Source organism: Martes martes (genome assembly GCF_963455335.1).
Source record: "Martes martes genome assembly, chromosome: 9".
NCBI lineage: Eukaryota > Metazoa > Chordata > Mammalia > Carnivora > Mustelidae > Martes > Martes martes.
The window spans coordinates 90,349,486-90,600,434 of record NC_137896.1 but is presented as its reverse complement, the minus strand read 5'-3'; the positions used below and the strand labels follow the sequence as shown (position 1 = coordinate 90,600,434).

The window sequence follows — 250,949 nt, the reverse complement described above, 5'->3', positions numbered from 1 at the left end:
ATGCTCTTGAATCATTAATTGTACAATGGATGCTCTGAGTTCCAGAGGCCTGATTACATCACTATTTTTAACTGTCCCTTACTTATCATACATTCTTAGCTTCGTTTTTTTTTCTTTTTTTTTTTCCTTAGCTTTGTTTTTATAAATAAAGGTTTCCCGGCAATTGGAGAGTACATATAGAGAGAAGTTTCTTGGAATTAAAAAGTAAACTCAAAAGAACACACTTCTAATATAATACCTAAGAAAGCTTGTCATATTAAAACATAGCAGTAAGTGTATAAGACAATAAAATAATATATTCTTTTTATGTAAAGCAATAGTTTAACTTTTTAAAAACATAATTTCAAACTTAAAAGAAAAATTGCAAGAATAGTACAAAGAGCCCCATGACCCTTTTTCTAGAGGCCACCGTTATTAACATTTTACCACAATTGCCTTATTCTTGCTTTAATTGAATATATATGCATACATATTTTTTCTGAACCACCTGAGAGCAAGTTGCCTGTATCACTCCCTATTTCTCCTTAATATTCACTATGTATTTCTTAAGCAGCATATTGTCTTCACATATCCACAATGTAGTTACTGTATTTGTGAAATTTAAGATTGATAAAATATTATCACCTAATGCACAGTCAATATCCCAATTGCACCATGTATCCCAGTAATGCCCTTTATAGCAAAATTTTCTGCTTTAGTATCTGATCCAAAATCACACATTTTATTTCATTGTCATGTGTTTTAGGGCTCCACATCTATAACAGTTCCTCAGTCCTTCTTTTGTTTTATGATATGAACATTTTAGGATTACATGACATTTCTTTACTAGAATATCCTCAGTTTTGGCTTGTCTGATGTTTTTTCATGATTAAATTCATAAATTTTTGCGTTTTTGGAAAGAACACTACATATATAATAATTTGTCCTTAATGCATCACATAAGGGGCATGTGATGTGAGTTTGAAAATCATCACTTTTTTTTAACACAAGATTTGTAAATGTATTTATGCAAGATCCATACAAATCATATTTAATTACAAATATAGTCATAAATATATATAAATTCTGATTCAAAACAACCTCCCTTCCTATCCCTCCCCCCAACCAGTGGTATTTCTTCTCTTTCAGTCCACTAGTGTCACCTGAGTTGATTTGATGAAATAAAATACTTAGAAATGGTGTTGGCTGAAAATATCTATTGTGGATATTAGTGACTTTTTTTTCCTTTTTAAAAATTTAAACCCAATTAATTAAAATAAAATGTATTATTAGTTTCAGAGGTAGAGTTTGGTGATTCATCAGCCTTATATAATACCCAGTGCTCATTACATCACAGGCCCTCCTTAATGTCCATTACCCAGTTACCCCTTCACCTCTCCTTCTCAGCAACCCTCAGTTTGTTTCCTATGATTAAGAGTCCCTTATGGTTTGTCTCCCTCTCTGATTTTGCCGTTTTATTTTTCCCTCTCTTACCCTATGATCTTCTGCCTTGTTTCTTCAATTCCACATATCAGTGAGATCATATAATTGTCTTTCCCTGATTGACTCATTTCACTTAGCATAATACCCTTTAGTTCCATTCATGTTGTTGTAAATGGCAAGATTTCATTTTTTTGATGGCTGAGTAGTATTTCATTATATACATATATCACATCTTTATCCATTCATCTGTTGATGGACATCTGGGCTCTTTCCATAGTTTGGCTAATGTAGACATTGCTGCCATAAACATCGGGGAGCATGTGCCCCTTCAGATCACTACATTTGTATCTTTGGTGTAAATACCCAGTAATGTAATTCCTGGGTCATAGGGTAGCTCTATTTTCATCTTTTTGAGGAACCTCCATATTGATTTCCAGAGTGGTTGCACCAGCTTGCATTCCCACCAACAGTGCAAGAGGGTTCCCCTTTCCCTGAATCCTTGCCAACACCTGTTGTTTCTTGTGTTGTTAATTTTAGCCATTCTGACTGGTGTGAGGTGGTATTTCATCATGATTTGTATTTCCCTGATGCCAAGTGATGGGGAGCATATTTTCATGTGTCTTTTGGCCATTTGGATGTCTTCTTTAGAGAAACGTCTGTTCATGTTCTCTGCCCTTCTTGATTGGATTATTTGTTCTTTGGGTGTTGAATTTGATAAGTTCTTTATAGATTTTGAATACTAGCCCTTTATCTGTTAAGACATTTGCAAATTTTTCTCCCATTCAGTCAGTTGTCTTTTGGTTTTATCGACTGTTTCCTTTGCTGTACAAAGCTTTTTATCTTGATAAGTCCTAATAGTTCATTTTTGCCTTTGTTTCCTTTGTGTTTGGAGACATGTCTGGCAAGAAGTTGCTGTGGCCAAGGTCACAGAGGTTGCTGACTGTGTTCTCCTCTAGGATTTTGAAGGATTCCTGTCTCACATTGAGGTCGTTCATCCATTTTGAGGCTATTTTTGTGTATGGTATAAGGAAACGTTCCGGTTTCATTCTTCTGCATGTGGCAAGACATTGTTTTCTTACTGATTTTCTGTTTAGATGATCTATCCATTGGTGTAAGTGAAGTGTTAAAGTCCCCTACTATTATTGAATTACCATCAATTTCTCTCTTTATGTTTGTTAATATTTTTATATACCTAGGTACCCCACTGTTGGGTGTGTGTTTACAACTATTATATCCTTTTGGTGGAATGATCCTTTTATCATTATGCAATGCTATTCCTTGTCTCTTATTTCAAAGTCTTTGTTTTAAAGTCTATTTTGTCTGAGATAAGTATTACTACTCTCTCTCTCTCTCTCTCTATATATATATATATATATTTCCTTTCACTTGCATGGTGAACGTTTCTCCATTCCTTCACTTTCAGTCTGTATGATTCTTTAGGTCTGAGGTGAGACTCTTGTAGGGTCTTATTTTTTATCCATTCCTCCACATTATGTCTTTTGATTAGAACCAGTTACATTTAAAGTAATTATTTTTTTTTAAAGATTTTATTTATTTATTTGACAGACAGAGATCACAAGTAGGCAGAGAGGCGGGGGGGGGGGGGGGAGGAAGCAGGCTCCCTGCCAAGCAGAGAGCCCGACGTGGGGCTTGATCCCAGGACCCTGAGATCATGACCTGAGCCGAATGCAGAGGCTTTAACCCACTGAGCCACCCAGGCGCCCCACATTTAAAGTAATTATTGATCGATATTACCTACTGTCATTTTTAAAATTTGTTTTCTGGTTGTTTTTGTAGTTCTTCTTTGTTACTTTCTTCTTCTCTTCCTCTTTCTTTGTGATTAATGAGTATCTATGGTGTTTGTTTGGCTTCCTTTCTCTTTATTTTTTGTGTATCTAACATAGGTTTGGGGTTTGTGGTTACCATGAAGTTCATATGTTACATCCTAAGTAAATAGCAATTCTACTAATTTGATGATCATTTAAGTTCAAACACATTCTTTAAACACACACACACACACACAGAGAAAAAAAATTCCTTGCTTTTTTCTCTTCTCTTTTTATTCCGTTCTCCCCATTTTGTGTAATGTTGTTATATTTTATATCTTTTTATTCATATTTTTATTATGTCTAATAATGGCCATTTCTTTTCCACTTAAAGAAGTCCCTTTAGCATTTCTTGTAAGGCTTGTTTAGTGGTGATAAACTCTTTTACCTACCTACCTTTCTTTCTTTCTTTCTTTTTGGTCTTGGAGACTCTCTCTCCTTCGAATCTGAATGACAACCTTTCTAGGTAGAGTATACTTGGTTGCAGGTTTTTTTCCTTTCAGCATTTTGAAATGCTGAAATAGCATACCACTCTCTTCTGGCTTGCAGTTTCTGCTGAAAAATCAGCTGATACCTTATAGGTTTTCTTTTGAAGGTAACTTTTTGTTTCTCTCTTGCTGCTTTTAAGATTCTCTTTATCTTTAAACTTTGACATTTTAATTATTATGTGCTATGGTGTGGACCTCCTTAGGTTCCTCTTGTTTGGAACTCTGTGTTTCTTGGATTTGGACGTCTATTTTCCTAGCTATATTAGGGAAGTTTTCAGTTATTTCTTCAAATAAGTTTTCTACCACTTTCTCTTTCTTCTTCTTCTTCTGAGACCCCTATAATGTGAATGTTTGCTTGATGTTGTCTAAGAGATCTCCTAACCTATCTCATCTTTATTTTATTTTATTTAAAAAAAAATTTTTTTAAGGAGGGAGAGGGAGGTGCAGATGTAGAAGGAGAGAGAAAGAATCTTACACAGGCTTCACGCCTGGTGCAGAGCACAATGTGTGGCTCAATCTCACAATCCTGAGATGACCTGAGCTGAAATCAAAAGCTAGATGATTAACCAACTGAGCTACCCAGATGCCTCATCCTCTTTTTTAAAAATTATTTTTTCTCTTTGCTGTTCAGCTTGGGTTCTTTCCATTACCCCGTCTTCCAGATTGCTGATACATTCTTCTGCATCCTCTAATCTAATGTTGATTCCCTCTGGCATGTTCTTTCTTTCAATTATTGTATTATTCAACTTTGATCGGTTCTTTTTAATATTTTCTATCTCTTCATTGAAGGTCTCACTGGGTTGTTCCATTCTTTTCTCCAATCCTGTGAACATCTTTACAATCATTACTTTAAATTACTTATCAGGCATACTTCTTATTTCTGCTTCATTTAGTCCTTTTTGAGGTTTTTTCTTGTTCTTTCTTTTGGAGAATCATCCTCTGTCTACCCATTTTGCTTGACTTCCTGGATTAGGTGAAATGGCTACTTCTGAAGGTGAAGATGTGGTCTTGTGTATGCTGTTCCCTATGCAGACTGTGTGTGCTTGGTGACTTTTGCTGATTGGTTGGAACTGTGGGTATATATGCTAGTTACTCTTTTAAACAATGGTATTTTACAGAAAGAATAAAGAAAATAATAATAATAATAATAATAGTGAATTAAGTAAAGGAAAAGAAAAAAAGAACAAAACCAAAAAGAAAAAAAAAACACTAAAGAAGACAAAATTTTAAACAGTTAAAAACAAAAAAAAAACAAAAACAAAAACAAAAAAATCTCACAAAACCCTGGCATGTTTTCTGTGCCTCAGTACCACAGGGCCTGGGGTACGGGCCTGTGCACCTTGAGCTCATTGAGATCACAAGCTCACCATGAGCCACAACCCGCTCTGGTCTAGGTCTTATTTATAGGTTTGTGTTTTACCTGTCTTCTGTAAACTTTGAAATTTTTTTTTTTAGTTAGTTTTTTATTTAAATTCAATTAATTTTTTTTTTTAAATTATGTTCAGGCTTTTAAGGTGGAAGGGGAGAGAAAGGTCGTGCAATTCCTTGGCACTTTTAAACTGTGGCTTTTTTTTTTTTTTTCTCCCTGTGTCCCAGCACAAACGGGGCTGGCGTGGGCTTCAGGACCCTGGGCTTACTGAGGTCACAAGCTCCCTGTGACCCCCAGACCTGCCAGTTATGGCAGCAGGACCCACAAATTATGGCATCTGAACTGGCCCCTTAGGATCGAGACCCTGCTCTGGTCTGTGCTTTTGGTGGTAGAGTGGGAAGTGTTCCCACAGTTCTCGGCCCTTTCAAACCGCAGCATTTTTTCCGTGTCCCAGCCAGGCTAGGGCTGGTGTGGGCCCGCAGACTCTGGGCCTGCTGAGGTGACGAGCTTTCTGTGCTAAGCTGACCTGCCAGTTATGGTATCAGGACACACTGCTTGTGGCGTGGGACCCCGCCCCTTGTGGCAGCCAGACCTACTCGGGTCTGGACCTTCGAGGGGATGAGGAGCATTCCCACAGTTCCTCGGCCCTTTTAGACCACGGCTTTTTTTTTTCTGTGCACCAGCGCGCCTGGGGCTGGTATGCGCTGGCTGACCCTTGGCCGACCCTGGGCCGACGAGGCGGCAAGCTCCCTGGGACGACCGGACGTGCCTGTCATGGCGTCCCCCGTGCTCTGCTCCAGACTTTAAGGTAGGGTTGGGAACACAAACCGCGGCGTCCTCCCACCCCTCTGACCTGGAGAGCTTTCTCAGAGCTCTGCCCAGAGTTCTAGCGTTGTCTCTTTTACATATTAGTTGCTCTTGAAAACCGCGGCTTTTTCCCCCTAGCGCGCAAGGCCCCACGGCTCTGTGAAGGGCCCCTCAGCACTACCCCTCCCCAGGGCCGCTCCCTCTCCCAGCGTCCCTTTCTTACCACGTCTCCCTCTCTCTTGCTGTTGTCTTGCCGTTCTGGCTTTGGCTGTTCAACCATCAGTTCTTTTTAGGAGGAACTGGTCTATTAATAGGTGTCATTTGGTGTATTCTGTGGAGGAGATGAGTTCAGAGTCTTCCTGTGTGGTCGCCATCTTGAACTGCAGTCCGACAGCTTTTATTAATAAGCCCCCATGAAAGAGTCTCTGGAAATTTCTAGAAATAATTGGAGGAGTGTTTGGAGGGGCCAGTGGTTCTTTTAATAATGGATTCTTTTAATAATGGATGGGGCCAAGAACCACTGCTATTGTAGTCAGTGCAACCCCGCATTTAAATATAGCCTCTGTAAACAGAGGTTATATTTTGGAGGATCTTGCCCAAGGTTATTGATGAATTCTGAAATAATGTCCATCAGTATAATATAATAATCATTACCCAGAAACCTGTCAGGAGGGTATCTGCATCATGACTACCCAACTACTGGGAGAGTTATGCCTGAAAATATGTGCCAATTCCCAACAGTTAGGCCAATCCTACTTGAGAAAGAGAACAGTTTGTTGAAGTTAGCTAATCTCATGGGCACAAACACTATTTATGGATTTAGACGAAACACTTAATGGCTAAATATAGCCAGCACAGAGTGAGAAATTCACAAATTTGCATGAATTCCTTTAGGTGTGAGAAGTGTCAAATGAAGAGAGGTCCTAGAAACTATGGGTAAGTCAGCATAAAACCAATTTGTTACGTGTGTGTGTATGTGTATTTATTTATTTAAGTGGAGTATACATATATATATTTTAGTGGAGTCTTTCCTGCGAAAGCTCATGATAGCAATTAAGATTGGATTGATCCAGATCTCCTGTCCAGCTCTATTTCTCTGGGCAGAATCTCTTGGGATGAGCCTCTGTGACAGGCAAAAGGAGTAGCCGTAAAGATTCAAGGAAGAAGCAAATAGTACACCAAATATTCATGCTTGGGACTCTGCATTGCCTAGTTCATGCAGAAGGAGATTTTAAAATTGTGTCTTCAATACGCTACTGAAATGGCATCCTAGTGGCAGGTCCCAGAGGAAGGGAAAAAAATAAAAATTATAGAAAGTCAATGTTTTTTGCACCAGAGGTCATACATAATCTCAAGATTAATGGAGCCTCCTTTGTTGTGACTATTAAGACAACTCATGGGTGTTTAACATTATACCAAAATGCAGTCAAAACCACCTACCAACTGGAGATATACCAAAAGTGATAATCACAAAAAACAGGGAAGAAAGGCCAATAATTGGGACTGGTCAAAGCAAGCCTATTTGGAACCTGTGACAACAGAGGCCAAACAGTGACTTGCGATTGTGGACGCTCAGATTGTATTAAAGTCTCGAGGCCTTTTTTAGATCCTCACTGTCAGTGTTAATTAGAAAGAGCAAAGGAGCAGAAGGGAAAGCCTAAAGGCACAGAAGCTCTGCTTCAGGCTGTAGTGGTAGAAACTAAAGTGAATATGGCCCAGCAATTTGAGGTCACCTTGAGATTTTTAATCCTTTTAGGTGATAAGAGTGGCCAGGCCCCATCCCTATTAGCAGGAGCAGGGAGGAGGATGGGCACAACTAATCTGCTCTTGACCGTCAGGATAAATACCCTCTGACTGAAAAAGAATTGGAGGGTATTTCAGAAAAGTAACATAAGTAGGTTTCTTTAAAAAAAAACTTGTTTACATTGGGGGAAAAATACATAAAAGAACCTTAAACATAAATCAATAGTAATTAAATAATTATAAGTGAAGACTGACATAACTGCCACCCAGGACAAGAAATACAACATTGCCAGCACTCAGAAGTCTCCTATATGTTTCTTTTCATAGCCTCCAAAAATAACTCCTCGTAGCAAATTTTTTGGTAAAATTGCTTCCTTTTTATTTACTTTATAGTATTACCACTTATGTGTGCACCCTTAAAATTATAATTCACTTGGTTTTTGTTTTTGAAATTTATACAGAAAGAGTTTATTATATCTAGTTCCCCATCAGTGAATGATGCCATGGTTCGATCAGAATCTTGTGTTTTATCCTGGACTTCTCCACCTCTTTATAGCTAATTAACCAACAATCCCTGTTGACTCCACCTCCTATGACTCTCTCAAACTTATCTGTGTGACACATCCTCTCCGAGACTACTCAACTTCAGGAAATCTCTTGCCTGGACTGCTGCAAGAATGTCTTAAGTGGACCACATCTCAGGTCTTACCCACTCCAATTCATTCTGGACCTTGATTTTCTAATAAGTATCTCTGAAATTATCACTCCCTTGCTTACAATCACTTTGTCATGGAACCAAGTCCTTCCCCCGAATATGGTTTGTAAGGCTTTCAGTGATGGCAGCCCCTAACTGGTTTTTCTTTACTCCCTTCTGCCTCCTTCATCCCATATTGCCCTCACAAAAGTTCAACCACAGGACACTTCTGTCAATTCCCCAAATGATTCACTTTCTTTCTAGCCTCCAGGCTTTCACACGATCTCCTCTGCTTAGAATACTCCACGTGTCCCACCCCACTCATCTGATTTGACTCCTTCCAATCCTTCAAGTTCTCAGCAAAGCAGAGAAAAAACTCAGTGATCATCAAGTCCAATTTCATATTCCCAGGGAAGTACACTTCTCAGCCCTAGTGATGAACAGATGAAGCCATATTACCAGCTTTTACCAATGAAATATGATCAGAAGTGATATGTGTCATGTCCAGCATGAGGCATTTGAAGCTTCTGCCTGGTTCTCGTGTCTCTTGGCTTCTCTCCTGGTAAACTCAGAGCCCCAATTTGAGAAGGCAGAGCCTTAAGTTGAAGAATCAGGATCTCTGAGTGGCCAGAAGGGAGAGAGTCACCCAAGCTCACAGCAGGCTTTGTGAGGGAAAAAACAGGAGGTATTTTCTTAACCCACTAGGTTCTGAAAATGTTGCCATAACATGGTCTATGGCATCCTCTGGGTAATACAGAAAATGGTACTAGGAGTTGGGTACTACCACAGAAAAAACCTACTATATGTCACATTGGCTTAGCAGATGGGTGGCAAAGGTATGGAAGTCAACATTCAAGGCTAGGAAATTTAATTCATGTTATAAAAAGGAAAAAAAACTTAGTAAATTTTTTTTTCCTGTGACTAATGGAGTTTTGGTTCTCCTGGGAAACACTGAAAGGAAGAAGCTTAGTAATATGTGTTGTAAATTATTTGGCTGTGTTTGGCAAAGAATTACAAGAGGTGGTGAAATCAGGAAGGAATTAAACAGAAATGAAAGGGAATAGATAGTTCAAAAATTCATGACTCAGAAGAACTGGAAAATCCAATTTCTTTTACACCCCAAACAGCAATAGATGAAGTTAAGAAAGTCTTTGAATAGCAAAGGCCTATCACAATTCGGTCTTGTCAGAGATCAGATTAACTGTGAAGCCTTTCCACAGAAGTTCAAAAGAGTCTCCATTAAGAGAGTTTTGGGAATAATAAAGCAAAGAAAAAAGCAGATATGTCTTGTAAAGAACTGTGGGTATAGGTACAGACATAAGGACCTGATTAGAATCAAATAGGTATGTTTTTGAAAGAGCTGAACTGTCCAAGAAACTAACAATTGAGGAGGAAAAAAAAGAAATTGTGATTTTTCAAGACATAAAAGGACACTTGAGTGCCCATCTCAGGAGTGACAACTGTGCAGTACACAAGGAGGGTATACTCCTCAATGCTCAATTCACATATAGCCACAAAGGAAGATAGAAAACAGAGAAAGACCTAAGAAGGCAGGGACTAGGAGCCACAGGGCACAGGGAACCTGGGAGTAGGATCAGGGCCTCACCAAGGACTCCTCCTTATCCTCAGGTCAAGTTTCCCAGCATTGCCACTATTGACCTTTGGGTCAGGTAGGTTTTTGTTGTGGATGACTGTCCTATGCATTTTAGGATGTTAACAGTCTCCCTGACTTCTACCCACTAAATGACGGTTATCTCTTCCCCAGTTGTGACAACCAAAAATGTCTTCAAACCTTGCCATGTGTCCTCTGCTGCAAAATTGCTCCTGGTTGGAACCACTGCCCTAAGTTGAGGGAACTCCATAAGGTCTGCCAAGCAGGATTTCATAGTTGCCATGGACTAGTGATGGCTGTGTTTTTCTCATTCTACTCCTTTCCAAATGAGAAAGTTGTCACTGTAGTTCCTCCTATCTTACTTTATGATTATATGTTGGGTGTAGGGTGGAAACACAGATATTCGTCTCTTTTTAGTTCATATGTCTCTAGACCAATGGAGTCCACATTCATACCTGATTTATCCAGAGATCCTGGACTCTTGAATTTGATGCTCTAAGTGGATGAGATACTGAATTAACTCCCTTGGGGAGTACATTTTGTGTGTGGAAGGAAGAATACAATGAATATATGGTGACCAGAAGGATCAGTTCTGGCAGAGATAATACTATGCATTCAGAAATTCTGTTTCACATTTCTCCTTTCTGGGTACAATAACTACCTTTCCCAACCTCCTTACTTGGTGCAGCTATGTGAATAGTTTTGACCTAGGAAATACTTCTTGCAAAAGTAAGAAATAAAATTTTATTGGGTTAATCCACTTGGGTATGGGGGCTGTTTGTTACTGTAGCATGGCCTAGCTAGCTCAGATGTCATTCCCCTTGTGACACCTGCTCTGACTCGCCAGCTCTGGGCCAGGTCCCCTTTTTATATGCTCCATGCTTCCTCTAATGTCACACTTATCATGCTGTATTGTCTTTGCCTATCTGTCTCCCCTTGTTGATGACAGGGATCATACTTATTTACCATATACATTGTAGAGTCTGATACTCAAATATTTACTGAGTGAACCAAGGATGATTACCAATCTTAGGTGTGGTTGAAATTCAATGAACAGATTATAGAGCCAACTGTTATATATGTTCATATTCCATGTAAATAGTAGGAGGGAAAAAGCCTTGATTAGAGCAAACACTAATACCTTTAAAGATTGTGGCAGATGAGGTATTTCACTATGTTCTTCATTGATCACATTAGTCTTCATACCGGATCATGGAGGCAAGCAGGAAATAAAACAACTCTCAAATTGCTTTGTTCTAGAAAATTCCATGATCTGAGTTCAGACAGATTTAACTTTGATGACCTTTCAGTTTCTGAGATGTGAAGGAGAAACTAAAGCAAAGTGCTTGGAGCAGTAGCAAGACAATTTTCTCTGCAAGAATGTGATATGAGGTGTGTTCAAGTCAACCTGCACACCATAAAACTAAATAACTTGAGCATTCAAGGGAAGATCTATTGACAGTTAATGATCTGAGGAACCATATTAAAGAACTGGTATTTAACTGGATCATTACCAAAACCCACAGACCATGTGCTTTCTCAATTGCGGTTGTGAGAAAAAAGAAACATTTGGATATGTATGGAATACCATACTCTTAATTATGTGATTAATGTTGATGATTACACAGCACCCTGTAGTACAAGATGTACTGGATTATTTGATAAGGAGCAAGCAGTTCACTGTGTTACTATTTTTGGAGTAGATATACCAGATGCAGATGGGTCTTGAAGATAAGGAAAAAATAGCCTTCATTCATTAAGCTTTTATCCATTTAGGAAGGTGTCTGAAGAATTCGAGAGTCCCTCTCAGTTTTAACGCTTAATGAAGATGGTGATAGATTAAAAAAAACTACTTGAAGACAAGTAAAAGGACATTAGACAAGCAAAAGTCACAAATCACCTGGTTGAAACCTCTTTGAAATTATCCTTGACCAATGCCAGTTTTATCTAGACTTTATGAAACATATTAAGTATATAGTAGTCCAGATGAGAGTGGGAATTGGTCCAGGAAAGATTTCTCCTATTACCTTCTGTCCATGTCACAACTACGGTTGATAGTAAAGGCCTCTGTAAAATTCTATGGGAGAATTAAAGAACTTCATAGGATTTTAACCCTAAGAAAATTTATGAGGCACTATTTCAATATTATAAAGTTCTTTTCATTTTTTATTTTAATTTAATTTTATTTTTTTAATTTAAATTTTACTTAGTTAATATCCTGTGTAATACTGGTTTCTGAAGTAGATTCAGTGATTCATCACTTACATACAACACGCAGTGCTCATCACAAAAAGAACAAACAACGCTCAGTTTGTTCTCTATAGTTAAGAGTCTCTTATGGTTTATTTCCCTCTCTCCCTTCTCCCCTTCACATCTGTTCATCTGTTTCTTTCTTAAATTCCACGTATGAGTGATCATATGATATTCATTTTACTCTGACTTATTTCACTTAGCATAATATACTCTAGCTCCACCCCATCATTGTAAATGCAAGATTTCATTCTTTTTAATGACTGAAAATGACACACTCCCTTTTCTTTATCCATTCATCAGTTGAGGGACATCTGGGCTCTTTCCTTAATTTGGCTATTGTTGATAATGCGACTATAAACATTGGGGTGCATATGTTCCTTCAAATCAGTATTTTTTGTATCCTTTGGGTAAATAGCTATGAGAGCAATTGCTGGATAGCAGGGTAGTTCTATTTTTAACTTTCTGAGGAACCTCCATACTGTTTTCCACAGTGGCTGCACCAGTTTGCATTCCCGCCAACAGTGCAAGAGGGTTCCCCTTTCCCTGCATCCTCACCAACACTTCCTGAATGGCTAATTTTAGCCATTCTGACAGGTGTGAGTTGGTATCTCATCATGGTTTTGATTTGTGTTTCCCTGATGATGAGTAATGTTGAGCATCTTCTCATGTGTCTGTTAGCCATCTGGATGTCTTCCTTGGAAAAATGTCTATTCATGCCTTCTGTCCATTTCTTAACTGGATTATTTGTCTTTTTTGGGGGGGGGTGTTGAGTTTGATAAGCTCTTTATAGATTTTAGGGACTAACCCACATAATTCTTTTTATATCTGACACAGATAACAGGTCTAAGCGGATCAATAGTTAGGAAATGAAGTCAGAAATGTTTTCCCTTTTTGGAGGCTGGTAGGAAAAGGAATCTGAGGGCTTTTCATGCTTTGCTGTCCTGCTTAGTTCAGGCTCCCATGAAGGCATTAGCTGATTCTCACAAACCTCTCCTTTTTATTTTTTTTTAAACTATTGTCAGTAACACTATATAAGGAAGATGAAAGGAGTAAATGCCGATGGTTTTGCAGGCAGGCATCTGTCAGCATGATTTGATACCTTGTCTATAGGATAGAATTTTGGCTGTAAAGTGGGGGATCAATTCTATTCATAGATATGCACTGACAAAATACCCCTTACCTATGTGCTTACTAGTGACAGCTTGTCACCTCAGACAGGCAGGTAGAAACCAAAAGTCATCAGTGTAGGAGCAGATCCAGACCCTAAAACTTTAAGCTTCTTTGGGCTCCTCTCCCATGAGACAGGAGGACTGGCAGTAAATCAGGGCAGTTATTCATTTGGTATGCACTATTAAGGCTAATAAAACTGGTGGTAGGAGGGAGTATATGGGTACTTTCTGTACATGCTGTTCATTTTTAAAATAAAGGACCTAAAACATCTCTAAAATATGAAGTCTATTAATTTAAAAAATTGAAACACTGTCATACTTGTTAAATAGGCACTGCCCACTGCCTAGTAGCTGCCTCCCTCTCCTGCCAATCACTTTGACCCCTCTTCCTCAAAGCTTTTGCCTTTTCTTAAGCAGTGTCTAAGAGGCTGAGGAACTGAACAGAGGTGTTAATAGTTTCATGGGGTTGACAAGACAAAAAAATGGGTGAAGGGAGTGGGAGATACAGGCTTCCAATTATGAAATGAGTAAGTCCTAGAAATAAGAGTCACAGTATAAGAAATACAGTCAATGATATAGTAATAGTGACATAACAGGACAGCAAATGGACTTCAATGCTCACAAAGAAGGAAGGGTCCTTGTAGGTGTCCGAGGATTCAGTGTGGACTCCAAAAAAACCCACTACCCTAGGAGTGGTGGTGAACTGAGAATAGACCAGACCTCACAAAGACTAAACTATCACTTCATAACAGCACAAGCCCAGATTGGATTAAAATCATTCTAACCACATGTCAGGAGCAGAAGTAACTCCTCTACTGAGGAATATAATATCATCAAATGGCCAAAAATATCTCTGTAATTTTTCAGACACCTTTTCTGTCATACAATGAAAATAATTAAGCATGCAGAAATATAAGAATTGGCCAAAAACCAAGGGAAAAATAGACAGTGCAAACTCCCAGGATATCCAGATATTGTAATTACCAAGCATGGACATTAAAGAGATTGTGGTAACATGTTTAAGAAATTAAATAACAAGATGGAAAATTTTAGTAGAGAATTGGAAACCATAAAAGAAAGAAATGAAGATTCTGCAACTAAATAATAAAATATACTTTGGAAATACTAACCAAAATAAAGGTGGAGTAGCAACACCAATTTCAGTAGACTCAAAGGCAAGAAATATTCCTATATAGATATATCCTATATATCCTATATCTATATATCTATATAGATATCTATATAGATATAGATATAGATATCTATATCTATATATCGATATATAGATATATATCGATATATAGATATCTATAGATATGTATCTAGATATATATAGATATATAGATATATAGATATCGATATAGATATATATCGATATATATCGATATATATCTTAAATCTGTATGCACCTAATAGTGTAGCCACATCAAAATATATGAAGCAAAATCTTGTAGAATGAAAACTCTTTATTCCTTCCAGTGATTCTACAGATAGAAATTCCAGAGGAATCCAATGAAGCTGAAAAGAAGAGGGAAAGAAAAATATTGGATCGTGAATGTAGACTTAGAGAACTCAGAAATTCCACAGAGCGTAATAACATTTGTATCATAGGAGTCCCAGAAGAATTAGGAAGGGAAAAGGGCAGAAGGTTTATTTGAAGAAATTATAGCTGAAAACTTCCCTAATTGGGGGAAGGCAACAAACATCCTAATCTAGGAGGCACAGAGAATTCCCATCAAAATCAACAAAAACAGGCCAATATCAAGATATAGAGTAGTAAAATTTGCAAAATACAGAGCTAAGGAAAGAATCCTGAAGGCAGCAAGGGAAAACAAATCCCTAACCTTCAAGGGAAGACAAATAAGGTTAGGAGCAGATCTCTCCACAGAAATTTGGCAGGCCAGAAGAGAATAGCATGCTATATAAAACATGCTGAGTGGGGAAACTATGTAGCCAAGAATACTTTATCCAGCAATTGTCATTTAACATAGTATTGGAGGTCCTAACCTCAGCAATCAGACAACAAAAAGAAATAAAAAACATCCAAACGGTGGAAAGAACCAAGATGCCCTTCAACGGATGAATGGATAAGGAAGATGTGGTCCATATACACTATGGAGTATTATGCCTCCATCAGAAAGGACGAATACCCAACTTTTGTAGCAACATGGAGAAGACTGGAAGAGATTATGCTGAGTGAAATAAGTCAAACAGAGAAAGTCAAGTATCATATGGTTTCACTTATTGGTGGAGCATAACAAATAATATAGAGGACAAGGGTAGATGGAGAGGAGAAGGGAGTTGAGGGAAATTGGAAGGGGAGGTGAACCATGAGAGACTATGGACTCTGAAAAACAACCTGAGGGTTTTGAAGGGGCGGGGTGGGAGGGTGGGGGAACCAGGTGGTGGGTATTAGGGAGGGCACAGATTGCATGGAGCACTGGGTGTGGTGAAAAAACAATGAATACTGTTACGCTGAAAATAAATAAAAAATTTAAAAAAAAAATCCAAATCAGCAAGGAAGAAGTCAAACTTTTACTTTTCACAAATGACATGATACTCTATGGAGAAAACCCAAAAGATTCTACTGAAAAATTGCTAGAACTGATACATGAATTCAGCAAAACTGTAGGATATGAAATCAATGTACAGAAATCTGTTGCATTTCTATACACCAATAATGAAGCAGCAGAAAGAGAAATCAGGGAATCAATCCCATTTATAACTGCTCCCAAAACCATAAGATACTAGGAATGAACCTAATCAAAGAGGTAAAAGATTTGTACTCTGAAAACTATACAACACTTGTGAAAGAAATTGAAGACACAAAGAAATGGAAAAACATTCCACACCTATTGACTGGAAGAAAGAAAACATTGTTAAAATATCTATACTCGGAATCAGAAGAGACCCCGAATTGCTAAGGAAATGTTGAAAAACAAAAATAAAACTGGCGGCATCACGTTACCTGATTTCAACCTTTACTACAAAGCTGTGATCACCAAGACAGCATAGTACTGGCATAAAAACGGACACATAGACCAGTAGAACAGAGTAGAGAGCCCAGATATGGACCCTCAACTCTATGGTCAAACAATCTTCGACAAAACAGGAAAAAATATGCAGTGGAAAAAGACAGTCTCTTCAATAAATGGTGCTGGGAAAACTGGACAGCTATATGTAGAAGAATGAAACTCGACCATTCTCTTACACCGTACACAAAGATAAACTCGAAATGGATAAAAGACCTCAACGTGAGACAGGAATCCATCAGAATCCTAGAGGAGAACATAAGCAGTAACCTCTTTGATATCAGCCACAGCAACTTCTTTCAAGATATGTCTCCAAAGGCCAAGGAAACAAAAGCGAAAATGAACTTTTGGGACTTCATCAAGATCAAAAGCTTCTGCACAGCAAAGGAAATGGTCCACAAAACAAAGAGGTAACCCACGGAATGGGAGAAGATATTTGCAAATGACAGTACAGACAAAAGGTTGATATCCAGGATCTATAAAGAACTCCTCAAACTCAACACACACAAAACAGACAATCATATTAAAAAATGGGCAGAAGATATGAACAGACACTTCTCCAATGAAGACATACAAATGGCTATCAGACACATGAAAAAATGTTCATCATCACTAGCCATCAGGGAGATTCAAATTAAAACCACATTGAGATACCACTTTACACCAGTTAGAATGGCCAAAATTAACAAGACAGGAAACAACGTGTGTTGGAGAGGATGTGGAGAAAGGGGAACCCTCTTACACTGTTGGTGAGAATGTAAGTTGGTGCAGCTACTTTGGAGAACAGTGTGGAGGTTCCTCAAGAAATTAAAAATAGAGCTTCCCTATGATCCTGCAATTGCATTACTGGGTATTTACCCCAAAGATACAGATGTAGTGAAAAGAAGGGCCATCTGTACCCCAATGTTTATAGCAGCAATGGCCACGGTCACCAAACTGTGGAAAGAACCAAGATGCCCTTCAATGGATGAATGGATAAGGAAGATGTGGTCCATATACACTATGGAGTATTATGCCTCCATCAGAAAGGATGAATACCCAACTTTTGTAGCAACATGGACGGGACTGGAAGAGATTATGCTGAGTGAAATAAGTCAAGCAGAGAGAGTCAAGTGTCATATGGTTTCACTTATTTGTGGAGCATCACAAATAACATGGAGGACAAGGGTAGATGGAGAGGAGAAGGGAGTTGAGGGAAATTGGAAGGGGAGGTGAACCATGAGAGACTATGGACTCTGAAAAACAACCTGAGGGTTTTGAAGGCACGGGGCGGGGGGGGGGGGTGGGAGGTTGGAGGAACCAGGTGGTGGGTATTAGGGAGGGCACAGATTGCATGGAGCACTGGGTGTGGTGAAAAAACAATGAATACTGTTACGCTGAAAAGAAATAAAAAAATTTTTTTAAAAATGTCTATACTAGGGGCACCTGGGTGGCTAAGTGGGTTAAGCCTCTGCCTTCCGCTCAGGTCATGATCCCAGGGTCTTGGGATCAAGCCCCACATCGGGCTCTCTGCTCAGCGGGAGTCTGCTCCCCCCCCCGCCGCCTGCTTCTCTACCTACTTGTGATCTCTCTCTCTGTGTCAAATAAATAAATAAACTAAATCTTTAAAAAAAATGTCTATACTACCCAAAGCAATCTACAGATTTAATGAAATCCCTATGAAAATACCACTAGCATTTTTCACAGAGCTAAAACAAACAATCCTAAAATTTGTACGGAACCACAAAAGACCCCCAATAGCCAAAGCAATCTTGAAAAAGAAAAGCAAATCTGGAGGCATCACAATTCTGGACTTCACGCTATATTACAAAGCTGTAGTTGTCAAGACAATATGATACTGGCACAAAAACAGACACATAGATCTGTGGAATAGAATAGAAAACCCAGAAATGGACCCACAACTATATGGTCAACTAATCATTAACAAAGCAGAAAATAATATCCAATGGAAAAAAATAGTCTCTTCAACAAATGATTCTGAGGAAATTGTATAGCAACATGAAGAAGAATGAAACTGACCACTGTATTAGACCATACACAAAAATCAATTCAAAATGGATGAAAGACCTACATGTGAAACAGAAAACCATCAAAATCCTAGAAGAGAACACCAACAACAACCTCTTTGACATTGGCCATAGCAACTTCAAGCTAGACAAGTCTCTGGAGTCAAAGGAAACAAAAGCAAAGATGAACTATTAGGACATTATGAAGATAAAAATTTTCTGCATAGCTAAGGAAACAAGCAACAAAACTAAAAGGCAACCTACAGAAAGGGAGAAGATACTTGCAAATGATATATCTGATAAAGGGTTAAATATCCAAAATCTATAAAGAACTTATCAGACTCAACACCCAAAAAACAAATAACCCAGTTAAGAAATGAGCAGAAGACATGAACAGACATTTTTTCCAAAGAAGACTCCAGATAGCTAACAGACACATGAGAAGATGCTCAACATCATTTGTCATCAGGGAAGCACAAATCAAAACCGTGATGACATACCAACTCACACCTGTCAGACTGACTAAAATCAACCACTCAGGGAACGACAGATGTTGGTGAGGATGTGGGGAAAGGGAAACTCTCTTATACTGTTCGTGGGAATGCAAACTGGTGCAGCCACTGTGGAAAATAGTATGGAGGTTCCGCAGAAAGTTAAAAATAGAACTACCCTGTAATCCAGCAATTGCACTCCTAGGTATTTACCCAAAGGATACAAAAATACTGATTTGAAGGCACATGCACCCTGGTTTTTATAGCCACATTATCAACAATAGCCAAATTATGGAAAGAGCCCAAATGTCCATCAGTCCATTGACTAAAGAATGGATAAAATAGAGGTGGTATGTATTTGTAATGGAGTATTACTCAATCATCAAAAGGAAAAAAATCTTGCCATTTGCAATGACGTGGATGGAGCTAAAGTGTATTATGCTAAATGAAATAAGTCAGTCAGAGAAAGCCAACTACCACACGATTTCACTCATATTTGGAATTTAAGAAACATAAGAAATGAACATGGGGAAGGGGGAAAAAAAGAAAGGGATGAAAACCATAAGAGACTCTAAACTATAGAGAAGAAACTGAGGATTACTGAAGGGGAGGTAGGTGGGGATGGGCTAGATGGGTGGTGAGTATTAAGGATGGCACTTGTTGAGCTGAGTACTGGATATTATATGTAAGTGATGAATCACTAAATTCTACTCCTGGAACTAATATTACATTATGTGCTAAATAACTAGAATTTAAATAAAAACTTTAGAAAAATAAAGGCAATGTGTAAAATAAAAAAAAAAATTCCAGAGGAATCTAAATTTAAACCATGAGAATTAATGAGTGAATTTACCAGAGTTATAAATATAAAATCAAAATACAAAGGTCAATTGTGTATCTATATATAGCAACATTTAGAAAGTAAAATTTGAAAAATTATCACAACAGCATCAAAGTATCAAAGTGATTGAACATCTAGCAATACATCTAAGATGTGTAAGACCTCCATATTGAAAATTATAAAACTTAATTGAGAAACATTAAGAAGATCTAAATAAGTATGGTAAAGATATAAATCCTTTCCAAATAAACCTAGAGATTCAAAACAGTCCCAATTTAAATTGCCACAGAGTTTGGCTTTTTGATAAAAACTGATAAATTCTAAAATTTGTATGGAAATGCAAAGGGCTAAGAATAGCTAAGGCTATTTCAAGAAAAAAAATGAGAACTTATACTGCTATATTATATGACAGCTTATTATAGGGCTGTAATGATACTAGGGCAAGGATATTCAAAAGGCCAATGGAACAAAGTAGAGATTCCAAAAATAGACCTTCACATACAGAATTACTTGATTTATGGCAGAGGTGGCATTGAAGACAGTAGAAAAAGAACATTCTTTTAAGTAAACTGTTCTAGGACAATTGAATATCAATAAAGATGAACATGAATCTTAACCCTCTAGTTCATACCATACACATTAATCAATTCCAATTAGATTATAGAGCTAGATATAAAAGTTAAAGGAATCAAGTTAATGGAAGATAACATAACACCTTCATGATCTTGGGATAAACAAAGATTTCTTAAAGCACAAAAAGCATTGACTGTAAAGGGGGGGAAAGGTGATACATTAAAAATAGGAATTTCTGGCCATCAAAAGACAAAGGCAAACTACAGAATAACTGACAAAGGACCTATTTCATCTAAGGAGCTCTTACAAATCAATAAAAGAGAAAACCAATAAAAAAAAAACAACTAAAACAGACACTTTCCAAAAATTATATGAAAAGGTGCTCCACCACATTCTTTCATTCATCAGTAAAACACAAACTAAAACCAAAGTGGGATATCCCACCCATCAGAATGGCAGAGATTAAGAAAACTGACAATCCTATTTATTTGCAAGGATGTGAAGCACCTGGAAAACTTAATGTGTGTTGCTATGGGATTGTAATTGTCGCAAGGAACTATGTGTTTGTAAATATCTGCTAAAGCTGAGCATATGCAAACTCATGACCCAGTAATTGTATTCCTAGGCATATTTCCAACAAAACTGTGTAAACATGTGCTTAAGAAATAGTGACATTGTTCTTATTGTGAAATACAAAAAATAATCAAGTGTCCATCAACAGTAAATGAATAAACTACTATTTTCAAACAACGGAATGCTATATGGCAATGAAAATGAACTCATATGTGGAATTCAAGAAACAGAACAGATGAACATAGGGGAAGGGAGGAGAAAATAAAACAAGATGAAATAAGAGAGGGAAACAAACCACAAGAGACTCTTAACTATGGGAAATAAACAGGGTTGCTGAAGGGGAAGTGGATGGAGAGATGGAATAATTGGATGATGGGAATTAAGGAGGAGGGGACTTGATGGAATGAGCACTAGTTGTTACATACAACTGATGAATCACTAAACTCTACCTCTGAAACTAATAATACACTGTATGTTAATTAATTTATTTTAAATTAAATAAATTTTAAAAAAAGAAAGTGAGCTCTTGTTACCAACAACGTAATGAATCTCACAATTTTAATATGGGGTATAAGAAGCTATACAGGCATAATTCCATTAACTTAAAATTCAAAAACCATGCAAATTGAATCTGCAGTTTTAGAAGCTAAAGTAGGGTTACCTTTGGAGATGGCTGAGAGAGGGTCTCTATCATTCCGGTAATAGTCTTTTTCCCGTAGGATATATTTACACAGATATGTTTACTTCCTGTGATTTACTGAGTTCTGCACTTAGGATATGTGTCCCTTTCTATATCAATTCATACTTCAGTGAAATTTTATTTAAAAAATAAATATAGATATGCATTTTCATTTCAAATATTAAATGGTCTTTAACTTTTCTCCTAAAATATTCTCCAGTAATAGAACAGAAATATTTAAGTAGTTAAAACAACTTAACAGTTCTGAAAACATTCTCCAGTAATAGAAAATAGTGATTTTCTTTAAGAATTGAGAGAGAGGGGTTCCTGGGTGGCTCAGTCATTTAAGCATCTGCTCAGGTCATGATCCCAGGGTCCGATGTTGGGCTCACTGCTCCACGGGGAGTCTGCTTCTACCTCTCTCTCTTCCCCTTCCCCAACAGCTCGCGCATGCGCACGCTCTCTCTCTCTCTCTTAAATAAATAAAAATCTTAAAAAACAAAAAACAAAATGAGAGGTATGCAAAGTCCCAAAATTTTGTGGCCATAAAATCATAGAAGTCTGTAAACCATGCCAAGTAGTATGTGTAGTTTTTAGTATTTATTTTTAAAGTAAAAGAACATATGCTGAAGCTAAACTTCTAGTGTGAGGGCTACAGAAAACAGTCTTAAAAATGCAAGGCTCTACCCTTGAGGTCTTTCTGAAGAGCTCATTGCAGAAGGAACTTCTTTCAGCCTAAAGATCGATGCAGAAATTTTAGCAAAAGGACTGATGATGACCATTGGATGTATTTCATTATAGGTCTAAGACCAAAACAAAAACAAAGATACATGTGAAAGAAAAAATATTTGTCAAAATAGAAATAACACATCTTTTAAAATGGGAAGAGAAAAGAAATAAAAGGGAAAAGTATTACCAGATGAAGCCATATGACATGCTGGTCAACAGGCATTTTTTGACCTGCAAAGACAGCAGGTTAGTATCGCTCAGTTGAATGGGAAAGGCTCATATATCACAACCTGGGTAATAGGTGGAAGATTTACAATATCATTTGAAGCTGATAAACCAAATAACAGAAGTCTATACAACAAAAAGAGACCAAGAGCATTATAAAAGGTACGAGTATAAAATTACCTACTAGGAAAAAAAACCCACACAAGTCTTTCTAAATAACATAATCATTTTTTAAAGCAAACAGACCATGTATATAACACATATACATTTGCCCATAAATGTAAAAAAATACATTCAGGAATATAACATAAAATAACATAACAGACTTAAAGCCAAATGTATCAGTCATATCATTAAATATGAATCATTTTAATTCAAAGGAAAATGATTTTTACATTAGCTCATGAAAAGAAACTCAAAATCTATGCTATATGCTATAGTATATATAGAAAGTATATATAGAAACACACATAAAACAAAATGTTTCAGAAAGCTAAAGCTAAAAGCACAGGCAAATAGAGTGACTACGTGTAAAGCAGGTAGAACAGTTGTTCCTGGCACAGAGTAAGCATTGTTGAAGAGCCATATACCCTCTCCCTCCTCCCCTTTACTTCCTGTTATTTTTATTAATGTTATTGTTGTTTTTGTATTGGGAAGATTTGCAGTTTGGTGAATTCTGTTCTGGTGCTGCCTCCCTGTCTCACACCACCTTTCTAAATTCAACCATTGTCAAGCAATTCAATCCAACCCAATACATATGTATTAATCGTGCCATGTAGGGAAGGGACTGCTAGCAAACGGATAGTTGAATAACATGGTTCCTACCTTCAGAGAAGTAACAGTGTAATTTCCAAGAGATATAACGTATACCAGTTTGTCTTGTGAAAGGATGGCTGAGGAAGGAAGCCAGTGACTAATAGTAGTAACTCATCCGCACTGGAGGGGGAAGGTGATGTTTCCACACCAGTGGCTTCAGGAGATCAGAGTTTATGGGGACCTGAACACAGCTGCCTTCCTTTTCCTAGCAACTCCAGTGTTCTCTCCTATCAGCCACGTGGCTTCAGGCCTTAAGGGCAGCTGGATAAATGAGCCCTGGGGCTCTCTTGGGAGTTGAGCTGAGAAAAGAGTAGAACCGGGCAGGCTGGGCTGTGCTGGGAGATAAACAGAACTTGGAGAAAGTACCAAAACAGAAGAGCCTGGATACTGAGATCTGAGAATGAGAGCAGGAATCATTTGTAAACATTCAGAGGATGGTTCTAGAAAACCTACAATGACAACAATGAGAGTCTCAAAAGGAGAAGACAGGGCTAATAGAGAAGACGTAATAATTTCAAAAAAAATACTAGCTGAAAATTTCCTTGAGATGAAGAAAGAACACATCTAGTTTTGTGCTGTTTAAAGTAAAAGGTCCACATATTTCCAAAACTTGCTTGAAGAGAAAACTGACCCAGAGTACTTGGTAAAAACACAGACTACTGAACCTCAATCCAGATTCACCAAATCAGAGTTTTCCTTGGAACCGGATAATGTTTATTAACAACCAACTCAAGAGTTTCTTATCATTAAGAAACTTGGAAAACACTGGACCTATTTTAAACTCAAACTTTACAGGGTGCCTGGGTGGCTCAGTCATTAAGCATCTTCCTTCAGCTCAGGTCATGATCCCAGGGTCCTTGGATCAAGCCCTGCGACAGGCTACCTGTTCAATGAAAAGCCTGCTTCTCCCTCTCCCATTTCCCCTGCTTGTATTTCCTCTCTCACTGTCTCTCTCTCTCTGTCAAATAAGTAAATAAAAATCTTAAAAAAAAAAAAAACCCTTCAAACTGTAATGCGCATACAAATAACCTAAGGTCTTACCAATGCAGATTCTAATTTTGTAGTACTGTGATGGCCCAGGGACTTACATTTCCCACTAGTTCTTGGGTAGTTCAGGGACCAAGACTACTATTTCTTGCCATAGTTAGAGATGAGATGCTTCTCATTTCAATTTTTTGGTGTATAATACTAATATATGAAAAAGAAAAGGAAAAAAATCTCTACATCAGTTTCACTTAGAAAAATAGATGTAAAAATGTTAAATCATTAGCAAGTTGAATCCAGCAATATATCAAAGAAATAATATAGCCTTTGCCCAAGCAGATATTGTGCCAGGAATGCTAGGTTGGGTCCAGTGTTGGGAAATCTATTCATTTAATCCATTATGTCAACAAATTAGTGAAAAAAATTACACAATCATATCAACAGATCCTGAAAAAGGCATTTAAAAGTAAAAAAATTTATAAGACATTCATTTAAAACTTTCCAGGTAAAATAAAGTAGAAGGAAACTATTTAAACATAAGAGCCTATTTAGCAAATTTAACAACAAATATTCTCCTAAATAGTAAAAATTCAAAGTCATCTTAATTTAAATTCAGAAACTATACAGAAATATCTCTTATCACCAATTTTAATTTAACATTGTCCTAGAAGGTAAAGGAAATTCAGTGAGACAAGAATATGCTAATGATGTGATTGAAAATGCAAAAAAAAAGCAAATAAAAAGCAGAATAAATACAAAATTCAGTAAAATGACCAGGATACATACAAAGAAACACACTCATACACATAAACACAAATACATATACACAGAAGACAATAGGTTTTCTTTGATCTAAAATAAAAAAAGAAAAATATTTCATTTAAAATAGAAACAAAACCTACAAAATATATGGAAGTTATGTAACCAAAAGACTGGATCTATTTTAACCAAAATTATAAAATCTTTTTGAGAGGTATAAATAAGACTTGAATAAATGGAAAGGCATACCATGTTCTTGGATTAAAAATATATATATCAAAAATGTCAATTTTGTCAAAATTGAGTAAGTTCCACACAGTTCTAATTAAAATACTACTGCAGTTTGTTTTGTTTAATTTTTAAATTGAATTTAAAATTTGAATGTGATGTCTAAAAATGGATTTTAAAAAGCATGAAATGAGCATCCAGATGAACTTGCCTTACCAGATATCGGAATATTTATTCCTGTATTAGTCAGGATAAGCTATCCCATGGTGAGTAACAAATTAATCCCAAAACCTAGTGCCTTAATACAACAAAAATTTATTTCATACTCATACTACATGTCCAAAATGGGCAGCAGCCTGGGTTATACAGTCACTTGGGAACTCAAGGTAATTAAGGCCTGTCTTCTTGTGGCTGCATCATTTGGGACTTGGCGGAGAGAATCCATGGAGAAGTGTCTCTTTCCCTCTCTCTCTCTCTCTCTTTCTCTCTCTCTATTTCTCTCTTGTACACACACATACACACAAAGTCTTCTATGCTTCAGCCTAGAAGTGACACACATCATTTCCACTCACAACCTATTGCAAGGAGGCTAGGCAAAGTAGAAGATGATATTAATCAAATACATATATACATATATACCTGGTACTGCTGTAGGAATAGACAAATGGATCAGTAGAAAAGACTGGAGAATATAACTATTAAATCACATGTATTTGTAAATTTAATCTATGACATGGATAATGGGTTAATTAAATGAAAAAAAATAACTTATATAATACACAATAACAAACTGCAGGTGAACTAAAGACCTTATTGGAAAGAAAGGAAGGAAGGTAGGATGGATGGATGGTTGGATGGATGGATGGATGGATGGATGGATGGAAAGAAAAAAAGAAAAGAAAGAAAAGAAAGAGAAAAGAGAAAAAGAAGGGGAAAGAAAGAGAAAGGAAGAAAGAAAAGGAGAAAGAAGAGGAAGGAAGGCAGGAAGGAAAGAAAAAGAAAGAAGAAAAGAAAGAACTTCCAAGAAAACCCACGATATTTATGTGGAAAAAAGCCAGGATTCTGTAAGACTTTTTTTAAACCAAGACTTGAAAACCCAAGTGCTATTAAAGTAAATACAGACTACATAAAAATTGTTTAAGTTTTTATGACAAATACATAAATTCAAGAGATAAATAATAGCATTAGAGAAATACTTGAAATATTAATAATAGGCAGTGTTTATATCTATAATATACAAAGAGCTCTGAGAAAAAAGTGACTGGAAAGCAGTCTAACAGAAAAAGGGACAAGACATGTGAATAGACAATTTATAGAAAGGAAAATCCACACAGCCAAAAAAAAAATCTTAGAAATTCAAATTTCCTAATAGGAAAATAAACACTATGTATTAGCAATGTTATAACATTTTACATATTTTAGAATGAAAAAGCTTAAAAGACCTCTAATACCCACTACTGGGAGCAGTTATGAGAGATCCAGGGTGGAAGAGGACTTCCCTTCGAGAAGGTTCCTTCTTTGCATCCTGTCTAAATAAGGGCATGCTGTGCTCCCCCAGACATCACTGGAGTTTTCTGTTCAGGTTTAGGGGTTCCTGGAGTACCAGGCAGTGCAAGGTGAGGTTCATATACATGCTGAAATTCCAGGCTTCAACAAAACCAAAATGAACTGGCAGATTTTAGCCTGGCATCAATCGGTACAATCAATTTCTAAACCTAAAGCGTTTCCTGACAGATATTTTGCTTGCTCCCCTAAGAGGCGCGTAACCAGACAGGACTAGTGCGTAAACGCAGCTCCCGAGAGAAGGCGGGCTTGCGCCAACAGCGAGCCTCAGCGCTGGGCTATGGTAACCATCCCTATTCATGTCGCACAGTTCTGAGTTCCCGCAGTGAAAAGAGGGGAGGGCGCGAGGGAGACAGAGGAATAGATGGCCTCCGGAAAGCCTCCGAAGGTTCGAACCGTATCTCCTGGGCACTCTGGGCGGAAAAGCCTCCAAACTTGAGCCCATCTCGGCTTCTCCAAAACGGTTCACACCCACTGACGAGCATTTCCCAACTCCTCCCAGTGCCCGACACCAGCTCCGAGGTTTGAAATGGCCTTGGACTTGCAGATGAGGCCCTGAAGTCCGCCGGGGGCAGGGAGGGAGTGGGTAGAAAAGGGGGACAAAACTGCCCTCCAGTCCCTATGCAAACCTGCGAGAGAGTAGGGGAAGGAACCCCCCACGCCGCCGGGCCTGGCACTAGCCCGCAGGCCCCCCAGGCGCAGAGGCAGAAGCTCCTAGGTCCGCGGGCGGTGAATTCGAGGCCGCAGTGGGTGCTGGCAGAGGGCCCAGAGAGGCGCGTCTGGGCGACACACTGCTGATAGGTGGCTGCTGCGCTCACCAAGCTTCCTAGGGAGCCCAGCCCAGTCCCGGCGGTCCGCGCAGGGGGCTCAGCTGTAGAGCTCAGCTGGAGCTTTTCATGGACCTAGGGGCCAAGTCACCGGGGAACCTGGGGAAGGTATCCCCAAAGCTTAGAGTCCATCATTGCCTCCCCAGGGGAATCGGTCCACCCAGAGAAAGGAACTGGGTGTTTGGGGTATTTCCTAAACAGGATCTCAGGAAAGTTGTTTTCCGGACACCTGGAACTGGGCATCGTCACCTCCTCTCGGTAGCAGCCAGGGCGAGCCCGTGGTACACTCGGGCTGGAGAGAGGCCCGGAGCGCAGCGCTGGCACGTCGCCCCCACATTTGCCGGACTCCCACAGCCACAGGCAGGCGCCTCTGCAGAGCTGTCGCAGCGCTCCGGGCTGCTCTCCCTGGAAGTTGTGTGTCTATCATCATCGGTACAGCTCTTTCGCAAATCCTTCCGTTCCGTGGTTCATTCAGCCTGCAGACGCTGTCCGGCTCAGTTACTCGGAGGCTACCTGGCGCCCCCTCGCGGAGCGCGTCGGGCGCCCGGCTTGAGGACTCCCACAGCAGGTAGCCGCAAAAGGCGAGGTGGCTGCGTTGGTGGAATGAGACAGTTGCCAACAGCTGGTTCAGCTGCGGCGCTGCGCACCAGGACTGGCGGGTACGCAGCCCAGGTACTGCCCCTTCGCGGTGACGTCTCTGCAGAGGGTTATAAAAGCCTCGCGCGCAGCCTGCCGAGGTTCTGCTAACTCCCGAGCCAAGAAGGACCCGAGCCAGAGAGGCGCCTGCGAAGCTGCAGGCGACGGCGGCAGCGGCGACAGCGCAGCAAAAGCAAAGGAAAAAATCACCAGACGGACCAGGGGCCCTAGAATCCCCGCCATAGACTCAGAACTTTTACAGGTCGCGCTGTGACGAACACTCTCCCCTTCGCCCCCAAGTCCTCCTGCAGAACAGGGTTTTGCAATTCCCGCTGCAAGCAGCAGGAACAGGAGTTGCAAGCAGCCGCAGGTGCAGATAGGCGGGGGTCTCCTGCTTCTCGGAACCGTGACCCGTGGAATTTCTTTCCTTTTTCCATTCCCACGCAGTAGAGAGGCTGTCTCCGGATTTCTGAACTCAAATGCTTCCTGACGCTTGAAAGTGGAGGAATTCAGAGCCACAAGAAGCAGACAGCGCATCTAGAAGCATTTATCTTCTGAGCGCCAACTCTCCTGCTTGCAAGGAAAGAGTTCTGCCCAGAAAGAGCCTGTAGCCCTCCTGCTTGGTTAAGCAGGACCCCGGCCCCCGGGGCGTGCTGCAAAGGCGGGGTGTGTGCAGAAGGGAGGGCTTAACCACTTAGCGGAAGAATGGATAACGTCCTCCAGGTAGACTCAGACCTCTTCCCAAATATCTCCACCAACACCTCGGAGCCCAACCAGTTCGTGCAGCCGGCCTGGCAAATAGTCCTTTGGGCAGCTGCCTACACGGTTATCGTGGTGACCTCTGTCGTGGGCAATGTGGTGGTGATGTGGATCATCCTGGCCCACAAGAGAATGAGGACAGTGACTAACTATTTCCTGGTGAATCTGGCTTTCGCAGAGGCATCCATGGCTGCGTTCAACACAGTGGTGAACTTCACCTATGCTGTCCACAACGAGTGGTACTATGGCCTGTTCTACTGCAAGTTCCACAACTTCTTCCCCATCGCTGCTGTCTTCGCCAGCATCTACTCCATGACGGCTGTGGCCTTCGACAGGTGAGCCTGCCCTTTGTGGAGAAGGGAGAACGTGTCCATAGAGGACCATAGCATTGCTGGGAGCTTCCGGGTTGCACTGTGCCTGGATCAAGGTGGTGATTGGTCACCTGTACCCTGGGGTTTTCCTGACACCTAACTGAGTCGTTGGTGCATGCGGGACTTCATCTTATCTCACCATTTCCTTATCTATTTCCTTTTTTCCTTTTCTCCTTTTCGCTCATTGCCAGTCTCCCTTTCTTCACACACCTCCCTTATCCTTCATTTAATCCTATTTTCTTTACCCCTCCTGCACTCATCTCTTTGGCACTTTCCTTTCCACTCCTGTTTTGCTTCTTTCCATATATTCATCCTCTCCTTTACCATGGAGGCCTGAAGGGGATCCCCAGGCATTGGCCAGGGGGCTAGCCCTTGGCTGGGGCTTTGTAAATCCTTGCAAGCCTACTATTTTGCTGGGAAGCCTCTGGTGCTTTCCAGTTTTAAGTATGTCTAAGCAAAATTTCTCATTTTTCACTTTTTCCTGGATATCCAGAGATTTTTCTGCTCCCACCTCAACTCTCCAATATTATTTGTATGTGAAGAGCATTTCATTAGGATCATAAAATACTCAGGATTCTAATTTGGCTCCGTCTATGCTGCTAGGAGCTCTCATTCAGGAATGAGAGGCAGCGAGGCTATTCTTCAGGAACTCCACAGATAGGGACCCAGGGAGCTTACCCAGGAGCTTTTCTAAATTTCTCTTGTCATGTAAGGTCAATGCTTTTAACCTGTCTGTATCCACAGAGAAACGTGCTTGGCAAAGGCAATTGAAAGCTCTTTCCTACAACTAACTAAGGGTTTCTGAAGCTGATTGAAAATGAAAATGTTGGCATTTTCAAATACTGGGGCTAGCATTCTGGAATGAATGGCTCCTCAGGTGGCAAGATGGAAAACTGATTATTAGAGCACAGCTTTATCTGTATTGACATTTCTGTGGGTGCTATAGATCTCTAATGTATATATCTATGTGTGCACAAGTATTAAATGCTTACCTGGGATATAGAGGGATGTTGAAAACACCTGCCCCTGTGATTCTGAAATGGGTTCTTTCAGTGCCTCGCTGAAATCAATGAATTATGAGAAAACCAAAGAAGGACCTAGAAGAAAATTTCCCCCCTCAAAAAAAAAAAAATCCCAAACTACTAAACTCTTTTGGCATAAAGATTGTCTATCATTTGCAATTGATTTGAGGTCTTTTTCAGCTTCTGTAGTCAATCAGAGAAATGTTTCCAGCTTTTGCAGTGGTGTCCAAATGCTGATTTCTAAGTTCCATGGACATCTCCTTTATGCAACTCTATGTGCTTGATATGTTGTGTGTAAAACAGGTTGTGGTGAGCCAATTTATGTTGTAAAAGTAGAAGGTAAACCAATTACTCAAATGGTAATGAAATGAATTCTTTTGTAAATTTATCTTTTATGGTACTTTTATTTTCAGATATTAAGTTTGTTGAAAGTGAAGTATGCCTATAAATCTTTCTGCACTGCTCCTTTAACTGCACAGCAAACCTTTACATTTAGAAAACCCAGAGCATGATATATGACTGAATACAGGTGCAGTGAAACCTGCTGTGATTTCAGTCTTGATGAACTTTAAATTAGAGGGAAAGTTGGTATTTTAAATGCACTTGGGCCTTGGTGAATTCAAGGGAGACCTGTCAGTCCGTGTATACCTGAGCATTCAGTAGCGGATGGAGCACCAGCAGCCAGCCCTCTTGCTTCAGCTTATACAGAATTGCCATGTTCCACAGCCATGGACTTTCTCTTTGAACTTAGAAGGCAAGAGTCAGGAGTCAGGGTCAAAGTCTTCACACTGGATTAGATAGGGAGCCAGATTTTGGCTGCCTTGACCTTGACATCTCAGGCACCATTGTTCTTTCTCTCTAGGCAAGCCAGAGACAAAACAGGACCCTGACCCTGCATGACACCTGCTCAATGAGAAAATGACAGCAGTGAGAAATGTCCCCAGAAATATACAGATACAGCCCAGGGAGATTATCAATATCATGCTCAAGATTAGATTCAAAGTAGAGTTTGGGATTAGGCTCCAGGGCTCTGTCTCCAAGTCCACTAAGCGCTCCTTCTGTTTTTCCTTGCTCAGCCTCATGAGCACAGTGAATTAATTTCCCCAGTCCCTGTGATGGGGGTAGCTCTACTGCATTTGTGGTCATCCATTCTCTCCCAAGAATGTTTTAGAAAGGGAAGGGGCTGTAGTCTCTCTCTGTATGAGTTATCTCTCCTTTTTTCACCAAGGCAGGGCAGACTTCAAGGAATTGGTAAATTATCTTTTTGTATGCTCCTTGAATTTTTAACAGATAGTGTCTGAGTCAAGTCTTTAAAAACAAAAGCAACATGGTTTTCTGATTATAATATTAAACCTGTTCATTGCAGAAACTTGGGAAATATGAAGAATATAGGCACAAAAGTACAAATCAACCATTACTTCACCCTGCAAAAATAATACTTGATAACATCCAAATTTCTCTTTTATGACTAACTACACTACATAATTGAGGTCAGATTCTGTATAATTTTGCAGTGTACTTTTTTCCTGTTGATAGTAGTGGAAAACATGAATAATGTTTTCCAGTGTTATTAACTACTGTTAATAACCGTTGGGCATTTATGGGGTTTCTAAATTTTTTTGCCTAATGGTTAATGCACTAATAAACATTTCTATATGATAATTTTTTTTTTTTTTTGCTATCTTGATTACTTCCTTAGGATAGATTCCCAAAAGTGGAATTACTGGGTCAAATGAAATGAATTAAGGAAAAAACCTTTTTTCTCCTAATTTTAAGGAATTGTAAACTCTGAGCAAAGTGAAGAACGTATCCGCTCTGTCTTTTTTTTTTTTTTTATCTCCTCAGCACAAGGCGGAGTGCCTGACACCTAACAGTCAGTACACATTTATTAAATAAGTGAATGAATGAATAAAATAATACATCTTCCCAGAAGAACATTTGGAAAATACATTAAGTTGTAAAGAAAACATAAAAAGTATCCACAATCCCACTACTGCCAGATAACCAGTTAAAATTCTGGAAAGCTAGCTTATACTGGCTTTTTCTATCTGTAATATTTATGCCACATACAGTTACTCACACCGTTAAGGATGAATTTTGGATCATAATAAAGCAGTTTCAATAGCTGCTTTTTGGTTTTTATTTTATTCCTTAACATCATATCATGGGCATTTTCCATGTCATAAAATAAATTGCAAAATGGGATTTTAATGGGTGCGTTATACTGTATGGCTATATGCATTTATTCTACCATTCCTCTATTTCTAAATATAAATTATTTCCATTTTTAATAATTACAAGTATCCTAGACATACATCTTCAAGAGCATCCCTTGTTCTCTCTTTGGAATAAACTCCTTGATGTGGAATTGCTAGGTCAAACTGTCTTGGTAAACTGTCAGATTTCCTTCTAGAACCAAAATGTATACAGAGAAAAAACCTTTAACTGTATATTGTAGTACTAATTTAATTCTTTTCTGTTATCTTTCCATAGAATGGGGAACGAGACAGGGGAGGGGTCTTCTTCTGACAAAAAAAAACTTATTTATTGAAGGCAATGGGTACCTAGAATTAAAAGTTGCAGAGACAGGGGCATTCGGGTGGCTCAGTCAGTTGAGCATCTGACTCTTGATTTCAGTCAGTCGTGATCTCAGAGTTGTGATTTCCGGGTCATGATCTTAAAGTCGTGAGATCGAGATGGAGCTCTGTGTGGAGCCCCAAGCTCAGTGTGGAGTCTGCTTGAGATTCTCTCCTTCTCCCTCTGCCCATCCCTGCTCTGCTTGCAGGTTCTCTCTCTCTCTCTCTCTCTCTCTCTCTCTCTTTCAAATAAATAAATAAATCTTTTTAAAAAATGGTTGCAGAGACCAATATACCTAAACAAGAGCAGGTCTAGCTCTAATTAAACTCCAAAAAACACCAGGGATTTCACTTTTTGAAACTCTGTAATTTCTCCCACCTAAAATAAAATATAAAAAGTTTTCCCTATTAGAAAAATTAAAAAGCACGTGTGATGTTTCAAAAAATTGGGAGTTGGAGGACACTGAGGTGACAACTCCACTTTGCAGGTACCCATGATGGTTGCCGGCTCTAGTACTGCAGAACAACATCTAAGGAGGGAGGAGGGAGGCCAATTCCAAAGCTCCACAAGAGGGACTGAAGAGGCAAAAGGCAGCCTGACTGGGAAACAAACACGCAACAACAGGAGGATCGGAAAGCACTGGACTGGTGACACTGCTTCTCCACCTGGAAGGGGCAGGTGTAATTTCAGCGATTTGAAAGGAAAGGATTGCTCACTCCTCAGACTGGTTCTGGATCTTACGTTTGAGTGAAAGGAGACATCTAAATTGTGATTGTCTCTGAACAATATGAAATATGGTAAGGACCAAAAAATACAGTTGCCCTGATAGGTAATGGTGAAGGCAAAAGGAGTAAACTCTCTAAGAGAGTTAAAGAGGATCCAAGAGCAAAGACATACATAAATAACAGAAACTTCCCACAGTTCTGTGATATCTATCCCACTCTCCTGGTCACACTCAGCTACAAGTTCAAATAGCCTGCTTTCCAGGTCCCCACGAGACCTGCAGTTTGTTCTTGAACCCCACCTTGTTGGTTAGACTTGGATCCCATTGTATATCTCAGATTAGTTCTTCACTACCGAGAGGTCAGAAGGATTTTAGAATCCTTTGCACATATTTAGACGAACCTTACAACCCATGACCAAGCATCTCTGTGACACTGAAAATGGTCATTCCCTAGAAACTCATCCACCACAACTGACCCTGTCTTTTCAAATCCAGAACATCAAACGTCTTGAGTTGACATGAATTGAACTTGAGCTTGTTATATCTTGGATGGGTCAGTTACGCTGGAGGACCTTTCCTGGAGAGAGTCAATGCCCTCTTACTCTCTGGAGCTGTCCCACTGCACTTGTCACATCCTGTCCCTACTCATGGGCACTCCCAGTGTTCTGAAAGGTCAAGGACCTTGGTTTTTCCAAGAGCTGGCAGAAATATACGTCCAATTGAAGGAAAATGCAGAGTAATTCTCAATGTATAGGTAAAAATTTTTAGAGAGGATGATAAAGAAAGGTGACATTCCAGATAAAAGAAATTGTTTGGCAAAAGCATGGAGGTAAAAAACAAAAACAAAAACAAAAACAAAACAAAAAACAAAAAACAACTTTGTAAAAAGTTGCAAAATCTTTGGGAAGAATAACTGGCGGACTCAATTGAAGTGAGTTCACAAGTAAATCAGGGAATGAATGGAGAGGTTGGTGGGAAGAAGATGGGTCTAGGTTTTGTTGGATTTGATGTGAAAATACAACAATTAGTTGGAAATGCCCAACAAGCCACTTGAGATATGGGGTTAGAGACTGAGAAGCCAGGAATGAAAATGTAGATTTAGGAGTTTTCCAACCTAATGACTTACTGGAGTTTGAAAGTGAAGAACATCTGGGCGCCTGGGTGGCTCAGTGGGATAATCCTCTGCCTTCAGCTCAGGTCATGATCTCGGGGTCCTGGGATCAAGGCCCACATCGGGCTCTCTGCTCAGCAGGGAGCTTGCTTCCTCCTCTCTCTCTGCCTGCCTCTCCACCTACTTGTGATCTCTCTCTCTCTCTGTCAAATAAATAAATAAAATCTTTTAAAAAGAAAGAAAGAGAAGAACATCTCTTTTACCTAAACATGTTTCCAGAGAAGAGGCGAAGAGGCCAAATATTCATGAGAATGTCCTATCAAGCAATAGGAGGGGAAAAAAGCAGAGAGATAGTGGAGGAATCGGGATATGTGGAGTGGCAAAGATTGAGAAAAGTGACTTGTTGGTTCTATTCATAGTGTCATTAGAATCCAAAAAATACCAGGGATTTCACTTTTTGAAACTTATCAGAGGACAATTGGATTTGGTAATTAGAGAACATTGGTGAGCTATGAGAGGTAATACCAGCAGAGTATAGTAGAGAGAGATAAAATTAGATGGCAGTGAGGGGAATGGCCCCCTCCTCCTGAGGACCTACCATATGCCAAACGCTGATGCAGTAAAACATTGCCTTTGCCCTTGTGCTCTTAACTTTGGGGATTGATAAAACTCATGAGTGCCATTATAACCCATTGTAATTAATACCATGCTGAGAAAGTTTGGATACAGAGGGAAGAACTGTCCTTGGGAATCTGGGAAAGACTTACTGGTAAAATAAAGAAAAGGAAGAGAAGGAAGGAGAAGAAGAGGGAGAGGAGGAGGAGAAAAGAAAGTGAAGCACAGAAAAAACAATGTGGAGTTTTGTTTTTTTTTAATTAACTTCAAGAGCACTGGACTGGGAATTATAATGATTTATTAGTGTTTGTCACTTGGAAACTAGAAAAGAGATCTCATGTTGGTAGAACTGATAATGATACCTCATATTTGCTTGCTCTCTAATCTGTTTTCTCATTGAATCCTAAATAGCAATGGGGATTCTGTTTCTGCCTTGGAAAGACTATTAGAAACAATTTCTTTTAGCATTGTCCTCCCACTCTACTCCCTCATAGTTTAGAGACCCATCCAGTTTGTATTCTTGTGCCTTAGACATCTGCCTACATACTCCTACTCAAGGTAACTCTTGAGTGCTATCATCTAAGGAAAGCTGTCATTGAAGGCAGAAAAGTGATATAAGGGTTCTACTGTGCCAGAGAGGATGTTAGAGACTCTTTAGATCATTTTCCACCCAAACAAAAATTCAAACCCACAACCTTCTAGACTGAGCCATTGTAAGAATATAGAATTCTGCTTAAATATTTTACTCAATCTGTCTCATTTGTTAAACTCATTCCATTTTGAATCATTATAAAGTTATTCCTTTTGTCGAGCTGAAATCTGCCTCTGATTATGTGCTACTCCTTTTAATATAATGCCTCTTCTATGAGGCAGTCTTTTAATTATATCCCTCCTGAAGCTTCTCCATCCCTGGTTAACTATTCCTGGTTCCTTCATTTTTCATCCTCCTTAGGCTCTACTGACTATTCCTATTTGTTAATAGTCCTCTTCACTGAGAGGTTAACTAATGCCCAGAACTGAACATCACCCCATTACCATTACTCTGTCCAGCTTCATCTGCTATAGGACTGGCATCCTAAACCTGATGACTTTGTTCTCTTAAACTCAGCACAAGTACTATCTCCACTAAGCCTTCAAATCTCAATGAAGTATCCTTCCTACCTATTCTCATATTATTCATAAAATTGCCTGTAACTTGTTGGTCTCTCCCACACCTCCCTGCCCACTAGATTACTTTATAAGCACCATGAAAACAGGGATGCTTTATTCCTGTTCCCAGCAGCTATCCAGCTGCCTAACACAGAGTAGGTATTCGTTACAATGTGTGGATAATGGTTGACTTGACTGTACCTCTGTTCTACACACATCAACCAAAATCTGCAAACCAGACCCAATGCATCAGGCAGACATCAAAGCACACCTATGATGCTATGCCTTGAAGCAAAAGAAAAGTTGGGCCAAATATATGCCTATCATGGAGTTCTGCTACGCTATAGAACATTTGGTTCAGAACTTCCTGTTCTAGAATAACTATGTGTTATAATTCATACTTATATTTTCCACACTCCACTTAACTGGAAGCCACTGAACCCGCACTCCACTGAACCCATTGGTTTCCTGACCCACACCCTGTCCCCAACAGATATTGCATCCCAGGAGAACACTTCTAATCAAGAGAGGTGTTATCATTTCTACCTTACCTCCAGTCGTTCCAGGAATACTGGAAACTCAGATATTTTCAGACCCTTGTATGGTTGTTGTCACCAGCCTGGCTTTCTCTCCAACACCCCTGCTAGCAACAGGAAGTGCACTTTCTGTTTTACTTGTCCTTCCTGAGTCAAGACAAACAGAAGCCTACCCTCCAACCAGCATTCCAAGTCCTGTATCCACAGTAGTTGTCTGAACATATAGCGCATACTATATTAAAATACCGCAGACAGAAAAATTCCAGCAGACCACCCGAGAAAGTCATTGACCTGGAAGACAGACTGAGGAACTGGCTTCCACTACCCAATCCTCCTCTCTTGTCACCTTGAGAAGCTATGATTCCAACTCATGGAAGGGGAAATATGAGGGTCTATGGATGAGGAGTCCCCAGGGATGAAGAGATGCTTTAATGATGTCCTTAAGACATAAATCTCAGCTTGAGTATTAATGCAATACATGAAACTCTAGGAAATTTGTCTAAGCAGCCCTGAGCCTGATGTCTTGTTCCTCTCTTGTGTAATTCTGTACTTGATCTACTTTCCAATTCAGTATTATCACTATATTTAATATTTGGGACTCTTTATGGAGTGCCTTTCTTGTCTTTTGTATAAGAATGTCTTTTAGTGACTTTACATCTAACCTCTGATAATGGAGTTTAGTGTAGAAAAGAGCACAGGCAGTGGTCCTAGCAGTGCTTCTGCCATGTACTAGCTATGCAAATATAGGTAAGACACTTACCTCTCTGGCCTCAGTTTCCCCATCTGATAAAAGGGATATAATAAAATACTCATAGACTATTGTTGCAAAGAGAGAGGGAAAGGGAGAAGTACGGAAATGTATGGGAAATTGCGGATTCATTGAAACTCAGTAAGAGCTCAGTTAATGGCTATATTATGATCTATAATAAACACTGGCACACCATTATACCTATTCTACATACCCATTCCTGTCTCAGTGACTCTTTAATTCCTTGTACATCAAGTATAACAGGGTGAAACATTTGTATCCCTGCCTCCCCAAAGTGTAATTCAAAATCCTCCTAATTGAGAAAGCAAACCTCTTGCCAAATGCTTTCTAGCACCCTTACCCCCTGTGGAGATACACACTCTACCAGAAGCCTAGCATTTGGATCTAGTGCATCACAGTCCAGAAAAACTAAGTCGTTTTCATTTATACCACCTCTAAAACCACCCATTCACTTCCCACATCCTGTATGTTGTGAAGTTACCACTGTCCCATGGATATCATTCAAGTATTTAATGCTTGAGGGAGAAATATCTGAAGGGCATAGCAAAACTGTGTAAGGGAGAAATGCCTAAGGATAAGAGCAAAACACTCTTACAGCTGTACATGTTTTAGTTGATATTCAGTTTGTTAAAGTTGTTTCTTTTGCCTTTGAACACATCTTATAAATCTTGGAAGTTTTAAGTCTAGTTAAAGTGTTAAACTTTCACTTTCCCTTGTCCTTTGACTAATACTCAATTAGCTCTTAAACATAAGAGGAAGTACTTCCTCCTAAATATTTTAACATTCTCAAACTTAATCAGATGATCTTACATATTTCCAATTAGCCACAGCTTTTTACAAACTTAAAAATCAAATAATCTTAAAAATGTAAACAGTACTTACAAAGATGATTATTAAATTCCCTTAAATATTTCAAATCTAACACACAAATTTAATACATCTGGTTTTCTTAAAACTCCAAATCCCTTAAAATGACTTAAAAAATAGAAGAAACAAAATCTTTCTCAGGACTCACATAGTTCTGGTAAACTTAATAAATCAAGTCTTCTAAATTTGGCATATTAAATTCTCTTACAGCATTTCAACCTCCTAAGAATTAAACTCACAAATAAATGAGGTTCTTATGAGCCTCTCAGTATTGACTACAAAATTAATTCGTTAAATCCTCCTAAGTATTTCAATTAAAATTACAAATCTAGTAAGTCAAATTCTGTAATCTATCAGATTCTCACTTCCAATATATTAAAAACAAATCACCCACAAATAACATATACTAATCATAAAACTCACTACTTTACACACACTTCTTACAGAGAAGCACCATTTCTTTTATTGTCAATTGAATTTTACAAAATGCCTTTCCAGGATTATAAAGTGATATAAGCAGTGGTGGCAAAATCATGGGGGCCAAAGGAGCTCCTGAGGTTCTGGACGTGGGGTTGTGTTGGAGATCCAAATCGGTGTGTATCTTTCAGGAGTCCAAACTCCTGAGCCCTTCTCATGGTGGACCTCTGCCTTCGTAGTGCCCCCAGGATCCACCCACACCTTGCCAGTGGAATTGAATAGTCCCAAAGTACCCTGCATCTCCTTGCTTCCTTCAAGTGTTACCCTTCTCCAACTTTCATCTTAACATTTTATCGTCTAAATTATGTCGATAGAATCATGCAGAGCCTCATTCCACTCCAGACTGCATTCAATCACTTTGCTACCTGAGTAGCATTAGCTGCATTCCATACCCTCTTATGTTTTTACCTTCTTATAGACTTCCACTCCAGACTGGCTCATTGCCACGGATAAAGTGACCAAAAAAAAAAAAAAAAATCACCATCTCTCCTGGTGCCTGGGGCCTTCAATTCCTTTTTTTGAGACTTTGAGGTCATGAAAAATATGTGCCTGAACTTTTCTGGGTGTATCCTTCTTCTTCATATGAATCATCAAAAATGGAAGAGTAGTACCTTTGATTTTGACAAATTCAGGCTCTCAGCATGTTTCAGATCTATGCCCAGAGACATGTGTGCATCCTATATAGAAGGTCTACATAGAAGCTTCCGTTCCTCTTTGCACTGAGACTTTGCAAGTCTCAGTGACGGACCTTTCTTCTTGGAGCCTGGAAGGTATCTGGCACCCTTGAGTCCTCCAACTGGGTCATAAGATGGTCTTTCTTCAGATCATCTGAGTTTTCCCTATGAGGACAAACTCACATGACTTTTTTGTAGCTCTGGAAGTGCTGAGTTCCCTTCCCTTCCCTTCCTTCTCAGCGTCCTAGATATCAGATCGTAAAAAACAAGTGATGCTCTGTTCTTACAGCATAACTCAGTGTCCTAAGCCATATATGGGCTGACAAGCAACCACCTTCACAAATCACACTACTGCCTGAGCTCCAAGAGGAAGGGTCAACAGTCAAGCTACCCCTCTGCTCTGTCACAGGGTATAACTGAGACACTAATTTTGAAAAGTCTCCTGTGCACATTTGGTGACATGTGGAGAGATTAGGAGCATAAGCTTAAATACTCACCTTGTATGATTTATTAATTAATTTTATTTTACTGTGGAGAAATGTCCTCTTGAATAATTAATATGTTCTCATAAGAGGATTTGTCTGACTCTGAAAATCTTTAAACAAAAGAAAACCCCAGAAACAGCTGAAATATTCTCCCAAATAGTCCCAGGGAGTCAGAGAGGGTGTAAAAACGCCTGCAGTCATGATGGGAACTAAAAGGGGAGCAGTCCTGAGGAAGAAATGTAACTAGTTAGCTCAACAACTTAACAGGGCTCTTCAAAGAGAAACTTAGACAATAACCTAGGAACCCTATGGCCAAATCCTTCACCAGCAGCCTCATTTAAATTTGTTTCCAAAGACCAGTTCTTCTCTCTTTCCAGCTGGCATGATGAAGGGTCTAGAAGTTAATATATTAAAGATTCAGCTAGAATATGAACTGGATCACAGCCATGATGGGCTTCAGTGGTCCAATTAAGGCACGACCAGCCTAAAACTAAGCAAGATGCAAAGAAGGTATCCTCTTCCCTTTCTGGCCATTTCCCTCATCAGTGCTCTAACCAGCCCAAGTCTACATTAGGGCACTCCCTGATCCTGCCTCACAAGTGAGTGGTTCCACATTACTGCTCTGTTCTCATCATAGCCCAATCCAATTTAGTAAATTGAGTAGAGTAGCCAATTAAAATCACATCTAAGGTGAGAATGATCTGGGCTTCAACCTTCCAAGTCCCATTTGCATTTGAAAATGGGAATGTGTCCATTCTGATTACCTACTCCTTTCAGTTACCTCTTCATGAGCAGGAAAGAGTGTAGAGAACCAAGAAAAACAGTCTTGAGGACTGATCCAATATGGGGTGCAGAGAGTGCTGGGATTTAGGTACTTGAGGGTGTAGAGTTTGGCTTTCACAACATGGCCCATGTATCTGCCAAGGAGAGTGTGGAAGCACAAGGGGCTATTATCATGAGCCCAGATCACTGCTGAAAGACCTTCTCCTGCCGTAATCAGAACTGTCTCAGTCCTGAGTGCCCGTGAACTCTCCATTTGTGTGCAGGTGGTAAAATGTGGGTGAATTTGCTTCCGTTCTTCATACTTTTTTGTAAGACACTAATTGATAAATAAGACACTTTGATAAATATGTAGTAGTTTTATAGCTTGGATATTGTAATCAGAAGGGAATTTGGGTCACAGCCCCAGCTGGTTCTAAGGATCTGGTAGGTTGGGTTAAGGGCAGCAATGAAGTCCTATTTAGGTGGTCAGGGCTGATTCTTTACCTCTCCAGCATCTTCAACAATGGATTTGTGCTGTTTATAAACCCTGGGGTGAGGGCCAGGTTTCCAAGAGCTGAGCTTTCTGCTAGTGTCTGTCTGGACCCACACTTCATCTAGAATCTTGCATCTCTTTTTCTTTGTTTGTCTTTCCTTTCACCCTTTCTCTACAACTGGATCAAAAATTCCTTGTTCCATCCCTCGCCCCTGCCCTTCTCCTCCTCAGCATTTTGAAAATAGCATGACTTCAATAAATGTTATTGCCTGTAAAATGGAGTTGGATCAGACAAAACCAAAAACTGTTGTATATAAAGCAACCAAAGAGTAGATTTACACAGCACTATTAAAAATTCGAAGTACTATGATTCTGATTCCAGAAGGGTCCTGAATATATTCTTTAAAACTGTTTATGTAGGTTTAAACTTAAGCTACTTTTAAAATATGGAATATATTTGACATATAACATCATGAAAATTTAGGATATACTTATACTACTTTTTTTAAAAAAGATTTTATTTATTTATTTGACAGAGAGAGAGATCACAAGTAGGCAGAGAGGCAGGCAGAGAGAGAAACAGGCAGAGAGAGAGAGACAGGCTCCCCACTGAGCAGAGAGCCTGATGCGGGGCTCAATCCCAGGACCCTGAGACCATGACCTGAGCCGAAGGCAGAGGCTTAATCCACTGAGCCACCCAGGCGCCCCCTTATACTACTTTTTTAAGAAAAATAACTTACTGTTGTATATTATCTGCACAACTCCAAATTCCCTTCTGATTACATTTAATATATATATACTTCTAAAACTATGAAGTATTATGTATATGTTAAGGAGAATTAACACCTTATGGAAAATAAAACATGCTGAAGAACAAAAGGAAAATCAACCCTCATTGCACTGCCCACTATTGCCAATTCTTAAGAATTATTTCAGTACAGGAATTTTCCTCTATGCATAGGATATTTTGTATAGTTGTAATTCTATGGAATATACAACTTTAATTCTTTTTTTAAGAATTTATGTGTTTGAGGGAGAGAGTGAGTAAAAGAGAGAGAGCATGAGGGAGGAGAGAAGCAGAGGGAGAAGAAGCAGCAGAGAAGCTGGAAACCAGGACTGGGGAATCATGACCTAAGCGGAAGGCGGATACTTAACCAACTGAGCCACCCAGGCATCCTGGGATATACAATTTTAAAAATTTAACATAAGAAACATTTCATGTAATTAAATGTTATTCTAAAAGATCTCGCTTCATGGTTACAAAGTATCATAATTTAAATAACATCTCATCCTGAGACCTTGTAGTTGTTTCTAGCTTTTGCTGTAAGGTATCATTTGTGTGATCAGTATGTTCTAGCTACACTTGTATTTGTACATGTGTGTGACTATGAGGATAAATTCTTAGAAGAAAAGTCTGTTCAGAGCACTGGACATTTAAAGGCTTTGGCTTCATTCTGGTTACTTGGTCTTCAGAAAGCTTTAGCAATTTAGCAGCATGAATCAGAATGTATACACCCATTGTATGAAAGCGTTCCTTCATATTCCTAACAATTTCAGAAACATCTTTTCCAATTTAAAAGATTTAAAATGTTAATTATGTTTGCATTTCTTACTGGTGAGATTGAATATTTTGTATATTTATTATTCCTTTATTTACGTTTTGCTTTTTCATGAAAACACTTTTTTTTTTCCTCCTTATGACCCTAGGACATTTTTAAATTTAAATCTTTATTTTTAAGTTTCGTATTGCATTGCAGGAGCTGTGTTAAGGATACAACCTTTTGACTGTCATATGCTGCAAATAGTTTTCTATGTTTCTAGTACAATTTTACTTTCCTTTTCAGTGATTATTGTAAGTTAATTTTTTTTTTGTAGTTACGTCCATCTGCCTTTTCTTTTATGGTTTTCCCTTGGTGTCGTGCCTAGAGAAGAATTTCCTCAATTCAAAAGTAAATAAATATGGGCGCCTGCGTGGCTCAGTTGGTTAAGCGACTGCCTTCAGCTCAGGTCATGATCCTGGAGTCCTGGAACCAAGTCCTGCATCGGGATCCTTGCTGGGCAGGGAGTCTGCTTCTCTCTCTGACCCTCCCCCTTCTCATGCTCTCTCTCTTTCAAATAAATAAATAAGATCTTTATTTTTTTTAAGTAAATAAATGTGCATAAACAATTTCATTTGCTTTTATAGTTAGGAGATTTTTTTCTTAAGTCTTGAACCCATCAGTAATTTAATTTAGATTATATCTAATTTTTTAAATGCCATGTATGTTTATCCTGCTGTCTAAACACCATTATCCATCCAGATAAACTCTGGATTTATTATTTAAAATCCCCCTATTGAAAAGTCCGGTAAGAATTTTTATTGGAGATGTATTAAAAGTGTGAAATTTAGAAATAAGCTTTAGGAAGAATTGTTAGCATATTATGATTTTTTTTCAATGTATGAACATGGTGTATATTCTATGCATTCATGCCTGTATATTTTCATATATAATTTTTATATTATTCCTCATATTATCCTTCAGATTTCTTTAAACATTTAAAAATGAATGTTTTGCTTGCTAATGAAAATGCAATCATTTTCCTGTAGTTTTTTCTAATGGGTTATTGTCAGTGTATTCTAAAGCTTTGATTTTTTTTTTATAGTCCCTTTGAAGCCTGCTATCTTAATGAACCCTGTGCAGCAGAAGTTCTAGTGTTTTTCTTGTCACTTTTCTCAGATATTCCCAATAATCATATAAATCTATAAACATTTATGTTTTTAAATTTTGTATCCAGTGTCTCTTTGTCCTTTTTTATTAGATCTTTCAGAACAATTTTAAGTAAAACTGGTAAAAGTAAACATCTTTTCTTACCCCTGACTTTCAAGAAAGTTTTCTCTCAATAATACTGTTGAATACATTGGCTGTTGGTTTAAGTCAGAAGTATAAAAATTATATCATTCAATTTTTAGTTTACTAAGAGAGTTAACCAGTTCTAGATATTAGCAGTTCTAGATATCCAGCAATACTTTGTTTTCTATTGCTTAATTGCTTAGTTTTCAATTGATGTAGAACTCTCTTAGAATAGAGTATTTGGCTCTGGACTTTGTACACTATTAGCACACTGCTAGATTGACTTGCTAATATTTTATTTATATTTTTGCATCTTTGCTGCAATGTACAACTGTCATTTCATTTTTTTAGTGTTGTCTTTTCAACTTTTGGTTTCAGGGCTATAATGAAATAAGGATTTTCTGAAATTTATTATACTTTCTGAAATAAACTTTGGTGAGAAAGTTTTCTTCCAGGCTACTTCCTGGAAGATACTGCTTCCCTCTCTTTCTCTGTTTAGCCATTACACAGTAGTGCAGGGCATTTCCCAGGCCCTCCAGGTAAAGCAAAAGAAAAAAGAAATAACACAATAGTTATTGATTCAGAAAAACAGTGGGAGTGAGGTCTACACAGTAGTTTGCAGGTTTTACATGTTCAGTTTAGAAATCTTGCCAGCCAATGATAAATCACAGGGAAAGAACCCCAGCCACACAGTCCTTTTGAGGACGAGCAATGTAAAAGCCAGCCCCAAGGAGCAGGAAGAGCCCTGGAGTGGTTCTCTGTGCACCGAAACTCCTTAGCCAGAGGAAGGGGCTAAGCTTCAATGTTCATCTTTTTTTCTGGCACAATAGACAGTATTCCAGGGAAGACACAGCCTTGTGGGTAGACAAAGATTTTAAAAAACCCAAGAAGATGTACAGATAAGCAAAATTTAGCATCACAGATTTTTTTCAGCTTGGGTATGCATTTTATAAGACTTTTAAGAAGACCATGATTGGGGCGCCTGGGTGGCTCAGTGGGTTAAAGCCTCTGCCTTCGGCTCAGGTCGTGATCCCAGGGTTCTGGGATTGAGCCCCGTGTCTGACTCTCTGCTCAGCAGGGAGCCTGCTTCCCTTCCTCTCTCTCTGCCTGCCTCTCTGCCTACTTGTGATCTCTGTCAAATAAAAAAAAAAAAAAAAGAAGAAGACCATGATTAATAAAATTGCTTATTTCAGGACCTTGATAATTAGCATTTTAGAAGGGAAAATTTAAATTGCAATTTGAAAAAATTAAACTTTACTTTAAAAATATCAAGTTTTATTTTTTCCAGATTCTCCCTTCCCACAAGCAATATGAATTAGACAAGCAAGGAAATACTATTGAAGAAGTATAAATAAACCTTATTTTGTGGCTTAAAAAAATCATTATACACACACACACACACACACAATTTATTGGCTTCTAACATTATTAATATAAATTTATTTTGGCACATTTTATTTTCATCATCACTTTACTTTTAAAACAGTCATTGTTTTGTTCCATTAATGTGAATTCTCTTATGCTATGTAGATGGAGATCTAGATATTTATGGAGAGTCAAGACCATATATACTTTTTAAAAGTTTTTATTTAAATTCCATTTAGTTAATATACAGTGTAATATTAGTTTCTGATGTACAATATAATGATTCAATACTTCCATACAAAACCCAGTGCTCATCATGACAAGTACACTCCTTAATCCCCATCACTTATTAACCAACCCCCCACAACATCCTCTCTGGTAACAGTTTGTTCTCTATAATTAAGAGTCTGTTTCTTGGTTTGCCTCTCCCTCTCTCTTTTTTTTTCCTTTGGCTTGTTTGTTCTGTTTCTTAAATTCCACATATAAGTGAAATCATATGGTATTTGTCATTCTCTGGCTGACTTATTTTGCTTAGTATAATACTCTTAAAATAAAAAACTTTTGCACAGAGAAGAAAACAATCAACAAAACTAAAAGGCAACCTGTGGGATGAGAGAAGATATTTGCAAATGACATATATGATAAAAGGTTAGTATCCAAAATATGTAAAGAACTTATAAAACCACACCCAGAAACCAAACAATCCAATTAAAAAAATGGGCAGAAGACACAAATAGACATTTTTCAAAGAAGACATACAGATGGTCAACAGACTTGAAAAAATGCTCAATATCACTGATTATCAAGGAAATGCAAATCAAAATCACAATGAAATATCACCTCACACTAGTCAGAATGACTAAATTCAATAGCACAAGAAACAACAGGTATTGGTGAGGATGTGGAGAAAGGGGAACCCTCTTGCACTTTCGTTGGGAATGCAAACTGGTATAGCCACTCTGGAAAACAATATGGAGGTTCCTCAAAAAGCTAAAAACAGAACTACCCTAGGATCCAGCAACTGCACTACTAGGTATTTATCCAAAGTGTACAAAAATACTAATTTAAAGGGATACATACACCACAGTGTTTATAGCAGTATTATCTATAATAGCCGAGTTATGGAAATAATACAAGTGTCAAAGGACTGATGAATGGATGAAGGAGATATGGTATATAAATTTAAATATAACTGGAATATTAGCCATAAAAAAAGAATGAAATCTTGCCATTTGCAATGACATGGATGGAGCTAAAGAGTATTATGCTAAGTGAAATACCATAGATACTTTGGTCCAGGGATATAACAGTCAGCAAGAATCAAGCCTTATCTCTGCCCTCAAATAGATATTAATAAGACATTAATCCAATGATTATTCAAATCAGTGTACACTTAAAAACTGTCTTAAGAGGATTAAATAATAATGTTATGAGACTCTGAATGGTTTTGGGCTGAGAGCTAAAGAATGAGTAGGAATTAGGAAGAGCAGAGTGACAGACATTGGTTGGTTACACATAAGCCGTATACAAACCCTTCTCCTTCCCCATCCTCTACTAGAGATATTATTGATGTCCCAGTCTCCCTTGCAGGGAGCGTTGGCCATATGGCAAAGTTGTGGCCAGAGGGGTACAGGAGAATGTCTCTAGATTGAGCTTCTCTTCTGGAAAAAAAAAAAAAAAAAGATAATGTCTGCAAGAAAAATACTTTTTTTATTCTTTGCTTTTCCCCCTTCTTCCTCTCTAAAATAAGGTTAAGACACATGGATGGTAGCAGCCCATTTTACCTATAAGAACAACTTCTACCCACTAAGGTTTGAGGATCAGAAGGTTAGAAAGAGCCTGGAGCCCTGAGATTCACTGACCCACATACCAGCCCTAAACTACCCTACCTGGCATTGGTCTTCTTGTTACGAAAAACAATGAAACCTCTAATTCTTTAAACTTACGATAAACAGATTTTCTGTTATTTGCAACCAAATGTAATCCTAACTAACTCTGAGGGAAGTTGGGTGGAGAGGAAAGAGCTGAGAAAAGTTAGCTGCATTTATGAAAACCCTGGGCAGGAGGAAATATGATGCACTGGAAGAACCAATGCTTTCCACTTACACTTGCCATTTTTCACATTAAAAATTTATCCATGGATAAAATTAAAAGACAATGGAAGAAACATAAAATCACAATTCATAAACACTATGGTAATTTATTACCACCCTAACTATTAATGGAGTCTCAGTAATAACACAGTTCACTGCAGGCTGTGAGGCAGACAAGATCAGCAGAGAGTTGTTGGAAATACTCACTGGGAGTCCACCTTTTATTTCTTACTCAGCAGAGCAAGTGAGGAATGCATGACCATAGGGATAATGTTGCATCCACTTCCATTTACTTTCCATAATGTTAATATTTGATATTATATGAGGAATAATAAGTTATTCAGACAGTTAAGAAACAATGGACTGGAATATGTTTGTCTTTATTGTTTTTACATTTTTCCCCTTATTGAACTTGCTCAGTTTATATTTATTTCTTTTGTACTTTAAAAAATTATTTCCTAGGTGTTTTTTCTAAGGAATTTGGAAAAGAAATATTTCAAAGTGACCCCTCAATGTTTTATAAAACTATAAATCCATATTTAGTTTTGAAGTTAATAAAATTAGTGGCAGTGTGGAGGACATTCTAGAGTGGGGGGAAACTATGAGTAGAGATTCCAAATAGGAAGTTATTATAATATTGAGGTAAAACATTATTTAATTATGGAGCTGGAGAGACCAGATTCCATAGATTTTAGGGCAAAGGTATAAAATGTAGCAGGCTATTTAATCTTTGGCAGGCTGTAAGAGTTGGAAATGAAGAAGAGGAAGGAGCAAAGGCTTCTCTCAGTTTACTGACATGGGAGAATGGATAGATGGATAGTCAAATCAGGAACATGGGAGGCAGAGCACATTAGGAAAGAACATCTATATACCCACTGTGGAACATCTACATATCCACTGTAGACATTCAGTAACATTTATTGAGCCCCTGTTATCCATTGCCATAGTAATGGTGTATAACCAACAACCATAAGATGTCATGGGTATAAAACAACAAATAATTATTTCATTTATTGGTCTGCAATGTTCAGCTGATTTGGCCTAGGCTTGTCTGAATTTTGGCTGGGCTCATTCACATTTCTGGAGCCAGTGAACTGCCAACTGATCAAGCTGCCCTCAGCAGAGATGATGGGCAACTCAGCTCTGCTCATATGTCTTTCATCCTTCCATAGACTAGACAAGGTAGGTCTTCCTGGCACTGACAGAGGTGCAAAAACAAACACAAGCAAACACTTTTTCAATTCTATATTTTTGTCATATCTACTAATGCCCCAATGGCCAAAACAAGCCCTCAGAATGGACTTGATTCACACTTAGGGAACTGGATTCCATCTCTTTAGGACAAGGATACAGAGAAGGATAAATAATTGATATCATTAATGCAATTAATATACATGTGAACTATGTGTCAGGCACTGTTTTAGACCCTGAGGATACAACAGAGAACAACAACAACAACAAAAAGTCCTTATTTTCGGGGCACATGCACCCGAATGTTTATAGCAGCAATGTCCACAATAGCCAAACTATGGAAAGAACCTAGATGTCCATCAACAGATGAATGGATAAAGAAGAAGTGGTATATATACACAATGGAATACTATGCAGCCATCAAAAGAAATGAAATCTTGCCATTTATGACGACGTGGTTGGAACTAGAGGGTATTATGCTTAGCGAAATAAGTCAATCGGAGAAAGACAACTATCATATGATCTCTTTGATATGAGGAAGTGGAGATACAATGTGGGGGGCTTGGGGGAGTAGGAAAAGAAAAAATGAAAGAAGATGGGATTGGGAGGGAGACAAACCATAAAAGACTCAATCTCAAAAAACAGACTGAGGGTTGCTGGGGGGAGGGGGGACGAGAGAGGGTGGTGGGGATATGGACATTGGGGAGGGTATGTGCTATGATGAGTGCTGTGAAATGTGTAAACCTGGCGATTCACAGACATGTACCCCTGGGGATAAAAATACATTATATGTTTATTAAAATAAATAAATTAATTTTTAAAAAAATCCTTATTTTCTATTTAGAGATATAAACAATAAACAAACTAAAAATATGTAATTTTGAATACAATTAAGTGCTGCAATGAAAATGGTAAAAAGATGGAGAGTGGTGAAAACTAGTGTGATATGATGATCTTGGAAGTGGACTTTCTACATACAAGTACATCTAGAATAAAAAGCCCTGAGTCAAGAATGGGTTTGGTAATAAAACTTGGGTGTGATTAGATGGCAGTGAGTTAGGGGGAGAAAGCCCAGTGAAATTAGAGAGGGAGGCCATGTAGATCACAAGTATTAGTCAGGGTAGGCTAGGATGTGCTGCAGTAAATAAGTAAAGCCCCAAATCATAATGACTTAATATGCAGAAGTTTATTCATCACTCACTCTGAGTGTGCTACACGTTCAGTTTCTTTCCTGGGCAGCTCCCTGAAAACATCACTTGTTCACAGGCACTTTCCATCTTGTGGCTTAGCCATTACAACCTGAGCAGCTTGGTTACTGCATTAAAGGAAAAAAGAACTGAGAGTCACATGGGAGCTTTAACCGGCCCTGGTGATATGTATCACTTCTCCTCTAAATCCATTAGCATTAACAAGTCATATGGTCTGGTCCAGCTGCATGGACTCTGGAAAAGTGAAAATGTGCAAATGAATGTTCAGTGAGCATTAAAAGTTTCTGCCACAGTGAGATAAGTTTGGTTTCATTCTGTGTGTGATGATAAACCACTAGAAGATAATAAGCAGGAAAGGAGCATGATCTTACCTATACTTTCAAAATATCAGCTGGCAGTTGTGTGGAGAATAGAGTGTAAGGAAGCAAAAGTGGAAGGAAGGTGACCAGTTAGGAGCTCCCCACTGGTGATCCCAGTAAAGAAATGCTGGTGACTTAACCCAGGGTATAACGGTAGGGGTGCTAAATGACCAGATTTGGCATTTGTTTTGAAAGTAAAAAAAAAAAAAGACTTACTAGTGGAGAAGATATAGGATAAAAGAGAAGAAGAGCAATCAAGAATCACTCCTGGGCGTGAGACTAAGCAACTGGGAGAACTGTAATTCCATTTACCAAGATGGGGAAGAACGGAGAAGAAATAAGTTCAGGAGCAGAAACCAGGAGTGACTTGGGTCCTGATAAGTTTGAGAAAGGTAGTGGACAGACAAATGGAGATATTGAAGTGAACTGATAGCTGATTTTATTTTGTTTTGTGTTTACTGAGGTATAACTGACATATAACATTATATGAGTTTCATATGTACAACATAATGATTCAATATTTTTATATATTGCAAAATGATCACCACAATAAATCTAGTTAACGTCTGTTGCCATACATAGTTATAAGAATTTTTTTTCTGGTGGTGAGGCTTTTTAAGATCTACTCTCTAAGCAAGTTTCAAATATGTAATGCAGTGTTTATAACTATAGTCACCATCCTGCACATTACATCCTTGTGACTTATTTATTTTCTGACTGGATGTTTGTACCTTTTGACTCCCTTCACCTATTTTACCCATCCCTCACACCCCACCTCTGGCAACCATCAATCTGTTCTCTGGATCTATGAGTTGGGGTGTTTTTGTTTTTGTTTTAATTCCACATATAAGTGAGAACATATGGTATTGGTCTTTCTCTGTCTGACTTATTTCACCTAGTATAATGCCCTTGAGGCCTGCCCGTGTTGTCACAAATAGCAATATTTCATTCTTTTTTTATTGTTGAATAATATGTGCACATGTGTGCCCATGCATGTGTGCATGTGCATATGTGTGCCTTCTTCACCCATTCATCCACTGATGGACACTTAGATTGTTTCCATATTTTGGCTACATAAGCTTGCAATGAATATGGGGGTGCATATATCTTTTCAAATTAGCATGTTCATTTTCTTTGGATAAATATCCAAAAGAAGCTGGGTCATATGTAGTTCTATTTTTAATTTTTTTGAGGAACCCCCATGCTATTTTCCATAGTGGCTGCACCAATTTACAGTTTGACCAACAGTGCATGAGGGTTCCCTTTTCTCCACATCCCCACCAACATTTGTTGTGTATTGTCTTTTCGAAAATAGCCATTCTAAGAGATGTAAGGTGATAGCTCATGGTAGTTTTGAATTGCATTTTCCTGACAATTAGTGATGTTGAACATCTTTTCATGTACCTGTGGCCACCTGTATGTCTTCTTTGGACTGACAGTTGATTTTTTTAAATTATGTTCAGTTAGCCAACATATAGTAGATAATTAGTTTTTGAGGTAGTGTTCAATGATTCATTAATTGCATATAATACCCAGTCTGACAGTTGATTTTTAAATCTGAAGTTCAAGAAGAGAGGTAAAGGCTGGGATACATATGTGAGAGTCATAGTATATACTTGGGGGTTATATACGACCAGCTAGTGGAAAGAGTGACAGAGAAGGTTGTCACTGATTGAGCCTGAGGGAACTCTAAATTTATAAAAGCAAGAAAGAAGAGTAGGAAGAAGCAAATATGACCAAGAACGAATAGCCAATAAGTGAAGAGAACTAGTAGGTGATGTATTTTGGAAGATATAAGAAAGCTTTTCAGGAAGGAAGAAGTACCTCCTGTGTCATAAATTGCTGAGAGGTTAAGCAAGATGATGGTCAAGGATTTGACAAGATAGGACCGTCATTGACCTTGACAAAAGTAGTTTTAGTAAACTGGTAGCAACTGACTGGGATAGGCTGACAGAAGACTATAGGGGAAAATGGAATTATAAATAGGAGAAGAGGAAAAGTATCATAGGCACAAGGGACCTATGTTTAAGGAAGGATTTTTTTTAAAGGGGGATGAAATTACAGCATTATATTGTGATAAGAATGGGACAGGGACACCTGGGTGCTCAGTCGGTTAAGCATCTGCCTTAGGCTCAGATCATGATCCCAGGGTCCTGGGGTCCCATCAGGGTCCTTGCTCAGCAGGGAGCCTGCTTCTCCCTCTACCTGCTGCTCCCCCTGCTTTCTCTCTTTCTCTGCGTCAAATAAATAAAATCTTAAAAATCTCTTTCTCTGTGTCAAATAAATTAAAATCTTAAAAAAAAAAGAATGGGACAATTGAAAGAAATTTATGATGCTGGTGAGTGGAGAACATAGGAGCAAAGTTTTCGAGTGTGCATATGGGGATAGGTCCAGGTTTGCCTTCAAAGAGAGGGGTGAGCATACATGAGGACCAGAAGAACAATGGACATATGGGCAAAGGAAAAGATAGGCTGGTAGATCTGATCATAAAATTACAAAATTCATTTTTATTGCTTCTATGTTTCCTGGGAAATAAAAATCAAGTCCTCAGCTGAAAGTAGAGAGAGGTGTTAGAGGTGGAGAAGAGGAAGGAAGTTGTGAAATAGTCATGTTACGGAGCTAGGGAGTGAAGTGACTAGAAAATACATTATGACTGTTGAGTGATACAGAAGACCACTTGAGATTTGTGAAATGACAAAGTTTAGAGATCAGCCAACATAATATGTGTTTTTCTATAACACAGGCTTAGAGATTATTAGCATTGGGTTTTGTCAGATGAGCGAAATGGAGAAAATGAGGAAAGTAGAATAAAATGTATGTGCAAGGAGAACCACAGGGATAGACCATGGAGTCCTAGCTGGAGGAACAAAGAAGCAAGAACATGAGAGGTGATAGATAATAAAAAGTAAGTTTGAGGGACTGGGGACCCTGATGAGTACTGAGAATTGTTGGACTTGGAGTATCAGAGGGCATGAACTGAAAAAATAGAAGGTGATAGAGAGTAAGAGAGCTGAAGTAGAAATTTTGGAAGAAATTATGGAGTTAGTGGTGATGACAAAGTCCAGGTAATGATTCACCATGACAGTGGAAGGTTGGAAGCAAATGGAGAAAAACACAATCAGAAGTGAGGAAGTCAAGGAAGTGAATCAGGGAGTTGGATTGATCTGCATGTGTACATTTTAGTCACCGAAAGTGAAGACACAGATAGTGAAGGGAACACAATGAGCTCAAATCTCCAATGGATGAGAGGGAATAAGCAGTAGATGAGTCAGGGGGTGGCTGCAACAAGTGTAGCAGATGGTGTAGTCTGTTACAAGTGTCAAAATTTCTGGGATTGGAAAGATAAAGAAGGAATAATGGTCTGGAAGTGGAGTGAGGACAGTGAGTACTTCTACCCCTGGTCTGGCTGTGGGATGCATAGACAGTAGAGGAAGCACAACCACCTGAGACCACTGTGGTGGTAGAAGTGATATCCTGAAACAACCAGGTTGCAGGTAGCAAAAGGTGAAGGGAGCCTTCGAAGAAGAGGTGAGGATTTTGCTGATGACAGACTATGTGTTCCATGGGGATGGCAGGGTGGGAGGGTGCATCAGACTAGGGAAATGTTTTGAGCCATATTGGAGATAAGAGCTAAGGTGGTAACTCTTGACTAGAGAAATTCAGACCTCTGGTGGTGGTCAGATACACAGAAGAAGGGACAGATGGGATTGGTCATGGTGATCATGAAGAGGAAAGCCAATAATGTTCCTAATTAGAGATTCCCTTTGGTACTAGACACTGAGACAACTTGTAGTGGGCTCTTGAAGGTCTAGAGGCCTCCTCCAGAGAATTTTCCTGAAATTTCATGATGTTGGCAGTAAATTATTTACCACAACTATAGAATATGTCAAGAGGGGCTTGCTCAATGCCTTTAGCAAGCATAGGTCCAATAGGGTTTTGAAGGAGATTGAAGGAAGAGAAATCCAATTCATACACTATAGCACTGTCCTGGAGAAAAGAGACTTCTTCAGTCAAGAGGGGCAGCAGAATCCAAGATGCACACATCAGACTCAATGTCCTACTTTTTAAAAACAAATATCTTATAATGTCCCCTTTACTATTTATAAATAAAATTCATAGATATTACAATCTACCTATATACATGTTTTCAAGGGAAAAAAAAACAGTATAATGTCCTAGGTTTATTATAAAAGAGAAATAAGAAAACAAGTAGTTTATAATACATTAATGTGTATTTCAATATGGAAATGCTCAGGCATACAACATGAGGATACAAGATGAGTGTGTTAGACTTATACATTTATTTCAAATAAAGAGACTGTGATAGTAACAGAAGCAGGCAGACACAGCAGCGAGGTCTTTTTCTTTGTTGTTTGTTTTGGCAATTCAAATATTGTAAACCACTCTGTATCAGGGACATGAGGCTCTGATTTGGGAAATGGGGATCAATTCTTGGTAACAAACAAAACAAAAGACAATCTTCCCTTGTTTATATGGCAGTTAGTTTCCCAGAGAATTCAGGATATTTTTTTTTAAGTCCAAAAATACTTTTTTTATATTGTAGGCAGAATAAAAGGCCCCAAAGATGTCCACATCCTAATCCCTGGAACCCGGGAATATGTTACCTTACGTGGCACAGGGGACTCTGCAGTTGTGATTAAGTTAGGGATCTTGAGAAGGGGAGTTTGTCCTGGGCAATATGGTTGGAGCCAATGTAAACAGAGGGGTCTTATAAAGAAAGCGGGAGGCAGGAGGGCCAAAGTTGGAGAGCGAGCTAAAGGTGCTATGCTACTGGGTTTGAAACTGGAAGAAGAGGCCACGGGGCAAGGAAAGCAGGCAGCCTCTAGAAGCTGGACAAGACATGGGAACGGATCCTCCCTGAGAGGCCCCAGGAGGAACACAGCTCTGCCAACACCTTGATTTTAGTACAGCAAGACCCATTTCAGATTTCTGGTCTCTAGAATTATGAAATAATAAATTTGTGTTGCTTTGAGTAATAAATTAATTCACTTTATTTACATAGAAACCAAAGCTGGTTTCTGGATTTGGGTAATTATAAGCAGGTTTTTCACCTCCATGACTATCTAGAGGGGCATTCAAAAATCATTTGGAGTGTGGGACAGTATTTCTTTGTGCAGGGCCATACCATGCCCTTTAGGACAAGCCAGCATTCCTGGCCCCCAAGTCTAAATGCCAGTAGCATCCCTGAGTCATTGTCACAACCAAAAGTTGCCTCTGCAAATTCTCAATTTGCAAAAGAAAGTACCTATCATCTAGAAGCAAGGAGCATGGAAGCATTCACAGCTGAGGAATTCTTTGAACTAGAAACTGACTTTCAAAGATACTTTCATGGATTTTTAGTTACTTGGCACTCAGTAGCCTCAAAGTGGACACTGTTTCAAAGTAAAGGTCAATAAACTTTCAGTACTCTGATCGATTAATAAAGACTCCTTATTGATTTCAAGACTGTATTGAGCCCTTCCTCGTCCGTTGCCCCTGAAACTGAGTCTGAGAACAGAACTTCCACTGGATAATACAACCCATCCCAGTCCAGAACCTTCAAGTTTCCCACAGAAGCATCTTTAATGGGGCGCCTGGGTAGTTCAGTGGGTTAAGCCTCTGCTGTCAGCTCAGGTCATGATCTCAGGGTCCTGGGATCGAGCCCTGCATTGGGCTCTCTGCTTGGCAGGGAGCCTGCTTCCCCTTCTCTCTCTGCCTGCCTCTCTGCCTACTTGTGATCTCTCTCTCTGTCAAATTAATAAATAAAATCTTTAAAAAAAAAAAAGAAGAAGAAGAAGCATCTTTAATGAAATCCCCAACCGTTTATAAAAATTCACAAGTGGGGAGGACAGATTCAGTTAAAATGGAAAAATGCGTCATTCTCCTTTCAGTCTCCATGGCTATGGATTATGGAGAAAAAAAGGAATCTTCTTTTGTATAATGACTCTTCTTCAGCACCTATTTGTTATTATCTGCAAAGGTGATGCATACTTAGCAACTGTTTTCAGAAGAGAAGTGTTAGAAGATAATACATGATAGACCTCTGTGTTACATAGATGTAGTAACATCAATGCTACTCAAGGTTCCATTGGGGGATTCTCAGCGTCACAAGGAAAGAAGGGTCTACAGCATTCAGAGGGAGTAATGTACACGTTGAGAGCCAAGACTCAGAAGTCTTTGGGTTGGTAGTACAGCATGAGAGTGGGTGAAGAGTCAAGAGAGTGATTGCTTCCTTCCTGAGTTCCCGAGCCCTAGTGCTGTATTTAGCCCTCACCAGAGAGACTAGCACCAGCATATTGTTTAACACATCAGGCGTCTGTCCTCCCGAGAGGCCGTGTGGCTCCAAAGAATGAAGCAGGTTAAGACAGCTAATTACAGAACTGTTCTTTGCGTAAGAACAGAAAGGTCTAATTTCTGCCTTTCTCTCTACTTAAGAATACAGTTTGATCGTTACCAAGTCAGAGGGATGTTCCTTTTGATGAGGGAAAAGTATGATGAATATTCTTTCAAATTAAAAGAGTAGATAATTACTGCATAATGAGACAAGACTTCACCTTATGATTTGCTCCTTGCTCACCCCTATGTGAAGGTTTTGCTTGGCTCATTATGGTGAGTGAATTCAGCTGCTAAATACCTCCATATCGTCCCATCCCTCCTTCATTCTTCAGAATCCTTCTTTAGTTCAACCAGATCAAAAGCCAGTTTCCTAAGTGGAAAGTGACCTTTACCTATTATTCATGGTTAGATAATAACCCAAAGAGAGCAGTAAAGCAATTCAGAACAATAAAATGTAGTAGAGAGCAACAAAAGCAAAAATGAACAAGTGGGACTACATCATACTAAAAAGCTTTTGTACCAGAAGGAAACCATCAACAAAACGGAAAGGCAGCCTACTGGATGGGAGAAACTATATATAAATGCAAGCCATATGACCTAATATCCAAAATATATTTCAAAAATTCACACAACTCAATAGCAAAAACAAAAGCAATCTGATTTTAAAATGAACAGAAAAATCTGAATAGACATTGCTCCAAAGAAGACATGCAGATGGTTAATAGCCACATGAAAAGATGCTCATCATCACTCATCATCAGGGAAATACAAACCAAAATAAACAGGAGATGTCACCTTACACCTGTCAGAATAGCTAGTATCAAAAAGACAAGAAACAACAAGTATTGGTGAAGATGTGGAAAAAAGAGAACTCCATGCATTGTTGGTGGGAATGTAAATTGGTGCAGCCACTTTGCAAAACAGTACGGAGGTTCCTCAAAAAAATTAAAAAGGAACTAACATATGATCCAGCAATTCCACTTCCAGGTATTTATCTGAAGGAAATAAAAACACTAATTTGAAAAGACATATGCAGCCGCATCTTCATTGTAGCATTATTGCAGTAATCAAAATTGCGAAACAACCTAAGTGTCCAAGTGTCCATCAACCGATGAATGGAAATATTACTTAGTCATAAAAAAAGAATGCAATCTTGCCATTTGCAACAATATGGATGGACCTTGCGGGCATAAGTCTGAGTGAAATAAGTCCAATAGGGAAAGACAAATACCATATGATCTCTCTTATACGTGGAATCTAAAAAACAAACAGAAAAACCCAAGCTCACAGGTACAGAGAATAGATTTTGGTTGCCAGAAGCCAGGGGTGGGGAGTGGGAAAAATGGGTGACCTGTTTGATTTTTTTTTTAGTTTAAATAAATTATGCAAATTTTTAAAAAATGTGCTGATTGATTAAAGACAGAGTTCATTTGCCAGATTTCTTTTTATCAAGAAATTTCAAGAAAGCAAAAATGGAAGAGGGATGTTATTTTAAATGGGCTGTGCATCAAACCTGAAGGCATAGAAGCAGAATTTTTTTTCCACACAAGCAAAGCTGTTACCTTTTAGTTGTGACTGGTTTATTGATTGCTAGTGCTTAAAAAATGAGGTTAATACAGACCCACTGTCTTTATTATGAGGAAGATACATGCCCCTTATGAAGTCTAATGGTTTGGCAATCTTAAAAACATAATTTTTAAAAATTTTAATAAAGTAATAAAATTTTAAAAATGGAAACATGGGAGAGGTCAGTGGGACAGACTCCAGAAGCACACATTATCAACACTATCAACAAATATTTGGGGATACCTGGGTGGCTCAGTTGGTTAAGTGTCTGCCTTTGGCTCAGGTCATGATCCCAGGGCCCTGGGATCAAGTCCCACAACAGACTCCTTGCTCAGCTGGGAGCCTACTTCTCCCTCTGCCTCCTTGTGCTCTCTCTCCCTCTCTCTCTGACAAATAAGTAAAATCTTAAAAAAACAAAACAACAACAACAACAAAAACCCAAATATTTGGTGACTATCACTTCACAGTTAATCTAGCAGTCAGTTAATAATTAACCCCATGATGGGGCGCCTGGGTGGCTCAGTGGGTTAAGGCCTCTGCCTTCGGCTCGGGTCATGATCTCAGGATCCTGGGATCGAGCCCCGCGTCGGGCTCTCTGCTCCGCGGGGAGCCTGCTTCCTCCTCTCTCTCTGCCTGCCTCTCTGCCTAGTTGTGATTTCTCTCTGTCAAATAAATAAAATATTTAAAAAAAAATAATTAACCCCATGACAAAGCCTCTTTAGACTTTATGCTTGCAGTGCAGTATTCAGTAAAGTAGACAAAGTTTATGGAAATGTGCCAAAGCATCAGATACTAAGGTTAACAACAAGATAACCAGGAAGATAAGTTCAGCACAGTGTTATTTTGGGGGAAGAGAAACGAATCCCATTCTGCTATGTTTCTACAGAAATAAGTTTAAGGATAGGATTTAGGTAGGTAGGGTGGGAAGGTACTGTTGAAGTAAAGCCATCATAAATTAATTATTGTTGATTAAATAATTAGACTAATATAAGTTAAAGTGCATTTTACTTAACACTTACATGTATTTTTTTTTTCCTGATTACAAAGGAGAGCTATTTTAGAAAATCTGGAAAATATATAATCAAGGAAAAGTCTCAAAATTATAGCACCCAGAAATAATCATGCTACTATATTTACATTTCATCATTGGAACTTGGCTATCATACTTACAGTTTTATAATCAGCTTTTTACTTTAAATAAATTCTTAACCAATATGATTTTTGACCACAAAGTATCCCATTTGTATTAGTTTTCTACTGCTGCAGTAACAAATTACCCCATACTTAATGGCTTGAAACAATACAAAGGTATTCTCTTATAGCTCTGTAGGTTAGAAATCTGATAGATGCTAAACTCAAGGTGTTGGCAGGGCTCTGTTCTTTTCTGGCATGCTGAAGAAGAATCTGTTTCCTTGCCTTTTCCAGCTCCTACATGTCAACGGCATTCCTTGGCTCATTGCCTCTCCTCCATCTTCAGAGTCAGAATCATTGAGTCTTTCTGATTGCATGGTTGTCATGCCTCCCCAGGGACCACAGCTGAGAAAGATTCTTTGCTTTTAAGAACCCACGTGAATAAATTGGGCCCATCTGATAATCCAGGATAATCCCCTATTTTAAGGTCCTTAATTTAATCACATCTGCAAAGTTCCTTTACCATGTAAGATTGTGTATTCATCTACAGGCTCCTGGGATTATGACTTGGACATTTTATGGGTAGAGAGAGTGTTTTTCTGTCTGCCACACTATTTGTGGTAATAATTCATTTAACCAATTCCCTTTCATTGGACATCCATTTCAAGATTTTAAAAAATAATGAGTGACAAATATTTTTCCATGTAAGTCTAAGCAAACTTGAGTATTTCCATAGGGCAAATTTCTAAAATTGGAATTTCAAGTCAAAGGTTGTTTTTCCAAATGCCAAAGCTCTTGACATGTTGTTGAATTTACTTCTTGAAAGGTCTAAACTCATCTCTCCAGTAGTCTATGAAAATGCCTGATTTTGCACCTTGGCAATTGGGAATTATGCAACTTGTCATTAATACCTGACAAACTGACGAATGAAAAATTGATATCGTGTTATTGTACCAACTGCATTTCTTTGCTTACTAATAAGCCTAACCTTCCCCCCCCCCCATATTTCTGTTGTCCATTTGTATTTCTTACATTTTGAAACTGGTTTATTTAACTCTTTTGCCCATTTTTATATTGGGATTTATTTGCTTATTTCTCAAATTGGTTTCTGAGAGTTACCTCTACATTAAAGATATTAACTCTTTTTAATATAAGATGCAAACATATTTCAACTTTGTTATTCACTTCTTAAATTTTTAAAGATATTCTTTGACATTCAGAAGTTTTACATAGTTACGTTATTGAGCATTGTTTGTTACTAGTTTTAAGGTTAGAAAGTTCTCTATCATGCCAAGATTAGGTATGACCCAAGTCATGGTCCAAGAAAACTCACTCTAATTTTTATTGGAATTGTATTAAAATATAAAATCATGGACAGTTAATTTACTCCCTCAATGTTATAAGCCTTCCATTTTTAAGTTTTCCATTTTACCTCTGTTAAGTATTCAATGTATTCATCATACAAATGTCCTGCACATTTTAATTAGATTGCTCCTATAGTTTATCTTTTTCCCCGTTTATATTACGGGGAAATATGTTTTATCATATATATTCACTTATTAATGTGAATATGTATGTTATTAATGTGAATATATGAAAAATCATTTTATATCCATTTTGTGACAAGCTACCTCCTTACATTAGCTCAACTTAAACTACCACAAGCAAAAAGCATATTTTATTATAAGAACACTGAGGCATCTTACATAACCCAAAGGGAGGGCTGCAGCTGCATCTCAGAATGAACTAAAACTGGGCTTTCCTATCTCTTGGTTCTGGAACTCTCTGAATGCTTGTTCCATCCTTCATTCTGTCTCCCAGCAAATAGCATACCTCAGATAGCTTGAACCAAATAAGAAAGGATATAACCTCCAATGGCATTCAAATTTTACATTTTGCAACTGCAGCTGCCCATCTCTAGCTCACTACCTTGCTGTGTTCTCATTACCCCACTCTTGCTCTGTCTCTTGCAAAACAGCTTGGGAAGAGACTATTGGTCAGATCGATTGCATCCTCTACTTCTGGAAAAGTCAGTAATGGGCCAGAGGCCAAAGGCCAATAACAGCATATGTTGGAGTAGGGGAGAGATGGGGAGGGACAAGAGGGTGCTGATTATTTGGCCAATAGTCAAGTACGTGTTCATTACAATCCTCTTGAATTTTCAAGTTAAATAATCATGTTATTGTACTGAATTGCTCAAAGCACCTATATTAAACCATAGGAGTAATAGTGGACATCTGAACCAAAATAAAAATACTTTTTGTAACTTCCTAATTCTATATTTTGTTTGTTGTTTTGTGATGCTTTTTATCATCCAGAGGAAGGATCTGCCCTTGTTTCTAAGATTGCATCAAAAACGGATGTTAAGGGGCACCTGGCTGGCTCAGTCGGTAGAGCACATGACTCTTGATCTTGGCGTTGTAAGTTCGAGCCCCACACTGAGTGCGGAGACTACTTTTAAAAAATGGATATTGAATTTTACTCAATCTATTTCTGGTCTTTATCCTGATGGCTGCATGTTTTTCTCCTATGACCTAAGGATGTGACATTTTCTTATTAATGTAGGTCTTAATATTAAGTCATTCTTATTTTAATAGAGCCCTGTGCTTATGATTACAAGTTTTGAATTGGCCAGGAGTCTGTACTCACAGTGTTGGGAAAAGTGTTCCTTTAGGGAATGCTCATTTGTATGACTTTTTAATTAAGGGGTAAAGATGAAAGGGATATTTGTGTGCTCCATAATAGATGTTAACTGTTTGAATGGACTCATTACAGTACGGAGTTTTTCTTCTTGTTAAAAAGTCATTCTGAAAGGTATAAGCTTATGGGAGAGTTCACTGTGTAACAGAGGGGAGGAAAGTATAAGCTGGGGAGGAGACCCTGACAGAATGTGGGCTATCTTCCTGACTCCACTGGTGGTCACTTGTATCAGGAACAGAGGACTAAAGGACAGAGACCTGGAGCTAAAGGAATGTCAGTGCCTGATATTCTGATCCAAGATAGAAGGTAGGGCACCAGCCTCAAGTGAGCATCATCTCTTGGTTCTCTATCCATAAATAGTTTGTAGTGAGCAGATAGACCCTTATGCCCCTTACTCTTTCATGAGCTTTTACTTGAAAAGGGATAGAAGTGATGTTGTGGCCAATTTATGTTGAGGCATTTTCTTAATGGCTTTCTTTATGGCAATGGGGCATCTGAACCCTAGTCTAACTTCTGACAAGCCCCTTTGGGAAGACAGTAAGATTATCCATGCTCATGCAGTTCATCCGATATTCCTGCTAATGTGAGGTGCAGTACATTCACACCTCTAATTCAACACAAACACCATAGCAGGAAGAGCGATGAAATCCTGGAGCAGGGTTGGGGCTAGTTCAGTATCAGGTTGTCATGCACCTAACCTCGTGCCTTGGCTCTATTCTACCCAATAATTAGTTTTGTAAAGTGTTGATGGAGCCTGGGACTAAGCATTGTCAAGAGCCTCTACAGAGACCAAGTCCAGGCTTGAGCTGGACCAATGGGAGTGGATTTTGTGGAATAAGAGCCCAACAGGGAAGACCTTCTTGCAATCCTAGAAGCCACATTAACTATAGTCATGGATAATTATGCTTAGACCATGGTGTGTTATCTGGATTGTACTTGTGAATTGGTATTACAGATATTTTATTTAGCTCTTTTGAGTTGAAGGAAGACCTGTGAGGGCAGACTGATGATTCATTAAGATTGTACTTCATGAAATGAATTTGGAGGCTTTACCTCTTTCTCCTTGTGGTTATATGTCATAGGAATCATATAATCTCTTTTTTTAAAAAAAGGTTTACTTATTAAACTGCCCAATCTTTCCACAAATAATTTCCAAGATTATTGCTCTTTTTAGATCACCAGTTTATGCCTGATCTGCCTTTGTATGTGCATTTATTTTTTAAGGGTATGTGTTTTTACTGAAAGATTAGAACGACAGTGTTTACGCCACTTCATGAAGCACCTCAAAGAAATAGAAGAACAATCATTTTGTACAAAATTATATAAACTGATTAACCTACACAGAGAAACTTAAATGATTCTATTTTAAATTTCATTGAATACAATAAGTAAGGTCATGAAGAGTAATAGTGTAATACTGGGATAAGAATTAATCTCTCTTTCTCTGTCTCCCCTGCCTTGCTATTAAGACATCTACATTTTTATATTGAGTAGACAGTCTTCTTCAAAATAAACCACAGAATATTTTAAGTGTTGAATGTCATATTTTTAACATACCTGTGCACCAGCTATCTGAGAATAAGTCATTAGGCAGTTCAGAGTTCAGTGTTCCTATCTCAACTTTTTTATCCTGGTTATCATTAAAGATTTAAGTAAAAGCATAATAATAATAATAAACCTGGCAGTATTTGCCTTAGCACACAATCAGTGTAGAATTACATTTAATAGAATACCATGTAGGGGCACCTGGGTGGCTCAGTGGGTTAAAGCCTCTGCCTTCGGCTCAGGTCATGATCTCAGGGTCCTGGGATCAAGCCCACATCGGACTGCTCTGCTCAGCGGGGAGCCTGCTTCCTCCTCTCTCTGCCTGCCTCTCTGCCTACTTGTGATCTCTGTCTGTCAAATAAATAAAATCTTTTAAAAAAAAAGTGTTAAAATAGAATACCATGTAAATGAGACAATAAATTGATTATTAGTGATTATATAACTGCCTTGAGTTTGTACATTTTACCTGCTATCAGCTGATTCACATTTTCATTCAAATAAAATATTTATAGATCCTGAGGAACTTGACCCAAAGGAAGCACAAAAAAGTCTCACGTTAGGGCAAGTAATCAATAGCAGCTGTAATAGAGAAACCCTGAATTCTCAGTAGTTTACCACAACAGTTTATTGCTTGCTCTCCCAAAGTCTGGTGGGGAGTCTGCAGAGGCTCTCCTCCATCTGATGACTCAGGAATCAAATCTTTCTCCATCTTGTGACACTGCCATTTTAGCACATGACTTCCATGGTTACCATGGCAGGATAAGATGGAAAGTGGAGTGGTATATTAGCAAATCAACCATCTTAAAGTTTATTTTTTTAAGATTTTATTTATTTATTTGAGAGAGAGAGAAAGAGCACAAGTGCGGGGGTTGGGGAAGAAGCAGAGGCAGAGGGAGAAGCAGGCTCCCCACTAAGTAGGACCCTGAGATCATGACCTGAGCTGAAGGCAGATGCTTAACCTACTGAGCCATCCAGGTACCCCAGCAAGCAACCATCCTAGCTTGGAAATAACACACATGGCTTCCATTCACATTTTGTTGGCTAGACTTAGTCACACCATCTTGCCTAGCTGCAACAGGACTGAGAATTGTAATCTCTAACAGGACTGGGACAGAGAAAATAACTGGATATGGGAGAGCACCAGCAGTGTCTCCCATAAGTGAAAAATAGCACTTCATATTCAGTATAGCTAATTATAAATGGAATCCTAGAATGGAATTTTAACAGCCTTGAAATATCAACAAAATTTATCTGCGTCATCCATCTTTAAAGGAAATGGTAACATAAAATTAAGGCCCAAAAAGATGTTAAGTTAAAAAATGTCAATACCCTGAGTGTCACCCAGACATAAATAGTGCACACACAAAAATATGCTAAAAATATAATCATATTGACCTTCAATTACAGGAAACTGTCTCCTCAACCAAGAAAGTCATGAAATATAATTAAATATGTTTGAGATAAAACAGACCTCAAACAAACCTACTCCCTTTGATATCTCTTTCACTTCCAGCTGAAGTTCTCCTTTCCGCTGGTATGTTTTGTTGTTCTAGTCCCATGTCTTTCTTCCCTAAAATAACTAAATATTGCAAAGTTTCATATGAAGATACTGGTTTTCTACTGCTATTATTTGGAAATCTAGGACCATTGGCCATTGACTGGAATTGGTTAAAGTATGCTAAGCTGTGTGCCTCTACCACATTTTTTTAAAAATTCTGTCAGCTTTTCCTGAAAGACATTTATGTGGGGCCATGAAAACATACAATATTTTGAGATACCTTTGACCCTTTGACCTTCATAAATCTGATAATTTAAATTTTTTATTGCATGGCTGTCTTCTGAATTTGTACAAGTCACAAAGGAACAGTAGTTTATTATAAAAGTCACTTTCAGAATATTCTTTGGCTCATGTTCTGCAAATAGATTTCCAATATGCTCCTGAGTGATGTTAATGGGAAGGTTTCCAACATTTCCTTTCCTTTTTTTTTTTTTTTTTTTAAGGATAGTCTACACTTATTAGAGCCTTGTGGGGCTTCTCTGCTTTAGTTTTTTGTTTTGTTTTGTTTTGTTTTTTAAAGATTTTATTTATTTGACAGAGAGAGAGATCACAAGTAGACAGAGAGGCAGGCAGAGAGAGAGGAGGAAGCAGCCTCCCCACTGAGCAGAGAGCCCGATGTGGGGCTCGATCCCAGAACCCCAGGATCATGACCTGAGCCGAAGGCAGAGGCTTAACCCACTGAGCCACCCAGGTGCCCCAGCTTTAGTTTTGATAAATCCATCAAATATTCACTGTGGATTAGGGATTACCTGATTCATCCACTTGTTCTTGACCCAACACCGCCCATGTTTTTCCCAATAGCTGATGAGAAGATATGACTCAAATCCATAAGCTGAATTTATACACAGAGTGTCCATCTTTTTATTTGAAACCTTTCCTAGGTAATAGGATTTTAGGAAGTCTATATAGTTTTTACATGCTGCTGATCTTTTAGGTTCATTTTTTTTTAGTAAACATGTTTTATTCATTAACACTTCTTGTCCTAATGAATATGCCTGGTCTGCTTCTGCTTCTGTTTTATGTGATTTTTTGTTGTCTCTTTAGTGTTTTAGTAGTTTTCTTTTTTTTAACCCCCCTTCACTATATGGACTATGTTTCCTTTAACTTTGTTTTCTCTAGTAATTTGAAAGTTTCGTGCTCTGCTGTTATTTTTCTAGGGGTTAATTTTATATTTAAGAAAAAAAAATGCTTGAAACTATTTTTATCAATGTCAATGCCAAGACTAAAACTATTTATTGGCTAAGTCTATGAAAGATTTTTAGCATGCATTTTTAATTCCCTTTTGTCTTTCTCCCACTCTCTCAGTTTTTGTTGTTGTTATTATTATTATTATTATTATTACTATATGGCATTTTTTTCTGGGTTCAAACCATGTTATTGAAGGGCTTCATGGTCAAAGCAGGGAGGAATCGAAGGGCAGGGAGGACACTGAGATCCGATATCCTCAGCCTGGTTGGGATCTCTCCAGCCCTGTCACAGTAGCCAAGAGCTATTTTGGGAATTTTATTTCATAGTTTTCTATTGTACTTTATGCTGTATATATTGTCCTTCCATGGCTATTTTTAACATTTGTGTTAAGCCTTATAATAATATTACAACTATTATTAAGCCTTAATTTTCAATTTAAATTGTTGTAATGGTAGCCATAATACTTTTAGTGAACAGCTTCTCTCTTCTTATGCATTCTGAGCTGTTTCTCTCCAACTGAATAATATCTTTGAGTGGTTTTGGGGGATTTGTTGTTGCTGTTATTTTGGGGATTGTATGGCTGGTAGAATTCCGAGCTTTTATGTTCCTGAGTTTTTTCTGTTGGTTTAACTCATAAATAACAACTCAGGTAGACAATTCTCAGACTGTAAGATTTCGCCTCCTGTAATTTTATAAATGTGGCTCCTTTATTTTCTGGCATTATAGTAGGAGGGAATTATGAGGCCAGCATTATTTTTTCCCTACAGGCAAAATATATATCTTCTTGATTGGTAAACTTCTTCTTTACTCTTGAAATAAGAAAAAAAAAAATGTACCAGAATATCTCTAGGTGTGTATCTCTTTCCCACACACATTGATTTTGCTTAGCATAACCAATCCCAGATCTTTACTCAATTCAGAAATATTTTTCTTCTGTTACATCTCAAACATTATTTCTGTTCAAATTATTTAATTCTCCTGTTCAAAATTCCCAATTTCTTCATTCTTCTAATCTTCTCCTTTTCCTTTTTGTCTTGGAACAACTTCTAAAGCTGGTTTATTTATTGCTAATTTGCTTTCTCCAATGTATTTATTCTAATGCTGAATTTAATTCTGTAGCTGCTGTTTTAATTCCTCCAAAATTGTTCTTGTGTCAATCAGTGTTTTTTTTTTTCATTCCATTTTAAGTTTGATTTTTTTCCCCCCAGCTAGATCTTCTCTTATTTCGGCTTTAATTTCTTTGATCTCATCCTATATCTGCTTCATAGAGTTCATGTTATCTTGAATAGTTTTTAAAGCCCAAAGCAATTGTACTATAAAATTTATTTCTGGAACCTGTAGCAAATTGTTTTTTCAAAATTATGCTCTCCCCTGCCTTTTGAGTGTTATGTTCTCCCCTTCTATAATACACACTCCTACTTCATCAGTTCTAAGTTTGATTTTTTTTTTCCTATTTATTCGTCCTTTAATCTAGAGAGGTCCTCTCAGACTAGGTTTTCCTATAAACTCCATATGTATGTATGTTGTTGTTGTTTAGCTTGATTCCCCTCACTGTTCATGTAATTGCTGACAGAATTCTCATTTCAGATCATAAGATCAAGTTCATTTGATATTCATATTTTCTAGCGAGTTTTTTGCTGTTTGAATTATTTTATTTATGCAAATGTATTGCCAGGAGAAAACATTGAGTATCACTGCCTGTTTATCTTTTCATGAGCAGCAATGATTCCTGCATAGTCAGATATTCTTTCTAGTATTTTATATAAGTAAGTGAATGGTACGTTTGCTTGGCATATAGTTAATGCTCAGTAAATAGTTCTTCTAGTATTCAGCAGAACTCTTAGAATGCACCACAACTCTGTCAGGCTTAGCTCCTTCCAGTTGCCAACCTGACCCTCTTAGTTATAAGCACTCCTAGTCACACAACTTTGTGAGTAATTATAGTCCCAGAATTGATGCGAGAAAACAGTAATTAATGTCGAGGAAAATGTACCAAAAATGGCTCCAATTGTTCCAGAAGTCGAATCTAGGTTAGCTTCGCTTTCTCTGGTGGGAAGACTCCATGTTTTAAAAGAAAAGATCTGTGGTAGACATAGCTTTAGAGAATGCCCTACCACCCTTTCCCTTTCTCCTGCCAGTAAGCTTCCTCAGAACTTTGACTAATAGAAATTCTGTTTCCTGGCATTGAGGAGTATTCAGAATTTCCAGTTTTATAGGAAATAGTTTCTTTTTTTTCCCCTGAATTATTTCTCAGTAAGTTGGACGAGAGAAAAATCACAATTTATTGGATTTTTTAAAATAAAAAGATATTACAACAATTAATAATTCTTTTAATTTCGGTGCCTGGGTGGCTCAGTTGGTTAAGCGACTGCCTTCAGCTCAGGTCATGATCCCAGAATTACCGGATCAAGTCCCGCATCAGGCTCCCTGCTTAGCAGGGAGTCTGCTTCTCCCTCTTACTCTCTCTCACTCTCTCTCTCAAATAAATAAATAAAATCTTAAAAAAAGAATTCTTTTCATTTAACTGGGTTCAGTACTTACCAGTTGACCTTTTATAACATGCCTTCCCCATTTGAATTCTTTATTTTGCTGTGGGCCTGAGTACTTCATACTTAAAATAATGTGAATGGGGGAGGCATGTAATTTGGGATCTGCTCTCTCAACCCTTACAGATCTGGAATTAGTTAATAATCACCAAGCTGGACGAGAAATCAGGTCTCCTATTCCTTGGCCTTTCCGACCAAATTAGCTACTTTACTTGTCCCACAGGCCCGCTCTCTGAAATAAAAGTACCGATAAAAAGTTATTTTATCAGCTGGTGGTTCTAAGAATTAAATAAGATAATACATCTGAAGCACTTAGTACACCACCCTTAGAAACTGATGCAATGATTATCTCGGTTTTGTGAATGAGGAGGCTGAAGCTCAGAGATTGAGATAACTTGTTGGAAGCCCCACAGCTGATCTGAAGCAGAGCCACTGCTGGGACGCCAGACCATCTGCGCTCACAGCAGAGCCTCAGCTCTCACTGATAGCCACAGAGCCAGCCTCTCCCTGACCAGTCTCCTCTCTCCAACTCTACTTCCTCTGCTATCCTGGGCATGTTAATTTGAGTAATACTCAGCATTCAGGGCCCAGCTGCCAAATTAGATTACGGTGCAGAGTCAGCTGACTCCCTGTGCTACACCACACACTCGGCAGGCATCTCAACAAAAATTAATTGATGAAAATATATGGCAATCGCCCAAAGCTGACAAAAACAACTTCTAAACCTGCTGTTAAAAACTAACAGATTCTAAGGTTTGAATTTTGCTTGAGGCGGGGGGTAGAGCCCCCTGTCAGGGCCATTTCCATTTTTGCTATTTATCTAACTAAGTATGTATCTTATCTTGGAAAATAGCTGTCTTGCTGCTGCCTCTCATAGCAGTCCCTTTTATTAAATCAGACCCTGGAAATACACAATATGCATGTTCTGCCTAGGAAGAAGGCAGAAAGCAAGAGAGAGTTAGTAGATCTGGGAAACCTCTTCATGCCCCCTTTGCTTAACAGAAACTATATGGATCAGGTAGTTACTCGGAATAATGCTTTTCCAAGAAAGGCCCAGGCCTTTGCTGATCTGAAGCTCTCAGAGACATTAACCTGAAGTGAATTAGATCCTAAATTGGTAAAGAGTGTTGGAAAACCAACTCAGGTCATAGTTAGAGTCTCATATTCTCTCCATCCTCAGCTGTCTCTACAATCTTAAATAAATTCTCACCAGAGCTAGGCTCCATTGTCTCAGACATCAAATAAGGTTTAGAGCTAACCTATGAGATTATAATGAGAATTGCACAAATCCATGAGTCTATATGCAAGTTCTTTGAGAAACAAGCTCTGAACTAAAGATCATTTCCATGGGGACTTGGACTCAGAATATTTGTTCCTCCTTGTTTCTAGGTAGAAAGGCTGTAAATTGCTTCACTGCTGTGATTTTTTTTTTCTGAATAATGAGAAGCTTTTCATTCAGGCTTCTTCCCCTGTCTTCCTAATAATGGCCAGTAGCCAGAACTGAAAGAACAGAATGAAATATTCAAATTTCTTAAGACCCACCTCTTCCTGAGGAAAAGAAATACATTTATAATTTTTTCCTTTTTTTTTTTTGAAGGACAATTCCAAGATGTGAGGGCAGTGCATACCTGTGCCTGGTCTCTGCCCTGGGACAGGGATGGTGGGGCTCCCACTGAGGCCTGTTGTCATGACCCTGGCCCTGGGCTATCTGGGGACTGCCTGGGCTGCTCATCTGCCCTTCCTTGGCACATTGTATATAAACAGTGGGGAGCCAGGTGGATACAGTCCTCCTTTTTCAGTACTTTCCAGTGGATTTTCTGATCCCACTAAGTCAAATCCTTGTCTTTTAGGTCCTTACCTTGCTAATGAAAGGTTTATCCATGGGACCTGAGCCTCGGTTTGGGGAGTGTAGGACAAGCAGTCTTTCACATTTTCTTTTTCATCTTAAGTTCATAAAAACACAGTGTATCCTCTGCCTCCTTTGGGAAAAAACAAACTTGAATGAGCATAACAAAATACAATGTAGAAATACAGGTAAGCACAGAGGTTGGCAAAGTTTCTGGAAAAGGTCAGTGTGTCAGTTTCCTAGGGCTTTTTTAACAAGTTAGCACAAACTGGCTGGCTTAAAACAACAGACCATTTTTTTTCCCCCAGGCCTAGAGGTCAGAAGTCTAAAATCAAAGTGTTAGCAGGGCTGTATTCCCTGCAAAGACTCTAGAAGAGAACCTTTATTTGCCCCTTCCAGGTTTGGGTGATGCCAGGGCTCCTTGGCTTTCTGGCTCCGTAATGTCAGTCCCTACCTCCTTGAGATACGGCATTCTCCTCCGTGTCTGTGTCTTCCTCTCTTCTGTCTCTTGTAGGAACACTTGAAATTGGATTTTGTACCCACCCCAGTAAACTAGGATGAGCTCATCTTTAATAACGTTAATTTCCTCTGCAAAGATTCTTTTTTCAAATAAAGTAAAGTGCACAGGATCCGGATACGAGGGCATAGACCTGCTATTTTCGGGGACCACCATTCAGCCTATTACAGTCAGAGAATAAATATTTTAGGCTTTATGGGCCATAAATGTTGTAACTACTTTATGTCCCAATGTTATCAGACTAAAGTTGGCCCACTTCTTGGTGAGTTACAGACAGAGACTGTATAGGTGGACTTGAAAAGACAAAGATATCTTTATTTGTACAAATAAGGAGGTCGTGAGAAAGAGTGTCCAAAGTCCAGAGTCGTTACTCCCCGGAAAGTGGCAAGCAGACTGCTTTTATTAGGGCTTGGGATGAATAATCAGAGGGGGTTGCAACATTGTAATGAGGCTGAGGTAACTGTCAGGCACTTTCTGACGGATTCCTCCGCACAGCCTCTTCCTCCAATGTTTCTTCTCTTCCAGCAATTTTCTTAGCTCCTAAAAGATGAAATTGGCAGTTGGGCAGATGCCTCTAGAAATTTCATGAGTTCATGGGGTCAATCCTGAGCACAGAGGGCCCAGGGGTCTCACCAGTGACACTAACTACTGGGCTCTGCCATTGTAGCTAGCATGAAAGAAGCCATGGATCGTACATCCATCAATGAGTGTGGCTGTGTTACAGGAAAATCTAGTTTATGGACACTGAAATTTGCATTTCATAGAATTCTCACACATTATGAAATGTCCCCCTTTTTATTTTTTTATTAATCACTTAAAAATGTAAAAAGTATTTCTTAACCATAGGCCATACAGAAAACAGTCCAGATTTGGCCCATGAACTAGAATTTGCCCAGCCTGGGTTCAAGTAATAGAATGTATTTTAAATCTTCTTGACTTCTTTTAAGAGTTTTTGAATGACCTTCTACTAAGGCCAACTACCTCTTCCATCTTCTTTATTCTAGAGGTTTCTGTGCTTTTTGACACATGTTGTGTCCCTTCTCCTTTCCAAAACTCTCCCTCCAGCCATGTGGATATGATAAAATATAAATGTGGTTTCACAAGGAATATGGTGAGGGAGAGTAATATGGCAGACTTCCCATGGCAGGAAGGTGATGTTCTTGACCTTGTCGATGCGTACGTGAGCTCTGTGGCCTTTCAAAACAGGATATGGTGACCTCTGTGGAAGGAATAGATCCTTCTGCAAATGAGCAGGGCTAGATGAACTGGAGATGGGGTGAGATGAATGGGATGGTTGATAGGAACTAATGACATTAGTGAGGGAGATGCAGAGAAGGGGAAGGGCGATGTAAGCAAAGAGCAGGGGACATGAGAAAAGGAAGGGAGAGAAGAGAGAGGATAGAAAGGGGTTGCTTATGGCAGGAGAGGAAATTAAATCCAGAGGATGCTAAGTGAGCTTGAGGCTTACTAGGCAGTACCAGGAAAGAGGGTAATTAGACCTGAGAATTCAGATTATGTTAGGAGCTAAAATCTCAAGAATGGAAAGAGCATTCCTCAGGATGAAGGTGAGATAGGCATGGATGCTGGGACTTAGGGAAAGTTCCTAAATATTTTTGGGTTTGTTTTCATTATTTTTAAAATAGAAGTCAAGGTGGACCAACCTTCTAAAATAAATGAAGTTGTATTTACCGTGTGCATTGCTTTGGTATGGAGAAGTGGGGTCAGAGATGAATCTGGGTGAGCCAAGGACCATGGCGAGAACCCAGGGCCCTGAGGAGAAGGCAGGCTTCCCCAGGCCGGCCGCCGTGAGTGAGGCGGGAAGTGGACTGGATGCAGCTTCTGAAGCTAGCAGCCCACAGTGAGCCAGAAGGAATGATGGGGACCTAACGGGAGCTGAGCAATGCTCTGGAGAGTGAGTTAGGGGACTCCCCTGACAGCAGCAGGAATGAAGGGTGGGTGGACAGGGAGAGACTAGGGCAAGAAGACCAGAGAACACAGGGCAATTAAGAGCCTCTGGTCACGGTCCAGGCAGGATGCAGGAGTGCCTGCCCTACAGTGGTGATAAAAGGGCAGGGACAGATGGGAAACACTTGTCAGAGAGAGGCACCATGGCTGGGTGGCTGACAGGCTGGCATTTCTCACTCAGCTGTGCGGGGTTTGGTCCTGAATCCCCAGCGTTTTTTGCTTGGCTGATTATCTCCCTGGGGCCAAACTTCCAATTAGAAGTCTCCTAGAGCGAGCAGCTTCAGTAATGCAGCCCTCCCTTGCGACATGCTCAGTCTTAAAGGTCTAACTACTCCCTGGTGGTCCCCTCAGGGATGTTGTTACTTGGAGGTTTTCAGGAACACGATGTTCATGCCTCGGCAGCAATAGCGCGACCCTGATCATTGGGATCTCAGGGGAAGCCAGGAGCCTGGGAGAAAGGCAGCGTGGGGCTCAGCCTTCCCGTGGGACCAGGCCCTGCTTTGGGCACTAGCAGGGGACACCTGAGGAACCTCGTGTCCTGCACAGCAAGGCTCCCACCCCTGCCTTTCAATTAATCCATTAGCCAGCAGGCTCAGGCTTTCTTGAAATCTTACAGGGAGGCCAGCCCCTCACCGAGGCTGATAATGTCCTTATACCGCAGGGACACCCCAGTGGTTTTCTCGGTAAGACAACCTGAATGAAGCTGAATAGTGCTGTCCACGGCCAGTAACTCCAGTAAAAAGTTAAATGAGTCTGGCTGAACGATTTACATGATGCTAATGACTTGGAATTAGCGTGAGGAGGAAGAAAGGATGTGTGAGAAGTCAAACTCTTGCACGTGGGAGTTAAAATTGTCTCCTCTGTTTTGTTTCCTGGGTTGTCCTACCTGACAAGTGAAAAGGGTTAGCAGTCACGTGGAAGGAAATGGGGAATGTGTTGGGTGAATTTCGGAATCTTGCTATTCTTGTTTCTTCCCCAGTGGTACTCAACTACTCTAAGAATGAAGAGATTCATTTTAAAAATTTTTTCCTCATTCAAAAATGAAGCAAGATGAGATCGGGAGGGAGACAAACTGTAAGAGTCTCTTAATCTCACAAAACAAACTGAGGATTGCTGGGGGGAGGGGGGTAAGGAGATGGTGGTCGGGTTATAGACATGGGGGAGGGTATGGGCTATGGTGAGTGCCGTGAATTGTGTAAGTCTGATGATTCACAGACCTGTACTCCTGGGGCAAATAATAAATTATATGTTAATAAAATAATCAATAAAAAACGTTTAGAAATTTTTTTTCCTGATTCAAAATATGAATCCTAGTTTCTTAGATTTGGAAGAGACATCTGAGTACAGCCAGACAGCACTGGTGTTTGACAAATGGGGTCAGTGACCTTCAGGGGGTGAGTGGTTTGTCCTGAGTTACCCCGTTTTGGTGTCAGGACTGTCTTCCTAGCAGCAATCTTTCATAATGTCCCACTGAGGTCTGGATGACTTTGGAAGATTCCCGTTGACCTCTGCATCCATCCTGTGCCATGAAGTCTTGAGAGATTCAACTAGGGTGATTGTGACCACGGGGCCATTCCTGGCCTGCTTGCCCACTGAGCTTTTGCCTAAAACAACTCTTACAAGAGGTTTTGGCCCAGGGTGCCTGGGTGGCTCAGTGGTTAAGTGTCTGCCTTTGGCTCAGGTCATGATCTCAAGGGTCCTGAGAGTAAGCCCCACATCAGGCTCCCTGCTCAGCGGGGAGTCTGCTTCTCCCTCTCCCTCTGCCTCTTCCCTGCTTGTGCTCTTTCTCTCATTCTCATTCTCTCTCTCTCAAACAAATAAATAAAACCTTTAAAAAGAGAGAGAGAAAGAGATACTGGCCCCATCTTTCTTTGGGATTAATGGTCATTGGCCCACCTGCTAAGGATGGTAGAATGCCGTGTATAGTCCATTCTCCGAGGGAGAACCTTTCACTATCCCCTTAGAAATCAACTACCCTAATGGGAATAGAAGTGAGGTGATTAGGAGAGCTGTGGTCCATAGGCATGTTTGGTGGTATTCATCAATCATTTATTGAGCATTAATTGAACACCTGCTGTGTACCAACAGCTAAGCTTGCTATTCTTGGAATTAGAAGGAGTCAGACCTCTGACACTTTAACTCTTGACCTTTTGTCTGAACTGGCAGGCTGGATGCCCTTTTCAAGGTTCCTGTAGCACTTTGGACAGGCATTTATTAAAGTTTTTATTTCATTGTATTGTAATGAAGTGCTACCATGCTTTTCTTTTTCACTAAACAACGAGCTCTTCAAGGACAACTCAGTGTCATTCATCTTTGTGAACCTTATCCCTGGCGAAGTGCCTGGCATTTCATAGATGCTTAGCAAATGTACTTTGTAGGGATGGATGAAGAAAGGAAGGAACGTGAGTCTAAGCCCATTATGTTATGATCACTTGATAGTTGTCACTGAAATGTTCCCACTGAGGGTCTGGAGAAATGTCAGCCCTGTGGCCATTTGAGATCCGAACAATGGGGGAAGGACAATTGAAATGTCAGCTGGTTTGGGCCATGTGCCAGGCATCTCAGGGTTATGTTTGGTGGGAGTGCTTTCCAGCTAAGTTCTGGGAAGGAACATAGTATTTATTTAAGTTCTGGCATCTACTTAGGCAAACAGAAACACATTCTGCCACCTCACTTCATTGGGACTGGAATTCTGTTCTCTTTTCGATGGCTGAAACAATGCGTGGCGTTGCAAAACCTTTCAGATCAGTTGGCTTCCCCAAGAGCTTCGTCTGCGTCAGCGCAGAAGCTCATGGCAGATCATGTTTCTGTGTTAACAAGCTTGCAGAACCTGCCTTGGGATGAGAAATTGGGACTACAGAGGAAGTGATGGGGCAATTTCTCAGGGCCATTATCTCAGTGCCATCACCTGTAACACATTTCAGGTGAAAATATTGCCTGGAAGATGGTCAGAACTAAAAATAACACCATCTCTTTGTAGGGTGGTTTATAGTTCATAAAATATTTTACAGTCATGGTCTCACTTTGTTTTTCTGTAACCACCCCTCCACTTTATAGATGAGGAAATTGAGACTTGTCAGGGCTTAGTGACTTCACACATTAACCGGTAGATTCCATGTGGCTATTAGCATCATAAGAAATTCAACAATCCTTGCCTCAACTTTGGCACCCCCTAATTCCACTGAATGCAGTTTCCACTGAAACTGCCGAATTGCCACGGTGACCAGAAATCCCATAGAAGTCAAATATCACAGATTCTCCATTTTTATCTTGCCCTTGACCCCTTTGTAACAAATGACCATGTAGACACTCTCTATTTCTTAAGGCTGGCTCCTTTGGTTTCTGTGATGGTGCTCCCTACTGGTTTTTCTCCTAAAAAACACCCTTAACACCCACCATCTTAGTCTCATTTATTGACTTCTCTGCCCCTGTGCACCCTATGAATGTTGGTTCTCCAGAATTTGGTTCTTTGGTCCTTTTTGGTTCTTTGGTCTTTGGTCCTTTTCTCTTTGTACTCCACGTGCTCCTACGGGATTCATCCATGTTCATGGCTGCAACCATTCACTCTACAGTGGTAGCTCCCAGATCTCTCTTGCCAGCTCAGATCTCCGTCTGAATTCAGAACATATATCCTGTGTTTTCTGCATCTCTCCACCTGGGCATGCAAGAAGAACTTGAAATTCCACAAACTAGATTGATATAATGTTGCTGCTGGATAGGATCCGCCAGTTCAGCAGGACATGGTTCTTCGCTTACTCAAGTTTCCATTATTTCTTTCAGTAAAGGAATATTTAGTAGTTTTCTTCACATAGGTCCCATATATTTCAGTAAGTGTTTATTTCTAAGTATTGTATATTTTCATGACCCTTGTGATATGATCTTGTTCCCACTACGGTTTCTAAGTGGCTATGCTGGTACATAGTTTGAAAGCTTTTGACTTTTACACATTTGCTTTGAAACTATCTTCTGAAATCTCTAACATACCTGTTCTTCAGCTGCTTTTCTTTGGTTTTATAGATAGTCTGTCATCTGCAAATCATGATAATTTCCCCTTATTTTCTATTATTTATGCTGCTTATTCCTTTTTCTTAGCGTAATTGCATTGGGTAGCATGCCTAGAACAATGTTACTGCTGGTAATAATGGTCATTTGTGGGGTTTCTGACTTTAATGAGAACACCACTTCCATTTTTCATCATTTAGCTTGAAATCCTATCATCATTAAATATATACACTTTTTCTTATTAATGGCATGGTATTCTATCTCTATTTTATGTTAGCAAATGATGTTAAATTTTTATTATTGAATGTCTTTTAGTTATCCGAAGAAACGATTATAAGTTTTTTCTCCTTTGATCTAGTAATATGATAAGGGATATTAATAGAGTTCTTAATATTGAATTATCTTTGTAGTTTTTTTTTCTAGAAAGAGTCCATTTAATTTAAGAACTTAAAATTTTATTCGGCTCAGGGGACTACATTATAAATTTATTAACTACTGCTTCTCCTTCAAGAATTGCTATTATACCATATTTTATCTTCTAAACCTACACCCTCACCTCTCTTACATTTAATATATTATATGCATCTCTGTATTTTCCTATCACTGATGTGATGTTCAGTACTAATCTGTTATTCACAGCTACCATTTGTAAATAAAAATTTGAAACTCAAAGTCTGAATTTAAAAATCTGTAAGATAAATTTACATTTAAAATTTTTTAAATGTTTAAGAGCAATATTTCTCACTAAGAATATAAATCCATTTTGTTTTGCTTCTGGTTCTCTCACTTTTTGGAGTAAGCTTCCTTCCAAGGAGAACGTTTGCTCTGATTCTTCAGATTAATTTCCTTCTTTCTTTTTTTTTTTTAAGATTTATTTATTTATTTATTTGACAGAGAGAGATCACAAGTAGGCAGAGAGGCAAGCAGAGAGAGAGAGGAGGAAGCAGGCTCCCTGCTGAGCAGACAGCCCGATGCGGGGCTTGATGCCAGGACCCTGAGATCATGACCTGAGCCGAAGGCAGAGGCTTAACCCACTGAACCACCCAGGCGCCCCTGATTAATTTCCTTCTTTCAAACTGCGTAACTATTTCATATATCTGCTGATATTTCTGTTTGCCCAACTTTCTTGAGAAAGTACTATTTAGAGTTGTGAGTTGCAGTGGTTTTGTCAGAGGTCATGGGGATGCTTACTTAAATCTCAAGTCCATTGGTACTATAAACATTGGGGTGCCGGTGCCCCTTCAGAAAGAGAGTAAATAAAATGTCTTAAAAAAATATCAAGTCCAAGGAGAAGTCTGCAGCTTTAGTTGGCCATGAGGAGTGGGAAAAAGCTACAGCAAGAGACATCTGCACAAGAGAAGCTCATTTGGTGTTGAGGGATTCCTTCCAGTGCATGGCGAAGTCCTTGGTTTTCTCAGAACACCACAGGCTATGCCCACACTTTAATAACTATCTCACCTCCTAAGACTGCCAAGACCGTCTTTCAGTGCCCACTGTATTTTCTGAATGCTATGAAAGACCATGCATTTTGTCCCAGTAACTGCACCATGAAGTCCTGGCCCTGCTTCTCAAAGTTAGAAGCATTTGTGCTGAGTTAGAATTCCCCTTGGCCATGGAAATGAGGAATGTAATGATGATGGAAGGCAGACCCCTGACGGGGTGCTTCATTGTTGAGTGGATAGGGAATGCTTCTCTTCTGTTGTTGTCATAGGTTCTGGCCTTATAATACTTCCTCTGCAGCCAGCTCATGGCCTTCCCAGGGTGAAGGCCTTCCAAGTTTAGAAATTAACGGGATTGCACTCTACCACATGCACCCACCACTAGATCAGCCTCTCCATCACGTGTGCAGAATTGGAGACGTTGTTCCACAAGTCAAAGCAGACTACTAGCACAATATTTTCCCAATATATTAGGCAGCATAATGCTGTAAGTGTTTGGTCTCCAGAGCCAGACTCCTTGAGTTCAAATACCAGCTGTGCCAGGAGCTATGGGACTGATGGACTTAGTTACCTTCCCTGTGCTATGGTTTCTTTATCTGTAATAGAAGAAAATAATAACCCAAAGTGTGAATAATGAATAATAGCACCTCCCTCATGGAGTACTATGATGCTAAATATTCCAGACAATGCCTCGGTCAATGTTAACTACTACAAAAAGTGTCAACACTTGAGATTTGAAGAAGGCACCCTTCCCTGATCTTTCTCCTTTTTATATTTGTTTGGATATTTCCATGAAAATTCTAGAAAGAGATGAGTTAAATATGTGGGTTCAAATTTCCATCTTGTTCCAGAAATTCTAAAGTAATTGTTCTGAAATGAAAGCTGATCAATTCACCCCCTGATTTAAATCTTTGAATGGTCATCCATATAAAAGAGGGTAGAATTCAAGTTTCTTGGTGGGATTAACAAGGCTACCTGAAACGGTGCCCACCTTCCGGCCTTTTCTCTAACCTGGTCCTCTCTTGCACCCCAGGCTCCAGCCAGACCAGATCTTTTGACTCACTGCGGTAATTCATACCACAGGGCCTTGGCTCATACCAAGCTTTCCACCTGAAAGCCCTCCACCTTTCCCCTTCTCAACAACCCTGCGCACTTTATTTTCTCTATTGCAATTCTAAAGTCTTGCTTCAGAGATCATCTCCTCTAAGAAGCCCAGAATTGTACCAACGGACACTCCCCTTGATATCCACATTGCTCCCAGTTCAGGCTTCTCTACAATGTGCCTGGAAGGCTTTACTCCCAACTGCCATGATTACTGCAATCAACTCAGGAACTTATTCAAAAATAGGAATGATGGTTCTGGAAGATTCTAATTCATTTGCTAGGAGGATCCAGGAATCTATATATTTATAAAACAAGTGAAGTGATTCTGAGGACCAGCCAGTTTGGGTTAATAATATATCCTCTCTGGTTAACCTGTCCTTCTTTGTGGTTAGTGTACCCTCTTGTTAGTGTACCCTCTGGTTAGCATGCCCTCCTCTCTCTAATAGGCCAGGAATTCCATTAGAGCAGACCCTACGTCTTACCTGTCTTGTGTACCTGGCACCTTGTCTACAGACCCTGTCTTGTGTCTACAGCTCCAAGCATGGAGAAATGTGTTATGAGAATGAATGAATGACTGAATCATCTCTTCCCTAAGTGCAGGAGCTGCCAGCCTCTTAGGTGTCTTTGTCCTTTCTCACTCATTGCTTTTACCCACCCCCATTTGACTTTCAGGGACTTACATGAAAAGCTTAAATGTGAGACAGGAGCCATTGTTTTTAGTTTGGCAACATATACCACATTCATTCACCAAGCTTACTGTGGACCTTCTGTCTTCTTGAGAAAAGAGGCCCAGGAGATCGGAGGGACAATATTGTAAGAGCATTCTCCTAACACCTAAATATTTGGCAGCTTCAGTGTTGGCATGAGGATTGGCATGAAGAATGAAAAAACCGAACGGCCAGAAAGCATGCACCAGCACTTTAAATGGACTTAATAGTGTGCTAGACAGGACATGGGAATAAGGTTGAGGATGCTAGGACTGAGCCCATCTCCCCTCCACAAGCCTCCACCTGCTGTGTTTCTTTAGGCAAGTCATTAAGCACTCAGAACCTCAGGGTCCTTATCCCTAAAAGAGGGATAAAAGAGGGTCATCACATGTTGTTATGAGAATAAAGTGGAAGAGTATATATGAAAGCACCAAGTAGACTACACCGAATGTTGCTGCAGAATGGTGGAGAGCAACCACAAGCCTGGGCTTGTACTTGCGGTGGGACACAGCAGACAGTGGGGTCTGGAACTGCAGGAAACTTCAGAGTCCAATCTAGCAAACACAACACAGTTCCAGGAGGTATGACCCCAGACCATTGAGATAGACCAAGCAAGCTACCTTCTAGGATATCCAAGAATCCTCATGGGGAGAGTGTAACACATTTCCAGCACCTAGAAGTGCTCTTCAGGAAAAGGCTCATATCTCATTCATCTGTAGTCTTAATGCCTAGTGGAGTGCCTGAGAGAGGACCCGTAAGTATCTGTACACTGAACAGTGGGAAGGCAAAGGCACAACTTGACAGCATTCTCTCTTGTTCTTTCCTACTTCCTTAGTCCTCCAGACTGTGTGTGATGGGAATAAGTTGATATTTACTGAGGATAGTACAAGACATTTAGTCCATGCCCCTGCCTCCACACCTGGATGTGGTTAAGCCATTCCAAACACAGCTCTGTCTCCTGTGCTCTTCTCTCAAGTCTCCAGAGTCCACACAGTTACCCACCACCCCACCACCACCCTCTTACCGCCAGCACCTCCCCCCCACCACCATCGCTCTGCATGGAGACTTTGAGCTTCCTGCTCTCAGGTAAAGTCATCAGTTGTTGCAAAGCACCTCTATTAAGGAGGGATTCTTGTTGGAGAGGCAAGTCCTATTTAATGTAGCAAGAAAAGGTTATCATGTAAAGCTCTGTTTTCTGAGGAGGGTGGGTCCCCTATTCTGAGTTAGCTTTGTTCTGCTGAAACCCAGTAGATGTGGATTTGTAAGCTGGGGGAGCTGGGAGGATTCCATATTCTAAAAGAAGAATGAGTTGAGATTTCTGGGGCAATCAAAAAGGAGATGAAAGAAGAAAAGAGGGCCAACAAGACAGTGTGAGTTACCCAGGGCCCCTCCTGTGATCTCTAAATCCCCAGTTCCCCACTACACTCAGCAAACAGTTAAGAGAGAAGTTTGCATCCAGGTGACTGAGGAGGAAAAAGAGATAATGTATGCATTTAAGAACTAGCCACAACAGGAACCATGAGAAGAGAGACCTTGAGGATCTCCACATATCATGGGAAAGGCTGAGATTATAAAACTGAGAATTCATCCAGATCAATCTGGAGCACAAAGGGCAGAGCAGAGTCTTCTCAAGTGACTCCCACATCCTCAGAATTTGCTGTTCTTCTTGCCAGCACCACAAAGAATGCACAATTAACATGCGACTTGGCCTTGTCCTCAAGGAGTTGATGGTCTCATTGTGCAGACAACATATAAAGCCATTGGACACCAGGCTTTCAGGCTGCACTTGACTTCCGGTAAAAAATTATATAGGTGATTAGAGAAAGGACTTGGGAAAGTGAGGGTCACCCTGAGTTGCAGCTTACAAGGCAGACGCAGGATTGGTTTAGCAGAATATGGGCATGGCCTTTTCAAGAGCTCCCTGTCCGAACCCTCTCAAACAGACCAGCCAGAAAGTCCCAGCAGACAAAAGCAGCTCTGTCCCCTGCTGGGGGAAAGTACAGGCCTCACAGGATCTGCCTGTCAACTTCGCAAGCAAATCTTGCTTCCTTTATCCTTGTGATGACTTTTGAAATTCATTTCTCCAGACCAACATTTATCCGCCTCTGCTCTGTTTCCAAAACAAAACAAAAACAAACAACAACAAAACATAAAGGAACCCATCAGTGCACTTCCTGCACCCCACTGTCATCTACATTTGCCCTTGGCCTTTCTAAATCACCTTGAGTAGGAGGAAGGCAGGCCCAGACCACCCCCCACCCAGCCCCTGCTCCTGATCCACAGACGTCCACACACAATACTGAGGCAAGTAGGCTACTTTAGAAATTCCAAAGGCTAATGGGTGAAATTCAGTATTTCTCTTTCCACTGTGGCCTGCAAAGGTAGAGATAATCTTACAGAATCCAGAAAATGACTGCTCCATATCACAGAACTTCAATTTTCGTTTTAATGGAAATTTGTTGATTTAAAAGGAACAAAAACAGACTTCTGAATTATAGGTTTTCTCTCTCCATTAACAACCCTGGATGTGCCTTTAGAATTAATGGGCTACATTTTTATTCTTGTTTGGGGGGGTGGGGGCGTTGACCAGGGCTGCTGTTACCTAATGTCCAAAAGAATTTACCTCTTGGCCTCACTGTTTTCCCCTTCGGAATGAGATGTTAGCATCTTGGCTGTGTCTCAAATAAACGTACAATTCAGGTTCTTATTTCTCCCCCAGCGGAGCCTCTCAAATCCCTTATCGTCAGCTCAACAGGAAGGAGATTACTTTGTTACCAGAATATTGAACACTGATGATTTACTTGTTTATACACGGGAGGAAGAAAGCTCTGAAATACTCGGTTTCGTGTACAATAGTTCCCGATTCTCAGGGCCGAGGCGGGGAGAGGGAGACCCAGTGTGGCCGAGGTGCACTGGAAGATTTTACACAACTTCCCCCAAGCAGGGAGGAAAGGACCTAAGCCTCTGGGTCAGACAGAGGTAACCAGACCCATAGTTACGCCTTCGTGGCCACAGCCGGGAGGCACCCAGCACAGACTCTCGCTTGCTGCTGTCATTTTAAGAGAAAAACTGCAGATGCTGGAGTCAGGCATCCCTGGGCTCAAATCCCCCCCAGATCCCTGCCTCCAGCTAATACCTATTGGAGACGCCCCCTGTACCCCAACTCCTCACTCCCAATGTGACCTTGGGCAAATCTTTAATTGCTTTGTACCTCTGTTTCCTAAGGAGTAAAATACGGACAATAGTACTGGGCGACAGCGCCATTCAGAAGACATAAAAGCCATGAAGGGTCCAGCATGAAGCCTGAGCAGCCCAGTTTTCAGACATCCCCTACTGCATGTTTAAACAAATGTTCATTTCACTTCCCTTTCCTTTAGAAGGCCGAACTAGCACTGTTTAGCGCAGGGGTGAGCAAACCGCGGCTGAAGCACCAAATCCGCCCAGCCGTCTGCTTTTGTATACGCAGTGTTACCGGGCCTCGTGACCTGTGGCTGCTTTCACTCTGTGACAGTGAGCTGGGTAGTTGCAATAACACCATATGGCCCACAAACTCGACGATATTAACTCCACGATATTGACCTTGAAGGAAACGTTTGCCCCCCACTCCCCAGGCCCGTGGAAGGAGACTGGGTTTTAGAGAAACAGTGGCTCCCGTGTTTATCAAGTGTGAGGCATTGAGTGGGAAGTAAACGTCCGGAACCAGCCTCCCCATCCATCGAGGATGGTATTCCCAGCCTCAGGGGCCCGGGGTGAGCCGTCGGCAATAGAAAATGGACATTGTGTCCCGGCACTGTGGCTCATTCTTCCTGTTTTTCTTTCATTTCATAAATGGAGGGGAAGATAAAAATATCATTTTGGAGCAAGAAGAGGACTCAGAAGTGGTCTGCTTCTGCCTGGGAGCTCTTCAAAGTACTGATTTCTGCTCCTCCTCCTAGAAATTCTGATTTGGTAGATCTAAAGAAGGGTGATGGCATCTAGCTTTTGTTTGCAGTCTCTTGGCTAACTGATGAGCTGTCTGATGTGGGAGGCAGTGATCTAGTCCACCAGACCCTCTGCGGAGGCGCGGGGGGGGGGGCGGGGGGGCAGTCAGCAACCACGGAACAATTGCCGCCTCCAAGGCCCCTGGTCCCAGGTGCAAGGCTGTCACCGTGGCTCAGAGAGAAGGGACAGACTACCTTCTGCTCATTCCTCCCATCGGAGCACGGAGGCACAGTAGATGAACTTAATGCCTGCAGACACTTCATTCAGACTCCTGGTGGTCTGTCCTTTCTGCAGTTTTCTTGAGACCTAAATGACAGAACCCTGAGGACATAGGATGTAGGGGACTGTGGTGTTATCATGGAGCATCATTCTTCGGCCCGTTACTACTGAGTACATGTCCTGGGAGGTTGTGAAGATGGGAGGCAGGTCTAAGATGACCCCAAAACTGTCATGCACCATGAGTGGTCTCTTCAAGGTGCAAACCTGACTGCCTACTTCTCACCTTAAGAACATACAATGGCTTCTGGTTCCCATGTGGGTAAAGACACCTCCCCACCCTGCCCACTGCTCTGGAACTAGGCTACCCAGATATTCACACAGCTTAGGAATGATATGACCCTGGGCGCATTACTTAATCTCTCTGTGACTCAGTTTCTTAATATGTGAAATGTAGGTCATAACACATTCTTCTTTAGGTTGTTATGAAGGTTGAAGAGTTCATATATGTAAAGCCCTCAAAAATAGCACCTGGTACAGAGTAAGCACCCAGTGGTATTAACTATTATCATATCTCACACCATTCTTCCTCTCACTCCCTGTGCTCCCATACCTGGAACATACCAGTCTCTCTCCCACCCCAGGACCTATGCACATGCTATTCCCTATCCCTCTCTGGTATGACTCCACTCCCATGTCACTCTTCACCTACCCGCTCCAACTCACCTTGTAGGTCTCAGCCCAGATGTCACTTCCTCAGAGAATTTTTCCTGACCCTCAAGGCTATCCAGATACCCCTTTTTACATAATGTTATGGCCCTTCTTACTACAGCTATAATTGGACATTTATTTGTAGGTTTAGTTGATTACCATCTTTCACCCTCATAAGACTAGAGCTTCCTAAGGTCAGAGGTGGTATTTATGACCCCGGCCTCTGCATCTCCAGCCCCTGCCATAGTGCTTGGCCTGTTCTAGTTTCTGTTATTTACAAGTGCTAAATTCTGGTGTCAGTTGGAATTCACATCAGCTAAGAGTAACTGAGGCCTGGTTACTATTTTTAAACACACAAAGGATTATTCTATTACATAAAATAATCCCAGAGAGAGGCAGGTTGACGTTGTAAGGATGCCAGAGGCCTGCAAATGCCAGACTTACCTGAAAGGCAGCAGCCAGAGGAGAACAGGTATGACTGCTCTGTGAAACCATCAGACACCCGGACTCCTCCTCCTTTTGCTCTCCCATGCGTGGCCTCCATTCTCACATTACCTCCTGGTCCAAAGTGACCACTGAAATTCCAATCATTGCACCCATGTCTTAAGCAGCAAAAAGGGCTTGAGAGAAGGGAGAAAAGTACTCTCTTCTAGAACTCTTACACAACCTTCCACTTATATCTGTTTGGCCAGAACTTGCGTGACTCAAATTAAGGTTTTGTTACTGAAGAGGGAGCGAACCAAAGTTTGGGTGGGTCCACCGGCTGGCTGTGCTCTAGACAGTGATTGGGTATCATATTCCAGAGGATGATGCACTGGATTTCTGATATAAAAGATACTGTGCTGAGAGACTCTGAAGGGGGCACTGCTTTCCCAGAGGAGGAATGGATGGTGTCTGACCCACTGGAAGTAAACAGTTGTAAATGGATGAGACTTGACAGCAAAGATATGTTGGCATGAGTAGAAATCAAACCATTATTATCCCAGGTGTTTTAATGGATTCCACCATCCCCTTCCTGGACCTTACCCCATCTCTCATCCTCACATCATCACCAACCCTCCCTTAAAGATGAAGCCAGAGAGAGATATGCAAGAGTTGAGTGAGGGGAGAAGGTTTGGGGATGGAGAAGTAATTTTCTGTACGCTACTTGATATCAGAACAACCTTTCTGCATTTTGGCCCCACCATGTTAAAAAAGAAAAAGAAAAAAAAATCAAATCTGTTGAAGCAAAGTGTCCCATTTCATTTCAGGTGGGGAACCAGCCTTGGTCACAGGGCTGCAGTGAGATTCCAGGAGCCACTTGGAATATAAACCATCCAGCTCCTTTTAAGACACTAGCTCCTGAAGTGACCCATGGCCATCTTGGTCAGTCAGCCAATCACCCAGGGAACTGCAACCACTCAGAGTAAATAGACCAAAAAAAAGGGGGGGGGACGAAGAAGGCAAGCAAGCAAACGTTGGGAAGAGAGACCTCGGAGCTGGCTGGGTAGTCATGAAACAAAACAGCCATTGAAGCTGTTCAAACAAATATCTTTAATCTGTTTGTGACACCTGTCGCCTAGGCACAGAGAAGGTCCCAGAAGGTCAGAGCCCTTCAAGTCTCAGTGGGAGAGTGAGAGAATCCTTTCACACATACCCTCTCCCAGGGCATTGAAAAGCTGGGCATAAATCATTGTCTTTTCTGTTTACAGTTACCATTATCAGGAAAATTCCATTTTAATGAATTTCATCAGCATTCCAAATTGTTTTTTGTTGTTGTTTTTTGGGGTTTTTTTTTTTTTTTTGGTAATAGAGGTTGGTACTAATGAGTTTGTTGCTAGAAATCACTCTCTTGATCTTCTAAATCTGGGCACGAGATTGAAGAGCAGGTGTCTTTCTACAGTGAGCGTCCATTGCCAAGGCTGGACTCCATTCTGTTCCTCACAAGTGCATCCCTGTGACTCTGGCAGGGGCAGGGGTGGGCCTGCCTAGTCTAGAGGGTGGGCTCATTGCTGTGGACACAGGAGGACCTGTCCAGTTCCTCCAACACCTAAAAATTTTCAGGTGGCCACGTTTAGTGGAGAATAGAGTTCTTGGGCATGAAGTCGTGTGGGCACCCAAGAGTGGCTTTAGTTCTCTCCCAGCTGCACAAACTCTTCTCTCCTATTTGCTGATCTAAACAGGTGACACTTTTTCAATTTGGTCTAAAATCCCCCTGCCTTCCTTCAACCCAATTTCTTCCCCCAGCCCTTCCAATATAGAAATTCCAGAGCCATCACTGGTTTTAACCACAACTTGGCCTTAAACTTGACCTTGATTTTTCATGCCTGGTGTCCTCCTGTGTGTAGTGAAGGGACTGGACTAAACAACCTCTAATCCCCCTCCCCACCCTAACAGCCTACATGGTCACTGAGGTCCCGTGTGCTATTAGTGTGCAAGCATCATGGACACACTTACCTGATCCATGGCCCAAGTGGCTTCTAGTCGTGAGTTATGGTTGACCTATCAATTTCCCTTGAGGGACCATATAAACTGGCAGTTAGGACATCCTTATCTGCTGAGGTCCCTGCCTGAGCCAGTGTGGGCATCACAGGTTCTCTAGAGCGTTAGGCAGGCATTCTGCTATGCTGTCATCCATCCCCACCCCTCCCACCCCCGCTCCTTGCGCCCCCGCCCCCCGTTGTCCATGATCTCTCAAAAGCTCCAGAGGTGGCAGAACACACCTGGATGAATTACCTTTTTGCCTATCTTTCCAGGGCCTGTCTGGGGAGTTCGCATAACAACGCCTCTCTAGTAATTATAAGCCCTTAATTTATACTTTCTTGTTTGATCCTCACAATGAGCACACAAGATGGAAAAACAAAAGCCCTATTATGAGTGTGACCCTTTCTGATGGGAGTGAGGGGACTTTAAGAGCCACTGGCTCTCCTCCTATGAGGCAGGACAGGGGTGAAAGAGGGTCAGCCTTCGGAAGCTGGGAGCCGCGACAGCTCTGGGCCAAGACTCACAGCCAAACCTGCACTCAGACCTCACGGAACATCTGTAGAAACTGCTTGCCAATAAGGACACTAAGTGTCGGAGAGGAGAAAGGTTTCCCAGAAGCTCACACCAGTCAGTGCCGAAAAATTTTAAAAAACTGGAACTCAGTTCTCTCTGACTTCTGGTCCAAGGGAATTTGGGTTTTGTTAGTGTGCAGCACCAGTAAGGGTCAATGCCAAGGCCTCTGGGCTCTATGGGAAGGAAGGGAGAGCCAAACCCATGGAGCTCAGATCCACATGTCCCAAGGGAACAACCACCCCCTCAGAAGGCCAGAGAGGAAGGCTGGACAGAGAACTCAGGAAATGAGAGGTGGTGGGCTGGCCAGTCGGATGACGTGCCTGGGCCCCTCTCCGCAAGCCCCTGTCCTGCCAACCCCTGCCGTCTCCACATGCCTTCTTCTCCCTTGCGAAGGTGCTTTATCCCGTGCAGTCCCCACATTCACAACCCCAGCTATATCCTGGCATCACAATAGCTCTGTAGTGGGCCTCTAATGATTGTCAGAAATGAGATTTGCAAAAGCAGCAGTGAAACGGGATGCTGAGTGCAGGGGGAGACCTGGGGGGGGGGGGAGCGGGGGACAGGGAGAGGTTGAATCGGGCTCCTCTTCCCAGGAAAGCAGGGTCTTGGGGTCTGGTGCAGGGAGACCATTCATTCCAGCAAACCCTAAGAGGGTCTGCTGTGTAGTTGGCCAAAGATCATTGCCCCTTCACCGGTCTGTGACATCACGTTTCAGCAACGGCCATGCTTAAATGTCTCAGTGGAATTCACGCATGGGAACTGTGGGGAATGAATGCTACTGCTCCTGTTTGTGTTTTTCCTGGGAAATACTATTTAAGTTGTAAACTGAGCTCTTCCGTTTGAGATGACAGCTGCTAAGCTGACGCCTCAGCCTCATTGGCCTTTTGCCATGTGTGTCCCTCTGGGCACCTGACCACGGATCCAGGCAGTCACGCCCATGGCTTAGGCCACTGAAGTGTGTATTACTCCGGGTCCCGGGGCGTAAACTAGGTGCTGGGCCTCCGAGAAGACACTGCGTGGCCTCTGGGCATGTGAATTACAAAGATGTCCTTCCTTCACTAGGAGAAAACGGACACTCTGAGAAATCACTCTGAGAGAGATTAAGGAGCTGAAAAAGCAGGAAGAGCAAGTTGGGGAGAGGAGAAGAGGTATGTTCCTGGGAAGAGGAAAGTCCTAATTCAGGCAGCAAGGTCTCCAGCTCTGACAGTGCGAACTGAGGAAGCCCGACATCACCAGCAGGACAGGCCACCGGGTGGTCTGTAAACACAGGCCCGAGGAATGTTTACTTTCTGGAAAACATGTTTGTCTCTCCTGGGCTCTAGTTCTGTTGGAGAGATCTGGTCCCAGCATCTTCCATATGTTCCCTTGGAGGCTAGCATTCCCTCTGGGGACTGTCATCAACAGAGACCACAGGACCGTGTTGTTCCTCACTCAATCCTCTATCCTTGTTTTCCCATCAACATCTGCAAGGAGCAAACTCAGAGGCCAACATCTTCTTGCTTACTAGAGGGGGACATTAAGTCAGTGAGTGGGTGGTCCCCACAGTGCTATGTTGGGCCAGGCCAGTCAGGGATTCCAAAGAATAGAAGATGCATTACTTGCTTCTTCCTGAGAAGCATCTTATAAAATGTTAGAAGTGATTATAAACAAGCCATTTCTTTTTAGGTCACCAGACCTTTGTATCTGCTGTTGCCTCCTTCGAGAAAGTATGTGGCATACAGCTCTGTATAGATGTACACACCAACTCATCCTTCAGGGTCACATTTAAATACCACCTCCACTGGGAAACTTCCCTGGCCTCCGTGCCCAGACCAGAATGGCCTCCTGGCCACTCCATACCCCTGCACATTGTGACTTTCCTGCAGCACACAGCACATTTCATCTCACTACAAGACAGGTATAATCCTCTCCCTCTAGAGAGACTCCTTCACAGCAGGGAGATAGAGCCCTTCCCTGATACATCAAAGGAGATCACATATGTTTATTGAATGAATGAATAAAAAAGCAATTTTAAAAAAGGCATGAATATACAGGTTTATATGTGTAGAGAAGAGAAGACCACACCCATTGTTGGCAGTAGGTCTGAGAGTCCTGGAGAGTGCCATGATAGAAAAGCAAAGCAAAAGGTCGGGGAGATGGGTGGCGGGGGGGAAGCAATAAAGAGACTCTGTAGCCAGACCGCCAAGTTCAAACCCAGCCCCAGCACTTGGTGGATGAGTTACTTGACCTCTATGAGTCTGTTTCCTCATTTCGAAATTGGGGGTCATGACAGCAACCTGTCTCAAAGAGTTGGTGAAAGATAAAATGAGTTCATACACAGAAAGCACATAGAATGGAACCTGGCACTTATCAAATACTCAGTATGTTAGCTAGGTGTTTTTCTAAGGGAACAGAGGTAGGAGAGAGGTGTTCCCTTTATCCCCTCTGTATTCTTTGAATGTTTACACCAAATAATTCCACAATAAAACAAACAAACAAAAAAATAAGTTCAGAACTTCTGCTTTCAGCCATATGGCAGACTAGATATCCTGATTGACGATCTTGAAATTAACTAACAATTTCTGGATACGATACTACACATGCATGCAAACTTTGTAAATGCATTCATTTTCTTGCAAGAAAATCAGGAATACTAATGTCAAAATTTAAATGAGGGCAGAAATTCTAATTATTGGACAGTGTAGTGAAGCTAGGTTTTGTCTGGAGGGTATTTGATCTCGACTTTGACTCACAAGATAAGGTACAGGAACAAGATTCAAAGCCTAAGACCTTCCTGTCATGGGTTGTCCAACAGGGTAAGTTTTCTTAAAGTTGAGAAGCAAAGAGCTACTCCCTCAGTATAAAAAGAGACCTGTAAATAAATGCCTACCCTTCCAGGGGCCATAAGGAAAATTGCTCATCTCTAACCTTAGTACAGAGTAAACAGAAAAAATATATATATTCTGAAAGTTTGCAGCAGAAAAGGAGCACACACATGGGTATGCAGGCCAGATTCATATCAGTTGATTGATCTAAAAAAAAAAATCTCAATCTCACACAGAAATCTAGTTCACAGTGGTCCCAGCCTGGAAGCGTTCCCAGGTTCTTGGCAAATCTCGGAAGGAACCTACCTTCCACCCAGACATCAATGAATTCTCACAGATCAAGTTCCAAAGTAAATCAGCAGGATGCAGTCAAAATGAAACAGATAATGAAACAGATCAATGTGAGTGAGAACTGCAGAAGCAGACCCAGGGAGACTTCAGCTATTGGAGTTAACAGAGACAGAATATAAACTATGTGTGTTATGTATACAGAAATAAAAAAGCTATAAACAAGAAGCTTGAAAATATGGGGACCAGGTGAAAAATATAAAGAATGACCAAGCATGTTGAAAAATAAGCAAATCAAAATTATGAAAATGAAAAATAGTAAGAGTTGAAATGTAAGTTAAGAGACAGGTCTAACAGTAGATTAGATTTGCTGGAGAAAGTCCATGAACTGGAAGATTGATCCAAACTCAGTATCCAGAATGTAGCACAAAGACACAAAAAGATAGATTTAAGAGAAAAAACTAAGTTGTCCAAGTTAGTAAAGAAGTTGTCTCTCTGTTTCTTTTTAATGTTTTACCCAATTTAGATACAGTGAAATTATAGCCCACCCCGGTTTCACACCAGTCCATTCTCAGAGAGAGTACAAATTATTTACTAAAAAATACAGATCCATCAAAAGATTTTTCCCGCAAGTGAAAATATTCTTAAGAGCAATTCAAGAATTCCAAAATTAAATTGTGCACACCTTAAAGCTTTCATCATTTACTTTGTGCAGTACCTCTCTTGTCTTTATAGGGATAAATTTCTATGATTTTTTGTTTACCAGATTTGTATTCAAAAATTATAATTTTCTAAAAGCTTTGGAAGATCATATTTTGGGACGCTCCATTAGAAAGATTTGCATTAAAGGGGCACCTGGGTGGCTCAGGTGGTTAAGCTTCTGACTTTGGCTCAGGTCATGATGTCAGGGTCTTGGGATGGAGCCCCACAGCAGGCTCCGCACTCAGCAGGGAGTCTGCTTGTCTCTCTGCCCCTCCCCTTGCTCATGCTTCCTCTCTCTCAAATAAATAAATAAAATCTTTTAAAAAGATATTTGCATTAAAGATATTCAACTAAACAAAATGCAACCAAGACTTAGAAGACTCAGGTGCAAAAAATTTAGTGCTGTCACGTAGGTTAATTCACAAAACAGTTTGTTAAAGGCTTAAACACTTCCAAAATCCTATTACAATATACATTTGTATTCAACATCAACTTGTAACCAAAATAGAAGAAAACTAGTTTAGTTACTCCGCACCTACAAAAATTTTTGTAAATATCAACGACTTCAGCTTCTATTTTATAATTGGTAAAATACCAGGGCTTGTTTGGCAAGTTATATCGTCTCTTAACCTATTCCAAGTATATCTCTGTTCCATAGGTTTCTTAATTTAGTAAGGACATTATTTTTATCACATTGTATTCATATTAATATCAAAACAAAACAATTTATCTTCACTGTTGAAGTTTGAAATGAATTCATGATAATATTCACAATGTCAGTTTTTTTCTACTCCCCAGAACTTTGATCTCACGAATTAGGTTACGAAAGAGTTGAACCATTATTGAAATTACCTGATTTCCTATTTGAAAAATCTGATGACAGTGATATAAAAATAGAATCATGTAGCTACTTGCCAAGTTCCTCTGCTAACCGAGACAAGATTCTCATAGTATCACTTGAACTTTTGCATATGCACGAGAAAAATTAGAACTGAAAATTAGAGAAATTAATTTAGAGTGGTCATTTAATCTAAATGAAAAGTCATGCTTCACAACGTAATGGGCAAACACACTATTTTCACTGTATATGTCAACAGTTTTGGACACAGTTGGCTTAAACTAACTACTAATTTTTTTGGTGTGGATGCTGCTCCTTCTTCATCCGATTGGTATCCTCTGGTTTTCACATGTTCAGTGGTAACACTGAGGCTCCATAGAAGGTGAATGTCTGCAATCCCTTTGTGCAGGTCACACATTCATCATTGATTTTAATGAAAAGCACAAATCAGACCTGCAATTTTTCATTAAACATATACTTTTGTTTGCTTATAACTCATTGCTGTCAAAGATTTTTAACTAAGAAAGCACTGTCATCGGCCAATCAGTCAATAAAATAGTTGTGGATTCGCATGTACACTAAAAGGCAAAATCACATTAGCAAGGGTGTCCAAATTACTCTAGACAGTAGAATTGCTCAGCCTCCATTCTGCTCATGTTATTTGATAGTTTTCCAGGCTTCACATCAACCCTGCTACCCATGCTCTGGTGACCTGGGCATTACAAGGCCGCAGGCAGAGGACACAGCATAACTGACTGTTTATCAGGTGGTTGCCAGGACCAGCAGCATTGAACCATAGTCCCACCGCTCTCTAAGTCCAAGCACACTTCATTTCATCAGTGATTGTCCTGCCTGATGCACTTGAGTGGGCAATATAATCAGGGCTGGGACTAGGGTGGGGCAAGTGAGGCATTTACCTTGGGTGCAAAATGTAAGGTGGCACAAATAATTCAGCAATTAAAATTTTAAAAATATGCTAACGCAGTATTTTAAAATAGAAAAAAATTAATGCAAAAAATCTATGCTAAGCAGAATATCAAAATTTTCAATAAAGACAGGGTCCAACTTTGCATTTGTACAACCCTAACTGTGAGTGCCTCACTCAGGAGATCCCACCCTTATCTGGTGAATAAAGGAGGTCTGTAGGAGAAGAGAGGCTGCCCTGGAGGACAAGAAGAAGGAGGTGGGAACGTGCCATTCTCTGAACACCCTCTAACCCAATCCTTCTGTCCCTGTTGCCCCTGCTTTAAGTTTTCATGCAAATCCGACCCCACCTCTGCAGGCAAAAGCAGTATTCTAAAGAATATTGCACTTGGTTTGGATCTTTACTATTTTTTCCCCCATAGTTCATTTCAGGCCTTAGTCATGTGTACTTTGATAGCAGCCCTGCCTGGAGACTCTATAATCTGAAATCACCTTTGAACCACATGGATCCTTTGATCACACATGGGGCAGGACAGCTCGGACATCCGTTAGCTACATCTCTCCTTCGATTAACTCTAAATTGTCCCAGGCTCAGTTCCATCTGTCTTTGCACCTATTTCTTACGATTTTATTGCCTGTGCCATTGTTGTCAGCTGGTTCTTTTTAAAATGAACCCGACAGTGCTGTGAATCTATGGTGGGTTTAGAGACCATTCTTAGAATTGTGTGTAACATAGCGGTGAGGACTCAAGGGGCTTTGCCATTAAGAAAAATGTTTTGGTAGTATGCGGACTTCAGGTCACCTCTGTTGGCTGCTCAAAGGCCTCTTTGGTTATAGTTGTGTGATGCTTGAGCTTATTGAGTGGAAAAAGTTATTGGTCAAATGATATGGCTAAGCGAGGATTTTGATGATTAAAGAAATGTCCTAGAAGAGAACCCCAACTGATGCCCCAACAGGTGTTCTTTGAACTGGAATGGGGCAGGGAGTGGGAGGGGAAAGGATGGAGCAACCTCTTGTTCAGAGGAAGAGCTGGAGGGGTGAGATCATGAAGCAAGACTGAATTCTCCACATGGCGGTCAGTGTGGAAGTCAGTCAACAAACACTTACTGAGAATTTATGGAAGGGTTTAATGTGAAGAGATGGAAAATTCTGAAGACCCAGGTCCAGTGAAGTCCTTCCTGCAGGACCCGGATGTCTGTCTGACAGAAAACACTGAGCAATAATAATTCCTACATCATAGTCTCACATATGTTCAGATTGGGAAGAATGAAGGTGTAGTAAGTATGTAGGTGTCCTACTGTGTTTATTTTTATTCAACAACGGTTTATGGAGCCCCTGCTATGTACTGACAGAGTTCATACTCATTTATTCAATTAAGCTTTCATTGAGTTTTTACTCTGTCCTAGGCACTGAGGGAAGCCAAGCTTGAGTAAGTCACAGCAACTGCCACCTGCAAAGAATCTGTCCAGGTTGAATTAAGACAATGTAGACAGGCAAATAAACCGAAATGGGGTCCACGCAAGGTTAGAGATCTTCAGCAGGAAAGGCAGGGCACCGAAACCCAGTCACGGACATGATAAATGGGCCAAAACATGAAAATAAGTAGGAGCCCCCCAGAAGGAGATTAAGGAGTAAAAACATCATGGCTTAGTGACCACTGTACTCAGACCGGGGCTAGATTCTGGGGTCACGGATGGCTGCTGATCGCTTCACTAACTCCTTGTGGGCTATAAGATTTATCCACCCAATGAGCTTTAGTCAGAGTCCTCCATCTGCCAAAGCTGAAGAGTGTTTCTGAAGAGTACACCGTGTCCTCCTATGGTTCTAATTCCTCCTGCTCTTCCCTTCTTATCAACTAGACCAGGAATCAACAAACCACGGGCCGGCCAAGCCCAGTCCCCACCAGTTTTGTAAATTGTCTTATCAGGACACAATCACGCTCAACAGCTGGCTTGTCGGCTTTCACACTACAAAGGCCAAGTTGAGTACTTATGACAGAAACTCTGTGGGCCACAAAACTTAGAATATTTCCCATCTGGCCCTTTACAGAAAAAGTTCTCTGACCTTTGAGCAAGACTATAGCAGCTATGCTCTCAGCTGTCACTATTCCTCATCATTTGAACCTGGATGTAGCCCCTTGAGGGAAACCACCCTGGGAAGAAGTGAGTGGAGATGAGGGAGGGTAGGGACAGGAACTGGAGGCAGAGCCTGGGAGGTGAGATCTCTCGGCAACGGAAAGACATCCTCTCTGCCCGGTGACTTAGGGCTGGTGTAAGAGGACATTATGAGGATACTGGGGCCTATCAGAAGATTGGAATTCTTTTTCACAATAAGATTGTTTCACTGTGCCTTTAAAAAAACGTGTAGCCTTATACTTTGCCAGATTTCAGAGACTCTAAGGAGAGTTCTTTTTATAAAGCACGATCATGCAAGAGGAAGATAGCGCCTCAGGTGTTTGAGCTGGGAGGCCACATACAATTCAAATCAAAGCGGACGACCCTCCGTGGGACTGCAGCAACCTGAGGTGGAGAACGTAATCCACATCCCACACAGCCCCCCGGACCCCTGTCTCTGGCAGCCTGATGATTAATGCGTAAACCAGGAAGACATTTCATTGACTGCCTTCTGGTCTCTTGAGCACAATGCAGTCAATAAATATTTATTGAATGCATTTTCCTAAGGCTTGCAGCACTTGCTCCATGATAAGTCATAACTGAATAAGCAAGAATTGTTCAGGGCTGTTACAAATAAATATATAATGTATGTTAATGGAATCCAAGCTAGGAATGGTCAGCGGGAAAGAAAATATGCATCCGTCTATGGACAGGACATGCTTCTTGGGGTGAATAAGAAAGAAGCATGTCACGTAAGCTCCAGAAGTGAGGATTGCCAGAGAAAGAAGGGAGAAAGGTAAAAAAGAAGAAAGGCATAGGGAGAGATTTATAAATGGCTCTATTTTGAACAAATGAAAATACATACTTTTTCTTAGGACCAATCTTTTGTATTCTTTCTGGCTTTATGTGGGTAACACTTTCATTTGTCACTGAAATGGCTCCTCCGCTCAAGAAATGGCAGCGTTAACTGAAATGGGCTCCCAAATTGTAATTTTTGCAATAAAGGTAAAATATGGCTATCTGCAGCCCATTTGAAGCTATAGTACCAATATGCCGATGCAGTTCCCCCTTAAGCCCCAGTCACATTAGATTCTGAATGGCGTATCACCAATTGGGGCACAGGCATGGGAGTTAAGTTACGTTTATTTAAGACTGAATGCTTATCCTGAGTTAAAAGCAAATTAAAATCTTGCATTTGAGATAATATTAAAAGGGGACAATGTAATTAGCCCATTCTCCTCTGTGCAGTCTTGTCACACTCTTATAGAGCCTGAGAATGCACAACTACGGTGAAAGCAGAAGCCTGGATGGCTCTGGAAAGGAAAGGTATCTGCATGGCTAGGTGTCCAGCTTTGTAGGGGAAAGATCTTGCCTCTGGGAACTGATCCAGTAAGCCAGCCTACAATTAATGCAAACATCATTAATGACCATCCAGGTCCAGCCCTTCACCAGATAAGAAAGGACACTAGTGGCTGCAAAGTTCACCTCCATTGGCTCTGCTTCTGGGTTCCCTGTCCACAGCCACTCCACAACGGAAGAAGAAACCAGTGCTTCATTGGCTTTAGGCAGCAAGAAAGAGGCAGATCCAGGAAGGAAATCAAGACATCTCAGGGTTCTTTTCAGGAGACTACGCCAAGGGTGGAAGGTCATCAGGTCTATGGCGTAGCGGACCTTCCTTGGAAGCAGCTACGGCCCCTTGGGGTAATCTAAAGAAGACACACAGGGCTTGATTCACGGCATTTTGAGAGTTGTCTTTGCCCCTCTGGTGCTGGCTTTGCCCCGTCTGGTGCTCTAGACAACAACTGAATGATAGGCTTTATGGCCACCAACTCAACCGAGGAAACTTGCCAGAAGATTTATGGCTTACCGCTCACCCTCACCAAAATATCTGTTCCAAGTCTCTTCTGAATTCCACTCTCTCCTGAATTCTAGACCACCTGTCCATTTTTCCAAAAGAGAGCGAAGGAAAAGATTCTGTGGGGTTTCTTCCTGAAGGTTATCACTTCTGATCATGTATCTGAAGGCTGACCTGATGTACCTAGGCTTACCTTGAGAAGCAGGCCTAGATGGCTAGGAAGAAAATGTGGAGAAAAGTGTTTTAAAGTTTAGAATTATAAAACATCACTCAAAGAAGGCTTCACGAAAACTGAGCCAGAAAGCTCCCTGATGGGGAGTCAGATTTAATCACAGCACAGGGAAGAGAGGAAGGCTTTGAACGCTTCCTGCCCTTTAAGCAGGATGCCCAGCACACTTGTCCCAAAACCAGCTAAGCACACCTCTTCAAGCGCCTCCAACAGGCCCCCTGCCATTCCAAGACTTGATTTCCGCTGCTGCCTCCGTAGGGCTTTAAGGCGTTTATCGGATTACCACTTGAGGTCACATATCCTACTGTCGTGTTTTGTGGTTGCTTATTTATGCGCTGCTCTCCCCAGAGAAATGAGGAGCTTGGAGCCGAGAAGGAAAAGCTGTGTTCTGTGTGTGGCAGGTGCCCAGTGCGAATTTGTAGTGCACATGCTGAACGAAATTGCTTTACTTGTAAAGCAATTTACAAGTAAATTGTAACCGTGGTCCCAGTTCTGGCCTACAGATCCTAGGAGTCCAAAGGGTGTAGAAAAAGAATTATGCGGAATTATGTGCAGCCAGCTGACAGCTGGGCTGCTATTTGTCTGCTCTTTTCCCAAGATTCCATTGGCCATTCTGTCCCGTAGAAGCCAGAAATACCTGCATATCAGAGAACCAAATGTAAGGTTTTGTCCAATAATATTTAAACCCCAAAGACAGTGTGAGACATAATTTCTGCTTTGATAAAGAATGCATATTTTAAGGGATGGATCCATAAACTTTACAAGAAAAAATAAACAGAGCAAGATGCCTTTTAAAATGGAGGATGCAGAATTGATGTGATTATAATTGATAGCAAATGCTGATTGGAATATTTATTATTCCTAAGATCTCTGCTACATTTCAGAGGTGGCATAAATTCAAACGTGTGGACACATTCATTCAGGGCTCCATTCCAGATGAGAGGACATGGGGGAGTGGCTCCAAGTCCTGAGTCATCATTCACATTGCTTCCCCCTTCCTGTGAATGAAGTTTCACCCACTACCCCAGACTTTAATATACCCAAGTGTGTCTGTCTCAGCAGGAGGAGACTGTCTTTCTCCCCATGAGGCATGCGTTGTTAGCCACACAATGACTTCTAGATGTTCAAAGAACAGATGAAGATTTCACCAGGAGCTGGTGTTTTCTGTTAGGCTACTCCTTTCTCATATACATATTCATTACCCCTCAAATTGTAGAGACGGACATAAGATTGCTAGCTTTTTAAATTGCCACATAAGAACTTTAAAAAACCACTATTTTTATCAACAGTATTCCTTAATCCAAGAAGGATAAAGATAGTCTTTATATTGAATAAATTGACAACATTGTTCTCGTCCTTCTAATTCTACCGTACGCCTCTGATCTGTATTTGGTTATCATGTCCCCAGCACGAGCATCCTAACAATGAAAATGTCTCTCTTAGAATGTTGCTAGATGGGTTCTAGATATTTGAAAACCTGGTTGTCTTGTCTTATGGATTTTAGTGTTTTATGTCCTAAGAGTCATAAAATTTAAGGATAGAATATGCAAATGTGATCAGAAAATAGTCGTAAAAGTCATCAGAAGTTAAATGTTTCCCTGGAATTTTTCGTTGGTAGGCACAATGCTAATCTCCAATGCAAATTTTGGTGACCAAATCAGAAATTTGTCCTTTCTTCTCTGTTCCAGGTACATGGCCATCATCCATCCCCTCCAGCCCCGGCTCTCAGCCACGGCCACCAAGGTGGTCATCTGTGTCATCTGGGTCCTGGCTCTTCTACTGGCCTTCCCCCAGGGCTACTACTCAACCACAGAGACCATGCCCAACAGAGTCGTGTGCATGATTGAATGGCCCGAACATCCCGACAAGATCTACGAGAAAGTGTGAGTAGGGATGATTCCCTGGTGACGCCTTCTTTGTCTTTTCTTGTTCTTTCTTTCCATGTTCTTTTGTTGGTTACAATTTAGTGTCTATCTATAAGCATTTCTCATAACCAGTCTGATGTTAGGTTGATGTGTCCATCATTATCAAGGGACTCTTTGTGTCCCAAATACTACTCTGGACTTTGAGTGAAAATTTTAAAAATTAAGACCTGGAACTTGTTATAGCCTACCATCCAAGCATTCTTCCATATCCTCCTGCGGGTTACCGCGACTCTACCCCACCAGTGTCTGCATTGCTTTGCCTGGGATTTTGCTCCTACAGAGCGCTGCTCTGCCCTCTTGTTCGGCATGCCAGAAGGTGGGGGAAATATCCTTGCTCCCAGCAGCTCTCAACAGCAGATAGCAGCTGGAGTATGAACACCAGCTCCCTCAGCCCACAGGTGGGATGTCTCTGAGGTGTGTGTTTTACACTGCGTCCAAGGTTTTGTCTCGGGGTGAAGCTCCAGTCACCCCCGCTGACACACCCTTCTCCGTACCACTGCCCTCCTCCCTACCGGCATTTCTTTCTCCTTCTAACGAAGTCACTTGCACTTGAATCTTTATCTCAGGGTGTGCCTCTGGGGGAAGCCAAGCCACAGCACCTATCTTCCAGGGTTTTCTAGGTGGAGAAATAAGATACACACTCAAAATGCATGGGAAGGCGAGGCCAGTACAATGAGACCTTAAGATTTACAGGTTTCCCTACAAGGCAGGCCTGCTTTTATCTTCGGGGGCCTGACTGATCGCATTAAAGGGATTTCAAAGAAATCCTGGCAATTTTCTCCGGGACTTCTAGAGGCGACACTGAAATGGCTTATTCTTTGTTTTGTTCTGCTCAGGTGAGTGGCAATGTGACATTTCTATCACTGTCAGTTTCCTGGGCTCAGAGCACATTGATCTGTGGGTCCTTTGACAGTTTTCTGTAATTCTCCAATCTCGGGTTTATTATGTGAATCATAAGAGAACACTGGCGTTAATAATCAGATGATCTATGTTTTAATAACAAGATTGCCATTGCTACTTCTATGACTCCAGGCAAGGATCACAGTCCCCCCCTCATTGTTAAATTGAAAGTGATAAGCACTGCTTCCCATAAACAACTGCTGTGAAGTGCAAACGAGATAATGTATCCTCGCCTTGTAAGCTATTAAATGCCATACGAAAGGTAAGATACTGTTATCGAACCAAATTCATCAGATAGTGGTAGAATCATTACAGGCCTTTAAACTCATTAGGCGGTAACATGAGACACTACCTGTTGGCCCCCAAGATCTGAGGGTCTGAAAGCCTGCTGCAGAGAGTTCCGCGGAGCATGGAAATGGGGCTTGCCAGAAAGCAATACATAAAGCCCAGGCTTTGCCTCCCAGACACAGGCAGTGGGATTTAATCGATCAAGCAGTGGGGGGATTAATGCTCAGCCTAGAAGGAGACATTGAAAATAATTCTTCCAAATGAAACTGCAAGCCTGAGTGGGGTCTCAGCGGGAGAAAGAACAGAGCTTTCCAAGCTGTACAGGGCCTGTGAACATGTTCAAGCCAGAAGGTTCCCTCAGAAGGGAAAAATGAAAGCCCCTGAATTAAAGCCCATTCTGTAAACTGCTTAGAAACTGCCTTTGACTTGGTTCTCGTGATTTTTTCCAAGTCTGCTCACCTTCCTACAGTTTTGTTTCAAAATACAGTCCGTTTATCTTCCAGCAAATTCCAAGTTTAACATGGAAACAAAGGTATTTACAAAGATCCCTGGAGTCTTGTCCAAGAAATAGTAGTTTTTAAAGTTTTACTCTGGAACATTTTGCTGTCTTATGCTTGTTAATGATGAAGAAAGCCCTTTGAGACTCGATACAGTACGCTGATTATCTTCTTTCCTTGCAATGAGAATTTAGGGTAGCTGTACTAGAAGCGTGCTTAGGTTTGCCATCATTGTTTATTTCATGATTTTTTAAACTTCTTCCTTCTTTTTATTTGTTCGTTTTAAAAATTTTATTTTATTTTATTTTTTTAAAGGCTTTATTTATTTATTTGACAGAGAGAGATCACAAGTAGGCAGAGAGGCAGGCAGGCAGAGAGGAAGGGAAGCAGGCTTACTGCTGAGCAGGGAGCCCGATGTGGGACTCGATCCCAGGACCCTGGGATCATGACCTGAGCCGAAGGCAGAGGCTTTAACCCACTGAGCCACCCAGGTGCCCCCAAAATTTTATTATTTTTATTAAGTTTTTCATTTTAATTCCGGTATAGTTAACATACCGTCTTAAACTAATTTCAGGTGTACAATAGAGTGATTCCACCGTTCTATCCACTACTCAGTGCTCACCATGCTAAGTGCTCACTTATTTCATTCATTTCCCCACTTTCCTCCCCTCTGGTAACCATCATTTTGTTTGCTATAGTTAAGAGTCTGTTTCTTGGTTTGTCTCTCTCTTTTTCCCTTTGCTCGTTTGTTTTGTTTCTTAAATTCCACATGTGAGTGAAGACGAATGGATAAAGAAGATATGAGATACACACACACAAACACACACACACGGAGGAGTTTTATTTGGCCATAAAAAAGAAGGAAATCTTGCCATTTGCAACAACATGGTTGGAGTCAAGAGTGTAATGCTAAGCAAAATAAGTCAATCAGAGAAAGGCAATACCATATGTTTATTTCATGATTTTAATCTTAAAAAATGAGTCTGGAGAACAGCATCTGATTTTATCTACTCAAGATGTGTAAAATGTTTATGGATACAGTAGTAAGTTGAAAGAATCTGCATTTGTCATCCACATATGATGTTTGTGAAGCAAACATAAGTCGCGTGCGTAGTAAGCTTTATGTAAGCCTATTTCCTTTTTGTCAATATCCTTCATAATGCCTTATGATATACTTTTAGAGAATTTAAGTTTTACTAGCTCTAACCTAAGTACTTCATTTATTGTCTTCTGCTGGGACTGATTGCCATTTCCACAGCAGAAAATAATCCCAAATTTGAAACCAGAAGGAAACTTTGTTTAAGGCAGTATAATAATTAGGTTAAGAACATGGGGTCTGGAGTTAAATGAGGGCTCAACTCCCAGCCATATCACTGTCTAGTTGAATCATCATGGTCAAGTTATTTAAGCCTCTAAGCTGAATGGAACATTCCACATAGAGGTATTGAGAAAAGTAAATAAGGCACATGCTTAGCCCAGTGCCAAGCACATGGGAAGAGTCTGGCGCATCATTCATAGATCTGGGTGCATGGGTAGATGACTGGCAGCAGACAGTGTGGTGGGCAAATGCTTAGGCTCAATTTGCCTGATGAATAATTTGTGCCAGCTAATTATATAAAAAGGTTTTGTGAAAAATCTTAGATTGCTGCATTCGCCTTCTGGCTACATGCTGAACCTCCAGCCCTGATCATTCATCATTCAGACTCTTTATTAATACATGGATTAAATTAAGCACTATTAAAGAAAGGCAATCCAATAAAAGAACAGGCAAAAGTTTTGAATATGCACTTCACAAAAGGAAATGTCCAAATGACCAGTTAATATGTGAGGAGGCACACGACTTCATTCATCACCAGTGAAATACAAATGAAAACCATAATGACATCTTTCTGCCCACCCATTAGACTGGCAAATGTTAAGAAGCCTGACTCAACTAAGCATTTAGAACTTTCGGTGAAATTAGGAAACAATGAGAACCTTTGTAAACTGCTAGAAGAAGCATACATTGATAAAACCATATTGGGAAACATTTTGTAGTATCCAGAAAAGCAGAAGCTATCCACACACTATCACCCCACAGTTTTGCCCAGGGGTAATTGCCCTAGAAAAATGCATGCACATGTGCACCCAAACACAGCTGGAGTATGGTTCATATCAGCATTGTTCTTAATGCCCCAAACTGGAGGTATTCCAGATGTCCATCATCAGTAGGATGGGTAAAAAACTGTGGCACAAGCATGTAACAGAATACTATGTAATTAACACAATGAACAGAATGTAGCTCCATGCAACATGGCTGGTTCTTACAAAGTCTTAAAACAAATTGAGGAAAATGAAAGTACATCTTTAAGAGCACATCAGTAGGTGGTCGAACTATAAATGCAAACAAAGTAGTAGTCACCATGAAAGTGAAGACGTGATTCTCTCTCATGGGAAGGAAAGGGGTGTGGCCAAGAAGGGACACTTAGAGATGCTTTTGAGGGGCTGACAATATTATATTTCTTGAGCTCTGTGGTAGTAGCATGAGAGCTTGCTTAAAAACCATTCATAATACCAGGTGATTTTGTTCATCCATTTTTTCTGGAATGTATGCTTCATATTTTTTAACTGTAAATTAAATGCTATTCAAAGGATTTTGCTTTTACAAGCTTTCAAGAAACTGCTTTCCTTGGGATAACCCCAGAAGTTCGTTCCTTAAGAATTACCTTCTGAGGCATGGAGCTTTGCCTACAATGATGTTATTCATAAGTTTTTACCTTTGAATAAGCCAAAGCATGGGTGGACCCCACTTCATTCTCATGCTTACTTAACCTTGTGCATTTTGCCTTGCTGACTCCTACATTTCAGCCCACCTGGAATTTGCCCAACTGGTCTAAGAGCGTATGGGACAAATGCTGTCCCTGGAAGGAGCGGCAAACATTGAGTAGAGCATAAGGCCCAGACAGTCTCCACAACCCCCACCCCTTACTGCTATATTCATAAGCATGTACCTCTGGGCAATAAAATGCTACCGACAGACTTGGTCAGTTTCCCGGAAAATCTTTTAAAACTTTATTTTGCATTTTTAAAAATGAACAAATTATGAAGTATACTGAAAATTCCTATAATTTCTTTAATCATCTGTATGCTCATCTTTCATGAAAGGCTCTAACATTTTGATGAATATTCTTCCAGTCTCTTACTCCCTCTCTAGGGAAATACTGTTAGTTTATTTTGAAGTGTCTTACAGGCACACAGGTCAACACAAATACAGATTGCTTCCCTCTCTGTAACACAAAATGTAGCTCATATTTATGCACATCACTCTGTATCTTATTTTTAAAATTTAATGTATCTTAGAGATATTTCCATATCAGTTCATGAAGAGCATCTCTATCCTTTGTCTCAGCTACACAGTACTCCAGGCTACAAATGTACAATGTTATTTAGCCAGTCACACTTTGGGTGGATTTTGGATTATCTCCAGCCTTTTGCTATTCCAGAGTGCAGCCATGGATGGCCTTCACATGTATCAAACAAGGCTATCTATAGCAAAAAATTCCAAAAATGAAATTGCTGAGTCAAAGACATATAACATTTTAATTTTGATATTTGCCCTCCATATGGAATGGTGCTAATTTACATTCTCACCAGCAGTGTATGAAAGTCCCGGTTCCTCTACAGCCTTCCCAACAGAGTACTGTATTGTCAGGCTTTGAGATTTTTGCCCATTATAGTTAAAATTTACACTTCTCTTTTTACAAGTAGGGTTGAATATCTTTTCATAATAGGAGTAATTTGTATATATATCTTACTATCTGTTAATTTCATTTACCATGTCACAAATGATTTCCTATGTCATTAAACATGTTTCTACAAACTGCTATGAGTATATATGTATACACATATGTTTATATGTGTGCATAAACAATAATTTTCGGGGCACTTGGGGAGCTCAGTCAGTTGAGTGTCCGACTCTTGATTTCGGCTCAGGTCATGGTCTCAGGGTCATGAGATCCAGTTCTGTGTCAGGCTCCTCGCTCAGCGAGGTGTCTGCTTGAGATTCTTTCCCTCTCCCTCTGCTCCTATACTCTCTCTCTCAAATAAATAAGTAGATCTTTCAAAGATGAATGATAATTTTGTTAATGAATCTGTTCTTTGAAAATTGATTACTCCAGTGAGTTCTTTCAGCTGACTTAAGATAAAACACTAAGCTTTAAAACAAGCTGCTTCTAGCTCCATCCCCAGATCCCTGCGGGGACTACTTCAGTGTCCTCTGCCATCCCCTGCTTATGTTTACAGTGCAAAGTTGGAGAAAATATCCTAATGTTGTAACATTCATGAAAGTGAAGACGTGGGCTCATTATTAATGTAATAATATTATCATCTGTAATTGAATGCTGCCACCATGTGCAAGCTGGCTTGGCTTTGGCTGCTCTGGTGAACTGTGACACTGCCCAGGAAGTCCTATGAAGAGGGAATGGATGGACTGGTTTCATGGGTGACCAAAAGGGACTCCTCCTGGTAGAGAAAAATGCAAGGGAAAGGATGAAGTATAAAAAGGAAATACATCAACCTCCCTGTTCCACTAAAATGAGGAGGAATGTGCCGTAGCTTTCAAAGTTAATCAGAGCCAAACCCACTCTTGAGGATGCTGTACAAGCTGTCAGGTTGCAGTGGTCCCAGAAGGTTCCACAGCAATACCCCTGAGGACAAGTAAGATGAATGAGCCCACACTTCTTCATCAGAGGGCCTACCACCGAGGCCAAGAAAAAGTCTGTAATGAGGATGAAAAATGAGAAAGACATCCAAATGAATGAGATTTAGACAGTGGGGGGAGTTCAGTTTTCCTGAGTCATTTATTAACATTGGTCATATATCATTTTCTATTAATTAGACCTCCATGTACCTAACTTTGAGTAGAACTGTGGCAAGAAGTAAGATATGCCTATTCTGAATTCCAAATATTACCAATAGTACTGGGAAAGGAGACAATGCAAGAAAATAACATCATTCGTGACTTTAATTACCTGGAAATTTCGTGGATGTGAACTTGAGTGTATATATTAACTCTAATATAATTCTTTATAAATACTAGTCGTAAGAAAGACTATAAAAATGTGCTGTTATTTTTTTGCAGCATTTTGTCTTTTATACATTACAGCCCATAATCAGAAGTTAGCTGAAATTTTTATATTGATACATATTTTTTCTCTCATTAATAATAATGAAAATTGAAAATCAATTAACTGAATGCGTATGAGGGGGAAAGGGAATATCAGAAAATGTACCTGAAGCATTACTTCTCAAATTTTCCACCTTCTTGATTATTTCACAAATAAACGAAGGAAAAGAAATGTGAATCCTTTGCCAAGCTGCTCCAGGCCTTGGCCAAAGGGGTGTCAGCGTATTTGTGTTTCCAGGACTGATTGTTTATGCTAGCTGTTATGATTAATCTCCTCCCCTGACACCTGCTACATTTATAGATACAGCCCAGGGCCCCGGTATTGTCTCGGCTGTTGATGAAAAGCAGTTAAGCCAAGAATGAAAAGTACATCGACACTTCAGGGAAAGATGGTTGCATAAAAACAGTCCCTTAACCTTGACTCCCAGAAAGAAATTAAGAGTGAGCAAAAAAGGAGGAGGAGGAAACTTTAAAAAAAAAAAAAAAAGTAAAGGAAACAAAAAAAGAAAAGCCTACATTAATACAGAAACTAGGAAGGTTGCCATACAAATGCCAGCTATTTCACTCCGTTTCTGGTAGATACTGTGCAGACAGAGCCGAGGAAGAGGCAGCCACAACCAAGGACTATCATGGGCAAGACATAAAAGAGCAGACCCTAATTTGGAGGGGACAGTGTAAGCCTGAGGAAGATGGGACCCCGTAGTTTGAGATCCCTTTGACCTGCCATGACCAGCTTCCAGAGACAGCTGCTCTGAGACTGGGCACAAGGCACACTCAGGCTAGACAGCGTAATTGATAGTAAGATAAAAATGGGTGATTTCCTACAAAACTGTAAATATCAAATTGATGCAGCTTGAGGGGAGAGGAATGAAAATATTGTTCAACAACAACATTCATGAAAGACACCGGGATCAAAATTTGCGCAGAGAAATTCTTTCAAACACCCTCTAAGCTCTCCTAGAGTTCAAACCCATATGGAGTACTTGCTAAGTTACAGACACACTTGGCACAATATGATTGTGAAAAACTAACAAAGAGAACTCCAGAAACCTTCAGGCCAATACCATTTATAAACATATATGCAAACATCCTAATTAAAAGTCACTGAAAAAGTCAAAATGATATTAAAATAACAATGGTTTGTTTTTGAGCAATGGTTTGTTTTGAGTTTTTCCAGCAAGTAAGGTTAGTAAGTTATCAGGAAATCTGTTGTATTTCTTTTAATTGGTCAAAGGAAAGCATCATATATTTGTTCCAACAAATGTCAAGATAAATTTATTAAAATATACTATCTATTAAAGGAAAAAGTAGCTTTTATCAGCAATAATCCTTGAGAAAATAAATGTATAAGAGATCTCCTTTACAGCAGAAACAAAATTAAAACACTTTGAATAGTTAAGAAATAAGAGTTATATGAAGAAAATTAAAACATTGTGCTATTTTAGGGGTGCCCGGGTGGCTCAGTCAGTTAAGCGTCTGCCTTCAGCTTGGGTCATTATCCCAGGGTCCTGGGATCCAGTCCTGCATCAGGCTCCCTGCTTCTCCCTCTCCTGCTCCCCCTGCTTGTGTTCCCTCTCTATCAAATAAATTCTCTCTATCAAATAAATAAATAAAATCTTTTTTAAAAAATCATGCTATTAGACTTTACTGAATAGCATAAGAGAATATTTGAGAAACATTTCACCTGATTCAAATGCTGGAAATATCTAAGAGCATATAGGAAACAGTCTCCTTTCTACCTCTTTTCCCATTTGTAAACTGGTATTCATAGCAGCATTATTCACAGGAGTCAAAATGTGGAAATGCCCTTCTATCTTTACATGATTTCACAAAGCTATCAGTTCTCCACAACCTTCCCACAAGTATGTTTAGGTAACCGATAAAGCAAGTCATTTAAAAAGAATAAATAGATAAAAATAGTTCAAGAAAAGATGGAACAAGAAGAATTAATTTTGATACCAGCAAAATACTGAAAAACAATGATAAGAAGTGACTCGCTCTTCCGGATATGCAAATATCATTTCTGGGGATAGAATTAATTAAAAAAAAAAACAGAAATCACACACCCATACACACAGAAACCCTAGACTATAAAATGTTGTATTTAGTGTATGCCACAGAGGGCGTGTCCAAATCTGCAAATTTGGAGGGGAACCTGATCGACCAAAATTTTGTAGAATTCTCTAACTCAAATGATTTTATAGGCAACTGCAGAAGCCACCACCGCCTGCCGCTTGGAGAGTAGCAACATACGTTAACACACTGAAGCCTCTGAGAGGCTTTCCATTCAAAAATGTTTTATTTATTGTTACAGGAAATATTTTCACATGGTTTAAAAGTACAGCTATTGTAAAAGGGTAATCAGGAAAAGATTTCTCCCTCTAGCCACTCCTCTTATTTTCTTGTGAGCTTTCTAAAGTTTCCTTGTGCTTATCTTAAAAAAGTTTGTGTATGTGATCTTCCTGTTCTCTTTCTTACACAAAATAGATAATACAACCTATTCTTGCTTTTTCCTTTAACAACTTATCTCGGATGTCCTTTCTCGCCATATGGAGCAAGCATTGTCATCTTTTTTTTTTTTCTCTTTTTCTTCTTCTTCTTTTTTTTAATAACTGCATAGTATTCTTCCTTATGGGAAAACATCATTTATTTTTCTGATATGATTTTCATGTATATCTGAACTCTTCCTACTGTTTAGCTAGTTCAAATTATATTGCAATGAATAGGCTCCCCCCGATTAAGTATTGCAATAAAGAGACCTGAAAGTTTTGCTTAAACCTATGTTTCCCAAGCTTATTTGATCATAAAATCCTTCTTTTGACTAATCCCATTAATATCCTACAGAACTATTGTCCATAAATCATGTTCTGGGGAAACTCCAGGCTAATCCTTTCTCACAACTTAAGACCAATATAAATTCCATGTATAGTTGGGATGGAGAAGAGACTTTTCCTAACACCAAAGGCAAGGCCAAAATGAAAGAAATTGCTGGTTTGAATACAGATATAGATATAAAGATGTATTTCTTAAATTCTGTATATCAAAGAAACGCCATGAAAATACAATGTATGAGACAAACCATCAATATAATTAACATAGAGAAGCCCTAAATAATCAGTAAGAATAAGGGTTTTTTTTTTTTTAATCAAAAAACTAACAGTACATAAAAGAATATGAAAAGGTGTATTCCACTAAGGGATACAATTTTCTCTTTATTTGATTGGCCCAGATTAAAGTTAATGAAAATGCTAAGTATTAACAAGGTGATGGGGAAGATGGGCACTGTGTTCAGGAAGACAGTTTGACAATTTCCATCAAGATTTTTAAATATACACTTGATTGTTTTATTTCTTAAATTCCACATATGAGTGAAATCATATGGCATTTGTCTGTCTCTGACTTATTTCACTTAGCATTATACTCTCTAACTCTATCCATGTTGTTGCCAATGGCAAGATTCCATTCTTTTTTATAGCCAAATAACATTCATTGTGTATGTATTTACATATACCACATCTTCTTTATCCATTGATCAATTGGTGGACACTTGGGAGCAAAGGGAAAAACAGAGAGACAGAGACAGAGAGATTGAGAGAGAAAGAGAAAGAGAGATAAACCAAGAAACAGGTTCTTAACTACAGAGAACAAACTGATGGTTACCAGAGGGGTAGGGGTGGGGGATGGGTTAAATAGGTGATGGGGATCAAGGAGTGTGTTGTGATGAATGCAGGATGATGTATGGGATTGTGGAATCACCATACCGTATACCTGAAACTAATATAACACTGTCGGTTAACTAATTGGAATTAAAGTTAAAACTTTAAAAAATTAAATACACACTTGATTTGGATCAGCAGTTATACTCTTAGAAAGTCAGGAGGGCAAGAATGTATGCGCAAGATATTGATATCCACATGATTAATAAGTTTGTAAAATTAGAAACAAATACCCAATCATAGGGGACTGAATAATAAATCATTAATAGATCATTCACACAAAGAAAAACTATGCAGCCATTGAAAATAACATTGCACAAGCATGTTAGTTAACATGAAAATATATTCATGATACTCTGATCAGTAAATAAAATGGGTTTCAGGGGTGCCTGGGTGGCTCAGTGGGTTAAGCCTCTGCCATTGGCTCAGGTCATGATCTCAGGGTCCTGCGTTGGGCTCTCTGCTCAACTGCCCCCCCCCCCGCCCCCATCTCTCTGCCTGCCTCTCTGCCTACTTGTGATCTCTCTCTGTCTGTCAAATAAATAAATAAAATCTTTTTTTAAAATGGGTTTCAAAGTAATGTGTATAGTATAGTGGCATTTCTGTGATTTTTTTAATAAAACATATATATGCATTTACAGGTTAGATATACAGCATTTACATGAAAGATAGCAAAGTTTAATGCTCAATTTTTTTATCTTCTTGGAGGCAGAGCTATGGATCATTTAAATATCTTGGTTTTTGCTTATCTGAAATTTAAGTTTCTTCAAACTAAATATAAATTATAAACTACACTGCATTTTAAGATTTAAGAATGGGGAATTTTTAAAGCATCCACTTCTAGAATAAAAATATTATCACTCAAAAAAATATTATCGCTTGAAAAATATCACTAAAGTAACTAAAAATGAAAAAAAAAAGATTCAGCTAATTAAATAGTTATTAGACCAGAATCATTTTCTTCCAAATTCTTCAGACATTGTTCTGTGGTCTTCTGGCATGTAGTTTTGCAAAGAAATCTGATGCCATCTGATTTTTTTTTCCATTTTAGATAATTTGTGTTTTTTGCCTGCATACATTTAAGATTTTTCTTTATTTATTTATGCCAAAAAAACACACCAGAAAAATAGGTAAATTTAGAGGTTTATATTGTATTTACCTATCATTATTGAGAGCTTCCATCTTAAGTCAAAGCTCAAGTTTAGGGATATTTTCTTTATTAAGAAATTTTTAAATTTCCTATTCTCTGCTATTTGTTCCTGGTTCAGTTTTGGGAGGTTATATGTTTGGGAGGTTATATGTTTCTAGGAACTTAACCATTTCTTTGAGGTTGTCTGATTTCTTGGCATATAATTTTTCATAACATTCTCTTATAATCCTTCATATTTCTGGAGTGTTGGTTGTTATTTCTCTTCTTTCATTTCTGATTTTATTTGAGCTCTCTCTCTCTTCTTTTTTCCTTAATGTAACCTAGCTAAGCGTTTATCAATTTTATTGATCTTTTCAAAGAACCAGCTCCTGGTTTCATTGATCCGTTCTTTTTTTTTTTCTTTTTTCCTTTTAGTTTCTATTTCATTTATTTCTGCTATAATCTTTATTATTTCCTTCCTTCTATGCTAGTTTTGGGTTTTGTTCTTTTTCTAGCTCCTTTAGGTATAAAGTTAGGTTGTTTATTTGATATTTTTTCTTGCTTCTTGAGGTAGGCCTGTTTTGCTATAAACTTCCTTCTTAGAACAGCTTTTGCTGCATCTCAAAGATTTTGGACTGTTGTATTTTCATTTGCATTTGTCTCCATACATTTTTTGGTTTCCTCTTTGATTTCTTGGTTGACCTATTCATTGTTTAGTAGCATGCTAGTTAACCTCCCTGTATTTCCAGATTTCCTTGTGTTCTTTCCAGATTTTATCTTGTAGTTGATTTCCAGTTTCATAGTGTTGTGTCTGGAGAAGATGCATGGTATGACTTCATTCTTTTTGAATTTGTTGGCACTTGTTTTGTTGCCTAATATATGATATATTCTGGAGAATGTTCCATGTGCACTTGAAAAAAACATGTATTCTCCTGTTTCAGGAATGTTCTGAATATGTATGTTAGATCCAACTGGTCCAATGTGTCATTTAAAAGTACTGTTTCTTTGATGATTTTCTGCTTGGATGATCTATCCATTGATGTAAATTGAGTGTTAAAGTCCCCTATTATTGTATTATTACTGATTACTTCCTTTATGTTTGTTATTAGCTGCTTTATGTATTTGGGTGCTCCCATGTTGGGTGCATAAATATTTACAATTGTTACATATTCTTGTTGAATTATTCCCTTATAGTGTCCTTCTTTGTCTCTTGCTAAAGTCTTTGTTTTAAAGTCTATTTTGTTCAGTATAAGAATTGGTACCTTGGCTTTCTTTTCACCTCCATTTTCATGATAAATGCTTTTCCATCCCTTCATTTTCAATCTGCATGTGTCTTTAGGTTTGAAATGAGTCTCTTATCATATAGATGGACCTTGAATTTTTATCTATCCCATCACCCTATGTCTTTTGATTGGAATGTTTAGTCCATTAACATTTGAAGTAACTCTTGATAAGTCTATACTTATTGCCATACTGTTAACTTTTTTATTTCTTTAGTGATATACTTGGTTTCCTTTCTCTTTATTTTGCATATCTATTACTGATTTTTGACTTGCGATTACCGTTAGGTTTGTAAATAACATCTTGTGCATATACTCAGCCGTATAAGTTGATGGCCACTTAAATCTGAACCCATTCTTACTCCTCCCCCATATTTTAGGTATATGGTGTCATACTTTATATCCTTTTACTCTGTGAATCCCTTGACTGATTTTTGTAGATGTACTTAATTTTACTGCTTTTGTGCTTCCTACTTTTCTTACTCCTACCTCTGGTCTTTCCTTTCCACTCAAAGAGTCCCCTTTAACATTTTTGTAAGTTTGGTTTAGTGGTCATGAATTCCTTTAAGTTTTGTTTGGGAAACTCTTTATCTCTCCTTCCATTCTGAATGACAACCTTGCTGGATAGGGTGTTTTGGGGTTGTAGGTTTTTTTCTTTCAGCACTTCGCATATATCATGCCACACCCTCTGACCTGTAAAGTTTCTGCTGAAAAATCAGCAGATAGTCTTATGGGGTTTCTGCTGTACATAACTCTTTTCTTTTATCTTGATACTTTTAAAATTCTTTATCATTATTTTTTGTCACTTTTATTACTATGTATCTTGATGTGGACTTCCTTGGTTGATTTTGTTGGGGGATCTCTGTGTCTCCTGGATGTGGATTTCTGTTTCCTTCCTCAGATTTGTGAAGTTTTCAACTATTATTTCTTCAAATAAATTTTCTGCCCCTTTTCTCTTTTTTCTCCTGTGGGATCCCTATAATGCTAATGTTATCATGCCTCATGGTATTATTGCTGAGTTCCTTAAGTCTATTTTCTTTTATTTTTTTTTAAGATTTTATTTATTTATTTGACAGACAGAGATCACAAGTAGGCAGAGAGGCAGGCAGAGAGAGAGAGGAAGGGAAGCAGGCTCCCTGCTGAGCAGAGAGCCCGATGCAGGGCTGGATACCAGGACCCTGGGATCATGACCTGAGCCGAAGGCAGATGCTTTAACCCACTGAGCCACCCAGGCACCCCATATTTTCATTTTTTATTATTATTTTTTCTTCTCCTGTTCAGCTTGATTGTTTTCCATGACTCTGTCTTCTAGGTTGCTGATCTGTTCTTCTGCTTCCTCTAGTCTATTATTTATTCCATCTAGTGTATTTTTAATTTCAGTTACTGAATTCATCATCTCTGATTGGTTCTTTTTTATGTTTTCTATCTCTTTGTTGAGGGCCTCACTGAGGTCCTCCACTCTTTTTTTCAAGTCCAGGGAGTATCTTTACAAGCATTACTTTAAATTCTCTGTCAGATATACTACTTATCTCCATTTCACTTAGGTATCTTGCTGTGATTTTTGTCCTGTTCTTTCTTTCATTTGCTTATATTCCTCTGTTTCCTCATTTTGTCTAACTCTCTGTGTCTGGTTTTTGTTTTTTTTTTGTTTTTTTTTTTGAGATTTTATTTATTTATTTGTCAGAGAGAGAGAGAGCACAATCGGGGAAGCAGCAGACAGAAAGAGAGGGAGAAGCAGTTCCCCACTGAGCAGAGAGCCCAACGTGGGGCTTGATCCTAGGACCCTGGGATCATGACCTGAGCCGAAGGCAGATGCTTAATGGACTGAGCCACCCAAGCACCCCTCTGTGTCTGTTTCTGTGTTAGGAAAGTCAGCTCCATCTTCTGCTCCTGAAAGCAGTGACCTTATAAAGAAGAGGACCTGTAGTGCTCTGCAGCACAATGTCCCCAGTTCACCTGAATGTGGCACTTCATAGATGTCTCCTATGTATTGCATCTACCCTACTGTTGTGGCTGAGCTGCTTTTGCCTTCAGTCCAGTCATCTGCAATGGCTCTCTTTGTCTATTGTGGGCAGGGTTTGGTCCCTGTGTTGTTTGTGGGCCAGTCCGTGGCTGCCTTGGGCTTTGAGTCAGACCAGGCATTTGCCAGAGATGCAATAGCACTGAACTGCAGTGTGTTTTCCCTGTGTTGTGCCCCGAGAAGCTTTTGTTGGTGGGTGGGACCTGCAGTCAGACCAGATGTCTGCCCCTAGTCCACAGCTAAGGCAGGAGTTAAACTGGTACGCATGGTTATCTTCCCCTCTCCCCGGGGCAGGAGTCACTTTGGAGTTTGCTAGCCCCTGTCAGGACCGCTTGCACACTACCAAGCTTGTGACACCATTTTGGATGGGCTCTTCCAGGTTGGAAGGGGCATATTGGAAGGGCATATTGGAAGGGGCAGGACCCACTATTAGCAAGCGAGGTGGAGAGTGTTGGCACTGTGCTGGTTCCTGCAGGTGTCTGTGTATCTGGCTGGGGGAGGGAGGCAGGGGAGGGAAATGGTCCCCGCTAGCTCTTTTGTTCTTGGCGAAGTCTCCCAATACACACACTGCGATTAATAAACAAATCTCCTTCCCCTATAACCCAGGTGTTTTTCAAACTGCTGCTTCTATGCTTGTATCTCCATGGGGCTGTTTGTTATGCTGTCTCTAAGGGTAGGGATTCAGTTTCCTATCACTCTCCTGGCTCTCCCAGAGCCAAGCCCAGTGATTTTTAAGTTCCAGGTGTTAAGCCCTGCTGATTGTAAGAATTCACAAAATCAAGCCCCTCTGCTCTCAATGCCAAATGTTATAGGGATTTGTCCTCCCAGTGTGGATTCCCTGTGCCTGGTGGTGCCTGGGGTGGGAGTCTGCTCCTCTCTCCATTCATGTCTACAGTCTCCCTCCCTCCTGCAGACAGTCCTGCAGGTCCGTTTGGCTCCCAACCATGTTTCTGCCCTTCCCACCCTCTTTGATGTGGCCTGTTCTACACTTAGTTGTGGAGGGTATGTGCTGCCAGTCTTCTGGTCATTTTCTAGGTTATTTACCCTAACGTGGGTGATATCTAGTTGTATCAATGGAGTGAGGTGAGCCTAGGATCCTCCTATCCAGTCATCTTCCCCAGATTTTGCAGTTTTGATTCTGTAATCATGTTTTCCTTTGAAAGAAGTATTTCCTGCCCTTTTCACAGATGTAACAGCCTCTGAAATCTTGTTTTAAAAATAAGAGATTGCAGGTTTTTCCTGCTATCCAAAAGTAGAGCATTTCTGTGAAATCCTTTGTAAACTGAAATGGCATAAAGCAAAGAAGCAATTACCATTAATTTACTTGGAAAAATTTTTTGAGCATCCCCAGACCCAAAAATGACCTCCCTTAGACTTCTCTGATACCTTAGGACACATCTGGCTAACTGATGCACAAAATAGATTGAGATAAAGCACACGTGCTCACAGACAAATTTCTAAGCTATGGAGACTTGAGGCTGAGACACTGAGTGTAGTTCCTAGGGAAGGAGCTTGGCACATCTGCTCTTGCTGCTGAGAGTGAGTACTGCTATGAGCTCACTGCAAAACAAGCACAGGAAGCTATTTTTGCTTTTTGCCTTTTTTCATTAACAGTGAACATCCTCTTCAAATTTCTTTCAGTTACTGAAAACAGGTACTGACCTCGGTCTTCTAGAAAAGTGGGAGATACATGTACCTCAAGTTTTCATCTGTTCTTGAAACAAGGTCTTTCACAAAAAGATCTTTTCTTCTCTCACAGATTGGTTCCCTTTGTTGGCTCTATCAAATATCAAATCATTTTCTCTTTTTGCTCATCCTTAGAAAGTGTAGCCCAGTGAGGGGAGTTAAAATGGATTTGGAGTTGTATGGATCCCTCCTCAATCTTTCAGTGACAGAGGAGAAGGAGGTATGGATTTGCTCAGATTTTTCTCTTCCCTGCTCCTTCTCCACTGTAGGGGGCAGCCCAGAGATACTCAGAGCTGGGATCCCCCTTCTCTAGTCAAGAGTGCACCTGGCCCCAGCTGTTCACATCATTGGGAAGCTGGGCTCAGAGGACCTGGCAGTTTCTTACCCTGGGACCTACTGTGCATTCTAGAACTGAAAGCAGGTTCAAAGTCTAGACTTACCCATTCCCTCAAGTCCTCCCTCAGCATTGCCCTGCAGTCTTCTGCACTGGGACAGCTTCCTGACACTTGCTTTCCCAAGTGGGTCATTCTTTCTCCATCTGGCTGCACCCTACTTCTGTCAGGTGCTTAGCAACTGGAATATCTTTGCCCTGTCCAGTAGGTGACACCCTGCCCTCATTTCCACAGCTGAAATGGGTTTTTACATTTCTTTGACAATTTCAAGTACTTTTCCAGAAGGAGAAGTAATTAACTATATTGGGCTTAAACTAAAATATTACATCCAAAATTTGAAATGATTCCCTTTATATTTTTTAACTGGTACCTTAGCAAATTAATTTGTTTTTTTAAGTTCCAGTTACTTTTATCTTTTATCTTTACTGATTCTAATAGCGTTTAAGCTGTTTGGTTTTTTTTTTCCTAAGAGTGCAAACATATCATGGGTAAATAATTTTTTCTCCATCTTTCTAGTGGTTACATCCCTTATTTTTGCTTCATGTTGTATTGTAATGACCAGAACTTTTACAGCATTAAATAATAAGGACTTTGTTAACTTACTTACTTTTCTGAGCATGCCTCCAGAACTTTACTATTAAGTATGATTTGGGTTATTGGTTTCACAATTAAGTTTAATATTGGGAATTTTATTGAGAAGATTGTTTTTCAACATTCATACATTTTATTATTTTAAGAATTTTATTCCTAGTTTGGTCAAGAGTTTTATCAAAATATATCAGCACGTGTCGAGAAAAGTATTTTTTAATGTATACACCCTATGGATATAAATCATTGTAATTCTAGTCCTGTGTCTCTTAGATAAATCAGGTTTTGGTACCCAGCTTTGGGACACTTTTGAAAACAATACTTGTTTCTGAGATAGTGTTGGAATTAGCAAAGGAACTCACCCATAAAACCAGCCTCGCTCTGGAGTTCTTTATGGGAGGATTCTCTAGAACACTCCTTGATTCCCTCACTGCTACATTGAGTATTTTTGCTTTTAAATTTGTTAACATATATTTTATGAAAAAAATCTATTTCATAGTGACTTTCAACTTAATAATATACAATTACACACTGTCTTAAAATTTCTTATTTCTACTTTCTCTATTTTTATTCCAAAATACCTGCCTAAAGAGATTATTTATCCATTTTTGCTTTCATTTATTTACTTCTGCTTTCATTTTTATTTTCTTCCTCCTGCTCCTTTTAAAATTTATTTAAATGTACATTTTCTGAATTTCTGAGTTGAATACTTAGTCCACTTATTTTCATTTCTCAAATAGTAAAGCCATCTACCACACAGATCCACTTTGTCTCCATTCCAGTAGCACTGATATACAATGCTGTCATATTCTTTATTTTTTAAGTAATCTATCATTATATCTTTTTCCCTTCACCCAGCAGGTATTTAGAAAAGTTTTACTTTTTAAAGTCCAAGATATATGGAGCTATTCCCCCTCTCTCTCCTTCTCTATCTCCCTCCCTTTCTTTCTTTCTTATTAAAAAAAACAGAGATAAGGACATACAACAAAGTTTACCTTTTGGAAGTTATCAAATGCTTGTTATGGCCTGAAATATAGACACTTGAGAGGATGGTACATTCTCTACATGCAAGATTCAAAGTTTGATAGTGAATCATCTAATTGTTCTGTTCAAATCATTCTTAATGTACTTTTGATAAGTTATCCTATCATAGAGTAACCGTGATATCTTAAAATCTTCCATTGTAATTGTATTTCTGCTCAGTTCTCCTTATGCTTTTAAAAGCCTTTTGCCTTGCATGTGTGGAAACTACTGGATTTGTATTTACTATATTTTGAGTAATAGAAAACATCCTTCTTGTGTGTGTTTGGGGATTGGTAAAGACGATCTCTTCAGTTGGGAGGCATTTGAATTATTGTTTTACTTTCTATACTTTACATGCACTTTAAATATTCATTTATATGTATTCAAATTTTAACAAAAATGTTAAAGAGAAAGTCAAACAAAAGAGCCCATAATAAAACATTTATGTAAAATTTAAAAAAGAGAGAAGAAGAAATTATCCTTCTTTCTCTGTTTAGGGCTTTTGGCCATCTACACTACTTTCTGTAGTATTCACAGTGCAATTCCTGTTTTGCTTGCTTGATGTAAGCACTCCCAGCATTTTTAGTTTCCGTTTTTCTGCATAATTTAGTTTTTCCTCTTATCATTTGGTTGTGAGAATGCCTCTTATACACAGCATACTTTTCTCTTTTGAGAGAAAGAGAGAGCATGAGTCAGGGAAGGGGCAGACGGAGAGAGACAATCTTAAGCAAACTCCCCACTGAGCACAGAGCCTGAAGCGGGGCTGATCTCACGACCTTGAGATCATGACCTGAGCTGAAATCAAGAAGTGGAAGCTTAACTGACTGCGCCACCCAGGTGCCCCAGTACTCAACATACATTTGATATTGGCTTACAGCTTCGCGTAAGAGTCTTCTTGTTTTTAACAGATTTAACATCTGTAACAGATTTAACATCTGTTTTTAACAGATTTAACAGATATGTATGGATGAATTGTCATTCATCCATACATATCACATTTAATATTATTTCATCATTTGCTTTCACACTTTGAGTTTTTTATTGTTTCCTCCTTGTTGTATTTTTGCCTTATAGATAGTTTCCTTGGCTGTTACCTGTGGTAGTTTATAAGATAAAGATCTTTTATTTCATTCTATAAATAACCATCTTAAAATTCTTAAAAGCCATTCCTTACTGTTTTTAGCTATTGACATTTATCATGTCAATTGACGTTATATTGACATTTATTGCCAAAATGACAATACAGAATTCATTTTTGCTTCCATTTATAGGAAGAAGAACCTTGCCATAGTCTATATTCACCTTCCCTTGATATCTTTTCTGTTAGTAATCTTGGGTTTCTAATGCATAGTTTTTATAATATAGTCATGCTCAAAGTGTGACCAAGGGACTCCTGGAGGTCCCCAAGACACTTTCAAGGGGTCCATGAAGTCAAAATTATTTACATAGAAATACAAAGATGCTATTTGCCTTTTACTCTCATCCTCTCCTGAGTGTATAGGAAGTTTTCCAGAGGTTCCATAACATGTGATATCACAGCAGACTAATGTGAAGGCAGCTATGAGACTCCAACTGTCTATTCTTAACCCAGACATTAAAGGGGTTTATAAGAATACAAAACAATGCCACTCTCTTTACTATTTTTTGAAATTAATATAGATAGTTTAATAAATATTTCATTTATGTTAGCTTGTAATGAGTTTACTAGTGCTATTTGTAATAAATATTTATTTTAGAACATTTTTAGCTTTATAGAAAAGTTGCATGGATAATACAAAGAGTTCCCAAATACCCTACCTTGAACATGAACTCAATGTTGATATATTATTATTAACTAAAGTCCATAGATTTCCTCAGTTTTCCCCTAATATCCTTTTCCTATTTCCAGAATCCAACCCAGGACATGGCATTACACTTAGTCATCATGTCTCCTTAAGGTTCTCTTCGTTGTGAAGATTTCTCAGACTTCCCTTGTTTTTGATGACCTTGTCTGTTTAGAGGTGTACTGGCCAGGTATTTTATAGACTGTCCCTCAACTGGGATTTGTCTTGTGTTTTTCTCATGATTAGAACAGGACTGTTAGTTTAGGGGAGGAAGACCACAGAGGTAAAGCGCCTCTCTCATCACATCAAGGATACATGCTCTCAACATGACTGATCTTAATCTTGATCACTTGGCTTGAGGCAGTGTCTTTCAGGTTTCTTTACTCTAAACTACCCTTTTGTCCCCTGTCCCATTTTGTACTCTTCGGAAGGAACTTAACAATGTGCATCCCACACTTAAGGAGTGGGGAGCACAGCTCTCCTAGAGGGCAGAGGATCTATGTAAATTGTTTGGAATTCTTCTGCACTACAGATTTGTCTTTTCTCCCCCTTTTATTTATTTATTTAACCATTTATGAATATCAGTATGGACTCATGAATATTTATTTTCTACTTAGGTTTATAATGCCTTTGGGTTGCTTTATTTAATTCATTGCTCAAATTGTTCCAGCTTTGGCCATTGGGAGCTCTTTTAGTTGGTTCTTGTATCCCTTTGACATGTCTCATTGTGACACATGCCATACATTATTGTGACTTGGGGTTTTATTCATTTTGTTTTATTTTTAATTTTTGTTTCTGTTGTGTTGGGTTTTGAGCACGTTCATACTTTGTGGCCCTACAAGATGCTTCAGGCTCATCCCATATACTTCCTGCTCCAGTCCTACAATCAACCACTGGAGAATGGTATTAGAAACCAGTATCTGGGCTCTAGATGTATTATTGTTATTTTTGAGTGACTAAACAAACACTAAAATTTTCTCAGCTTTTGTTTCTCATGTTGTAACTTATGGTAGGTAAAATCCACGTAAACAAAACCTCTTTGAGATGCTCAGTGATTTTTATGAGTGTAAAAAGTTCCAAAGACCAAAAGGTTGAAAACAACTGCCTTCTTAAAAGTGTTTTCTATTCTATTTTATAATTATGGTTTATAAACAGATTTATGGTCACCTCTATATTGTGTTTTAGTAATAATCACCAGTTATTACTAGATATGGTAATATCTATATATATACTAGCCCTAGAGGACTTCCTGGTTTTGAATACTCATCATTTTGATTCATTGTCCTGGGACATGTCTTTTGGTAGCTTCTTTGCAGAAAAGAATACTTTCCTGCATATTTGAAAATACTTTTCTCTTGTATATACATACAAATAGCAGCTTAATTAGATATATATTGGTGGAGTATCCTGTGTCTTTTTAGGTTTTGCAAAGGTTGCTCTTTTGTTGTTTGAAGTCAAAATGGTTTCTTCTTTGGGGGCTAGCCTGAAATGTATTCCAAGACACTTAAAGATTATATATTAATCTAGGAAATCCAAAAAGATTAAAATATTATGTTTGCCCATAATAGGATTGTCACTGTCAAGTTTCTGGCCAAGATATATTTTAGATATTAAAAAAATTTTAACTTTATTATAATGAGTACTCTTTTGACTGCATATAACAGAAACTGAATTTGCATATTGTATCAATTAGCACCTGCTCAGTAACAAACCATTCCAAAACTTAGTGATTTAAAGTGATTTAATAGTAACAACTATTCATGTAGGCCACGATTTTGTGAATTAGTTGCCTGATCTGGTTTGTCAACTCAGCTGAACTCTGTGTGACTTTCTCATAGATCTTTAGTCAGCTCTGGGTCATCTGGCTGCTGGATAACCTCTAGGAACCCTCCTTACTCGCATATATGGCACTTGGAAGATTGCCAGCCAAGGTGACAGGGGTGACTGAAGCATGAGTTTCTCATCATCCAGCAGGAACACTCCAGCTTCTTCACATGGTGGCTGGATTCCAAATGCAGCAAGAGAGGACAAATCCCATCACCCTAGTGCTTTTCAAGTCTCTGCGTGCCCTGCATTTGTTAACATGCTGTTGCCCAAACCATATGGCAGAAAATATGTACAGGTCTTTACTTCCAGGTACTGAAGAGAGCTTGGCATTTATTTCTTAGGTGAAGTTCCAGAATTAAGATGATGATTTACCCAACATGGGTCAAGAGCTCCCTCCCAAAGTAATCCACAATAGGACCACCATTCACCAGCTGTGGGACTTTGGGAAAGCTGCTTACCCATGCTTCCAAAAACAGGGGGTAATAATAATACCTACATCATGAGTTATTGGAGGATTAGATGACATAGTCCTGCATGGAAAGCCTCTAGAACCATGTCTGGTACATAGTATTCATCCAATAAATGCATATGGCCCCTAATTCTTCATTTGTTTTATTTAATTATTATTACAAATATGATAGATCTTACAGCACTACTTCTGGGAAAACTTGTAAAAAAAAAAAAGATACAGCATCTTTGTTTATTCTTTCATCTCTATCATTCTGATCTCTTTCATCCTGAAAATCTTTTTTCTTAGTAGCTAGGATCTCTTGTAATCTCACTTTTATTCCTATTATGTATCACACCTTTATTTTCACCTTGTTTTCATTTTTCTAAGTTATTCTCAGAGAATAATCAAGTTGTCCTCTGCCTAATTCAATTTTCTGCCTTGTCCAATATGTTATTTACTGTTCTTTTTTTTTTTTCTTTAATTCAGCAACCATGATTTTCATCATGGTTGGCTGGATTTAGATGTTGGAACTCATTTAATGGAAGTTTCCTTTTGTTTCTTAAAGACAGTATCTTATTATTTCTGAGTACGTAAATTAGCTATTTCACCAATGTTATTTTTTTTTCTTGTAGTTGTCTATTTCAAGGAGCACTTATTCATATTGCTAAGGATGTTTAGTGAATTGGGGGTTGCATCTCTGAATCACAAAATTACTTCATAGTTCCCATAAATGTTCCTTTTTTGATTTATTCTTCTTGAAAGAGGTTACTATGGTTACTCAGTGTGGTTTATCATTTCATTCATTCACTTAGCAAATATTTATGAACAATTACTTTATGGCAGGTACTATGCTGGAAATACAACAATGGCCAAGATTCATTCCCCACTCTCCATCCTCTTAGAGCCTACTGGGCAATCAGAGAGGTAAAGGATATACCTCCTGTAAAGACAGTGGTGGGTGGTAGATGTTACAGGATGAAAAGTCTACAGTGCCAGGAGACCACAAAGAAGTGTGTCTTTAACCTGGGATCATGAAATGTTCAATAGACCAAGTAGGTAATTGGCTGAGTCCTGGAAGTTGAGTCTGAGTTAGACAGACAGCATGTGGTGGGGATGGGTTGGAGGCGGGGGCATGCAGGGTTCGGTGGAAGAAAGAATTCCAGGTCCAGGCAATAGCATATTATAAAAAAGAGATCATATGTTATGCTTAAGAAACTGAATTTTAGAAATGATAATTGCTAACATTCATTAAGCACCTACGGTGTTCTGGGCTCTCTGCCAAGAACTTTACATGCCTCATCTCATTTCATCCTTACAACAGCTCAAAAAGGTAGGTAAATATCCAAGATTTGCCAGGTGGCGGGTGGCATAACCAGAATATGAACCAAGGAATTCTAGATGTGGGGCTACTCATTAGCTATTATGTCATCCTGCCTCTCTGGAGAAATTCAGAGTATTTTAAATGGGGGGGTGGTGCAGGGTAGGAAGTAAGTAAAGAAATAGCAGGCTAGAGATCCCATAAACCCATTGAGGAGTTTAGAATTTATCCTGACAACAGTGGAGAGTAGATGCTGGAACTGGAAAGCCTGAAGCAAAAGTGGTTATGAGGCACCTCATGACACACATCCCAGTGGACATATAAGTCCAGCTCATGAGTGAGGTCTGAAATAGAGAAATAAAAATATGAGCTGTGAGCTCATAGATGGATCTACAGCCTTTGGGACAGATGAGTCACTGGGGAAAGCTAACCAGGGAAGAAGGTCTGGACGAAGGTCCGAGAAAGTCAGCAGAGTAGGAGGACTTAGCCAAGGGGACTGTGAATCAGTGGCCAGCAGAAAGGGAAAGAATTAGGGGTGTAGAGTCATGGAATCATAAAATGAAAGGGCCCCGGGAATTGAAAATCAAGTCAGTTCAGCTAACTGGTTCAGCTAACCTCCCCCAGTGTTAGCATTTGGGGCAGCATCAGACAAGAATATGAGTGTTGGGGTTCATCTAGGGATGATGAGGTGCTATCTCATATAACACAGGGTGGAAAGGGTAAGGGAATTGGCAGCAGCTGCAAAGGGTATTATATTGATGGACAAGGAAGGAAATAAAACCTGAAGAGGCTGAGAGATAAGAAGAAAGTGGCAGGCTCAGTTGATCTGAGTTCCCACTGAGACAGAACTGTGACTGTTCTGGCAGGTGACCCAGGAGGATGGACATGGTACGCATGGAGGGGATGTTTGAAATCCACATCTCAAAAGTGGTGCACAGTCCAGATGTGACCGGGAAGCAGAAAACTGGGATTGAGGAGACAGAGGAGGAGTCTGAAAGCTGAGATACCAGAGTCCTGGGTAGTCTTCTTCAGGAGAAAGAAGTCAGCATGATAAGATAGAGGCCAGATGGAGGAGAAAGCTTCCAGCCAGAGCCAAAGTTCTCAGTGATGAGGGAAGGGTGACCTGGAGGCTGGAGGGTGACAGCAATGAGGGAGAGAGGTTTGTGGCTGGAGGACAGAGGGGGAGGTGGTCTGGAAGTGGTGACAAGGAGCCAAAGGACCCTCACCCCACCTCTTGGTTCTGAGAAGAATAAATGTGAGAATGAGAAGAAAAATAAAGAGCAGAAGTACAGAGAACACATGTTCTCAGTGGCCAGTGAGGGTTCTAGTAGGGCTGGAAGTGAAGGAACCTCCGTAAATCTTCAAGGATAGATGGGAGTTTACTTGCCCCAAAGGAGAAGTTCAAAGGCAGAGCAGGAGAGTTCAAGAGGGAAGTGAGAGAGACTAGATTAGCTACTGGGATGAACCCAGAAGTAAGGAGATGAGATGGAGTCAACTCACAGAGTGACCTTGATGGTTGGGAGCAGGGTTGACAGGGATGAGGGTTTCAGGGACAATGCCTGGAAATCTCTGAGCAGACAAGTCACTTGGTTAAGACCCTGTGATCCCGAAGTTTGGCCAACATGAAGGCAGCTGTTCCCAGAGGTTTCCCTTCTTCTGACTCACAGGACAGCTGCTCCCTTGGCTTCCTCAAAAGTATCTCTGGAAGTTTTAGGGGTGTTTATTATAGTAAACAAGATCTTTTTTTTTTTATCACAAATCAGAAACTACCTTAATGTTCCATGATAGGTACCGGCTTGCTTATACCTTAGATTAAACAGCCACTAAATTGTTTTGGACAAATTTGTAAGAACATGGGGAAATGCTTATGTTGGTGTAGATATAAAAAGGAAACCAAACTGCAGGATGATGATGACAGCTACACAAAACTAAACTTTGGAAGCAATCTATGCATAACTTCCTTTCTTTTTTTGAAAATGGAATATGTCATACTATATGTTTTTGGAAAATAAAGCCCCTAGCACTCTTTTCTTTCTGCGATCTGCCCTACATTTCAGTGATTTTCAGATTTTCTGTGGTGTGTTTACTACTTAGTTAAAAGAATATGTGACGTATTCAGTAGCATGCTGGAGCCAGCTTCCAACTCCGCACATCTCTTCCCAATTCCCTGTTTGGTGACTCCATGGTGTGGCTTGAAATTGGCCAGAGCAAATGTATTTGCACCACAGAACGCGACCAATTAGGGATTTTTCTTTACAGAGAGCTAAGTGTTACCAACATACTACTAGCTGTCACCACCACCAGGGACCCATGAGCAGGCCAAGATTTGAGAGACTGAAGGCTCCATGTCTCTACCTGAAGCAAATCCCTAGAGAGGAGAGCAACAACTTGTTCCTGTATTAGCTGAGCAATAGGAAAAAACAAAATCTCTCTCAGATTTAGTAGGTAAATAATGGCCATTTCGGGTAGTCCCCCAGGGTACAGATAGCAGTTGCCAGCTCATAGCAAGCTGGAAGTGAGATGGGTACCCGAGACTGTCTTGGCACCCCCACAGTCTTGACTCTTGCCCCTGTGGAATGATCTGTCATTGCTTTTCCCTTGTTGAGTTCCATGGTTTTGTCACTTACTTTAAAAGATCCAGCCTAGCTCTTACCCTGAATGTGCTATTTATGAGGAGAGGGGATGTTTGTTTCAACTCTCCAAATACTCACATACTCACACACTTCAAAGAACAGACAGTTTCATCACCGACAAAAAAACCAAAACAAAACAATGCTGCAAGGGCGTTGCTGAAAACCCAAAATGCAAAAGGATCAAAGACAAGTTAGTGAGTTATTTCTTCTAGTTATTAACAACATTTTGTTGTTGTTGATCCTGTGTACCTACACAGAACAAAAGGACCACCTCCCTTTCTTTACTTGCCCACACTCATCACACCCATGAAAAGTTAGCTGGCTCTTTGATTATGGTCAGAAAGTATCTATTTCCATTCTTTCCCCTCCAAGTGAGCATGGAAATGGAAGTGGAGAACTTGGGCAGTTCTTTCAGAAGTACATGTGGTAAAGAAAAGGAGAGAAGATAAGACTTAGTCTTCTGAGGCAATATGGTAAGGGAATTTTTTTTTTTTTAGCATACAAGACTTAAACACATTATCAGACTGAAAGGACAAAAATATTCTAAGATAGGAGATAGATCTTGATGGATGGAGCAGTTTTGAAGGAGATGTGCTAGAATGGGACTGGGAGCCCCAGTGGAGGGTTTGGCCCTGGAGCAGAGAGGAACACCATATTCCCCTGAAACAAGAGAGAAGAATGAGAGGATGTAGAAGAGCATAGAAGTTGAGATACCATGTTGGAAGTTCTTGACAATTCTCCATGAAGTGGGAAGCAACATCATCTACAGAAAGAAGTGAAAAGCTTCTGGAATATACAACATAAGCAATGTGAGCCCCAAAAGCTTTGCAGCCATGCATGCACAGTAATGAACAACCCACACCTATTCGTGGAGTCCTATGTAATTCACAAAGTATCATTCACACCTTCTGTCTCACTTGCACAGTAGCCTATAAGGAGGAGACACAATTGTTGTATCTAGCTTCACATGGAGAACGCAGCCCAGAGAGATTAAGAAATTTACCCATGTTCACACGGTTAGCAACTGGTGGAGCCAGGAGTCAAATCCAGATCTTTTAAATCCAGCTCCTGCGCACTTTCATGCTACCAAGGTATTTTCAACCTGGACTCTGCAGTGCATCAGGAGTTCTGAAGAGCGTCCATCGGCCGGCTGATGTCTGGAGAGAACTAAAGGGTCTTGCTTCCTAATGCCCTGCTTCAACTAGAGTATCACGCTTCCTTTCAAGCATCCCACTCTCCCTTCGACCCTCCTGCTCCATGGTGTTCAAAGAGCAGCACAGGGAAGGAGACAGTGCCTAGTGAAAAGGAGAGGCATCTGTAGATTTTATAATGACCTGCTCTCGCCAGGGCCCTGAAGAGTACTCGTCCATTTGATTACCCATGAGAGAAACCTTCACAGCTAAAAAGAATGTGACCTTATACATATCCTTCCACCCACCCCAAGCCAAATTCTGCTCGACCCAAGCCTTAGAAGCTCTCAGGATAACCGCCCCACAAAATTATCCCCAAACTTGAGGCCTTTATCCCAACAAAATCTTATTTCTCATGCACAGCCTTTGTGTGGGTCCTCCTCCTCGCATTCCTGGGTCCTGGGTAATGAAGGTTCTGCCATCTCACATTGCTTATGTTGTATATTCCAGAAGCTTTTCACTTCTTTCTGTAGATGACGTTGCCTCCCACTTCATGGAGAATTGTCAAGAACTTCCAACATCCTGGGTAATGAAGGTAATAAAGCTGGTAGCTGCACAACCTGGAGCATTTTCAAAGGCACCAAATAAGAGGGAACGGGCAAGGTGCCCTGAGTGGAAGTGATGTATCACTTCTGCTCATAGTTCTGTTTGGCAGAGCTCATTCATAGGGCCCCAGGTGACTACAGGGAGGTCAACATGAAGAGAAACACACAGATACTGGTTGAGGTTGGATTGTCCTGACTCAGAAGCCCTGCCCTTAGAGGGAGCCCAACTTTTTTTTACCTGAGCACTCAAAGCTTTCCCCAGTGTGACCGGAGCAAGTCTATCCAACAGACTGCATGGACCTCCACTTCTGCAAAACTGATCCACTCATTCCAATGCCTAAACCTCAGCCGCTGCTTTCTTCCCCATGAACACCCTCCCTCTCTGTGTGTTCAAACTCTATCCTCTCTCAAAATTCAGGTCAAATATCTCCTTTTCCATGAAGTTATCCCAGACTCCCCACTTTTCAGAAAGTTCCCTCCTCAAGCAGCCTGTGTGGTATGTTGCTGAGGTGTTAGCAATCAAACAGAAAGTGGCAGCCATAACTTCACAAAGAATTTCTGCCCTACCAAATGCAAGGCAGAGACAGACTCTGCAGGGACTACAGATGGGCAGGCTGAATGCTGCAAGACTCCTGTCTATTCCTCCCAGACATTGAAGCCTTTCATCTCCAACAAATGCCCCATACCCCTTTGTCAGTGCCTTTTACCAGCTCAGTCTTGAGTTTGTTGAGAATTCCACAGGGTGATTAAGAGTAGATCAGATTCATTCTGCTCCAAGTTTAAAGACGGAGAAAATCTAGCTAAGAGAGCAAAACTTACAGCTGTCGCTGACAAACCTTCTAGTCCCTTCCACTGCCTAGTCTCTAACTCTTAGAGTTAGAGACTTCGAGTTAGATCTGTGAGATCTATGCTGCATAGATACTGTGCAAAGATGAAAAATGAAACTCTTCAATATTCACATAAATCTGTTTTCTGCTCTGTGGAGAGTCATGCAGGAGGAAATGGAGGATTAATTTGTGAGGAAGAAAAAAGTCAGAATTAAACATCCCTAGGCTGTTGTAAATTGTAAATATGAACCTGCAACGCATTCACCCTTTCTCCCGTCCTCTCCTCTGCACTTTTAAAGGACCCCATGCCCAGATAGACAGTCTGCTTTCTGTTGCATGCTACCCATTGGTGGTGGGCTTTATTGCTCACTAAGGTCTTAGAAATAAATTTAGCTTCCTACACAAAAAAATAACTTGGCCTGTAGATGACAAGGACTACTTGAAGACTCTCGATCAGGAATTTTCTTATTTTGAGAGCTTTAATTCCATTCCTCCATTCTTTAGCAATTCCAGATAGCTTTCATGTTACCCCTTCCAGGTAAATTCGATTTCCACTTAATTCTTGGAAGGAACCCTCCAAACAGAGGTAATCACACTGACATGGTAGATTATGGCGGACAGTCCAGGATACGGAGTGTTGATCTGTGAGACTGGTGTCATGAACCAGGTAATGGAGGACCCTCCCCGCCATGTCAGCCCAGGGAGGAGGGCTCCAATCCTCCTGGTCAGACCGTTCTGAGTGGTCTTTAAAGACCTCTTCACTCCCACTCAGGAGCTGTCACAGGTGGAGTAGGCATGGGAATTGGGTGGGCCTGTGGGTCTCCAGGCTATACTCAATCAGTGTGGAGTGATAGATGAGCTTCAGCTGTTGGATGTAGTCGGTTCCATTTTTCTGTACTTAGGAGGCGGAGTCCCAGGGCTACTTTATCCACATTGGATTCTCTTGATCTGTTTATCTGTAACTCTTTTTAATTTATTAAATTGATAAAACTGCCCATTTTCTACACCTTTCTCTTTCTGCATCATTCTTCCAAGTTACCAACAAAAGTTGTTGATGATAAAGATGATGATGGTAATGTATAAGGAAAATAATCTTTTTTTATTTAGAACCCTAGTTACTGTCCACAGAGAGTGAATCCTGTTAACTGGCAGGGACTTTGTTTTCTGAGCACCATAATGAGTTGAAAACAGGAGTTTGGAGATTAAAGCTGGTGGGGAGAGGTATTTGAAGTTGGGGGAGGGATGGAAGACAGGAACCAGTGATACTTGGGGAAAGATAATGCAGAATGTAAACATTGAGTTGTTTGCTACCATGTGTGTGATTTAAACACTCTTCTATCACTTTGTAAGATCATCAGGGAGGGGTGTGTGTGTGTGTGTTTTGAGAGAACTGGAAAGCCTTTAAGTTCTGCATCTAAGTTGCATTGGAACAAAAACAAAAACCCTATACAGAGTTTCAGTTTTGCAAGATGAGAAGAGTTCTGAAGATAGATGGTGGTGATGGTTGCAGAGCAGAATGAATGTATTTATTACCACTGAACTGTGGGCTTAAAAATGGTTGATGATGAAGATTATGCTATGTGTATTTTACTACAATTTAAAAAAAAATTTTTAAAAACACCACACGCTGGTGCTACCCTCATCTCCTTATTTAAATTTCTCCTAATAATCCTTGGAGGTAGATGCTATTGTCCTTATTTAATGGGTGAAAATAATTTGTAGATTGAGGCTTATAGAACTTATGTAACCTGTCCACAATCATACATATTAGTGAGTGGAAGGCTGACTTCTGCCCAACTGCCAGCATCAAGGAGCCCCTAGAGGGAACAGCCCAGCCCACGCAGCAGTCAGGTGTCAGAGTCATGCAAGAAAATGCACATAGATTCCTCTCCTTGAGTTTTGGAATACAACTCAGAGTTCACCTCAGACCATTTATTGTGCCCAGATCTTTCATTCATGTAATAAAAGTAATATAAAAGAAATATAAGACAAAAGACCATGTAGAGTTGGGAAATGGACACAACCTTAGAAACCAGACAATCTCAAGAAAGACTCCCAGCCCTGTCTCATTAGTCACTTAAACAAGTTTCATTGTTTTCTTTGTTCTGAGTATTACCTTCCTCATCAGTAAAGTGGGTAGATTAGTACCTCCTTTATAGGATCATTGAGAGAATTGGAAATGATGTAGATGAAGGGTCCAGCAGATACTTGTGGCTGGGAACTGTTATTATTATTGTTGTTGTTCATGGACCTTCCTATCAAACTACTTATGATCTCTTAAAGGTGAAATATGGGGAGGACTGGAAGATCATGTAATTCAGTTTCTTCTTATAAAGTGGAAAGACTGAGGTTCAGAGTGGTTGGATAATGTCCCAAGGTCACCACTGAGGTTATGGCAGAGTTAGGAGTAGAAGCCCAGTGGGAAATTATTTTTCCACCTCCAAACATGGAAGAAATGGAAGATTACAATAAGTTCAGTGCTCTAATCAAACACTGAAATGTATGAGAAATCAGGAGGAGGCAGAATCTATGCAAACCGGGAAAGAAGCTTGGGCCAGGACTGGAACTTGAAGGGAGAGTAGAACACTAACAGACAGAGGGGATGCCCACGAGGAGCTTACATTCCAGCAGAGGCAAACAAAAGAATAACAATAAATCAATCCATTATAAAACATGTTAGGAGGTAAAAAGTGCTATGGGAAAAACAAAGTGGAGTGGGGAGATGGAATAGGAGTTCAGGGAAAGGAAAAGGAAGATCCCACTCTGCAGTAGGATGGCCGGACCATTGAGAAGGGAACCTTGAGCAGAACTGAAGGAGGTGGAGAGCACATGTGTTGTAGCAAATGCATGGATGAGTCTTCACACTGTCCTTATGGACAAAATGATTCAATAGAGACGATTAGCTGAACAGTAATGAAGATTTGATGGAGGTGAGTGTGGGGAGGAACTGCCATGTTTAGTGTATTCATCTGAAGCCAGGCAATATGCTGTGCTTTCCAGAAATTTATCCTAAGCACTATAGTTGTGGGGGAGGGTAGGACGTAGAGTGGTGTCGACAAAGTCTATACCCAGTCTCCCCTCACTGCTTCCAACTCCTACGTTAAAAATTTGACCTCTTGGGGCACCTGGGTGACTCAATTGGTTGAGCATCTGCCTTCAGCTCATGTCACGATCTCAGGGTCCTGGGATCGAGCCCCACATCTGTCTCTCTGCTCAGCAAGGAGTCTGCTTCTCCCTCCCCCTCTCCCTCCACGATCTCTCTCATTCTCTCTAAAATAAATAAAATCTTTAAAAAAAAAAAAAAGAATTTCACCTCTTTTGGCCTCACTTTCTTAATCTGTCAGCTAATCTGTCTGCTCCCAGTGATGTGTTCATGTGGTCATATAATTCATTTCTCTAAAAATTGCCAAAGTAAGATCTTCTACATATGATTTCATTTGATGAAAGGGTTTCATTTATTTTTTTAAAGTTTGGAACCATTGCCCTAGTGTCTATCATCTCTTATAAATCCCCAGATGCCCTCGAGCAGGAGCACTGATTTTCTTAGGAGGGCTCTGAACTGGCCAGTGTTTCACCATAATCTCAACCATGTGCCTGTCTGTTTTCAGAGAGGTAAGGCAAGGGGAGATGAATAAAAGGTTAGGGCAAAGACACAAGGTCCACACATTGGTAAGATCACGTTTGAGCAGAGTCCTGGAGGAGATGAGGCTAAGCTGTGTGCACACTGGAAAGATGGCATTCCAGGCAGAGGACACAGCAAACGCATAGGGCAGAGGCAAGACCACGTTTGGCACAGTCCAGGAACCGGAAGGAAGTTCAGTGTTGCTGGAATAGGATGACCAATAGGAAAGTAGTAAGAGGCAAAGCTGTAGGGAGCAATCGCATGGACTTCACCTTCACTCTGAGTGGATAATCCATTGAAGGATCTGTTTTTCTTCCAATTTTATTGAGATATAATTAACAAGAAACATTGTATTAGTTTAAGATGTACAACATAAAGTGGTTTGGCATATGTTGATATTGCCAACTAATGACCACCACAGTAAGTTTAGTTAACACCACACACAGTTACAAATTTTTCTTCTTGTGAGGACATTTACGATCTACTCTCTTAGCAACTCTCAAATACACAGAACAGTATTGTTAACCATAGTCACCATGCTGTACATGACATCCCCAGGACTAATTTATTCTGTAACAGAAAGTTTGTACATTTCGACCACCTTCATCCGTTTTCCCCGTTCCCGCCCCCGACCTGTGGCAACCGCTGATCTATAGTCTGTTTCTATGAGTTCTGTTTGTTTAGACTCCGCGTACAGTGTTTGTCTTTCTCTGTCTGATTTATTTCGCTTGGAATGAGGCCCTCGTGGTCTATCCACAGTGTTTCAAGTGCCAGTATTACCTTCTCTTAGAGGATCGTAGCAGAGAGACGGCACGGTTGAACTACATTTCAACCAGATCGTGCAGAGTGCAGTGCTGAGCTAGGGACTCAAAGGCAGAAGCAAGGAGATTGGGACAGTCATTCTGGACAAAGATGGCAGTGGCTTGGGCCAAGGTGCTGCCATTGGAGGTGGTGAGAAGTGGTCTGATTCCTGGTGTATCTTTGAAGGCAGTACTAGCCTACGAAAAAGTCTTGCATCTATGCAAAAGGCAAGCCATGATGTACCTGCTAGGTAAAATAGTAAGATATAATCTCCGGGACATAAAGAGCTCTAACCAGTGGCCTCATCTGAAACTCTGCACCAGACCCTCAGCCCTGTGTGCTAGGCCAAAGAGAGAACCATGTGATGAGCCTCCAAGATAGCTCCCTGAGACTGTGCTGTCTTTCGTGGGTGTGCTAAAACTAGAAACCACTATAATCAGATGGAAAATTGCCTCCATGTGCCCAGAAAGTTTGATGCTCTCCACGGGAAACTGCCAGACTAGCAGGAAGATGGGGGCAGCACGTGGAGAGGGAAGGAAAAACCTGAAAACAGCTGGAGCAGAACAGCTACAGGGAAAAGGGAGATTCAAAATGCAAAAAAAAGGAGATTTAAAATGCAAAGAGAAGGAAATCCTAGGGACTGAAGAAAAGTACCCCAGACCAAGGGATTGAAAGAAGGAGGCATGGGATGCCTGGGTGGCTCAGTTGGTTGGGCCACTGCCATCAGCTCAGGTCATGATCCCAGGGTCCACAATGGGCTCCTTACTCAGCTGGGAGCCTGGTTCTCTCTCTGCCTCCGCCTGCTTGTGCACTTACTCTCTCTCTCTCTCTCTGACAAGTACCTAAATAAATAAAATCTTTTTTAAAAAAAGAAAGAAAGAAAGAAGGAGGCAGTGATTGGAAATTCAGGAGGGTGGAGGTTACACCATAAGTCATATCTTTTCCATGTGCCTGCTTGGAACTGACCCAGCTACCCCACCATTTCCCTGCACATGGCAACTATGCCTGAAACACAGGCCCTTCCACTAATGGAAGAAGGAAGGGACAGGTTTCCCTCCAGCCACCCCCTGTCCCCACGTCATGGTCAGTACTCCACCAGGGCTGTTCCAGGCAGCCGGCGGGAGGAGCAGAACAAACATGTTTATAAATTCATTCAACAAATACATATTAAGTCTCTGCCCTGGAGACATAACAGTGAACAAAACAAAGATTATCCCCTTCCTCCAGGTTCTTAAAAGCACGTGGCTGGGCGCCTGGGTGGCTCAGTGGGTGAAGCCTCTGCCTTCGGTTCAGGTCATGGTCTCAGGGTCCTGGGATCAAGCCCCGCGTCGGGCTCTCTGCTCGGCAGGGAGCCTGCCTCCCCCTTTCTCTCTGCCTGCCTCTCTGTCTACTTGTGAACTAACTCTCTCTATCAAATAAATAAATAAAATCTTAAAAATAAAATAAAAGCACGTGGCAAAGACATCAAACAATCATACAACCACATAAACCATAGATCAACCGTAATGAGCACTTTGCAAGGCAAGCCCATCGCCTCCATGAGAGCAAATAAAAAGGTTGGAGGTTTCCAGAAAGATGTCCAGAGGGGCTGCTTTGGGAAGGAATTGGTACCTGAGGAGGGAGGGAAGAAGGCCTCATTGCAGGCTGGGAGGGAGCACTGTAGAGAAAGGCCCTGAGGCTGGGAGCAGTAGGACAGGGACAAGAACCAGCGCCAGGAGGGTGACAGCCAGGAGTCGGGTGCGGGGGACAGTGACCCGGAATGTGGCCGCAGAAAGGAGCACGTCAGACAAAGCATCGCCAGCCACATTGAGAGCCTGGGTTTCACCCATCCGCCTGTCACCAAAGGGGTAGCTTGGAGCCATGCACTGCAGGACCCGCCGACAAGGCAGAGGTGAGTTAGAGAAGCAAGGGCCCAGGCGAGGCAGGACTGCAGATGAGAGAAAACCAGCATGCCACAGAAGAGAGTTTCCCTTGGAAGGATTCCAAAAACAATTCTCGAATGCCTGTCACTGAGGGTCAAGTTCCTTATAGGTCCACGTAGTGCTTTGCTACATGAAAATACCACAAATAACAACTAGGCGATTCGAATCCTGAACCTGCTAGAACTGTGACAGTGTTTAAGTAACATCCTGCAGGGGGATAAGACTCATTAGTTTCAAGAACCAGGTCTCCGCAGGGAGAGGGGATAAAGAATGGCAAGGAGGTGAGCAGAAGTCCAACTATTTACTGTTTTAAGTGGCAAGGGGTGGAGGAATCCAGGACAGCCTGGAGACAGCGCTGGGGAAGTGCTGACTAACACAAAAGGGAGTTTAATCACACATCTCTGCTTGAAGTTGTCTGGGACTCCTAGGGCTTCTCTAGGCAAGGGTTTCAATTAGTTTCGATTCAAATGTGCACGTCTACAGCTCTTCTCAACAGTAAGCCCTATCAGATGTGTGTGGTGAAGGACGATCATTCTCTGCAACCCTCTATTAACGGTCTCTTCCAAATATACCAGAGAGAGAAACATTGTTTTGCAGAGAGAGGTTTGCAGAGGCTGGTCCTTGGTAGTCCTTAGGGAGGAGCTACTAGGATCTCTCTCCCTGGATCTGTGACCAAGTTATCTTACTTCATCCTTCTAGACAAGCACTACCCAACAGAAATATAACGTGAACTCTGAATGCAAGATACTTAGGTCCTTTGAAATTTTCTAGTAGCCATATTTTTTTTAAGTGAAAGAAATGGGTGACATTGATTTTAGTAGTATTTGTTATTGAACCTAGTATATCCATAGTGTTACCGTTTCAACATGAGATCAATATAAAATTCTTAATAGGCAATTTTATATCCTTTGATTGTGGGTGTGTGTATGTGGGTGTATATTCTCCTCAAAATCCGGTGTGTATTTTATACAGACAGGACAGCTCAATTCCACCTCCATGGGGCCAAAGGCTACCATATTGGACCAGATGGGTCTAGACAGTGATGGCTTCTCCTATCAGACTGAAGATTTTCATGTTTTACATGTTACATCGGCAATACCCTTGGCCTGTGGCACGTTGTATGTTGAACTGACAATTCCTTCTGCCTGCAGAAGACCACCCAAGAGTGTCTGAATCTGCCATGGCCATCACAAACTCAAGCAACAAAGTTGAATGAAACATTCCTTCCCTCATGAAACTTCTCCATTTCTGATTATCTTCCTCTCGTTTAGCTTCCATTTGCAGTCAGTGTGTGAGCCCTGCTTATTTTTCCTTGGAAGCACCTCTCATCTCTGTCCTTCCCTATACCTCCAGCACTCCGACTGGGCCCTTTCCCTCACGCCTGGATGATTGAAATAGTGACGTCATCTCCAGCCACTCCAACCTGGCAGGCTTCCTCCTGGGAGTATAGTGACAGGGACTGGGGATGTGAGTCTGCCCAGGGTGGTTTGTTCATCTGTTCATTCAGCAAATATTTATTGAATGTCCACCGTGTCCACCAAGGGCCATGCTTGACCTGAGAATAATTCACACTTTATAAAACTGGCATGATGAATCTTCCAAGAGTCAGTTTTACTCCATGATAAATAATTTAAAACTCTATCTTAACAGATAAAAAACGTAATATAGAGTAGAATATAAAATCTACCTGAAGTTCTGAGATAAAACAAGAGGCTTCACAGAAATGTCTAGACTTGACATGCATGGCTTTGGGTTAAGCTCTCAGCTTCCCTAGAGGGTACATGTTCCCAGTTCCTGTGCCTCAAGAAGCAACTTTGATCAAAAAGTCTAAGGCCAGTAATTGTTCCGCCTTCTCCATTTACCTTCTCCTCAACCCAAACACGCAACTGTCAGAATGAGCTTGCCACAGACCAGTTCTGCAGTCACTCTGTGTTTCACCGAAGGGCTCTTGATCTCCAGAAGTTTGAGTTTTAAGGAGACAAAACTAACCCTTCTGAAACTATTAGTTTGCAATTAAATTCTCAGCCGGGTAGTGCCAACCATTCATGCCCAAGAACACAGTATGTTCTCTCAAAAACAAAACAAACAAACAAAAAACATTGTGCGTGTGGATGGTATAGATAAAGTATTCCAAGGGGATCAAAAAAAGAGGTGATTTTATGGAATGAAAAAATCCGAGAAGGCTTCATGGAAGAGGTAGGGCTTCAGTACGATACAAAGAAAAGGTCAGGAATTTAACCACATGGGGGAGTGTGGTAGAGGCTGGAAGGAATCAGCAAGGACTGACTCCAGCCAGGTCACCTCATAACCTCCAAGACTTGCCTCAATCATGCACATGGCTTGGAGTTCTTTCCCAACCTTGATGTATATTTCAAGGCAAAATTAAAATCCCACCTCCTAGAGGAACGTCCTCCCAGATGCTTGCAGTTAATTTCAGTGAGAAATAGCTTGCTCCCAAACTTAGTATCGTGAAGTGTAAGTAATAGGCATGTTACAACCTTTTTTGCAAGATTGGAGAGTAATGACTTCCTCCGGTGCTGTGATCTGCAGGCACCGGCTTAATTACTTCAATCCCAGCTTCCAACAATCTTCGCTGCCCCTTGTGATGCGGCAGCCTGCCCGAGGTGATGCAGCTGCTAAGGAAACGCTGGTCTCTGCCTTCTCAAAACTGCTGTGGCACTCAGACCTGCCACAAATGTTCGCAGGCCAGAAGCAAGAGTGCAGCCTGCGTATCATGTCTAAATCCTAAAAAGTTACAAATCAAGCTAATAAAACATGGATTAAAATCTCTGCCCTCTTAGCTTCAAAAATTATACCTTTTTTTTTAAAGATTTTATTTTATTATTATTTTTTTTTTATTTGACAGACAGAAATCACAAGTAGGCAGAGAGGCAGGCAGAGAGAGAGGAGGAAGCAGGCCCCCTGCTGAGCAGAGAGCCCGATGCGGGGCTCGATCCCAGGACCCTGGGATCATGACCTGAGCCGAAGGCAGAGGCTTTAACCCACTGAGCCACCCAGGCGCCCCCCAAAAATTATACCTTAATACTGACCCGGAGGCCAGGTTTGAACATTTTGCTCTTCGGAGTTCTTTGTGGGAACATGGCCTCGCAGGACCACCCAGCCTCTGGCTCTCAGCCTGGCCCCTTTCCCTTTGTACCCCTACCCATGGGACCCCCCAATCTCTGCATCCAAGTTCTTTCCACATGAGGCCCCATGAGCAGCTGTTCCTTGGTCACCCCACAACCAGCATTGTCTACCCTTGGGGTGACTGTCCCAATGAAAGAGGCCCACACAGGCCCCAGAAGTAGGCTCTAGGGACTTCCAGGGTCCTAAGTACAAGAGTGTGACAAGGATAGAGGAGTCACCTGGCAGTATGTCTTCTTGACCCCAAGAAAGGCAAAGACTCCTCAATCCGTGAGGGTGGGCCTAAGTAGGGGTGGGCATAAGTAGGGCCCTTAACTCCCAGGACACAGGATAGTGACCCTCTTTCTTGCCCAGGTCTAATGTGGTTTCCCTTTACACAACGTCACACCATTTATTATACAGTCTTATTCTGTTGCCTGAGAGTACATCATGTTTCTCCAATCAATTGTAATTTCCCCCAGGGCAGACACGGTGCTTCTTTGGTATTCCTCCCAGCTCCTGGCATGTGCTGGGCTGAGGGACCGATCACTGATTGACGTGCCATTGTTCTCTCAAGCAGTCTGCTGGTGACCCAGAATCAGAGCACTTTCCCATTTGGCTGGTGAAGACGTTCCTCCCTGACTCCTCCTGACTGCTCCGGCCATGCTCCTGCCCGTTTTCTCATCCAGCCCCTGCCTGTGGCTTCCCTTCTCCAACTTTGCCCATTCAGGTATTACACTTCAGGAAGTATTTCTTCTGTGTGCGCTAATCTGTCAGCCATTTGGGTTAAGTAATAATTACATCAACCACAATAATACCCGGGGGCCACATTCTTTTTAACTTTCCTAAGTACTTCACGTTGCTTATTTCTACGTCTCCCCCCGAAAGCCCTCAAAGGTAGAGCTGCTCCTGTTAACCCTGTCTGGAGGTATGAAAGGATAAAACACTTCCTCAAGCTCACAGGGTTAATGACTAAAAGATCCAGAAGTTCTGGTCTTCCGTCCTCTAGAGTATTCTCCCTAAATCAACTGATGGCTCTAGACACCACATCAGCCTCCCGAGCCCCCTAGTAATGCTCTCATATGGTGGGGAATGCAACGTATTTCCCAAGTTCTGAGGTAGAAAGACTATAAAATGTCGCTATAACTGGCCCAGCGTTAAACTGCAAATATTCAAAGTCCAAAGGAATAGCTCTTTCTGAGCACACCCATAGTGACAGGTGCTCAAGGGAGGAGATGAGGGGGGTGCGTTCGGCAGCGTGTTTTCGTGGATGTTCTCTGTGTGTGTTCAGCCTTCGGGGGACCCGCCCTTTTTCCCAGGATGGAGTGACTGAGCCCTGCATTTTTCTCCCTCAGAACATTCAAAGAGACATTCAGTGTTCCAGCCGTTTGAAACGTGCATTATACTCTTATAAATATTTATAACAACTTAATTAGGAAGTTCTAATTGCATTTCGATTTCTAATTTCAGTAAGAATTATCTCTGTCCCAATCTTAATATCCTGAAGTGTAAGTAATAGACATGGAGCAATCTTTTGCGAGATTGGAGAGCATCTACTTCCTTCTGTGCTGTGAGCCGTCAGCAGACAGCTAATTACTTCAGACCCAGCTTCTGGCAGCCTTCTCTGCACCTTGTGATGCCAGCAGCCTGCCTGCGATGACACAGCTGCTTAGGAAATGTAGCCATTTCTCCACTTTCAGCCTCCTTCTCTCCAGATAACCCCAAAGACCACCATGGGATCAATCTTCCAGAAGGTTGCTACAACGGGGACATCTCCCTGAAGAATAATCTCTCAGGGGATGGATGGAAATGATTTACTCTATACTGACACAAAAATGTATTAGGTCTAGAAGCACAGTCTGAACTTCTCCTGAAATACAAATAAATCGCATTTGAACATAGAGGGTCAGGCGGGAAGAACATTCCAGAGAAAGAGTGAGGATGGAACAAGTGAAAACAGGAGGCAGAAACTCACAAGGCATTCTTGGCAACGAGTTGCCCATGGTGACTGGAGATACTGCTGGTACCCGTGGTGGAAATGTTCTGTGAGAGACGAGGCAGGAAAGGCAGGCTGGACAGCAGGGGACCAGCAGTGGAGGGCAGGAAGGACAGGGGAGCTGGGAGCAGAAGCTCAGGGGCCAAGTTTAACATTTGAACTATAACCAGGAGAAAGTAATTCGTTTGGGGAAAAGAAATGTGGCAAGGATGGGGAGGAAATTTCAGAGGGGAGAGACTAGACACAGAGAGGCATGCTAAGGAGCTTATGACAATAGCCCCTTCACCTGTAACGGGTCACAGTGCAGCGGTGGTCACGCGATGGGACAGAAGGGCATGACTAGGAGAAAGGGAGTAAAAAGCTACCATGTGGAGGAGGTGTGGGACTGACTTTGGGTCGCTCCAGAGAGCAAAATTAGGACCAATGAATGCAAGGGACATGAAGGCATGCCATGCGGCTTCCACGGAAATACAAGGGCAGGAATAATTACTACTGGGAAGTCATGGGGTCCAGGCCGCCTTGTGAAATGGTCAGCTCTATCACCGGAGGGGTCTCGAGCGCAGACAGGGTTTCAGTGCTTTGACAGGAGCTCGTGGATACTGGCTCAACATCTGTGTTCACTTCATGTGAACTTTAGAATTAGTTTGTCACCTTTTTTTCCCTATAATTCTGAGGACCTTCAGGATTTATGGTGAAAGATAAAAAGATGGTGGGAAGGGGAAGGAGAATGGAGGATAAAGAGCCCTCATTTACGCAGAAACTACTAAGCATTGCTAAGCATTTTGCATACAGCATGATTATCAGAAAGGAGTGAATGAGTTACAGTTTGCTTTTTTGATGCCCAAGAAAGATCTTTAGTTCCCCTGAATACATCCCTACTGGCGCCCTGTTCACATCTCTGTGCTACTCCATAATGCTGCAAGTGGTGTGGGTGGTTTGAGTGACACAGGTTGGGCGGAACCTGGGAAAGCAAACTGAGATGCCATTGGAGATTTTGCCTATAAGAAGAGGATCTTCATAGAAAGGAGAGGGGCCCCTGGGTGGGTCGGCTGGTTAAGCGTCTGTCTTCAGCTCAGGTCATGATCCCAGGGTCTTGGGATTGAGCTGCACATCAAGCCCTGCATCGGGCTCCCTGCTCAGTGGGGAGTCTACTTCCCCCTCTCGCTCTGCTCCTGCCCCCTGCTCATTCTCTCTCGAGCATGCTGTCATTCTTTCTCAAATAAATAAATGAAAATGTTTTAAAAAAATAAAAAAGAGAAACAATAAAACAGAGGCAAGGGGGAATGAACAGAAATTAAATTCTTACTATTATGCTAAGTGAAGTAAGTCAAGCAGAAGAAGCCAATTATATGGTTTCACTTACTTGTGTAACATAAGGAATAGCATGGAAGACATTAGAAGAAGGAAGGGAAAAATGAAGTTGGGGGGAAATCAGAGAGGGAGAAAAACCATGAGGGACTATGGACTCCAGGAAACAAACTGAGGGTTTTAGAAGGGAAGGGGCGGGGGGCGGGGTGAGCCCTGTGATGGGTATTAAGGAGGGTACGGATTGCATGGGGCAGTGGGTTTTATACGTAAACAATGAATCATGGAACATGACATCAAAAACTAATGATGTACTGTATGGTGACTAACATAACATAATAAAATAAAAAATAAAATAAAATAATATAAATAATACTAGATTTTTTTCAAGCCCTTATAAAAGCCAGGTACTATGCTAGGCACTTTTTAATTTTATTTTATTTATTTGACAGAGATCACAAATAGGCAGAGAGGCAGGCAGAGAGGGAGAGAGAAGAGGAAGCAGGCTCCCCGCTGAGCAAAGAGCCCGATGCGGGGCTCAATACCAGGACCCTGAGATCTTGACCTGAGCCGAAGGCAGAGGCTTTAACCCACTGAACCACCCAGGTCCCCTATGCTAGGCACTTTAAATGAGCAATCTCATTTGCCTCTCAGAAACTCCCGTGAGGGGGCTCCTGGGTGGATCAGTGGGTTAAAGCCTCTGCCTTCGGCTTGGGTCATAATCTCAGGGTCCTGGGATTGAGCCCCACATTGGGCTCTCTGCTCAGCGGGGAGCCTGCTTCCCCCTCTCTCTCTGCCTGCCTCTCTGCCTACTTGTGATCTCTCTCTCTGTCAGATAAATAAATAAAATCTTAAAAAAAAAAAAAAACTCCCGTGAGGAGAACTATAATATAATCTCCACTTTATAGATACATAAATTGAGATTTAGCAAGTTTAGAGAATCACTCAAGGTCATACCACTCACAAATTCAGGCAAAATCTGTTACTCCCAACTCAAATGAGACAATAACTAAGAATCCAAATGGAATCCAGACAGGGACACTGCATTTAGCCCTGCGATCCTAATTTAATTATTAGGCTTGGTGTTCATGATCACCACAGCTTGACAGCTGTGAACCACTCTTCTTCCCTCCATGGCTCCTCTGAATTCTCAGTAGACTCGGGCTGCTGAAAATTTAACAGGAGAGTGAAGAGACCAGGGACTGGGTCTGGGTTGCTCCTCGTTGTGCCCCCAGCATCCCAGACCTGTTCCAAAGTAAATACATGGAAAGAGGTTAATGGATGAAGGAATGAATGCTCGTGCTCCACTGTTAACTACAGTACGGAGCTCTGCCTGGGCGTGACCTCCTCAGACCCCTTGCCAGGGTGTCCGTGTATTTATGTTGTTGCCAAGTCAATCATCAGATATTTGTGGATTTTTGTGGTGCCCTGTCAGCCATTTACCAACAACCTCTTCTCCCTTCTAGCCCCTTCTGGAAGTGTTCCATCTGATAGGAAGAAAAATTCATAGCCGAACCATCTGAACTCTTAAGGCAGATGTCCCAGCCACTGTAGATTGGTTGGCAGAAAAAGCACAGTCTCTGGTCTCAGAAGACCTGAGTGTGAATCCTGTCGGTACTACTGCCCAAAGTCTTCCCTCCCTGAGTCTCAGTAATCAGTAAAATGAAAGTAGTAACAGGTGTGTGGTGGGACCCTTGTGAAATTGCTTGTACGAAGCATCTGGAATCCAGGAGACACCTGGTATGTATTAGTTTCCTCCCCTCTTCCTGCGGAGGAAAATACTCAATTAACAAGAGTTACCTCTCCAAGACTTCAAGTTGCCGGTGTCTGTGAGAGCTGGGGAGGCCGAAGAGGTGAGAACCCAGCCCCCATCTCATTGTAGAGATGAGGAAGACATACAGAGACAAGGTGCAGGGAGCCCAGTGTTGCACCGGTGACCAACAAGGCCAGCAAGGCCAGCCCCTATGACCACACCAGCCATGCCCCGTTAGTCCCTTCATGCTGCCCTTGGAATTGCTACTTAGGGAGGCCAGACTGCCAGCGTTCACAGATGGCCTCTTCCACGTTTGGAGGGGCATTTGCTCTGTATGAATACCAGCCTTCCAGCGGAGTCGGCTTGGACGGCCTTCCTCACTCTATCACCTCCTAATTGACTTTAAGAGGCAAACCAGACGTGGAGCTCCCAGAAGCTGGATCGACCGGGCTATGCTTCTACTCCATTAGCCCTTCAGCTGACAAAGCGCTTTATCAACTTCTGTATGTGTAAAGCTGCCTGGGATGGGGGTGGGGGAAGTTGGGGAGGTGAAACTGTCAGGGAAAACAACAGCAGGTGATAGATTCTCCTGAGACATATGGAGTAAAGGGCACCAGCTGCCCCTGGACTCAGAAGTATCCATCATGTGCCTGGCAGGGGAGTATGGGTATTTCATGGAATCCCGAGGATACGGTCCGGTCCCTTTTTTTCAGATATGAGAAACTGAGGTCTAGCAAGAGGAAGAGACTTGTTCAAGGTCATAGAGGACAGAAGAGCAGAGGCAGATCCAAGCACAAATCTGCATCCACCACTTACTTGCTGTGTTAAAAATCTCCTGCCCAGCGTGGTTGTCCATTTATCCATCTATCCATCTCTTCTAGTAATTATGTCGGGTTTTGCTATATACCCATAGTATAACATAATGAAACTATGTTGTACAGATTGAAATAAGCTCTAACTCCCTGGTGGTTTCCTTTTTAAAGATTTTATTTATTTATTTGACAGACAGAAATCACAAGTAGGCAGAGAGGCAGGCAGAGACAGAGAGAGGGGGAGGCAGGCTCTCCGCTGAGCAGAGAGCCCGATGTGGGGCTCGATTCCAGGAACCCGGGATCATGACCTGAGCTGAAGGCAAAGGCTTTAACCCACTGAGCCACCCAGGTGCCCCTGCCTGGTGGTTTTATAGAGACTCTCTTGATTGCTAATGTTGGACATAGGATATCAAATATTCCTAATTTTTGCCTTAATGTCTATTTGTCTGATGTTCACATAGTGCCTCTTGCTTGGAATGTTTCCTTCTGTCCTTTATCTTTCAACCTTTCTGTGTCCTTATGTTTTGTGTGTATCTTTTATAAAGAACATTTAGTTGGATTCATTGTCATTATAGTTGTTTTTAAAATATAATCGTACCATCCCAGCTTTTTAACCAGTGAATTTAGTCTCTTTATATTTATCATGATCTTTGACGTATTTTGATTTATTTCTACCTTTTTATTTTCCTAGGACATTTATTATATATATTTTTTGGTTTTGCCAATGAATGTATATAACCCATACATAAGTAAAGGGACATGTAATAATCGAACTTGAGAATCTGGCACACGTCTTGTGCACTAGTGCATTAGTAAGCCACAGAAACTCTCTTGGCTTCCCTCTCATTCCTAAACAATAGACTGCTTAGTGTTGCTTGATTTTCACCTTTAGAGAAATGGTGTCTTACTTCATGTAGTTTTCATGATTATTTTGAAATTTTTTTTAACATTTCATCTCTGAGATTCATCTGTTAACATTTGTGGCTGTGGTTCAGCAGTATTAACCACTGCATATTATTCCGTGCGTAAGTACTCCGTAATTTATTTATCCACTCTCTTACTTGTCGTCACTTTGGAGGTTACTGATGTTTTGCAGCTGTAAACATTTTTATGTATGATTCCCGAGTTCCAAGTGAAGGGTTTCTCTAGGGCACATAACTTAAAGTGAAATTAACTTGGGTTTGTACATGTTCAACTTTGTAAGAGAATGTCTTTAAGATCATCATTTTTCAAAGTGAGTGTACCAACGCCCACACCCACCAGCAGCGAGTAAGAGTTCCTATTGCTCCATGTCCTTGCTAACACTTGGTGTTGTCAGACTTCTTTATTTTTGCCTCTCTAGTAAATGTGAAACGCTATCTTGTTGTGGTCTTAATTGGCATTTTCCTGAGGAAAGAGATGACTGTTTCAAGAGGAGGGAGAGTTCAGCTGCAGAGAATGCTGTTTCCAGCTGTAATGGTCTATTGAGTCACCCCTCTCCAAAGTGTCTGCCACTTAATATGAGACAATGTCTGCACACAAAGGCATGGATCTTTTTTTTTTAAGATTTTATTTATTTACCTGACAAACAGAGAGCACAAGTAGGCAGAGAGGCAGGCAGAGAGGAAGGGAAGCAGGCTCCCCGCCGAGCAGAGAGCCCGACGTGGGGCTCGATCCCAAGACCCCAAGATCACGACCCGAGCCGAAGGCAGAGGCTTCAACCCACTGAGCCACCCAGGCGCCCCAGGAATGGATCTTGAGTAGTGTCAGACCAGTGAGAGAGGGGACAGCTAGGAAAAGGAGTCGGTTCACAGGACCCCGCATGTAGGATGACCAACCATTCTGATTTGTCTGGAACTGATGGGTTTCCTTGGATTCAGGACTTTCTGTTTTAAAACCAGAAAAATCTCGGGCAAACTGAGACGAGCTCCTCACCTACCCACACTACACATACTTATGTCCTCCAATCCTAGTAGTCCTAACACATTTTATTCCATGCAAGAAGCCTAATTCTCATGCATACACACACCTAAAGCAAGCCTTGCCTCTCTATGGCAGATGGTGGCAGACAGCCTACAATCTGAAGCCGCCCTCTCACCCAAAAACACCCCCCAAGGGCCCATCCCTGTTCTTAGAGAATAAGGTGAATAAAAGAATTTTATTTTTCACTTTAAAAGAAAAGTCTGGATCACATTGAATTTTATGCTATTTTCCAAAAAAATCCCTATTTCCCCAGTCTGGGGAAATGTAATGTGTCAAAAAAAGACATGTCAAAAATGATACAGGCCCTGGGGCCAGTCTGCTGGGAGAATCAGCCACATGCAATAGAGCCACGTTACATGGGCACGCAGTCCACGCTGTGCCGCCCCTACAAGGCCTGGGTACACCCACGAGCTCCTGGTGGCTGCCTGTGTCTCATAGCAGACTGACTAGGGCTCTTGCTGGAGGTGGCGTTTCAGAGAACGAAGACCACAGGGACCCTCCAATGTCAGTTTTTCCCCTTCGCAGCAAGTTCCGACAGCACTAGTCCACACTGGTCTTAACGGTTTCTCGCCTTGCAGATATACGTGGTGCCTCTTGTGAGCTGGGCTGCCATTTAGCAGGAGCTTGGTAAAGAGTATAACATGATAAATGGTTACAAAAAAATAACTAATTAGTAATATAAATTCTAATAGGTGTGGCTTATCTCAGATACTGTATGTGCCACATTATTCCAAGTCACTTTTTGTTTGGGCAGGGCCCAGCATGGGGAGAGGCCGCAGCAGGTGTCCTTTATTTACTTCAGGCGTTGTGAAGTTGCCCTTGGGTGCAAAGCCCTTGCGTGGGAAAGGGCTTCCCAGCTGGGCTGAGGAGAACCTGTTCTGTCATTGCCTCACCCTGCCTGGCAGAAACGGTCCTTCAGGTGGGCTTGGGAGCCTCGCTTTGTTTGGCCTGTGTCTCTTGGTCCTATATGAGCCTGTGGAAAAGGAATCCACCCAGAATCCCATTAAATGACCAGATGAGTGAGTGTCTCAGGAAGTGGCAGGGGATTTCCTTCTCTCTCCTCCTATTTCCCCGCGAGCGGTCTCCACACACAGGAGCCTGTATCAGCCCACCCTCCCCACAGACTGACAGCTCCCTCCTCCCAGACCCTTTCCATGGGCGTCCACCTGACTCTGGGCAAGGAGGGCCCCAGGGGCACCCTCACCTGTGAGCAACCACCATGCCCTCATCCTTCAGTCCCTCTTGTCTCTTTCTCCCTCTATGGCCTTCCTCCCATTTAGTAACTGGGCTCACACCAGTTGCCTCTCTGGCCGGCAACAACACCACGCGCGACCCCTGGTCCCACACACCCCATAGGTGGTGGTTAGAGAGAAGACGCAGCCACCAAGCCTGGTGACCCACCTCAGCCAGTCACCACCCCCCTCACCCCTCTCTCTCCTCCCCTCAGAAATAAAGTCCCCCTCTGAGACTTGCCCTGGGAGCTTGCACACACCGAGGATGCAGGAGCTGTCTGCCAGCTGGGGACCCCCCTCAGCAGCCAGTCGGGGGCACCTGGGAGCAGGGTAGTGCTGCGGTGGGGAGCCAGGAGGTGGAAATGGCACGGACAGGCAGTAGCTCGTCTGGTTGGTGACTGGAGACAATGACACACAGAGACGGCCTTGAGCAAAAGCCAGATTCTCAGTGGTTTCCAAACACCCTGTTTGCATGCCAGCAGCTAGTGAAGTTGTCTCTGTCGACGTAGTGAGGTTTTTTAATTCAAAGGCCTGCCTTCTATGTTGAAATGATGCCCTTACATCTTTCTATCATTAAAATATAATTTACTGAATACAGTGATGATGACAGTTGTCACTAGCTTAGCTGAGTCTCCTTTGTTTTAGCTTAGGTTAGTTTTCCTTAGGTTAGTATTTGTAATGTCCTTACTTGATACAATGAGACTGAAGGGAAAAAAAACCTACATCAGTCCCCACATTTTGTTTACCCCCAAGTTTTCTGTGAAGTGGAGAAGTCTGTGACCACAGAGCTTGAGGACTTGGGCAAAAGCATCTTGAAGTTGACCTTACCTTGTGAACCATGTTCAGGGCACCGGCGGTGCTCCAGGCACTCGGAAGCTTGGGGTGAGCGTGTCCCCACCCCCAACACATCCTCACTGTTGTGGGGAGTGCACCTGCCTTTTGGCCTCTCGGGTTCTGCTGCCAGGAGGCCCTGCTCAGCAAGCAGCCCCCACCACCACCGGTGCCCCATCAGATGATGGGACCTGCAGCCTGCTAATTTGGCAGCACTGACAACCAGTCTGCCTCGCATCTTCTTTCTCCTGGAGAACTGCTTACGGATCAGCATGGTTGGCCTGCCCATGCCTCTGAGGCTGTGCCTGCTGACAAAGGAGGGGCCTGGGCCCCATGGGGCCAGCCCCTGCACTGGAGAGAGCTCCTTAAGGTGAATGCCCTTTGGGGGTCCCTGGGAGCCAGCCGGCAAGCCAGCTGACCCCAGAGACACCTATGTGCGCCACGGACACCCACTGTCTCTCAAACCACAGCCAAAGTCCCTGGCAAACCTGTCTCTGGGGAGGAAGTTGGACGACTGCCCTACATGAGCCTTCAATTAGGATTGACACAGTTTTAAGCCGGTGACTTTGGGTCCCTCCTAGAGCGCTGTTATCCTCACATGTCGGTGGGGCCACCTGCCTCCGGGGCCTGAGGCCCTTGTTCAAATTCATGTCCTAGGCCCTCCCTCTGAATCTCCGGGGGAGGGCCCAGGAATCGTTTTTTAAAAACATGTCCATGGTGATTTTCTTTTTTTACACAATCTGAGAACAACAACCATAGAGGTGAAAGACAGCAAATGAGTTTTCACGTGGTGGGCAAAACCTCTCACCTTTCTCCTTCTAGACCCAGGAAGTCAGCTTCTTTCTTATCTTTAAAAATGATTTTTGTTGTTATTGTCCGATTGGCTCTGACTTGTAGTCAGAGAGAGTCTAGAATAAACCTGGGTTGTCCTAGTCAGTTTGGGCTTCCGCAACAGAAAACGTCACATTGGGGGTCTGCAACAAGGAATGTTTATTTATCACAGTTCTAAAGCCTGGGAAGTCCAAAATCAAGGTATTGGCCGATGCGGCTGCTGGCGAGAACCTTCGTCCTGACTGACGGAGGGCTGCCTTCTTGCTTTATCCGCACATGATGGGGACAGAGATCATCTTCTTGCATCTCCTCTTACAAAGTCACTAATCCTGTCATGAGGGCTCCCTCCTCATCATCTAATTACCTCAGAAAGGCCTACCTCCTAGGACCATCCCGTTGGGGGTGAGGGTTTTAACATGTGAACTGGGGAACACGAACATTCAGTCCACGGCGGGGGCCTTGCTGGAGAGTCATAGTGAAAAGCAAAGAGGTTTTGAGGTTGGATCCTCACTGGTCCTCTTCCCACTCCTGATTTTCTGGGACTGCAGAGACAGGAAAACAAGGAATGACCTCCTCCACCCACCTGCCCATGGTTCCCCAAGGGGACAGTGGTTCCCTCAAGGTTCTGCTTTTCACGGCCATATTCAGCAGGGAACACAAAAACCTCCCGTGTGACTGGGCCAGCCAGGAGGGGTTAGGTGAGTGTCGTCACAGTGAGGAAGGACATGGAATGGGATAGAAATGCTCGAGAGTCTCTTAAGCCTGCAAGGCTTCACTTACTCCCAGTAAGTGTACCCTGTGGTACCCTGGGGCCTCTTGGGCCCCCATTTCCACAGTGTGAAAGCAGAACAGTAGAGTGGAAAAAGAGAAAAAGATCGATTAAAATCCCAGCTCACACCACATGCTAGTACTCTGACATCAGTCATGTCAAATCTAATTGCAAACCTGACATGATAAAACCCCACCTGAAGAGAATTGGTGTGGGCATTAAACAGGGTCATGCGTGATGACTTGCTGGCTTGCAGCTGGGGCTAAATTAAGGGTAGCTCCAAAAATGTGTGTACCAAGGCTTTGCTCTCAACGTGTTCCAGTCTCCGTGGCCTCCCCTTCCCAGCCTCAGCATTCCCACCTCATATTCTTACATTTTCTCCCCTCCCACACCTGGCATCTCCCAGGAATGCTAGCGAAAGTCAGGGAACCGGAACACGTATGGCCATCTTCATTTGTGTGTGGCTGTCTTCATTCATGCCACCAACGACCTTACAGCACCTCCCTTACTGAAGTCATGAGCTGCCTTCCTGTGGCTGCCCCCCCTCAGGTCTCTACTCCTTTCCTGCTTCTTTGACTCAGCAGATGACTCATGTCAAAACCTCATTGAGAAGACAGAAACTGGACCCTTCCTTGCCCCCTTCCTCCGTCCCCGTCTCCACTTGAGCTCTCGTCCTGCTGAGGAGTTCATGCCTAACCTGGTTGGCAGCCAGAAGCCCAAACAAGGAGGTCATTTGTCGCAATGATCAGAGCTGGGTTTGGGCATACTTAATCTGTGGTTGATGATTTAGGGACTGCAGAAGAAAAATGCTGTGCCTGCTTTCAGGGAAGTTCCAGATAACATGGAAGATCAAGCTCATGTGCATGAAAGAACTAACTGTATAAGGCATCGAGTAATCAAAAACGAGGTCTTGCTAAGCAGTATGGGAGATCGGAGGAATGGAAGGAGTGACAGAGACCAGAGAAGCCCCCACAGCAGGTGAGGGGCCTTGAGGAAGGGTAGGACTGAGGTTGATGCCACCAGGGAGAGCATCCCAGTAGCATAAATAAGACCACAGTGCTGGGCTGCACTGCTTTCCCTGGTGATGGTGGGAACTCAGCCCCTTCTCTTTGCAGTGCAATGGTGAAGGGGTCAGCAGATTTTATGAGCCCAGGTAGTAAATATTTCAGGCTTTGCAAGACCTACAGTCTCTGCCACAGCTCTTCCCCTCTGCTGCCGCAGCACAAAAGCCATCGCCGACACACTTAAATGAATGGGCATGGCTGTGTTCCAAGAAAATGTTATTTATGGTCCCTGAAATTCGAATTTCATGTCATTTTCACATGACATGAAATAACCTTCTTTTGATTTTTTTAACCATTTATAAAGGTAAAAATGATTCTTAGCTCACAAACCCTGTGCACACAGGTGGTGACCTGACTTGACCTGTGGGCAGTAGCTTGTGGCTCCTGCCGTGAAGGGCTGAAGCGTGGGCCCCGTAGCGTCAGGGGACCCAGGTCCACATCCGACCATCCCTCCCTATGACCACTACTCCCCAGATGCTCAGCTATGCGGGAGCTACCTCTCTGTGTCTCAGCTTCCCAGCCTGCAGAGTAGCGATAAAGCTAGGGGCATGTGTCTCCTCTGGCCGCTGGGAGGAAAGTCTGGAACCCATGAAACTCTCCCAAGGGACAGAGGAGCACCACAGTGCAGAGCGCGGGAGTGGCTGGAAAAAACTTGAGACTCAGGGTCGTCAGATTTAGGGTCTAATTGGCGATCTGCCGCATGATCTTTGGAGGGAAGTTCCTTAGTTTTATGTAAAGTTGGAATGATTGTACTCACTCTGGGTGGGGGCGGGGCATTGGTTGGGGGGGAGAGTGGATAGCTGGTGGGGGGAGAAAATGACAAAATAAATATGGCTGCACTTGGAAAACGCAACGAGGCTTTGTATCACCCAGGCCCCAGATCTTGGTTTCTAATTTTGTTCTCCAACAAAAGGAACCTACACACACACACACACACAAACACACACACGCAAACAAACACTGTTGGAAGCCAAGAGACATGGCAGGGGGAGGGGGGAGGGGGACGGTGGGGGCAATTAGAAGAGCTCCCAATGGCTAAAGCTGGGGCAGTTAGAGCAAAAAAATAAAGTAGTATTGGATTATAACTCAAAGTATATGATACATATACATGGGTCCATATTGACATAGAGGATTGAATAAATAAGTAAATGAGGAAGAAGAGACAAATGTGCTATTTGTGCCATATTATCCCGTGCAGAAAAATTCCGAATAAGTAGCTACTCCACTGTCAAGGAGGGGAAGTAGAACTCCTTGCTCCCTAAGTGTGGGCAGTGCCTGGTGACTTTCTTCCAAGGAGCACAGTGTGGAAAGGGGCGGGGAGGAGCTGTAGCCCGGAGGAACCTGACAAATGCCTCCTCAGATGACCCAAGTCAACACCAACAGTCATAAGCCATGTTGAGGGCATGTGCCCTTGATCTTCTGTGATGAGAATGGTACCATCCTTCCTCCCAAGCCAATGCTGTTCTATGTTTTACAACATAGAACTCCCGGGCCTCTTGCTCAAACTCTTGTCAGGGTGAACCGCCTCGCACACCCCCAGGGGCGCCGTTCACACAACTGTCGGCAAACAGTGTCCAGGGGCTGTTCTGGTGCCATGGCACATAAGTGCTTTGCAGTCATCGTGCCTGAGTGTTATCATCTGTAGAACAAAGATTACTGAACGGTAACTATTATCGTCTGGAGGCCCATCCGTACTAGCATCTATCTGGCCCCTGTCAGTACTTAAAGGGGCTGTTCAGTTACACGTACACTCCTTACGCCATGTTCTACCTGGGCCCCCTTTGAACCAGGATTGTCACATTTTGGAAAACCATTTTTAACCAAGATGCCATCTCTCCGGAGCCCCTTTCCTTCCCAAACACAGTGAATGTGTGAGGCTGCAGGACAGGGCCAGAGGCTGGGCCCCGGGAACCCCCTCGCCCTCAGTGCCCGCTCCCCTCGCCACCCCCCCCCACCCCTGCCCCTTCTGTCTGCGGAACACAGCCTGACTGTGCCCAGCCTCTCCATCCAAGCTCTGCCTCCTGACGGCTGACTGTGTGTGTCTGCTGCCTGGGCTGCTTGCCAAACACTAGTTGATTATGCTGCAGTGAAGGTGTTTTGAAGATGTGATTAACACGTACAAGGAGGGGACCTGAAGCAAAGCAGACCATCCCCCACAAGGTGGGTGAGCTTCACGGTCAGGTGCAGGCCTTCAGAGCAAGAGCCCAGGGTTCGTGGAGAGGGAGCCATTCTGCTCCAAGCCTGTGGCATAGACCCTTGCATTTCCAGCCCACAGGCCTTCGAGTATGGGCCCGGTGCCCTACAGACGGGGGCCCAGCCCCTGTCTCCCAGCCTTCCCTTGGCCTCTCCAGTGTGCCCAGCTCATTCGGATTCAGGGGCTTGTGCCTGCCCTTGTCTCTGTGCGGGCCCTCCAGCCTGCACCCTCAGCCTTCGGGGCAGCTCATCAGAGAGTCCTCGGAGTGCGGGGTCCTCGTGTTCTCCATCACCACCCCCACTGGTTCCCGTATGCACCTAACACATTCATGGTTTTATATCTGTTTGTTCGTATATCTGTTTATCATCTGTCTTCCCCACTCGAAGCTTCTTGAGGGCAGGCACCATGTCTTTTCCACTCACCAAGTATCCCTAGATTCTAGCACAAAGTAGGGAGCTCGTTAACAGTCAGATGGCTGAGTGAATGGAACCCAGCAGCAAGGGCACGGCTCCTTTCACACGTTCCTCCCCCATAAATGAAGGTGCTACCTCAACACTGGGCTGGCCTCCAACCCAACTGGGTGACTTTGTTAACAATATACATACACGCAACCCTTACAAAGCCAAAGTTGGCATGACCCAGCACCTAAGCAGAGTCAAGTTCAGGAAGCCTCGTTTAATAGGTAAAAGTACTAAAAACAGGAACTCTATTAAAATGTAGCCAAAACAGCTGTCCCCAGCAATAACCACAAACAATTCTTTGTCTTTTCTGACTTCCTGCTCCCATAACCCAACTTTGCCCCTCTCTGGCCCTCCCCAGTTGGGGCCTCCTTCCCACATCCACCCATACAGACTTTCTGTCTCTATTGCACAGCTCAGCTCACCTTTTATTGCAGCAATAAAGACCCCCCCCCTTTTTGTTTGTAAGAGGAAAATTACATAAAAGATGGTACAGAAATTACTAGATTCTCTTTGGCCAGCTTGGAGAGGCACGAGAATCTGTCAAAACCCCCACGTTAAAAATGTTTGTCCTCTCACATACAACTTCAAATTGATTAATGTAGTCTCCTTGAATACTTCTTGTGAGACACATAAATTGCATTGCTCAGTTTGTTAATGGAAACTAGAAGCTGGCGGCCTGCGCGGCTCGTGGTGTGGTGGTCTATTGTCTATGCTAAGAAACTTTTGGCTGAGGAGCAGAAAGTAGGGTGTTTGTCTTTCCCACATATTTCAGCCAACCGGGGGCCTCTTTGGGCTCAGGGTTCAAGGCAGGAAAAGGCAGTGCAAATGCAAGAATGAATTCAGTTGTACGCTGGAAGCTAAGACTTGGCCACATTCCAAGTCACCCATCTAGACGAAACTGAATGCCAGGGCTGATGTTTAAAGCTATGCTATTTTTCAGTAAATTACCTGTCATTATGAAACACTGTGGATAATGTTTGTGTTTGATATATGTGCTGTTCATTCTTAGAAAACTGTGGTTTCCCGCTCTGAGTGACATTTATCCATTCTTCTGAGCTCATCGGAGCAGAAAGAGAAAAAAAAAACCAAAACCATCAAGGACTGAAATGGGAGAACAGATCTGTTTTCTATTCCCATTTCAACCCTGAGTGACTTGAACAAGGCAATTACCTTCCCTGTGTCTTAATTTTTCCATTTAAAATGGGGTTAGCAATCTCGGTCTCTTACCCCAAGTCCCAGAGGTAATGACACGAAGTCAAATCCACTTTGCTGAAACAACTTTACAATGAAACTACTGCACCCAGGAAACGTGAGACTTCTGCCTCTTTTACAAGCCAATAGCTGTTGACATGGTTCCACGCTTGATGCGAGATTTCATCAGAATATTTCACCCAAAGAAAAGGAAAATGGCCACTAACTGGCCATCTGTTAGGAGGTGTTGTTGCTAAGATTTGCCTTGTGAAGAGGAATTATGTTGCAGGCACAGCAAGAGAAGTGGGCACTCGGCATGAGGGCCAAGAGTCCGGGAACTTAGTCTAGACAGGGTGGGCAAGCTCTTGTGACTAGGATTGTTTTGATTATTGTAAGTGTTCTTCAGATCCCACGGACTAGAGGGAGGGTAACCACCAACCAACACCCACATTTCTGGTGCAACTTCTATCAGGAAATGTTTACTGATATCAGTTGGCACCAACGGAAGCAGTTTTTAAACAATGCCCCACAAAAAAAAAAAAAAAATCACGGTATTTTCAAAACTCGACAGAATGATCAAGAACCAGCATCAGTGCTGCTGCGCGAATCTGAGCTTCCCCACTCGGCATTCGTTACAGGCTCGGCAGCCAGGGCAGAAGCTCATCCCAGATCTGTCCCTGGTGACTCACCCAGCAAGGAGGGTTCTGCTGCAGTGACAGTCCGCCAGCCTCAAGTAGAGCAGAGCACAATAGAGTTAACTATCTGGAGGGGTTGCGGGTGGGTGAGTTATATCAACAAAACATTTATCAGTGCTCACTGATCCTCAGAAAAAAACATGTCACAGACAAAATACAGTCTTGTTCTCAGTGCGGTTGTAATAAACCAAGGAGCCTTGCAAAGCTCATGCTACATTGGTAAACAATGGACCAAAGCGCATCCTGGAAAATGGGCTCATGAGGGATTGGGGGTGAGGTGTGCAGGGTGCAATGAATGCAAGCGGATAAAACGCGTGCCGAGGTAACGCAGTGTTAACGGGAAATGCTAGTAACCCGAGTGAACTGTTGATTGGTCCGTACGCCGGTTGCAATTTGGCGCCACCTGGCGGTGATTGTCTTCTCAGACCTACCAAGGGGATTCCTGGAAGAGCTCCACGATAGGATGGGATCTGCCAGACAGAAGATTTAGAAGGGAACAGAGTACAGACTCAGGGGCTTCATGTCTGTCTCCCTGTCTCCTGAGACAGTCTCCCTCTCCCCCACACCCCCTACCCACCGAAGCAAGAACCTTCCCCCACCATGAGAACTCTGGACACCACGATCTCTGACCAGCCGCCTTGGCCCCACTCTGGAAATCAGCCCTCCTCCTTCATTTCCTCAAAGCCCCACTGACAGGGAGCTGTTAGGTGGGGCATATTTTACAGAACATTAGAGGAGCGAGCGTAGAAATCAGAGAATTACGGCAGAAGACAGGATTGGACTTCCTTGAATTTACTCACAGCTACCCTATTCTTTGCCATCTGGGGAGCCGTGCTCACCACAGGCAAATTCTTGCTGGTGGTGCCCTTTCTCAAGTCCCTTGCTTCTCTGGTCCTGGGGCTCAGGAATGCTCTCTCTCTCTCTCTCTGTCTCATGCTTCCTTTCTCATCTTTCTCTTGCTTGTTCCTTGTACTTGTGTTATTCTTCCCCCTCCTCCCACCAGAGACAGGTTTTGCATTTTTTCTCCCTACCACAAATAAAGCTTCTAGCCTATCTTTTCTTGTTCCCAACCACAATAAAGTCCTCAGCCAAACCAAGGGCCATCTGATTTAGTCTCTTTTCTCAACGTTGGGAAGTGTGCAGAAGCTTTGGAATTCAGGGTTTATTTTTTCTTTAACATAGAAACCAGTGAAAATTCCAGGTAGGGGTATTATCTTCCCATCTCTACCCCATCCCCATTCTGCCCCTGAGCAAACTAGAAGGAGGAGGGGTGTGGGTAAGGGAGCTTAGTTTCTTTCTGCTGGAGTCCCTTGTTTACATATCTCTTGTTAGAGCATTTCCAAACTCTGGAGCCATTCCTGGCAACACATCCTCTTTTGTTCCCTTCGTCTGGGAGAGCTGACAAAGAAAAAAATCTGAGACCAGGACATCATGAGAGCCAGTGGAGGGATAGGGCTGGTGAATCTGCCATGTGACATCTCCTGGAAAGCTGAAAGCCTGGCTGCAAATAGCTGAAATTATCCCCTGACCCTCTTCTTAAGAAATGTGAAGCTCTGGAGATATTTTATTTTGGAGAACTGAGTAAAAAAGTATGAGAGATTTACTGTCATGGAGAAAAGATATACTACAAAGCCACAAAAAATGAGTGTGGAGAGGGCACCAGATAGAAGAAAGATAGATCAAGGAAACAGAGCAAAAGTCTCAAACAGAGCCAAGGAATCATTGAAGAAAAGAATATGGAGGTTTTTTTGTCATAATACTCACCCAAATAAATCCCTGATGGACTGAAGAGCTACAATGCAGATAATCAAATAAATGAATTAGAAGACAGTGTGAGCAAATACTTTTATGATTTCGGTATTGGAAAGGCAATTCTAAGTATAATATGATAGAAGCTACAAAGAGTTCTCGCAAATTAGTAAGGACCGTAAGAATACTCCACTGTAAAATCAAGCAAATTTATAGAAGCAGTCAATTCAGAAAAGAAGAAATGACAGTGACAAAAAGAATAATTATAAAATTTCAATGTATAATGAATCAAGAATATTAAAAGTAAACTATCATATTGTCAAAGACTAGAAGACTTACTAGCGCCTAGTGTTACTGTGCAGGGAAAATGGAAGGCCCAGAGGCCACAGGGGCTGTAAACTGGCAGATATTTTCTGTAGAGTGACAATATATAGCAAACCTTTAAGAATACCTTAACTTAGTTCTGGTGAACTAGTCTTTGGGAAATAAGAATGAGAACAAAGGCATGGATTGAGGATGTTAATTACAGTATCAGTTAAATATCAAAGCATAGTATATAACCCAAAAGTCCCAACGGAAGATGGGCTGAATACACATGTATCTCCATAAAATGGGGCATCATCACACCCATCAGAAACGTTGTTATAGCACTGTATTTACTGACATAAGAGGATCGTGACACAATGTTATTTTTGAAGTAATATAAAACACACTTGTCTATGCATAAATCTGAGTGTGCCTGTGCATATAGGAATAGGAAGACGTTAGTCATTTTTTATTTCAAGGTCATAGATTACAGGAACTTCTAAAGTGTTTTTTTTTTTTAAGATTTTTTTTTATTTTGCGATGGAGAGAGCGCATGCACACATGAATGGGGGAGGAGCAGAGGGAGAGAATCCTCGAGCAGACTCCCCACCAAGCACAGACCCCATGAGATCCTAACCTGAGCTGAAACCAAGAGTTGGATGCTTAACCTTAACCGACTGAGCCACCCCGGCACCCCTTAAAGGTTTTCTTTTAACCCTTGCCTGTATCTTCAAATCCACAATGAATATATAGTGCTTGTAGCAAGAAAAATTTGATTAAAAAATAAAGACGTAGGAAATGCTCAGGCCTCCAGGCTCGGTGCCTGCATTCAGGCAGATGCCAGACACACTCCTGAAGAGGGTGCATCAGGAGGACCTCCTGCCGATGTGGGGACGGAGCAGGTGACGGTTCTAACGTCCCTCCAAGCCTGAGATGCTCTCTTTCTATGAAACATTTCCCTGGTGCCACTTCTGCACGAGTGATTAAAGAGGAACACCGCTGGGCTCTGCCTCCAAGGACCACAGTATCTAATGAAGCAGATAAAATATAAAAAGCTGCCTGGAGAACACATCAAAATTCTGACATGTATGGTTTGGATAGTGACTGCAGAAGAGATGTGCTTGATCTCCTGTCTCGTTCACTGGCAGGAGCTGAGCGACTCTCTCCAGGACGCAGGCCCATTCCGCGGTAGGAATTTTGTGAATTCAGTGAATTGACTTGAGCATCTGCTTTGATTGGTCAAAGCACATCCTAAAAGAGGTTGACTTGGGGGCCTTTCTGCCCCGAGCTGATGGCTGGACGCAGTCGATGGAGGTTGCATCCTAGCCCCTCTCTGAAGATCAGGGAGAAGGACATGTGCTCACATGACTGTGACCCAGAGGAGATTGGTCACAAACAGGGGAGGGTTCTTGGGGGCTTCATCTTCCCCTGCCTTGTCCAACAACACACAGATGGCATCTTTTGGCTGCTGCCCTCCCCTCCCTTTCATGACCCAACATTTTAGAAATGGAATCTCCACCTACTGCCCCCACTTCCTCACTCCCATCAGCCAGCCCACCTGCTCTAGCCTTTGCTGACCACCCTGAAAACACCGATTCTGCTCTTCACCTCCTATTTCCAAAACAACAGAGCAAGTTCCAGTCCTCATCCTACCCCCTGCCCTCCCAATGCCCCTCCCCCAGACAGGCTCCACCAGCAGCTGGACTCTCCCCTCCCACCTTCTTCCCTCCTTCCCTGGGCTCACTCCCACTCTCCTCTCCCCCCAGTATCCCCTCATCTTCTCAGGGTTTAGGGACACCCAAGGTCTCCAAATCTAATCTCCATCCAGGTGCTTCATCCTAGCTCCGGTCAGAGCCAGATGTCCAGCTGCCTGCCTGAAGGTCAGCATGCCCAGATGTCCACTTGCTGACCTCCCCCAGCAAGCCTGATCCTCCTTCACGGTCCTCATACCAGTAACACTTGGCCTCATTCTCCCCCACTCACCCCGGCCAGAAATTGGCTAAATTGTCCCATTGGCTGCCAAGCCTACGAGCCACAGCACCCTTGGAGCCTTCCCCCACCCCCAGGCTGCCATGGCTCTAGCTCAGGCCATTGTCACCCTCCAGCCTGGATCCCTGCCCAGCATCCTAAAGGCTGGTGCCTCTAGCCAGGTCTGCCTCCATCAGAGCACAAGCATCTGATCATGTCACTCCCTGTTTAAAACCATGGTTTTAAATGGTTTCCCGTCAACTTTAGAATACATTATAAACTCTTCAGCCTGTCATAAAATGCCCTTCATGATTTGGCCTCTGTCTACCTTTCTGGACAAGTCTCCTGATACGTCCTCCAAGGGCTACGTTCCGATTGGCCTGAATCACAGCACACGGTGCCAAGATCCTCTGTCAGTGCCTTTGCCCCTGCTGCTGTTCTCCCTCCCTGTGGTGCCCACCTCCTGCTGATATATCAGGGTGTGGCCCGGCACGCCTCCTCCAGGAAGCTTCCGTGATTGGCTTAGTTCAGAGTCTCGCTTCTGCATTCCCATTCTTCTCAATGCACTTAGTAACAAAATACCTGCAATATTCCGGGTAATTTTTTAAATTGTTTATGTATGTATCTATTCTTTACATCTCGTATATCTTTATAAAGGCCTCTGACACCTCTTTCAGTGTCTCCACTCCACTTGAAGAGGTAATCACTGTCTGTCACTTCCTGTGTCACATTCCTTGGTGCTTCTCTGTGTCCCCTGCAGACTGAGCTCCCTGTGATGAGGCCCAAGCCTTGGACCCTTCACACAGGCCCAGGCATATAGTAGGTGCAGAATAAACACTTGCAAAACTTATAAATTAGTAGATTGTCATTTCCATCTGCCTCCAAGACATATATGGCGTTTTCTTTCTTTTACTACAAAGAAACCACTTATCTGCAAAGAAGACAATTCTTTGGAAGGAAGAAGTCAAGCAGGCATCTAGCACTGTGCTCTAAGAAGCAACAGTCTGTGGGCTGCAGGAGGAAGAACAGGAGGGGGCCACTCAGCTTGTGTCCAACGAGGGGTGGCCCCACAAGTCCAGGATGCAAAGAGGGCTCTGGGGACAGGCGTGCTCCCGGTCACCTCAAGTTTGCACGACCATCCCAGGAGGCGGACTCAGCTTGCTGCCCGTGACCTGGGATGGAGTAATGAAAGCTACAGGCCCCAGATTCACAGTGTGAGGAACTGCATCGGTCCCAGCTGCCAGCAGCAGGAGGCTCAGTGACAATGACTCTCAGCCCCAGCTGCGAGGAGAATCACGTGGGAGCTTCTGAAACTCCCGATGCCCAGGCAGCCCTCAGGCCAGGCTTCAGTCGGAAGCTGAGCGTGGGATCCACACCCTGGAATTTTCCAGCACTCCCCGGGTGACTCCAATGTGCAGCCACGGTGGAGAGCCATGCACTTCAAACTTGCACTTGCACATGAACCCCCAGGGAGTCTTGTTAAAATACCCATTCTGATTTGGCCCTTCCAGAGTGGGGCATGAGAGTCTGTCTCTCTCGAGCCCCAGGTATCACTGATGGAGCTGGCTTTATGGCTAGTGAGTGGCGCGTCATGGGGGTATTCAAGAAGTCAGTGGCTGATTACCTGGTATGGAAAATGTGGAGAGGGTAATGCATTGGATAGGGGTTAGGATGACAGCAGTGCTCATCAACCTTTCTGTTACAGCTGAGGTCTCCCACCACCACCTCTGAACAGCACCATCCACAGAAAGTCACACATAAACCCAGCAAAGCAGAGTTGTTTGTTAGAGTGAAAGCGCGCACCCCAAAGCCCTTCTTCCCCTACCTCATAACACCTCGAGCCTCCATGAAGTGCATTAGAAGATGCTCTGGATACTATTTAATACACCCGTGTATCTGATTTCAAATGCTGGGGTTTATTTCAGAGACCGGAACTGTTGATGCTTGAACAACGAGGTGACTCCAGATAGTGAGACATCAGTAGACCTGGATTAGTGAACAGTAAGGCATTAAGGATGGGTGAATCTGCAGGACTTGGGGTGACACAGTCTGTATTCAGCAAGTTTATACTGTAAAATGTGCTGCTTAGAGGAGTGACCAGGAGGGAAAGAAGACGTGATGTTTGCGTGCACCTACCTTCTGTGTACCAGTGAGGCCACCAGCAGAAGGTAATGATCAGAGTCCATGCACATATCTCATCAAGCAAGAAGGCAGGGAAGCCATCCTTGCTGTCACAGCCTCTTGCTGTCACTCCCAGTCTTCTCTCTGACTCGCCTCTGATGCATCCCTGATCCCTCTTCTCTTCTCCCAAGGCAGATATTAATTCTGAGAGCTGATAAAACCCTGCCTGGCAGGAACCATGGGACTATCAGAGTTGAAAGCCAAGCAATAGCACGGAGCAACACATAATAGGATTACACAAGGTTCCATTGGCCAGCTCCTTAAAATAATGATTTTGGCAAAAAAAAAAAAATTACAAAACAGGATTATCTCCAATTAACTACAAGGATATGATAAAATTTCTCCAAGAAGGTGTCAAGATGGGACAAATGTATTTATTTTCATATTTTCTACTGATGGAGTTTCATTCATTTGACTGAGAGCCATTTAGAAGTTTTGATAACTGAGACATTGTTTAAATTGAGTGTTTGCAATTTCTATGTAAAAGGGGTTTATCTTGGGTGCCTGGGTGGCTCAGTCATTAAGCCTCTGCCTTCCGGTCAGGTCATGATCCCAGAGTCCTGGGATCGAGCCCCATATCAGGCTCCCTGCTCAGTGGGAAGCCTGCTACTCCCTCTCCCACTCCCCTTGTTTGTGTTCCCTCTCTCACTGTGTCTCTCTCTGTCAACTAAATAAATAAAATCTTTAATAAATAAATAAAAGGGGTTTATCTGAGCAAGATTTAGGGGGATGCATTTAACCTCTGATCCTTCCAAGAGTCAAACCTACAGGGTTGGGTTTTGTTTTGTTTTGTTTTGTTTGTTTTTTTCTGATTTTGGAGAGGGAGATTGTTGAGGGGTTCCTGGAGGGAGCAGAAGACTGTGCTTCTGGAGATCTAAGACCCCAGCTCCACTAGAATGTTCTTAATGGACTTTTTAAATTAAACTTATTGTGATAAAATATATATAACATAAAATTTACCACTGTACATTCACGGTGTTGTTGCAACCATCACCACAATCCATTTCCAGAACTTTTCCATCATCCCAGATTCTGTACCTATTATCCCATTCCCTCCTCTCAGCCCCTGGCAACCTCTATTCCACTTTCTGTCTTTATGAATGTGCCTATTCTAGATATTTCATGTAAGTGGAATCATATACTGTTTGTCCTCTTGTGTCTGGCTTACTCACCTACCACAATGTTTGCAAGTTTCATCCATGTTGTAGCAGGTATCAGAATTTCTTTCCGTTTTATGGCTGAATAATATTCCATCATCAAGTATATACCACATGTGGTTTATCCATTCAACTTTTGAGGGCCCATTTGGGTTATTTCCACCATTGGGCTACGGTGAATAGTGCTGCTAGGAACCTTGGTGCACAAGCATCTATGTGAGTAGATGCTTTCCTGCTTCCAAATCATCTGGGCGTACATCTAGAAGTGGAATAGCGGGCTCATATTTCTATGTTATTCTTCATTATTCCTGTTCTAGAATGGACATATCAGTGCTCTACCTGATTATAATACTTTTTAACTGAAATTAAGTCCATACTTTTTGTCGTTTACAAATAAATAAGAAAATCACTTTTCCTTCCTTAAAAAGAAAGAAAGAGAAAGGAAGGAAGGAAAAAAGAAAGGGAGGGAGGGATAGAGAGAGAAAGGAAAAGAGGCTGGGGGCTCCTAGGTGGCTCAGTCAGTTATGGGTCTGACTCTTGATCTCAGCGCAGGTCTTGATCTCAGGGTTGTGAGTTCAAGCCCCGCATTGGGCTCCATGTTGGGCGTGGAGCCTACTTGGGGAAAAAAAAGTCTGATAAGTTATGTTTACTGATCCAGTTTAGTATTTTCCTAATGGTCTGATCTGATCTTTGATTTTCCAAAGGGCACTTTGTTTTAAAGTGCAAGTTTATTTTCTATTCAGGTATGGCAAGGCCAAAAGATGAGGACACGATTGCTATTGAAAAAGTAATTTATTACTCATAGTTCCCAAGACGAAGGGGCAGGAGTGCCACGCAGGGCCACAGTCAGAGAGAGAGGTTGGGGGGACTTCAGGAAAGACTTAATTGTGTGTTCCAGAGAAGGAACGGGTGAGGCAGGGTAAACAAGCTTAGAATTGGCTATTTTGAATCATTTCCGTGGGTTCGGCACCGCTCACTGTCCAAGGTGGCCCTGGGGTGACCGTGGCAGCTGGAGACATCCCACGGCGTAAGAGCCCCTGAGAAAACAGGTGGGAGGGGGAGCGGGTATGGGCGCTGGGTTGGCTAGGGTGTAGACGAAAGTCACACCAGCCTGAGTTATCTCTGGGAACCAGCTAGCACAAGGAGGGACTGTCCTTTCCAGGTCAGCAAGGCCCAGACGTCAAAGCACCAGCTACAGAAACTAAGAAACATGGTTAACACACACTTCAGTGAAGTCATAAATCTCCAACAATGGGGTTCCAACAGGCTTGCAGACCTTGGACCTGAAACAGTGCTTCTCAGGGATAACCATGTGCCAGAATAACTTGGAGAATTTTCTCCACTGTGGTTTCCTGCTTCTACGCTCAAGGCCAATTAAATGTGCATCTCTGAGCACTGATCATTTTAAAAGCTCCCCTGGGGATACTCATGATTCCAGGCTTGAGAACCATCGGTTTAGGGCAGTGTTTCTCAAAGTCAGAACCTGGACCAGCAGCAGCAGCATGGCCTGGGAATTTGTTATAAATGCAGATTCTCAGGGGGCGCCTGGGCGGCTCAGTTGGGGTAAGCGTCTGACTTTGGCTCAGGTCATGTTCTCAGGGTCCTGGGATCAAACCGCATGGCAGCCTCCCTGCTCAGGAGGAAGTCTGTTTGTCCCTCTCTCTCTGCTCCTCCCCCCTGCTCATGCACTCTCTCTCTCAAAATAAATAAAATCTTTAAAAAATAATAAATAAATAATACAATAAATGCAGATTCTCAGGCACACCCCAGACCTGCTAAGTGGGAAAGTCTAGGCATGGTGGAGCCCTTTGTGTTCAAACAAGCCGTGCAGGTGATTCTGAAGCTGGCTCCAGTTTGGGACCTGGTGATCCAGGGTAAGGAGCACAGGTGACGACTGCAGGGTCCTCCCGTCCTGTCCCTCACCCAGTGCTCTGAGGCGCTGGCCCCACAAAGCTCAGCTAAGTGTTTTGCGCGCCAACCAAGTGTCGGTCTGCAGGAAGGACTAGTGTTCCGGGTAGCAGAAGCAGGTGCCTCCTGGAGGTTCCCAGGGTCTCCACGCCCCCAAATCTCCAAGTGGCCTCTACAGCGAGTGGGAGGAGAGGTCAGAATCAGGTAGGAAACTCAGGGCGCACTCTCTGCTCTGGTGGCCGGAGAACCCAGAGGCTCCCAGACGAGGTGACAATCGAGGGGCCCCCAAACAGCCTGATGAGACACAAAAGGGACACGCTCAGCACCCTGCGTTGCTGAGTCTATGCTGTGTTACTTAAGAGCTTTCCGAGGGTCCTCAAGTTGCAAATTTTAATACTCAGAGGAGGCTGAATAAGTAGTAAAACTGTGCGGCAAAAAAGTGATTGAAAACATAGTACTGATAAAGGACAGAAATGAAGTAAATTAAGTGGGTTTTCCTTATTGGGGGGAAAAATCAGAGAATAAGCATAAACAGAGTGGAAGAAAATACCATCGGGTGACTTTTCTCTAGTGACAAGAAGCTGGTTCTGGGGTCACAGTCCGGCCTTCTTATCCCAGCTCCTCTTTTTAGCAGCTGGGAATTTGGAAAAGTTAATTCCTTTCTAAACTTCAGTTTCCTCGTCTACAAAATGGGATTCTGATAGTAGCCTCCTAATCATTTGTTTTCGGGATCAAATAGGAACAGTGGTGGTTAAGTGCTTGGCATTCTGCTCCTCACTAAATAAAATCTAACTACCCTTTCTGCTACGAATACCATACATTATTATTAGCACAGTGATCTAGAGTGAATGCCCCAAAACATTGACTATTCCCACTGATAATTACTATCAGGAGCCTGAGCCTCTGTGTCAGGCTCATGTCAGGAGAGAAGTGCTACAACCAGCCAGACATGTCAAGGACCCCTTGAGAAAAATATCCTTTCTCAAAATTCAAAGATATATGTATATATATTTGAGTCTCCTATTTTGAAAGACGCTGCCTTAAACAGAATGGGATAAGTTATGCTATTGTAACAAACCTCAAAATCTCAGTGGTTTAACATGGCAAATGTTTCTTTCCTGTCCGTGTTTCAGTCAAACTCAAGTCAGCTGGTGTGTGGCCTGCGAGCTGTGACTCAGGGACCTGGGAAGCGTTCATTCGGAGATAGGTTTTTAAGGGCCAGGCTTAGAAGTGGCTTATACTTTGTGGCTTTCACCCACTGATCCTAGTTGTAAAATAAATTTAATCTCTCTCCTCCAAGCGAATTATTCTTACACCTGGAAATCCACTGGTCATGCAGAATGGGTGAGGAGAGCTCACCAAATCTCTAGTGATTCTCGCCTGAATGTACAAGTCGGTCCACACTCCTGCACCAAAACTGAGCCTAAATGTAATCTGAATGGTATAAACTGAGTGGTACGAACACCTCCTGCGTTCTAGAGACTATAATTCTATTAATGCCCCCGCAGGTTGCATTTTTTTGGAGGGAGAGTGTAAGGAATATTGAACTTGTTATCAACTAAAATTGTCATGGGTATACAATGGATTCAGTTCCCTTTCATCAGTGTTTATTCTTCTCTTCAATCGCAACAGGAATCTCAGTTATGGAAAGAGTTTTCTCTAGTTTACCCATTTTTGTGTCACCCAACCATTCAGTGCAGGCAGCAAGCCTCCCTGGGTGTGCCTTGCCATCCGAATGCTGAGAAAGGTAGCTGCCAAGCCTTGACCGCCCCTGTCGTTTCTTAGACTGACGGCTCCCATGCTGCTTGCTGCAGGTACCACATCTGCGTGACCGTGCTGATCTATTTCCTTCCCCTGCTGGTGATCGGCTATGCGTACACCGTGGTGGGCATCACGCTGTGGGCCAGCGAGATCCCTGGGGACTCCTCGGACCGCTACCACGAGCAGGTCTCTGCCAAGCGCAAGGTAAGGGAAGAGCAAGCAGCCCCTGACCCACCCTGGTGCGGGCGACATTCTGGCAGGCACTGAGCCCCAGAACCTCCACAGGCACGAAACATCCCTGGGTCTGTGGAACAGTGGAGGGGAGGGCGGGATGTAGGGAGGCAGAGGGTCTTTCTTCACTGTATTTGTAACCTGGGCCTGCCAGCAGAAGCTATTTCCTTCTTGCCTTAAGAGTAACTGATGGGACACCTGGGTGGCTCAGTCAGTTAAGCCTCTGCCTTCGGCTCACGTCATGATCCCAGGGTCGTGGGATCGAGTTCCGCATCAGGCTCCTTGATCAGCGGGGAGCCTGCTTCTTGCTCTGCCTGCCGCTTCCCCTGCTTGTGCTCTCACTCTTTCTCTCTCTCTCTCTGGCAAATAAATAAATAAAAATCTTAAAAAAAGAAAGAGTAACTGGCAACCTGTCAAGCTAGTAACATGCACACACACACACACACACACACACACACACCCTATGGTAACCACTGTTATTTGTTATTTGTTATTAGTCCATCCAGATATTACAATGCACTTACAAGCCAAATAAATATACATTCTTTTCTTCTTTACACAAGTACGTATTTTTTCTTTTTTTACATTCTTTTTTTTTTTTAACTTACATAAAATAGTTTATTTCCCTTTTTTTTTTTTTAATTTTTTTATTTTAATAAACATATAATGTATTTTTATCCTCAGGGGTACAGGTCTGTGAATCGTCTGGTTTACACATTTCACAGCACTCATCATAGCACATACCCTCCCCAATGTCCATTTCCCCACCACCCTCTCCCATCCCCCTTCCCCCCCGCAACCCTCAGTCTGTTTCTTGAGATTGAGTCTTTTATGGTTTGTCTCCCTCCCAATCCCATCTTTTCATTTTTTCTTTTCCTACCTCCCCCCAAACCCCCCCACCTTGCATCTCCACTTCCTCATATCAAAGAGATCATATGATAGTTATATTTCTCCGATTGACTTATTTCGCTAAGCATGATACCCTCTAGTTCCATCCACGTCGTCGCAAATGGCAAGATTTCATGTCTTTTGATGGCTGCATAGTATTCCATTGTGTATATATACCACATCTTCTTTATCCATTCATCTGTTGATGGACATCTAGGCGCTTTCCACAGTTTGGCTATTGTGGACATTGCTGCTATAAACATTCGGGTGCACGTGCCCCTTCGGAGCACCACGTTTGTATCTTTAGGATATATACCCAGGAGTGCAATTGCTGGGTCGTAGGGTAGCTCTATTTTCAGTTTTTTGAGGAACCTCCACACTGTTTTCCAGAGTGGTTGCACCAGCTTGCATTCCCACCAACAGTGTAGGAGGGTTCCCCTCTCTCCGCATCCTCGCCAGCATCTGTCATTTCTTGACTTGTTAATTTTAGCCATTCTGACTGGTGTGAGGTGGTATCTCATTGTGGTTTTGATTTGTATTTCCCTGATGCCGAGTGATGTGGAGCATTTTTTCATGTGTCTGTTGGCCATCTGGATGTCTTCCTTGCAGAAATGTCTGTTCATGTCCTCTGCCCATTTCTTGACTGGATTATTTGTTCTTTGGGTATTGAGTTTGATAAGCTCTTTATAGATTTTGGATACGAGCCCTTTATCTGATATGTCGTTTGCAAATATCTTCTCCCATTCTGTCAGTTGTCTTTTGGTTTTGTTAACTGTTTCCTTTGCTGTGCAAAAGCTTTTGATCTTGATGAAATCCCAATAGTTCATTTTTGCCCTTGCTTCTGTTGCCTTTGGCGATGTTCCTAGGAAGAAGTTGCTGCGGTGGAGGTCAAAGAGGTTGCTGCCTGCATTCTCCTCAAGGATTTTGATAGATTCCTTTCGCACATTGAGGTCCTTCATCCACTTTGAGTCTATTTTCGTGTGTGGTGTAAGGAAATAGTCCAATTTCATTTTTCTGCATGTGGCTGTCCAATTTTCCCAGCACCATTTGTTGAAGAGGCTGTCTTTTTTCCATTGGATATTCTTTCCTGCTTTGTCGAAGATTAGTTGACCATAGAGTTGAGGGTCTATTTCTGGGCTCTCTATTCTGTTCCATTGGTCTATATGTCTGTTTTTGTGCCAGTACCATACTGTCTTGATGATGACAGCTTTGTAATAGAGCTTGAAGTCTGGAATTGTGATACCACCGACTTTGGCTTTCTTTTTCAATATTCCTTTGGCTATTCGAGGTCTTTTCTGGTTCCATATAAATTTTAGGATTATTTGTTCTATTTCTTTAAAAAAAATGGATGGGATTTTGATAGGGATTGCATTAAATGTGTAGATTGCTTTAGGTAAAATAGACATTTTCACAATATTTGTTCTTCCAATCCATGAGCATGGAATATTTTTCCATTTCTTTGTGTCTTCCTCAATTTCTTTCATGAGTACTTTATAGTTTTCTGAGTATAGATTCTTTGCCTCTTTGGTTAGATTTATTCCTAGGTATCTTATGGTTTTGGGTACGATTGTAAATGGGACTGACTCCTCAATTTCTCTTTCTTCTGTCTTGTTGTTAGTGTAAAGAAATGCGACTGATTTCTGTGCATTGACTTTATATCCTGACACTTTACTGAATTCCTGTATAAGTTCTAGCAGTTTTGGAGTGGAGCCTTTTGGGTTTTCCACATATAGTATCATATCATCTGCAAAGAGTGATAGTTTGACTTCTTCTTTGCCGATTTGGATGCCTTTAATTTCTTTTTGTTGTCTGATTGCTGAGGCTAGGACTTCTAGTACTATGTTGAACAGCAGTGGTGATAACGGACATCCCTGCCGTGTTCCTGACCTTAGCGGAAAAGCTTTCAGTTTTTCTCCATTGAGAATGATATTTGCGGTGGGTTTTTCATAGATGGCTTTGATAATATTGAGGTATGTGCCTTCTATCCCTACACTTTGAAGAGTTTTAATCAGGAAGGGATGCTGCACTTTGTCAAATGCTTTTTCAGCATCTATTGAGAGTATCATATGGTTCTTACTCTTTCTTTTATTAATGTATTGTATCACATTGATGGATTTGCGGATGTTGAACCAACCTTGCAGCCCTGGAATAAATCCCACTTGGTCGTGGTGAATAATCCTTTTAATGTACTGTTGGATCCTATTGGCCAGTATTTTGGTGAGAATTTTCGCATCTGTGTTCATCAAGGATATTGGTCTGTAATTCTCTTTTTTGGTGGGATCCTTGTCTGGTTTTGGGATCAAGGTGATGCTGGCCTCATAGAATGAGTTTGGAAGTTTTCCTTCCATTTCTATTTTTTGGAACAGTTTCAGGAGAATAGGAATTAATTCTTCTTTAAATGTTTGGTAGAATTCCCCTGGGAAGCCTCCTGGTCCTGGACTTTTGTTTGTTTGGAGATTTTTGATGACTGTTTCAATCTCCTTACTGGTTATGGGTCTGTTCAGGTTATCTATTTCTTCCTGGTTCAGTTGTGGTAGTTTATACATCTCTAGAAATGTATCCATTTCTTCCAGGTTGTCAAATTTGTTGCCATAGAGTTGCTCGTAGTATGTTCTTATAATTGTTTGTATTTCTTTGGTGTTGGTTGTGATCTCTCCTCTTTCATTCATGATTTTATTTATTTGCGTCCTTTCTCTTTTCTTTTTGATAAGTCTGGCCAGGGGCTTATCAATCTTATTAATTCTTTCAAAGAACCAGCTCCTAGTTTTGTTGATTTGTTCTATTGTTTTTTTAGTTTCTATTTCATTGATTTCTGCTCTGATCTTTATGATTTCTCTTCTCCTGCTGGGTTTAGGCTTTCTTTGTTGTTCTCTCTCCAGCTCCTTTAGGTGTAGGGTTAGGTTGTGTATTTGAGACCTTTCTTGTTTCTTGAGAAAGGCTTGCACTGCTATATATTTTCCTCTCAGGACTGCCTTTGTTGTGTCCCACAGATTTTGAACTGTTGTGTTTTCATTATCATTTGTTTCCATGAATTTTTTCAATTCTTCTTTAATTTCCTGGTTGACCCATTCATTTTTTAGAAGGATGCTGTTTAGTCTCCATGTATTTGCGTTCTTTCCAAATTTCCTCTTGTGATTGAGTTCGAGCTTCAGAGCATTGTGGTCTGAAAATATGCAGGGAATGGTCTCGATCTTTTGGTACTGATTGAGACCTGATTTATGACCCAGGATGTGGTCTATTCTGGAGAATGTTCCATGTGCACTAGAGAAGAATGTATATTCTGTTGCTTTGGGATGGAATGTTCTGAATATATCTGTGATGTCCATCTGGTCCAGTGTGTCATTTAAGGCCTTTATTTCCTTGTTGATCTTTTGCTTAGATGATCTGTCCATTTCAGTGAGGGGAGTGTTAAAGTCCCCTGCTATTATTGTATTACTGTCGATGTATTTCTTTGATTTTGTTATTAATTGGTTTATATAGTTGGCTGCTCCCATGTTAGGGGCATAGATATTTAAGATTGTTAGGTCTTCTTGTTGGACAGACCCTTTGAGTATGATATAGTGTCCTTCCTCATCTCTTATTATAGTCTTTGGCTTAAAATCTAATTGATCTGATATAAGGATTGCCACCCCAGCTTTCTTCTGATGTCCATTAGCATGGTACATTGTTTTCCACCCCCTCACTTTAAATCTGGAGGTGTCTTCGGGTCTAAAATGAGTTTCTTGTAGGCAGCATATGGATGGGTTTTGTTTTTTTATCCATTCTGATACCCTGTGTCTTTTGATTGGGGCATTGAGCCCATTAACATTCAGGGTAACTATTGAGAGATATGAATTTAGTGCCATTGTATTGCCTGTAAAATGATTGTTACTGTATATTGTTTCTGTTTCTTTCTGATCTACTACTTTTAGGGTCTCTCTTTGCTTAGAGGACCCCTTTCAATATTTCCCGTAGAGCTGGTTTGGTGTTTGCAAATTCTTTCAGCTTTTGTTTGTCCTGGAAGCTCTTTATCTCTCCTTCTATTTTCAATGATAGCCTAGCCGGATATAGTATTCTTGGCTGCATGTTTTTCTCGTTTAGTGCTCTGAATATATCATGCCAGTTCTTTCTGGCCTGCCAGGTCTCTGTGGATAGGTCCGCTGCCAATCTAATGTTTTTACCCTTGTATGTTACAGACTTCTTTTCCCGGGCTGCTTTCAGGATTTTCTCTTTGTCGCTAAGACTTGTAAATTTTACTATCAGGTGACGAGGTGTGGACCTATTTTTATTGATTTTGAGGGGCGTTCTTAGCATCTCCTGGATTTTGATGTTTGTTCCCTTTGCCATATTAGGGAAATTCTCTCCAATAATTGTCTCCAATATACCTTCTGCTCCCCTCTCTCTTTCTTCTTCTTCTGGAATCCCAATTATTCTCATGTTGTGTCGTCTTATGGTGTCACTTATCTCTCGAATCCTCTCCTCGTGTTCCAGTAGTTGTTTGTCTCTCTTTTGCTCAGCTTCTTTATTCTCTGTCATTTGGTCTTCTATGTCACTAATTCTTTCTTCTGCCTCATTTATCCTGGCAGTGAGAGCTTCCATTTTTGATTGCACCTCATGAATAGCTTTTTTGATTTCAACTTGGTTAGATTTTAGTTCTTTTATTTCTCCAGAAAGGGCTTTTATCTCTCCGGAGAGGGTTTCTCTAATATCTTCTATGCCTTTTTCGAGCCCGGCTAGAACCTTGAGAATTGTCATTCTGAACTCTAGATCTGTCATGCTACCTATGTCTGTATTGATTAGGTCTCCAGCCTTCGGTACGGCCTCTTGTTCTTTTTTTTGAGGCGAGTTTTTCCACCTTGTCATTTTGTCCAGGTAGGATTTGCTTTCTCCTGCTGTGGAATTCCGCTGTTCTTGGTGACTGAAGTTGGTTTTGGATGGTTTCTTGTTGATCTTCTGGGGGAGGGGCCTGTTGTAGTGATTCTCAAGTGTCTTTGCCGCAGGCGGAATTGCACCGCCCTTGCCAGGGGCCAGGCTAAGTAATCCGCTCGGGTTCGCTTTCCGGAGCTTTTGTTCCCTGAGCGCTTTCCGTAGAGTTCCGGAGGACGGGAATGAAGATGGCGGCCTCCCAATCTCTCGGCCCGGAGGAGCCGAGAGCTTGGGGTTCCGCTCCTCAGTGCACTCTCAGAGCAAAGCGCCCAATAGCCCCGCCTCCCTGGCTTGCGGTCGCAACTCGAGGAAAGCAGTCAATTGTTGGAGCTGGAGAAAAGCGCCGGGTCGCTTTTGTCTCCGTGGCCTCCGGCCGCGCTCCGAGCCCACCCAGCCTGCGACCGGCACAAGGTAACCCCGGGCTTAGAGCTCACTCCTCGGCTTTGTCGCTATAGCCGGCTTCCCCGCTCTAATACCTGCGAGCTCTGCGGCACTCAGACATCCCCAGTCCTTCTGTGACCCTGCGGGTCCTGGGGTTATGCTGACCCCGCCTGGGTTTCCCCCCAGTTTAGCCTCTGGAGCGATGTCTCCCAGTGGAGCCGACTTTTAAAAGTCCCGATTTTGTGCTCCGTCGCTCTGCCGCTTGCCGGGTGCCGGCCCCTCCCCCCGGGGTCTATCTTCCCGTCGCTTTGGATTCACTTCTCCGCAGGTCCTACCTTTCAGAAAGTGATCGATTTTCTGTTTCTGGGATTGTTGCTCTTCTTCTCTTCGATTTCCCGTTGGATTTATAGGTGTTCACAATGGTTAGATAAGCTATCTAGCTGATCTCCTGCTACCCGATGTCGTCTCAGCCTGCTACTTCTCCGCCATCTTGACTCCTCCCCCTCTTTTTTTACATTCTTTTCCCCTCGCTTCTTTTGCTTAACAGTATCTGTAAGATTTTTAAAAACCAATAAATCAAGAGTTATCTCATTTTTTTCTCTTTTGCACTTCTTTACATAGTATTCATTGTGTGGATGCTAGTTAGTTTTTCTCTGAAGATTTTATGGGGCTAAAAAGGAACAGGTTACATCCCCCCACTATTCATAAAAACCTCTGAAATCCCCGTTAGCCATCGACTTCCTAGCTGCAGCTGTCCAGATCCCTCCCTTCCCTCCCTTGCCCAGATACTGTCCTGGCCCTTCGTTCCCCCTCCCGCAACCCTGCTGTCTCCTGCCTCTTCCTGGATCTCTCCCCCAGAACCCCCATTCCCCCAGGTCTACCTTCCCTCAGCTTCTCCAGTCCCCGCCCAGAAGGAAGACATAACACAGAGGTTTTCAAAGGTGAGTGCATCTCAGAATCATCCGAAGGGCTTGTCAGACACAGAACTCTGGCTTTTACCCCCAGGGTTTCTGAATCTGTGAGTGCGGGATGGGGTCCCGGAATTCCCATTTCTGACAGGTTCCCAAAGTGGGTCCCGGAGCCATACTCTGAGAACTACTGACATAATCCAAGTCCCATGGTCCCACGTATAAATGGTCCTTGTGGTGAAGGGGCAGGAGGAGAGAGAGCGTAATGGCGAGAAGAGGCAGACATGTTGGGGGTCTCACCCATCTCGCGCTCTTGCCAGGTGGTCAAGATGATGATTGTCGTGGTGTGCACCTTCGCCATCTGCTGGCTGCCCTTCCACGTCTTCTTCCTCCTGCCCTACATCAACCCCGACCTCTACCTGGAGAAGTTCATTCAGCAGGTCTACCTGGCGGTCATGTGGCTGGCCATGAGCTCCACCATGTACAACCCCATCATCTACTGCTGCCTCAACGACAGGTGAGGGCCTCGCTCCACGCTCGCTCAGGGGCAGCAAGACTGTCTGTCTCTAGAGCTCCCAAGCACCCAAGCACCCAGCCTAACTGAGCAGAACCTCTGTGAGGCAAGAGGGAGCAGGAGGGACTGCGGCAAAAAAATGGCCACACTGCCCAATCCCTACTAGTTACCAACCCAGAGGCGTTTGTTTTTTTTTTTTTTCTGCTTTTCCAAGAACAACCAGAAATCCGTATTTTTGTGTGAGGTCTTCTGACCTTTGAACACTGGCAACTAAGGTCGTGGGGGTTGGGGGTGCACATTAAAACAAGCCTCTGTGACACATGCGTATAAAGAGGTCTGTGGGCCGCAGCCAGTTCACAGCCTGGGAGTTTGGCCAGTCAGCCCTACGGACCTACGCGCAGTGGCTGTGTGTGCAGAGAGGGGGAGAAAGAGAGGCAGAGAGCGTCACACACACACAGAGACACTGATGGCACCAGAGCACCATTCTCCACGGAGCATCTTTTCCCTTCACTGGTCTCTCACTTCTCTCTTCCCATCCACCTGATCACACAATCTGGGTAGCTTTCCCCAGTTTTTTTCTGGTGGTTTCGGCAGGGCAGGGTAAGCAAAAGGCCCTGATTCGGGATGTGGCCACACCGGCCAGGAGAACTGTCTTGGCAGAAGCAGCCAACCTTGGACAAGGAAGATGGGGAGCCCATCGGGAACGGTGGTCAGCAATAGGGAATTCGGGTTGGTGTGCAGAATCCCCAACAGGCAGCTCAGCCCCTCAGCTGGGAAAGAAGGAAGGGCCCAGAGGAGAAATGAAATGTTTGTCACAGTCTTTCTAGCTTTTGGTCATCAGCCTACGAAGTGCCTTCTGTGAATGAGACACTCAGGTGCTGTGAATTTGGGGGGCAGAAGTCTCTTGAATGTGTCCAGATGCTCTCCGTTAAGTTAATGCATGGATTCATCTCCTTCAAAGAGCCTGATGACTTTGCCCAAGTGCTCTTGGGTTAAATATTAAATATCCCAGTATGTCTTTAAGTAAAGGCTAATTCTCCCAGTTTATCAAACAGGAACACTGAGGCACATGGAAGGGACGTGATTGAAGTGAGCCTCAGTCCACGGGCTTCTTGAGAGAAAGGAGTCCTAACGTATGGGTTTCCTGCCCACTGATGAGCATAGCACCAAGCACAGAGCAAACACTTGGTGAGCGCTTTTGTTAGTGTTGAGTCGATCCAGCGTGGGCCAAGGTACAGGGGGCAGCAGCAGAGTTCAGGGGTCATCTTCAGTCAAAACAGGCATTTCACACGAGCCTGGGGTCTGGTCCTGGATTCTACCTTCATGACTGGCCTTCAAACTGCTTTGGCCTCAATGTCTCCAGCTGTCAATATAAACCCAGTAAAAGAGAGTCATGCTCAGGTATGTGCACATGTGCAAGAGCTGAGACAGTGGTGGGAATGTCCTCTGGGAGCAGGCTGTGCCCCCAGGGTCACCTCTCCATCCGCTCTCTCGCCAGGTTCCGTCTGGGCTTCAAGCATGCCTTCCGGTGCTGCCCCTTTATCAGTGCCGGCGACTACGAGGGGCTCGAAATGAAATCCACCCGCTACCTCCAAACCCAGGGCAGCGTGTATAAGGTCAGCCGCCTGGAGACCACTGTCTCCACAGTGGTGGGGGCCCACGAGGAGGAGCTGGAGGATGGTCCCAAGGCCATACCTTCATCCCAGGACCTGGCCTCCAATGGCTCCTCTCGCAGCGACTCCAAGACCATGACAGAGAGCTTCAGCTTCTACTCCAACATGCTCTCCTAGACCACAGGTCCGCAGCAGGGGCGGCCACCACCATCTGTGTCTTGCTTCAACTTCATGCATGGATAATGCCTTGATCTAGAAACCATCAGAAACACCCTCACATTGGGGCTTGTAAAAAAAAAAAAAAGTTAGAATGTTTTAGGGAAAATGTCCCATCCTGAGTTAAAAAACAAAACCTGGATTCTTCTATGACTTTGTCATCTCCCACGCTGTGTGACCCAAGGCAAATCATTAAACTTCTCTGAGCTTGTAAAATGGCAAGGTTGGACTTGATTTTCCCTGCAATCCATGCCATAATTCTAAAATTAACTTTGGTTATACATGGGGGCTCACTCCAGGAGGAATCCTGTAGCACCTGGATTTGCCTGGAGCCCCTGTCTTACTTCAGTGAAGCTGTCCACAGCCATGTGCAGATTACCCTCCTTTCGATGGTCTTCACATCAACCTCACATCAACCTTCTCTCGACAGGGGGAGCAAAAGAAGGAGCTACGTGAAATCCGAAGGAAAGATTTAACTCCGTCTTCTAAGCATCTGTGAAAAGGAAGCGTGGATGCCTTCCTTTAGGCACCTCAATTTTTCAGGGCACAGAAACATCCTGAGACTGAAAAGCTTGGGTTCATCTGCATTATGTCCCTAGGGGCTGTCCTGGGTGAGCAGTATGACAGAATATGTCCACGCATGCCAGCTAATGTCTGCTACAGACCAAGAATCGGGAGGCCTGGGCCACACTTAATCTATCTGAGCCTCTTTCGTTATCTATGAAACCATGGGGCTGAACGAGATAACCTAAGTATCTCGTTCTAAGTATCTAAGAATTGTACGAGTTTTTTGTTTGTTTCACCAAAAATTGGTGGTCTCAAAAAGAATAGGAATAACAAGTCCAGTGACTTAATACCCAGTTCCTGGAGAGTAGCAACTGCTAAAATGTGTCAATATCCATATCAAACGTTCTCTGATTTATCCTAAAACCACGAGTACTTTCCTTCTTCTGGGACATCTTGATCTTTGACAGAGCAGAGGACTTCATGTCAAAGCCTGCCTCTCTCCATCAGAGGTTAACAGGCCAAGTCCCCCAGTTGGAGATGCCATCAAGGAAGATAAACATAGGGACTCCTTGTGCTGGCCTCTTGGGGTATCTTATGGCAGGGACACTAAGGTGGTCTGAGCTTTCTAGTAGCACAAGCCATGTGCTCAGATGTCCAATGAACATGGAGGCTGCCCCCTGCAGCCCCACTTGTGCGAAGAGGCCACCTTATATCTTCCCTTCTGATTCTCTGAATCTTCCCTTCCTGCCCCCACGGCTTCACTGGCCACCTGTCTGTAACGGGTGGGATGACCCCCCCACCCACAGGACAGTCTACCAAGAGCCATGAATTTAATCCTGCCTGTCCCACTAGCGCTTTGAGGAGTCCAGCAGGTGAGCACGCAGCTTCTTTCTGTCTCCTGGATTTGTGTTTTATCCCCAGATGTGGCTGAAAGCAGAAGTCTCATGTACCATCCATGAATGTCCTTTTCATGGTTTGAAGAATGGGTGCACCTGTGCCGCATTTGTGGCGTTGAGGGAGACCAGTGCTGCCCATGGGCCTTACAGCCTTTCCCAGCCATGCAGGCTGGAACCCTCCCAGGGCATTGACAGGCCTGGGGAAGTTGTACAGCAGCAGAATAAGCCAGAACAACCCTAGAGCCGTATTCTGCGAAGCAGCATGGGAATGATTAAATAAACTAAATAAAACCAGCTCAGTGCAGATAGATGAATGAAAGACATAATTTAAGGGCAAAAAAAAAAAAAATTCAATGCCCAAAGCATTAGTCATACTTCCAATAAAGAATTGTACTGTGTGTGGATTATTCACTCCAGAGGAGTATGTAAGGAACCAGCATGATTATGAGACATATCTAAGGAGAAAGTGTCAAGGAATTGAAAACATCCTCTCTATTGAAGAGGCAAGGGTTGAATTCAACAAGGATTTGTTGAGTACCTGCTGTGTACTTAGCTCTGAGCTGGGGACACAAAACTCCTCCCACTCTTGAGGAACCTACCAGACTGGCTGTGGCTAACTCACCTGTCCTGTTGGGTCCAGACGGCCCATCAGGCATGGAGGCAGCTGAGAAGCACATTCTCCCTGGGATTCTAAAGACCCACACTCAATGCTGGTAATCAAGCCAAAGGCTGGGAACTTCAGAGAGCCTTTTGCAATGAGTTCACGGAGATTGATACGAAGGGAGCCACCAGTCAGTCCAGGGTAACTGAAGGGATGTGGTTGGATAGCATCATCACTGCACATCATAAGGGAGACTATTGGATGGTCATGACTGATTCAAATATGGCAGAAGATCCCTATCGAGGGCCCAGCAAGCCTCCCTCTGGCCCACTGTCCGGCACCCACTGAACTTATAAAAATGTTGCCGGCTCCCATGTGTGAGAAACACCATGATTTGCACCATGCATGGGTCTCATTCTTACAGCAATGTGTCAACCTAGGTTTATCTCTTGAGCTTTTTCCTTGGTATACTGTTCAGTAGTAATAGAATATAAGACATCAGGGGGCCATCTTTGTTATGTTACTTCCAAAATGTGGGATCCAGCAGCTGTCAATGTGTTATTTGTATTGTGCCAATGTCTCCTCTTCATTCTGTCACAGAGAGGAGCTGATTCATGTCATGGACTCACAGTCAGACCATAGTACTTGAGGGGTGCGTGGGTGGGAGAACTTTCTGGGAGGGACTGAGGGCAGGAATCCTTGCTCTCCTCACCCCCACCAGAATTCAGAGACACACTGGAATGTCCTCTCTTTTGGAAGGACTAAGAGGACTCCTGGGAAAAGAGGACTCAGGAGCTGACCTCATTGACCTGGTTTTCGAGAAGAGTCCCGTAAGTAAGTGGACAGGGTTCATTCCTGAGGTTTCTGTTATCCAGCCTCGAATCCTGGAAAGAATTTTCATTCATAAATAAAGTATGTGTTTGACTCTCTCCTGACTCTGTCTTATCTCCAGGGAACCTCGGGCCCCTACAGGATGCTGAATGGGGTGGTATCATGAACGCTACTAACTTGCATAGCCAGAAGAATGGAACCCAACACCCAACAAACTTAACTCTGTGACAAACTGGGATGGCAAGTGGTGAGGGCTGTTTGCAGGTGGGGATCTGGGAAGGGAAGGTGGGGGACTGTGCAAAGTGACCAGCAATGTCACCTGTGAACAGAGCTGTGTCCATGCAGGTCCTCCCAGACAGACACCAAGACAGAGTTAGAAGTGCAAGAGATTTATTGGGGCGACATCAGGGAAAGGTAGGGGGAGAGGACGCAGGAGCAGGCACAGATCCTACCCCTGTGATGAAAGGGGGTGGGGAGGATGGGCAGGAAGAGCCTCAGACTTCAGTGCAGCTCTGAAAATTCTCTGGCCCAGCAACTCAAAGTTTGCTCATAGGGTAGCCCCACAATGGCAGAAATGGTCAGACCTGGCCCCCACAGGTGGTCACTGTGGAGTGGGCTGAAGCCGAGCCCTGCAGTGAGTCCTAAGCCACTGCTGCTGGGGGCTATCAGCTGATTCCCCTCCCTTCAGTTCTCTTTTGAAGGGACATCAGAGCTGGGACCCCCCATGGCTGCCACCAGAGCCCCCTGTGTTTAAAAACACACGTCAGGAAACCATTGGCAGAATTTGAAATCTTAATGGTCAAGTCTGCGGACCTTGGCAACCTGCCTCCTACTTTCCGGGACCACCCTGTACCCCTCACCTGTCAGGCACCTCCGTCAAAGAGCAGTGGGCAGCCGTCAGCAGACGTGCAATGACAAAGGTTGGAAAGGCATTTGAAACAGGAGTTTTGAGGAAAATACGAACAGTTACCCAACATGTTGAGTATCAGACACAAATAATAAAAATGTTTCCATGTAAACTAAAGCATCTTAAACTGGTGTTCTTGTATAAGCTTCAAGGGACCCACAGACCCTTTCAAGATTTCCACAAGTGACACCTAAGACATTGCATATGTGTGTGCGTGTGTCCATGGGTGTGAATAAGAGGTGCAAAACCTGAACTTCCCCCAAAGAAATCATCCACCCTCTGTTCTCCTGAGAAGAAGAGAAACGAAACTGTTTTTAGGGCAGGGGCGAGCAGCCTTGTGATCCTCAGACACAGTGACCGGTATAGGCAGCCTTGGAGAACCCAGAGCAGCTGCTGGGAAACGGGAAACCGCCAGATACCCAAGTGAGTTAAGGCTATAGAACATCATTAAAGATGTCTGTGGCTGTAAAAACACCAAATTCATGATTAAGGCGTGTGCTCACCCTTCTCCATGAAACAGTGAATATTTGTTCACTGAGGAAGGGCTAACCTGAGAGGTGGGTGACCAAGTCATATCAGATATGGAGTACAGATTTTCCCTGTGGAAAGGCAAAGATGTTTCATTTAGTCCTGTGTGGGCACACGTGGCCTCCAGATGCACTGCAGTCACTTAGCCTCTGGAGCCCCGGCTGCTTTGGTAACACGCCCTCCGGCCCTCCCGAGGAGCATCCACGTCCATGAGTGTATGTGAGAGTCCATGAGGGAACAGGTCTCCTCAGCTCCGGAACCTGAGGGGGGATTTCTGTCAGAACCCCAAGTGGAGGGGTGTGGGGTGGGGGACACACCAAGCATGTTCCTCTCATCCATCTTCAAAGGTGAGGAGGCACCTGGCTGTAGAAACTGCTTTCCTGACCCCCATAGGCAGTGTTCTGAGAAACCCTCATTTATCTGTGCCCAGTTGAAGAAAACAGGGAGGAATGGGTCTGTGGCCGTGGAAGGGCCTATCTCACAAGGACCAAATCCCACATAAAATGGTAGCGACTCTTGCTCCCGGCCTCCCTCTCAAGCAGTGTAGCCAGCAAGGAGAAAGGCTGCTGAGGAGAAACAGGCGACTACCAGATCTCAGCACTGGAGTGACTAGATGGGCGCCTGCCCGGCCCTGTTTCTCTCCCATGGCACGTTGGCCATGTATGTGCCCCCAGCTACAGAGATTTCCATGCAGACAGATTCAAACCCGGGTCCCCTGCATTGTGTGCACACGTGTCCTTTCTCTCTGCCCTTTTTATTTCCAGTTTCCTTTCTTTTGTTCTCCACTCCGTAGTCCATCCCTGGAAGCCCTCACTTCCTGATGTGGCCCCTGCTGAAATCTCTAGGTTTTAATGCCTCAACCCTGGACGCCTTCCCGGTGCCCTCATCGATAAAGAGAGGGTTTGGTGCGACAGAACGCCCACCCCTAACAAATCCCCTTTCCTCCCCAGATCCCCCCCTTGCCTGCCCCACATACCCACCCACCCACACTTTCCCTTCACCCTCCAACCCTACCTCCCCTCACCCACTTTCCCGGATTGAGCTGCTTTTAGGACAGGACTCCTGAGTCAGTCCCCACACTTAAAAGAAGCAGTTGCCCTTGCAGATCCGGCCTCCAGGGTGGGAGGGGAGAGCAGCAAACTCCAGAGGGCTGCCAGGTTCCAGCGCCATCCGCTCCGAGCCATGCCAACGTATGGATTTGGAGAACAACATTAATGCATGAGGTCAAGACCACCGGCCAGGGCGGAGGGAGAAGAGGAAGGCAGTGCATGTTCTCTGGGGATGTGGCTGCTCCTTGGCGATCCATGCCCATTGCCCTCTTGTTCCCTCACCACCACCTGGAGCAGTACTTTTTCTGGCAGAAGAGTCCCAGTGGGTAATCACTGTTGCTCCACGACACCAAGCCACCTGAGTTGGTCCAGATGGTCAAAAAGAGATGCTGTGACAGCTGATGATGAGCATGTTCAGAAGTCTGGGGACAACCCAAACACTTTCTCAAAAAGGGAAGCGGGTCTTTTCGGATTACTTTATACCTATAAAGATTTGGCAGCTGATAGCTCAACTTCGTCCACTAAACATTTGCCTGACAACCAGGATGTTGCAGGTGCCCCGCTGGGGATTTGAAAATAGAAATTTCCATAGCACTGGGTCCCTGCTCTCAAGTCCAGGAGCACAGGCAGATGTTCACCATAGCCCAGTGGGAGGAATGTCAAAGCAAGGATGCTAGAAAAGCACACTTGATGCCACACCTCCCCAGATGTCACTAAAAGATCACAAAGTTTTCAGCCCAGTGTTTTCGTCAGTGACAACACGCAGACAATCACTCACAGGAAACGTTTGCCGGTTGCAACAGCTCACTTCCAAAACCTCCCAAGTTTTCTTGTTATCTAATGGACACCCTTACTTTTCAGGGTCGCGAAGTTCCCTAATCGCATCCCCCTTTCTACTGTTAATTTCAAATCCTCCCAAGTCAAAGGCAGTCCCTCCGCAGTCCCTGTGGAATGGGACCGCCACCTCCTCTAGCACCACCTCTCTCCAAGTTCCACAGGGGTGCCCCCAGGACTGCTCTCTGCTGCCCTCTGGAGGACTCTATAAAAATGCTCGATTAAAAAAAAAAAAAAAAAGCACTCTGCCTGCTGGTAGGATGCTTGCTTTGAGGTGGCCAAGAAGTCAATGCCATGAGTATGATTTTCCTGTGCCTGGGCATAATTTGGGTTATAGATTTGAAGAAAGGAAGACACAGAATACAAGGGGTCTGGAAATACAGACTTTTCATTATGGACATACAGTCATTTGTGCTTCTGTTCCCACCAAGAAAACTCTCGATATGATGATGGGAGCCAATCGTAGGGCTCGACAATGGTCTCCTTATGCCCTCTCCCTTCTCCCATCTCTGATCTGAAGACCCCACATTTCTTTTTTTTTTAAGATTTTATTTATTTATTTGACAGAGAGAAAGATCACAAGTAGGCAGAGAGGCAGGCAGAGAGAGAGGGGGAAGCAGGCTCCCCACTGAGCAGAGAGCCTGATGCAGGACTCTCTCCCAGGATCCTGATATCATGACCTGAGCCGAAGGCACTGGCTTAACCCACTGAGCCACCCAGGCGCCCCTGAAGACCCCACATTCCTAATCATAGTGTGCATTCTGCCAACTCTCAAATGCCCCACAATGATCCTAACGCTCCAGTGGGAGTTGTCGTACTGGTAGAATGCAGAGCAGTGGTTGGCATGCCCATCACCCAGGGATATGCAGAGGGCAGGGCCCAGGCTCCCAGAAGACCACCTAGAGATGCCATGCAAGGTCCTCTCTTTAAGAAACAATAAGTTTCTTTGCTTCTTCTGCTGCTGCTGATGCCAAGCGGGGGCTGGGCAGGATCAGTTGTCCGTCTAGAGCAATACCTGTGGGACAGGAAGCATTCCTTTTGTATCAGATATTTAGGCTTATCGGGGCCACTCTTGGCTTCAATCTACACTGGCCTTGGATTTGGAACTGGACACCCTAGCTCAGAAGCATCGAGCCCCAGCAGCTTCTTACCCCTACTAGGTGATTGTCATGGATCTTTTTGCAGATTTCCAGGGAAGAATTCAGTCCCCATATCTCCTAAGGGATGGTGCATAAATCCTGGTGACTGGACTAGGCAGAAAAGGATAACCCACATTCCAGGTGTGTGCTCTGGGAGACCTCTCTTACTGCACTGGCTGCAGGGTCCCATGGCCTGAACAAGACATGACTCTGTCAGCTAATTTCTCAAAAAGAAGATGGCACTGAGGATCCATACCTGCATGAATCTATTCCCCAGCTACCATCAAGGCAGGATGAGTGAGCAGCCCTTGCCCTTTTCTACACATCCCCCTAATGTTGGAAACCCTTTGGCCCTGGGTGTTCATGCTCCCTGGGTAGCATCTCTTTACAAAATGTTAGGGGAGAAGGGACACAGAGTAAGGTATCCCCCAGGTCCTTGTTTGATAGAGGAAAAGAGCCTGTGAGTGAAAGCAGAAACATGTGCTCTAGGAAACTTTGAAGGTTTGAAAGGTAGAAAAACAAAAGAATTGCTTCCTTCTCTCTCCCACCTCAAATGTCATAATAAAGATGATGACAACCATGATAACAAGTATTCTGCTCTGGATCTCCTGTGCCAAATAGTTCAGACACCTTACGAGGTTTCACCTTCGCAGGCCATGAAATCAATATTGTTATTGCCCTTAATTTAATAGGAGAACAATGGGGCATATGTAATAACTTGCTGGAGATCCAACCAGAACTGACTCTCAGAGCAGCCTGATCACAAAGCTCCAGGTGGGAGCAAGACCCCCCTGCTGTCTCTTTCATTCCCACATCCCCAGGCCTCTCTCCTCTTAAAGGTGCCACAGCCCAGGCTGGAGGGACTGCCCCAAAACACACTGCCAAGATGTTAATTCAAGACATGGTGCTTCCAGGAGCAGCCAACTTCCACAGCCCCATCAGATCAGCAGAAAAACATTTCAAGGGTTAATTGTCCTCCCATCCTCTGTAGTCACCCCTACAATTAGGCGGGATATGTGGCCAGGTTCTAACTCTGATTTGAAGACTGCTTATCAAGGATTTCCAGCTGTAATTAATCTTGGCACATTTAGCCTGTGCACAGAATTCCCTAGACGTGAATTTCCCTGGAAGACACACCCTTCTTTTAGAAAGATAAATGTCACTGGGAAGGATATCTTATGTTTAAAACTAACAACTTAAAAATCTGTGTCCTGTCTATGAGGCCAGATTCACCTGCATATTGGAGGTAAGGGTGATGACCACTGGACTGGCCATGGAAATGGTGCACAAAGGGAGGGTGTCCTGGGCCAGGTTGAACCAGATCATTGCCCACAGATCACTGAGTCATGAAAGAAAGGTGAGTTCAATCCCCACCCCCGCCAAAAAAAGAGTAGGAAGTTGAAAATTAGAGGGACTAAGTCAATTGTTTTAAACCCTAATGGGCATTTTAAAAAAATCACCTATGGGTTTTTCAAGAGCTAGATTCCTAGCCTTATTCCCAGAGTTCCTGACTTAGTAGATGTGCATTTTAACAAACATGTCAGTGGCTCTGATGCAGATGGCCCGTGAACCACTGGGCAGGACAGAAAACAGATGCAAAAGTTGATGAGGAGGGGTTTTCACAGAAAAGAATGAATAATAAGTTGGTGAATAGAGACAGTTCCTAACACACAGTCTTGCCTCACTTAGTCAAGGTAGACTCTCAAAGAACTGGGCTTCAGCAGATAGTTGGGGACAAGGCCCCAGGGTCAGTACCACAAAGGGGAGAGCGACAATAGGAGGAGATGTAAGGGGGGTTACAGCTCAATCCACTTTTCACCTTTGCCATGTCTGAGCCCTCATTCCCAGTGTTTCCTTCTAGAATTCCAAAACTGTTGCTACAACACAAAGTAACTTACTATCCTCCACCCACCTCCTGCCCCTGTTTTTGTCTTCTTTCATGCAGGTTTGCAAAATCAGAATTAGAGTGCAAAATTTTTACTTCCCAGATGTCTAGGGATATGTCATTGCTTCCAGCCTCTGGAAGGCCTCAGGGTTGAACTGTGTCCAGCTCAGGATGGAACTGTTTTCCCTGAATTCTAAACCAATTCCCAGAGCATTTTATGGGAAAGCACTTTATTTTTATATACCCAACACACATTCCAATTTTATGACTTTTTCAATTATTTACAACTTTCCCCTTACGTTCAACTCAGATTCATATCCAAGCAAAGGAAGAAGGCTACATGTCAGAGCAATGTTTATGTGCACAGTGTGGAGGGGGAGGGGAGGTTGATCTATAAAAGACAAAAGCAGCAGAAGTTGGATGTATTTTCTTTTTACGAGAAAAGAGACTATAAACCATAGCTATCTCCAATTTGACCCCTTTTCAGGTAACAGACAGTGTGATGTGCCACTAGACATTGCGAAGACAAAGGCAGCACCGGGCATGGGCTTGAGAGCTGGAGTAGACAGTCTCTAGAAGCCCTTTCTTGCCCTCATAATCAGAGCTGGGCTAACTGTGAGCTTCCCCGAAACTCACCCTTTCAGCAAACATTTATCGAATTCCTAGAAATGTTCCCTCATAGGTGATGAGTCATTTCAAAGAAGCAATGTTGGTGCTTTGGTGCTTGAGAAATACTCTCTGATGGTCCTTGTGACAAGCACTATGAAGCTTCCTTCAGGTCTGGGTGTGCCTGGCTCTTCAGCCATGCCTTCTACACCCCAGGCCCTGTGCTGGGCATCAGGGAGGTAACGAGAGGGAGAACAGGCATGGCTCCCACTGGCAGGCAGCTTTCAGGCTAATGGAAAGACATAACATGCTGATCAAATAACCCCACAAAGGAGGGCATAATTAAAAACTGAGAAAAGGACTAGTAGAGAAAGAAAGGTTTGGGTACAAAGGAAGTGGACCCAGCATCTGAGGGCAGGGAAGCGTTCTCCAAGGAGGTGAGGCCCTGAGGAGTGAGGAGAGGAACCCAGACAAAGAGGAGGGAAAGAGCATTCCAAGAATGGAAATGGCATGGAGAAAGGTTGGGATGCGGGGGAATATGGCATATTTGAGGGACTGGAAGCACAAGACCAACGTGTCTGGCTGGAAGAGGGAGGAGACATGATGGAAAGTGAGTCTGGAAGAGAAGGAGGCAGAGGGCCTTGGAGACAGTTATGGGCCTCAATAAGCATTATGGTCCTCAGTCTCAGAGCAAAGCAAGTCAGCAAAAGATTTAGGTTCAATGTGCTTTTGGGAAAGACTGCTCCAGCTGTAGGAAGAACAGTTAGGAGGTGACTGCTGTGATCCAAGTAAGAGGACATGAGCACAAGGGGATGGGTTTGAGAAGTGTCTAGCCTCTCTGAGAAGTATCTATTTGTCGACAGACTTCACTGGTTACGGAGAAAGGAGCGGTTTCGAGAGTAACTTTGGTGTTCCTTACTTGGGTGATGGGTTGAATGATAGTGTCATTTACTGGAACAGGGAACACTGGGGGAACAGGGAACAGCTTGGGGAGAGAGGAGAAGCAGAAATATTCCAAGTTGAATGCAAGCTAACATAGAGACAGCAAAGGAGATATCCAGGAAACAGTTGAACATGCAGATTTGGATCTCCGGGAGCAGACTGGGCTGAGGAAATCGATTTCCAAGTCAATTATAGATGACAGTTGATCCTGTGGGCATGAAGAAGCTTGCCAAGTGTGATAGCATTGGGTAATCAAATGCGATATCTCGTAGCTGGATAGAAGAGGAGTCAAATTGTGCTGAGAGAGAGAGAAAAAACAACCAACAACAGGGGAATATGGAGTCTTGGAAGCCAAGAATGAAAGAGAATTCTTCAAGGGAAGGATTCTGTGATGTTGAATGGGGCAAACAAATTGAGGAAGAGGAGACGTGGAAAATGCCCAGTGGGTTCAGTGATGAAAAGATCACTGGTGGCCTTAGCAAGAGTTGTTGGAGTGGGGTTCTGGAAGCAGATCACAGCGAGCTAAGGAAGAAATGGCTGATGAAGAAAGAGAGACCGAAACCTTCAGATCTCCTCCCAAAAGACTAATTTAGATGGAGAGGAAGAGAAGCTTCCTCTGGTAGCTAGAGGGAATGTAGGACCAAGGAAGGTATTTTAAATTTGTATTTGTTATTTAATAGAAGAGGCTTGGATGTAATCCAGTGCGGAATGATCGTTTTGAGCAGGGGCACTAGAGTATACAGGAGAGAGAAGAGAAAACTGGTAGCAAACAATTTCTGGGAAAACAGGAGGCTGGTTTGCAGAGCCCCCAGCTGAAAAATGAGAGACAAAGGGTGAGGGTCAGTTAGGAGATTTGAAAGCAGGATGTCAGAAAAATTCCTCTAGCTGATTGTTTCAATTTTCTCTAAGCAGAAAGCAGAGTCATCACTGGTGATGGGCAGGAAGTTGGGGAACAGGGCTACAAGCTACTGGTTGGGGGAAGGATATAAGAGATCGCAAAGAGTCATTGCAGGCGGTCCAGAAACTCTGATTCAGCTGTTCTGGAGTGGGCCTCCTGATCTATAGTTGTGACAAACACAGCCGATTCTGAAACACATGGTTCAGGGACCAGGCTTTGAAAAACCCAGTCAATATTTGGGTATATGTACCCTTTTTCATCCCCATGTGAATCTCACCATCGAGAATGAAAGAAATAAGTGTTTCCAAGAAGATTGTGCTGGTGTACACGGTGATCTTTCTAATTCTCTGTCCCTGGAAGGCTTCACTCCCCCTGGAGGGCTATCTGACCAAGGCAGCTCTGAAGCTATTCTTGACCTTATGTGAAATTGAATAAATCTTAATTCAGTTCTGAGGCAACTCAACATTAACCCAAACTTAGCCTTCTATTTTGACCTTAGGCCCTAGTTCTAATAACTAGGGATGTATTTTGTCCCTAAACCAGGCCCCACTCAACTTAATTCTTCTGTTCCCAGAATTACTGTAAGTGACAGTGTTAGTCATTATCTGGTTTATGAGGATTCCAAGGTATGACCCTCATCAAAAGGCAACAATACACAAATATGCACACAATTAATCTAAAATCTGAACATAATACCTAACTATAAATTTCAAGCAAGATGGATCAGAGCAAGATTTACCCAGTTTAATTTTGGAAGAAGAATAATGGTACAAATTTTGAAAAAGTATTTTAACTATGTGAAGATCAACTTGCCACATAAATCATTTCTGTCCATGAATTTGAAGACTGAGAAAGGAGAAGTGAATTCTACAAAGGATTTTTTGTGGCTTTCAGTCATTTTCTTAATGAACTTTTCTTCACTCTCTGGTTGGCCAACACCCATTTACCTTCAAATCTCTTATTAAATGCTACTTCTTCAGAAATGTTCCTCCACACCCCCAACACTAATCCCAGACAGATCCCCATCATTATTTTCTCTCATTCCACCCTGTTCTTTTAAAGTCTGGATCCCTGTTAGACTGTAAGTCCTATGAGGAGCCCAAGTTAGTATTATGATCCAAGATACACCCATTTCCTAGTACAGTATCGGCACAAAGGGCTGATTTTAGATTAATTAGATTAGCTCAATAAATACCTATTGAATAAATAACTGAATATACATTAGGGAGTCAACCTTCCCCCGTCCTTGCTGGTTTCTAGCACAACATGGTGGGAGACCCCCAGCTGACACTGAGACATCCAGGCAAGAGATTCTTTTTTTTTTTTTTTGAAGATTTTATTCCTTTATTTATTTGACAGGCAGAGATCACAAGAAAGCGGAGAGGCAGGCAGAGAGAGAGGGGGGCGGGGAAGCAGGCTCCCCGCTGAGCAGAGAGCCCGATGCAGAGCTCGATCCCAGGACCCTGGGACCATGACCTGAGCCAAAGGCAGAGGCTTTAACCCACTGATCCACCAGGCAACCCCAGGCAAGAGATTCTAAGGCAGTGGCTCTCAAACCTTTGTGACTGCCACTTAGAGAAAGACGTACCAGCGGACAAAGAACCATAAGGATAACACAAGCACATTTTGAGGGAATCATACAGACATTAACTTTAGCAATACTTCGATGCAAACCTAAACCATAACACATTGTAGGATTAACCAAACAACCCTCAGAAAAATAAATTAATACTTTAAAAATCAAGAACAGTTGCCATTCAGTTACCGTCCCAACAAACTTGGGATGCTGCTGATGATAAACGGATAACCAGCCATCCCACTCTCTGGTCTTGGCAGCATTACTCGACGCTGTGGAGCCTCCAGGCTTACTGGTAGACTGCTGAATTAGAATCCTCAGGAAATTCTAGTATAGAATTAATGTGAGTTTTTTGAGTACCAAAAAAAAGTAGTACACCTAGTAGTTATTAGTAAGCAACTTACTGAAAGTCTATGGAATTGCCTGCCTTGCCTATAAGAACTTGGGCTTTTTGATTCATCCCCTGTTCATCTCAAGGACCCTCATGGGTTATCAGATGACTCAGAATCATATCTGAGTATTAGTGGTCTAGGAGATATGCAATCCAGGCATTTCTCTAGCTCCCCTCCCTTGGATCCAGTGAGGACACCAGACTGTCCCCACACTTGGACCACATTAGCTGTGGCTCCTGCCAGCCACCTTCCCTGAGTTCTATTAATATCATGTTCTTGGTTAGAGCTGTTTTAAGAAACAACTAAATGAAATCCACTTCTGCATTTGCTACAAAAGTCCTGTGAATATTACCAATTTTTTTTATTATGTAACTTATATATGACTTTTATATAATCATGGTGAGGACAACAGTTAGTGTTTGAGTTCATTACATGCCCCTCACAGTTCCAAGGGCTCACACGTTTTGTTTCATGGAGTCTTTGCATCTCTCTAAGGGGGAAGGTACTAGCATTAATCCATTTATCCACAATGTCACACCATACTCCTTAATCTCTGCCTGAGAATTTCTTTTCGAATTTACTGCCAGAAAAATGTTCACTCTATTGGGAAACTGGTGTACTCCCGCCTTCCTGATCATAAGTAATGTAATATTTATTGCTTGCCTCTTATCCCTGGATTCCAGGAAATGTGCCAGAGAGTTTGGGTCTTGTACACTGGCTGGTACCGTCTTATCATCAGTACATTATTTCCACTTATTTTTTCTGTGTACTGACTTTCTATTTCCATTTTATTTGCCTTTGTCCTCCTTGCTACTGATTACTCTCAGAACTTTTTGGAAACAAGAAAGGCAGAAGTCGATTTAGTTAAACAAACAAAAAACATATACTTTGAGTTTAACCTGAGAGCACTATGTCTGAGAAATCGGTGAATGGAGATTGAGACCATAACCCCACAACTCAGGGATGAGTTTGAAACCATTCCAGAAACCAAATATCTTTTTCTGAACCTTCTAGGATATGGTGACTGTTCATATACTTTTTTTTTAAAAGTGCAGTTATTAAATACCATCCAGGGAAAGCCCTGAGTAAGAAAAAACCTTTTGTCCAGGACATCAGAGGCCTTTAAAGAGAATGGGAACATGCTGCCATTACAGAAACCAGGCTGGAAGCAGGTATCTTTGTCACTGAGCGTCTGTTACATGGCTCTTCCTGTAATATGAATACACTATGAAAAGAACATATTTTATTTATAGAATAACTTGACTTTAAACATGCATGTGTTGCTAGGGGTCAGGGTAATGACCACACTCTGTTTTTTTCTCTGGCAAATGAGCACAGCTGTCCGTAATGGTCACCATATGAGAAAATTAAAAAAAAAAAATGCATGCAGAACAAACAGGGCATACCACAACTCTTTCTTTTTATCTAAAAAGGGTTTGGTATTGCAGTTTGCCTCAAGCAATGGGTCTAGAAATGCCAGCAGCTATTTTGACAGCTAAATGCCAGATAAATTTCAGCAGCTATGACAACCATGAAATATGTCCTTCTTCCCCTTAAGACTCTTAAAATTCCTTGGGAGAAAATGGTTTCAAGTTTAATAATAAATGTAGTTACTGTCCAGATTTCATCTGAAAAAAAAATCTGAACACAAAATAATCGAGAGAGAAAGACATTAAAACTTGCTGTATTTCTTTTTGTGTCTCCAGTTAGATTTTCTCAGCCTGTTTATGCTGCAGTTCGGGGCAAACTTTCTAGAATTCTGAACATCAACTCCACGATCACTTCAATGGCTCTAAGTGTTCTTAGAAATAGTGCTCGCCATCTGAATGTTGAATGCTCAGAATCTCTAGCTTCATCAGTGTTCCAAAGGAGTTCTGAGTCTTCCCTTTGAAAGTTTATGTCTCAAATGACCGGTCTGGTTTATCATGAATTTGTAATCATTTTTTAAAACCTGATGTGTTCAGTTTACTTCCTCTTAAACATCAGAGTGCTTGGTTAGGTCTGGGAGTATGCATCTGATTTAAAGAATTTCTTATCTAATAAGATACTAATTAGATAATACTATCTTATCTAATAAGATACATTCCCCCCCACCAACCAAAGCAAAAACCACACTGTATTACAGCCTTGGAATGAAGAGATGTAACCAATATCTGCATCTAAGAAGAATGCCCAAGGCTCTGTTCTTTGCCCCTCTTCCCTTTAGACCCACACTTCTCAACTATAATATGCACATGAATATGTATATTGTGCCTATGCATATGTAAATTGTGCATATGAATATATAATGTGCCAGAAGAGGGGCTGAAATCTGCCATCCTAACAAGCTCCCAGGTGATGCTGGTGGTGCCGTAGCCAGGAGCACAGGGTCTGGAGCAGTGTGCCACAGATGTCATTGTAAACGTTCTAGTAGCCACATTGAAAAACTAAAAAGGAACAAGTGAAAACAATTTAACAATTTATCTTACTTAACCCAACACATCCAAAAATTATCAGTTCAACAGGCAATCAATATAAAATTTACTGAAATATTTTGCATTCTTTTTTTCATACTAAGTCTTAAAAATCAGGTATGCTTTTTACGGGTACAACGCATCTCCAGTTACACTAGCCACATTTCCAGTGTTCAGTGGCCATGCTGCTCCACCGAACAGCATATGTCCCAAAAGCCTCACTGTCTTCCCAGGAGGAATTCTGGTCAGTAGCTCTTGAGTGTTAGGGCTGATGGATGTTGGGCTGGGAGATGGCTCCCGATGATGTCATCTGGGCAGAGACCAGCAGTTCTAATTTGGAAGATGAGTTTATTCAAAACCAGAAGAGCCTCCCTGGGTGGTAGGATCCTCTAATGTTTAGGGCACAGATAACCCTCCACATTGTCTCCTGGGTCTTGGCACTTCCTGATTACAAGTTAAAAGAGGCCCAGAGTGAAAGATGGGGCACATTAAGTTGTGTGAGACGGGAACCATTAAACCATTTGTGAGCAGCAAGGGGTACCACAGAACCTACAGTCCTCACTTAGGAGACTGGAATTTTATTCTAAGAGCTTTGGGGAACCATTGAAAATTTTAAACATAGAAACATGGTATGATCAGGGGTTTTTTTTAGAAAGATCTTTAGCAATAACAGAAAAATTTTCTGGGAGAAGACAAGATTGACGGCAAGGAACTTAGGAAAGTTTTTCAGAAATCCAGGCAAAAGATGATAATGATCTAAGTTAGGAAACTAGTTCTGTGGTTGGAGGGGGGGGAAGTGTAAAATGGATTTTATTCATAGGTCTTGTTGGTACCACAGATTTTAAAAAAGAGAAAAAAAAGGATGAGAGAGAAGAATGCAGGATGATGAGTGTATCAGGAAGGGCCCAGGAAGAAACAGCACCCTTGAATCAGGAGAACTCAGGGAGGACGGATGAGGGCTTTGTTTATAGAAGTGCGGGGGGGCCACCTCTGGCTCTGAAGGCACAAGAAAAGGGGGCAGTACTGGACCCAGAAGGAGAGGTTGGTAGACAAGAGCTATAAGAGAGGAACGGTAACCGCAGGTGGACCCACACAACCAGGCAGAGAAAAGCCAGCAAAGCCAGGCTAGACTGGAAGTTAGGTGTACTTTACATTTCTGGAGAAACTGCCAAATTGCTGTTTCATCCGTTCCAGAAAGGTTGCTCTGTATACTCCCTACCAAGAGTATAGAAGAATTCCTATGTTTCTTATCTCTTATAAACAATGTATATTATCCATCTTTTTAAAAAATGTTGCCTGTTGTGATGGTTAATTTTATGTGCTAACTAGGCTAGACCATGGACCTCAAACATTTGGGCAAACACCTGTCTAGGTGTTGCTCTGAATGTATTTTTTAGATGAAATTGACATTGAAATCAGTAGAGTTTGAGAAAAGCAGATTACCTTCAATAATATGAGGACTTCCAATCAGTTGGAGACCTTAGGAAAAAAGACTGAGATCTCCCAAGGAAGAGGGAATTGTGCCTCTAGACCACCTTCAGACTTGAACTGCAACATCAGCTCTCTGGGTCTCCAGTCTGCCTGCGGGCCTTGCGGGTTCCCAACTGGCTAGCCTCCACATATCACAGAAGTCCCTGAAATCAAATCTCTCTCTCTCTCCCTCACACACACACACACACACATACACACACACACACGATTGGTTCTGGGGTTTTGTTTTTGTTTTTGTTTGGAGAACCCTGACCAATACATCAATTTAGCCAGAAATTATATCTCAGCTTAGTTTCAATTTGCAATTTTCTGATTATTAGTGAGGTCCACATTGTTTATAGTTGCTTTTTTTTTTTTTTTTTACCATTTTCATTCCTTTTTCTGTACTTTCCTACTGAGCATTTTGATGGTTTCTTATAGAAGTTTTTTATATATTCATATGTTCGTATCTTTCTTTTGTAAGTTGTAATATTTCTCACCGTCTGTCCTCTGTCACTGATGAGATGAATTCTGTTGTCTCTAAGCTTAGAAGTGCTCCTGAGTCTATGGGGAAGAATCTCTCTTACCTCTCCATCCATCCATGCCCAAGACCATTCAGAGTTGCAGTTTTCTCTAGGCTGGTTTTTCCATCATTTGATTATATCTACCTTCTATTTTTTAAAAATGCTCAAAGTTTACAATCTATAGTGCTTTGCGGATGTATTTCTTATACTTTTTCTGACATTTCAATAGGCTTTAGGGAGGGCAGGGAGATAAAAGTGAGTGCCCAGCTAACCATATTGAATCAAAAAATGGGGGAATCACTTCACAATAAAAGCAGGCTGAGAGTTTTCAAAGTCTCTATGACTCAGCTGGTTATATATTTTTAAACCCACTCAAATAACAGAAGACAAAACCATACAATTACCCTTAACTTGCTGTGAGGAAGGAACAAAACAATAGCATGCTCTTTTAAAAGTGCCAATAAGAGCCTAATAAGTGGGATACTGTGCAAAGAGAACTACAAGAATATGCCTTTGGAAACCCAAAAGTTTACCCCAGAGTGGTGGTGACAGAGTCACTGGGGGAGTTAAAATAATATACAATTATGCATACAATTAAGACAAATTTTTTCTTGTGGTTTTCATGAAATAAAGAAGCTATATTTTATTAAGGAAAATACTACTTTTTACATTATATGTAATTTACAAACAAGAATTCAACATACATGAATTCAGGACTCCCTCTCTAAACAACACAGAACAATTGGGAAAACCATTCACAGATACTAGGAGATAAACAGCAGGTTTCCAAACCCTGCCTGGACTGAGGAAAACAGCATTTATAGGTGAGAGAGGATACAGGCTCAAGATTTGTCTCCTGAGTTAGAAATAGATAGCCAATTCTACTTCCACCTCGTAACAAACCCAGTATATAGTAGAATTCTAGCATGACTGCTATATATGCCTGTCTCCCACCCCAATCCAGTAGATCCCCTCCATTTTCCTTTGGGAAAATCTTGGGGGAGCTGTCAGACATATTGCCCCTGCTCTCCTCTGACAAAGAGGTAGGTACGTGACCCAAGTTGGCCCCAGGAATGACCAAGCATTTTGCAATGCAAAATGAAAACTCACAAATACAAGGCTAATATATAAAACTTAATCATTTTCCAATATACCAGCAATGAAAAAGTGAAATTTGACATTGAAAACACAGCTGAAAAGCCCATTCACATTAGCATCCCCTCAAATTAAATACTTACATATAAATCTAACAAAATATGTATAAGATCTGTAGGAGGAAAACTACAAATCTCTAATGACAAAATCAAAGAAAAACTAAATCAATGGAGAGATAGTTCGTGTTCATGGCTAGGGAGACTCAACATTGTCAAGATGTCAGTTTTTCCTAACTCGATCTACAGACTTGATGCAATCCCAATCAAAATTCCCACAAATTATTTTGCAAATACTGTAAATTAATCCTAAAGTTTCTGTGAAGAAGTAAAAGACCCACAATAGCCAACATGATATTGAAGAACAAAGTTGGAGGACTGACACTACCCAATTTCAAGACTTACTATAAGGCTACAATAATCAAGACAGTGAATTATTGGCAAAAGAATAGACAAATGGATCAATGGAACAGATTGGAGAGTCCAATTTGGGGGAACAGACCCCCCAAAATAAAAATCATCAGCTCTTTGACAAAGGAGCAAAGGCAATACAATGGAGCAAAGATAGTCTTGAACAAATAGTGCTGGAACAAGTGGATATCACAAGCAAAAAAAAAAAAAAAAATTAATCTAGACAGACTTTACAGTCGTCACAAAAATGAACTCAAAATGGATCACAGATTATCTTTTTATAGTATTTAATTTAAACTTATATTTGTAGTTTCTAAAATGCTGATCTACAGACCACTTCCATGTTTACACACGTACACTAATGAAAACAAAAGAAAAAAAGAATCACTACCATCCCTACAAAAAGAATGGCTCCTTTTCTAACAATTTTAAAATGTAAACTGCAAAACCATAAAACTCCTAGAAGATAAATAAAAGAGAAAATATAGATGACCCTGGATAGGGCAATGACTTTAGATGTAACACTAAAGGCAAAATAATAATAATAATAATAAACTATGAAAGAAATAATTGATAAGCTGGACTTCATTAAAATTAAAATATCTGCTCTGCAAAAGACAATGTCAAAAGAATGAGAAGACAAGCCACAGATTGGGTGAAAATATTTGCAGAATACATCTAATAAAGGACTGTTATCCTAAGTAGATGATTAAAAACTCAACTCAAACAAAAAAACCCTATTTAAAAATGAGCCAAAGACCTGAGCAGACAGACACCCCATCAGAATAGATATATGGATGGCAAATAAGCAAATGAAAGCATACTCCACCTCCTACATCAGCAGGGAAATGCAAATGGAAACAAGTGACATACCAGTAGGCACCCACTAGGACAGCCACTATCCAGACACCCCCAGCACCAAATGCTGAGAAGGACATGCAGGAACAGGACCTCTCAACCCTTGTGGGTGGGAAGGCAGCACGGCCAAACCCACTCTAGAAGACGTTTTGGCAGTTATTTTTACAAAACTAAACACACTCTTCCTGTATCACTCAATCCTTACTGAAAGACATTAAAAACTTATGTCCACACAAAAAGCAGCTCATGGATGTTTAGAACAACTTTATTCATAATTGCCCTAACTTGGAAGTAACCCAGATATCCTTCAGCAGGCGAATAGAGAAATGAATTGTAGTACAGCCGGACAATGAACTCATTCAGCATTAAAAAGATAGGGACTATCAAACCATGGAAAGATAGGGAAGAAGTTAAAATGCATATTATTTTATGGTGAAAAAAAAAAACAACTGGAAGAGACTACAGACTGCATGATTTCACTCTATGACTTTCTAGAAAAGGCAAAACGATGGAGACAGTAAAGGATCAGTGGTTGCCAGGGCTTGGATGCGGGGAGGTGTGGAGGGACAAATAGGTGGAGCACAGAGGACTTTTACGGCAGCGAAAATCCTCCACAGGATAGTGTGAGAATGGCTACCTGTTGTTGTATGTACATTCATACAGGTTATACAGAACGTACAACACCGAGAGTGAACCCTAATGCACCCAGCAGACTGGGCAGGTTACGATGAATCAGTGTAGGTTCATCAGCTGTAACAAATGTACCACTCTGGTGGGGGATGCTGATTGTGGGGGTGGCTAGGCACGTGTGGGGTCAGGAGGTATATGAGAAACCTCTGTGCCTTCTTTTCAATATTGCTGTGAACATAAAACTGCTCTAAACAAATAAAAGTCTTACTGAAATGAAAATGCAGGGTCCCTTTATCCAACAATTATTAAGAATTTCCAGATGGCCAGAGCAGAGCATTAAGTCAAGCAAGCACTCTTCAAAGCATGGTTGCATGCCCATGAAGCCCACCTCCTTGTCCCACTGGATTCCTGAGAGGAGAGTCACGGGGGGAGAAACTGGGAAGCTGAGTCACGTCCACAGCAGACCTCCATGGGGACACCCATTCATTCCCCCAAGCAGACCACAGGGACTGCCGTGGTTTCCGCCTTTTGCTTTCCAAGACTTTGTTGTTCTGTTCTCCAGCTTTGCCTATAATTCTGTGAACTCCCACTTCCTTCCAATAAATCCCTTTTGATTTTGTTTTGCTTTCTCTTTCCTTGTAAGTTTCTGTGGCTTCCATTAAGAGAGCCTAATTAACCAGCAAGTTAACAAGTCATGCCCATGTATTCTTTTTTTTTTTTTTAATACAAAGCTCAATTCTAAGCACAGGAAATAAAGCAATGAACAATCAGTAAGATTCTTGCTCTCACAGATTCTCCTTACCATAACATAAACAAGTAAATAAATAATTTCAAATAGTAGCAGGTGCTATGGAGAAAATAACCGGGACCCCAGTGATAGAGAGCAGGTTAGAGGGGAGGCAGTGCTCCTGCTCAGGCCTTCCCGCTTGCTGGTCCCTCTGCCTTCAACATTGGTTCCCAGAAGTTCCCTGTGCTTTTGTCTCACTTTGTCCAGCTTCTAGTGTCACCTTCTCAAGGAGACCTCCCCCGCATACCTGACCCAAGGTGCTTCTTCTTCCCCTCCCTGTTCTCATTTCCTCTCTCCTTGCCCTGTTTTAATTCTCTTCCCAGTATTTGTCAGCACCTGCTACCTGATAACACATACATGCTTACTTACTAAGGATTCTACTCTCCCCTGCTAGATCGATGCTCCCTGGAGAGTAGGGCTTCCGTCCGTTCGTCCATGGCTGTATCACCGCACAGAGAACAGCAGCTGGCAATGAGTGGGTCTCAATAATAATCATTGAAAGAATGAGAGAATGAATGACTCAGAGTGGTGAGAGGTCTTTCTGAGGAAGCAAATTTAAGGCTGAAACCTAAACAAGGAGGAGACAGCTATGTGTAGAATGTTCCAAACAAATGTAGCAACAAGTGCAGAAATCTGAGATGCAAACCAGCTTCTTGTGTTTAAAGAACAGAAATAAAGTTATCTTGGCACTCACCTCTCCCCAAGCTGAGATGAAAAGGGGCTTAAGGGTTACTATGGCAGAACAGACCATCTGGACTTGGACTACCAGGAGCGATGCCCCCTGTCATCCTCTGGGGTCCCCAGGCAGGGGGAGGACACCCGCCACTCTCCCATCGCATTTTCGGGGCCTCCTGGTGCCCAGGCTGAGGTGGCAGCTGGGGGTAAGGCTCGGGGTCTGGCTGGGGCTGCCAGCGTGGCAGCTGGGGGTTGGCCAGATGCAAGGAGGATGAAAGAATGAGGGCCTGCTTAGTTAGGGGCTGCTGTCAGAACCCGCCAGCACTTCAACTCTAGAGGATGCTGTTTGTGGGGGGCAGGGTTTAAAAAGTGATGGATCATCAAAGAGATCAGAGACACAGAGATCAATGGAATGTCTGTGGTTCATGATGGGGCTTCTGAAATCTCAAATTAGTTCTATGTTGGCATAAGTCAGGTCCTGCTTTGTGAGACAGAAATTGGCTAGAACCTGACTGCACCATCGTGGGACTGGTTAGTAATAGGCACACGTGCCGCCAATTCTCTGTCCCTCAATCACGACAAAAGTGTCTTCTTGGTCATAGCACTCCACTGTTGCTAAGCCCAGAAAGTGACCCCAAACCCTCTCGAAGCACTGCCCCAGGCAGCCACCACTAACGGAATGGAGTTGGCACATGACGTGGCTTTGCCAATCCTGAGCTACAGTCTGATGCCCGGAAGTCACCAAGACACGGTTTTAAATCCCTGAGCAGTAATTTTTAAAAGTGGAGTCTTTGGGGGTGCTTGGCTGGCTCAGTAGGTGGAGCATGCGACTCTTGATCTCCAGGTTGTGAGTTCCAGCCCTACACTGAGTGTAGAGATTACTTAAAAATAAAAAACGTTTAAAAAGAAAAAAGTGGAGTTTTTCTACCTAGAGATCTGAAAGCTGATGATTTTAGACTTCTTTCTTGAAGTATAACAAGCAGAAAGAAAAGTTGCCCAGATTGTAAGGTCACAGCTAGATGATTTGTCACTAAGTGAATACACACATGCAACAACCACACAGGTCAAGAAATAGAGTATTGCCAGCATCTAAGAGCTCCCCTACATCCCCCAGCCCCAACCGGCTCAATCACTTCACCATCCCCTCCCAAAGGGACCACTATCCTGAATCCAGGTCCCACAGGTAAGTCCTGTCTGTTTCCAACTTTATATAAATAAAAGGATATGGTATGTATGCTCTTGTGTTCGGCTTCTTTCAGCCATTTTGTTGTGAAACTCATCAATGTGACTTTGGGAGGGCGGGCGATGTTAAGTGCTAGAACACGTGGGGCCCTAGAGGTCACCTAAGAACTTGAGCTTTCATTGCAAGCGCGATGGAAAGCCAGGATGTTTTGAGCAGAGATGGGACACAGGGACTGAAGTTTCCAAAGGATCACTTTGGCTGCAGTGTCAAGAATAGCCAGTACAAGCGCAATGGCGACCATGAGGATACCAGCGGGGAGGTTTCAGAGCAATAACCCTGAGAGTGAAGAGCAGGGTGGGAGTTACCGGTAGGGGAAAGAAGTGATCTGCTTCTAGTTATATTTGGAAGGTAGAGTCAAGTCAGTTTGCTGGTGAATTGGAGGTCAGCATGAGAAAGAGAGAGGAGACAGTAATAATAACTGCAAATTTCTTGACCTGTGTTACTGCAGAGTAGAGCTAAGTCCTCTGAGATGGGGAAGGCTGCAGAAGGGCCATATTTGGGGCAGAGAATCAAAAGTTCTGTTTGAGGCATATCAAATTTGAGATGTCTGATAGTCATCCAAGTGGAAACATCACACAGGCAGTTAGTTATACGAATATGAGGTTCAAGAGAGAAGTCAGAGTAAAGTTACCATCTTGAAAAGCATCAGTGTAACAGATGGGAGTTTAAAGCCACAGGACACTGACATCACCAGGGAAGTGAGAAGGGAAGAAACTGTGAGGCTGGCATTTGAGCTGAGTGCAAAGGATGAGTGTGATCTCATAAGGAAAAAAGAAAGAAAAGATATGTCAAATATTAATACTCAAGTAGTCAATGTTTTAAAACTAAGTGCTTCACATAGATTACTACACTGTAGTGTCCGTACCACACCTATGAACTTTGACCTTTAATGTCCCAAGTCACCTGCATAACTTAGCAGCGGAGCTGGCCCAGGCGGTCCTACTAGAGGAAACCAAGGAGCTCTGGCTACCCGATGTATGGAAAATGAGCAGACCCTTCTTCCAGTCCATTCCTACACTCTTGACTAGAAGCTACCATCACTTGTTTTGAGTAAGCCGAGTCCCTGTCTCCTCATGCCCTTGCCCCACTCTCCTTACCTGCTCAGGAACACAGAACCTGACTACCCAGGAGAAGACCTGTACCATGATGGACAGTTCTATGTGTTGACTTGACAAGTCCATGGTACCCAGTTACTCAATCAAGCACTACACGCTGCCAGGTGTTGCTGTGAAGGTGTTTTGCAGTTGTGGCTAAATCTATAATCATTTGACTTATGGATATCATTCTTGATTATGTGGGTGGGCCTCATTCAATCAGTTGAAAGACCTTAGGAGCAAAACGGGGGTTTCTCTGAGGAACAGTCTTCTGCCTGAAGACAGCTGCATCAGCTCCTGCCCAAGAGTTTCCACCCCACTAGCCAGCCCCCACCCCCAGTTCAGACTTGTCAGCCCCCACAATAACATAAGCCAATTTCTTGAAATACATTTCTTTATATATGTGTACGCACCTACACACCTCCCCCCCCCCCACACACAAACACCCTAGTGGCTCTGTTTCTCTGGAGAACCCTGACTGATGCATGTAACCGGCTAGCTCCTGAGTTTGTTGAGAAGAATTAGCCTGAGCTCCTTACCTGTCCCCAGGGTGAGCAGTGGCAGGAACTGCCAGCTGCTGGACTAGTTCTTTCAAGTATTCCCCATTAGCAGACAGATGCTTCTGTAATGGGGTGGCTGGATGCAGAGATGCCGGTACATCTACATCATCACTGCCTGTGAAGTTTCTCCTCCAACTGCTTGAAATCCTTTCGAAATGAGGTCTTAGTGATCCTACAGGACAGCCTGGAGACAGCCCAACATGGTTGGCATAATTTTAAGGTTCCAATTGGTTTAAGGAGGAAAACAATCCTCATTTCCTGTTACATGACCTGGGGCTCTATCTTATTATGTAGCTTGCTATTAGAACTCCAAGCACTGAAATTGGTAGATTAGATTCCAGTATGTACTTTAGGAATTTTCCAGAAGGTCGCAGAGCCTAATGCTTAGCCATTTCCCTCCTAAGAAGACACTGCATTCCCAAGGGTGTGTCAACACCCTCCAGCCAAAGATCACCAGGAATAGGCCCACGGCTGAACACATTGGGTTTTATTACATTGCTGCAAGGGAGAACAACACACGCTGCAGATGACCATGGGGCATCTCAGTAAGAGGGTGTTACAAATAACATTATAGACTTGGAGCTTTGGTTTGGTGATTTGGGGGAGGGTTTAAAGAGGTAAAGATTCACTCAATGGCAGAGAACTGTCAGAAAGTGTAGGCAATTTTGTGACGGGTATCTCAATATATCTCATCAGTAGGGAGCACAGGCTGGAGCAGGGACTAAGCTCTCAAGGGGGAGGAAGCAGGTGACATTCATTAGCTGGAATAAGGAGGTGTTCCATATTATTTAGGTGGCCCAGTGGCCTTCTTTTTGCCTAAGCTCACATAAAATTATGAAGTGGCCTTGGCGTGTTTCATGCCATCCCATTCACAGAGAGGCCCTGTCTGATGTCGGTGTTTATGTCTGATAGACAAACGTGCCCCAGCCCTGGGTGCCTGGTCACCTCCCAGCAACACCAAGGCTAACTGGGCAGGCCAGTTTTCAGATGTCAGGGGTGCTTTCTTCCTTAGATAAGATGAACACCTAAAAAATACTGGGATTCCGTAACTACAGAATCTCTGGTCTTCAGGAGCCCCAAATAGCACACGTTTGAGAGGAACAAAGATGCACAGCATGAGGAGAAGTAGGGGAGTGACCGCCACTGTCCCCATGATAAACACATACCACGTGAGCACACTGCTGACGCATCAGGGGCAGCCTGCCTGGGATATGGACAATCAAATGGTTACCCTCCAAAAAACAATTTTCTTCTCTTTTTTTCAAATAGTGTCCTTTTGTCATTGTTGCCTGAGACTGTTTACCCTGATACTAAAGTTCTACAGAATATATGTCCAATATCACCATCCAGGGCCACATTACTACAGAGGTGTGAGTTTCTGTGAAGATGCCCCCGAGTGTTTGTAATTTTGATGAATATATTTTTTCACAAACAACTTGCTGAGGAAGAAGAGTGGCTATCGTGTACTTGCAAGCCTACAACATATGATGCCTCAACATGGGAAGATGAACAGACACAGTGGGTAAAAAGAGAGCCAACGGTTCTGCCATAATGTTTTGCAGAAATATGATACTGAAATTAACAATCACAGCAACAGCAGATGAATGGACCAATTTCACCAAAACCTATAATCATTATTCAGCAAATACTTATCAAGGGTCTATTATGAGCTAGTCATTACTCTATATGCTGGAAATACACTAGTGAACCAGATAGAAAACATTTCTCTTCTTGGGCAGCTTCCATATGATATATATCATGGACTAAGTGCTGTGAAGGAAAATAAGTTCAGCCAAAGGCATAGAGCTGGGCTCTGGTAGCCCCCAAGGCTAAATCGTGCCAGCCACCCATTTTTGCAAATAAAGTTTTATTGGAACATAATCACGGCCATTTATTTCCTATTGTCTAGGACTGCTTTCATTCTACAGTTGCAGAGCTGAGTTGTTGGAACAGGCAAGATGCATCCCACAAAGCCCCCAGTGTTGGCAGCACAGGGTCTCTTAGGGCAGGGGAAATCCAAAGTCTCCTGGGAGTGCTGGATTGATTACTGTAGGCTAACCCCTATAACCAGTTAGCCCCAAAAGGTATGGCGGCTCATACATGATAGAAATTTATTTCTTGATCACATATTAGTAGCGGGCATGTGACTAGATTGCCAGGTCTTTCAGGCACCCAGAATTGGTAAGGCTTTCCTTTCCTCAACACGAGGACATGGTGTATATCTTCATGGGAGGTTTTTATGGGCCAGGCCCAGAAAAGGTTTATATCACTTCCACTAACACTTCATTGGCTAGAAGCTAGCCACATGGATGCATTCGACTGCCTGGGTTACTGGGACATGCAGTCCCTGTCTGTTCTGCACTATGTAGGAGGAAGGGCACAGATTTAGAATGATGGAGGTGACGACAGCCGGCTATCTCTGCCTCAGACGGGATACAGCTTCCAACTTCCAGCAAGAGTTAGCAATTCATTATTGTATTATCGTGCATTTATTTAACACTGAAGTCGATATATATCTTTGTTATATGTTTCCTAGCCACTTATAATTTCTCCTATCTGAATTTCCTATCTTCGTGTTCGTTGTTCATTGTTCAATTGAGGGTCTTGGAATTTTTCAATCACTTTTTTGAGTACTTAAATGATTAAAAAATCCTAAGCTCCATTTGGGGGTTTTTTTTGGCTTCATTTTTACATAGTTTTTGAAAGGTGTAAGATTTTTAAATTTTATGTAACCAAATCTGCTTTCCCTTTGTTATTTGTTCTATTTTCTACTTGAAAACCTCTTATTTACTCAGAGATTAAATACATATTTACCTGTTTTCAAGTTTTGTAAGGCTTTATATGTACTTTTCTCAAATTTTATTGAGATATGATTGACATACAGCACTGCATAAGTTTAAGGTGTATATATATATATATATATATATATATATATTAAGTCAGGTTCTAAGTTCACCATTTTTGAAAATAACTAGTTTTCTCAACACCAGCTATTAAGTAGTTCACCTATTTCTTATTATGATGATCTATTTACTACATTTTAAGCTATTTTGTGTTCTAGAGTATAGATGTCTGTTTATGTCTTAAATAAGTACCATAACACTTTGTTTTATTTTTATAGTCTTTTTTTCTTTTTTTAAAAGATTTTATTTTTATTTCTTTGACAGACAGAGATCACAAGTAGGCAGAGAGGCAGGCAGAGAGAGAGGCGGGGAGGCAGGCTCGATCCCAGGACCCTGGGATCACGACCCAAGCTGAAGGCAGAGGCTTTAATCCACTGAGACACCCAGGTGCCCCTTATAGTTTTTTTTCTATATTATGTTCATATCTGGTAAAGTAAGTCCTTGTCATATAACTTCTTTTCCAAGTATTTCGTAGCTGTATTTACTCATTTATTTTTTATAGCTGTATTTTTTCTCATCATAAAAATAATAAATATGGATTTACGTGAAATATGTGAAAATAGAAAATCTTTAAGTGACTTTTATAATTGTGTTAAATTGCTTATAAATCCCTGTAAATATTCTAATTATGTTTTTATTAACCCATAGGTTAATTTGAGAACCTAACATCTTCAAAACCTTGAAAACACTCCTCATTTGTTCTTTTCTTTTTTTTTTTTTTTAAGATTTTTATTCATTTATTTGACAGAGAGAGACATCACAAGTAGCAGAGAGGTAAGCAGAGAGAGGGGGAAGCAGGCTCCTGGCCGAGCAGAAAGCCTGATGTGGGGCTTGATCCCAGCACCCTGAGATCATGACCTGAAGGCAGAGGCTTAACCCACTGAGCCACCCAGGCGCCCGCATTTGTTCTTTTCTTTTCTTCGGGAATACTTTTTAGTTTTTGTCTTATCAATCTAGTACATTTCTTATAATTTCAGTCCTAGGTATTTTAAATGTTTAGTAGTATTTAAATATGATATTTTTACCATTTTATTTTTAACTGGTTTTGTTGATACACTGTAAAGCTATTAATGTTGTAACTAGTCGTATAGTTTTTCAACTGATTTTCTCCAGTTTTACAGAGAAATAATCACATCAGCTCAAAATAATGATTTATTTTTATAAACAAACTTACAGCTCTTCTTTTTCTATCTTTCTTTTCAGTTCCTGCCTCACTGCATCCCTAGAACAGTGTCATTGCCCAGTCCATGGTCCCCAGAATGCTAGTGTCCCAGGAATTTGGAAAATGCTGGTACTTGATCTTCCTCTCATAGGTTCATGACTTACACTTGAGTCATATATTAAAGAAACCTAGTTAAACTTATTTAACCCAACATAACTAGTTGTACCCAATACCCCAGAAAACTTCCATTAATCTACCTCAGGACAATGGCAATCAAAGTCTCAAATATCCCCATCCTGCCAGCATATGTCCGCTTAGCTTTTCCTACCTAGAAATTCTACAATCGCCTCTGCTCGTAAAACCTATGTTCATGGATTGAAGCTGGAATAATTCTGGATAACAACTTCCAAACAATGTTGAAAAATGGCTGTGATTTAAAAAAGGCATCTTTTACTCTATTAATGTGATGTATTGTAATAGTTAACTCTGTTGGTTTATGTTTTCTTTTTTTCTTAAATAGACTTACTAGAGGTTTATGTAATTGATTGTTCTTTTAAAAGAGTCTGCTCTTTGATTTATCAATTCTATGACTTTTGTAGATTTTAATTTATTAATTTCTGCTTTTAGCTTTACTGTGTTTTCTTCCTGCTTTCCTTGAAAGTACTTTGCCATCATTTTTTCTAATTTGGGGAGTTAGGTCCTTAGTTCATCCATTTCCATATTTTCAACTATATATCAAAGTGTATGGGATTTAGCTAAATGCCAAAATGCTTCCACTGCAAGAGAAAAGGGAGAAAAGGATTAACTCATTAAATTTCAGGCTCATTGCTTCTCTCAGAGAATGCAATGCATTAAACTTTATATAGAAAAAAAAAGCTAATATAGGTAAGAATAGAGAACAACTGGTTTTGGGAAATAATTTTTAAAAATTACGAGATATGGCTAACCCAAATGCCTCCATTCCCTTCAGCTCTGGGCAAACCAAAGTCATGAAACAGACAGAGACGCATTCGGTTGACATGAATATGCATCGCAAGGGTTCTTCTGGAAATAAAGATTGGCCTTTTATTCAGCTCAGATTTGTCTTATGATTTTAAAGACTGTTGATTTCTAATTTGGGTTCCTCAAGAAGTCAATCCTGAGGCCAGAATTCCCAAATGGTTTACTAGCGAAGCAATCCCAGGAAACACTGCTGGAGAGGAGTGGGCAAGTGAGCCAAGGCAGGAAGCCAGCACGAGGAGCATTATCAAGTAAGTTCCATTTGTAGGCCACGGGAGTTCCATTCTGCTGTGGAGCTCTGGGGGCCAGTGTACAGCACATGCCTCAGAGCTGTCCTAGTCCGGGGTGATGGAGCTGGGGTGTTTATTCAAACATCAGCTCCCATCAGTTGGTTAAGGGCCACTGAGGATAGGGTCCACTGGTACAGAAAGCCCACAGGTAAGGAAATATTCATGCTGGCAGTCAGAAGTCAGACGGTGGGCGTTAAGTGATGAGGATGAGGGAGATGATGGGGGTGGTGGTGACGGGACGGGAGTGTCCTGACAACTACCACAGGCACATAGGATTTCCTGCCCCTCTGCCTGCAATAAATGTCTCACCAGGCTTGATAACAGTGCTGCAGTCACTGATGGGCTAATTTACTCTCTGGGAGACAGAAGACTTTAAAAAGGATTCGTTCCTAGTCTAGATGAGAGCATGACCTGCTGTCGGCTCATCAGCAAAGAAGCAGCCTCTGAAATGCAACTGAGGAGGAGTAAAATTGAGCCCATGGATGCTGTCCAGGAGTGGCAAAGCTGCACGGGTGAGGTGGATGAAGAAAGTCCCTCTTCAAAGTTAGGAGACATCAGAGATCTCTGGAGTTGCTCCTAAAGGGATGCCCACTTCGGGGGGTGGAAGGGACAGGGAAGCAGAAAAGGCAGAGACCAACTGCACTTTGGTGACAAGTGCATTGTCTTAACAAATGCTTCACTCTTCCTGGGACTGCTCGTGTTGCAAGATCCTAAACCATAGCTTAGGGAAACCATCATCTCTCCTATTTCTAGATCAATATAGATGGCCTTCAGTCCATTTCTCCACCTCTCAATAGGGGTGGAAATAAAAACTGCTACCTCCAGGGAGTAGTTGTAACAACGGATTAAGTGTAGGGAAAGCCTTTTGATTAACAACCACTTGCAAGTTGTTCTCGCAAGACTTTGTTCGGCTTAATTAGCGTGGCCCTCTAGTCTCCAAAGCACAATGCAAATGCGATGCAAATAAAACGGACTTGACCCCGCTTTTCATTGCCAATTTGGAGAAGAATAAAATCTAGGTTCCAGGCAGCTCTGTGACACTGATGAATTTACCCTCCAAAGCGGTATTTTGAACATTGAAATGTGTTCCCATCATCATGCCCTTTTAGTAAAACTAGTTCTCTTCCGTTCATCAGTTGAGTTTCACAAACTATCTACTACAGCCACAGTAGAATCCTCACCGATAGCCCTGGTCTTTATTTTCCCCCATGGAACTCTGAATAGTTACCATCAAAATGCTTTTCCTCTGCATAAAGTATTTGACCCCGGCCATCAGCCCCTGTCTGCTTTTTGATGAATGGCTTCCTCAAGGAATGCCTCACGCACCAATTTGCAATTCTATGTTTTCCTCCTTGTTCCTAACAAACAAACAAAGATGTTCTCATAGAACTCCTTTCCTGACTTCAGCTGAAATTAAGAGGCCACAGGAACACTGTACAGGTCTCGGTTTCTGCACCACTCAGGTCTGCCCACGAGCCTTGCTTCTGCCCGAGCCAGGTCACTGCCACCAGCCAGGTCAGGTCACTGCCCCGCCACCAATGCCACCGCAGCCACAGATTGGGAAGCCCCACGCACCGGATGTCCCCTACAAACCAATCAACCACTTGGAGAGACCAGTGACACAAGCTAGAAGTATGGTGGAGTGACCCCTCAAGGTGTGGGAGACAGAGTGGGATGTGGAGCTGAGGGCTCATTTCTTTTCCCTTTTCCCCCGGATGGACTATTTGCAGACTCTGAAAATGTCCTATGAAACCAAGCAATTAGCTGTGCTTGTTAGGACTCTGTAACACACCTCCTTGCATTTTTTTTCCTCTCTCTTTCAAATTGAATTTCTTAAAAAAGTACATAACATAAAATTTACCATTTTAGCTAATTTTAAGTGTACAGTATGGTAGCATTAACTATGTACACATTTTTGTGCAACAGAACACTTGAATTTTTTCATTTGCAAAACTGAACCTCTCTATCCCTTGAACATCTCCCCCTTTCCCTCCTCCCCAGCCCCTGGCCACCGCCATCCTCATTTCTGTTTCCCAGAACAACTACTTTCTATCCCTCATCTCAGTGGAACCATGAAGTATTTGGCCTTTTATGGCAGGCTTATTTCCCCTAGAATACCGTCCTCAAGGTCCATCCATGTTTTTAGCATGAGACAGGATTTCCTTCTTTTTAAAAGCTGAACAATATTCCAGTGCATGTACATATCACAGCTTCTCTATTTGTTCATCTATGGATGGGCATTAGGTTGTCTCCACTTCTTGGATACCGTGAATCATGCTGCAGTGAACATAGGTGTGCAAATATTCCTTGGAGATGGTGTCTTCAGTTCTGGGGAGTGGGGGAGGCAGGGTCTTCAAGGCCCCCTTCCCAGCCTCACTTACTGTGGCCATGAAGCTTCTGCCACATTAGACATTACAGCCCTCTCAGATGGGCACAAGTGGAAGGTGCTATGAATATTAACCCGGTACCCCACTGATTCCACACCATTTCTCTTCTATCCTCATGCAAAAATCCCAAATTCCTTGAAGCTTGCACCATAGGTTTTTATCCCCCTCTGGAGGAGAGGCAATGAGGCCATCTTCTTACATCTGTCATCCACTGGTCACCCAGGTTTGCCCAGCTGCTCTGGCTGACGATTCTGGGGAATCTTTCTACCTTCACTTCTCTGCACACATCTCTTCTTTGGCTCCTGTCTCATAACATATCCTATACCCGGGATGTGGAACAGTGGCTAAGGGCATGAGCTCTACAGCCCAAGCGTGTGGGTCAAGCACTGCCTCTGCCTGTCTCTGTGATATGAGATATGCTCCTTGACCTCTCTGTGCCTCAATGCCTTCTCACATATAATGGGGATGAAGTAGTAATATCTATGTCATGGGCCTGGAAGAGGATTAAATGAGTTATTGTATATAATGGCCTTAAAAGATTTCGTGGTCCATAAGTGCCTAGGAAGTTTAGCTAACATTATGATTCATTTTTATAATTATCTTTATGGGAACATTTTCCATCTATATAGATGAATCCTACACATTAGCCCTACAGTTTGACCATCTTAGCTACATAGATCCCCCACCCCACTCTCATTTAGGCACTGTATTAGTCTGTTCAGGCTGCCGTTACAAAATATCACAGACTGGGGGCACATGGATGCTCAGTCGGTTAAGCATCTGCCTTCAGCTCAGGTCAGGATCCTGGGGTCCTGGGATCAAGCCTGGTGTAGGGCTCCCTGCTCAGTGGAGGGCCTGCCTCTCTATTTCATTCTGCCTGCCACTCTGCCTACTCGTGCTATCTGTCAAATAAATAAATAAAATCTTAAAAAAAAAAATCACAGACTGGGTGGCTTAAACAATAGGTACTTATTTTCTCACAGATCTGGAGGCCAGAGGTCAATGACCAAGGTGCCAGCAAATTCAGTTTCTAGTGAGAACTCTCTTCCTAGCTTATAGACAGCCACCTTCTCACTGTGTCCTCAAGTGGCTTTTCTTCCATGTGTACGTGAAGGGAGAGAGAACTCTTTGGTATCTCCCACTCGTCTTATAAGGACTTCAGTCCTATTAGATTAGGGCCGCATCCTTATGACCTCATTTAAACTTAATTACCTCTTTAAAAGGCCCTATTTCCAAATAGGGGTTTAGAGCTTGAATATATGAATTTGGGGGAACACAATTCAGTCCCTAAAATGCACACATTTCCAGGGTCACAACCTGAAAATGTCATCATTTGGAAACGTTAATACCATCATTTCCTGTCCCGCAAGCTCTTCGATATCCTCACTCTTACCACATCCGTTCTCCGACTTCCCCAGATTCCTCCATTCCTCTCTATCATTACCTCCTCAGCTCCCTATTCATGTGCTTCTTTTTCCAAAACTCTTCTCTTGGACCCCATAACTGATGCCCCATAAGTCTCTGGCCCAGGCACTTCAACATATTTATTGCCTCACCATTTCTCTCCAAGAACTGTGTGTTTCGGAATTCACAGGTGTACTTCAGAGCCACACCCTGTCTCTCCAAGTGCTGAAGTAATGCCCAGCAAGATGTCACCCATTCTTGAAGGAGGTCCTCCAGGACACTCAGAGAGGTGCGGTAATCTAGGAGTCCATTTGAGCACAGCCAATATTTCATCCTTCAGTTCTCTGCCAGGACAGCAGCACAAGCAAAAAAGCCAAGGAGAGAATTATCCCTCATCACCTCAAGGAGCCAGGGAATAGAATGGACCGATTCCCGATGTTCCTTAATTGTCCTGCCGCTGGGAAAATTGTGATCACTCTGTTTATCTGCCCTCCTCCCCGCCTTCTGTTCATCCTCTGTCGGCTTCTGTCAGCTTGTTTCCTCTTAGGTAAAAATTTAAAGACAGATACCTCTTAGGAGACAAAAGAAAGTAGTAGCAGATAATATTTGTAAAATAATACTAGCCCAGTAGCTGAGACATGATGGCCCCTCAATGAATGCTAGTTCTTGCCCCATTTCTTTACCGTTCTTAGAGCATTTGCATCTTTTGTATTTATTTTATATTTATGAAGGACATATAGGAACATACTTTGGATAGGAATATAAAAGGAAAAAAAAATCACTAATAATTCCACCAACTTAACACAGCTATGTCCCATTTTATATATTCCCTTCCACTCTTTGATTCCATGATTGTGTATTTTCAGGGCACTGCAATCAAGAGTATGCATAAAATTTCACACCATTATGTTTTTATGTTTATTGTCTCGATAATTAAAATTTTCATGACTGTATAATATTTCATCAAGGGACTACAGTATGATTTAATTAACCATCCCATCATTGAAGAGTTAAGTTGGTTCCAGTGTTTCCTTATTATAATAAGGAAGTGCAATAAACACTTGTGTGCCATTAACTCTTTTCCTTATTTGAGATTATTTCCTTCAGACTTATTTCTGAAAGTGGAATTTCTATGTCAAACAATGTAAATATTTTTAGAGCTCCTGATGCATTTTGCCAAGTTGCCTTCCAAAGCATTTCTGCAGCGTCTACTATCACCAATAGTGCCTGAATGGGAGTAGAGACTCTTCTTATTCCTCAGTTTTAAGTGCTCAGTTATCTTAAGAATTTAGCCCAGGAATGGCTAAACCCCTCAGGCCACTTGACTTGAAGGAGAAGGCAGTATGTATATAGCTTCACTATCACATGGGATTTTCTCTAAAATCCCTACTCTCCAGAGATATCCCATCATCTTGCCTCTTTCTATTACTAGAGTCACCTTTTCTGCACCAATCCTGACTTCTTGTCATCTCCAGACACAGGCTCTCTTGTTGATCTTGTAAACAGAACAGCTTTGAACATTCAATTTTATGGCTGCTCTGGTTACTCATTAAAAAGGTTCAGTTTTGCTGGGCTGAAATCCAGAGGGAAAGAGATACCAGAATGGGGAAGTGGACAAGGCCGTCCCACCCAATGACACTTTTGTGGGGTCCCCAGAATCCAGGAACAAGTCTTTAACTCTGCAAGACTGAACACTCAGTTTTGCCTGATCTCCTGCCTTAAAGGAAGGCCAGAAAAAAATGGATTCACTTAAACCAAATCCAACCAAGTGGAGACTTTTGTTAATGATTAGAGCGTGCAAATGGTGTACAAATTTGAGATGTTGAGCTCCTAAAAGTATCTGAGAGGGGGGAAATAAGTGGGTCAGTCTGAAGGGATAGAGAGGAAGTAAGTGTTATCCATTTGGTAACTTGCTAATATGGAGAAATCAGGGGCTAAAGATTAGGGAGTAGAAACATGGGATCTTTCCAGAACTAGGTCACGTGGCCACCTATAGACTAATCATAGGCAAAGGAGGAGCACAGGATTACCTCATTGGTCTAGACAGTCATTTGTTTCTTTGGGATGTGCCCAGTACCCTGAGAACAAAATTGAAATTCAATCACTAAGGAAGAAGTAGAGCAGCCAGTGGGGGATCACACACACTGGTCATGAAACAACAGAGTCTCTGCCCTCATGGAACTTACAGTTTAATGATGGCAACAGGCAGGAAACAACCCCTAAATATATTATCTCACATTGCACTAATTGTTATAAATGGGAAGTTGGGTTTTATGAGACCAAAAAACCTCATTAAGATTAGACCGTAAGAGGGCACCTGGATGGCTCAGTCGTTAAGTGTCTGCCTTTGGCTCAGGCCATGATCCCAGGGTCCTGGGATGGAGTCCCACATCGGGCTCCCTGCTTGGTGGGAGGCCTGCTTCTCCCTCTCCTTCTCCCTCTGCTTGTGTTCCCTCTCTCGCTGTGTCTCTCTCTGTCAAATAAATAAATAAAATCTTTTAAAAAATTTTTTAAAAATTAAAAAAAAAAGATTAGACCGTAAGGTGAACTCCATCATTCATTACTTCCACCTTCTGTTGCATGGCAGCAGGGTGGTTTCCCAAGCCGCCTATTTCAGACAACGTCCCCTGAATTGAGTCCAATGTGGTAGGCAGAATAATACCCCCCAAGAATCCATGCCCTAGTCCCTAGAACCTGTGAAGTGCTATCTTACTTTACAAAAGGAACTCTGCAGATGTGATGAAGTTAAGCATCTTGGAATGAAAAGATTATTCAGGATAATGTACACAGGCCCAATGTAATTACAGAAGTTCTTGTAAGAGGAAGGCAGAGAGAGTCATGATGACAGAAGCAGAGTGATGTGACTACAAGCCAAGGAATGTGGGCGACCTCTCGAAGCTGGAAAGGGCCAAGAGCAGATTCTCCCCGGGGTGCCTCCAGGAGGAATGCAGTTCTGCTGACACCTTGATTTTAATCCCATAAGACCCCACTTCAGACTTCTGACCTCCCAAACTAGAAGATGAGAAGCAGTGTTGCTTTAAGCCACTAACTTTGTGGTCATTGTTACAGCATCAGTGGGAAACTAACACATCAAATCGGTCCCGGCTCAAACTCTTCACATATGTGTCTACCTCTAATCACCTGCTGATGAAAGCCAGAGAAAACATGTCACCCAGGAACTTGGAGGAAGGGGTTCATGTCAATCACTCTGAACAGCTTTAATCTAAGGGTAGGTGACATAAAAAGAATTGCTATAATATTTGCATGAATCCTTCCTCTTCTTCCCTCTAAAGAGATGTAAAGAGAGCTTGGTACTTTACAAGTATTCTCTGAGATACAGTCTGAGGAGACAGTTACATTTTTCCGTCTGAGCTGAACTTCCTAAGTGCTCATCCTTCAGGATACATAATAGGGAACATGATTTAAGGTCATAACTTTCCTGTCAAAGAAACATAACAACAGCTAGCGGTATTTTTCTAGCAATTCTCCAGAGCTGATGCCTGTGCTGGATGTAATCCATCTCCAGAGGAGGACTCTGACCTGCAGCTTTCCTGTGAACTAATCTTGAGCTTTCCCTTGTGAACTGAATGAAGATCAAGAAGTGAATGCTGAGAAGGTCCTTGTAGTATTCAGGATAAAAATCCAGTGGAAAGAAGGCAACCAACCATCATTTGGGGACAGAAACTATTATTAGAGCACAAGTCTAGGGGCACCTGGGTGGTTCAGCTGGTTAAGCACTTGCCTTCAGCTCAGGTCCTGGGATTGAGCCCCATTATCGGGCTCCCTGCTCAGCAGGAGGTCTGCTTCTCCCTCTCCTGACCCTCTGCAGTGATCATGCTCTCCCACTCTCTCATTCTCTTTCTAATGAATAAATTTTAAGAATTTATTAAAAAAAAAAACACAAGTCTAACAGGCAATAAAAATAAGTGGAAATGGGACATTTAAACAAAAATTTTAAAACTGCTAATAAGAAGAAGTACAAAGTCCCAGTGAGAAAACTCTCCTATTGAGGGCCCAAAATGTATTTTACGGAATTTAAATAGCAAGCAAAAGCCTTTATCTCTTCTCCACCCTTCCTGCCCAGCCCTGTACCACCCCATTGGCATTGGCTCTTGACATCTCTTGCCTTAACTACGAAATAGCTTTATAACTTATCTTTCTGTCCCATCACTTTCCAGTCCACTTCCCACACTGCTGCCAGAGTGGATTTTGAAAACACAGATCTTATCAAATCACTTCCCTGCTAAAAACGATTTTGCTAACTCCCAACACCAAGCGCACTGTGTAGGAAATGGCACATACCTCTCTGCCTGAGCTGGCCTAGCTCTCATTCACACTGTTCATTACCTTTAGCCCACAGGCCACCCATATTGAGCTGTCTGAGCATGCCATATTGTTTCAAAACTTTATACAGTCATACACGCTCTCCCACCTATCCGGAATGCCCTTTCTCCCACCCCACCCTAAATCCACCTAGCAAATTCCAGTTCATTCTTTCAGAACTAACACAAACATCTCTCAATGGCCTTCTTGGCTCATTCAGACTTGATTATCCTGACCGTTGATGCGACATCTATGTTAGCTATTATCAGGGCGTACTATTTTTGTTTTTCATATATCTTTCTTCTGAACCTGACCACGAGTTTCCTGAAGAAAAGACTCTAGCTTAGTCACTGCTTTGTCCATAACAGCCAACAGAGACTCAGGTACTCAGTAAATGCTTACTGAAAGGATATTAGTGAAAAATGGTTTGGCCACACATAACAGAGACACCAACAATTATCTGCAGGAATTACTTTTCTCTCACATACTCAAAAATGTGAGGAGGTGGGGGCATCATCCAGGAGAGCAAAACATCCCAAATATATCCCTAGCTGACTTACATCTCATTGGGCAAAACCATGTCATGTGGCTGCCATCAGCTGCAAGGACAACTGGGAAATGTTTGTTCACTGGGCACATTACCACTTTAAACAAAATCTGTCTTTTCTTTGAAAGAAATAGTGAATGACTACTGGGTACACAATAAGCACAGAAAGCATACGTGAGAGCCTGGGTGAGAAGGTGTATCTTAACAAGGCACTTGAGACAGTAATTCCTTTGCAAAAGGCATACTCCAAGCTTCTGAAGGTCATGGTGCCCAATCCAGGAATCCAGCACAGGAAATACTTACTCTAATGGTTCTCCCCCAGTTGTAGAACTTTTTTAAAATGCAGATGCCCCGTGCTGAATCCCTGTGCCACAGAATCAGAATTGCAGAGGTCAAGGATCTGAAATGCCAGTCCAGCATGTACAGCTGTATACAGCTGATGAAATCAGATGGCGTAGCCCTGAGGACATGTGTGGCTTATGAAAACTCCAAAAGCATTTCTACGACATGGCCAGTGTTCAGCCTCTGCCTGAGACTCTTGCCCTTTGGTTTACGCCACAAAGTCAAACCTTAGATGGGAAGATGAAAGCACAAGGCAATGACTAAGTGCATATGGGCCCTGGAGCCCTTCTGCCCTAGCTCCCCCATACTAGCTGAGCAATCTTAACTAAATTAGTTAATGCCTCTGTGAGTTTCCTCATCCTCTAAATGGGATAATGGTAGTACAACCAGCGTGGGGTCATTCAGAGGATCAAATAAGATGACATCTATATAGAACCTGGATTAGAGCTGACACAGAGTAAGCATTCAGTAGGTGTTAGGTACTAATGTTATCATCCTAGATCCGCCAGCAAAGAGTGAAAAACTTTCTTTCAATTTTTTTTAAAGATATCTTTTATCAGATTAAAGAATTTCCCTTGTATTGAAAATTGAGAGATTTTACTCACAAATCAGTGTTGATTTTTGTCAAATGCTTTTCTGCATCTACAAAATGGTCCTTTGATGCTTCTCTTTTATTCTGTTAATGTGATTATGGCATTGACTTTTTGAATGTTAAGTCAAACTTGCATTCTCAGAATTAAATCCTACTTGGTCATGATATATTAACCCTTTTTATGTTGTTGGATTTGATTTGCTAATTGTCAAGAATTTTTGTGGCTATATTCAGGGGGTTATTGACCTGCAGTTTTTTTCTTGTAACATCTGTCTGGTTTGGGTTATCAGAGTAATGCTGGCCTCATAAAATGGGTTGGAAAATATTCTCTCCGAAATTCTGAGAGAGATACACAATTGATTTTATTTCTTCCTTAAATATTTGCTAGAAATCACCATTTAGGCATGGATTTTTCTGTGTAGAAATATTTGTAATTATATGTTCAATTTACTGAAATGTATAGGACTAGTGATTTTATTTCACTAGAAATAAAAATCTCTGGGGTGCCTGGGTGGTTTAGTCGGTTAGGCATTAGACTTTTGATTTCAGGTCGTGATCTTGGGGTTCTGAGATTGAGTCCCAGATCGGGCTTCTCAGTCAGTGGGGAGTCTTCTTGTCCCTCTTCCCCGCCCCCCGCCCACTCATGCACTCTCTCTCTCTCTCAAATAAATAAATAAAACCTTAGACGTAAAAGAAATAAAAATCTTAGCATCCGTGAAGTCCTAACTTCACTCTTCCTTGTCAGGGACACTCACAGTTACCAGAACCACCTGGCCAAGACTTGCTCTGTGGAAACACACTGCCTGCTGCAACACTGTTCACTGGAATCCAGGTCCTCTGCTCAGAGTCCAGATAAGGAGAAACCCCAGTCAGGTATGGGCCTGAATGCAGCTTCCCTACCAGCATAGCTCATATGGGGAAAAGATGAACCAGGAGGCTGAAAGTAGGTTTACTTGGGCCCCAGCTAGAGCCACAGATGCTACTGAGACACTGGATATTGCACAATTCTAAGGGGCCCCACTTGCCTTCGATATATTATAATTTGCATATTCTCTACAATGGTTTCCCAGTGGATGGCGGAGAAGGATCTCCTCTAACCAGTGAGGCCTATGGCAGCCTTGAAGAGGCTTCTGTGGCTGAGGCCACACACAGGGTCAACCAACACATTCCATCAGTCATTCAACAAATACTTATCATGTGTCTCCTATGTGTCAGACACTGTTCGAGGAGGTGGTGTTTTCCTGATGTATGTGTTAGGAAAATAATTCATCTCAAAATAAACCCAGATATATTACTGAGTCAAAGTGCAAGTCAAAAAACTTTTAAGATAGAACAGAAGTCTTCAAAAATGGGTATGCTCCCCCTCCCCAACCTTGGGCCTCCAGACCCTTAAGAGGCAACAAATCCTTCCTTGTTTGAAGATGTCTGTAAAGGAAAATTTCCTTAAGGGAATAATCATCTACAACAAAACATCAAAAGTTTATGGAAATCAGCCACCAACTGTAGTATGAATATTTTATCCAGTACACATGGAACATTTGCCAAAATTGAAAATTTACTAGGCCATAAAATAAATCCCAATCAATCTCAAATGTCTGAAATCATAAAGAATATATCCTCTAGCCTCAGGAAAATAAAACAAAAAGAATTAATTAAAAGGTAATGAGAAAAAAACACAAATTAAGCAATATCTTTCTAAAAAAAATAAAAACACTAGGTCAAGAAAGAAATCACAGTGGAAATTAGAAATTATTCTGGGAACACCTGGGTGGCTCAGTGGGTTAAAGCCTCTGTCTTTGGCTCAGGTCATGATCTCAGGGTCCTGGGATCAAGCCCCACATCGGGCTCTGTGCTTGGTGGCGAGCCTGCTTCCTCCTCTCTCGCTCTCTGCCTGCCTCTCTGCCTACTTGTGATCTCTGTCCATCAAATAAATAAATAAAATCTTTTAAAAAAATTATTCTGAATGAAATGATAATTATAATATATCAAAATTTTTAGGCGGCAGCTAAAATAGTACTTAAAAGAAAATAGCTTTAAATACTTGCATTTTAAAAAGGCTGATTAACTAAGTATATATTAACCAATTAACTAAGTATATATTTCAAAAGTTAAAAAAATTAGCAAATTAAAACATATTCAAAGCAGGATTTGCCTGGTACACAGTAAGTACTATACATGTGTTAGCTGTTATTATTATTATCTAGCTTAGGAGGGAAAAATGGGTGCAACATATGTTACGTGGTCTATCAAAACTTACCAGACTCTCTGCATTGGAATTTGGGTTGAAAGCTCTATATAGCAATAAAAGAGCAAGTGTATTTCTTTTTTTTAATTCAGTGAAGCAAGGATCAATGGCTAAGATGTACAACAAAGCTAAACTGCCTGGGTTGGACCCCAGGATCGACGACTGACAAATTACATGACCGTTTCAATTATCTATCGCTGCATAACCAACTATCCCAACACTCAGTGGCTTGAAACAACACTACTTCATTTGCTCACATTTTGCAGGCTGGGCATTTAGGCAGCGCTCCACAACAAAAGCTCTGCTCCGTGTGGTGTTACCGCGGCTCCGACAAGATGACCTTCCCCACAGGACCCAGCTTAGGTAGGGCTATGGACTGGCACACTGTGGGTCTCCTCCTCGTGGCTTCTCTCTCCACATGGCCTGTTACTGTATGGCCTCTGTCTCCAGCAGGAGAGCCTGGACCTCTCGACACAGGAGTCAGGGTACTAGGAGAATAAAAACGGACACTGCAAGGCATCCTAAGGCCTCCATCAGAAGGTGCACCATATGCTTTCACTGGATGCTATTGGTTAAGGCAAGTCACAGACCAGTTCAATTCAAGAAGGGAAACAGACTCCACTTCTTGCTAGAAGTGACAATGTCCTATTGGAAAAGTATGAAGGGATTGTGGTCAACATCTTTGAAAATAATACACCCTGGGACCTTGAACAATTTACTCATCCTTTCTGTGCCTCTGTTCCCCATTTGTGTGAGGAGATAACACTAATTGCTAGGTTAAGGGTTGTTACAAAAATTAGAAGTGAGAAAAAATACGAAGCACCTAGAGGTGTCTAGTACAGTGACTCTCAAAACTTGGTGTGTGCAAGAATCACCGAAGTGGGGAGGGGGCACTTATTAAAAAGAGATTCTTGGATCCCATGTTCTGGAATTTCTGACTGAGGAGGTCTGGGGTAGGACCCTCAAATTTGCACTTTTACCAAATTTTCAGGTGATGCTGATACTGCTGATGGTGGACCACACATTAAATAGCACTGGGGTATATACAGTAGGCACTCAAAAACTGTTCGCTATTTTAATTTTTTTTAAGATTTTATTTATTTGACACAGCGCAGCAGGGGGAATGGCAGGCAGAGGGAGAGGGAGAAGCAGGCTTTCTACTGAGCAGGGAGCCCAACGTGGGGCTCCATCCCAGGAGCCCGGGACCATGACCTGAGCTGAAGGCAGATATTCGAATGACCGAGCCAGCTATTTTTATTTTAAAAAGAAAGAGGGGAAAAAAGATTAGAGACAGATTTGCTATTTAGACACTGAACGCACTTTCTCCAGGCTCCAGGAGAAACTTTCTGAGTTATAAACAAACACTTGGAAGCAAGACAAAAGGCATGGGGGTGTGCCTTGCAGGGCTGGGGTTGGGGGCAATCCAGGAGGAAGGTCGCCCTCAGAAAGCAGGCTGAGAGCTCTGTGGCGAAGGAGGGTTGAAACTAAACAAAGGGGAGGGCCTTCGTAAAGGGAACATGCGATTAGGTGTTCATCAATCACAGTCACTGTGCAAGCTGTTTAATTTAATGAATTATTTTTTTTAAATCAGGCAGTGTGGCAGAACTATGCAGGAATAAAAGAATATTCATTCTGACCCAACTCCAGGCCTCCACAGCCCCATTTTTCTCATCTAGAATCAGGATGCCAAGCTTTGTCAGCTCTCGGTATCATCCTCCAGCCTGGGCCTCTCCAGGTTGCCATGGTAACAGAATACCCTCATCCCTCTGTTTTTTTCTCACAAAGTATTTAAAAGAATGAAATGCCATGACACCAGGATTTCTCCCATTTCTCGGCTGAATTTCTTTAGAGCCTGCATGTTCTCAAGAGCAGATTCATGAGTTATCGGGGGTTGGGCCCCCTTTGACAGGTAACCCTTATCAAAAACCCACCATTGTATTCTGAAGAAATGTTTGACGTTGTATTTCAGCTCTGGGAGGCCTTGACTTTTGCAGACTGAGTCCTATGTTCCCTGTGGCTTTGAATGTATCTCGGTTTTCTCAATAAGGAAGAAGTATATGCAGTTTTACTACCAAATTTATTGCAGCCCTATGCCGTATCACCCTGCTCAGTAAAAATCCCAAACGACGAAAAGGAAAACACAATTTGCCTTAATTTCTGACACTGTAAGGATTGTTTGTTTGTTTTTAAGAACCAGTTTTCATGTTTCATTCTATTCTAAGAGAATCCTCAAAGTTGTGTTATTTAGATCCCCTATGCCAGTGGCTCTCACATTTGACCCTACAGCAGAATCACCTGGAAAGCTGGTGAAAACACTGCTGGGATTGGTGAGGAGGATTTCTATTTCTAACAGGTTTCTAGGGGACATGGATGCTGCTGGTGTGGAGAGCACACTTTGAGAACCATCGACAGGTGGTAAGGCTGGTTAGGAAGGCTATGAGTAACCAACGATGAGCAAATTCCTGGACTGTGCCTCTGGAAAAGCACGGGCGGGTGGGGAAAGGGCTCTCACAGTTATGTGCAGGTAGAAGACATTGGCTGCACATCTGCACTCCCTCCTACCCAACTACGTAATAGGTCACCTGAGGCAAGTCAGGAAAGTTCTCTAAGCCTCAATTTGACCTTAAAAAAAAAAAAAAAGTAACATCTGCTTACTTAACCTTGCAAAGTTATTGTTCCAATTAAGTAAGATAAAGTGTGTGAGGCTGCTCAGTCAGCGGGAACAGCCATACAAATACAAATCATTAAGAGCTTTGCTGCCAAGACTGATTATTTTTATAAGAGCTAAAGTGAAATTCTAGTCATCCTTCAAGGCTACCTCAAAGGTTATCTTCCAGGGGCACCTGGGTGGCTCAGTCGGTTAAGCATCTGCCTTCAGCTCAGGTCATGATCGAGCCCCACACTGGGCTCTCTGCTCAGCAGGGGCCTGCCTCTCTTCCCTCTGCCTGCCACTCCCCCTGCTTGTGCTCTTTCTCTCTCTGTGTCAAATAAATAAATAAAATCTTAAAAAAAAAAAAAAAGGTTATCTCCTCAGGCTCATGGTCCCTAATCCCCATAGAGAGAACTGATATCCTTTCTTCATCAAAACACTCATGTTACCTGATTTATACCGCCCTTTTAATGATTTTTGTCAGGTGTAAAATGCAATGTTAAATGCCTGTCTCTCCCATATAAATTCCAAGCTCCCTGAAGACAGGGCACTTGGTCTTTTTTACCTTTCTGTGCCCCACACTCCAACCTCCTCCCTAGTACAGTGTTGTACACTTTTAAGCATTTAATATACTTGTTTGAACTAATAAATAAATGAATGAAAAGCTTAAGATTACATATTCCTGATTTCAGATGAGATTGTAAGTGTCTACCTGCATTCACCCAAACTCACCATCCAGATATATATATAAAATATATGTGCTATATATAATATTGTGTGTGTGTGTGTGTGTGTGTGTGTACACACATATACACAAATACTAGAGTGAGCTCAAGAAACAAAAAACTGTGGGCACCATGCCTGGCCTGACCTGGGCTTCTAGATCCAGCATGGCTCATCTCTTAGTTGCCACGGCTCAGGCACCCTCAAGGTAGACTTTTTGGAAGATGGAAGCAAGCTTGATAGTAAGCAACTCCGATCCCCAAACCAGGTGATTGACCTCAACCAGGACCAGCTCTGGGCATTGGTCTTGCTATGCTGTGGGCATTGGCCTTGACCACACAAGCCTAAGTGGGGTCAGCGAAACTAGAATTAGTGAGGACTATAGTTTTCAGCTGTCTTAGCCACTAGAATTCTGCAAATGCAGAACTCCACCCCTTCTTCTTGAGGATCTTGGTTATAAGAGAAGATTGAGTGAAAAGTGAAGATCAAAACACTGTAATTAACATGAAGCCCAACCAGGAGTTACCAGAGGCCTCTGACTAAATGAGGAAGCTCCCACATCTTGTCGGCATATTGGCTGATAGAGAAGGAAAGCCTGATGAGGCCCTCCCATGAGCAAGTGTAGATGACTTGCCAATAACCTTGGCCTCAAGCTCAGTAGAGAACAGCTCGATTACACAGTCCTGACATAATAGGGGTTGCTTCTTTCTCTCCATTTCTGGAAACACCTTCCCCTATGCAGCATGTTTATCTGGAATGTTTGGCCTGGGGTTCAGAGGTTAGAGTCTGATAAAAACCTAGGCAATGCTGGCCACAGAAGTTTGAGAAGTAAGGGAGATAAGTCCTTCCAATGGCCTAGTCAGGACCCTCACCCGAAGGAAGCGATGGGTAGACCAAGAGGGGTAGACCAAGGGCCATAACAGTGGGCAACAGAAGCACCTGCTCCTCATCCTTGCCCACAGAATAATGCAGGGGTAACCTCCACGGCCCTCCCTTCCACAAGGCTATGAACTATCCATATGCATAAGTCTTCTGTGGATTTGTTTTTTATGAGACTGTCTCTGACTTTTCAGCACATAAAGACCTAGCCAGGGACAGCAGGGCCTAACACCTCTGGGACCTTGACCTGAGCACCTAGATGGCCTTCCTCCCTCTCACTCCCACTGCCATCCTGTTTAATGGCAACAATGAACAGAAACTACTTAAACAAAATTTATAAATCTGATTTACATTTTTTTATATTTTAATTAACCCCATTTTTTATCACCTAAAGTTGAGCGCTCCTTTGTTACTATTGTATAAATATTCCCAGAAATACATTTCCACATTTAAAAGACTTCAGAAAATTGAATACCTAGGAGGGCTGTCATTTGTAACTGTCACTTGACCCATCTAAATCCAGCAAGATAAATGAGTTATGGAGAATTTTCTTTATGTTCTGTACTTTCAGTGTCTGCTCACCTAAAATAATTCTTGCTCTGTGCTGTAAAATATGAGGAAAGAAAATGTTCTGGTTTTTTTTTTTTATTTAAATGTTGTTAGTTACCATACAGTATGTTCTAGTTATTTTTTCAAGTACCTTTCTGGTGATATTTAGTATAAAAATCTCTGTAAGATTCTCTCCCAAAAAAATGTGTTGACTGGAGCCCTGAGGGATTTTTTCAATCATCCTCAGTGTCCTGGGTCCTCTGACACTAGTCCAACTTTGGTGGATGCATTCCCTGCCACCTTGTCTGCCATCTTACAGCCTTTAAGGAACTGGCCAGAGGGATGCACAAAGCCTTGTGGGTTGTCAGAGCCTTGATTTTTTTATTCTATGAAGTAATTTGAAAGTTGTTTCTTCAAGCCAGCTAGAAAGCTATTTCTGAATGTGACCCAGATAAAAGAAGATGACAAGAGAGCACTTTGATGGTAACCATGAGAAGGAAGCTCATCCAGTCCAAGGCACTTTTGATCAGCTACACCCTACTTGGCCCAGAAGAAATAAGAGAAATAAAATCATAAGGGATAGATAAAATGAGCAGCATTTTCTGGCATTTTGCCTGAGAGGAAAGCAAGCATTTGATAGCTACTTGATACTTTAACTGTTAGAGCATTTCTGGCTTTCCAAAGTCATTTTACATGTCTTATTTCTTTGTATTTTTCTAGTAAGAATGATTGTTATCATTCATGTAATTGTTGTCCAAAGTGTTATTTCTGTTTAATGGAGACCAAGGTCGGGGCCAGAAGAATCTGGTAAATTACCTAGCGTACCTCGGAGCAAGTGGCTTCCTCCTTAAAAACTCTTCTATTTGATGCTTCTGTTTTACACATTATGAAGTACGATTTTCCAAAGGTCCCTCTTAGTGAGCTCAACTAAAAATGGAACATGATTGGAAAGGGAGGAAAATAAAGGACTGGGCAAGAAATGGGGTGTAAGGAGAGCAGAACAATGGTTCAGCATGTGGGCTATGAACAGAGGTGACCCAAGCATGGCAGAGGCCATCACGTGGAGCCAGATCAGCCCATGGACCTCACAGCCAGCTGGACAGGGGATGGTCAGGTTGTCTAGATCTAGCCAGGAGAGTCTAAGAAACATGGGGTTTGCTGGGAAATGGTGATATACCACTCACTGAGCATCCATCTGTGGTCCCCAACCCAGACTAGGGTATATTAGTGAAAACTCTTTTGGTGGCAGACAGAAATTTTTCATCATTATAGAACATTTTGGACAGTGCTGGTCTAGACCATGTTTGCAATTATCTAGGCAATAGATGATAACAGAGCTTGAAGGCAGTAGGGTGACTCGGAGCTAAGTCATAGCACTTGCTCATAGGAGAGTAAGTAGCTAAAAAGGAACTACCTAGTGAACACTGGAGGGACATCTTCCCTTTTGCAGACAGTGCAATTCTAATTCAAAAGTCCTTTTAGAATCTCTGCATTGCTGGTGCCCATCCACTCCTTAAAGGTCTTAGAAGGTCAGTTGGCCATCCTGACAGGGAGGGAGAAGGGATAAGGGGCTCCTCAAGGAAGACCCCGCTCTTGTACCTACCTCAGGATGTGAACCCTTCCTCCCAGAGGCTTGTGTTTTCTTCTCTCAGAATGGGGGAGGATGGTAGAAAGGCTCCATTACCCACTTACTGGGAGTCTGGGTTGGAGACCACAAACGGGTGCTTGCTGGCATAGCACCAGCCAGTTCTTTTTCATGAAACCCTATATTTCTGAGACTCTTCTGGCTAGATCTTCACAACCCAACCATCCTGTGCAATATAACATCTCTCCTTAAATCCTAGTTGCCTTTCCCATGTGATTTTAACTCAGCTCAGGAAACTTTTGGGCCTACGAGATCTAAGCAAGTGCCAAGACACCAGAGCCAAAACCCATGATGGTCTGTGACATGACTATGAAGGCTGGAGTCAGAAGGAAGCAGGATGGTACTGAAATAAATACCTAAATAAAAATCCAGGTGTGAATGATTAGAAACAGAAGATTCAGTCAAGAAATCAGGGTCCAGGACCAAGCACGGAACATGGGAAAAAACCAATATGGGCAGCCCAGATGCAAGGTGGGCAGCCAAACAAAGAGCCCAGGACCCCCACACAACAGGGCCAGGGTCCGGTATGTCAGGGTGGTCATCTGCCCACAGTGCCTCTTCTATGTCTGTGGCCACACTGCCCTTTGGCCATAACAACTGATCACCTCCTGGGCCCAGTACAACCAGTCAGTGAAACCAGAAACTACATCGGGGGTTTCTCTTTGCTCCCTGCATCTCCTCTCCGATTCTACCATAGCCATGTTCCTTCAAGAGTACACAGCCCAAACTCCTGGATTATTTGGCCACCTCACCTACTTGGAATATAGCTGAAAGTCAAGTCTGAGAAAATATAACCACAAAGACCTCTAAACAACCAAAATAATAGCGTTAACATTAGCTCACTCTACTTATGGGACTAGTCTTCAATCTTTCACTCAGAGTTCATCAATCTTACTCTACACCGTACAGTAACAAGCTCACCTGTCTGAATTACCAGTCCAGAGCAAACAGGAAGCAAAACATCAGGAGAGGAGATCCAACGTTATAAAAAGCCAACAGGAGGTCAACTCACAAAACGAAAGTTGAGGCCATTAGCCGAACATTAAACTGTTCCGCTTCACAACAGTAGCTCCTGGTAATTAATGCACAAAATGACAAAACTATGTCCAGTTTTTTCTGCTCACATCACAGATTTGGCATACATAGTCATTCAGAGATTACAGATACTGGCTTATATGCTAAGCTGTATCTCTGTTTTGGTTTGTGTTTGGTTCTTAATGTTAATCTCAAAGACAGGAAGAACAAGCTGCTTGATTCCATCAAGATCTGGAGGAGACAGAGGCTCCAACACTGCATATGGAGAAGTACTGAGCTACATTCTGTGAAACGAGGCCCCAGCCACAGAGAGCGGGATCCACAGCACCCGGGGGCTGTGGGGAGGGAGGTGTGGGCAGTTACTGTTTAATAGGTGTAGAATTCTACTCAAGATGATGAAAAAATTCTGGAAATGGATAGCAGTGATGGTTGCACAGCATTAAAATATAATTAATGCCACCAAAATTTATGCTTAGAATAGTCAAAGTGGTAAATTTAATGCTACATATATTTTACCACAATAAAATTAATTAGTTAAAGATAAGATGGTGGCCCGGCCAACGGGCTAGAGACAGAGGTGGGGGAAGAAAGAAACCTCCAGGGAGGACACCTGCAAGGCATGATCTCTACCATGCAGTTTGAATGCTCCTTTCTGTATGGTAATTACTGCCTCTTCTCACTACATTTCCAGTGAAAGCCTGCCCTAAGCTGGGGAGCAAAAGTGGGCCACTCTGGGACTGTCACGTAACAGACTATAGTGGTCACCTGGGGAAACCATAACGAGGCACTGACCAGCAGAGCCTCTTTGCACAGGGGCCAGAACACAGGCTGAAGCTGCAGGTGAGAACGAAGGGCTGCGGAGGACACATGGGATTCCCTGGAACCTCATGGGAACATTAAGGGAAAGGATTCTTTCACAGGCTACACCCCCAGAGCTCCATAGGCCATGAGCCAGGGACTGAAACCTGCACCACTGGCTAACATCCTAACCTCGTCCCTGGCTCCAGCATCTTCTCAGATCTTACCCAGCTGGGGCCCCATTACCCGCCTCACTAGCAGTCTCTTGGAGATGCCCTAAACTTAAATCCAACATTGCCCAGTTCTCCTGCAGCTGAAACATTCTGGTAACCTCCCTCCCCCAGCCATGCCCTCCCACTCATTCCCCAGCCCTTCTTGGGTCCTTACCTCCCTCACTCCTCGGATAGCCCCCAGAGCCAGCTTTGCCCGAGCCCCAAGAAGGGCCACAATGCTGTACAGTGGCTGTCACCTCTTCCTCAAACACTGAACTCCTGTTGGTCCAGAACTCCATTCGATACGACCCTCTCAGCTCCGTTGGTCACCAAGGGGTCACGTGCACCCTGGAGCATCCCGTGGCCCAGGTGTCACAGCCTTTCTCTGCTTGGTCCTGGGAGCTCTCTGGGACAGCATGGAGCTGAATGGCCCCTGGTACTACTCTCTGTGACCCCTCCTGGATGTGGCTGAAGCCTCTAACCCAGCCCTGGGTGCTGCTCCATCACTTTTCTTCTGACTTAGGACCTAATAGATGAAGCCAACCACAAGGTGCCTGCGTCAGTCAGGGTCTCTAAACTGAGAGGACACTTGCAACTTCAGACACTCTGTGAGCTGTTTGTTAGGACTATTTACAAAGGTGTAGGTGAGGCATAGGCAACTCACAAGGAATAGAGTGGTATCCCAAAGTCACCAACAGCCTCTGTCTCGCCCCTAGGCCTGGAGGGGTGAGGGAAGATGTGGTTAAAGGAACCCAAAGATGGGGTGGCTGAGTTGCAAGGGAGGCTGCCAAGAGCGGAGACATTTGACAGCCGATGGCAACCCCACGGGGAGAGAAGAAAAGTACACTGGCTTCCCTGTTCTTCCTCTCTCCTGTGGGGCTCCTCACCGACTGAACCCAATCAGCAGCTGGAGGGCAAGCAGCCCAGTGAGGTGGGACATGCAGGCTGGCTTCCCAGGGCACAGGGGAGTGGGGGGAAGGGTCCTGCCCAGTGCCCCTCCACTGACACGTTACCACCACTCACCTGTGTGGTTCTGGCTCCTATGGACCCAGAGGGCTTAGTGCCAGGTAGGAGGGGGACAGAAGAGTAGAGGAATCAATGCTCTGCAGAATCTCAAACCCAGATGTCTAGATACAAACCCAAAGGACAAAGGGAAGGAAAAAAAGCAGATTAAAGATCCTGGCCACATTCCAATGTCCCCTCATGGGGTTCAGCTCACTCTCTCATTCCTCACCCACTTACTCACTGGCTGACTCAAAAACCTAGCTAGCAACACATTTTTTAAAAATTAATCTATAAAGACATATATATGCAGTTTCTAGAAAAAGAAATACAAATGACTTACAAACCTGTGAATAGATGCTCAATCTCATTTATAATTTATGAATTGCCAAGGTAATATTTTTTTAACCTCTCATACTGGCAAAGATTAACACATTTGATGATACACAATATCTGCATGGTTATGAGGAAACCATTGGAAGCAATACAAATTGGTGCAATTTCTTTGGAGGATCATAAATTTAAGATTTACATACTGGTTAATTTAGTAATCTTACTTCCAGAAATGTATTCAATAGATACCCTCCCCCATGCAAGCAAAAAAATGAACAAAGATATTCACTGCAACATTGTATGAAAAGCAAGGGTTGGAAAAATCCTCATTGTTTACCAATAGAGGAATGGCTAAATAAATATGTTTGTACGGAGGGTTGAACACCATGTAACAGACTTAAAAATAGGCACATGGGTGTGCTGGGAGGGGAAGGGAAGATCTCTAAGACAGAGTACTAGGTAAAAAGTAAAGGACACAATTGTGGGTATGATACGGCCCTATCTGTGGAGGATTTGGGGATTTGGGGGGATAGGGGTTGTTTTTTGGATGGAGCCAGAATCAGTTGGAATAGGGTGCATGAAGAAAGTAAGTTAATTCTTTCCCACCACTTCTGCCTAAACTCACATGGTGGATTTCTTCTTACTCTGCTCTTCTAATCGAAAAGCCCCCAGTCACATTCACTTCTAAGGAAAACCTCATTTTGTTAATTTAACAATCCATTTAGTGTAAACCTTCTTCCTTGTCAGGCCCAGCTGGTTGCCTGCAGGTGGGTGCTGTTGGGAGTGGGGGTGAATTTAATTATTTCCCTTCCCCTCATGTCACCTTTCCAAACCACCACTGGCTACAGCTACTGACCCTGTCCCCAGTCCCAGCCTGGGATGCAGGGGAAGAGTGTCTAGAGAGACAGGGTGGTTTCCACAGCTGGTACAGAGGCTCAGGAGCCAGTTTCTCTGAGTGTGACAGAAACAGAGCTTCCAGATGCTGGTTTTATAGAAAGCTGTTATGGGTTTTGATTTTTCAAAAAATGATGCTTTTTGGAGCGATGCTTTTTGGAGCATCTCTCACCGGGAACCCATGGGTGTGGAGCCCTTGAACAGGAGCTGCCTCTTGTCTGGCTCTGGACAAGCCTTTCCTCCCACAGACTCATTCTGTTGGGATCACGTGGTCCCACCAGAAAAGCCTCTTGGGTGGGACCCAAGACAACCCCAGGCTCCTCCCCAAACACACCTGTACCCCCAAAACATTCACCTTTGTTCCACAGCTACCAAAAATGCATCTCAACTGGAGTGTAGCTACCCCTCTTCACTCAATGCCCTGGTAGACAGTTTCAAAGTAGCCTTTGCACCATCTCCAGGGAGAAATAGGTACTACCTTTCTTTCTAACAAATGTCAGGCAACTGGGAGATGGCCTTGAAGCCCTGTTCACTTGACCAAGTACACTGACAACACTCTCCAAAGAAATCTCTCAGCCTGTACACCCTCTACTCTTATTGTCCAGAGGGAGAGTTGCTGATGCAGCCATTGTTCTCTTATGACCTCTTAGCACGACCAACACAGGCAGTTAAACCACCGCAAACACAAGGCATCTATGGTATTATTGCAGGCTTTTGGGCCTCACTCAAAAGGGAGAAAGAGAACCATTTCAAGATCTTTTTGCATGTGCATATACCCATGCACATTTTTTTTAAATGTTCTGGAAGGATTATACAATAAATAATCCACAGTAATCAACTGAGGGTGAGCTAGGTGACCAGGATGAGAGGGAAATTTACATTTCATTGTATCTGCTTTTATATTTTTAATAATTTTTATGTTGTTTACATTACTTTTCAAACTAAACAAAAATCTAGTTGATACATTTTAAAATATGAAGGAGATTTGTACACATCAAGATCAAAAAGACTCCTGTGATAAAATGGTAAGTGAAACACCAAACAGTTACAAAGTATATAGAAGAAATGATCTCATTTATAATAGCAATCAAAGAGATAATATAAGACATGAGCAAAATCTGAAAGAAGCAGACTTTCAAATTCTAGTGAGGGATATAAAAGAATAATTGAATAAATGGAAAAGTATATTCTGTTCTCAAAAGACTCAATAATTTAAAGATGTCAGTTCTTCCTAAATTAAACTATAAATTTATATGATCTCAGTAAAAATTGCCAATGGTTTTTGGGCCCAGGCAAGCTGATTATAAAGTTCATATAAAAAATAACAGTGAAAGACCAGGAAAACTCTTTTAGACCCAGCAGATAGCAGAACGTTTTGTAGTGTCCTGGTAATTAAATCATTTGGGAGACTCTTGAGCAAATACAGCCATTGAAACACCACCAAAGGACAGTGAAATAATAAACAAATGTGTAAACTGAAAATCCAAAGAGAATGGTAGGAACAAGGGAAACTATAAACTGGGTAGGCCTTTATGGAGTAGAGGGAGTTAAAAATGAGAAGGGTTTGCCCCTACAGACCCTGGTAAAGCCTCAGGACACAGAGGAACAATTCCTGAGGAAAACGGAAATCAGTCAAAGGGCTGAAAACATGTGGCTCGGTTGAAAGTCTATTTACAGGAAGGTTAGCATCCCCTGGGTCCCTTCCCCAAGCCTGCCAAGATAAGGAATGTCCCTAATCTCCCACCAGATGCCATTGATTTATTCTCTAGGAAAACTGAAGTTGAAAATGAAAATGATTTTCATCTAGCTGAGCATCTAGTCTATACCCAGCAAAACTATCAAGTCAACATGAGGCTAGAATAAAGATATTTTAAGACATGCAAGGACTCAGGGAACTGAGGAAGTGCCTGTGATATTCTGATTTATAATGAGAAAATACGTGTTTTGTTTTCATCTCTGTTCCTGGCACAGAGTTCCTAAGTCCCTTAGAATTTCCTGAATGAAAGCAGGATCTTTGTTCTAGTGAGGGCACTCTTGGTGAGCTGCTGGATGGGAGCTGGTCACCAAAAAGACCAAGCCATGATTAGAAGCTTAGAATTTTCAGTCCCATCCTCATTCTCCAGAAGTGGGGGAGCTGGGAATAGAGTTAATAATTGATAAGGCCTATGTGAGAAGCCTGTGTAAAATCCCAGTAGTAGGGGTTCTGAGACCTTCCAGGCAGGTAAACATATCGACACAAAGGAGGGTGACACACAGGACCCTCCCAGACCGTGTCCCATGCATCTTTTCATCTACCTGTTCATCTCCATACTTTATCATATCCTTTAATAAACTGGCAAACATAAGTGTTTCCCTGAGTTCTGTGAGCCACTCTAGCAACTTAGTCAGACCTGAGGAAGGGTCATGGGGACCTCAGATTTATAGCTGATCATCATCAGAAGTACAAGACCTGGGCTTGCGATTGGCATCTGAAGTAGGAGGCAGTTTGGTGGGACTGAGCCCTCAACCTGTGGGATTTGACTCGATTTCATGGTAGATAGTGTCAGAATTGGAGGACACCCAGCTGGTGCTGGAGAATTGCTTGATGTTACCTCACGCACACCTCCCCGTGTGGGACGTGAGAAGGGCTCTGAGTGTGCTAGCGTGTGAGAGGGAAGAAGAAACATGCGGGGGGGGGGGGGGGGGGGGAAGGACTGAGGATTTTCCTCAAACAAGGCCTCTCAGGCTTTCCTAAGCACGGGAACTACCTGATGATCTTATTAAACTGTACGTTCTGATTCGGAAGGTCTAAGAGTCTACATTCCTATCAGATCCTGGTGATATTGGTGCTGCAGGTCCCTGGACCATACTTTAACAAGATACCACAGTAGCAGTAGTACAAAAGCATGGCCAAGGGACTTCAGGGACCCCTCAGAGCCTTTTAGGGATCACTGAGGTCTTTGTTTTTCCAACTACATCTGTGTTGAGACAAGATTTTCTTCATATGCTTCAACTATGAGCATCTAGCTGTCTTCTACCAAGCCAGACATCAAAGAAATTTTCAAAAACTATAAAACAAGGGCTCTCTTCTCAGTAATGGTTGTTTTTTTAAAAACTATATTTTCATAAAGAATGTTCTTATATTAGTTACGCAGTGTTTTTTATCACTGTTATTTTGAAATGAACTAATGAACATTTTAAAGATCTCTCTGTGGGCACCTGGATGGCTCAGTTGTTAAGTATCTGCCTTTGGCTCAGGTCACAATCCCGGGGTTTTGGCTTAGGTCATGATCCCAGGGTCCTGGAACCAAGTCCTGCAATGGCCTCCTTGATCAACAGGGAGCCCAATTCTCCCTCTGCCTATGGCTCCCCCTGCTTGTGCTCTCTCTCTTTCTCTAACAAATAAAATCTTTTTTAAAAATAAAAATAAAGGGACGCCTGGGTGGCTCAGTTGGTTAAGCAGCTGCCTTCGGCTCAGGTCATGATCCCAGGGACTTGGGATCAAGTCTCACATCGGGCTCCTTGCTCAGCAGGGAGCCTGCTTCTCCCTCTGCCTCTGCCTGCCTCTCTGTCTGCCTGTGCTCACTCTCTCTGACAAATGAATAAATAAAATCTTTAAAAAATAAATAAATAAATAAATAAATAAAAATAAAAATAAAGATCTCTCAGCTTTAGCTTCTAACATGGTAAATATTGATAGGTATAACCACACTGATGAATGTTCTTTTGGGTCCCCAATAAGTTTTAAGAGCATCAAAGTCTCCTGAGACCACTACGTTTGAGAATAGCTACACTAGAGAATACAGTCTAGGAGTAAGGCAAGAGCTCTAGGAAATGGGGACCCCAACACAAGGAAGATGAGAGGAAGCCCATGATGAGAGCTGTACTACATTTTTCTTGCTGATGTACCAAATTACCACAACTTTCATAGCTTAAAGTAACACAAGTTCATTATCGCCCAGTTCCTACAGAAGTCCGAGCACAGTGTGGCTTAGCTGGCTCTCTGCTCAGATCCTCATAGGCCAAAACCAAAACCTTGCAGGATGCATTTCTTTCTGGAGGGACTCTGCTTCCAAGCTTACTGAAGGTGTTGGCAGAGTTCACTTCCACCTGGTTGCAGGACTGAGGCCCCTGGCTCCTTAGGTTCAGTCTTAGCTTCCAGACCACCCTCCAGAGACCATTCCTTGGCTCCTGGCTTCCCTCCCTCACCTTGAGAGCCTGCAACAGCAAGGCAAATCCGTCACGCTTCTAATCTCTCTGACCTCCCTGTGGCCCATCTTTCCTGCCACACCTCTTTCTCTGCCTCCCTCTTCTGCCTTGTTTTTTTTTTTTTTTAAGATTTTATTTATTTGCCAAAGAGAGCGAGAGAGAGAGAGAGAGAGACTGAGCGCGTGCAAGAGAGCACAAGCAGGGGGAACAGCAGGCAGAGGGAAAGGTAGAGGCAGACTCTCCACTGAGCAGGGAGCCTGATGCGGGATTCTGACTTGAGCTGAAGGCAGATGCTTAACCAACAGAGCCACCCAAGTGGATTTTAAGGGCTCATGTGGCTACATTGGGCCCACTGGGATAATCTCCTTATGTTAAGGTCAGCCGATTAGAGACCTTAATGATACCTGCAAAGTCCCCCATAGTAGTACCTTGAGTCGTGTTTGCCTGAATAACCTGTGCATGGGAATCTGGGGGACCATCTTTACAGTTCTGCCTACCACAACAGTGAAGGGAAAGTTCCAGATGACATCAGGTAGCTGGTCTAGGCCCCAATGTTTCCAGACTGGAACAGGAAGACAGAGAAATATAAAATAAAGAAACAGATATGTTTGAGCATATGAAAAATTTTAAAGAAAGTCATTGATGTTACAGTGTCTGGATAAACTTAGTAAGAAACTCGTAGATAGCTAGGCAAATGAAAAAGCAAAATGCTCATTACTACAAAAGAAAATGAGGAATTCAAAAAGAAAAGAGGCTCAAGCATCACATACCTCTTGCCATGGCAGTGAACAATTTTTGCACACTCATAATAATATAAGCACTGTCTGTTGACTTAACAACAACAAAAATATATAACTATGATGGAAAAGAAAGAAGGGGAAAAGGTAGAAAGGACGCCAATTGATACATTTTAAAAAATTGTTTAGAAATATGGAAATAAATACTGAAGAGAGAAACTATAGTCACTGTGGGTGGCTGTCTCTGAGGAACAGAGCTGGAAGGGCGTGGATGGGCACGGCTGTTTCTCATTAGAAGCCTATCCCTACCCTCCACTCTTCACCCTTCTCAGACCTACTCTGAGTCCCAGGAAGCTGGCCTTGCTGTTCCTTGCCCCTAATTCTGCTTGAACTCAGCCAATGGGAGGAACTGAAGAGATAAAAGTGTGGAAGGAGGGCAGAGGATCCTGCAAACTCCCCGCTCTGAAGGGTGTTTCTGAGCAAAGGATGCAATTTCTCTGCCAAGCTTTGGCTCTCACCAGCTCTCATGAAATGTCCCCTCCCGTATTCCCTTCAGGCCTAGGGATGGTGACAGTTTCTCAGTGACCCTCGTGTTCTTTAATCCTGCCCATACCTCTGAAAACTATCCCTTTACTAAAGTCTCTTGAACTTCCTGAGGGTCTGTTTTCCACCAGGATCCGAATGATATGAACACTGTATTATGTGACTTTTTAAAATTTTGTACATGACCACATAATATTCTAAAAAAAAAAACAAAAAATAATGGGCCATTTTTTTTTAAAATGCCAAAGTCATGAATAACAAATCTGAAGATCTGACACAGATCGAAAAAGACAAAAGAGGCATGAAAACTAGATAAAAGGAATGATCCTGGATTGCATCTGGATGAGAAAAAATGACTATGAAAATTACCTTACAGGACATTACTAAGACGACTGACAGAATTTAAATAAATCCATAGATCAGATAATACCATTGCAGCAATGTTAAATTTCCTGAAGTTTGTCATTGTCTCATGGGAGGTATCATGTCTGCAATCTACTCTTGAATGGCTCCCAATAAAAATTATACAATACTAACATGTAATAAAGAGAGTGATAAAGCAAATGCGAATCCAGATGAAGGGAATATAGCTCTTTGTACTAATCTTGCAACTCAAGTCTGAAGTCACTTCAGAATGTAAGCTTCCAAAAACATAGATGGGTTCTTTTGACAAAAGCTTTAAATACACAATTTGGAACTAGTACACAAATAGATAGGTCAGTGGAACAGCACAGAGAATCCGCAAATACACCTATCCAAACACGTATGAGAGGTCACACATTTAAAGGGTGGCATTTCAAAACACCGTGTGCTGAGGGTGGGGACGGGGATGGATTATTTTTTATATGGCATCTGGAAAACCGAGTAGCCATCCAGAAAAGAAGGAATGATGGCTCCCAAGTCACTCGATGGGTCAAATGCCAGATGGATCAAAAACTCAGGCACCAAAAGAAGACAGAAACTACTAGAAGAAAAACCACGAGAGGAGAAGACGTAGCGGGAGGCAGAGGCCACCTTCCTAGGAGACAGTGTGCAGACGCCCGGGTCCCGTGCCTTCGCAGCCAGTGGCCGGCTCCCACCAAGCCACAGTCAGTGCCCTGCCAGGGCCTCTGCACAGAGAATGGAGGAGTGAAAGAGCAGAGGGAGGCGGCATTTTGTGGTAGGGGCAGCTCCAGCAGCAGTGAGATGTGCTGATGGAGGCGGTCGGACCCAGCTGAGGAGTCGTGGCTCAGGGGACAGCCACTTGTCCCCAACAGATCTGCCCTGCGGGGGTCTCTGACTGTGATGCTAGTCATCCAGCTTCCCATTCTCCCCACTTTACAAGCTTTCTTCTTCAGCCTTCCATCAATTCTATGAGCTACTTGACATTAAATTCCTTTTTTGTTTAAAATCACCCAGTTTTATTTCTGTTGCTTACAACTTAGAATGTTAATGGCACACACACACACACATAAACACTTATAAATGGTGTGTGTGTCCATATATATAATCCTATATATCACAGATGTACTCTATTATATGGTTTGGCTTTTCCCTTTTTTGCCTTAAGATTACATATGCATGAATGAGCATGCTACAAAATCGGCAGGCGAGCACAGCAAACCGGCTACAGTGGACCCCTACAGGGACGGGGAGCTCAATGGTGGAGCTGGACTAAAGGGAATGAGACTTTTGAATTGATCTTCTGTGTCGTTAAGGGCTTTGTTTTGTTTTTTTTTATCGTAATCATAGATTTACATACACTTTTTTAAACTATAAATATTTTAACACAATTTTTTCAAACAAATCTTTTACCTGTCTCACACCAGAGCCAGAGTGGGGGCACTGAGGCCAGAACGGAGTGGCAGGCAGACGCCGTCCCCCCTCACAGAGCAGGCCATCTAATGGGAACACAGACAGGGCACCAAGCACTGATTCCAACAGTGTGATGAGCCTTAAGATGGGGAGAGATGGGTCCTATGAGAACCATAGAGGAAGGGCACCCACTGTCACCTAGAGGGAAGCCAGGAAAAGTTTCCCAGTTGTCCACATTGGGCCAGCAAACAGAGAGAAGAGGATGAGCAGAAATGTACAGCAGGTAGAGGGAACAGCACCCACTGAGCCACAGAGACCACGGCTCCCTCAGAAAATGAGATGGCTGGAGCCAAGGAGGGCAGGGAGGAGCACAGAGGGACGGGCAAGGTGGATCAGCACAAAGACCTCATGAAGACCTTGTAAAGTCTACCTAAGCAGCTCGGACCCTACCCTGAAGGCCAATAGTCACAGAGGCTTCTGAGCAGAAGAGCTGGTCAGACCTGGCCTTTGGCATAATCAGCCCTAGGATTTCCCCTCCAGTTTACATCCACCGTAACAATTCTTATTATCAGTGGAGCATGCCTGCAGTCTCCTCTTGTCTTCCAGAATACTGGGCAGGCTTTTCTTAGTGTCACCTGGAGGAGGACCATTCATCCATCCCAGGCTGTGACCCCTGGCTCCCCCTGCCAGCCTCAGCAGGCACCTGCCTCAGGGCCGATTATACCATCATTCCTGAACCACTAGCTATATAAAGTGATGAAATCAAACCTCAGATAAATCTAGGCCCTTTCCAGAAACTTAACAGAGGAAGCCCCTTGTGAAATCCTCTGAGGGGAGGCCTGTTCAGCCACTCAGGGCCCCGTAGGCTGCATTCCTGAACCTTAGTGCACACCACCATCAATACCTAACTCATCCTTAAAAAAAAAAAAAAAAAAATTAAAAAAATATATATATAATTTATCTTAGAGAGTGAGAGAGAGATATCATGAGCAGGGGAGGAGGGGTAGAGGGAGAAGCGGTCTCCCTGCTGAGCAAGGAGCCCAATGCAGACTCAATCCCAGGACCCTGGGATCATGACCTGGGCTGAAGGCAGATGCTTAATGACTGAGCCACCCAGGCACCCTCACTCATCCTTATTAGCACAAATACTGATCTGCTGGCACCTGCTGGCATATTTGCTCTCCTCTCCTGTCTCCCAGTGCCACTCCAGCTTAGGGTTTCCTCTTGTCCTATGTGTGTCTGCTATTAGGCCACGGTCTATGTCTTATGCGCTGAGCTTGAGGGTTTCCCAGGACAATGAGCTCTTCGGGATTTTCTCTCCCCAACTCAGTTATGTCTGACATTTTTCTCTATTAGGACATACTTCTGACTTACAGACCTTTTCACATTTACAAAGTGCTTCATGAAGTAACTGTGATTCATGTCATTCACAGTTAAGGATGACAATTAGGTGAAAGAACAATTTGGTTTCTTGCTTTTAGCTGTACCATACAGCAACAGTGGTATGAGGAGGAACCCCAAAATTATCCCTAAGATTTTCAGCCAGCATTCACCTGGTGAGTATTTTACTATTCCAAAGCACCAAAGGCGCAAAGTTTCTTTTTGCAGGTAAGGCAAATAAGCAATACAATTGCCCATCATTTTGAAATACAGTTTCACAGTTACTTGCTCTGAAAGGACACATTTCTTTAAAATGCACTGAGAGTCTTTAGTAAGTTCATTAACTTTAGTGTAATTTAAAAAGTCAAACTTTGATCTCTGTTTTGTGCCACTCTGACGTGGCATCCTTGAGACGAGGACAGATGATTTCTACAACTCTCTGCCCAGAGCAGGCCTGGTCGGTCTCTATTTATCATCTCTAATAAGGTAGAGATGTGCTAATTAGCAGCGCCTCAAGAAAACACCACGAAATGATGGGCGCAGACACGTTTGTAAAAGCATGTCTTTCTCCACTCACTGTACTAGACTCAATTAGGGAGCAGAAAGCAAAAGGGGCTTATTGTCTGTCTTTGGTAACAGCTCCCTGGCATCTCCAAAGAGGTCCTTCACATTGACATTAATAAGCTCAGTGAGGATGTCTCAGGCTAAGAAACCTGGGATCGTCAGTACATCAAAATGAACCTTTTTCTCAGAAGCAGACTCTCATTAATGAAGCTCGATGGCTGATATGGAGACACATCTGTTTATGGTATTTCCCTCACGTGTGCTTGGAGGAGCCCTCATTTCTTACTTAGAGCTTTTGTTACCATAGGTGAGCAACATTCGGAATAAAAAAGGGCTTCACTGCTCCGTAGCATTGCTGAAGACGCTAGTTGGCGAAAGTTTTCATAACAATGCCTGGTGTTGACTTAGTACTATGTACCCCACACAGTGCTGAGGGCTTTACTCCAAATATTCTGTGACCCTCCTTACGCAATAGCGACCATTATTGTCACCGAGGCTTAGAAACATTATTGCGCCCACAGTTCCACAGTTTAGAGTTCCAGGGAGAAGATGCTGTGGCTGAGACTTCTGGCTATTTACATGAAGTGAAATAAAAAATTTATACTCCTAAAGCCCATATTATGCCATGTGTTAACCAACTATAATTTAAACAAAAACTTGAAACAAAATTAATTTTTAAAGTAAAAAAATTACCATTAGGTTTAGCTCCACATTTCAACTGCTCAGTGGCTACTGTGGCAGGTGGCTACATTACAGCCACATGTGGCTACATGTGGACAAAGAACATTTCCATCACCACAGCAAGTTCTCTTAGACAGTACAACATAGAAGGCAATGACAAATCAGTAAGATGGAAGGAGCCCAGATCCCACAGTGACCCCACGGACAATGGGAGTTGGATGGGACTACAGTGCTGGAAGGCACCTGATGGGACAGGCTGACACAACTTATCAGTGGGACCGTAGGACTCTGGCCACTGGCTAAGTTTCAAACTACCTAACTAGCAACTTGTCTCTGGAACTCCTTCCTCTCTTTCATGACTAACCAGTGCCCTCTACTGACTGGTACACTCTTCTTCATATATTTGATCAGATCTAGTTGAGTCTGGGAGCAATTCAGCCTCTGAAATGTTTGACTTAGAGGTTCTACTTTCAGGGGGCAATGTTCCTAGCTTATTTCCAAATTCCTGGGGCGATCTATCATTGCTCACATACTGGAGCTTATCATTAAGAACAAAGGGCTTTGATCTTACACTTCTATGCAGAGCCTCACACTTGTTTCTGTCACATTTCACCAGATCTTGCAAACAGGGACAACATGTTTCTGAGGTTTAAGCAACCTGCAGTCAAAGAGCAGCGAGAATTCTGTATTGCGATGGATACACTGCTTAGAAAGAGTCTGGAGGCTTCTGGGCCAGAATCCATAGGAAAAGTGTAATTGTCATTTCTCAGGAAACTCAGAGTTAGTCCCTAAAATTGTCACAGCCTCAACCTGATCTAGCAGAACAGAACACATCCAGGAAGTGGTGGTCTAAGAGTGGCTGCCTTCACCAAGGGCTCGGGGAGTCAGCCTCCCCCTGCTGCTTAGGGCCCAGGAATGCATGAGCCTCTGGACTCCTAGGCCACCTGAAGGCTTTATGCCAGCATTCCAAACCACTTTTTACCAGACATGGCTACTTTATAAATGATGAATCAGTTCAACAGACACCCATGAGAGGCCCATGAACCAGGCACCATGCATCACAAGGATTGTACAGACAAGGAGTGTTGATACACCAGAGATCACACTGAGTAGATTCAACCAAGAGCTTTGCTGACAATATCACTGAGGCCCTCCTTTGGTTTTGAATCTTTCTCCACACCGTTGTGCCCAGTCCTTTCCTTGATGACCTTACCAGATGACCTACAAAATCTGGTACTCCCCTCTTACTTCTTAAAGAGTGGTGGTTGTTGTTTGCCTTGACTTCCTCTCTAATCCAGACTTTCTACATTCATACTTTACTGCCCTCTGCCCTCCTGTAGATCAGTAGTCTGTGGACAAGTGGTAGAAAGGAAATTACTTGGGGAAATTTATTTGAAAAAACTAAGAGATTCTTGGAGCTCCACCCTCTGAGATTCTAATTTATTAGGCCTGGGGTAGCAAGGTCCAGAAATGGGCATTTCAAACAATGGCCACAGATGAATCTGAAAAATGGTCAAGTGTTCCAGTCAGTTTCCTGGTGCTCTCCTTAACCACTACTTTCCAAGTACTTTGCCTCCCTCTTGCTAAATCACCCAAACCTTCCCTTAAAAAACAAAATTTAGCCAGGACCTAAGGGGGGAGGCTGGGAGTTACTGTTTAATGGCTACAGTTGCAGTTTCAGAAGACGAAAAATGTTCTGGAGATGGATGACAGTGATGATTGCACAATAATGTGAATGTACTTGATGCCATAGAACTGTACACTTAAATAATTAAAACAGTAAATGTTATATAAGTTTTACCACAATTTAAAAGATAAAAGTAAAGGAATGGGTACTTCTACATGCTATAACATAAACAAACCCTGAAAACATTACCTAAGTGAAAGACATCAGATACATAATATGACAGATCTTATGATTCCATTAATATGAAGATATTTTCAAATTAACTGTGGTAGTAGTTGCACATATCTATGAATACACTAAAATACACTAAAAACTATTGAAATGTACACTTTAAATGGGTGAATTGTATAGTATGTGCATTATATCTCAATAAAGCTATTAAAATTTAACTGATTTTAAATCTAAGATCACATTTATTTAAACTTCTGAAAACCTTAAGTGACATATCATAAATTCTAAAATCACATTCTGGTGACATATTGGGAAAAAGCATATAAATCAAAGGACTGGGGTTTAGAACAGCTGGCAAGAAAGATCAGATGGTCTGTGACTGGGCATGGTCGCTCTCCAGTCATCATGGCAAGGACAAAGGCAAGACTATAAAACACACGAGGTTGAAACTGATCAGAGACCTTTATTATGGTCCTCATCATTCATTAGGCAACCTACACAAATCATTTTCTTTTCCTCTGCCTCAACGGAGGCTGCATCCAAGCCTGAAATGGAAGACATAGTAGTGGAAGACCTTGTAAAGAAAAGCTAACAGGTGAGATCTCTGCTTATCCCAGTTTAGATGATGGTAGAACAGGAAAAGCATGTAAGTACAATATTCCAAATAGTCTGTTCTTCAAGGCAGAGGCCTGCAGGAGAGGGGCTGGCCAGAGGATGCAGGTGAAAGCTCACAAAACTGCCGAGCTCAGCCATCAATCCAAAGTTCCTAAAAAAAACAAAAACAAAAACAAGAAAAAAAACACAAAGAGCAACAAATAAAGCAAGGTGCCTCAAGAACTGGATAAGTTTAACAGACTGGGCAAAGTTCAAGGGGAAACTGCATTAGTACTGGCAGTTCTCTAAGACCAAAATACTCATTTTGAGGAACAGCCATCCAAAAGATCTCAGAGGATAAACATGTCACTATGGAAATTGAGCACCTGGGAATTAAGCATACTGGTCCAGAGAGTTAGAATTAGAGGTAGGAAAAGGGCAAAGAGGTTGCCATGTTAGTTAATGAGCACTTGAGAATTCCATACAAAGCATGATACAAAATAGAAATGAGATTAAGTTTTCTAAGCAAAAAGTTTATAATCTTCTGAGAAAGTTCCAGATCAAGATGGGAGACTGAGCTCACAAGTTTGTATGTCCTCCCATCCAAGATTCCATTCAAAAGAAAATAAGGTTTTAAAAAGTATAAATCTACAACTAATGGGGCCCATCAGCAATTAAGAGATTTCATCAAAAAGCTGAATAACAGAAATCTGATTGAAGTATGTTTATAAATAGAGCAGGGAAAAAACATAAGCCTAGAATGAATAGAAGGAGCAGCAGAGGTGGGAGCCCATCTGCCCAAGAGACTCATGGACAGTCTCCAGGCAGACGCAGACACAGGAACGACAGAAAGCAGCACAGACTAGAAAGGATTAATGACTTGAGGGTCTACATGAGAAACAGTTGGCCCCACTTCCCTACATCCCTTCCAGCCTGTAGCATTACCAGAAGACAAACATTTAAAGCTAAATGGAAAAAAATCAGATGGCTCTCTTCCAATAAACTAAATAAATTATCTGCAGAACTGGAGAAGCCTCTGAAATGCCACCCCACATAGTAAGGCATCAGGGCCCCAGCATAACATCTGGTCCCACCTCTGCCCACCCTCAAGTCCCAGTGCCAAGCAAAAAAAAAACCACCTTCCCATGTATATACAGCTTCCAAACAGCCTTCTTGCTCCCTCAATCCTAAACAGAATGAAAATTACTGGGCAAACTACAAAATGAAAGGAAAAACTAAAATTCATAAAAAAAAAAAAGAACAAAACAGATAATGCAAAGAAAACATATAACAAAACAAAGCAAAAATACCTCTAAGTTAAAAAAAAGAAACAGCTTCTTCTTGTGATAAAGGCCAAGTTCCCGCTAAAATCAAATGATAAAGCTGATTGAAATATTTTTTAAAAGAAAATCCTTCAAGCACAGAAAGCATCACTAAAAGTGAAATCCAAGATCTAGAGAAAGCAAGAACACAAAGTAAACCAGGCCTCCGAATCTGCTTTTGCCCTGAGGTCATATGCCAGTCCAAAAGACAGAGCTGAGAAATTTTAGCTGAGTCAAATCTAAGACTCTGCCCAAGTGGGAAGGTCAGATTTTTTAAAAAGTGTAGTCCCAAAAGGTTATACCCCCAGAGTAAAGCTAGATTAGGATTAAATCAGCCCCCTCACAGACTTACAGTCAGGGTTCACATATATTAATTAACACAGTGAACCAAGAATCCTCAAGTCCTGGATTAGGATTAAAGAGATCCTGAATTTGGATTAAGGAGATCCTGAATTTACACACTCCCCTAGGTGCCTTGCAGCAGCAAACAAAAATCTTTGGAGAAACATTTCATCATACAGGCCTCAAACTATCCAACAAATAATTTTTTCAAGTACAATGACCAACACACCAAGATAACTAAGTATAAAGAGGAAAAAAGACCATGAAGCAATATCAACAGGAACAAGTCAGGAAAAAAAAAATAAAATAAGCAGCCTCAAGAGACTGTGGATATTAGACTGGACAGAGACTATAAAACAACTGCATTTACTTTGCTTAAAGAAAAAAAAGACAAGCTTCAAAACATGTGGAGCAAATACAATAACAAGGGACAAAATAGATTTGAAAAATAAGCAAATGGAATTCACAGAACTGAAGATACAAAAACAAAAGCAAACTAAGAAATCAATAGGAAAATTTAAAGGAGACGAGACCATGAGAGAAAGAATTAAGCTAGATCAGAAAAATACTACACAGAATGCAGCATGGAGAGGCAAAATTATGACTGTGCTTTAATATACATTCAATGGGAATCCTAATGAGAAAGGAGAGAGAAAGAACAAAGCAGAGCCGTTATCTGAAAAGATACTAGCTGACACTTCTCCAGAACAGATAAAAGATATTAATCCATAGATTTAAGAAGCCTAAGCAGACCAGAAAGGGAAATATGCACATAGATACATCCAAGAGAAACTACAGAGAAATCAAAGACCAATACAAAATCTTAAAAGTAATCAAAAAATGGGGCGCCTGGGTGGCTCAGTTGGTTAAGCATCTGCCTTCGGCTCAGGTCATGATCCTGGAGACCCAGGATTGAGTAAGTTTGCTTCTCCCTCTGACCTTTTCCCCTCTCATGCTCTCTCTCACACACACACTCTCTCTCTCTCTCTCTCAAATAAATAAATAAAATCTTTAAAAGTTACCAAAAAAGGACAAATAGCTTCAAAAGATTAACAGATTAACAGTGATTTCTCAACAGAAACAATGGAAGCCAAAAAATAGAATGAGAGCTTCAAAATGATAAATAACTTTCCACCTAAAATTCTATATTCAGCAAGACACCTTTTTTAAAGACTTTATTTAATTTATTAATTAATTAATTTATTTATTTGACAGAGAGATCACAAGTAGGCAGAGAGGCAGGCAGAGGGAGAGGGAGAAGCAGGCTCCCCACTGAGAAAGGAGCCTGATGCGGGGCTTTATCCCAGGACCCTGAGATCATGACCCGAGCCGAAGGCAGACACCTGACCAACTGAGCCACTCAGGCACCCCAGCAAGATGTCTTTAACAATGAAAAAATAAATAAATACAGGCTTTTTTATACCAGCCCCCCCAAAAAACACAGTCAGCTACCAGCAGACCCATACTAAAGGAGTTCTAAAGGATTTACTTCAGAAAGAAAGAAAACGATCAGAAATGGAGAAGCAGAAATATAAAAAGGGCAAAGATCGTATAAATATGTGGATAAATTCATATATCCTTGCCTGTATAATACAGCAGTAACAGTGCCTTATGTGGATTGACAAAAACAAAACAAAAATGCATGACAGTAATAGCGAGTATGGGGAAGAAGGCCTTGTATAGAGTTAATAGTTCTAAGATCCTATTTTCTTGAGGACAAGTATAAAGGTACTATCTTTGGGCTCTGATAAAATAAGGATGCATACAGTAACTGATAAAGTAAAAATTAAAACAATAAAGTATATAATTTCCTGAGGGAGGAAAAAAATGAAATAATAAATTACACTTAAAAAGAACAAAAATTTGGAAAAAAAATAAAAAATAAAAAGGCAAAAATTTGGAAGAAAAAATGAAACATATAAGAGGACAAATAGGAAGACAAAATAAGATGTAGATTTAAACCAATATATATCACTAATTACATTAAACATAAATGAACTAAGTGCTCCTGTTAAAGAAAAAAGACTGTAAGCCTAAATTCTAAAAAATAACCCAATTATCTTCTGTTTACAGACGTGGACAGGTAAAAATAGAAAGATTAAAAAAAATACATACCATGCAAATACTAACAAAGAAAGCTGGAAAATTTTAAAAGTATTAGACAAGGTGCCTCAGTGGAGTAGGTAGTGTGTCAGTCTCATAAAAGTATTAGAAAAAGTAGTCTTTAATGCAAAAAGCACCATCAGAAGTAACAATGGTTAACTTATAAAAACTCTCAAACACTTAACTACTAATAGCCTACTGTTGACCAGAAGTCTTACCAATAACATAGCCGATTACACATATCTTATACGTCATATGTATTACATACTGTACTATTACAATAAAGTAACTTAGAAAAAAGAAAATATTAAGAAAATATTGGGAAAAATACATTTACAGTGCTCTACTGTAAAAAATCCCCACGTACCCACACAGTTCAAACCTGTGCTGTTTGGGACACCTGGTTGGCTCAGTCAGTAGGGTATATGACTTTCTTTCTTTCTTCCTTCCTTCTTTTAAAGGGTTTTATTTAGAGAAAGAGTGGGGAAGTGAGCTGGGGTGTGGGGGGGAAGCGGGGAGTGGGATCTCAAGCCCCATGCAGGGCTCAGATCTTACAGCCCTGAGATCATGACCTGAATTGAAATCAAGAGTTGGGCACTTAACAGACTGAGCCACCCAGGCGCCCCAAACATACGACTTAGCCCAACACTGGGCATGGAGCCCACTTGAAAGAAAAAAAAAAACAAAAAACAGCCCACTTGGGGCGCCTGGCTGGCTCAATCAGAAGAGCATGCACTTCTGAACTTGAGCTCATGAGTTTGAGTTCCATAGTGGGTATAGAGATTACTATAAAAAATAATAATAAAATTTAAAAAACAAACAAAAAAACTGTGCTGTTCAAGGGTCAGCTATACTATGAAGAACTTTATGCCAACAAATTTGAAAATTTAGATAAATGTAAAATTCCTAGAAAAACCGTAACTCAAGGGGGGGAAGCAGGACAGGACTGTCTCAAAAAATAAAATAAAATCAGAATGGTCCCAGTATCATCCAAAAAAATTTAATCAATCAGAATCTTCCCACAAGGAAAATTCTACCCCAGATGACTTCACTGGTGAATTCTACCATTCAAATAAGAAATAATGGGGCGCCTGAGTAGCTCAGCCGGTTAAGCATCTGCCTTCAGCTTAGGTCATGACCCCTGAGTCCTGGGAGCGAGCCAGCATCTGGCTCAGCGGGGAGTCTGTTACACAGAAAAGTCAACTGTAGTTTTACGAAAGACAAAAAAACTATAAAAATTTTAGCATATAGGAGAATGACTTCATGACCTTGGGGCAGGGAAAAAAGTCTTAAACAGGAAACAAATAGTATTACCTACAAAGAAAAAATTAATACATTTGACTATGTTTAACTGAGAACTGGTTTATCAATAGATACCCTAAAGGGTGAAGACAAGTCATAAACCCGGAAAAGATATTTGCTTCCCATATGATGAAAAAGATTCACATTCAGAATAAATAAAAAACAAAAAGCATACACACATACACACACACATATAATCACAGATACAGTTATAAATCAGTAAGGAAAAAGACAAAATATCCAAGATAAAAATAAGACACCACCCCACCTCAGAAAATGGACATGCATATGAAAAGATGTCACCGGTAATCAGGGCAATGCAAAATAAAAGTACTATGCAATTATCATTAACATCCCTACCAGACTGGCAAAAATTAAATACCAAGTGTTGGTGAGAATGAGGAGTAATGTGAATTATCATATACTCTAGGTAGAAATGTGACTCAGGTATGCAGGAAGTTCAGAAATATCTACAAAAGACGGAGATATACATATCCTATGTCCCAGCAATTTTATCCACACACACATGTACACACCCCTAAAGAAATATGTGTAAGAATGTTCATAGTGATAAGGGAGCAGAAGGCAAGCCGAGGACAAAGCATCAATAGTGCATTGCTTGTAATAGAAAAAAAAAAATTTATCCAAATATCCACATTAAAATGGTTCAACTGTAATACTGTCACACAATAGTATGTCATACAGCACAGAAAACAAGAGATATGTGCAACCACACAGATGATCTCATAAATGCATTGACCTAAAGAAAACAGTGCCAGGACAGAAGATGATCAATGAATACATACAGTGGTCTGGTTACATTTTTAGGAAGTTCAAAAAAATATTAAACCAAATCAACTGTTTGAGGATGCATGCATATGTGGTAAAACTATAAAGAAAATCAAGTAATTACCAAAAAGTCAGGATACTTTTATGTCAGGAAAGGGGATGGAAAGATCTACCATGAAAAAGGAATATATATGGAGTTTCTGGGGGCTGACACTATTCTATCTCTTGACCTAACTAGCGGTTGCAATAGTGTTCGTTTTGTTATTTATTGACTTTACATTTGTTATCTGTGTTCATAAGGAAAGGCTTAGAAAAGGATACACACACATAAACTCATCTGCATAAAATATCTGAAAAATTACACAAGAGACTAATAACAGTTGTCTGCAGGGAAGGCACCTCTATGAGAGACGAAAGGATAGAAGAGGTAAAGGAAGTTCTCCATGTTTGGAGAACTGTTCACAGTACTGTTTTTCAACTACTACACTCAACTGATATGTAAAGCATGGGAGACTTAACTAGGATAACAAGATACATTATCAGTCTTCACAATGTCAAAGTATAGTATAGATGACACCAAGTAAAAGCTAGAAGTTGGTTAAAAAATGTGAAAGTAAAGGATGGGTCCACTAATTGTCATACCTTCCAAAGTGGGAGTTTAAACCAAAAAAAAAAAGATTTTAGTATGTTATGCAAACTGTAAAAGGAACTAAAAATAATGATACAACTTCCAAAAATCATAAAGGAAGGATTTATGGAGCAGTATAGGTTACCTAAATCTTCATTTATCACAGCAAGAAGTTAATAGATAACATCTGGAGTTGAAAAATCAAGGATGAATCATATTATTTAGAAATGTAAGTCACCACCTGAAAAGCTAAAAACAAAAACAACAAAAGAGTGCAGAGCAGCAGCTGTCTTTCATTATAAGCCATTAGATAACTGATTTTCAAGCATGGATATATACTGCCTTGATAAAAAAAAGAAAAAAATAATTTTCTACTTAGAGCAAGGACATGAGAAACTTCACTGGTGAATTCTACCATTCAAGTAAGAAATAATGGGGCGCCTGAGTAGCTCAGGTACAAAATATAATACTGACCGAATCTGCAATGGCTAAAATGGCCAAAATTCAGATCTACTAATGTAGGCAGAGCAGATGAATGTAATTACTGAGATTATTGGATCAAAAGATGAGTGAATACATCCACCACTCAATAAGTGACCATTTATTAAAAATCCAAGCTAAGTACTATGCCATGGTGGAGACCAGAGTAGAAAACTACCTGAGATCTCTCCACTTCTATTCCTGGCACCTTCCAATTCATTATCCATAGGTCTGCAGTGTTAAGTCTTTAAAATGCAAATCTGATTGTACACCCTTTGAAAAGTTGGTAATTAAAAATGAGGAGGCACCTAGGCTCCGAACAAGTTTGGAAAACTGATGGGAAGTCAGTCACAAGAAGTCGCCTTCCTCAGGGAGGCAATTAACAAGTTCTTTTTAAGAAAAATGAGTAAGCAGAAAAGGGTTAAGAAAGGTCTACAAATTAAGGGCGCCTGGGTGGCTCAGTGGGTTAAGCCTCTGCCTTCAGCTCGGGTCATGATCTCAGGGTCCTGGGATTGAGTTCCGCATCAGGCTTCCTCCTCTCTCTCTCTGCCTACTTGCGATCTCTCTGTCAAATAAATAAATAAAATCTGTTTTAAAAAAAAAAAAGATCTACAAATTGAAAGAATACTCAATAATCTAGACTTAAAGCTAGCCATGGGAATGTATCTTAAAACACATTTAAAAGAAATGTATCAAAAGAGTGAGAGGCCCAGGCTGATATACAGAACAAACGAGGAAAAATAGTGAAATAAATATATCCAGAAAGGATTCTTGAAGGTAATGAGGCTTGAAGGAGATAATGAGAATGCCCCGGTATTGTAAAGGTGAGAACGAACTGAAAGTGCATTGCTCTCTCATATTCAATCAGAATATGTGCAGGGGAAAATAAGCTGATCAGATTTAGGAATTTAGAAACGGATATCCATCCGAGAAAAGATAGCTAAAATAAAGTATCTCAAATATTTTTTACTTCAATGACAAGACTTAGTACACGACATGAGTTAACCCAAAAATTTTTTTTTAATATTTTATTTATTTATTTGACAGAGGAGAGATCACACGTAGGCAGAGGCAGGCAGAGGCGGAAAGCAGGCGACCCGCCGAGCAGAGAGCCCGAGGACCCTGAGACCATGACCTGAGCCAAAGGCAGAGGCTCAACCCCCTGAGCCACCCAGGCGCC

General features: G+C 42.0%; 1 protein-coding gene across 1 annotated transcript; it reads left to right on the top strand.

The window, feature by feature from the left end:
- Window positions 1-28,984: 28,984 nt before the first annotated feature.
- On the top strand, window positions 28,985-177,177 carry TACR1 (tachykinin receptor 1). The gene is made up of 5 exons (XM_080814515.1): window positions 28,985-29,439; window positions 100,320-100,514; window positions 167,501-167,651; window positions 175,081-175,277; window positions 176,773-177,177. The coding sequence occupies exons 1-5, from the start codon at window positions 29,051-29,053 to the stop codon at window positions 177,062-177,064; spliced, it is 1,224 nt and encodes a 407-aa protein (XP_080670641.1). The 5' UTR covers window positions 28,985-29,050; the 3' UTR covers window positions 177,065-177,177.
- The last annotated feature ends 73,772 nt before the right edge of the window (window positions 177,178-250,949 follow it).

What these genes read in the sequence shown, in the direction of transcription:
- TACR1 (XM_080814515.1), top strand. Translation starts at nt 29,051, where the DNA reads ATGGATAACGTCCTCCAGGTAGACTCAGACCTCTTCCCAAATATCTCC. An exon ending in ACGGCTGTGGCCTTCGACAG is followed by an intron (nt 29,440 to 100,319) that starts GTGAGCCTGCCC and finishes TCTCTGTTCCAG; the next exon opens with GTACATGGCCATCATCCATC. An exon ending in TACTGCTGCCTCAACGACAG is followed by an intron (nt 175,278 to 176,772) that starts GTGAGGGCCTCG and finishes CTCTCTCGCCAG; the next exon opens with GTTCCGTCTGGGCTTCAAGC.